Consider the following 262,524-nt stretch of genomic DNA (forward strand, 5'->3'; position numbering starts at 1 on the left):
TTTTTTTTTTTTTTTTTTTACAAATATACCCCCAAAAGTAAGAAATATACATGGCTCTTTGTATTTAGAGAATATTTTTTAGAGTTAAAGCCCAACTCCAGGTTCTAAAGCCCCACCCCAGACTTTAAAAAAAAAAATGTACTTCCAGGAGAAGGTTAGTCATGTGATGAGCCGCGTCCTTCCTGTTCTCCAACCTTGGAGGTGGGCGGTCCTCCTTGCTGCAGAGACGGTGCACACGTTGTGACATGTGAGCGCCATTCTGTGCAGCATTGTTCTGCGAACCCAGGGAGGGGTCCATATGGATCTAAGACAGAGAATATACTATCTGGGTATAAGTCTATTCCGATGGTCCTCAAACTCTGGCCCGGGGCCCGGATGTGGCCCTTTGCTTACTTTTATCTAGCCCTTGGGGCACTATTCTTCCCACCGACACCAACAAATGGGCACGTGTCCTCCTATTGACACCAATAATTGGGTATATGTCCTTCCAATGATACCAAAAAAGGGGCACAATTCTTCCCACTAACACCAATAGTGGGGCACAATTCTTCCCACTAACACCAATAGTGGGGCACTATTCCTTCCGCTGACACCAACAGTTGGTCATATGTCTTCCCACTGACACCAATAAAGGGGCACAATTCCTCCTAATTCCACCAATTATGGGGCTCTTTTCCTACCACTGACACCAATGAAGGGGCACTATTCCTCCCAATGACACCAACAATGGGGCAAAATTCTTCCCACTAACACCAACGATGGGGCACTATTCCTTCCACTGACACCAACAGTTGGTCATATGTCCTCCCACTGACACCAATGAAGGGGCACAATTCCTCCTAATAACACCAATTGACCAATGAAGGGGCTCTATTCTTACCACTGACACCAACGAATGAGGCATTGTTTACTCTCACTGACACCAGAACATTCTCTACTCCTACTGGCCTCAGTCCGGCCCCCTCCACAGAGTCCAAAGGACGGTATACTTGCCCTTTGTTTTAAAAGTTTTGGCGACCCCTGGTCTATTCCAATAAGAATTAGGATAAAGAAGGGAGCCAACATGTTTCGGGGGCCTCAAAATTGGCCTCATCAGGGCGCAAAAAATGGGGAATGATGTATACTGGATAGAATGATCCATATAGATCTAAGATCAAGAATTAGCCGTCCAGGTATGAATTTATTCCAATAAGAATTATGATAAAAGAGGGAGCCAATGTGTTTCAGGGGCCTAAAAATCACCCTCCTTCATCAGGAACCGAAAAATGGGGGAATGATGTATACTGGGTAGAATGATCCATGTGGATCTAAGACCAAGAATAACCCATGAGGCCATATCCAAATAGTACCACAAAGTGCATTGTGTATGTGGCCATATTTGGATAATTTTGGATATTCGGATAAGGCCTCGTGGCCATATTAAGGTCAATGATGTCACCAGCAATCCAAACCAAAGGGGAGGAGATGCTGGTGACTTTGTTGACTTTTGGTGACTGACACGGCCATAGTTGGTCAATGGCATTCCCTGGCCACAGCTGATTAGGCAAATAGCTTCCTATTACGTGACAGCCTCCTGCGGGGAACCTTAGCTCATCACTAGTCTTTAGGTAACGGTGGAGAAGAATAATACCATCATATGAAAAAAATGTTGAATTAACCTCTTAACTTCTGTGTTATTTGTATGCGCAGTGGCAAAGAGGGGTGAAGGGTTTAAAGTCTGCATGTTGCACTTATGTGTCCATGTGTCCACTGTCAGTGGAGCATAGCTGGGGGCCAGGGGTGGATCTTGGTCAAGCCTTCAGGTTAGTGGACAACCCAAAGACCCCCTCATCGTAACACTTTTGCTGACTGTCATCTTATTTATGTTGAAGGGATTATTTGGTTTATTTTTATGTTTCTCTTTAAATAAAGGGCTGATGTTGCCAATTTTACATCCATATGGCTCAGTCCAATACCACCAGGGTCCCGTCTGTTGGTATGGTTCTTCTATTTGGTCGGTTGTTGAGGGTTCAGGTAGGGGTTTGGCCTTTTGGATATAGTCGTAAAGTACTTACTTTGGAAAGGTCCTCAAGTCGGTGGAGCACAGCTGGGGGGCCAGGGGTGGACCTTCGTCAAGCTCAAGTTATTGGACAGCCCAAAGACCACCTCCTCGTAACATTTGCTGAGTGTAGTCATCTTATTTAGGTTTAAGGGGTAAGGGTTGGCATGGCCAATTTTGCTCCTAGCAAAGTGACCGAGCTGTGATTATTAACCCCTTTCTGCCTAGACCTGGGCTATTAAGCCCCAGGGGGCGGGAAGGTCTGTCTGATCACATGACCACTGTCATTGGTTCTCACAGTGGTCACATGATCAGGTGGCAGTCCCGTCACCTCCTGGTCTCTAGTAATGATCGGGAGCTGAGGGGACGGCACTCGATCAGGTGACCACTGTGATAGCCAATTACAGTGGTCATGTGATCAGACAGACCCCCCCCCCCTTCCTCCCCCCCGGGTGTAATATCCCAGGTAAAGGGACACCAGGGCTGGGCAGGAAGGGATTAATAACCACAATAGGGTGTATATCTATTCTGCATGCATTAATCATCTACAGTTATCAGAATACAATATTGATATAACAGTCATGATATACACCCCTGGTTATTAACCCCTCAATTTCTTTGCTCTGTGGGGTTCCAGTGTGAACACAGGATGCAATCCTAAGTATTTATTAAGCAGATCATTCAAGAAGCTGCCAGCTCTGGAGCGTACCCAGCAGCTCAAATTATGCCACCCACTCCTCAGCGACATTTGGCAACACAAGAGGTTGACATGTTTTATCTGCGATTCATTTACATATGATTTGTATAACGCTCTAGTTCGGATTAAATGCTGCATTAAAGTAAACCGGACAAGAACTTGAGGTATTCAAGGTAGCTGTATGACGAAACATGCAAAAAAAAGAGACGGGTTTCACTAAAAACAACCTCAAAAGGGTGTATTTATAACAAAAAAAAAAAAAAAGTTTCATAGCAATTAACCCAGCGAATGTTTCGTTACTCTTTAAATAAAGGGCTGGGGTGGCCAATTTTACATCCGTGTTGCTCAGTCCAATACCAAACTGTGACCGATCTGTTGGTATGGTGTTTCTGAATTCTTCCAAATGACCACACCCTTGGCTGAACCCTCAAGGATTGGCCAAATAGAAGCACAAATGGGTCACTGTTTGGTATTGGACTAAGCAACATGGATGTAAAATTGGCTACCCCAGCGAAACGTTTGCTGGTTAATTGCTATGAAACTTTTTTTTTTATATAAATACACCCTTTTCATGTGTTTTTTAGTAAAATTGGCCACACCAACCCTTTATTTAACAAGTAACCATTCATAAAACAAATAACCACTCCAACACAAATAAGATGACAACAGTCGGCAAGTGTTATGAGGAGGGGGTCTTTGGGTTGTCCACTAACCTAAAGGCTTGACCAAGATCCACCCCTGGACCCCAGCTGTCCTCCACTGACTTGAGGACCTTTCTAAATAAGGTACTTTATGACTTCCTCCAAAAGGCCAAGCCCTTGGCTGAACCCCCAGTGAACAGCCAAATAGTAGCACCATACCAACAGATGGAAAGCTGGTGGTATTGGACTGAGCAAAATGGATATGAAATTGGTTGCACCATCCCTTTTGGACTCAGCAATATGAATGTAAAATTGGCCATGCGAACCTTTACCCCTTAAACCTAAATAAGATGAAAACAGTTGGCAAGTGTTACGAGGAGGGGTCTTTGGGTTGTCCACTAACCCAAAGGTTTGACTAAGATCCACCCCTGGCTCCCAGCTGTGCTCCACTGACTTGGTATGGTGCTTCTATTTTGTTAGAAATACTTCATTTGGAAAGGTCCTCAAATCAGTGGAGCACAGATGGGGGCAGGGGTGGACCTTAGTCAAGCTTTTAGGTTAGTGGACAACCCAAAGACCCCTCCTCATAACACTTACAGATTGATGTCATCTTATTTGTGCTGGAGTGGTTATTTGTTTTATGGATAATTACTTTTTAAATAAAGGGTTGGTGTGGCCAATTTTACAGCCATATGGCTCAGTCCAATACCACCAGGGTCCCATCTGTTGGTATGGTGCTTTTATTTGATCAGTTCTTGAGGGTTCAGCCAGGGGCTTGGCCTTTTGGAGGCAGTCAAAAAGTACTTAATTTGGAAAGGTCCTCAAGTCAGTGAAACAGATATGGGGGCCAGGGGTTGATCTTAATCAAACCTTTTGATTAGTGGACAGCGCAAAGACCTCTCCTCGTAACACTTGCTGACTGTTGTCATCTTATTTATGTTGAAGAGATTATTTGTTTTTTGGAATGGTTACTCTTTAAATTTAAGGGTTGGTGTGGCCAATTTTACATCCATATGGCTCAGTCCAATACCACCAGGGTCCCACCTGTTGGTATGGTGCTTCTATTTGATCAGTTCTTGAGGGTTCAGCCAAGGGCCTGGCCTTTTAGAGGAAGTCATAAAGTACTTAATTTAAAAAGGTCCTCAAGTCAGTGGAACACAGCTGGGTTCCAGGGTTGGATCTTAATCAAACCTTTGGGTTAGTGGATAACCCAAAGACCTCTCCTCGTAACACTTGCCGACTGTTATCATCTTATTAATGTTGAAGAGGTAAGGGTTGGCGTGGCCAATTTTACATCCATGTTGCTCAGTCCAATAGGGATGGTGTGGCCAATTTTATATCCATGTGCCTCAATCTAATACCACCAGGGACCCATCTGTTGGTATGGTTCTTTTATTTGGTTAGTTGTTGAAGGTTCAGCCAGGGGCTTGGACTTTTGGAGGAAGTCATAAAGTACTTTATTTGGAAAGGTCCTCAAGTCAGTGGAGCACAGCTGGGGGCCAGGGGTTGATCTTGATCAAGCCTTTAGGTTAGTGAACAACCCAAAGACCCCCTCCTTGTAACACTTGCCGACTGTTGTCATCGTATTTATGTTGAAGGGATTATTTGTTTTTTTAAAGGTTACTTGTTAAATAAAGAGTTGGTGTGGTCAGTTTTACATCCATAGTGCTTAAGGTTGGAAAGACATAAAGGATTATATTGATGAATCTCTCAGTCATTCAATGGGCAACCTCACTGATCAGTAGCCAGAGGGGGAGCTGGAGGAGTCTTTTGGTGTCTCTGGCAGCACTGGATGTACATCAGAGTCTTAGATTTCCACCCTTGGGGGTTCTCTGACTGGAATTTGTTGGGGACCATACAGTATGTAGGACCTGGGCTGCTCAACTCATAAAGTCTGCTAACTTCTGAGTGTGTGCAATGAGGAATGCCTTCAGTGAATAGTTATACATCTAAAACAGGGGTCTCCAAACTTTCTAAACAAAGGACCAGTTTACTGTCCTTCAGACTTTAGGGGGGCCGGAGTGTGGCCATTGGGAGTAGAAAATGTACCAGCATCAGCTGGAGTCAGCAATGCCCAATTTTTGGTGACAGTGAGAGGAATTGTGCCTCATTGTCTGTGTCATTGAGAGGAATTGTGCATCGTCATTGGTGTCATTGGGTCCCATTGTTGGTGTTAGTGGGAGGAACTGTGCCCCATCATTGGTGTTATTAGTAGGTATTGTGCTTCATCGTTGGTCTCATTGGGAGGAATTGTGCCTAATCACTGGAGTCACTGGGAGGAATTGTGTCCCATCATTAGTGTCATTGGGCCCAATTGCTGGTGTCATTGGGAGGAACTGTGCACTATCTTTGGTGTCATTGGTAGGAATTGTGGCCCTTCATTGGTGTTAGTGAATGAAAAAGTGCCTCAAGGGCCATATAAAAGCAAGCAGAGGATCGCATCTGGCACCTGGGCCACAGTTTGGAGACCACTGATCTAAAGGTATGGTTCCAGTGGTAATTGGTAAAATGATACAGCCAGGTTTCTTATTTGTGAGATATACCAGCACCTCAGACTGACCCAAAGTCTTGCACATGGTCTCTCAGTAGGTCCACGGCACTTATTCTAATTTACCAACACAAGGCCTATGGGGGGAGTCCAACCCTTTGCAATGCATTGGCTTTACTAGTAAAGCCTCAGCCATGCCTTCACATGTACAACTTTAAACTGGAGGTGCTCTTCCAACTATAGAATTTTATCATCATCTGATTGGTCAGAATTGCCTAAACAATCAGTACATCCAGTTTCAGAACAAGCAGGTTGGAAGTGAGATATGGGAGATACACTATATTACCAAAAGTATTGGGACGCCTGCCTTTACACGCACATGAACTTTAATGGCGTCCCAGTCTTATTCCGTAGGGTACAATATTGAGTTGGGCCCACCCTTTGCAGCTATAACAGCTTCAACTCTTCTGGGAAGGCCGTCCACAAGGTTTAGGAGTGTGTCTATGGGAATGTTTGACCATTCTTCCAGAAGCACATTTGTGAGGTCAGACACTGATGTTGGACGAGAAGGCTTGGCTCGCAGTCTCCGCTTTAATCCATCCCAAAGGTGTTCTATCTGGTTGAAGTCAGGACTCTGTGCAGGCCAGCCAAGTTCCTCCACCCCAAACTCGTTCATCTATGTCTTTATGGACCTTGCTTTGTGCACTGGTCCAATTTAGTTGGTGGTGGGGGGGGGAGCATTATGGTGTGGGGTTGTTTTTCAGGGGTTGAGATTGGCCCATTCCAGTGAAGGGAACACTTAAGGCATCAGCATACCAAGACATTTTGGACAATTTCATGCTCCCAACTTTGTGGGAACAGTTTGGGGATGGCCCCTTCCTGTTCCAACATGACTGTACAGCAGTGCACAAAGCAAGGTCCATAAAGATATGGATGAGCGAGTTTGGGGTAAAGGAACTTGACTTTCCTGCAGAGAGTCCTGACCTCAACCCGATAAAACACCTTTGGGGTTAATTAGAGTGGAGAACGCGAGCCAGGCCTTCTCATCCAACAGTACCTGACCTCACAAATGCCCTTCTGGAAGAAGGGTAAAACGTTCCCATAGACACACTCCTAAACCTTGTGGACGGCCTTCCCAGAAGAGTTGAAGCTGTTATAGCTGCAAAGGGCGGGCCAACTCAATATTGAACCCTACGGACTAAAATTGGGACGCCATTAAAGTTCATTTGCATGTAAAAGCAGGTGTCCCAATGCTTTTGCTAATATAGTGTATGTTCAGGGCAGTCTTTCTCAACCTTTTTACCCCAGAGGAACCCTTGAAATAATTTTCATGGTCTCAGGGTACCCCTGCTAACATTAGTCCATCACAGGTCATTAGGAAAATGCTCCTTAAATTGGGGGTCAGTGGAAAGAATGTTCCCATTTACTGTGGTGGTTAGAATCTAAAAAAGATCATTGGTGACATTCTACTGGCTATTTCAAGTGGGGAGGGACCTGGAAATATGGAGTCACTCTCAGATCAGAAGGCCAATCAGCCACAGCTGAAGGAACCCCTACCAACCTCTGGAGGAACCCTAGTTGAGAATGGCTGGTGTAGGTCTAGGGAGTCATGAGGAAAGAGCTTGTTAAAGACTTTATTCCATCTAAAAGTTACAGCATTATCGTTAGAATTGTATTACTCTAATCACTTTAACCGTTTGAGTGCCTGTCGCTTTAATAAAAGTGCAGTTATCCTTTAAATAGGTAGCAGCTGTCGTTTGTTTAGCACATTGGCTCCCTGGCTCATGGGATTTGCCCAGCCTTGTTCTAGATTTCACTAATGACATTATTATCGTTCTTATCTTGGAGCCTGTCGTAGGTCTGCAACAATCTGTTACAGACACCCCTAATTTCACCTGCAAAATAATTAAGCCCCGCCCCACTCCTCCCAATAATCATTTCTTAACTGCCTGACCACACCCCTATTCCATGGTAAACTGGGAAGTGTTGTCAATAAGTAAAAAACAATCGTTACAATTGTTTGCGCCATTTCTTATTCTAACATTTACTTTACACATTTTTGTTTTCGTGGCTTTCACATTTTGCTCATGTTAGTGACTGTACACGTAAAAAGATATATATGTTCTATTTATATATCTTTGGGTGTTCTAGGTAATATAAGTAGCTTTTGGTGTGGGGCTTCTGGCTGCAAACATAACTGAAAAGTATGCAACTGCCCTAAAATCGAATCTAAAATGCCTATACCTCAACAGTTGACCTAACCTCCTAGGGGGCCCATTTACACCAGTGTGTTTAAAGATCAGCATAAATCTCAAGGAACCCCCAGCAACCTCTGGAGGAACCCTGATTCAGAATGGCTGGTCAATTCCATGACCTCCTGTGAAGCCCAATTCCTGGAGAGCTGGAGACTTCCTTGTCCAGCTTGAAGGGCCATATGTGAAGTGAAGGGAAGAATCATTACACATTTATTTGCATACAGTTACATCTACTGAGACACCACCAGGAGCTTCCAGGATGTAGTGACTCTACGTCTGAGACTTGGTCCCCATCCTCTACAGATATACGTAGGTCAACTTTCACCCATTGGTGTCACTCATTGGTACTTAGTATGGAAAGCCCTAGTCCTCCTCCATTGTTACTTCTCGCACAGGACTAGCATACTGTCCTCTCCCAGTTTAGCCACATCAATTTAATTGCTTTATACTGTACTCCTTGCACAACTTTTATCCCCCAGCTTAGCTAGAACGTACTTCCGTTTTCCCAACACAGATTATTTCATGGCACTGTTGGAGGCATGGGTCACACATCTTCTTCATGCTGCAGAACCTTAACCAAAACCTTCTTAATGTAAAACTCAATTTTTTGATCTGTAGATCAGGCACTCAACCAAACCTTAATAAAAGCGTAACTCAACTTGGTTGATGCATCTGTCACTATGTAGCAAATCTTCTCTACAAGAGTCTCTTGGGCATCTCTAAAGGATAAGACCTCTCTGAGGGAACATGGTCCCCACCTTGTGTTCCTTCCAGCACAGGAGAATCTCTTTGAGGGATCAAATTGTAGTCTTGATGGCCTAACCTAGAGAACATTGTTGACCATCTCCCCCAGAATTTGGTGCCCTTTTTCCATTTTCTCCAATCTTAAACATAGGACATCTGTTACTCTACTAAGTAGAGGAATGAGGCTAAGCCCCATTCTTGATCTTTAGATCAGGCACTCAATTGAACCTCAATAAAAATTTAACTTAACTTGGTTGATGCATCTGTTAATATGTAGCTGTTCTTCTCTACAAGAGGCTCTTGGGCATCCCTATAGGATAGGACCTTCTTGAGGGAACATGGTCCCCACCTTGTGTTCCTCCCAGCACAGGGGCATTTCTTTGAGGGATCAAATGGTAGGCCTGGTGGCCTAACCTAGAGAACATTGTTAACCATCTCCCACAGAATCTGGTACCCTTTTTCCATATTGGAGGAACAGTTCCTCCAATCATTAAATGTAGGACATCTGTTACTTTGCCAATTGGAGGAACTGGGCCAAGTCATTTAAGCATTCCTTGCAACCTCTACTGGTTCCCTGTGATTCATTTCACCTGCTGTGTTCCCTTTAGAACAGTAGTCTCAAAACTGCGGCCCAGGTGGGACCCTTTGCTTGCCTTTAACCGGTCCTTGGGGCACTATTCCTCCCACTGACACCCATGATGGGGCACTATTCCTCCCACTGACACCAATGATGGGACACTATTCCCCCCACTGACACCAATATTAGGGCACTATTCCTCCAACTAACACCTATAATGGGGCACTGTTACTCCCACTAATACCAATGATGGGGAACTATTCCTTCCCACTGACACCAATGATGGGACACTATTCCTCCCACCAACACCAATGATGGGACACTATTCCCCTCCCACTGACATCAATGATGGGACACTATTCCCCCCACTGACACCAATATTAGAGCACTATTCCTCCAACTAACACCTATAATGGGGCACTATTCCTCCCACTGATACCAATGATGGGGCATTTTTCCTCTCACTGACATCAATAATAGGGTACTATTCCTCCAACTAACACCTATAATGGGGCACTATTACTCCCACTGAGACCAATGATGGGGCACTATTCTTCTATTTGACATCAATGATGGGGCAATATTCTTCCCACTGACACCAATGATGGGGCATTGTTCACTTCCACCCCAGTCCGGCCCCCCCTAAAGTCTTAAGGACAGTAAACTTGCCCTTTGTTTAGAAAGTGTGGAGACCCCAGGCCTAGTCCATAGCCCCCACAGTGTAGTCACAAAGCCTCCATTACTCTTTGAGTTAAATAACTGCTCAGCACGGAGTTTCTGCCTCTCCATTTTCATTGACCAACAAAATGTATCTAACCATGTTTTATGGTGAATTACCCACCTCTTGATCCTTTCAAATCCTCACTTTTCTTCACCCTCCAATCTTTAGATATGACTTTGGCTGCACGTGTCTTGTAGATTTAATTGTTCAGTATCTTTGTGTCTCACCCTGTCTTATTTTTCTGCCACCTTCTTTGTCTCTTTTACAGCTCTTCTCTATCTTTGCCTTTGCGACATGTGGAAGTTACTCTGGACAATTCACGCTCAGCGTCGACTGTAGCAACAAAACCGAGAGCAAGCTGAATATTAAAGTGGACTTTGAATATCCATTTAAGTGAGTTCGTAGTCATCCGCCATTTTCTTTTTTGTATGACTTAACATGAGCTTCCTATGCATTTGATACGGCAAGTCCAGCATGGAGGTAATTAAATGCAACCTGTGGTACCAGGAATACGTTAGGCTACCTTTGCTAACTTCTTCTTCTGAAAAGTTCTTGGTGCCTGGCCACCATAATAATTTGTTAACTCAAGAGTATTACAGTTGGTGGCATCCAGACAAATAGCACAGGTTTTCTCTAAAGGGGATCTGTCAAGGTAGAGATATGGGAGCCACCATTGCTGGCTTGTTCTTGAGTTGCCAGCCATTTTGTGTTGCTATATAATTCGTATCACTGGTCTCCAAACTGTGGCTCAGGGGCTAGATGTGGCCCTTTCTTTTATTTTATCCAGTCCTTGGGGCACTATTTCATCCAACAATGGGGCACAATTCCTGCTAATGACACCAACGATGGGGCCCAATTCCTCCCAATGACACCAACAATAGGGTACAATGGGGCATTGTTTTTTTCTCACTGACATCGGGACCTTTTCTGCTCCCAATGGCCACAGTCCGGCCCCCAAAAGTCTGAAGGACAGTAAACCTTTGTTTAGAAAGTTTGCAGACCCCTGCTCTAAAGGATAAAAAGGGGCCCTCTGGAGGCACTAAGGGAGCACTCTGGATGATGTAAGGGGTCACCCTGGAGGCACCAAAGGGGGCCCACCAAAGGGGGCGCTCTTGAGGCATCAAGAGGGCACTCTGACTGCATTAAGTGGCCCTCTGGAGGATGTAAGGGGGCACTCTGGAGGTTCTATTTTAGTGCCTCAAGAGTGCTCCCTTACATCCTCCAAAATTCCCCCTAGTAATAGTAAGGTCAGTGGCGGAACTACCAGGGTCACGGCAAGACGGCAGGAAGGGGGCCTGCTGAAGAACTTGAGATAGGGACCCAAGACAGCATCGGTTGGCTTCATGGTTTCTTGCTCCAGGGCCCTGAAGTTCCTAGTAACGCCTCTGGCCAGAACTTTGAATTTGGACCTCAGATTCAGTATTTAAATAAGGAGACCCCAGTGTTGCAGACTCCCAAGGTACTCAGGAAGAGGACTCTATGTATGTGCAGGACCTGCTGGATCTTATCTTTTGTTGAGTAATAATAATAACGGTACATTTTTTTGTAGACAAGGCAGTTTTACACAGAAACATGGAAAAGTGACAGCAGAAAAAAACCAAGTAGTCCATTCAATCTGCCCATTTTTTTCCGTTAACTTTATTGTCTGACTATAGATCTACAGTGGGGACAGAAAGTATTTAGACCCCCTTCAATTTTTCACTCTTTGTTATATTGCAGCCATTTGCAAAAATCATTTAAGTTCATTTTTTCCCTCATTAATGTACACACAGCACCCCATATTGTACACACAGCCCCCCATATTATACACACAGCCCCCCATATTGTACACACAGCCCCCCATATTGTACACACAGCACCCCATATTGTACACACAGCACCTCATATTGTACACACAGCACCCCATATTGTACACACAGCACTCCATATTGTACACACAGCCCCCCATATTGTACACACAGCACCCCATATTGTACACACAGCCCCCCATATTGTACACACAGCACCCCATATTGTACACACAGCCCCCCATATTGTACACACACCATCCCATATTGTACACACAGCACCTCATATTATACACACAGCTCCCCATATTATACACACACCATCCCATATTGTACACACAGCCCCCCATATTGTACACACAGCTCCCCATATTGTACACACAGCCCCCCATATTGTACACACATCACCCCATATTGTACACACAGCCCCCCATATTGTACACACAGCACCCCATATTGTACACACAGCACCCCATATTGTACACACAGCCCCCCATATTGACAGAAAAACACAGAATTGTTGACATTTTTGCAGATTTATTAAAAAAGAAAAACTGAAATATCACATGGTCCTAAGTATTCAGACCCTTTGCTGTGACACTCATATATATAACTCAGGTGCTGTCCATTTCTTCTGATCATCCTTGAGATGGTTCTACACCTTCATTTGAGTCCAGCTGTGTTTGATTATACTGATTGGACTTGATTAGGAAAGCCACACACCTGTCTATATAAGACCTTACAGCTCACAGTGCATGTCAGAGCAAATGAGAATCATGAGGTCAAAGGAACTGCCTGAAGAGCTCAGAGACAGAATTGTGGCAAGGCACAGATCTGGCCAAGGTTACAAAAAAATTTCTGCTGCACTTAAGGTTCCTAAGAGCACAGTGGCCTCCATAATCCTTAAATGGAAGACATTTGGGATGACCAGAACCCTTCCTAGAGCTGGCCTTCCGGCCAAACTGAGCTATCGGGGGAGAAGAGCCTTGGTGAGAGAGGTAAAGAAGAACCCAAAGATCACTGTGGCTGAGCTCCAGAGATGCAGCCGGGAGATGTGAGAAAGTTGTAGAAAGTCAACCATCACTGCAGCCCTCCACCAGTCGGGGCTTTATGGCAGAGTGGCCCGACGGAAGCCTCTCCTCAGTGCAAGACACATGAAAGCCGCATGGAGTTTACTAAAAAACACCTGAAGGACTCCAAGATGGTGAGAAATAAGATTCTTTGGTCTGATGAGACCAAGATAGAACTTTTTGGCCTTAATTCTAAGCGGTATGTGTGGAGAAAACCAGGCACTGCTCATCACCTGTCCAATACAGTCCCAACAGTGAAGCATGGTGGTGGCAGCATCATGCTGTGGGGGTGTTTTTCAGCTGCAGGGACAGGATGACTGGTTGCAATCGAGGGAAAGATGAATGCGGCCAAGTACATGGATATCCTGGACGAAAACCTTCTCCAGAGTGCTCAGGACCTCAGACTGGGCCGAAGGTTTACCTTCCAACAAGACAATGACCCTAAGCACACAGCTAAAATAATGAAGGAGTGGCTTCACGACAACTCCGTGACTGTTCTTGAATGGCCCAGCCAGAGCCCCGACTTAAACCCAATTAAGCATCTCTGGAGAAACCTAAAAATGGCCGTCCACCAACGTTTACCATCCCCCCTGACAGAACTGGAGAAGATCTGCAAGGAGGAATGGCAGAGGATCCCCAAATCCAGGTGTGAAAAACTTGTTGTATCTTTCCCAAAAAGACTCATCAAAAGGGGCTTCTACTAAATACTGAGCAAAGGGTCTGAATACTTAGGACCATGTGATATTTCAGGTTTTCTTTTTTAATAAATCTGCAAAAATGTCAACAATTCTGTGTTTTTCTGTCAATATGGGTTGCTGTGTGTACAATATGGGGTGCTGTGTGTACAATATGGGGTGCTGTGTGTATAATATGGGGTGCTGTGTGTACAATATGAGGTGTTGTGTGTACAATATGGGGGGCTGTGTGTACAATATGGGGTGCTGTGTGTACAATATGGGGTGCTGTGTGTACAATATGGGGGGCTGTGTGTACATTAATAAGGAAAAAAATGAACTTAAATGATTTTAGCAAATGGCTACAATATAACAAAGAGTGAAAAATTTAAGGGGGTCTGAATACTTTCCGTCCCCACTGTATGTTTATCCTCAGCATGTTTGAAACCATTTACTGTTGACTGTCTCACTACCTCTGCTGGTAGTTTATTCCAAGCATCAATTACCCTTTCAGTAAAATAATACTTTCTAAGATTATTTTTTAACTTCCTTCCAGTTAGTTTGAGGTCATATCCCGGTGTTCTTGATTCTGGTTTCATATTGCAAAAACTACCTTCCTGAACCTTATTCACCCCCTTGACGTATTTAAAGGTTTCAGTCATGTCTCCCCTTTCCCTTCTTTCCCCCAGACTGTACATATTAGGTTCCTGAAGGCTCTCTCGATTTTTTTTATCCCCCAAACCTTTTACCATTTTTGTTACCCGTCTCTGGACTCGTTCTATCTTATCAATATCTTTTTGTAAGTGAGGTCTCAAGAACTGGGCACAGTATTCTAAATTAGGTCTCACTAAAAATCTTTATAGGGGAATCAGGACCTCTGTCCTCCTGCTGGTGACCCCTCTAGTGATATAAAGATCTATATAGAGGAATCAGGACCTCCTTCCTCCTTCTGGTGACCCCTCTAGTGATATAAAGATCTATATAGAGGAATCAGGACCTCAGTCCTCCTTCTGGTGACGCCTCTAGTGATATAAAGATCTATATAGAGGAATCAGGACCTCCTTCCTTCTACTGGTGACCCCTCTAGTGATATAAAGATCTATATAGAGCAATCAGGACCTCCTTCCTTCTACTGGTGACCCCTCTAGTGATATAAAGATCTATATAGAGGAATCAGGACCTCCGTCCTCCTTCTGGTGACGCCTCTAGTGATATAAAGATCTATATAGAGGAATCAGGACCTCCTTCCTTCTACTGGTGACTCCTCTAGTGATATAAAGATCTATATAGAGGAATCAGGACCTCCTTCCTCCTGCTGGTGACCCCTCTAGTGATATAAAGATCTATATAGAGGAATCAGGACCTCCTTCCTCCTTCTGGTGATCCCTCTAGTAATATAAAGATCTATATAGAGGAATCAGGACCTCCTTCTGGTAATCCCTCTAGTGATATAAAGATCTATATAGAGGAATCAGGACCTCCTTCCTCCTGCTGGTGACCCCTCTAGTGATATAAAGATCTATATAGAGGGATTAGGACCTCCTTCCTCTTGCTGGTGACCCCTCTAGTGATGTATCCTAGAATTCTATTCGATTGTCCCACTGCTTGGTCACATTGTTTGCTCATTTTGCAATCATCGAAAATAAGTACCCCCAAATCTTTTTCCTCCGTAGTGCTGACCAACACTGTACCCCCAGTGTTGTATTCTCCCAGAGGATTCTTTTTCCCTAGGTGCATTATTTTACATTTAGAAACATTGAACTGCAGTCTCCACTGCTTTGACCAATCTTCCAGCAATGCCAAATCTTGTTCCATGTTACAGACACCTCCAGGGATACCAACCCTATTACACACCTTTGTGTCATCAGCAAAAAGACATACCTTTCCCAACAAACCTTTAGTTATATCACTTACATATAGGGATAGGTTTGCTCAGGCCTGCAGCACACCACTCAGCGCCAAATGGATAAGTTAATGTTTTAAACAGAGATAGAACTACAAACTGGAAAATATAAAGAATAAAAAGACTTACAGTATCTAAACTGAGTACTTAAAAAGACAGCAGCCGTTTTAAAATTATAAAATGAAAATATCCATAATAGTATACATAAACTATGGGAGTAAACATACACTATAAAACAGCGCTAATGTTGAGCAAAGCTATATAAGAAATCATGCGGCCAACTACGCATAAAGAAAATCAAACAGAGAAGTAGAGAGTCCGTGAAGTGGTCAGAGGAATGTCCATAAGTGACAATACAGCCGTATCCCAGTGTGCGCCTTCCACCGGTCAGTGAAATTTCACCCTGTGTTAACACTCTCCCCCTAGGGGGTCAGACTCACCAGATCTGCAAATCATAAAAGCCTCCAAGAGCAAAAAGATCTCCTCAACACCTCTCTCTCAATACCACTCCGGGGGGTTTTCAGGGGGGGTCACAACTCCACACAGATGAGTAGAAAGAAAAAAAGTGTGCACATAGCGTAATTCTGTTTATTGAAGTCAAAACCCACAATCTTCATAAAAACCCTTCAATCTATATACGTACATATAAAACAGTCAATCAAGCAAAATAAAAGAGGCTGCGTGTCACCATTCAAAAGATCAGCCGGCTCGGTGCCCAGGGGAACAGATCACTTCCTGGTTGTAGATCGGGCTGTGGTGGAACGCAAACCTCACTTCCGGCGTCGTGTAGGCCACGCCCTGACGCGTTTCGTCATATCCTGACTTCGACAGAGGGCGTCACATATTGAGAGAGAGGTGTTGAGGAGATCTTTTTGCTCTTGGAGGCTTTTATGATTTGCAGATCTGGTGAGTCTGACCCCCTAGGGGGAGAGTGTTAACACATGGTGAAATTTCACTGACCGGTGGAAGGCGCACACTGGGATACGGCTGTATTGTCACTTATGGACATTCCTCTGACCACTTCACGGACTCTCTACTTCTCTGTTTGATGTTTTTTATGCGTAGTTGGCCGCATGATTTCTTATATAGCTTTGCTCAACATTAGCGCTGTTTTATAGTGTATGTTTACTCCCATAGTTTATGTATACTATTATGGATATATCACTTACATACCGATTAAATAGAACAGGACCCAGTACAGAGCCTTGGGGTACCACATCAGTGGTCTCTGTTCTGAGTGAACCCCATTTACAACCACACTTTGGGATATATCCTTTAGCCAACTGCATATCCACACTGAACCACCCAAGGTTTAAGTCCTAGCTGGACCAACGTTTGTATTAGATGATTATGTGGAACCGTATCAAATGCCTTGCTGAAATCGAGATGTGCTATGTCCACAGCACCACCCTGATCCAAAACACCGTCTGACATGATCTGCCCTCAGTACTTTGGGTCCAGCAAGTTGTGTGTTTTTTAGGCGATCAATGATCCTTCTTTTCAGGAGTGATTCCATTAACTTGACAACAATTATTGTTAATCTCACTGGCCCGTAATTAGTAGCTTCTACCTTGCTGCCCTACTTGTGGATAGAAACAATATTAGCTATGCGCCCAGTCATGGGGAACTTCTCCAGTTAGAAGAGACTGATTAAAAAGATTGGTTAATGGTCCAACAACTATATCTCAAAGTTCTTTCAGAACTAGGGTTGCCACCTGCCTGGGATTCACCCGGACAGTCCGGGCTTTGAATCATGTTGTCCCAGGTTTCATTGAAACCCGGAACACATTGTTCAGACCAGACTGTGGCTGGGGGATGGGCAGTGTTGGGGTGCTCAGTGCTGGTTGGGAGGTAATGACTAAGCGCACGTGAAGTGTTACGAAACGCGTCTACCCAGCATTCTGATTCCTGTAGTTTTTGGAATGTCCAAATAAAAAGGATTTTGATCTACAGTGGTGTGTGGCCATTTCTTCTTCAAATTTCGCTGGTTGGGAGGTGATGGGACAGACGGTCCATTGTTCCCCTCCTCTCCTTGTCCCCTGGATTTTAAAGCTATCGGTTAGCTCTTCATCCTCACTTATCCCTGGTGGACAATGCCTGTTGCAATGGAGGCCATGACTCCTCTTCTCCGTCCGGCTGTACATGGGCCATGTACCTGAGATGAGACTAAAGTAGTGGGGAGGCCTCCCTTGCACCTCGGGTCCGTGCAGCCTCTGGTGATGGAGACAGAGATTTGGTGGACACCGAGTGGCACGGGTGCCAGGGGTGCGGAGCACCGTGCAAGCCTTAGTCCGAGATCCGAGCCGAGGTCAAGTCCAGTTTGGCAACGAAGCATAAAAGGGTTAATCAGAAGAAGAGTGGTGGAGATCCAAGCCGGGGTCGGTTCTAATCTGGCAGCTGAGTACAAAAGGGGCAAAGAAGTAGAATGGTCAAGGTACAAATCCGAGATCAAAGGCAAGCAGCAATCAAGAGTAGTCAAATAGGTTTCCAGGTCACAACAAGTTCAGACAGATCACACACTAGCACAGGAACAAGGGGGGACTGAAGATAATCCAGCCATTTGTCAGTGTCTGGGCTGGGCTTATATAGGGAAGTTTGAGGTCACTTCCTGTGTGCCTCCTGGGCATTTTTCCTGCCTTTTTTGCAGGTTGAGGTCACTTCCTGTGCACCTCCTGGGCATTTTCCTGCCTTTTTCCATCAGGTCTTGTGCGTAGGTGCGGGTTGGCGCACTGAGGCGTCTTTGGCGCATGCTCAGTTGGCACGGATTTCCTCTTGCGGCAACACGCCATTGGTACATGCGTAGTAAGCCCTGGACTCTTACACCAGCTGTGGTCTGTCACTGCCCACCCCCGCCCCATCACAGTGGTCTCAGTGGTCTCAGAGACGGGGGGGGGGGTAGAGTGGGAATCGGTGGTGATGATAGCGATGATGATGAGGATGGGCTGATGGGTGATGAGGATGGGCTGGCTTCTTGTTGCAGTGTGGTGAGTGTATGACGGCCAGTGGTGGCTGCACATGCCTATGATTTCAGCAAGAGCAATTTGGCCACGCGCTATGCGCGCCGCATTGCTACTCTCCTTGGGGCACCCGAAGGTGTCCCAGGTCTTTTATAATACTATAGTGTAGTAAAGTGTCGATCTTACTGCGCTAAACCCAAAGTAATTGAAGTGACAAGCAGCTGCATTAAAAAATGTGACAAACGTAAATGGAATCTGATAAATACTGCAGCGCTAACCGATAAACACAAATAAAAGAAAGATGAATAAAAATGATGAAACAAATCAGATATACAGAGTGTCCAATAAATGTACAAAACTCTGTGGGTGAATAACCGGACACCGATGAGCACTGGAAGATGTGAGAATCAAAACAGTGCAAAAAAGTGTATAGGTTAAAGTCCACCAAAAACTGATCTTCCAATGAGGGGTGATGAAGAATCAAACACTGTCCGATATGGAGGACATCAAAGATATTGCATCATCAACAATGGAAGAGTGCGTGTGCCCTTACCGGAACTGGTGGACTCCAATGTCAGCGACATGGAGTCATACAGACATGGTGCCACAAATGGCCAAAGTATGGAACTCCACAGGGTCCAGGACCTCCGGGATGGAATCCAGAGAAGAAACAGAAAACCTCCAAATGGACCTCCAATCCTTGGTGCATCAAATTGGATCTGGATGGTAGGATCAATGGGACTCCGGAGCCACTCTCGGCAAAGTAGTATGTGGAGAAAGAAAATACTTCCACATGGTTGTAGATCAAAAAAGATGGTATTTTATTGCTAAAAACCAGCATACAGGTATAAAAGTGATCACAAGAATAAAAAGCTGGGCAGTGTGGAGAGCGATAAGCCAAAAAAAAAACCCTACGCGTTTCGACCAATGGGTCTTCCACAGGGGCATATATTACGGGAAAAAAATTGCCCTGCACCGCTAAAGTGTTCGGGTTTGGCTTGAAGAAAAGGTGGCAACTCTAATTAGAACACTGGGATGAATACCATCAGGACCCATTGCTTTATTAGGCTTTAACCGACCCAGTTCCTCTGCTACCTCTGTCGCCAGAAATCCTAGAAAATGAACCGTCATCACTAGAACCAATAGGATTCCCCAACTTGTTATCGTTAGTGCAATTTATTTCTGTGAAGACTGAACAGAAGTAATTGTTTAAATGGTTTGCTACATCCTGGTTTCCCTCAACATACTGTAAGTGTTGTGCCCGGTTTTCATTTTAGCGACCCCATTGTATTTTTTTCCTTCTGTCACTAATGTACCTAAAAAAGGTTTTCTCTCCTTTCTTAATGTAGTAAAATGACGGCGGGCAGAATGCACCCTCGTTCTGGGACGATGTCATGTGACGGCGCCCCCAGAACCGGCCCTCTCGCGCTCCCGCGGGGGGTACCCAGTGCGGCGATCGTGATCACGCTGTGTTCTTAGGACACGGCCTCCGACCTCAGGAGAGAGCCAATGACGTGGCTATTTACCCATCCAACCACAGCCGGTCACATGTAAGTGAGGAAGTGCCATTTATCGTCTCTCCCCGCCTGACACTGATAGAGTGTGTGGCGAGGAGAGCCGATCAGTGGCAGTGCCCTGATTACAGTACAGCCCCAGCAGTGCCCATCAGTGACACCAATCAGTGCCCCTTAGTGATGCCAGTCAGTGCCGCCCATCAGTGCCCATCATGCCGCCTATCCATGCTGCCTAGAAGGGTGCCCCTTACATTGGTGGCCAGTGGGAGAAGGGTGCCCCTTACATTGGTGGCCAGTGGGAGTAAGGTGCCCCTTACATTGGTGCTCAATGGGAAAAGGGTGCCCCTTACATTGGTGCTTAATGGGAGAAGGGTGCCCCTTACATTGGTGCTTAATGGGAGAAGGGTGCCCCTTACATTGGTGGCCTGTGGGAGAAGGGTGCCCTTTACATTGGTGCTCAATGGGAGAAGGGTGCTCCTTACATTGGTGGCCTGTGGGAGAAGGGTGCCCTTTACATTGGTGCTCAATGGGAGAAGGGTGCCCCTTACATTGGTGGCCGGTGGGAGAAGGGTGCCCTTTACATTGGTGCTCATTGGGAGAAGGGTGCCCCTTACATTGGTGGCCGGTGGGAGAAAGCTTCCCTTACATTGGTGGTCAATGGGAGAGCCTCCCCTTTTTTGTTGGTCAGTAGGAGAAAGATTCCCTTTACACTAGTGGTCAGTGATGGAGGTGTCCACTTACAAAGGTGCTCAGTAAAGGAGCTGCCCCCTTACATTGATGATCAGTAGAGGGGGTGCTCCCTTACATTGGTGGTCAGTGGGAGAGGTGCTCCTTTACAACAGTGTTCAGTCTGGCGAATGGTGTTGCCCCCAGGACTAAGCAAGCTTCAATAGGTAAGAGGTTAATCTACCACCATTCCCTGCTAAGGAACCCCTAGCAAATTTTGGAGGAATCCTGGTTGAGAAAAGCTGTCCTGTGGGAGGGGATGGTCATCCGACTCAGGTGAGGTCTCAGACAGCGCCCTCCAGTGGCGATCCACAGCGACACATTTAGTGGTTGGTTGCAAACTCATGGTTGGACCATGCTAATGGAAATAAGTACCCCCCCCCCGCCCCGCATTGCTGATCAGTAGGAGAGGTCTCCCAATACAATAGTGCTCAATGGGCGATGTGCCCCCCTTACATTGGTGATCAGTAAGGGAGGTGTCCTCTTACATTGGTGCTTAATAGGAGAAGGGCCCCCCTTACATTCGTGGTCAGTGGGAGCACCCCCCCCTTTTTTTTTTTTTTTTGCTGGTCACTGGGAGAAAGATTCTCTAATGCCGCGTACACACGGTCGGACTTTTCGTCTACAAAAGTCCGACAGATGCCGACGGACAAAATACGGCTGACAATCCGATCGTGTGTGGGCTTCCCCGGACTTTCAGCGGACTTTCAGCGGACTTTTCCAGCCGCAAATCTGATGGACTTTAGATTTGGAACATGCTTCAAATCTTTACGTCGTAACTACGCCGGACCCAGAAATCCGCTCGTCTGTGTGCTAGTCCGACGGGCAAAAACCCACGCTAGGGCAGCTATTGGCTACTGGCTATCAACTTCCTTATTTTAGTCCGGTGTACGTCATCACGTACGAATCCGTCTGACTTTTGTGTGATCGTATGTAGGCAAGTCCGTTCATTAGAAAGTCTGCCGCAAGTCCGCCGAAAGTCCGTCGAAAGTCTGTCGGACGAAAAGTCCGACCGAGTGTACGCGGCATTACACTGGTGGTCAGTGATGGAGGTGTCCACTTGATGTCCTCTTACATTGATGATCAGTAGGAAGAGTTCTCCCATACAGTGGTGCTCAGTGGGAGACGGGTTCCCCCTTACGTTGGTGGTCAGTGGGATAGGTGCAACCTTACAACAGTGCTCAGTGGGACGAATGACGTTGGATCTGGAACTAAGCAAGCACCAATGGGTAGGAGGTTAATCTGCCACCGTTCCCTGCTTAAGGAACCCCGAGCAAGTTTTGGAGGAACCCTGGTTGACAAGAGCTGACCTGTAGGAAGGGATGGTCATTCAGCTCAGGACTCAAACAGCGCCCTCCAGTGGTGATCCACAACGGCACATCTAGTGGTCGGTTGCAAACTCATGGTTGGACCATGCTAATGGAAATCCCGTGTATGCTCGAGTATAAGCCGACCCGAATATAAGCCGAGGCAACTAATTTTACCACAAAAAAACTGGAAAAACTTATTGACTCGAGTATAAGCCTAGGGTGAGAAATGCGCAGCTACTGTAAGTGGAAAAGATGGTCAACAATGCCCATTTGCAGCCTCACTGTGCCCATTTGTAGACATAGGTTCCCCCGAACTTCAAACTTGGTAGTTAAGGGTTCCCAGATGCCCCCTAGCTGAAGCCTAAATGTGGGGTCTCTGAACCCAAAGGGTCCCGAAATGAAATTGCTGCAGGTGGACACAGTTGACCGACTTCGGGGCCCCGTATCTCTGGGCCACTTGGTGCTAGGAACCCCAAATTTGGTGCGCAAACCCAGTGGAACTAGCACTACAAAATATCTGAGATACAGGGACCCAAAGTCGGTTCGGAAAATGTCAAGCTCTTTTCTGCAGCAGAGAATGACATTTTCCGAACTGACTTTGGGGCCCCCGTATCTCGTAGGGCCACTCAGTGCTAGTTCCATTGGGTTCGCACACTAAATTTGGGGGTACTAGCACCAAGTGGCCCCGAGATACGGGGCCCCAAAATTGCTCAACCGTGTCTGTCTGCAACAATGTCATTTCGGGACCCTTTGGGTCCAGAGACCCCAAATTTTGGCTGCAGCTAGGGGGGCATCTATGAACCCTTAACTACCGAGTTTGAAGTTCGGGGGACCTTTGGCTGCAAATGGGCACAGTGAGGCTGCAAATGGGCATTGCTGACCCTCTTTTCCACTTACAGTAGCTGCGCATTTATCACCCTAGGCTTATACTCGAGTCAGTTTTCCCAGTTCCTAGCACCAAGTGGCCCCGAGATACGGGGGCCCAAAGTCGGTTGGGAAAATGTCATTCTCTGCTGCAGAACAGTGCTTGACTCGAGTATAAGCCGAGGGGGGGGGCATTTTCAGCACTAAAAAAAAGTGCTGAAAAACTCAGCTTATACTCGAGTATATACGGTAAGTGTTATCTTCATTAAGGCAAATTATATTGCAGAGATAATTACAAATGTTTAATTATTATATATAGTTATAAATAAATATGTTTATACAGTATATATATATATATATATATATATATATATATCTATATATATATATTACATTTAAAAAAAACTTTTGCTGACCACATACTTTACTTTTCCCAGGGCGAGTGGAATTTTATTTATTTTCTTTATGATGGTCTTGTAGTTGCTCCTTAGCATTTGAACATTTCTTAAATGGGTTAAAAAAAAGTAGCGCAACAGCACCGCTGGAAGGATTAAAATAAAGCTTTATTATGTCACCGATCTCTTATTCTCCCCGTACCTGCCAATTCTTTATTGCAGTTGATTAAATTTGCATCATAGCATTGCATTAAACATGGCTCTCTCTCTCTCTCTCTCCCATTCACCCAGCCAGGTTGTTTCAGAAAATAGAGGCAAGTCGTCCCTTGACAACTGTTTCCGTAATGTAACATAGTGCATTTGCTTCCTCGCTTTGTTGTAAAATTGGGTGTTATGGAGGAGAAGCCGGTCAAGAAACAACATAAAGGAGGGGAGTGCTCTGAGCAGTCCTATTAACCACTTACCGACCGGCAGGGCTGGACTGGGTCGAAAAAATTTGGCCGTGGACTTCATCCAGACCGGCCCACTTTAATTTTGCAAACAAGCACAAAAACAGTATATAAACTATACACAATTGTGCAAAAAAAAACATAAGTAGCACAACGTAAGGAGTCCTCACTAACCTCTTTTATTATTTCACGTATTCTCCTCTGTATTTTTCTCAGCCATCACTTTGACAGGCTGTCACTGAAACCAGCCCACTGAGCCATCGGCCCACCGGGAAACTCCCTGTAGTCCCGATGGCCAGTACATGCCTGCCGACCGGCTCATGTACATATACGTCGGCAGTTTGAAGATGGATATATTTTCGGTAACGGCAGCAGCGGCTGCCACAACCGAGGTATCCATCTTTAGAGCCGGCGGTTCTGTTTACGACAACGGTGGCCTCTGCGGCGGATTTGCCGCGAGATCACCGTTATTGGCGGCGGGAGAGGTGCCACCACCCCTCCCGCCGCTATCCCGCGCCGTTGGTAGCGGCGAAGGCGATCAGGAACTTTCTGTGTCTGTGTATGGAGATGAGTGAGGGGAAGATGCCCCCCCCCACCCCTCTCCATACCATAGGAGGGCGGAAGCGACGTCATAACGTCAGCTCCGCCCATACGTCTTAAAGGCACATTTTTTCTGTTGTCATTTTTTCAAATGACATTTTTTTTTTTTTTTTTTTTTTTTTTGCATTTTAGTGTAAATATGAGATGTGAGGACTTTTTGACCCCCAGATCTCATATTTAAGAGGACCTGTCATGCTTTTTTTTCTATTATAAAGGATGTTTACATTCCTTGTACCCTGTTTCCCCGAAAATAAGACCTAGCGTGATTGTCAGTGATGGCTGCAATATAAGCCCTACCCCCCAAATAAACCCTACCCTGTTTCCCCGAAAATAAGCCCTACCCTGAAAATAAGACCTACAAGGATTATTTGGGGGGTAGGACTTATATTGCAACCATCACCGACAATCACGCTAGGTCTTATTTTCGGGGAAACAGGGTAATAGGAATAAAAGTGACCCAATTTAAAAAAAAAAAAAAAAAACAGTGAAAAAATAAATAAAATTAAGTAAAATAAATAAGACAAAAAAGAAAAAATTTTTACGCGCCCCGTCCCGACGAGCTTGTGCGCAGAAGCGATCGCATACGTGAGTAGCGCCCGCATATGAAAACAGGTGGTCAAACCACACATGTGAGGTATCGCCGCGATCGGTAGAGCAAGAGCAATAATCCTATAGCCCTAGACCTCCTCTGTAACACAAAACACGCAACCTGTAGAATTTTTTTTAAACATCGCCTATGGAGATTTTTGAGGGTAAAAGTTTGACGCCATTCCACGAGCGGGGCGCAATTTTGAAGCGTGACATGTTGGGTATCAGTTTACTCGGCGTAACATTATCTTTCACAATATAAAAAAAAAATTGGACTAACTTTACTCTTGTCTTATTTATTTTTTTTCCAAAAAAGTGAATTTTTTTCCAAAAAAAAAGACCGCTTCGCAAATACGGTGTGAAAAAAAGTATTGCAATGACCGCCATTTTATTCTCTAGGGTGTTAGAAAAAAAAAACAATATATAATGTTTGGGGGTTCTAAGTAATTTTCTAGCAAAAAAAAAAAAAAACTGTTTTAAACAAGTAAACACCTAAATTCCAAAACGAGGCTGGTCCTTAAGTGACGGCCTGGGGGCCATTGCCAAGGCAAGACTGTTTTAAGAGACAACTTAACTGAAAGCGAGAGCGCTTTGCAGATGGGTGGAGTGTTCCTCGAATCGGAATAAATCCCAAGTGCCATTTTTAATATGCTGTTTCAGCTCGATGGAAATACTGTATGTGTTTATTCAATCGTATGATTATATAAGGGGCTACATAGTGATAGAAGCTAAAAATTTCCGGTCTAATCTTTATTAATCATCTCCGCTAATACTAGTATATACTTGTTTGAATGACCTACAATGACCTACCTTTTAGGCCTCCAACCAAAATTCTACAAAGTTTCTTTTTTTTTTTTTGGTAAAAACATTTCAATATATTCTTCTATAGCAACAAAGTTTTTTTTAAAAATCCACCCTGTGTTGCGTTTAAATGCTTTTGCACTCCCAGATATTACCTTGTAAAAGTAGCGGTGACATCATCACTGGGCTGTACATAGCCTGTGCTGAGAGCTGTGGGAGGGGTCCGGCATGCTCCACCCACTACAGGCGGCCTGCAGAAACCTACAGGAGGGGGGGCGGAGACAAGACCAGTCACCCCGCACAAAGAGAGAGAGAGAGAGAGCAGAGCTGTAGGAGCGGGCCCATCAGGCTCCACCCACTACAGGAAAACTACAGGAGGGGGCGGAGACAAGACCATTCACCCTGCACAAGGAGAGAGAGCGCAAAGATGTGGGAGGAGCCCAGCAGGCTCCACCCACTAGAAGAAAACTATAGGAGGGGGCGGAGACAAGACCAGTCACCCTGCAGAAAGAGAGAGAGCGCAAAGCTGTAGGAGGAGCCCAGCAGGCTCCACCCACTACAGGAAAACTACAGTATGGGGTGGAGACAAGACCAGTCACCCTGCACAAAGAGAGAGAGAGAGCGCAAAGCTGTGGGAGGGACCCATAAGGCTCCACCCACTACAGGAAAACTACAGGAAGGGGCGGAGACAAGACCAGTCACCCTGCACAAAGAGAAAGAGAGCAGAGCTGTGGGAGGGGCCCATAAGGCTCCACCCATTACAGAAAACTACAGGATGGGCCGGTGACAAGACCAGTCCCTTTGCACAAAGAGAGAGAGAGAGAGCAGAGCTGTGGGAGGAGCCCAGCAGGCCCCACCCACTACAGGAAAAATACAGGAGGGGCGGAGATAGGACCAGTCACCCTGCACAAGGAGAGAGAGCAGAGCTGTGGGAGGAGCCCAGAAGGCTCCACCCACTACGGAAAACTACAGGATGGGGCGTAGAGAAGACTAGTCACCCTGCAGAAGGAGAGGGAGAGCAGAGCTGTGTGGAAGAGCTCATCAGGATCAGGAGGGAAGCCCGCAAAACACTGCAGGGGTAGGGGGGCACACAGGGGGACCTGGGCAGCAGGGGGGAAACGTATGGTGCAGAGTGAGAGTAATCAGTGTGGCAGGGGGGTAATTACTGGACCCTTCCCCCACTGTCCATCCTGAAGGATCCTATTGTGTGTTTGCAGCTACAGGAAGGAGAGGAGGGAAGCCTGCAACACTGCAGGGGTAGGGGGGCTCACAGGGGGACCTGGGCAGCAGGGGGAAATGTATGGTGCAGAGTGAGGGTGATCAGTGCTGCAGGGGGGCAATTACTGGACTCTTCCCCCCACTGTCCATCCTGAAGGATCCTATTGTGAGCTTGCAGCTTCCAGCAGGAAGGAGAGGAGGGAAGCCGGGAACACTGCAGGGGTAAGGGGGCACACAGGGGGACCTGGACAGCAGGGGGAAATGTATGGTGCAGAGCGAGGGTGATCAGTGCTGCAGGGGGGCAATTACTGGACCCTTCCCTCACTCTCCATCCTGAAGGATCCTATTGTGAGCTTGCAGCTTCCAGCAGGAAGGAGAGGACGGAAGCTGGGAACACAGCAGGGGTAGGGGGGCACACAGGGGGACCTGGGCAGCAGGGGGAAACATATGGTGCAGAGCGAGGGTGATTGGTGCTGCGGGGGGGGCAATTACTGGACCCTTCCCTCACTCTCCATCTTGAAGGATCCTATTGTATGCTTGCAGCTACAGGCAGAGAGCAGAGGAGGGAAGCCGGAAAAAAATGCAGGGATAGGGGGCTCACAGGGGTACTTGGGCAGCAGGGGGAAACGTATGGTGCAGAGCGAGGGTAATCAGTGCTGCAGGGGGGCAATTACTAGACCCTTCCCGCACTGTCCATCTTGAAGGATCCTATTGTGTGCTTGCAGCTGCCGGCAGGAAGGAGAGGAGGGAAGCCGGAAACACTGCAGGGGGCACACAGGGGGACCTGGGCAGGGAGAAACGTATGGTGCAGAGTAAGGGTGATCAGTGTGGCAGGGGGGAGAAATTACTGGAGCTGATCCTCTGTATGGCTCTCTTTGGAGCAGGGGGGCCCAGGCAGCAGGGTGAATCATATGTGGGTAGGGAGGCTGATCGGCTTTGTCTCCTCTCCCTCCTGACAGTTTTCAGCTGCCGATCACCCTCCCTGCCCACATACTGTATGATTCACCCAGCTGCCTGGGCACCCTTGCTGGCCTGGGCCCCGTACAGGAGGGCCAGTGGGTAACCCCTTATCCACGGCCCTGCTTGTATCGTCTACATGCACAGATCTCTGTGATTGGTTGACATGGCCATGTAGGTGGAGCCATGCCAAATTTTAAGGGAAGCCTGCTGGATTCAGGGAAGTGTGTTGCAAGGCACTTCAAAGCATTTGGCCAAAATGGCAGCATTTTGGTGAAATCTCCCGAAAATTCTTGGAAATGAAACTCTCTAATTTCGCTCATCACTATTCAAAAGTAACAGATCATCAAGTGTCCCCCATGAGCATGGTGTAAGTTAATAATTAAGTCCGCAAAATGGTTGCGTCCTTTGTGACAGGTTCTCTTAAAAATTTTCTTTTTCCCCCTTCTGTCCCACAGGCTCCATCAGGAATATTTCGATGCTCCAACATGCCGAGGAGGTGCAACAAACAAGATTTTCTTAATCGGGGATTACTCGTCTTCAGCAGAGTTTTTCGTCACAATCGCGGTGTTCGCTTTCCTCTACTCGATGGGGGCGCTCCTCACCTACATATTCCTGCAGACCAAGTACCGCGAGAACAACAAAGGGCCAATGATTGTAAGTCGGCCTTTGGGGACTCCATGCAAAGCCATCAAACAGGGACTGGAGGAGAACAAAAATGGGATGGGGGGGGGGGATTTCTTGAGCTACGTTCTGATGCTGGAAAGTCCTAGTTCGGGCAACTCAGGGCCAACATAGTCATCAGACATGGAAGTAATTCAATTTGGGTTCTTCAAGAAGAAAATGAGAAGGTCCTGGAAAGAGGTAGACCAGTGACACTCAGTAAGGTTCAATATTGGCAAAGAGTCTTTGTCGAGGAACCTCCTCCATTGACGCGTTTCGCCCCACAGGATCTTGCTTAGTTACAGCCTCTATAATTATGCCCGGTCCTGTGGGTGAAATGTGTTGGGTAGGAGATTCCCATGCGGGGACGCTCTGATTGCTTGTCTGGAGCAATAAAGCTTGCCAGTGTTGAATCTCTCCACTCTCCTTCTTTCCAAGATCTGTGTGGTTAGTGAGGCATAGGATGAGCCCCTACCTGGTGTTTAGCACCCGGCATGTTTGCACCCCATGGTCCTTGTGAAGGAGCAAGACTGGGACATGGAAGTGTATATATCACATATATTAATAAAGCAAATCACCATTTATAATGGACCTTCTCTCCATTATAGACCTGCCCAAGAGTAGACATGATGCCTATTACCTTTATTATTCAGCAAAGCCAGTTCAATGTTCCTCTCTGATTTCGTTTCACTTTGTTAATCTGCCGGAGTTCATGGCTAGGCTCCAACTGTCATCCTCCTAGTCAATAGGAGTGGTCTCATTGGGTTAGGGGAGCCCTCCTTCCTTGGTTAAGGAGGCAACTGGGCAAGAAACGTTAGAAACGCTGGGAGCAGCCTGATAGCCATACTTATGTCACAGGGGTACAATATCAGTGAGATTGTTTCAGATCCAGCACCAGTCCCAACCCAATTTGGCCCTTACTGAAGCTACTGAGGCTCATTATAAATCATGGGAAGTTGAGGGGCATGGTGGACTGCTATGGGGAAGTTGAGGGGCACGGTGGACCGCTATGGGAAGTTGAGGGGCTCTGTGAACTGCTATTGGAAGTTGAGGGGCATGGTGGACTGCTATGGGAAGTCAAGGGGCACGGTGGACCACTATGGAAAGTTGAGGGGCACGATGGACTGCTATGGGAAGTTGAGGGGCACGGTGGATCACTATAGGAAGTTGAGGGGCACTGTGGACCGCTATGGAAAGTTGAGGGGCACGGTGGACCGCTATGGGAAGTTCCGGGGCACTGTGGACCGCTATGGGAAGTTGAGGGGCACAGTGAACTGCTGTTGGAAGTGGAGGGGCACGATGGACCGCTATGGGAAGTTGAGGGGCACGATGGACCGCTATGGGAAGTTGAGGGGCACGGTGGACCGCTATGGGAAGTTGAGGGGCACGGTGGATCACTATAGGAAGTTGAGGAGCACTGTGGACCGCTATGGAAAGTTGAGGGGCACGGTGGACCACTATGGGAAGTTCAGGGGCACTGTGGACCGCTATGGGAAGTTGAGGGGCACAGTGAACTGCTATTGGAAGTTGAAGGGCACGATGGACCGCTATGGGAAGTTGAGGAGCACGATGGACCGCTATGGGAAGTAGAGGGGCACGGTGGACCGCTATGGGAAGTTGAGGGGCACGGTGGACCGCTATGGGAAGTTGAGGGGCACGGTGGACCGCTATAGGAAGTTGAGGGGCACGGTGGATCACTATAGGAAGTTGAGGGGCACTGTGGACCGCTATGGAAAGTTGAGGGGCACGGTGGACCGCTATGGGAAGTTCAGGGGCACTGTGGACCGCTATGGGAAGTTGAGGGGCACAGTGAACTGCTATTGGAAGTTGAGGGGCACGATGGACCGCTATGGGAAGTTGAGGGGCACGATGGACCGCTATGGGAAGTTGAGGGGCACGGACCGCTATGGGAAGTTGAGGGGCACGGTGGACCGCTATGGGAAGTTGAGGGGCATGGTGGACCGCTATGTGAAGTTGAGGGGCACGGTGAACTGCTATTGGAAGTTGAGGGGCACAATGGACCGCTATGGGAAGTTGAGGGGCACGGTGGACCGCTATGGGAAGTTGAGGGGCACGGTGGACCTCTATAGGAAGTTGAGGGGCACAGTGGACTACTACGAGAAGTTGAGGGGCACAGTGGACCGCTATGGGAATTTGAGGGGCACGATGGACCGCTATGGGAAGTTAAGGGGCATGGTGGACCGATATGGGAAGTTGGGTTGCATTTTGGGAGCTGGGAGGCACTGTGGGAGGTTAGAGGTTCTTCAGGTGGTTGGAGATTCTAGAGGAGGGAGGCCCCAGCCCTTCAGCGGACCCACGGCCCAGTGTACTTCATGATTCCAATGTACCCCAGAGCATCCTGTGTCATGTAGTAACTCCGGTGCGCGCCTGTGAGTCCAATGTACCCAGAGCACCCTGTGTTATGTAGTGATCCCAGTGCACCCCCATCAGTCCAATGTACCCCAGAGCACCCTGTGTTATGTAGTGATCCCAGTGTAACCCTATAAGTCCAGTGTACTCAAGAGGATCTAATGCCCCCCTAGAGCAACCTGCGTCTTCTAGTGACCCCAGTGTTCCCCGTGATTCCAGCATCTCCCAGAAGATCTTGTGCCATCTTGTGATCCCCCCCGTGTGCCCGGTGAACCCCAGAGCCTTCTTCTCATTGTCCTGCCCTCTCTTCCCCTGCAGGACTGCATTGTGACGGCTGTCTTCACCTTCATGTGGCTGGTCTGCTCCAGTGCATGGGCCAAGGGTTTGTCTGACATTAAGATGGCCACAGACCCCGAGCTGATCATCGAGCAGATCCCGGCCTGTGAGAACCCCGAAAACAAGTGCCAGGAAGAGCGGGATCCTATCATGTCCGGGCTGAACACCTCTGTGGTGAGTTGACGATTCATTTATACCCTTGTGTATGTGTTCTATAGATATATGTTACATATGACATGTTTGATATCTATTTACTCCTCTTATTTTATCGCTAGCATCGAGTAATCAGATAGCAAACATGTCAAGCCTTATATGTAACATATAAATATTGTTATAAAAATTAGGAATTGTATCATGTTTGTGCGCACTAAAATTGATTTAAATTTATTTTTTACTGAAAAAAAAAAAAAAAAGATTTAATATAATATTATGAAACATAAAAATTGCAGCTTCCATTATTTTATTCTATAGACCGTGTACATTCGGAATTTTTTTTGTAGGGGAGGGATTTCAAGTTCATTTTATTTTAAGTTATCCTTTTTTTTAACTTTGAAAATTACAACAATATGTGATAGTGAGATATAACGTTGGCTCTCGGTGCTGAAAAACATATACAAAAAATGTCCGGTGATGTTTTTCAATGTCTGAAAATGACGACGCCCTCTCTGCTTTTTTTTTTTTTTAATGCTTTGCTGTATGAGTTTGTAGAGCCATCTTGTGGCCATTGTGTGTATTGCAGCAGTATAGCTGAAGTTGTACAATGCCAGGTGAAAAGACATAACGAGGGGTGGAGGGCCAGGGCCGGGACAAGGGGTGGGCAGGAGGGATGGCTGCCCTGGGCACTGTGGTATTATTGGTTTGGGGGGGGGGGGGGGGGAACCTAACAAGCAGATTGGGGGGATGGGATTTGTGTTGGGTGGGGGAATTTGGGGGGTGGCAGGGGGTTAAGAATTGTTCTAGCAGGGCAGATTTGGGGAGGTGCGCTGGGAATGCTAATTTGGGGGGATTTGTGTTGGGAGGGGGGATGGGGGAAGAGGGTTTGTGCTAAGAGGGGGGATACGGGGGGGTTGTACTATAAAAGTAATATGCTAGAGGGGATTTTTTCTTGGGGGGGCTTGTGCTAGTAGGAGTGATTGGGGGGTATTTGTGGCTAGGAGGGGAAGATTTGTGCTAGGATATTGGTTTGGGGCAGGGGAATTTGTGCTGGAAAGGGGGGGGGGGGGGTTAGAGTGTGGAGAGAGGATTGTGCTTGGAGGGGGAAGTTGAGGGGTAGAGGATCTGTGCTAGAAGGGGGATATTTTTTTTATTTTTTTTTTTTGAGCTGTGATGTAAGGGGGAACAATGTGGACTCTGGTGTAAAGAAGAACTCTGATGTAAGGGGGAACGCTGTGGACTCTGATGTAAAGAAGAACTCTGACATAAGGGGGCACGCTGTGGACTTTGGTGTAAAGAAGAACTCTGATGTAAGGGGGAACGCTGTGGACTCTGGTGTAAAGAAGAACTCTGATGTAAGGGGGAACGCTGTGGACTCTGGTGTAAAGAAGAACTCTGATGTAAGGCGGAATGCTGTGGACTCTGGTGTAAAGAAGAACTCTGATGTAAGGGGGAACGCTGTGGACTCTGGCGTAAAGAAGAACTCTGATGTAAGGGGGAACAATGTGGACTCTGATGTAAAGAAGAACTCTGATGTAAGGGGGGAATGCTTTGGACTCTGATGTAAAGAAGAACTCTGATGTAAGGGGGGAATGCTTTGGACTCTGATGTAAAGAAGAACTCTGATGTAAGGGGGGGAATGCTTTGGACTCTGATGTAAAGAAGAACTCTGATGTAAGGGGGGGAATGCTTTGGACTCTGATGTAAAGAAGAACTCTGATGTAAGGGGGGAATGCTTTGGACTCTGATGTAAAGAAGAACTCTGATGTAAGGGGGGGAATGCTTTGGACTCTGATGTAAAGAAGAACTCTGATGTAAGGGGGGGAATGCTTTGGACTCTGGTGTAAAGAAGAACTTTGATGTAAGGGGGGGAATGCTTTGGACTCTGATGTAAAGAAGAACTCTGATGTAAGGGGGGAATGCTTTGGACTCTGATGTAAAGAAGAACTCTGATGTAAGGGGGGGAATGCTTTGGACTCTGATGTAAAGAAGAACTCTGATGTAAGGGGGGGAATGCTTTGGACTCTGATGTAAAGAAGAACTTTGATGTAAGGGGGAACGCTGTGGACTCTGGTGTAAAGAAGAACTCTGATGTAAGGGGGAACGCTGTGGCCTCTGATGTAAAGAAGAACTCTGATGTAAGGGGGAACAATGTGGACTCTGATGTAAAGAAGAACTCTGATGTAAGGGGGAATGCTTTGGACTCTGATGTAAAGAAGAACTCTAATGTAAGGGGGGAACGCTGTGGACTCTGATTTAAAGAAGAACTCTGATGTAAGGGGGAACGCTGTGGACTCTGATGTAAAGAAGAACTCTGATGTAAGGGGGAACAATGTGGACTCTGGTGTAAAGAAGAACTCTGATTTAAGGGGGAACGCTGTGGACGGCCTCTTGATTCTCTAGGGCAAGGGGTAGGCAACCTCAGGCCCTCCAGCTATTTTGAAACAACAAGTCCCATGAGGCATTGCAGGACCCTGGCAATCACAGGCATGACTCCTAGAGGCAGAGGCATGATGGGATTTGTAGTTTCACTACAGTTGGAGGGCTGAGGTGGCCTACCCCTGCTCTATGGTCTCTGCTAAAAAATATATATATAATGTTTGGGGGTTCAGAGTAATTTTTTTTGCAAAAAAAACATGTTTTTTTTACATGTAGGAGAGGAATGTGAGAATTGGCCTGGATGGGATGTGGTTAATCCGAAGTTGTCCCGTGCAGTACTTCTTTTCTGCCACAAGGTGCCCCTAGTCTTCTGGGTTGAATGAATCCCGATATACAGTTTGGCACTGACTGGAATGGACAGCCGTTGCCTTCAGTTCTCATTTGTTGAGGGACATAGGCATTCGGGGACTGTTGGGTTATACTGCCGCCTACAGGAGGTTTGGACACCGGCAAACAAGAAAAACAGCTACCAGCCGGATATTAACCTTTATTACTCTCATCCTGTTGCCAGCATGCCTCAGTTTTCTGCTGGTGGCCTAGGACAGTGATGGAAAACCTTGGCACCCCAGATGTTTTGGAACTACGTTTCCTATGATGCTCAACTACATCGCAGAGTGCATGAGCATCATGGGAAACGTAGTTCCAAAACATCTGGGGTGCCGAGGTTCGCCATCACTGGCCTAGGAGGATGGACACAATTGAGGGACACGGGTCCCACCACTGTGTGTTGATGAACATTCTCTCGGTACTGCATTTCCACCAAACTGAGGCATGCTGGGTAGTATCGGGATAAGGTCATCCAGTGCCCAGGGTGAAGGATCTTGAACTTCGGATCTTGAAGGATCCGAACTTTGCGCCCTCCTTCCCCTTGATGTGATAGTCTTCTGCATCCATGATACTAGCACTACAGTGCCCCCTGTCTGACGAGTGCAAGGTGCAACTAATAAAAAAAAAAAATGTTGGGGCGGCTGGCCGGCACCCCCAAAGTGCTGATACCTGGTGCGGCCCACATCCCCCTGCTGCAGACAATGGACCCCACCACTGGAGACATCGTTGTTCCTCAGTTCAGGCTCTTCCTGGTCAGGTGGGGCAGCAGCTCGGGTCATTAAAGAATGGAATTGGTTAAGGTGAGGTCGCAGCTTGGTTAAATGTACTTTACAGGTGCTGCCCCCCCCCCCCCCCCCCCAACACATAATGAAACTGTCCCCGGGGCAGCTGCCCCCGGTCCCAGCCCTGATCCTCCTGTAGGTGGCAGTATAACCCAACAGGCTCGGAATTCCTCCCTCTATGAACTCCATGAAATGGATTTTTTGCTAAGTCCAATATTTATATAGGTCCTGTATTTCTGGATATGTTTGGTATGTAGCTGTAGATTGTTAGTGCTGGTTGGTCAAGTTATTCGTCACCAGATTTTTCGTATAGATTTTGGGTGTTGAGTCCAAGTTAGCTCAGCCATACAATTATGTGATAACGCAAATTTTTAAAAATTCCTCCCTCCAGGCCTTCGGCTTCCTGAACTGCATAATCTGGCTGGGAAACATCTGGTTTGTGTTTAAAGAGACGGGATGGACAGCCCCATTCATGAAGTACCCACCACCAGCCCAGGAGAAGCATCCAGCTCCCGATTCCTATGGGCAGGGACAGGTCCAGGGCCAGGGCCAGGTCCAGGGTTATGGTCAGCAGGACTCATACGCACAACAACCAGGAGGTTACCAGCCTGACTACTATGGCCAGCAGCCTGAATACAACCAACAGGGGTACAGCCAAGGCGGGTATACCCAGCAAGGTGTCCCAACCTCTTTCTCCAACCAGATGTGAGCTGGTGAGTGCCTGCAGGGTAAGCTACGTAAGACATACGCCGGCCTACGCTGTGCCGTGAAAGACAACATTGTCATACATGGTCCATGGGGAAGGGACATGTCCTGGGCACACACACAACTAAAGCCAGTTAGAAATTGTTGTCATAAGACAAGGACTGATGTTGGCCTAGGTCAGTGGTCTCAAAACTGTGGCCCTTTGCTTGCCTTTATCAGGCCCACGGGGCATTATTCCACCACTGACACCAACAATGGGGCATAATTCCTGTTGCTGACACCAACAATGGGGCACTATTCCTCCCACTGACACCAACGATAGGGCACTATTCCTCCCATTGACACTGATGGTGGGGAATAATTCCTTCCATTGATACCAACAATGCAGAATAATTCCTCCCATTGACACCCCCGATGGGGCACAAATACTTCCACTGAAACCAAAGATGGGGCACTATTCCTTTCATTGAAACCAACGATTGGGGCACTATTCCTCCAACTGACACCAATGATGGGGCACTATTCCTTCCATTGAAACCAACGATTGGGGCACTATTCCTCCAACTGACACCAACGATGGGGCACTATTCCTTCAATTGAAACCAACGATTGGGGCACTATTCCTCCAACTGACACCAACAATGGGGCACAATTCCGTCCATTGAAACCATCAATGGGGCACAATTCCTCTCAATGACACCAACAATAGGGCACAATTCCTTCCATTGGCACCAACAATGGGGCACTATTTCTCCCATTGACACCAACAATGGGGCAAAATTCCTGTCACTGGCACCAACAATGGGCCACTATTCCACCCACTGACACCATCAAAAGGGCACAATTCCTCCCACTGACACCGATGATGGGGCACAATTTCTTCCAATGACACCAACAATGGGGCACTACTCCTCCCATTGACACCAATGGTGGGGAATAATTCCTTCCATCAATACCAACGATGGGCCACTATTCCTCCCACTGACAAAAAAAATGGGCCACTATTCCTCCCACTGACACCAACAATGGGGCACTATTCCACCCACTGACACCAACAATGGGGCACTATTCCACCCACTGACACCATCAAAAGGGCACAATTCCTCACACTGACACCAACGATGGGGCAGAATTCTTTCCAATGACACCAGCAATGGGGCACTAGTCCTCCCACTGGCACCAACGAAAGGTCACAATTCCACCCACTGACACCAACGATGGGGCAGAATTCTTTCCAATGACACCAACAATGGGGCACTAGTCCTCCCACTGACACCAAAGATAGGGCATTGTTTTACTCCCACTGAACATCAGGACAATTTCTACCCCCACTGGCCACAGTTTGCCCCCCCCTAAAATATGAAGGACAGCAAACTGTCCCCTTGTTTAGAAAGTTTGGAGACCCCTGACTTAGATCTCTGGTGTCCAACCTGCAGCCCAAGAGCTACATGTGCTCTGGCGCGATCTGTCACCCGCCGTGTCCACCTGATAACAGATCACTGTACCGGCCCGCCGCCGGTACCATGTGATCGCTGTGGCCAATCACTGCAGATCTCGTGACAATTGTACGTAATGAAAGACTTTGGTTGATGCCATCCATTGTCTACTATTGTGATGGGCTCTGTGATGGGTCACAGGGATCACATGGTACAGACAGGGCCAATCACAGCCAATCACATAAGTAAACACTGAATGAGTAAAAATGGTTGCTTACAATTGTAAAATTTTAGGCAATCATAGTATGTAAAAAAAAAAAAAAAATCCTGATCACCTCCCCAGAGTAGTACAGTGTTACTATGGTTACACTGTATTGTTCTGGTCACTCTATGAAAAAAAATGTAAAAAAAAAAAAAAAAAAGTAATAATAAAAAAAAAAAAAATTTTTTTTTAAAATGTTTTATTATTATTTTTTTACATACTTTTACCAGTCAGTGTGCCTGATCACCGCCACACCAGTTATATGAAAACGCTGTGCTGCGTTATAATTATTATTATATAAAAATATACCAGGCTTTAGGGAACAGTATTGATTTCAAAAAATGATTTTATTGTCTACATATTCTAAAGGCAATGGTAGTCCAGTTTTACCCCTGACTTCGGGCTCTGTTTATAACACAATTCTCTGTGCAAATGTCTTCGCATTCACACAGCTGCCGTGAATAATCTCTGCAATGTGACTAATATGTGTATTTCCTGTGATCCTCAGCGCCATCTAGTGCCCGTGATGCGGTATTTCTCTAAAATAGCTCAATCAGGGAAAATACCGCATTATGGCCACTAGATGGAGCCGATGCATTCGCAAAGCCGCCATGAATAATTTCCATAATGTTTCTAATATGTGTATTTCCTGCGATCGGTAGCTCCATCTAGTGCCCATAATGCCGTAATTATCTGAAATATCACCATCAGGGGAAATACCGCATTATGGCCACTAGATGGAGCTGATAGAAAATACACATATTGTGGGTATTGTTTGCAACGAATGTGTGATGTTGGGGCATTCTATACATTTTCTACAAACGTTCTGCAATTTTCTATACATTTTTCCACAAGATTTCTATAAGGCAAGGCTAAAAAAAAAATAAATGAAATGAACAAAACATTTAAAAAAAAGTTTGTAGACAAAAGATTTAAAAAAGGGCCAAAAAGTACAAGCTAAGGGGAGGAGCTAATGAGGGCGAATCAGGGTTAGCCAAGGGGTTAAATGGTAACTGATAACCAAATACAATGTAACAATATGGTTAAAATGTATTTATTAATTGAAAAGTGTTACACTCTGTATTAACATAAAAGCGAATACCGGGACCTTGGTTGTCAGACTGACAGCCGGCACTCCTGCTGGAGCGGGCATGTTGGGTTTGGGGGGCCAATGGGTTTACCTCATCTTTGGGCGCATTGATGGTAATATTAGCTCAAGTTAAAAAAAAATAAAAAATTTGTGATTCTTTTGCAGACTGTGTACCTTACCTTTTTTTCTTTCTCTCCCACTTCCCTTCCCTACCACATCTCTCCCTTTCCATTATATCCATCACTACCTGATACCCGTGCTTTTAATTTGTTCCATCTGCCTTTCCTACTCATTTGCCCTCCTTCTCTACGTACCGTTTTTAAACCCTCCGTGTCCATTTTGCCTCCTCTGCTTTCCAACCTCCCCTTTGTCCTTCCACCCTAATTTCTTCATACATGATGTCCACCATCTTCACCCAAACCGTCCACTGATATGCTCTCCTGCACCTGTATACTCTTCTCCCTTCAAACTCCCTGCCTTCCTTTCTGCCTCCTCCCCACCCAACTACTTATGACCTCACCTTCATCAACTTTCCACCCTTCTCTGCCCTTCTTCACCCAACATGTCCACCCTTCTATTCCACTCTTTACCCAACATGTCCACTCTTCTCTTCCACACTCCACCCAACATGTCCACCCTTCTCTTCCACTCTTTACCCAACATGTCCACCCTTCTCTTCCACACTCCACCCAACATGTCCACCCTTCTCTTCCACTCTTTACCCAACATGTCCACCCTTCTCTTCCACTCTTTACCCAACATTTCCACTCTTCTCTTCCACACTCCACCCAACATGTCCACCCTTCTCTTCCACTCTTTACCCAACATTTCCACTCTTCTCTTCCACACTCCACCCAACATGTGCACCCTTTTCTGCCACTCTTCACCCAACATATCTACCATTCTCTGTCCCTCATCACCCAACATGTCTATTCCATTCAAACCACCTTTCTTCCTACCTGCCTCCTCCCCACCCAACGACATATGATCTCACCTTCACCCCCTCCAACATGTCCACCCTTTTCTTCCACTCTTCACCCAAAATGTCCACCCTTCTCCTCCAATCTTCACCCAACATGTTTACTCTTCTCTTCCACTCTTCACCCAACATGTCCACCCTTCTCTTCCACTCTTTACCCAACATGTCCACTCTTCTTTTCTACTCTTCACCCAACATATCCACCATTCTCTTCCACTTTTCACCCAACATATTTACTCTTCTCTTCCACTCTTCACCCAACATGTCCACCCTTCTCTTCCACTCTTCTTCCAAAATGTCCACCCTTCTCTTCCACTCTTCACCCAACATGTCCACTCTTCTCTTCCACTCTTTACCCAACATTTCCACTCTTCTCTTCCACACTCCACCCAACATGTCCACCCTTCTCTTCCACTCGTTATCCAACATTTCCACTCTTCTCTTCCACACTTTACCCAACATGTCCACCCTTCTCTGACACTCTTCACCCAACATATCCACCCTTCTCTGTCCCTCATCACCCAACATGTCTATTACATTCAAACCACGTTTCTTTATACCTGCCTCCTCCCCACCCAACCACATATGATCTCACTTTCACCCCCCGCCCCCACCCTTCTCTTCCACTCTTCACCCAACATGTTCACCCTTCTCTTCCACTCTTCACCCAACATATCCACCCTTCTCTGTCCCTCATCACTCAACATGTCTATTCCATTCAAACTACTTTTCTTCATACCTGCCTCCTCCCCACTCAACTACATATAATCTCACCTTTACCCCCCTCCACCCTTCTCTTCCACTCTTCACCCAACATGTCTACCCTTCTCTTTCACTCTTCACCCAACATGACCACCCTTCTCTTCCACTCTTCACCCAACATATATACTCTTCTGCACTTTTTCTTTCCTCTGTTTCTCTTCACCTTAACTGTCTATTTATCCGCCCACCTGCCATCTTTCTACCATCTTCTGTTGCTCTTCAAACCACCCACTTCCCTAAAATGTCTACTTTCTGTCCATCATCATGTGCCCACCTTCCTCCCTCTTGGCTTCCCATCTTTACTCCTCTACCCCTTTCTGTTTCCCTCTTAAAATTCCATTCCTGACTCTTTGAAACCTTATCACCAAACCTTCTCCTTCCTGATCCCATTTCAACTCTCTTACGCCTTTATGCTCAATATAAAAAAAACTTGCTGGTCTACCGCCCTTACAAAACTCCTCCATGCCTGCATACTGTGCTCCACCAAAACCTTGTCATGGAAACCCCTTTTCTGATGTCCTCTACAAATCTTCTCTTTGTTGGTCCTTCTGAACTTTCCTCATTCCTCGCCATGGCACCACCATCCTTCATATCCATCACTAAATACTTCCATGCTGTGGCTTCTTCCCTGCACCTCATGCCCACCTTTACTCCATCATTGCCCTTTATTTCCTCTTTTTTTTTTTTTGCCTCCTTCCTGGCCCCCCCTCTCTTGCTTGCAGGCTTCTCCACGACTGATCATTGAGGTCAAGCTTCAGGTTGTGATGTTCTGATGTGCAGTGCTGCAGCCCGGCTGCCAGAGTGAATATAAATGGGAGAATGTTGTGTCTGTGATGTTTATATAATATATAATATAATATATATATAAATATATTTAATGATATCTATCTGTACCAAAACACAGGAAAATTTCCATCTCATTCTACCAGAGACTGTCTTCCTGCAGAGCATCGCTGTGTACCCCTTTCCTTCTCTTTTCCGGAGCCCTGCAGAGCATCGCTGTGTACCCCCTTCCCTTCTCCCCCCGTCCAGAGCTCGCAGAGCATTGCTGTGCACCTCCTCCCTCACCCCCACCCCACCACCACCGTCCAGAGCCCCGCAGAGCATTGCCGTGTGAGCCGTTTCCCCCGCCAGTTCCGTAGATCGCCGCCGTCAATCTCTTTCCCTGGCAGATGCGTTAGGGCTGCAGTGCTTCACGATGCCACCCCCCTCACCCCCCTCTGCCAGCACAACTCAGTATTGGGCTATTTACTGAACGTAACGTCGAATCCTCGGACTCTTCTGGCAGGGAAATTGATTCTGGCAGAGCATTTATTACAAGGCACAGTTTTTTAAGCTTCTGGTTAGTTTTAGATTTCCTTTAGCAATCTGTGACGTTTGCACATTGCAATGCATTTGTAACCCCCCCCCCCAATCCTCTGCACAATAAAAGGGATTGATGATTCTGAATGTAATTATTAGAAGGATGCTGCCCTGTGCAGTGTGGGTAAGATGGGACGGGACGGTAGCGCAGCCGACGTTAAAGAGTTAGGCCGTCTCTGGTGACGATTGGACGAGGGACCGGATTTTACGATAAAATATCGAGGGTGATCCCTTCCCTGTGCACTTTGGGTACTAAAGACCCCCCCCCCCCCCTCTATGCCCACAGCCGACGTCATTACTGCCCGCTTCTGATGTACATCCCCTTTCCGAGTTGCCCATGCCTGGTTACCCCCCCTTTTGTGCTGTATATTGTATTTGTGACACTGAAGTTGCGTGTTGTAATCCTGAATGGAAATAAAGACAGACTGGAACAAACCGTGTCTCTCGTTTTATTCATAAATCCTGGGGCTTTCCGGGGCTTTGTGTAAAGCCCGATTGACCTTCAGTTTTAAATCGCCTAAATACAGGTGCATCTCCAAAAAAAAATCTGAATATCATCCAAAAGTCAATTCAATTCAAAAAGTGAAACTCGTATATTTTATATAGAAGCGTTACACACAGAGTGATAGATTTCAAGCATTTCTTTCTGTTAATTTCGAGGATTATGGCTTACAGCGAGTGACAACCCAAAATTCTGTATCTCAGAAAATTAGAATATTACATAAGACCAATAAAAAAAAAGGATTTTTAATACAGAAATGTTGGCTTAGTGAAAAGTCTGTCCATGTACAGTATAGAAGGCACTCAATACTTGGTTGGGGCTCCTTTTTTGCATGAATTACGGCATCAATGCGGCGTGGTATGGAGGAGATCAGCCTGGGGCACTGCTGAGGTGTTATGGAAGGTCAGGTTGCTTCGATAGTGGCCTTCACCTCCTCTGAATTGTTGGGTCTGGTACCTCTCATCTTCCTCTTGGCAACACCCCAAAGATTCTCTATGGGGTTTAGGTCAGCCGAGTTTGCTGGCCAATCAAGCACAGCGATACCACGATCATTAAACCGGGTATTGTTAGTTTTGGCAGTGTGGGCAGGTGCCAAGTCTTGCTGGAAAATTAAATCAGCATCTCCATAAAGCTGGTCAGCAGAGGGAAGCATGAAGTGCTCTAGAATTTCCTGCTAGAGGGCGGCTGTCACGAGGGCCACGTACCTGATGTGAGACCGAAGAAGTGGGGAGGCCAACCTTGCACCTCGGGTCCCTAAAGCCTCTGGAGATGGAGGCAGAGACTTGGTGGACACTGAGTGGCAGGGGTGCCAGGGGTGCGGAGCACCATGCAAGACTTAGTCCGAGATCCGAGCCGAGGTCAAGTCCAGTTGGGCAACGAAGCATATAAGTGTTAATCCGAAGAAGAATGGTCGAGATCCAATCCGGGGTCAGTTCCTATCTGGCAGCTGAGTACAAAAGGGGCAAAGAAGTAGAATAGTCAAGGTACAAATCCGAGGTCAATGGCAAGCACCAAATCAAGAGTAGTCAAATAGGTTTCCAGGTCACAACAGGTTCAGACAGATCACACACTAGCACAGGACCAAGGGGGGACTGAAGATAATCCAGCAACTTGGCAGTGTCTGGGCTTATATAGGGACGTTTGAGGTCACTTCCTGTGCGCCTCCTGAGGATTTTCCCACCTTTTTCCATCGGGTTGAGGTCACTTCCTGTGCGCCTCCTGGGGATTTTCCCGCCTTTTTCCATCAGGTTGATGTCACTTCCTGTGCGCCTCCTGGGTATTTTCCCGCCTTTTTCCATCAGGTTGAGGTCACTTCCTGTGCACGTCCTAGGCATTTTCCTGCCCTTTTCCATCAAGTCTTCTGCGCAAGTGCGGGTTGGCGCCCTGAGGGGTCTTTGGCACATGCTCAGTTGGCACGGATTTCCCACTGCGGCAACGCGCCATCAGTGCATGCGTAGTAAGCCCTGGACCCTTACAGCGGCACTGACTTTGGACTTGATGGACCAACACCAGCAGATGACACGGCTCCCCAAATCATCGCTGACTGTGGAAACTTCACACTGGACCTCGTGCAACTTGGATTCTGTGCCTTTCCACTCTTCCTCCTCCAGACTCTGGGACCTTAATTTCCAAATGAAATGCAAAATGTACTTGCATCCGAAAAGAGGACTTTGGACCACTGAGCAACAGTCCAGTCCTTTATCTCCTTAGCCCTGGTAAGACGCTTCTGACTTTGTCTCTGGTTCATGAGTGACTTGGCACAAGGAATGTGACAGTTGTAGCCCATGTTCTGGATACGTCTGTGTTGTGGCTCTTAAAGCACTGACACCAGCCGTAGTCCACTCCTTGTGAATCCCCCTCCTAAATTCTTGAACGGCCTTTGCTTCACAATCCTCTCAAGGCTGCGGTTATCCCTGTTGCTTGTGCTCCTTTTTCTACCACACTTTTTTTTTTCTACCACTCAACTTTCCATTAATATATGCTTGGATACAGCACTCTGTGAACAGCCAGCTTTTTTTAGCAATGACCTTTTGTGACTTACCCTCCTTCTGGAGGGTGTCAATGACCGTCTTCTGGACAACTGTCAAGTCAACCGTCTTCTCCATGATTGTGTAACCTACTGGACCAGACTGAGAGACCGTTTAAAGACTCAGGAAACCTTTACAGGTGTTTTGAGCTAATTAGTTGATTAGAGTGTGACCCCAGGAGTCTACAATATTCAACTTTTTCACAATATGCAAATTTTCTGAGATACGGAATTTTGGGTTCTCACTAGCTGTAAGCCAAAATCTTCCAAATTAACCACTTCACCCGAAAACTCGTACCTTTGTGCGTCATTTTGTTGAAGTGGTTGTGACGCCTGCAGACAGAGGCATCACCCCAGTAACGTTTTTTAGAGCTGGCGGTCGGCTTTCTCATGATTAGGGATGGGCCCCCCCCCCCCCTGTTTGGTTCGCACCAGAACATGCGAACAGGCAAAACATTTGTGCGAACCCTATTCAAGTCTATGGGACACGAACATAAAAAAAAATCAAATGTGCTAAATTTAAAGGCTTATATGCAAGTTATTGCCATAAAAAGTGTTTGGGGACCCGGGTCCTGCCCCAGGGAACATGTATCAATGCAAAAAAAACTTTTTTTAAAACAACCGTTTTTTTCAGGAGCAGTGATTTTAATAATGCTTAAAGTGAAACAATAAAAATGAAACATTCCTTTAAATATCGTGCCTGGGGGGTCCCCTTAGTCTGCCTGTAAAGCGGCGCATCTGTGCAATGCAGCAAAATGACATTTCTAGAGGAAAAAATGTCATTTAAAATTGCTCGTGGCTGTAATGTATTGCCAGCAATATAGATAAAAATCAAGGAAAAAAAATCAGCATGGTTCCCCGCCCCCCCCTCCAGTCCATACCAGGCCCTTCGGGTCTGGCATAGATTTTAAGGGGAACTCCACTCCAAAAAATGTTTAAAAAGTGTGTGGGTTCCCGAGTGTCTCAGAGCGTCTCCGAGTAGTCTCCGAGCGTCTCCAAGTGTTTCCGAGCTCTCCGGTGCCCCCCCCCACCTGTGGCTACGTGCTGTACTGCATACACTAGCAGTGACACTGGAACAAACTATCTGAGTTTCCATTGATTCCTATGGGGAAACTCGCTTTGATATACGAGTGCTTTGGATTACAAACATGCTTCTTGAACAAATTATGCTCGTAATCCAAGGTACTACTGTATAATGTTTGGGGGGTTCAAAGTAATTTTCTAGCAAAAAAATACTGATTTTAACTTGTAAACAACAAATGTCCGAAATAGGCTTGGTCTTGAAGTAGTTAAAAGAAAAGAAATGCTTGGAATATATCACTCTGTGTGTAATGATTCTATAGAAAATATAGGAGTTTTACTTTTTGAATTGAATTACTAAAATACATTTTGGATGATATTCTAATTTTTTGAGATGCACCTGTACATTGCATCTGATGCAACTAATGTTCAATTTCTTTCACAGCCTGAGTAGAAAGGTCTGCCCCCTGCCAGCAGCTTCTCCTTACACCTCTGGCTCAGGAGCCCCTAGTAAAGTAACATGGGAGCGCCGGTGCGGGCATGAGTGCCTGACTGGTCTTCTTTTGACAGCCGGCCGTCTTTAACGCAGGGAAAAAGGGGCAGCTGCCCCGGGCCCAGTCATTGTTGTGGGGCCCAAAGCAGCTGCCCTTTGAGCCCACACCGCCCCCAAATAGTTGATTGATAGTCGATTCGGGAGGGCCCAAGAAAATGTTTGCCCCAGGGTCCAATCGATGTTAAAGACGGCCCTGGTTGACGGGTGCTGATGAGTAGGCTGGGCGTCCAGGAAACCGCAAGGAAGACAGACCAGATGCTCGCTGGCAGAAGAGGACTGGAGCAGGAGATTGGCTCAGCTCAGCAGACTCAGATGCAGGAAGCCCATGAGAAGGGTCAGGCGGTCCGAGGTCAGCAACAAAACGGGCAGATCAGGTACAGACAGCGGGCAGGAGAAATGAATAGTCGGGAGTCAGGCCAGGGTGTCGTGACTATGGTAAGATAGATGAAAACTCCCCTTGTTCTACCCCTAAGTAAATAGGACGACACCCTTTTGGAGTCAAATCGGCCACTTAGTAAACAAATAACCAAAACACATTTTATTCACAAAAACAATAATCTCACAGATAGAAATGAAACCAGGTTGCTGATCTTTGAAGGCCCCAAATCGATTTGGTATCAGCGTGACCACACAAGGTCCCCAGTCGCAACACACCGACTCGAGGACGGTACCAAAAACTCTTCCAACTTCCAACGCTGATGACCATATGCCCAATGCCCCGTTAAACCTCGGTTAACTGGCATTTTACCGAGGACCCCATACCCATAGATGGTTCCCCACCATGCCATATCGGTATTAATTTTGTAGGCCTCCAAAGATCCCAACCGCCATACCATTACAACAGACATGGCAGGAGGTCCATTCCACACAAAAAAAAAGGGGCCGGAGGGCGGGAAGCTGCTCCTTCGTCCGATGACCCCTGACTGCCAACCGGACACTTGACCTCTCCCTTCCTGGACCCGCAAACCCCCTCCTATGCCAACACCACCTAACTGGACATCTAAACAGTAAGTTAACCCCCTAAGTCCTGCTTGCCCTGCTACCCGGTCATGCCAGCCCTATGCTTATTTCTTTCTCTTTTTTGCTACGGGCTTCTCTGAGAGGAGCGGGCAAAGACGTCATCCAAAGACAAGCGGGGGGTCGGCGTTCAGGCAAGGGTCAGGAGCAGATCAAGTCGGTAGCAGAGAGTCAACACAGGAACGGGTGGCAGGTACTCGTGTACCTGCCACCCGTTCTAAGTGGCAATGACTCAAGGCAATAATGCAGCTCAAAATAGCCCACCTGTGCATGCTTGCGCACTCGTTCGCGCACGCGAAAGAGCATGCGCGTGCGCACCTGCATGTTTTCCACGGCGTGCCTTTCCCATAGCTCCCAACTGTCCTGGATTTCGAGGGACTGTCCCTGATGTAGAGCAACGTCCCTCTGTCCCTCTTTTCCTCCTCATTTGTCCCTCATTTTGGTCTGATCTCTAGAGTTGTATATAAAATGCACTTTTTATCTTTCAAAAAGTGTTTCCCAGCGCTAAACCTTTCATCCGATTTCCAAATTTGCAGCATTTGTAAATTTCAAAAGCCAATAAAAGGAATAGTAGAGGTAAAAAAAAAAAAAAGCCCTTGTGGGTTCAACTAATCTTTCATTTTTTGGTTTATTCTCAGGGGGCGTGTCCTATGCCTACATACTTTTGCTAGTAGGTGTCCCTCATTCCCATCTCAAAAAAGTTGGGAGGCGTGCCTTTCCTGACAACAGGGCCCTTGCTCTCTATGAGGAAGCAGTGGACTCTCTGCATGGGTCCAACATGCTCCCTTACTGAGTTAGACCTATAGCTCTACAATCAACAAAACTCATGCCCCCTGCTGATGGGAGAGCTCTGGTTCTGATTCAACCAGGGGACAGCCCATCCACTAAGGGCACACGGGCGCCGCCCCCCTGTCCATTGCCACGTCCCCTTTTCATGCGTCTTGCCCCTTCCAGGACACCGGTGCATGGATTTTTTTGAAGCACCGATTAGAGCCAGAGGCTCTAATAGGCTTTAATATAGGGTGGGCTCGGGTCACAGAGAGTGCGCTCCGATCCCACCCAGGTGTGTTACAACAGGAAATGAGTATTCACTATTGTAACACTGATCCTCCTCCCGGCCAATCAGGAAGCAGGTTTTGACACCGGTCACCTGATTAGCTGAAAGGACAGGCGATCCTATTGGATACCTAGGGGGAGGAGGGGAGGAGCTGGAGACTCAGAGCTGAGCCGCTGCACCACGCTGCCTGCCACCCACCAGGGTGGGGTAAGTGCCGGACCGACCGGCAAACAGTGGAGGGGGGAGGTGTATGGGTGCCGCCCCCCCCCCCCCCCAAAAAAAAAGAACACCAGCCGCCACTGGATTGAACAGGTGGTGTCAGGCAGAGAGACCACTGCTTACAGAGAGAAATAGTCCTTCTTTGCAGCATGCTGGCAGGGGTCAGGCTTTTCTACTCCTGATGTGGCTGATTTCTAAACAGCTGTAAGTCTCATCCCACCAGGTGATGTGTGTGTCGATCGGTGCTGCGCTCCTAGAAATCTCAACATGTATGTGGTGATCTCACATGGGTATGTGTGAAGATTTATGAGAGCGCAGCACTGATCGATCGATGCACAAATGACTTTTATTGCACACGCTCGGTGCGCTTGCAGCTGATATCATTTTTGTGGCGCAAACTTATCTTCACTCAATATCATCACACTGATTGGTACAAATCCACCGACGACGATATAGTGCCAGGACCGGCCTGATTGGATACAAATCGATCAGGTAGGTCCTCCAGTTACATCGTTTCGGTAAATGTAAAGTTGATTTACGATAATTGTACGGTCAGATTGTAACTTGTTTGGTAACCCTTAGAGGTCTGTTTATAGCGACGATCGCTGGACGAACGTCACACAGGATAGATGAAATGTTCCTGTATTTTCTCTATTAGAGATTTCTATGGTCTCCAGCTCCATCTAGTGGCCAAAATGCAGTATGGTTTTCTGAACTCCCTCAATGAGAAAATATACATAGATGGATACATTATACTTGGAGGGATACATTGTATATAGAGATAGATATATCTGACAAAAGTAAGTACACCCCTCACATTTTAGTAGTGAGTGTACAGATTGTATAACAGTATAAATTTGCTGTCCCCTCAAAATAACACACAGCCATTAATGTCTAAACCGCTGGCAACAAAAGTCAGTACACCCCTAAGTGAAAATCTCCAAATTGGGCCCAATTAGCCATTTTCCCTCCCCCGGTGTCATGTGACTCGTTAGTGTTACAAGGTCTCAGGTGTGAATGGGGAGCAGGTGTGTTAAATTTGGTGTTATCGCTCTCACTCTCTCAATATATAGTGTATATTGAACATAGATTGATACATTATATAGATGGATACATTGTATATGAATGGACACATCTCATACTTGGTGGTACAATGGGTCCTATTCCTGACCCCTGCTCTCTACAATTACATATTCCTGACCCCTGCTCTCTGCAATTACATATTCCTGACCCCTGCTCTCTACAATTACATATTCCTGACCCCTGCTCTCTGCAATTACATATTCCTGACCCCTGCTCTCTACAATTACATATTCCTGACCCCTGCTCTCTGCAATTACATATTCCTGACCCCTGCTCTCTACAATTACATATTCCTGACCCCTGCTCTCTACAATTACATATTCTTGACCCCTCTACTCTACAATTACATATTCCTGACCCCTGCACTCTACAATTACATATTCCGGACCCCTGCTCTCTGCAATTACATATTCCTGACCCCTGCTCTCTACAATAGCATATTGCTGACCCCTCTACTCTGCAATTATATATTCCTGACCCCTGCTCTCTGCAATTACATATTCCTGACCCCTGCTCTCTGCAATTACATATCCCTGACCCCTGCTCTCTACAATTACATATTCCTGACCGTTGCTCTCTACAATTACATATTGCTGACCCCTGCACTCTACAATTGGATATTCCTGACCCCTGCACTCTACAATTACATATTCCTGACCCCTGCTCTCCTCAATTACATATTCCTGACCCCTGCTCTCTACAATTACATATTCCTGACCCCTGCTCTCTGCAATTACATATTCCTGACCCCTGCTCTCTGCAATTACATATTCCTGACCCCTGCTCTCTACAATTACATATTCTTAACCCTGCTCTCTGCAATTACATATTCCTGACCCCTGCTCTCTGCAATTACATATTCCTGACCCCTGCTCTCTACAATTACATATTCTTGACCCCTGCTCTCTGCAATTACATATTCCTGACCCCTGCACTCTGCAATTACATATTCCTGACCCCTGCTCTCTGCAATTATATATTCCTGACCCCTGCTCTCTACAATTACATATTCTTGACTCCTGCTCTCTGCAATTACATATTCCTGACCCCTGCACTCTGCAATTACATATTCCTGACCCCTGCTCTCTGCAATTATATATTCCTGACCCCTGCTCTCTACAATTACATATTCTTGACCCCTGCTCTCTGCAATTACATATTCTTGACCCCTGCTCTCTGCAATTACATATTCCTGACCCCTGCTCTCTACAATTACATATTCTTGACCCCTGCTCTCTGCAATTACATATTCCTGACCCCTCTACTCTACAATTACATATTCCTGACCCCTGCTCTCTACAATTACATATTCCTGACCCCTCTACTCTACAATTACATATTCCTGACCCCTGCACTCTACAATTACATATTCCTGACCCCTCTACTCTACAATTACATATTCCTGACCCCTGCTCTCTACAATTACATATTCCTGACCCCTCTACTCTACAATTACATATTCCTGACCCCTGCACTCTACAATTACATATTCCTGACCCCTGCTCTCTACAATTACATATTCCTGACCCCTGCTCTCTACAATTACATATTCCTGACCCCTGCTCTCTACAATTACATATTCCTGACCCCTGCTCGCTACAATTACATATTCCTATATAGCAGCGCTAAAAAATGAATATCAAAGACAAAAAGCGCAAATTTCCATGATTATAACACACAAAGTCCTTATAAATAACTTATATAGGAAAAGTCCGTAAAGCCAAAGTGTTAAACTCCTTTTGTGTTCCGTGCAGCAAATAAAAACAGGTGAAGGGAAGCAATTGGTGAAAGGAAGATCCAGTTCTGCAGAGATCTCAGAGAATAAAATGGTGTTTGTTGCAATTTTTTATGTCATGAGGTATTAGCGCAGCGTTTTTCTTCAAACTGTTTATTTGTTTTGGAAAAAATACACTTTGATGAAAAAAATATATATATATAACTCAATTTTTGTAAAAATATGAGAGATGTTATGTCAAGTAAATAGATACCCAACATGTCACGATTTAAAATTGCGCACGCTCGTGCAATGGCGCCAAACTACGGTACTTAAAAATCTCCATAGGCGACGCTTTATAGTTTTTTACAGGTTACCAGTTTAGAGGTAAAGAGATCTAGTGCTACTATACAGCTACTACACCACTACTATACAGCTACTACATTACTAATATACAGCTGATACATCACTACTATACAGCTACTACACCACTACTTCTTAGCTACTACACCACTTCTATACAGCTACTACACCACTACTATACAGCTACTACACCACTACTACACAGCTACTTCACCACTACTATACAGCTACTACACCACTACTATGCAGCTACTACACCACTACTATGCAGCTACTAAACCACTACTATACAGCTTTTCCACTACTACACAGCTACTACACCACTGCTATACAGCTACTACACCACTGCTATACAGCTACTACACCACTACTACACAGCTACTACCCCACTACTATACAGCTACCACACCACTACTACACCACTACTACACAGCTACTACTATACAGCTACTACACAACTGCTACACCGCTACTACACAGCTACTACACCACTACTTTACAGCTACTATACCACTACTGCATCTCTACTATACAGCTACTACTACACAGCTACTTCACCACTTCTATACTGCTCAGCTACTAAACCACTACTACAGTTCTCATGCTGAGTGGCTGCATTGTGAACACAGGAGGTCGGCCGCTCAGCACAGGCGCCATTCGGTGAACACTTTGTATTGTCTTGATGAATGAAAAGCATTCTCTGATTGGGCGAAGTGGGGCAGTGATGTCGCACTCTCCACCTTGTCCAATCAGAGAACGTTCTGCTTTTATTTAAAAATACAAAGTGTTTCCTGAATGGTGCCGGTGCTGAGCGGCCGACCTCCTGTGTTCACAATGAAGCCACTCAGCGCAGGACCCCAGTGGAGATCCCTGTAGTAGTGGTGTCTATGCAGTGATTTCTACTACTAGATGAGAGGGGGTCTCCAAACTTCCAAAACAAAGGACCAATTTACTGCTCTTCAAACTTTAGGGGGGTGGAGTGTGGGAGTGGAAAAGGCCCCGGCATCAGTGGGGGGTAAATCACACCATAGGCTTGGGGGTCAGTGGGAGAAAAACAAAAACATCATTGGTGTCAGTGGGAGCAATTTTTGTTTCTTTTATTTAGTTGTTTTTAGATTTTTTTTTCATTTATTTAGTTTGTTATTTTACTTGTTTTTTTTTTCTTTTACTTGTTTGATTTTCCTTTATTTTGTTTGATTTTTTATTTTATTTTTTTCAGTTTTTTTTCTTTTACTTGTTATATTTTCTTTTATTTAGTTCTTTGGTTTTATTTATTTTATTTAGTTTTATTTTTGTTTTTTTTCTTTTACTTGTTATTTTTTTACTTGTTTGATTTTGGTCTTTTATTTAGTTGTTTTTGTTTTTTCCTTTATCTAGTTTTTTTTTTTTTACTTTTTAGTTTTTTTTTTTTTACTTGTTTTATTTAGGTTTGATTTTTTTTTTTTTTTTATTTATTTATTTTATTTTACTTGTTAGTTTTTGTTTGTTTGTTTGTTTGTTTTTTACTTGTTTGATTTTCTTCTTTTATTTCGTTTTTTTTTTCTTTTTTCTCTTTTACTTGTTTGATTTTCTTCTTTTATTTCCTTTTTTTTTTTTTTTTTTCTTTTTTCTCTTTTACTTGTTTGATTTTCTTTTACTTACTTGTTTGATTTTTTTTTTGTTTTCATTTTTTTTTCCCTTTACATTGATTATCTTTTTTATTTAGTAGTAGTAGTTTTTCTTTCTTGTTTTTTTTTTTTTTCTTTAATGTGTGAATTTTGTCTACTCCTGAAATAAAAGAACCAGACCCTCAGTTCCTGAACATGGGTGGTAGCTCAGAGGGTAAGATCTCTGTCTGGTCTGCTGGAGACCTGAGTTCAAATCCCCCTGAGGGAAAAGCCATGTGTGGCCTGGATGCTGTGCAGCACTTGAACCCCCTATTAGTGGGAAATGTCCCACCAGCAGGGGGTTCAGGTGCTATGCAGTACCTGGGTTGGAGATATATATATATATATAGAGGGGGTGAGGCCAAGAAAAACCTAAGTCCCACTTTTTGGATGGGCTGCCCCAGTAAGACAGCCCATTCTATTTATAGATGTTGCAGTGATGTCACAGACTGTGGACCGAAGAGGTAGGGTGTCCACAACCTAATGTGATGCCCACACATGTTACAGGCCTGTGGTGGCCAGGGACTGGAGCAGACTGGTGGGTTGTCCATGGCCTCCAAGCTTTCACTCAGGGTCTACTGCACTTTCAGGAATTTGCCCTTGGAGGTCTGCAGTGCTTTCATTGAGGTATTCTCTGGGGTCTTCAGCACTCTCATGGAATTGCCCTTGGTGATCTGCAGCACTTGTAAGGATTTGAACTTGAGTCTATGGCACCCGGGGTCAACACTCTCATCCTCTGAGCTACTTGCCTCTGCTCAGGAACTTATGGGTTCGTTCTCCTATTTCAGGAGTTAAAGTCATCTCAAATTCAAAAAGATGAATCTAGATTTGAACCGGCAATTCTAACATCTCTGCAGGCTTGGAGGAAGGCTGGTTCTTTAACCTCCAAGCCAACCAACCCTGAGGATGGAAGTGTACAAATTCAAGGACAAGTACCTGGAATGTGATCACAAACTTCAATAAAGACACGTTTAGGTTTGAACCTGCAACCTCAAAAGACTCTTCAGCACCCATCCTGCCTCCGTCTAGCTGTCCATCCAGCTGGCTGGTTTCTCGGGTCTCCTAGTGGGACGGGAGAGCCCAAGCAGGCAACGGAAGGCTACAGGATTTTTTTTTTTTTCATTTATTTGTTTGTTTTTTTCTTTTACTTTGATTTTCTTATTTTATTTAGTTGTACCCAAATAAAATCTTTATCATTTATTTCACACAAATAGAGCTTTCTTTTGGTGGTATTTAGTCACCACCGGGTTTTTTTTTTTATTTTTTGCTGAATAAAAAAAAAAAAAACTGAAAATTGTGGGGATTGTGAGGGGGGGGGGGGGGGGGGGGTTGTTTTTCTTCATTTCTGTTGTAACATTTTAAAATAAATAAATAATCTTTCGTCATAAATTTAGACCAAAAATCTATTCTGCTCCATTGCTTTGGTGGAAATAACCCAGATCAATGTCTATTATTTATTCTGTAGGAAAGTTATAGAGTCCACACACTATAGGATTATATATATCTGAAAATCGATCGATCCTGATGTACTGACAGGCCAATCTCATTTCTTGAGGCCCGAAAATGCCAGGACAGTACAAATATCCTCCAAATAACCCCTTTTTTGGGGAAAGTAGACCAAAGTATTTAGTAAGAGGCAAAAAAAAAACAATGCAGATTTTTTTTTTTTTTTTTTTACAATGTAGATTGTATGTAAAATCTTTTTTGGGGAAAGTAGACAGTCCAAAGTATTTAGTAAGAGGCATGGCGAGTTTTTTGAAGTTGTAATTTTTTTGTCAGTTTTTTTTTTTTTTGAAAAATAAAGAAATAATAAAAAATAAAAAAAATAAAAAAAATCTACATTGTATGGAAAAAAAAACAATGCAGTTTTTTTTTTTTTTTTACAATGTAGATTTTTTTTTTTTTACAATGTAGATTGTTTGTATGTTAAAAAAAAAGAAAAACAATCTACATTGTAAAAATATATTACAATATAGATTGTATGAAAAAAAAAAAATCAATGCACATTTGAAAACTGATTTTTTTTTTTTTTGAAAAATGCAGATTTTTTTTTTTTTTTTTTTTTTTTTACAATGTAGATTGTATGTAAAAAAAAACAGACAGACAATCTACATTATAATCTACATTATAAAAAAAAAAATCTGCATTGTTGCATTGTTTGTATGCAAAAAAAAAACCAATGCAACAATGCAGATTTTTTTTTTTTTTTTTACAATGTAGATTGTATGAAAAAAAAAAAAACAATCTATATAGTAAAAAAAAAAATTGTTGTATGCAAAAAAAAAAAAAACAATGTAGATTTTTTTTACTATATAGATTGTATGAAAAAAAAAAACAAAACAATCTACATTGTAAAAAAAAAAATCTACATTGTAAAAAAAAAAAAATCTGCATTGTTTGTATGTAAAAAAAAAAACAAACAAAACAATGTAGATTGTATGTAAAAAAAAAATAGAGATTTTTTTTTTTTTTTACATACAGTCACCAGTGTAGTACAGCGTCATCATATAATTGATCAGGGACACTGACTGGTGACAGTACAAAAAAAAAAATGTTTTTCTTTTTACATTTTTTTAACACACTGTGACCAGAGCAGAATAATGTTACCATAGTAACACTGTACTAATCTGGGGAAGTGATCAATATTTATTTATTTTTTTTACACATTGTGATTTCTTATAGTAGTGAATTTCATTGCTATAAAACAAGCATTTTAGTGAAATGAAATCGATTCATTCAGTTTGTTTTGTTGCGATTGGCCACAGCGAACCACATGGTATAGACAGGCTGCGATTGGCCCTCTCTGTACCATGTGATCACTGCGACCAATCACACAATTTGCTGTGGTTGTCCTCGACAAAGTTTCTATTTTTATGGCGTCTATAGGGGTCACCTGCACTTCGAAATCACAAAACAGGAGCTGATTGCGCTTACTGCGTTTATACGAGGAACGGCTCCAATCATTTTACAGACTTGAGTTGATCAGTACTGATAGTAAAGTGTCACTAAACCCACATCATAAAAAAAACGATCAATAAATGATATATTCCATGCTGTTCATACTCATTCCATCACTATGAGATTTGTTTTCTGTATTCTGCTAAAAAAAAAAAAAAAAAAAAACCTGGTTGATTCTGCTGCTCTCTATCTCCCTCTTCTGTCCATGTCCCCACTGCAGCTGTGGGATTTTGCAGAGCGGTGTTGGCAGCTCTGCACATGCTCAGTATTCAGTGTGTTCCTATGCTGAGCATTTCCTCCCCATCACACCTGAGCAGCCCATGTGACTATAGAGCCGTTCATTTAGTCCCAGATTGAAATTTGGACAAATTTTTCTTTATCTCCCACGATGCTAATTTTGGTAATTTTTTTGTCCCATTGATGTTCATATGGTCAACTTTCTGTTATGTTTCATTTTAACAAATTCTATTGAAACAAATTCCCTTGATGAAGGGATTAACATTGAAATCCTGAAACGCGTTGGGAGAGACTACAGGAGATCAACAACTCTAATTGTATCAACTGTACTTATGTTTTTACCTGTGCTATATATATGGTGATGTATGCAACTATATCTTTAAGATTTCCTCAATAAATACTATTTGTATTTTTAGTATAATATATATATATATATATACATACACACACACACACACACACACGCACAACACACACATATTATATACATACATACACGCACACACTTTTCAATCATTATAGTTGCCCTTAATGTCCCTTGTGTTGCCTTTTGGGGGGGGGGGGGGGGCACTACGATTATCTTTAATATAGAAAATAAGGGAATAGAGTAAAAACAGAATAGAGTAGAGTAAACAGAATATTCTTTTATTTTATATTCGTTTTTTTTTTTCTATTCTTTTCCCTTATTTTCTATTCTATTCCCTATTCTATTTTGTTCTGTTTTACTCTAATCTTTTATTTTATAGCGTAAAACAGAACAAAATAGAATAGAAAAAAAAAATTGAAAATAAAATAAGGGAATAGAATAAAAAAATAAATAAATACAAAAAAAAGAGAATATAGAGTAAATAGTATAGAGTAGAATAGAAAATAAAAGAATAGAATAAATTAGAAAAGAAAAATATGGGAATAGATCAGAACAACAAATAAGGTAATAGAATAGAAAAGAAAAAAAAAAAGAAAAGAATTAGAGTAAAACAGAATTGAAAAGAATAGAAACGAAAGAAATAGAATAAAAACAAAAAAGCACTAATACAATAGAAATATATATTTTTTCCATCTACCATCTTCCAAAATTCCAATTTTGAATGGAATAGAAAAAAAAACAAAAAAAATGATAGAATAGAATATAACCACCTTCTGAATTTCAATTCAAATAGATTCAAATTCGAATGCCAATCTCGAATTTTCCGAATTTGGTTGAGTTTGAATCAAATGCGAAAACAAATAAAACAAAACAAATTCTGAAAACGAATTTAACTAAAACTAAAATTAAATTCCAAATTGAAACAAACATTTTTTTTTTCCGTTCTGCACATGCCTACACACTTGTGGGCGTATACCCAGTGGTAAATGACAGCCCACCCCCTCCCTCCTCCTCCTCCTCCTCCATGCCCACTAACCAGCTAAACACAATAGGGGGCGGGGATATTACATGTAGATGGATGGAGGCTTCACCTCCCTCTTCTTCTAAGACACCGGCTGGAGGGGGGGGGCGTGACACATTACGTGACTGGCAGAAATCCACCCACATCATGTTATTAGCACAAATGAATAAAGATAATAATCTCAAATTAGCTCCTCTTTCTTCTTCAAAGCTCCTCCTGCTTATGTTTCCCTGCAGACAGGCTGGGAGAGAGCCGGGTCATGTGACAGTTGGATATCCATTAGAAAAAAAAAAAAAAGTACTTTTTATTAAAATAATACCATACAAAATAAAATAATTAAAATAATAACATACAGAACGAGAAGGGAGAATACAAATTACACAATTATATTCAGTTTTCGGTTGGGTTTAGGGACCAGCAGAGGTTATGGTGGTGACTTTGAAGAACCGGATTCTAGGACTCGGGTGTCTTTATTGGTTTGGGAATTGGTTGGACTTCCAGAAGAGGAGGAGAAGCTCGTTGGATGTGGAGTGATGGCGGCTGTTGTGTAGAAGATGTGATCTCTGGTGGAGAAGTTTCTCCTGCTTGTTCCAAGATGGACTTTGGCGGGACGTGGGCTCTGTGAGAAGGACAGCGGATGTCCTTTCCATCATGGGAGGACCAGATGTGGGCGTCACCGAGTGGAGTCATTTCATGTACCTGGAATATTTAACAGACATTTTTTTTTTCATCAATCCGCTACAAAATCCAGTAGTACTTCCATTCCACCAGTAGATGGCGGTGATGTATACCTGGGCATTTGCTCAGTGTAGGGAAGGAGCACCGGGTAGCTTTCAGAACATTTCCTATTGGCTGCAAACATCTCCATCCATATAAACAAGATGTTCCTTCATAAACGAGGCCTTAAAGTGGTGGTAAAGCCAAAAGGCCAACTATTCTTAACCACTTCCAGATAAACTTTGAAGAGGAATATCGTTATGGCAGCAGCTAGCTACCATAACCCAGGTATATCCTCTTCTTCGGCCGGTGGTCCGGTTTCCGATAATGGTGGTCTCTGCGGCGGATTCGCCGCGAGATCACTTTTATCGGTGGGGGGAAAGGGCGGCCCCCCCCCCCCCTTCCGCCGCTTACCGGAGCCGTCAGCAGCGGCGGAGGCGATCGGATCCTTGTCCTTGCTGGGTATGGAGAGGAGTGAGGGAAAGATGGCCACCCCCACCCGTCTCCATACCATTGCAGGGCGGAAGTGACATCAAAACTTCACTTCCGCCCATAGCTCTTAAAGGGCCATTTTTTTTTTTTACATTTTTTTTTTAAATTACAATTTTTTTTTTTTTTCATTGCATTTTAGTGTAAATATGAGATCTGAGGTCTTTTTGACCCCCCCCCAGATCTCACATTAAAGAGGTCCTGTCATGATTTTTTTCTATTACAAGGGATGTTTACATTCCTTGTAACAGGAATAAAAGTTACACAATTTTTTTTCTTTTTTAAAAAAAATAAATAAATAAAGAAGAACAGTGTAAAAAAAATTGAAAAGAATACAAAAGAAAAAAAAAAAAAAAAAAGAAGAAGACGTAAAATAAATAAGAAAAAAAATTATTTTTTTTTAAAACGCGCCCCGTCCCGCCGAGCTCCGCGTGCAGAAGCGAACGCCTACGTGAGCAGCGCCCGCATACGAAAACGGTGTTCAAACCACATATGTGAGGTATCGCCGCGATCGGTAGAGCGAGAGCAATAATTCTAGCCCTTAGACCTCCTCTGTAACTCAAAACATGCAACCTGTAGAATTTATTTAAACGTCGCCTATGGGGATTTTTAAGGGTAAAAGTTTGTCGCCATTCCACGAGCGGGGGGCGCAGTTTTGAAACGTGACATGTTGGGTATCAATTTACTCGGCGTAACATTATCTTTCACAATATAAAAAAAAATTGGGCTAACTTTACTGTTGTCTTATTTTTTTAATTAAAAAAAACTGTATTTAATCCAAAAAAAAAAAAAAAAAAGTGCGCTTGTAAGACCGCTGAGCAAACACGGTGTGACAGAAAGTATTGCAACGACCGCCATTTTATTCTCTGGGGTGTTAGAAAAATGTTTAATGTTTGGGGGTTCTAAGTCATTTTCGAGCAAAAAATATTTTTTAACAGTAAAATCTTAAAATCCTTAAACAACAAATCTCAAAAAGAGGCTCGGTCCTTAAGTGGTTAAAAAACACCCCCCCCCCCTCCCCCCCCCCCCAAAAAAAAATATCTGTGTACTTACCTTTTTGTTTAATCCAATCAGGTCATGCAATTTAGCAACTCCAGCCCCCCCCCCCCCACACACACGTAACGGAGCGCTCAACAACGGCTGTGAATTGCGGGGGGGTCCATAATCTCACCCGTAGGCATCTCATGGCCCAGCCAGGGCCGTCTTTGACACAGGGGCAAAGGGGGCAGCTGCACCGGGCCCAGTCCTTGTTGTGGGGGGCCCAAGACGGCTGTCTTCTTGAGCCCTGCACTGCCCCCTAAATGGTTGATAAGTGGATTCGGGAGGGCCCAAGAATACGTTTGCTGCCTAGGGTCCGATAAATATTAAAGCCATTGTTGGCATTTCCTCCTCTCCCCTGCAGCAGCTGCTCACCGCCACGGGAGAGCTGAAGCTGCAGAATCATATCATTAAAAATAGGTAAAAGTACACATACAGGGTATACAGGGAAGGTAGGTGGGGAGGGGGAACTATTAAGACCAGTTAGGGTTAGCCACTTTAAATCCACTCAAGTCGGTCCTGGGCCCAGCCATTGTTGGCATTTCCTCCTCTCCCCTGCAGCAGCTGCTCACTGCCACGGGAGAGCTGAAGCTGCAGGATCATATAATTAAAAATAGGTAAAAGTACACATACAGGGAAGGTAGGTGGGGAGGGGGAACTATTAAGACCAGTTAGGGTTAGCCACTTTAAATCCACTCAATGCATTCCAGCTGTGCCAAAGCGAAAGCTGCGCAAAGTCTTCCAGAAAGCAGCCACAGCTCCGGTCAGAAAAGCCTGTCCCCGTCAGCATTCTGCAGAGGAAGACTTTCGCTCACTGCGTGTAAACAGCGGTCCCTCTGCAGAGATCCAGCGTACACACACCCCCTCCAATCAACAGACAGCATGAGATTCACTGATTGGAGAGCTATAGGGACCTCTGCAGAGAGACCACTGCTTCTAGACAAGGATCCATCTCTGCTGCATGCCTGCTGGCCTTGTAAAACAGATGGATTGGCAGAAGACTTGTATCTGTGACAGGTCCTCTTTAGGGTCTCGGCATTGTAGCTCCACCCCCCGGTATTGGAAAGTGTTGAAATATTTGTGATCTCCGGGACAAAAGCGTGTATTTACAGAGCGGGGTGACATCATGACGTGGGGGTGGGGGGGGGGGAAGGATTGCCGCATTGTGGTCTGGAATAAAACCAGGATCAGGTTTCTCAGCCAAGACTAAAATAAGGTTTTATAATTTTCCCTCAAATTACTTTCTTTTACCAACTGAAGACCACGCCTATTCTGACCATTATTTTTTTATCCCCCCCCCACTTGGAAACAAAAACACAGTATTTGTTTGCTAGAAAAAAATTCTTAAAAAACTGCCAAATATTTTTTTTTTATAATATTATTATCCTTGCTTTTTAATTATTTATTTTTCCCCACTTGGAAACAAAAACACAGTATTTTTTTGCTAGAAAAAATATCTTAATAATATAAATAAAATGTTTGGCAGTTAAGAATTTTTTCTATATAAAAAAAAATTAATAATAAATAATAATAATAAATTAAAAAGCAATGATAAAAACTGGCAAACATTTTATTTATATTATTCTCATTGCTTTTTAATTTTTTATACCCCCCACTTGGAAACAAAAACACAGTATTTTCTCCCCACTTGGAAACAAAAAAACACAGTATTTTTTTGCTAGAAAATTTTCTTAAAAAACTGCCAAATATTTTATTTATATTAGTATTATCATTGCCTTTTCTTTCTTTTTTTCCCCACTTGCAAACAAAAACACACTTTTTTTTCTTGCTAGAAAAAATTCCTAATAATATAAATAAAATGTTTGGCAGTTAAGTATTTTTTCTATAAAAAAAAAAACAAAAATAATAATTAAAAAGTAATGATAAAAACTGCCAGACATTTTATTTATATTATTATCACTCCTTTTTAATTTTTTTTATCCCCCCCCCCCCCCACTTGGAAAAAAAAAAAAACACGGTATTTTTCCCCCACTTGGAAACAAAAAACACAGTATTTTTTTGCAAGAAAATTTTCTTAAAAGTGCCAAACATTTTATTTATATTATTATTATCAATTTTTAATTATTTTTTTCCCCCTCTTGGAAACAAAAACACAGAATTTTTTTGCTAGAAAAAATTCTTAATAATATAAATAAAATGTTTGGCAGTTAAGAAATTTTTCTAGCAAAAAAAATACTGTGTTTTTCTTTCCAGGTGTGGGGGAATAAAAAAATAAAAAGCAATGATAATAATATAAAAAAAAAATGTTTGGCAGTTTTTATCCTTGCTTTCTAATTATTATTATTTTTTCTCCTACTTGGAAACAATTATTTTTTTATCATTGCCTTTTCTTTCTTCCCCCCCCCCCCCCCCACTTGCAAACAAAAACACACTTTTTTTTCTTGCTAGAAAAAAATTCTTAATAATATAAATAAAACGTTTGGCAGTTTTTATCATTGCTTTTTAATTATTATTATTTTTTTCCCCACATGGAAACAAACACAGGATTTGTTTGCTAGAAAAAATTCTTAAAACTGCCAAACATTTTATTTACATTATTATTGCTTTTAAATCATTATTTTTTCCTCCACTTGGAAACAAAAACACTGTATTTTTTTTGCTAGCAAAAATTTCTTAAAACTGCCAAACATTTTATTTTTATTATCATTGCTTTTTAATTCTTTTTTTTTTTTTTTTTTTAGCAGCAGCCCTTGAGAATTACAATGGGGGTCATTGCAATTTTTTTATGTCACACGGTATCTCAAATGCAGGTTTTTGTATTTTTTTTTTTTCAGAAAAATACACATTAATGAATCTTAAATGTGAAAAAAAATATATAAATGTGCAAAATATAAAATTCGATGTTACGCCGAGTAATTAGATACCCAACATGTCACGCTTTAAAAATTGCGCACGCTCGTGGCAAACTGCAGCACTCAAAAATCTCCAAAGGCGACATTTTAAAAATATTTACAAGTTACCAGTTTAGAGTTACAGAGGAGGTCTAGTGCTAGAATTATTGCTCTCGCTCTAACGATCGCGGCGATACCTCACATGTGTGTAACAAGGAAGGCTGATCGTATTGTCTGTTACTTCAGGACTCCTTCCCTCTCCTGGTCTCCATAATATATAGTGGGAGGTGTTCTGTAGTCCTCACAGAGATAACAGGGAAGGCCGATTATATGGTTGGTGATTTCTAAACCCAAGAACAGACGCAGTGTTGTCACCCTAAGGCAGGACTACAGGACACCTCCTCTTCTCCTGGTCTCACCAATATAGCGGGAGGTGTTCTGCAGTCCTCCCAGAGACAACAAGGAAGGCAGGTAAAAATTGTGACTTGAGGACTACGGGACACCACCTCCACTCCCAGTCACCATAATAGAGTGGGAGGAATCCTGTAGCCCTCCCAGAAACAACAAGGAAGTCTGATCATATTATTTCAGGACTACAGGACACCTCCTACTCTCCCGGTCTCCATAATACAGAAGGAGGTGTTCTGTAGTCCTCCCAGAGATAACAAGGAAGGCTAATCATATTGTTTCAGGACTACAGGACACCACCTCCTCCTCTCTCGGCCTCCATAATCTAGAGGGAGGTGTTCTGTAGTCCTCCCAGAGATAACAGAAGGCGCGCGATAATATGGTTTGCAATTTCAAAACCCCAAAACAGGAGCAGAGTTGCCACTCTAGAGCAGGGCTACAGAACATCCCCCCTTCCCCATTATATAGGGGGAGGTGTTCTATAGTCCTCCCAGACATAATGGGGAAGGCTGATCATATAGTCTGAGAATTTTGAAGCCGAGAACAAGAGATAACCGGGAAGACCGATCATATGGGATTTCTAATCCCAAGAACAGGAGCAGCGTTGCCATCGTAAAGCAGGACTACAGAATACCTCTTCCTCTCCGCACATCAATAATATCGGGGAGGTGTTCTGTAGTCCAGAGATAACATAGAAGGCTGATAATGTGGTTTGCGATTTCTAAACCCAAGAACAGACATGTCATATACCGCATCTTACTGATGACGGCTGCATTTGTTTCCTATTTTATTTTTATTTTATGTTTTTATTTATTTTTATTTATTTGGTTTTTATTTATTTTATGTTTTTATTTAATGTATTTTATTTATTTTAATTAAGTAATTTATTTTTAAATAAATTTTATTTATTTTTTTTTATTTTTATTTATTTTTTTATTTAATTTTTTAAAAAATTTTATTTATTTATTTATTTTTTAAAATCAAAAGATCTAAATCACAAACATTTTTTTCCCCCACCTTTTGCTTTTAAAGGTTGAGGAGAGATTCTGGGTCTTATAGATTTCTCCATAAAGAGGACCTGTCATCCTTTTTTCAATTACAAAGGAATAAAAGTGATTAAAAAAAATAAAAAAAAAAAAGGGACAGTGCAAAAATAAAAAATAAAATAAATAAGAATAATTTTTTTTTTTTTTTTTTTTTAAAAGCACCCCATCCCTTCGCAGAAGCGAACGCCCGCATATGTAAACGGCGTTCGCACCACACATGTGAGGTATCACCGCGATCGTTAGAGCGAGAGCAATAATTCTATCACTAGAACTCCTCTGTAACTCTAAACTGGTAACCTGTAAAAAATTTTGAAGCGTCACCTATGGAGATTTATAAGTACCGTAATTTGTGGCCATTCTGCAAGCGTGAGCAATTTTAAAGCGTGACATGTTTGGGATCTATCGATTTGCCGTAACATCATCTTTTACATTTCACAAAAAAAAAAAAAAAATAGGTTACATATTGTGGGGTTTTTTTGCTTTAAAATTCATGAAAGTGTATTTAAAAACAAAAAGAAAATTGAAAATACGATGCGCAAATACCATGCGACATAAAAAATTGCAACAATTACCATTTTATTCTCTAGGGTCTCCGCTAAAAAAAAAATTTAAAATTAAAAAAAAGGTGCGGATATGATAGATAGATATATACACACACAGTATCTCACAAAAGTAAGTACACCCCTCACATTTCTGTAAATCTTTTCATGTGACAACACTGAAGAAATGACACTTGTCTACAATGTAAAGTAGTGAGTGTACAGCTTGTATAACAGTGTAAATTTACTGTCCCCTCAAAATAACTCAACACACAGCCATTAATGTCTAAACCGCTGGCAACAAAAGTCAGTACACCCCTAAGTGAAAATCTCCAAATTGGGCCCCAATTAGCCATTTTCCCTCCCCGGTGTCATGTGACTCGTTAGTGTTACAAGGTCTCAGGTGTGAATGGGGAGCAGGTGTGTTAAATTTGGTGTTATCGCTCTCACTCTCTCATACTGGTCACTGGAAGTTCAACATGGCACCTCATGGCAAAGAACTCTCTGAGGATCTGAAAAAAAGAATTGTTGCTCTACATAAAGATGGCCTAGGCCAGGCAACCTGGGGCCCTCCAGGTGTTGCTGAACTACTAGTCCCATCATGCTTCTGGGAGTATTTGTAACTGCCAGCCTTGCAATGCCTCATGGGGAATGTAGTTCCGCAACAGCTGGAGGGCCCCCAGGTTGCCTACCCCTGGCCTAGGCTAAGAAGATCATCTAGACCAGGGATACGCAATTAACGGACCCCCAGCTGTTGCAGAACTACAAGTCCCACGAGGCATACAAGGCTCTGACAGCCACAAGCATGACACCCAGAGGCAGAGGCATGATGGGACTTGTAGTTTTGCAACAGCTGGAGGTCCGCTAATTGCATATCCCTGATCTAGACCCTGAAACTGATCTGCAGCACGGTGGCCAAGACCATACAGCGGTATAACAGGACAGGTTCCCCTCAGAACAGGCCTCGCCATGGTCCACCAAAGAAGTTGAGGTCACGTGTTCAGCGTCATATCCAGAGGTTGTCTTTGGGAAATAGACGTATGAGTGCTGCCAGCATTGCTGCAGAGGTTGTAGGGGTGGGGGGGTCAGCCTGTCAGTGCTCAGACCATACGCCGCACACTGCATCAAATTGGTCTGCATGGCTGTCGTCCCAGAAGGAAGCCTCTTCTAAAGATTATGCACAAGAAAGACCACAAACAGTTTGCTGAAGACAAGCAGACTAAGGACATGGATTACTGGAACCATGTCCTGTGGTCTGATGAGACCAAGATAAACTTATTTGGTTCAGATGGTGACAAGCGTGTGTGGGGGCAACCAGGTGAGGAGGACAAAGACAAGTGTGTCTTGTCTACAGTCAAGCATGGTGGTGGGAGTGTCATGGTCTGGGGCTGCATGAGTGCTGCCGGCACTGGGGGGCTACAGATCATTGAGGGAACCATGAATGCCAACATGTACTGTGATATACTGAAGCAGAGCATGATCCCCTCCCTTCAGAGACTGGACCGCAGGGCAGTATTCCAACATGATAACGACCCCAAACACACCTCCAAGATGACCACTGCCTTGCTAAAGAAGCTGAGGGTAAAGGTGATGGACTGGCCAAGCATGTCTCCAGACCTAAACCCTATTGATCATCTGTGGGACATCCTCAAACAGAAGGTGGAGGAGCGCAAGGTCTCTAACATCCACCAGCTCTGTGATGTCATCATGGGGGAGGGGAAGAGGACTCCAGTGACAACCTGTGAAGCTCTGGTGACCTCCATGCCCAAGAGGGTTAAGGCAGTGCTGGAGGAAACGCAGGCATTGCTCAGTAGAGGGCGCTGTGTCCTCACAGGTTGGGGGTCTCCACCCTTCACTGCCATCTCCAGAGATCTCCCACCCAACCGGACAATCCAGGTTCCTGATATCAAAGGGAACAGGAGATCACAACTCACCCCGCTAATTACTCTTATTAAAGAGAACCTGTCGCCCCCTCTCCATTATGATGGCCATACATTGTATGAATTGTCGCTCAGTGGGGGGCCCCTGTCGGCCAATCAGATTTTTACATTGCTGGACTGTGCCGCAACTGAGTATTTATTTAATTGCCGGAACCAATCAGAACACACGATTTCTTTTCTCTGGTAGGTGAGAGAATACATTGTATCATTTTTAGATTTCCATCTCCTCCCGTGTATGATGGCTGAAGATACATGATCAGTGACTTCAACCCAAAAAAAAAAAAATTAGATTGCAACCCCTTCGCTCCAGTGTTTACTTTTCATTAGAGACTTCCACTGCCTGAAACTGGAAAGAGGTAGAAGTTAACGAGCCGTCACCCTTCACAGGGCTGGTGGTTGTGAAGAGTAAACGTTCGGATCGTCTGTACGCAAAACTCTCCTCCTGTGTACACCGAGAAAACAAACATTTGTTGCAACACCGAGGGGTCCATTTATAAAAGGTGCGGAGGGGTCAGTACCGGCCCAAAAGTCACAAATAATACCGGTAATATTTGTAATGTGTGACATGACAGATCACTACTTCTTATTAGGCTACTTTCTCCTGTTTGAATGTTTTAAATGAATAAGAATAGAGTCGGGAAAATACCACATTATGACCTCTAGATGGAGCCGATGATCATAGGAAATGGGCATTTAAAGCAGAACTGAACTGTATCTGAGCAACACAAACCAAACACAATTTCATTCATTTTTAATATTCAAAGCAAATTCCCCCATCCATCCATGTCTCCATTCATCCTTCCACTCCTCCATCCATCCATGTCTCCATCCATCCTTCCACTCCTCCATCCATCCATGTCTCCATCCATCCTTCCACTCCCCCATCCATCCATGTCTCCATCCATCCTTCCACTCCTCCATCCATCCATGTCTCCATCCATCCTTCCACTCCTCCATCCATCCATCCATTCCTCCATCCATCCTTCCATTCCTCCATCCATCCATCCATCCTTCCACTCCTCCATCCATCCATCCATCTATGTCTCCATCCATCCTTCCACTCCCCCATCCATCCATGTCTCCATCCATCCTTCCACTCCTCCGTCCATCCATCCTTCCACTCCTTCGTCCATCCATGTCTCCATCCATCCTTCCACTCCTTCGTCCATCCATGTCTCCATCCATCCTTCCACTCCTCCATCCATCCATCCATCTATGTCTCCATCCATCCTTCCACTCCCCCATCCATCCATGTCTCCATCCATCCTTCCACTCCTCCGTCCATCCATCCTTCCACTCCTCCGTCCATCCATCCTTCCACTCCTCCATCCATCCATGTCTCCATCCATCCTTCCACTCCTCCATCCATCCATCCATGTCTCCATCCATCCTTCCACTCCTCCATCCATCCATCCATGTCTCCATCCATCCTTCCACTCCTCCATCCATCCTTACATTCCTCCATCCATCCATGTCTCCATCCATCCTTCCACTCCCCAATCCATCCATGTCTCCATCCATCCTTCCATTCCTCCATCCATCCATGTCTCCATCCATCCTTCCACTCCTCCATCCATCCATCCATGTCTCCATCCATCCTTCCACTCCTCCATCCATCCATCCATGTCTCCATCCATCCTTCCACTCCTCCATCCATCCTTACATTCCTCCATCCATCCATGTCTCCATCCATCCTTCCACTCCCCAATCCATCCATGTCTCCATCCATCCTTCCACTCCTCCATCCATCCATGTCTCCATCCATCCTTCCATTCCTCCATCTATCCATGTCTCCATCCATCCTTCCACTCCTCCATCCATCCATGTCTCCTTCCATGTCTCCATCCATCCATGTCTCCATCCATCCTTCCATTCCTCCATCCATCCATGTCTCCATCCATCCTTCCATTCCTCCATCCATCCATGTCTCCATCCATCCTTCCACTCCTCCATCCATCCATGTCTCCTTCCATGTCTCCATCCATCCATGTCTCCATCCATCCTTCCACTCCTCCATCCATCCATGTCTCCATCCATCCTTCCACTCCCCTGTCCATCCAACCTTCCAGTCCCCCATCCATCCATTCTTCCACTCCCCATGCTCCCCTGCTTTATTTTGCCGAGAAGTAACATTTACATCCTGGAATCCATCTGCCCTTAGCTCAGGCATGCAGGCAGGAGGGTGTGTTCAGCTGAGAAAGCCCCTCCTCCCATGAAGACTCCTGAGATGCATGACCTTATTTTGGCCTAGGCCAGAAACCAGAAAGTAACTGAGGAAATGTAAAAAAAAAAAAAAAAAGTATAAAACAAGTAAATATAATATTCCTTCCTATCTTCCTATCCATTTCCTAATACTGGCAGAATACGGAACACAAATAGATGATAATAATAATAATGATAAACGAGAGTGAAATTCCACGAACAGATCGGCCCCTGCAGAGGGCGAGCGATAATACAGAATTCAGGTCTCCGTCCGCAACATTGTATCCGATCTGTGTAGCCAATCACCTTCCGCAGGAGCCGATCCATTACATCGTATATGTGATGTCATCCCTCTCTATATACTCCCTCTGATCCCGGTGTATCTATATACAGTCAGAGTGTGATGTCATCCCTCTCTATATACTCCCTCTGATCCCGGTGTATCTATATACAGTCAGAGTGTGATGTCATCCCTCTCTATATACTCCCTCTGATCCCGGTGTATCTATATACAGTCAGAGTGTGATGTCATCCCTCTCTATATACTCCCTCTGATCCCGGTGTATCTATATACAGTCAGAGTGTGATGTCATCCCTCTCTATATACTCCTTCTGATCCCGGTGTATCTATATACAGTCAGAGTGTGATGTCATCCCTCTCTATATACTCCCTCTGATCCCGGTGTATCTATATACAGTCAGAGTGTGATGTCATCCCTCTCTATATACTCCTTCTGATCCCGGTGTATCTATATACAGTCAGAGTGTGATGTCATCCCTCTCTATATACTCCCTCTGATCCCGGTGTATCTATATACAGTCAGAGTGTGATGTCATATCTGTATATATACTCCCTCTGATCTCAGTGTGTATATGAGGTCATCTCTGTCTATATCCTCCTGTTTTCCCGGTGTATACAGTGTGGTGGGGGGGGTGGGGCGTCCTCTCCCGGTCTAGGAGTGTCTCTCCAGGTAGGGCGGCCTGTGCCCCGGGGAGGGATGGGGGAGGGGTCAGGTTTCAGGTGAACGGATCTACATACCAGGAAAGACTTCCAGCAACAGTCAGCAAGAGACGCTCCGGAGGGTCGGGATGTTCCGCGGTTCCAGGAGGCGCCGCTCTCAGGTAAGGCGTTCAGCCCGCGCTCTTCTTTTCTCTCGTCTTCCCGGAAGCCGCGTCTCTGCTTCTCTGCTTTTTATTTATTTATTTTTTTTTTTCTTTGTCTGCAACAATCCGGAGAGCCGAGACGAGTGCAGCCGACCCGTCACACATCCCCCGGGAACACGCAGCCTCCGGATTATTATTATTATTATTATTATTCAGGATTTATATTATTAGTATTATTCAGGATTTATATTATTCAAGATTTATATTATTATTATTTATCAGGATTTATGTTATTATTCAGGATTTATATTATTATTCAGGATTTACATTTGCCCCAGTTCACACGGCCACGACTTCTCACGCGACTTGAGAGTCCAAAGTCGCATGACAAGTTGCGGTCCCTTTAACCGCAATGGAACCGTTTTAATCGGTGCGGCTCAAGTCGCTCCGACTTAGAAAAAGGTTCCTGCACCACTTTGGTGCGACTTCAAAAACGCAACTTGCATTGATTTCTATTAAAGAAGAAGTCACGTGCAAGCTGCGATGAAGTTGCGTAGAGATGTTGGATCTGAAGCCGCGGCAGTGTGAACAACAGCTTATTCAGGATTTATATTATTATTCAGGATTTTTATTCTTAATTATTATGGATTATTATTATTATTATTATTATTGTGTTTATATTATTCTTCAGGATATATTATTATTAATACTACAATTATTACACAGGGTTTATATTATTAATAAGGATTTTTATTATTATTAATAATAATATAAACCCTGTATAATAATACAAATAATAAAAATCCTTATTAATAATATAAACCCTGTATAATAAGGATTATTATAATAATAATAATAATAATACAGGGTTTATATTATTATTATACAGGGTTTATATATTATTCAGGAGGATAGATAGATAGATTTATTTTTATGATGATGATTATACATGGTTTATATTATTAGGATTTTTATTAATAATATTAAAATATTAATACAGAGTTTATATTATACAGGGTTTATTATTCAGGATTTAGATTATATTAAAATATATATATATATATATATATATATATATATATATATATATATATATATATATATCCTGTATTATAATAAATAATAATAATAATAATATTATAAACCCTGCAATAATAATAAATTATTATTATTTATTATTATTATAATTATACAGGGTTTATATGGCGCCAACAGTGTGCGTGGCGCTTTAGAATATAAAGGGAGACAGTACAATTCCATACAGGAGGGATCAGAGGGCCCTAAAGCTGGCCATACAACGGTAGAATTTCATTGGAACATTCGTACAAAAATTCAGAAAATTAATTCCCCTGAACGTTCGATCTCACCATCGAGTCCACTCATACTGCTGGAAAGCCCTTCATAAATGGAACGGAATTCCCAGGCGTATCCTTCGGGTTAATGTGGCACTTCGAACATGAGCGTTACGTAATGTGCAATTTTTCCGAGGCGGTCGGTAAGAACAGGAGGTTGGACCGCGGTTTTACCCCCCTCCCCTCCCCCCCAGAACATGCTGCGGCTCCAAAGCTTTGTGGCAAAACTCCCACCACCTCTTGCGTCAGTACCATCCTCTAATGACAACCCTTTCAAATGAATGGGAACGCGCATTAAACGCATTCAGTTGCAGCGCGGTGGGAGGGGCTTTTCAGGGTTAAAACAGGTGGGGGGGGGGTGACACGGGGGCCTCCTCAGCGCCTGTCAAATGAGACAACTGTCTGAAAAGCGATCCACAGCAGGCTGCACTTAAAGGGGGGGGGGGGGGGGAGCGAGTGCCAATGAGCCCCTGGAATCCGGCGTCTTTAAATTTCCTTGCGGGGAAAATTCAAAAGAGGATATTTAAAAGAGCGATTGTTGCACCAGATTTTGCCCCCCCCCCCCCCGAGCCGGGGAGTGATTTTGCACTTGCGTTTTGCCGCATGACAGTCGTGGCCAAAAATCGCAGGTCCTATTCACTTTAATGGCCCATGTTCAGCGGTGGTAGTGCCCGCCAGACGTGTGACGCGAGTATTTTGGCATCTCAGCCGCGGTATGTGGACCACCCTGTCCAGCCACCGTGGCAGCTTACCCAGGGACACGGCTCACCATCGATCGATGCACGCCATAGACGTGACCGGGAGGACATCATTTGAAGTCCATCTGGAAGGAGGAGAATCCCACCCAGCCATCAGTCTGCTATAGGCCAGGCGTCCTGCCGGTCACACAGCTCGTGCGTGTGTCTCCCCCCCACGCGCGGTGATCGATTGTGAGCCGTGTGTCTCAGAGACGGCGCATCATTGATCAGGGTAAAGAGACAATGACATTGGTTCTTTACCATGTGATCAGCTGTGTCCAATCACAGCTGATTCCATGTAAACTAATGCCAGTTATCGGCATTTCCTTTCCTCAGCGCGGTCACTATGCGAGGAATGGAAAACCAACAACCAGCGATCCTGTGACAGCGGACATTTACACTGATCATCAGTGCAGCCTCATCAGCTCCCTCATCAGCACCCATCAGTGTGGCTTCATCAGAACCCATCAGTGCAGCCTCATCAGCGCATGTCAGTGGGGCTTCATCAAAAGCCATCAGTGCAGCCCCATCAGCACCCTCATCGAAACCCATCAGTGCGGCCTCATCAGTGCCCATCAGTTTGGCTTCATCAGAACCCACAAGCACCGCCCCATTAGCTCCCTCATCAACGCCCATTGGTGTGGCCTGATCAGAGTAGAAGCAAAATTACTTAGTTGCAATATTTTAAAACTGAAAATTAAAAAAAAAAAAAAAAAAAAAAAGTATTTTTTTTCCCTCTTCAAAATTGGTTAAGTGGGAACTGGTTAAATGTAATTTATGTACAGCGTCGCACGACCGCGCAATTGTCAAAGTAACGCAGTGCCAGATCGCAAAAAAATTGCCTGGTCACGAAGGGGGGGGGGGGGGGGGGTAAATCTTCTGGAGGTCAAGAGGTTACCAAGAGGGATTAAACGTCAGAAAAGTGGTGCAGCAGCTTTATTAAATTCCCCCTCACTGTGCTTGCAACCTGCGTTTTGGGGGGGGGGGTGTTAACTTTGTACTGACCTCCCCCGGAATGTGGGGCCGCACCACGCTGCATTCTAGTGTGAACGGGCCCTTACCGTACGTGCCATTCACAAAAAATAAATAAAATTAAGTTACTCCGTCTGAATCATCACGTTTCCTCGCCAAGTTTTTGGAATGAAAAAAAAAAAAAGGGACAGGAAATGATTAGACAATAATAATTGGCTATGAATGGAGGAAGTTCTCGGGCACACAGAGCTGAGCCAAAATCATCACCAAAAATGTCAGAGAAAGCGCAGAATGGGCGACTTCCTGCCAATTCCCCCCCTTCCCCATCATCAAGACCCTATTAAAAGGATCAGGGCTGCTGTTAGAAACCACAGGGGCCCCCCTACAGATAACCCGACGCGGGGGCCCTATACAGCCAATGCTTCAGTTTTGAATGAACACAGTGACTGATCGGTACCGATCACTCCTTGTCTTCATTCAGGAAAGGAAGGAGCTGGTAAATGACGTATTTACCAGACCCTTCCCCCATTCTCAATCTTGAAGGACCCTATTGTGTGCTTGCAGCTGCTGGTGGGAAGAAGAGGAGGGAAGCCGGCAGCAGTGCGGGTGTAGGGGGGGCCTTGGCAGCAGGGGAAAAACTATGGTGCATGGAGAGGGTGATCGGTGCGGCACAGGGGGGAGGGGGGGGGCATTACTGGAAGAGATCCTTTGGGTGGGAGCCGATCACCCTTCCTGCCCACATCCATCTCACTCTGCTGCCCAGGCCCTGTACAGGAGGACTGGGGGTACCCCCTAATCTTATGAACCCGAAAGGGATGCCGGGGCTGGGCTGGAAAGGGTTAAACTATTGCTGAATATTTAATGATGTCCTCACATGACCCGTCTGATCACACGGTGATGGAGGAGAGACGGGACTGGGCATGCCATGTGATTGCCGATGGGCACGAGTCACCCATTCATGCCAATGACATCTTAAACTCCGCCCACAAATTTCATTTAAATCGATTCCTCGATAGTTACAAGGAATATGAATCCACGCTGTGTGCCCCAAACGCCTTTCAAACCCAGATATTACCTTGTAAAAGTAGCAGTGACAACATCTGTGCAGGGGGAACCTACCTCCACTCACCTGGAACCCAGAACTCTTCAACCGTGTTTAGACACGTGCCGGATGAGTGTCCACCTACCTGTATATGAGGGACCAGACATCCACCTACCTTTATACAACAAGGGACCAGACAAACGTTCACTTACCTGTATACAAGGGATCAGGTAAACGTCCACCTACCTGTATACAAGGGGCCAGGTAAACATCCGCCTACCTGTATACAAGGGGCCAGGTAAACATCCGCCTACCTGTATACAAGGGGCCAGGTAAACATCCGCCTACCTGTATACAAGGGGCCAGGTAAACATCCGCCTACCTGTATACAAGGGGCCAGGTAAACATCCGCCTACCTGTATACAAGGGGCCAGACGAACATCTGCCTACCTGTATACAAGGGGCCAGGTAAACATCCGCCTACCTGTATACAAGGGGCCAGGTGAACATCCGCCTACCTGTATACAAGGGGCCAGGTAAACATCCGCCTACCTGTATACAAGGGGCCAGGTGAACATCCGCCTACCTGTATACAAGGGGCCAGGTAAACATCCACCTACCTGTATACAAGGGGCCAGGTAAACATCCGCCTACCTGTATACAAGGGGCCAGGTAAACATCCACCTACCTGTATACAAGGGGCCAGGTAAACATCCGCCTACCTGTATACAAGGGGCCAGGTGAACATTCGCCTACCTGTATACAAGGGGCCAGGTGAACATCCGCCCATCTGTATACAAGGGGCCAGGTGAACATCCGCCCATCTGAATACAAAGGGCCAGGTGAACATCCGCCTACCTGTATACAAGGGGCCAGGTGAACATTCGCCTACCTGTATACAAGGGGCCAGGTGAACATTCACCTACCTGTATACAAGGGGCCAGGTGAACATTCACCTACCTGTATACAAGGGGCCAGGTGAACATTCATCTACCTGTATACAAGGGGCCAGGTGAACATCTATCTACCTGTACACAAGGGACCATACTGGGAATAAGGAACTTCAGGTCCCAGCATGCCGGGGAGTTCCTCGACAATCGGCACAAATCCCATCTTCTCCTGTTCTATAGCAGAGAACAATGACAGCTCACCTGGATGTCATTACCTGGCTCCGCCCCTCCAGGTAACACCTGGACGGCACCGCCTCACACCTCCACAAGTGATTAGCAAGTCTGATCCCACCATTTACATCATTACTTTTTGATCTACACAGTTTGTTTTCCTATTATCCTCGTGTTGCTATTTATTGAAGGGGGGAGGGGGGGCTGATGAACTTCAGGCAGATATAAAAGACACAAATTAATGCAGCGGAGGGTATATTTCTTTAAAAAAACAAGCAGTGGAAGTACCTGAATGGGACCAGCTTCTTTCAGTCTCCTCTACTGTATGGTCTGTACAGCAGAGCTCAGAGATGGAGAGGGAGAAGCAGCACAGAGAGCCAATCAGGTGTGTTGCCATGCAAAAAAACAAAGGAAACCATGCTGATAGGAGTAGAGATCAGAGTGACAGGGAGATGAGCATCTCAGTGCCTTGTCTCTACTTTTACTATCTGGTCACAGGGTGTGGGGGTAGGGAAAGGACCTGTAAGTGAAAGTGAAACTGTAGCAGAGAAAGATCTGGTCCCCTCTTATGCTGGACAGGGCTGTAAAAGGGCAAACACAAAACAGTTGTTGTCTCCGCCCACCTTCTGTAGTTTTCTGCAGAAAGGTTGGAGTGGGTGGAGCTCCTGGGTCCCTCCCACATCTCTGCTCTTTCCTTGTGCAGGGGGACTGGCCTTGTCTCCGCCCTCTCCTGTAGTTTTCTGTAGTAGGTGGAGCCTGCTGGGCACCTCCCACATCTCTGCCCTCTCTCCTTGGCAGGAGGACTGGTCTTGTCTCCGCCCCTCCTGTAGTTTTCTGTAGTAGGTGGAGCCTGCTGGGTCCCTCCCTCATTTCTGCTCTCTCTCCTCGTGCAGGGTGACTGGCCTTGTCTCCGCCCCTCTTGTAGTTTTCTGTAGTAGGTGGAGCCTGCTGGGTCCCTCCCACATTTCTGCTCTCTCTCCTCGTGCAGGGGGACTGGTCTTGTCTCCGCCCCTCCTGTAGTTTTCTGTAGTAGGTGGAGCCTGCTGGGCATCTCCCACCACTCTTTTCTCTCTCCTTGTGCAGGGGGACTGGTCTCGTCTCTGCCCCCTCCTGTAGTTTTCTGTAGTGGGTGGAGCCTGCCGGGACCCTCCCACACCTCTGCTCAGGCTATGTCCAGCACAGTGATGACGTCACTGCTACTTTTACAAGATAATATCGGAGTTTGCAAAGTCACAATGGAGATTTATATCCTTTGTGGCTTATAAGAACTATTTTTTAATGAAAGTTTGTGTCTTGCGTTCAGCTTTAAAAAGGTAGCCTCACTCTCACTCTATTTTTGCCGTCCTCATGGACCCCAAGCGCGTTTCGTCAACATGGTAAAAAATTTCTCTGAAATTTTGGGGAAATAAAAATCTCTCAGCGTCGTTCTTCTTTACTTATTTAGTGTTTGGTATCTCCAGCTTAGAACTGCGCATGGCTTAATAACTGTGGTCATAAATCAGGAGGAGGATATGAAGATTGAACTCTCCAGCTGACGCAGATAAGAGAAATCTGCAGAATCTTTTCCCAGAATCCCTGCCCCGAGAACCTTCCCAGACAACAATTATCTTTCTGCTCCGACAAATTAAAGGCTTAACCTGACACTCGGCACCCGGGGAGATGCATGCTTCTAACGCACAAAGAAGCCGCCACCGCCACTCTCAGCGCGTCGTAAAACATTAACACACCGAGAAGATAAACTACGTCTGCGATTATCCAATGAGGAGTGAATGTTAAATACCTGCATTGAATTCTTTCATTGTATCAAAACAAATACACATTATACATTGTAACTTTCTGGGAAATCCCTACATGTGAATGAAGACCGCTACATTGTATCATACTTCATTCACATAGATTGGGGTATTATGCTGCCCGTAGACGCTTCAATAAATGATCCATTTCTTTTCCAATTGATCCCTCCTGATCAAAGTAATTGATCTGTAGTCAATGACCCATTCCTTGAACATTTGAACATCCAGACTTACTAACCCAACTCACCCCCCTCCGCCGCTGTCGCTACCACCACCTATCTTTAAAAAAAAAAAATTTTCATCCTTCAGCGCTGTCACACTTTGAATGACAATTACGCGGTCATGTAACACTGTACATATAGGACATTTTTATCATTTTTTTTACACAAATAGAGCTTTATTTTGGTGGTATTTAATCACAGCTGGGGTTTTTTATTTTTTGCTAAATAAACGAAAGAAAAGATCTTCATTTCGCCTATATAATTTTGCAAAGTAATTTGCAAAAGGAAGGAAAAAGTAATTTTTCTTCTTCACTGAAGGGCGCCGATAGGCTACACTGATGGGGACTGATGAGGCTGCACTGATGGGGACTGGTGAGGCTTTACTGATGAGACTGCACTGATAGGCAGAACTGATGAGGCTGCACTGATGGGGACTGATGAGGCTGCACTGATGGGGACTGATGAGGCTGCACTGATGGGGACTGATAGGCTGCACTGATAGGCAGAACTGAATAAGGCTGCACTGATGGGGACTGATGAGGCTGCACTGATGGGGACTGATGAGGCTGCACTGATGGGGACTGATGAGGCTGCACTGATGGGGACTGATGAGGCTGCACTGATGGGGACTGATGAGGTTGCACTGATGGGGACTGATGAGGCTGCACTGATGGGGATTGATGAGGCTGCACTGATGGGGACTGATGAGGTTGCATTGATGGGGACTGATGAGGCTGCACTGATGGGGACTGATGAGGCTGCACTGATGGGGACTGATAGGCTGCACTGATAGGCAGAACTGAATAAGGCTGCACTGATGGGGACTGATGAGGCTGCACTGATGGGGACTGATGAGGCTGCACTGATGGGGACTGATGAGGCTGCATTGATGGGGACTGATGAGGCTGCACTGATGGGGACTGATGAGGCTGCACTGATGGGGACTGATGAGGCTGCACTGATGGGGACTGATATGTTGCACTGATGGGTTTTTAATTTTTTGCTAAATAAACAAAAAGCCGAAAATGTTAAAAAAAATGCATTTTTCTTGTTTCTGTTATAAAATTTTGCAAATAATCTTTCTTCATAAATTTGACCAAAATGTATTCTGGTGAAAACACCACAAATCAGTATATGTTATTTATTCTGTAGGAAGGTCATAGAGTCCACAAACTATGGGATATATATTATCTCCCATAGCGGATCATGCTCTGCTTCAGCCATGTATCGTGCGCGGCGATGCATGAAAAATGTAGTAAAAAAAATGCGCTGCAGTAGTGTGAATAGGAGCTAAATATTTTATACATTACTTTTTTTAATTTATTCTATTTGTTAATAAATTTATAAATAACTATAATTAAATAAATGTATTTATTTATTCCGTGCGTCGACGCGAGGGTCAAATTTACCCGCACAGGTGTTCCTGTACAGTACAATCCTGATCTGACATGTGTGGGGGGTGCACAGCCCCGAATCTAAAAAAATAAAAAATAAAAAGAAAGTAAAAAAAAAAAAAAAGTGTGGGAAGTTTTCAAATGACCGTTCCAAGTTCCTTTCTAATATCTCTGGAGGAAATGAGCAAATGAGCCGAGGAATCTGATTGGACGGCGACATTCTCTCCTTCAGTTCAGATCGGTTCCCACCATGCGTTGCTCTCACAGGTGACAATTAAAGCTGAACAGCCGGTGAATGATTACAAAGGTCGCAGTTAACTATTAATGCTCTCACTTTCCTATTCAAGGTTCGTTCCGGCCCAGCGCCTTTAACCCATTGTTAGCCGGCAGGTGCTGCACCTTCCCAGACCCCGGCTCCTGTATACTGGGCAAGGTATATATATATATATATATATATATATATCTGGTGCATGGCCCCAGGTGCAGGAGGGCTTTGATCTCTGGGAGAAATCTGATAACAGGGAAGCAGCCCCCGGGGGTGTACAAGACCAGTAATACTGGTGTCAGGACTGGTCTGGTGTGCACAGAGAAAACCACAACAAATATAGAGATATAGATATATAGATATATATATATATATATATATATATATATATATATATATATATATATTCATTCATGAAAAAAAAATTATACATATGATGTTACACACACACACATAATAATATATAGGATAAAACAAAAATGTATTACGGTTTCTTATATGCGCCTAAAAAGTCCACCAACAGGGGACCTTTCTCTTTGCATGATCATAGCAGAATACATTTTGGCTTAAATTTATGGTGAAATTTGACTTTTATAGGAGATGTTTTATAAACAGAAAGTAGAAAATATCGAGGGGGTTTCAACATTTTCAGTATTTTTTCGTTTATATCGCAAAAAAAAAAAAAAAAAACCCAGTGGTGATAAAACACCACCAAAAGAAAGTTCTATTTGTGTGAAAAAAATGATCTAAATTTCATTTGGGTATAGTGTTGCATGCCCGCGCAATTGCCAGTTAAAGTAGCGCAAAAAAATAGCATGGTCATGAAGGGGGGGGGGGAGATCTCTGAGAGGGCAAGTGGTTAGACAGAGAATCCATGGTGGCTCTTTAAAAAAAAAAAAAGAGATTTACTAAGCAATGTATTTCCCCAGCCCAGAGAATCTGAATTCCACGGGACCCTTTGAAGCTGACAGCTGGTCCAGGACGTTATCATGTTAGTGAGTCACCCAGAAGCCCTCCATTTTGCCGCTTTATAAATTATCTCGAAACAACTATGACCTTCAAACAGTTTAGCTTCTGCTCTGCAATTACCAAATATCACCCCCATGATCACAGGTTCCTTGGCTGTGTCAGCGTCTTCCCATCTGTTCTTCCCATTCCTGAGCTCGGTATTTGAAGCCCCCTAATTACACACAACACTCGTAGAATCTGGTGTTTATAGGCGTGCGCGGCGTCTTATCGATGATGTTTAGTCTCTGGAATTTTTTTGACGCCTTGGTGTTTTGTAAGCAGGATTAATTACATTGTGTTCTCCCAGTCCTGTTGTTAAGTGGACCTGTCACCTACACATGGAAGCCTCGGTATAGGAACAGAGTCCTAGGGGTCCTAACTGGGCCTGAAGAGGGCAGGAGGCCCTTGTTGTGACCCTCTATTCCAGACTCTCTCAACTATTTAGGAACCCCTAAAATAACTCATTAGGTCTTGGGTAACCCCTGCATAAACCAACTCATCTGGAGTCAGTGGGAAAATGTCCCTTACATTGGTGGTCAGTGAGAAGAATGTTCCTTACATTGGTGGTCAGTGAGAAGAATGTTCCTTACAGTGGTGATCAGTGAGAAGAATGTTCCTTACATTGGTGATCAGTGGGAAGAATGTCCCTTACATTGGTGATCAGTGAGAAGAATGTTCCTTACATTGGTGATCAGTGAGAAGAATGTTCCTTACATTGGTGATCAGTGAGAAGAATGTTCCTTACATTGGTGATCAGTGAGAAGAATGTTCCTTACATTGGTGATCAGTGAGAAGAATGTTCCTTACATTGGTGATGAGTGGGAAGAATGTGCCTTACATTGGTGATCAGTGAGAAGAATGTTCCTTACATTGGTGATCAGTGAGAAGAATGTTCCTTACATTGGTGATCAGTGGGAAGAATGTTCCTTACATTGGTGGACAGTGGGAAGAATGTTCCTTACATTGGTGATCAGTGAGAAGAATGTTCCTTACATTGGTGATCAGTGGGAAGAATGTTCCTTACATTGGTGATCAGTGAGAAGAATGTTCCTTACATTGATGATCAGTGAGAAGAATGCTCCTTACATTGGTGATCAGTGAGAAGAATGTTCCTTACATTGGTGATCAGTGAGAAGAATGTTCCTTACATTGGTGGTCAGTGGAAAGAATGTCCCTGATGTCCAGTCTAGGAACATACAGGTTGAAAGTGAGATAAGTCTAGGGCAGTCTCCCTCAACCCTTTTACCCCAGAGGAACACCTGAAATTTATTTCAAGTCTCAGGGAACCCCTGCTATGATTAGTCCATCAGGGATGAATAGGAAAATGCCCCTTGCATTGGTCGTCAGTGGGAAGAATGCCCCGTGCATTGGTCGTCAGTGGGAAGAATGCCCCTTGCATTGGTCGTCAGTGGGAAGAATGCCCCTTGCATTGGTCGTCAGTGGGAAGAATGCCCCTTGCATTGGTCGTCAGTGGGAAGAATGCCCCTTGCATTGGTCGTCAGTGGGAAGAATGTTCCTTGCATTGGTCGTCAGTGGGAAGAATGTTCCTTCCATTGGTCGTCAGTGGGAAGAATGTTCCTTCCATTGGTCGTCAGTGGGAAGAAAGTTCCTTCCATTGGTCGTCAGTGGGAAGAATGTTCCTTACATTGGTGGTCAGTGGGAAGAATGCCCCGTGCATTGGTCGTCAGTGGGAAGAATGCCCCTTGCATTGGTCGTCAGTGGGAAGAATGCCCCTTGCATTGGTCATCAGTGGGAAGAATGCCCCTTGCATTGGTCGTCAGTGGGAAGAATGCCCCTTGCATTGGTCGTCAGTGGGAAGAATGTTCCTTGCATTGGTCGTCAGTGGGAAGAATGTTCCTTCCATTGGTCGTCAGTGGGAAGAATGTTCCTTCCATTGGTCGTCAGTGGGAAGAAAGTTCCTTCCATTGGTCGTCAGTGGGAAGAATGTTCCTTACATTGGTGGTCAATGGGAAGAATGCTCCTTAAATGGGGGTCAGTATGAAGAATGCTTCTTACATTGGTGGTCAGTGGGAAGAAGGTCCCTTACATTGGTGGTCAGTGGGAAGAATGTAGGCCTCTTCTTCAGGTACCTCCTCTCCAGGCTGTAGGCCTCTTCTTCAGCTACCTTCTCTCCAGGCTGTAGGCCTCTTCTTCAGCTACCTCCTCTCCAGGCTGTAGGCCTCTTCTTCAGCTACCTCCTCTCCAGGCTGTAGGCCTCTTCTTCAGCTACCTCCTCTCCAGGCTGTAGGCCTCTTCTTCAGCTACCTTCTCTCCAGGCTGTAGGCCTCTCCAGCTACCCCCTCTCCAGGCTGTAGGCCTCTTCTTCAGCTACCTCCTCTCCAGCTACCTTCCCCCAGGCAGTAGGACTCTTTCAGCTACCTCCTCTTCTTCAGCCACATCCCCTCCAGGCAGCAGGCCTCTTCTTCAGCTACCTCCTCTCCAGGCAGTAGGCCTCTTCTTCAGCTACCTCCTCTCCAGGCAGTAGGCCTCTTCTTCAGCTACCTCCTCTCCAGGCAGTAGGCCTCTTCTTCAGCTACCTCCTCTCCAGGCAGTAGGCCTCTTCTTCAGCTACCTCCTCTCCAGGCAGTAGGCCTCTTCTTTAGCTCCCTTCTCTCCGGGCAGTAGGCCTCTTCTTTAGATACCTTCTCTCCAGGCAGTAGGCCTCTTCTTCAGCTACCTCCTCTCCAGGCAGTAGGCCTCTTCTTCAGCTACCTTCTCTCTAGGCAGTAGGCCTCTTATTCAGCTACCTCCTCTCCAGGCTGTAGGCCGGGGGGGCAAAGGACTCTCCAACACAATACATCCTCTCCATCCCCAGCTGAGATCACTGGAAATAACCCCCCAGTGATGGACCAGTGAGATAAATATGCATAACTCATTACATTTTATCTTCCTGCTCTATCTTCTGGAGAATACTCCCCAAGTGCAGACACCCAAGAAATGTAGAAAAAAAAAAAATATCAGAGCCCAGGCTGACTATAACCTAGCTGCCCACTACATTTGGTATAGGGACACACCAGCTTTTGGAAGGGTCCCTATACTGTCAGATGGGCGAGACTCTATTAATTCATTTGTGACGAACACATAACATACAGACCTTTTCTTGTGAGACTTTTTTTGTGTTGAATAAGACACAGATTGTGTACATATTTTATTGTACAATACATTGGTTATTTTCACCAGCCAACCCCTCCCACACAGACCTCAGGCAGACTACACCTACTGTCTATACTTGTGTGTGCATTCCATTAAAACCACCTCCTTCCCACAGAAATCCCATTGATGCCTAATGCCAGCCTGCTGCCATAACAATGTTTCTTCAGTGTTTGGTTAACACTAACCAGCCACCGCAGTGCCAATATTAATGGCCCTTCCCACTTCATACTCTACATTTTTGGGCCTCTTAATGAAGTAGTTCCAAACTGACTCAAGCTAACAGGTCTTGGTTGCCAATTGTCTCACTAGATTTGTTCATTCATTTATAAAGCAGCGATCTGCAGGATGGTAGCCTAGAAAAACAGAAAATAATTTTCAGGTCTTGGGGAACCTTTACTAAAACCAATAGAGCTGGGGTGAAATGGGGATAAAACCCCTTATAGTGGTGGTCAGTAAGAGGAATACAATCCTTCCAATGGTGGTCAAAATTCCACCCTTACATTGGTGGTCAGTAAGAAGAATGCCACCATTACAATGGTAGTCAGAATTCCACCCCTACATTAGTGGTCAGTAAGAAGAACGCAACCCTTCCAATGGTGGTCAGAATTCCACCCTAACATTGGTGGTCAGTAAAAAGAATTCAACCCTTTTAATGTTGTACAGCATTCCATACTTACAATGGTAGTCAGTAAGAAGAATGCAAGCATTACAATGGTGGTCAAAATTCCACCCGTGCATTGGTGGCTAGTAGGAAGAATGCAACCATTGCAATGGTAGTCAGAATTCCACCCTTACATTAGCGGTCAGTAAGAAGAACGCAACCCTTCCAATGGTGGTCAGAATTCCACCCTTACAATGGTAGTCAGTAAGAAGAATGCAGCCCTTCTAATGGTGGTCAGAATTCCACCCTTACATTGGTGGTCAGTAAGAAGAATACAACCCTTCCAATGGTGGTCAGAACTCCACCCTTACAACGGTAGTCAGTAAGAAGAATGCAGCCCTTCTAATAGTGGTCAGAATTCCACCCTTAAATTGGTGGTCAGTAAGAAGAATACAACCCTTCCAATGGTGGTGAGAATTCCACCCTTACTTTGGTAGTCAGTAATAAGAATGCAACCCTTCCAATGGTGGTCAGAATTTCACCCTTGCATTATATTCACTGGTCAGTAAGAAGAATGCAACCATTACAATGGTGGTCAGAATTCCACCCTTACATTAGTGGTCAGTAAGAAGAATGCAACCCTTCCAATGGTGGTCAGAATTCCACCCTTTCATTGGTGGTCAGTAAGAAGAATGTCACCATTACAATGATGGTCAAAATTCCACCCTTACATTGGTGGCTAGTAGGAAGAATGCAACCCTTTCAATGGTGGTCAGAATTCCACCCTTAGAGACAGATAAAAAACAACGGTGTTGGTTTTGCCAAGTAGCATTGGCCCTAGCTGGGCACCATTGGACCATGCCAGCACCATGAGATGAGGTCAATCAGCCACAGCTAATTTTGGATATTTCTTACTTTGGGGGAACCCTGGTTGAGAATGTCTACTCTACAATATGGATGGACTGACAACTTAGGCCTCATGCACATGGAACATTTTGTTTCCTCCACTGGACTCCTTTGCTCCAGGGGAGGAAAAAAAAAGACACGCCTAAAGCCGAGTTTAGGCGCATCAAGCGTTTGGGCATTTATTCATTCCATTGGCCAGAAAAAAAAACAATATGTAATGGCCCTTGAAATTAATGAGAGCTCAATCGCTAAACGCATCTCACCGTGTTTGCAAAACGCGACTTTAGGCACGTTTTTTTAGGCTACATTTTCCTCCAGAGGCAAAGGCGTCTAGTGGAGGAAATAAAACGTCCCATGTGCACAAAGACTTAGGGTAAGAGCTGTTATGTTGAAGAATTTTAATTATGGACTGGGAAGATTATGATTTCACATCTATTTTTTGCCTTTATTTTACAGGGAGTGGAGATCAATGTCACGGGTCAAGGTCAGCCATGTTACACCTGCAAGGAGCGCTGTCCAGGTTTTCTGGCCCACCGATGGAGGTGGGTAAAACAACTGGGACATGACATATGAAATAAAACTGTTGCATTATTGGATGCTTCCACTAGACACTAGAGGGAGCTTTCAGTGGCTCAGTGAAATCCCTCTGCTTTTGGTTAAGCAGAGGGAAACCTAGAAGAGAAGTATGTCGATGAAAAATAAGTTGTGGAAAAAAAAAAAACGTAGTAAAGATAAAATAACGAGATCGTGGTTTGATGTAGATCAGTATCAGGGTCAAGGTTAAGGGTCAATCAAAATTGTGGGTTCCCTTTAAAAGGCAGGAACGTGGTATGGGTAGGTTTCTGGTTACATGGAGGTGAGCCGTTATCTAGATGAGGGAATTTGTGTCCCGGTGACACCAATGGGCTAATCTCACATCTCTCTGTGTTATTTCTAGCTTGGCATTCCACAGCATTTCTAAAATTACTCCCGGCTCACCGACTTTCCCCGAGCTCAGCATATATCACCAGGAGGACACATTGCTTATCAATGCAAAAACTATGCCTTAAAAGGGACGTTACCCTATACATTGTTTTATTCAACTTTTTTTCCCCAGTTGGATTTAGTTGGAAAAATGTGTACGGTGCCTTGAAAAAAAAATATTCAAACCCCTTGAAATTCCCCACATTTTCTCATGTTACATCCAAAAACGTAAATGTATTTTAATTGGGATTTTATGTGAGACCAACACAAAGTGTCACATAATTGTGAAGTGGAAGGAAAATGATAAATGATACAAATAAATATGTGAAAAGTGTGGGGGAGGGGCATTTGTATGGCGCCCCCCGGAGTCAATACTTTGTAGAACCCCCTTTCTCTACAAGTCTTTTTGGGGATGTCTCTACCAGCTTTGCACATCTAGAGAGGACATTTCTGCCCATTCTTCTTTGTAAAATATCTCAAGCTCTGTCAGATTGGATGGAGAGCGTCTGTGAACAGCAATTTTCAAGTCTTGCCACAGATTCTCAATGTGATTTAGGTCTGGACTGTGACTGGGCCATTCTAACACATGAATATGCTTTGATCTAAATCACCATTCCATTGTAGCTCTGGCTGGATGTTTCGGGTCGTTGTCCTGCTGGAAGGTGCACCTCCGCCCCGGTCTCAAGTCTTTTGTAGACTCTAACAGGTTTTCTTCTAAGATTGTCCTGTATTTGTCTCCATCCATCTTCCCATCAACTCTGACCAGCTTCCCTGTCCCTGCTGAAGAAAAGCATCCCCACCACATGATGCTGCCACCACCATGTTTCACGGTGGGGATGGTGTGTTCAGGGTGATGTGCAGTGTTAGTTTTCCCCACACATAGAGTTTTGCTTTTAGGCCATAAAGTTGAATTTTGGTCTCATCTGACCAGAGCACCTTCTTCCACATGTTTGCTGTGTCCTCCACATGGCTTCTCACAAACTACAAACAGGACTTCTTATGACTTTCTTTCACCAATGTCTTTCTTCTTGTCACTCTTCCATAAAGGGCAGATTTGTGGAGAACACGACTAATAGTTGTCCTGTGGACAGATTCTCCCACCTGAGCTGTGGATCTCTGCAGCTCCTCCAGAGTTACCATGGACCTCTTGGCTCTTCTCTGATGAATGCTCTCCTTGCCCGGCCGGTCAGTTTAGGTGGATGGCCATGTCTTGGTAGGTTTGCAGTTGTGCCATACTCTTTCCATTTTCCGATGATGGATTGAACAGAGCTCCGTGAGATGTTCAAAGCTTGGGAGATCTTTTTATAACCTAACCCTGCTTTATACTTCTCCACAACTTTATCCCTGACCTGTCTGGTGTGTTCCTTGGCCTTCATGATGCTGTTTGTTCACTAAGGTTCTCTAACAAACCTCTGAGGGCTTCACAGAACAGCTGTATTTATACTGAGATTAAATGACACACAGGTGGACTCTATTTACTAATTAGGTGATTTCTGAAGGCAATTGGTTCCACTAGATTTTAGTTGGGGGTATCAGAGTAAAGGGGGCTGAATACAAATGCCCCCCCCCCAACACACACTTGTCACATATTTATTTGTATCATTTATCATTTTCCTTCCACTTCACAATTATGTGACACTTTGTGTTGGTCTATCACATAAAATCCCAATACAATACATTTACGTTTTTGCTTGTAACATGACAAAGTGTGGGAAATTTCAAGGGGTATGAATACTTTTTCAAGGCACTGTAAATCTTTGGTGAAAGTTTTGTGAATATTTTATGAAAGCATCTATAAAATAGACCCTCTAAGGCAGTGGTCTCCAAACTGCGGCCCTTTGCTTGCCTTTATTCGGCCCTTGGGGCACTATTCCTCCCACTGATACAAGATGCTATTCCAACTACTGACACCAACAATGGGGCATAATTCCTCCAACTGTTACCAATGATGGGGCACTATTTCCTCCCACTGACACCAATGATGGGGCACTATTTCCTCCCACTGATATCAATGATGGGGCACTATTCCTCCAACTGACACCGATGATGGGACACTATTCCTTTCACTGATAACAATGATGGGGCATTATTCCTCCCACTGATATCAATGATGGGGCACTATTCCTCCAACTGACACCAATGATGGGGCACTATTCCTCCCACTGATATCAATGATGGGGCACTATTCCTCCAACTGACACCAATGATGGGGCACTATTCCTCCCACTGATATCAATGATGGGGCACTATTCCTCCCACTGACACCAATGATGGGACACTATTCCTCCCACTGACACCAATGATGGGACACTATTCCTCCCACTGATATCAATGATGGGACACTATTCCTCCCACTGATATCAATGATGGGACACTATTCCTTTCACTGATATCAATGATGGGACACTATTCCTCCAACTGACAGCAATGATGGGGCACTATTCCTCCCACAGATACCAATAATGGGGCACTATTCCTCCCACTGACACCAACATCTGGCCCCCCTAAAGTCTGAAGGACAGTAAACTGGCCCTTCGTTTAGAAAGTTTGGAGACTCCTGCTCTAAGGCCTCCTTTACATGGGTGACCAGGGAGGTGATAAAATAGTTTTTTGACCTGCATTTTACCTCCCCCAACAGCTGCCGCAGTCATGGTACTGCGCTGCAATATTTTATACAACAGGTCGCGTTTGCCAGGCAATGAGCATTGCTAAACGCGGCCCATTCAAATGAATGCTTGCCCCCCACAGTTTTGGCATAGTATTTATTCTGTTTAAGATGTCACTTAATGCAATGGCCTTAGACCCAGTCTGTATGGACAGTATGGCCACCTGCTTGACTTGGCACCATCCACAGGAAGCTTAACTCTTCGATTTTCCAGTCTTTTGAATTAGACAAAAGGAGGGGGGGGGGGGATTTATTAAAACTGGAGCACATAGAATATGGTGCAGCTGAGCATCATGACCAATCAGCTTCCTGGTTTTATGGATAGAGCTTAACGGAACAAGTTGAAGTTAGACACTGATTGGCTGGTATGCTCAGCTGCACTAGATTCTGTGTGAACCAGCTTTGGTAAATCTCCCCCAAATCCTCTCCTGACTCCATCTCCGTGAACAACTAAACACTGACTGAGGAAACATGCTAAAAACAGGGGGGGGTCCAGCTAGGACTATCTAGCCCTAAACAGGAGGGGAGGACAGAGGAAATAACCAAAATCCCAACATTGTGCAGTTCAATACAACACAGAAGAATTACATGAAAGTGGGGCAGAGCAGTATTCACCTTAAAATGCCTTAAATGCCGCAACCCCCCCCCCCCAAAAAAAAAATTGCCATTCCAGAGGCTGCGGTATCACACCCTGGAAACCACTGTCCACTGAAAAGCATTGAAACATGATCGACCCCAGTTAACTTTTTTAAAGAGTGCAGCTTGTGTATAAAAACCACAAATGTGTCTGGAAGTTATGGTGAGATGTTGACCATGGCGGGTTGTTGAAGACCATTGGTGGTCACACGCAGTTTCTGTTTCAGGAAGATCTGCCAGCACTGTCATTGCCATTGGGAAGAACATGGCAGCGCGGCGCCTCCACAAGACCTGGAGCGTTCTCTGTGCCGGCTGGTTGGCGCAGACCGGTTCTCCTCAGGGGAAAGCAGCTCAGATATGGCTTCGGAGAAATACGCTTGGGTACCGCCTGGGCTATCGCCGGAACAGGTACCACCTTCACTAACTGCTTTGATGATTCCCACCGATGGTCGTTGTTCTCTGTAAGAAACGTAACTGTGTTTTCTGTGTTTTGTCCCAGGTCCACCAGTATTTCAGATGTCTACCAGAAGACAAGATCCCATACGTCCAGAGCCCAGGAGAGAGATACCGGCTGGGGCAACTCCTCCACCAACTACCCCCACATGACAGCGAGGTGAGGACAATGGCCAAGTCAAGGCTTGGGGCAACGCCCGGGGTTCCTACTATGCCAGGCCTGCTTTGTTCTTTAGGTCTATACTTTATCCTTCTCTTTTTTTTCCCCTTCTCTCCATCACTTAGGCCCCTTTCACACATTTGCATTGGAATGCACTAAAATGCATGCGTCATCCAAGGCAATGTTACAGATAGAGCCTGTTCACATCCGTGAATATCACGTCATTGACCAAATATGGTCATGTGGTCATATCAAGTTATTGATGTCATGTGGCCACATTAGGTCAATGATGTCACCATATTAGGTCTATGATGTCTTGTTGCCATGTTAGGTCAATGATGTCACCATATTAGGCCAATGTTATCACCATATTAGGTCAATGTCATGTTGCCACGTTAGGTCAATGATGTCACCATATTAGGTCAATGATGTCATGTTGCCACGTTAGGTCAATGATATCACCATATTAGGTCAATGTCATGTTGCCACTTTAGGTCAAGGATGTCACCATATTAGGTCAATGATGTCATGTTGCCATGTTAGGTCAATGATATCACCATATTAGGTCATTGATGTCATGTGGCCATATAAAGGTCAATGATGTCACCATATTTGGTCAATGATGTCATGTGGCCATATTAGGTCAATGATATCACCATATTAGGTCATTGATGTCATGTCACCATATTAGGTCAGTGATGTCACCATATTACGTCAATAAGGTCATGTGGCCATTTTAGGTGAATGATGTCACCATATAAGGTGAATGTTGTCATGTGGCCACATTAAGTCATTGATGTCACTATATAAAGTCAATGAGGTCACGTGGCCATGTTAGGTCAATGATGTCACCATATTAAGTCAATGATGTCATAAGGCCATATTAGGTCAATGATGTCACCAGCATCCCCGTCCCTTTGATACGCACTGCTGAGGGTTGGGGAATTCTTCATCTGAGGTTTACACAATCCTGCCACAGAGCCAGGCCAGTGACCTGACTTTTCTCTACTGCAGGTGAATACAGCTTGGACTCTTCCCCAGCCTGTGATTGGACAGTGAAGGAGTAGCAGCAGTCTAATGAGGTTATCCCTCTGCACCCTCCTTGTTTTAGTATATTGCTGGTCAGTAAAAGGTGTATGCAGCAGAGATTAAAAAAAAAAAATGGCAGCACTGTTCCTTAAAGCCACCAATCAGACGTAAACTTGGAAATCTGATGGCCCAGTTACGCTATTGCATTGCGCTAACACACATTACATGCGTTGCTGTGAGAGCAATGATGTCAGGTGAGCAGGAGTACAGCTGGCAGTGCCAAGTTCTGTTAAAAGTTGGAGTCAGGTCCTAAGCCTGGTCAAGTGACAGCCGAACAAGAAGACACCAAGTCATAGGCAGGACCAGAGTCAGGGACAGGCTACGGTCAGCAACAGGTGGGCAGAGAGGTACAAATTCACTAAGTAGAAGGTAAGTACTCCAGGCGGAGGCTGGTTGCAGAGATAGACGGCGAACATAAGTAGAGAAGGGTAATCCGAAAGCAGGTCAGGTGGAAGCCGGGTGGGTCATTAATGGGATCAGAATGAATATCAGGATCAGGAACGCAGGAGCAAGACTGAAGACCATTCAGCAAAGGTCTTGTGCAGAATTGAGGTTTAAATAGCCCGCTTGGCTGCAGTGGATGTGTGCAGTTAGATTACTATGTCCACAAATCAATGCAAACCTATGCCCATCCATAGCATCATTTATCTCTTTCCATTTCCACCCATCTAGCAGATTTCTGGTCCTCATCCTCCACCCTCTTCCTCCTGCTTGGGTTGAATGTCCTCTTCTTTAATTTCCATTCTCTATAGTGGTATTTGCACAGTTCTGTGGCAGACCCAGCGCTCCTGTTTGTTCTGTGCCAGGCCCAGACCCGCTGATAGTTGTAAGCCGGTCCTGTCCCCAGGCCCGGTACTGCTGCTCTTTGCAGGGAGAGGAAGAGCAGGAGCTGCTGACGCTGTTTAGCCAAAAACGGAAACTCGAGAACCTCGGGCGCGGAGCGGTGCGTCCCATCCCCAGAAGCACGAATGGGACCGTATGCAATAAGGTAAGAGCCTCGTAAGCTCTCCTCCTATCATGGAGGATATTTTTCTAAACCACGGACAAAGCCACTGAGATTAGCACCACATCCCTAAATTAGAAAAATATCAGAGTATGTTATGGGAATTTTAAGGTGCATGCACTAGGAAATAGATCCGAGAAAAATATTAAAAGAAAGACATTTTATTTTACAACATGTTTCGCCCTCATCCCCTGAAGAAGCCCAGATTGAGGGAGAAACATGTTGGGAACTACATCATATTTGCTGTAACCATAAGGACTGTACTATTTGTACTTGCTGTGATACTGTTTTTATATAATTTTTAACCTATGCTAAACTAAAATGTCTTTTTAATATTTTTTCATAATAGTATATGTGCCTTAAAAATCCCATAAAAACTCTAATATTTTTCTCCTCCTATCATGAAATCTCTAAAACATTGTCCGGGGAACATGCTGCACACAGCAGCCTGCATTTTATGAAGGATTTCACAACACAGCCTGCGTTTTATGAATGATTTCAAACCTTAGCCTGCATTTTATGAATGTTTTTACACCACACCCAGCATTGTATGAATGATATCACACCACAGCCTGCTGTCATGACCTTGCAGTAATACTTTCATGACCTGTCTGTCGCTTACCTGCTCTGTGTATCAGCCTTGAGGCTTGTACTCTCTCACACCTGCATGCTTAAGTAATCTTCCCTCAGTGTGGCTCCACCTAGCCTCAACAGGAACCACTATTTAACACCGTATTCTCCAAGCCTGCCTTGCTGTGCAATATTGTGTGTTTGGCTTCCTGTTTACTGTGTGCTCTACGTTTGTCTCTGTTACCGATCTTGGCGTGTTCCCGACCATCCCTGTCTGCTTGTGACCCTGACATTTGGCGTGTTCCCGACTATCCCTGTCTGCTTGTGACCCTGACCTTTGGCGTGTTCTCTGTTATCTTTGTCTGCTAGTCGCCCCGACATTTGGCTACCTCCTTACTATTCCTTGCTGTCCTAGGCTGCTGTTTCTTCTCCATCCTCCTGTAGCCTACCGTGAGCGTGAGCTGGGAGACCCTGGGGGCTGCGACCTGGAGCCAGTTGCAGCCCAGTCCATCCTCACCACTAGAGGCTCTGGTGAACACCTGCTGGCTCTTAGACTCCGCGCCCTGGGGAATCTATGCTCTAACTCCCTGTGGGATCTGTGTTGGTGCTCCAGGAGACCTGCCTTCCTGAACCACCCCGAGTTCCATCCGCAGCAGTCAGCCTTAGGGTCCACTATCTCAGCAGTGCACTCCTGACCCCAACGGGGTGCATCTGTCACCTGAACTCAGGTGACCTGACAGTTTGCACGGGCATGGACCCGGCTGATGTGCCGCTACCTGCCGATGATCAGCTACAAGGCATAGTCCACAGACTCGAGACCCAGGAATCTAATCAGACCCAGGTGATGCGATTCCTTCAGGATTTGGCTTCCCGCTTTGAACAACTTCAAGCATCCTTAGGATCCCCGGTTCCACAACTGCAATCGGCTGCTGTATCAGCTCCGCTTACAGTCGCAGCCGCTAACCCTTTGCACTTACCAGCTCCGTCCCGTTACTTTGGGGACTCCAAGGCCTGCAGAGGGTTCCTTAGCCAGTGTACCATTTATTTCGAACTCCAGCCCCAAAACTTCCAGTCTGATCGGGCAAAGGTGGCCTATATTATTTCTCTCCTGTCCGGCGAGGCTTTAGCTTGGGCTGCCCCCCTGTGGGAGAGGAAAGACACAGTGGTTTCCAGCCTTTCTGATTTTTTGAAGCTCTTCCGAAATATCTTTGAGGAACCAGGTCGTGTCTCTTCAGCGGCCAGCGCCCTCTTATGTCTCCGCCAAGAGTCTGCTTCTATGGGACAGTATGCTCTTCGTTTCCGCATACTGATGGCTGAGCTGAGCTAAAGCCTTAGTCGCAACCTTTCTGCATGGCCTTTCTGATAGAGTGAAGGACGAATTAGCAGGAAGAACTATCCCCACTGATCTGGACAAAGTTATCTCCCTGTGTAACCAGATTGATATTTGTTTTCAGGAATGAACTCTAGAAAGGCGACGCCAGAACTCCTTGGTCCTTAGTCAGCCTGAGCTCCCCTCTTTTCGTCTTGTGGAGCATCTCCTGCCAATTAAGGAACCCATGCAGCTGGGACAGACCAGGCCATCCCCCAAGGAACGTGCTAGGCGCAGAACTCTGGGCCTGTGTCTCTGCTGTTGGGGCAAAGGTCATTTTCGTGATACATGCTCATTTCACCCAGGAAGAGCTCGGGTAATACATCTGGAAGGTGGAGTAGTGGACCCAGAAGAGTCATCTTCTCGTCTCCTTCTTTCTGTGTTTCTTCATGTTGGTGTTTCCTCCCTCTCGGCCTTGGCTTATCTGGATTCGGGAGCCACTGGCAACTTTATGGACTGGAGAACTGCATCTTCCATGAACCTTACCCTTTTACCCCTCACTACTCCATTGGTGGTCTTGGCGATTGATGGCACTGTTCTTCCACGGGGCCCTATCCGCTTCCAGACCCCTCCTGTTAAGATGTCGGTAGCGATAGTCCACCAGGAGTGGATATCCTTTCTTATCCTTCCTAAGGTCTCAACCCCTATCGTATTGCGGCTTCCTTGGTTGCAGCTCCACTCTCCACACATCAACTGGACTTTTGGGCAGATCCTGGCTTGGGTTCCTCCTGTTTCTCTTCCTGCCTACTCAAGGTTGGGGAGACTTCCCGTGGCTACCACCTCAGTATCCTCTGCCCTTCCCGCTGCATATAGCGATTTCCGGGATGTGTTCTGTAAAAAGTCAGCTGAGGTGTTTCCTCCTGACAGGTCCTTTGACTGTGCCATTGACCTTGTTCCTGGAGCAGCTCTACCCAGAGGTTGTACCTACCCTCTATCCATCCCAGAGACCCAGGCCATGTCTGAGTATGTTGGGGAAAATCTAGAAAAAGGATTCATGCGGAAATCTTCATCGCCTGCAGGAGCAGGGTTCTTTTTTGTTGCCAAAAAGAATGGTACGCCAAGACCCTGCATTGACTACCGAGGCCTAAACGCAGTAACGATCAAAAAATCTATACCCCCTACCCCTAATATCGGAACTATTCGACAGGTTGAAAGGTGCCTCGATTTTACCAAGTTGGATCTCAGGGGTGCATACAATTTAATCCGAATACGGGAAGGGGATGAATGGAAAACTGTGTTTAACACTGGAGATGGGCATTACGAGTACTTGGTCATGCCCTTTGGTTTATGTAACACCCCAGTGGTGTTCCAAAACTTTGTTAACAAAATCTTCAGGGATCTGCTTTACCAATTTGTTGTCATCTGCCTGGAGGACATTCTCATCTTTTCGGATAGTCTTTTGGTTCCCAGAGACTATGTCCAGATTGCACTTCAGCGCCTTTGAGAAAATAATCTGTACGCCAAGCTGGAGGAATGTTCTTTTGAATGTTCTGAAGCCCTGTTTCTGGGATGCTTTGTCTCTAACTTCGGTCTTCGTATGGATCCTGGGAAGGTCTCGGCCATTACCAACTGGCCTCTTCCTGCCGGCCTCAAGGCCACGCAGCGCTTTCTTGGGTTCACTAATTATTACAGGCAGTTTATTAGGAATTACTCCTCTATTGCTGCGCCAATCACCAAACTTGACCAAGAAAGGTGCTAATGCCAAGGAGTGGTCCCCCGAAGCTGTCTCTGCCTTTCATGTTTTGAAACAGGCCTTCATTTATGGACCTTTGTTGAGGCGACCTGACACGGGGGATCCATTTTTTATTGAAGTGGAGGCTTCCTCAACTGGGGTGGGAGCTGTGCTTCTTCAATCCTTTGGGAAAAAACATCTACCATGTGCGTTTTTCTCCAGAAAATTTTCTCAGGCGGAGAAGAATTACACTATTGGTGATGGGGAACTTCTTGCGATTAAATTGGCATTGGAGGAGTGGCGTCATCTCTTGGAGGGTTCCCCACATTCCATAACAATTTTCACTGACCATAAAAATCTGCAGTACTTACAGAATGCCAAACGATTGAATCCCAGACAAGCCAGGTGGAGTCTCTTCTTTTCCCGTTTTAACTTCACCATTACATTCAAACCTGGTTCCTGCAACAGTCGGGCTGATGTACTCTCTAGATCTTTTGACATTCAGGATGAGGAGCCTACCATTGAACCTGAGCCGATTATCCCTACTTCATGCATCCTTTCCCATTCTACCACCCTGAAGTAAAAAATTCCTCCTGGCAAGACCTTCATCCCCACCGAGCTAAGAGCTAAGATCCTTTGCTGGGGACATGACTCCAAGGTGGCAGGTCATGCTGGGTTTCTTCGATCCTTCCTCCTCATCACTACTGGTGGCCTACTCTCCGTTCGTATGTCAAAGACTATGTTAAAGCTTGTCATGTCTGTGCCCAGTCTAAGTCCTCCACGCAGGCTCCTGCTGGTCTTCTCATGCCCTTGCCCATTCCCAAGGAGCCCTGGTCTCACATAGCCATGGACTTCATCACCGATCTTCCACCTTCTGAGAAGAATACGGTCATTTGGGTGGTGATTGATCGATTCTCCAAGATGGCCCATTTTGTTCCTCTTCCTGGTCTCCCTTCTGCTCCTGCCTTGGTTCCCATTTTCGTACGAGAGATTTTCCATCTTCATGGTGTCCCTTCCCATGTTGTTTCAGACAGGGGTGTTCAGTTTACTTCCCGCTTTTGGAGAGCCTTTTGCAAATCCCTCAACATTACCTTGGATTTTACCTCTTCTTACCATCCCCAATCCAATGGCCAGACTGAAAGGGTTAATCAGGGGTTGAAGGTCTTTCTCCGTACCTTGGTCTCGGCTCATCACGATGATTGGGCATCTCTACTCCCATGGGCAGAGTTCTCCCACAACAATCATGTCAACGTCAGTTCTCAGAAGACACCCTTTGTCACTGTTTATGGAAGACATCCTCAGCTCCCTCTTCCTATTACCTGTTCTTCTGACATCACAGCTTTGGCTACCGTTCAGGAATAATTCAATTCCATGTAGGTTGACGTTCACGAGTCCCTCCAGAAAGCTGCCAACAAATTCAAAAGTTTTGCTGACTGTCGCAGGCGTAAGCTGCCTTCTCTACAGCCAGGAGACAAAGTCTGGCTTTCTACCAGGAACATCAGACTCCGGGTTCCTTCTCTCAAGTTTGCCCTGAGATTCATTGGTCCTTACAATATAATTTCTAAGCTGAATCCTGTTTGTTTTAAACTCCAGATCCCTAAAAGCCTCAGGATCTCTAACTCCTTTCATGTATCCCTTCTGAATCTTTTAGTTTTCAACAAGTTCTCTCGTCCTCTCTCTACCTTGGCTCCAGTCTCTGAAGATGATCAGGAGTACGAGGTTAGTCAAATTTGGGATTCTCGCTTCTCTAAAGGTGTCCTTCAATATCTCGTGGATTGGAAAGGTTTCGGTCCTGAGGAGAGATCTTGGATTTCTGCATCTGAAGTCTTCGCAACTCATCTTCTGAGGAAGTTCCATTTGAAGTTCCCCTTCAAGCCTGGTCCAAAGCAGGGGAAGCCTTGTAAGGGGGGGGGGTACTTTCATGACCTTGCAGTAATACTTTCATGACCTGTCTGTCTCTTACCTGGTCTGCGTATCAGCCTTGAGGCTTGTACTCTCTCACACCTGCATGCTTAAGTAATCTTCCCTCAGTGTGGCTCCACCCTAGCCTGAACAGGAACCACTATTTAACACCGTATTCTCCAAGCCTACCTTGCCGTGCAATATTGTGCGTTTGGCTTCCTGTTTGCTGTGTGCTCCAAGTTTGTCTCTGTTACCGATCTTGGTGTGTTCAAGACTATCCCTGTCTGCTTGTGACCTTGACCTTTGGCGTGTTCTCCGTTATCCTTGTCTGCTAGTCGCCCCGACATTTGTCTACCTCCTTACTATCCCTTGCTGTCCTGGGCTGCTGTTTCCTCTCCATCCCCCTGTAGCCTACCGTGAGCGTGAGCTGGGAGACCCTGGGGGCCGCTACCTGGAGCCAGTTGCAGCCCAGTCCATCCTCACCACTAGAGGCTCTGGTGAACACCTGCTAGCTCTTAGACTCCGCGCCCTGGGGAATCTATGCTCTAACTCCCTGTGGGATCTGTGTTGGTGCTCCAGGGGACCTGCCTTCCTGAACCACCCTGAGTTCCATCCGCAGCAGTCAGCCTTAGGGTCCACTATCTCAGCGGTGCACTCCTGACCCCAACGGGGTGCATCTGTCACCTGGACTCAGGTGACCTGACACCTGCATTTTATTAATGATGTCAAACCACAGCCTGCTTTTTTATAACTGATTGCACACCATTGCCTGCATTTAATAATGCTTTCCCACCACAGCCTGCATTTTATGAATGATTTCACACCATGGCCTGCATTTTCTGAATAATTTCGCACCGCAGCTTGCACTTTTTGAATCATTTCAATCCACAGCCTGCATTTACTGATTGATTTCACAGCTCAGCCTGTTTTTTTTTTGTTTTTTTTTAATTTTTTTTTTATAAATGGTTTTACACTGCAGCCTGCATTTTATGAATGACTGCTGAAATGCAGGCTCCAATAAGTATAGATCAAAAAGGTGCTGGGAAAGCTTTTGCATTCTTGAATATGGAAAGACCATAATCATTTGATGAGCTAAATTTCTCTGGTAAGGCTTCTCACGTGGAAATGGTCTCCCCTTCATAGCATGGGGTACAAATTTCTGTTGAGCATCACTACAGTCATGCATTACTTATATTATCTCACTAGATGGCGCTGTGGTAATGTTGGATTTTTTTTTTGGCAGCTCATTGCCTTATACTGGATCCTGTTTAGACAAAGTACAGTATATAAACTATAAAGGGTATAAAATGTAATAAGCAATTTACAGGTTTTTTTTAGAAATGGCGGTGGTGAGAAACCCCCAAACCAGAATTCCCAGAATCACCCAGTAGCAGCCAAATGATGATCCCCCACACCATAACAAACTCTTCATATTCTACAACACATAAATCATTTTAGGATTCCAGCTGAGAGTGACCCTTTAATTATAGTGATGTCAGAGGATGATTATTCAACCCACAAATGCCCATGCAGAACTGAAATATCGGTTTTGGGTGGAGTTTGGCCTTTAAGTTTGCCGACAGAACTGATAAGATACATACTGTATACATAACAGATAAACAAAGATACATAAAACAGTATACAACCGCCTGTGCCGAGCCAGCAAACGTAAAAACGTCACCACCTGTGCTCTGCACTTACGTGTTACGTCCCTGGGTGGGGACCAGCACTAAATTCAAATGGTTCACATAGCAGCCTGGTAACTAGCATTTTTAGAAATGGAGACAGCACTGTATTTTTTCCATAACAGATTTACTTTAAAAAAAATGTAGCAAAATTTCCAACCTCTACCTATAGCAAAAGTGTCGAGGATCTCTACAGTCATGCATCACTTGTATTATGTCACAAGATGGAGCTGTAGTAAAGTAAGACATTTTTTAAATTATCATAGATAAATAATACATAAAGATACACAAGATAGTATACAACCGCCGCTTGCTCACCTGAGCCGAGCCAGCAAATGTAACAATGTCACCTGCCTGTGCTCCGCACTTACGTGTTACGTGTTACGTCCCTGCCAATATATTACAGTATAATTAGATCATTATTCCAGAAGCCCCTTACCTATTATCATTCCGCAGTGTGGCCATCAGATCAGCGGTGGTGATGTGGCGGTATTTGCATCCAGGGCGGGCCTGGGCGCCTGCTGGCACCCTCAGTGTTTCACGTGCGCCCGCTGCTCGGAGCTCCTGTGTGACCTCATCTACTTCTATCAGAACGGACAAGTGTACTGCGGTCGCCACCACGCCGAACTTCAGCGGCCGCGCTGCTCGGCATGCGATGAGGTGAGTGTGGACGCAGAAGACAGTAAGCACTTCCTTTAACGTATGTCTTTAGCCGTGCAGTGCAAATTGCCAGCCTGTGTTCAGTATTGTGGGTAGGTTGTGTTGTGGTAAAGAAAAATAATAAAAGTTATGTTTTACTAAGAAATGAATTAAAATTTCTAGTGCTTATTTGCTAATGTTAGTTTCTTTACATTATTATTATTATACAGGATTTATATGGCGCCAACCATTTGCACAGGGCTTTACAACATGAGGGCAGACAGTACAGTTACAATACAATTTTATATCAATATAGGTTTGTTTGCTAGACTGACTTAGATAGCCCTTATAAGAACAAGAGACATTAATTCCTGGTATTTTGAAACACCTTTTTAGTGTGACCATGGCCCAGGCTCTCGCTGTAGAACATGGAGACTTGAATGACTGTTTCTCTACATCAAGGGTCTCCAAACTTTCCAAACAATGGGCAAGTTCACTGTCCTTCAGACTCTCTGGGGGCTGGAATGTGGCTATTGGGAGTAGAAAATGCTATGGCATCAATGGGAGTATACAAAGTTTCATCATTGGTAATAGTGGGAGGAATAGTGCCAATTGTTGGTATCAAGGGAAGGAATAGTGCCCTGTCATTGGTGTCAGTGGGAGGTATGGTGCTCCATCGTTGGTGTCAGTCTGAGGAATAGTCCCATGTATGTATATATGTATGTATTAGGAGGTGTAAAAGTGCCAATCGTTGATATCAGGTGAACGAACAGTGTCCCATCATTGGTGTCAGTGTAAGGAATGGTGCCCCATTCTTGGTGTCCAAGGCCCAGATAAAGGCAAGAAAAGGGCTGCATCTGGCCCCAGGCTGCAGTTTGGAGACCACTGCTCTACATCGTAGAACAAGCCATTCCAAGCACCCATATGCAAAGAACCTGGAGCTCTGCTCACTACTGCGCACTACAAAGCCTGCCACTGCAGTCCACAGCACAAAACAGGTGTTGGCCTTTAAACAAGCTCATCCAAGCTAGGGGAAGCAAATTAAAAGACCAAAGGTCGAAACAACGCCCACCGGAGCCTAGCCACTGTATAGAAAGGTGAAGATATGGCTTAAGCCTAAGCTCCACCTGACTACATGTTTCACCCCAGAAATGGGGCTTAATCCTAGAGATCTCTATGATTAAGCCCCATAGGTGGGGCAAAACTTGTCAGAAAGCCACTCCAAGGAGACAGACATGTTTCCTATCTGTACAAACAAGACATTTCTAAATGATAGGAAACATTCTGTCTCCTTGGAGTGGCTTTCTGACATGTTTCACCCCACCCATGGGGCTTAATCATAGGGATCTCTACAATTAAGCCCCATAAGTGGGGCGAAACATGACAGGGCAGTGTAGTCAGGAGGAGCTTAGGCTGAATCTAGGCTCCAGTGTGTGGCGTTTCCACCTTCTGTCTTCCGGTTTGCTTCTGCTAGCCTGGATAAACTAGTTGGAGCCCGTTTTGTGCTTTGGACTGCAGGGGAAAGGCTTTGTAGCACTGTGAGCGGTGCCCCAAGTTCTTTGCATATGTGTCCCTGGAATGGCTTGTTGTAGAATGTAGAGAAACAGTTAAATCTCCATGTTCTACAACGACAGTCCTGGGTCACAGTCAACCTGATAAGGTTGAAAGTAGATGAGAAAATCCGGACAGCCGCACTCCAGGAAGATATGATTCAAAAACTGTTTATTGTAAATTTAAGAGCATATAGCATACAAAGTACTGTGGCAGAGGGTACAGGCAATCAGCTAACGCGTTTCGCACTTATGCCAAGTGCTTACTCAGGGCTGTGAGTAAGCACTTGGCATAAGTGCGAAACGCGTTAGCTGATTGCCTGTACCCTCTGCCACAGTACTTTGTATGCTATATGCTCTTAAATTTACAATAAACAGTTTTTGAATCATATCTTCCTGGAGTACGGCTGTCCGGATTTTCTCATCTACTTTCAACATGACTCAGCATTAGGCAGCACCTGGGGCTCTTCACTCTCGGAGATAACGAAGTTTACACCTGGTGTGGATCCACAACAGTGCGGTGAGAATCTTTTTGCTTCAACCTGATAAGGTGTTACAAAATACCAGGAATTAACGTCTCTTGTAATAGCTGATACTTTTTAAAGTTTTATGGATTACTTTGTAACTTTTTTGTAAATAAACTTTCCACACCTCCATCAGGAGTGCTTGTTGATTTCCTTATCAGTTATTTGTTTCTTTGTTCCTGGGGTTCAGCTTTAATCTCTAGTATACAGCCTATAAATCCCCTTCTTTTTTTTTTTTTTTTCCCTCTTTCAGGTGATCTTCTCAGGGGAGTGCACCCAGGCTGAGGGCTACCACTGGCACACTCGACACTTTTGCTGTTTTGAGTGTGAATGCGGCCTGGTAGGGCAGCGCTACATAATGAAAGAGCGGAGGCCTTACTGCTGCCCATGCTACGAGAGGCTGTTCTCGCAGTACTGCGACAGCTGCGGGGAAAGCATCGGTAAGGACAGGCGGCTACACATCCTGGTAATGATAGCAGTAGTTGTTTCTGATATTAGTGAACCAAAGAGACCAAAGAAATACAGAAAGGAGCACCAAAAAAGAGCTTAAAATCATTATAATTGCAAGTAAATAAGTCATATAAAAATGATAAACGTGTTTCAACTTTCAAGGGTAACACCACTCCCCCTTTATCAGGGCTCAATGCAGGATTAAACTTGGAAGGACTGGTATTAAAATCTCCTAAGTAACAAATTAACAGTTGCTGAGCAGCAATGGACTCCATTGCTGTGTTCCACCCTGATGAAGGGGGAGTGATGTTGCCAATAGTACTGACCACCATTAGAATGGACCGTTAATAGTGCGGGCCGCCAAGCCAATAGTGTGGGCCGCCAAGCCAATAGTGTGGGCCGCCAATAGTGTGGACCGCCAATAGTGTGGACCACCATTAGCGTGGATCGCCATTATTATAAACCGCCAATAGTGTGGACTGCCATTAGTGTAGACCACCAATAGTGTGGACCACCATTATTATAAACCACCAATGGTGTGGACTGCCATTAATGTGGACCGCCAATAGTGTGGGCTGCCAATAGTGTGGACTACCATTAGCGTGGATCGCCATTATTATGAACCACCAATAGTGTGGACTGCCATTAGTGTAGGCCGCCAATAGTGTGGACCACCATTATTATAAACCGCCAATGGTGTGGACTGCCATTAATGTGGATCACCATTAGTGTGGACCGCCAATAGTGTGGACCGCCAATAGTGTGGGCCGCCAATAGTGTGGGCCGCCAATAGTGTGGGCCGCCAATAGTGTGGGCCGCCAATAGTGTGGGCCGCCAATAGTGTGGGCCGCCAATAGTGTGGGCCACCAATAGCGTGGACCACCATTAGCGTGGATCGAAATTATTATGAACCGCCAATAGTGTGGACTGCCATTAGTGTAGACCGCCAATAGTGTAGACCACCAATAGTGTGGACCACCATTATTATAAACCGCCAATGGTGTGGACTGCCATTAATGTGGACCGCCAATAGTGTGGGCCGCCAATAGCGTGGACCACCATTAGCGTGGATCGCCATTATTATGAACCACCAATAGTGTGGACTGCCATTAGTGTAGGCCGCCAATAGTGTGGACCAACATTATTATAAACCGCCAATGGTGTGGACTGCCATTAATGTGGACCGCCATTAGTGTGGACCGCCATTAGCGTGGGCCGCCAGTAGCGTGGGCCGCCAGTAGCGTGGGCCGCCAATAGCGTGGGCCACCATTAGCATGGACCGCCATTATTATGAACCGCCAATAGTGTGGACTGCCATTAGTGGGGACTGCCATTAGTGGGGACTGCCATTAGTGGGGGCCGCCAATAGTGTAGACCGCCATTATTGTGGACCACCATTATTATGAACTGCCAATAGTGTGGACCGCCATTAGTGTGGGCCGCCAATAGCGTAGACCGCCATTATTATGAACCGCCAATAGCGTGGCCGCTAGTAGTATAAGGGGAAGTGTTGTTGACTTATTTACCAACACTTAATGTTATCTTAGACCAAAAAATAGGCTTAGCATTTTGAAACCATTTATGATGAAGGCTCCTTGACCTTAAGAAAAAGGTCAGGGGGACAACGCGTTTCAGGGGCAACACTACTCATCAGGATACAACTTGGATGGACAGTGACCCAACAGGTCTATATTAGAACCAGTATTAAACTCTCATCATGTAGTGACAACATAACAGTTTCTGAGTAGCAATGGAGCCTCCTGAGTCCATCCAAGTGTTATCCTGAGTTGAGCCCTAATGAAGGGGGAGCGGTGTTGCCCCCGAAACGCATTGGCTGTTTTTGGATGATTTGAGTCAGGGTATCAACATAAATAATGATCTTAGCATTTTGGAAACATTTGCAATTAAGGCCCCTTAAAGGAAATTGAGCCGTGATGGCTGGCGAAAGGTAGCAAATTAGCATTTACCCCTCCCTTGGGCAGACTATTCTCCTAATGATTGGCCAGAGCCAGAATAAGGGAGGAGAAAAAGAAGCAGGTCAAAGTGTATGAGGGGTCACGCTGCGCGTTCTTACTGGTCCTTGCTGTCTTCTGGGACCCGTGTCTCCCAGAAGACAGCGGGGAGGGAGGACGGAGGAGGAGCCGGACATGGCGTAGATCGCCGCGGATTCTGCAGCGATCTTTCGTCAGAAGTGGGAGCAAATACCTGGATTAGACAGGTATCTGCTCCCCCCTCCCCCCTGAAAGAGGTGCCAAATGTGACACCGGAAGGGGGGGGGACCGGATAAGCTCCATTTTTGAAGTTCCATTTTTGGGTGGAACTCAGCTTTAAGTGTTCAGTGTTATACAGACATGTGTGGTTTGTTTTGTTCCAAATAGAAATTTGTACACAATTTTTTTGTTATTCGCAAACTCATCCAAAAAATGAATTTCCAAATTACAATAGTAGCGACTTTGAACGAATTTGTAATAACAAAAATATGAAATTTGGCCGACAATTCAAATTTAATTCGAATTAAAAACAAGAATAGAAAAGAAAATAGAATAGAAAATAAAGGATTAGAATAGATAAGAGAAGAGTAAAACAGAACAGAATAGAAAATAAAATAATATAAAAAAATAGAATAGACTAGAAAAGAAAAAAAGACTAGAAGGGAGGACAAGAACTGCCACCTGTCCTGACCCCGAAAAACAAGAATAGAAAAGAAAATAGAATAGAAAATAAAGGATTAGAATAGAAAAGAGAAGAGTAAAACAGAACAGAATAGAAAATAAAATATAACAAAATAGAATAGACTAGAAAAGAAAAAAAGACTAGAAAATAATATAAAATAGAATAGAATTGAGTAAAACAGAACAGAATGGAATTGAATATAAAATAGAATACAACAAAATAGAAAAAAAAACAATAGAATAGAATAAAATAGAATATAACTGTCTTGCAAAATTTGAATTTGAAATAGAATACATTTGAATTCAAATAGAATAGACAAAAACAATAAAATATAATCCAATATAATAGAATAGAATAAAATAAAATAGAAAGAATATAACCATCTTCCGAAAATCAAATTTCGAATAGAATGAATCTGAATTCGAATAGAAAAAAATAATAAAATATAATTGAATATAATTTTAGAATTTCGAATAGAATAGATTAGAATAGAAAAGAATAGAATGGAAAACAAGAGAATAGCATATAAAAGGAAAGAATAGAATAAAATAGAAAAGAATATAATCATCTTCCGAAATTCAAATAGAATAAATTTGAATTTGTATGCCAATTCGAATGTCGATTCAAATTTTCAGAATTCAGTCAAATTGAATTCAGTTCGACCGAATTCGAAAATTTGAATCGAATTTGAAAAAGAATAAACAAAACTAATTCCAAAAACAAATGAAACTAATTTAAACTAAATTAAATTACAAAACAAATAACAAATCGAAAACAAATCAAAAATTTTCGTTTTGCACATGCCTAGTGTTATATGGTCGATCCCAACTCCTGTAACTGTCACTTTTTGCTGGACAGCTTAGCCTGGTACAGGAAGAGGAATGATAAGGGATCAACTGGCAGGATCAACAGGTTGATGGCTCTTACTGGAAAGAAACCTTTTCCAAACCACAGATTACTTATTTGTTATGCATTTTAGTTATAAGTTGACTTCTCAGTGATAATTCTAGGACTGCTCTTGCCCTTAGGTGTGGATGAAGGTCAGTTATCGCACGGAGCACAACACTGGCACGCGTCGGATCGCTGCTTTTGTTGCGGAAAGTGTGGAAATTCCCTTCTCGGTAAACCCTTCCTACCACGCCACGGCCAGATTTATTGCTCCCGGGCCTGCAGCCTGCCGCATGCAAGCAGCGAACGTTCCATCAGCCCCACGCAGTCAGAGGTTTCTCCACGTAAAGAGACCAGGGATATTGGCACTTCTACAAACATCGACCCAGAAGGGGACAGCTTCGGGGAGAGAAGAATGGGAGGAGGAAGGAGGTCCATGTCCATGATTGATCAGTCTCGGATGCCACAGACATGTCAATCACGTATGCCACCTGTGAGGTCCATTCACTCCAGTCTCAGGGGGCCTCCACCTCACTTCACCCGCGAATCGTCCCAGAGACGTTCTCTACCTGACCTTCGAAGTCAAAACCGGACAGGTCCCCGGGTCACTTTCAGTATACCTCTCAGTACTGAACTTAAAGAACCCATAAGGTTGACCTACCCATCATTCACTTCCTCCTCCTCCTCCTCCTCTTCAGAGGATGAAGAGGAAGGGTACTTCTTAGGAGAGCCCATCCCTTTACCTGCTTTCATGAGGCCTCAAGGATACCCAGTACCTCCAGTTCCAGCCCCATCACCAAAGAAGAAGAAGAAGGACAAGAACTGCAACCTGTCCTGACCCCGAAAAACAAGGAGCCCATCAACTATCATCTCAATACATATTTCATAGGTCCCATCATCAAAGAAGGGAGGACAAGAACTGCCACCTATCCTGACCCCGAAAAACAAGGAGCCCATCAACTGTCATCTTAATACATAATTCATAGGTTCTATCACCAAAGAAGGGCAAGAACTGCCACCTGTGCTGACACCAAAAAACAAGGAGCTCATCAACTGTTATCTCAATACATAATTCAAAGGTCCCATAACCAAAAAAGGACAAGAAGTGCAACCTGTCCTGATACCAAAAACAAGGAGCCCATCAACTGTCATCTTAATACATAATTCATGGGTTCTATCACCAAAGAAGGACAAGAACTGCCACCTGTGCTGACACCAAAAAACAAGGAGCTCATCAACTGTCATCTCAATACATAATTCAAAGGTCCCATCACCAAAGAAGGACAAGAACTGCAACCTGTCCTGACCACGAAAAACAAGGAGCCCAACTGTCATCTGAATACATAATTCATAGGGTCTGTCCAGCCAAAACATTGGTGAAGGATTAGGACTTCTGAAGGGTTTTTACCAAAATCTGGGGCTCCGAGGTTTCTCCTCATCTCCTGTTCTGATGAGCATGGTTTCACTAGGCAGGAAATGGAGGTCAATCTCCAACAGCAACACAGAAGTAGATAAAACCCCCCCCTCATGAAAATAGTTGTTATCAGTGCATCCCTATTTAAAAGAATGACTTCCCCCCGCAGGTGATCTTCTCCAGTTCCATCAGAACATATCATGGGAAAATGATACCTGGCTCATAAGCTCACTCAGCTTCAACTGCAGTACCACGCTGTACCTCTTACCAGTCTCTCAGGCTGTGTTGTCCAACTCTCTTGAATGCTTGGCTCTCTAGCCGCTAGTCACAGCGCCCTGCTGCACGGCCCGCCTTTGGATTGTGGTTCTCCCGATACCCCAATAGGAGCAGACCTGACTCCTGGAACTGAGCGCCTTTGTCTCTTGGCTTCCAGGTTTGCCCTCTGGCCCCTCAAAGAGACCTTCTGACTCCCAAACTGGGAGCCCTGAGCTGCCCTCAGACCTGAGTATAGAATGACCTCGCACACCTGTGTACTCAGCCAGGTTGCAGGTGTCTAGCAAAACCCGGACACAGGGCTAAACGTTCCAATCCAGAACTACAAATTCCATAGCATTCTCTGCCCAGAAACACCAGTCCGGAATGTTGCGTTTACCCTAAATGTGAATTCTGTGTCACATTTTCTTATCTTCTCACAGGGACAGAGCCTCGTCCTGTCACAATATATACACTATATTGTCAAAAGTATTGGGACACCTGCCTTTACACGCACATGAACTTTAATGGCATCCCAGTCTTAGTCTGTAGGGTTCAATATTGAGTTGGCCCATCTTTTGCAGCTATAACAGCTTCTACTCTTCTGGGAAGGCTGTCCATAAAGACATGGATGAGCGAGTTTGGGGTGGAGGAACTTGACTGGCCTGCACAGAGTCCTGACCTCAACCCGATAGAACACCTTTGGGATGAATTCAAGCGGAGACTGCGAGCCAGGCCTTCTCGTCCAACATCAGTGCCTGACCTCACAAATGGTCTTCTGGAAGAATGGTCAAACATTCCCATAGACACACTCCTAAACCTTGTGGACAGCCTTCCCAGAAGAGTTGAAGCTGTTATAGCTGCGAACTAAGGGCCAACTCAATATTGAACCCTACGGACCAAGACTGGGATGCCATTAAAGTTCATGTGCATGTAAAAGCAGGCGTCCCAATACTTTTCAAAATATAGTGTATCTTAACACGGGTATCCTAACAGCTCTCTGTTGACAGGGGATACCCTGACGGAGTCCCTGATATTTGTGAACCCACGAAGCACTTTGGAATTTGACTTTTACATCATAAAAATACCTGATGTGGACTGAACTAATCAATGTGGTGCTCTTTCCTCCAATATCCTATTAATAGTTTAAGAGACCCCTTTGGAGTATCCAATATTAACAGAGAGATGTTAGGATACCCCTATTGACAGACCCTTATCGACAAAGAGTATGGGTATTTTTATTAGATACAATGTAATAGTTAAAAGCCAACTTGTTTTGGGAGTGCACAAATGGGAGGAAGAAGGAGGTCCATATCCATGATTGATCAGTCTCGGACGCCACAGACATGCCACTCACGTATGCCACCTGTGAGGTCCATTTTCTCTAGTCTCAGGGGGCCTCCACCTCACTTCACCCATGAATCGTCCCAAAGACGTTCTCTACTGGACCTTCAAAGTCAAAACAGGTTCCCGGGTCAGTTTCAGTAAATCTCTCAGTACTGAACTCAAATGACCCATAAGGTTCACCTACCCATCATTCACTTACTCATCCTCCTCCTCCTCTTCAGACGATGAAGAGGAAGGGTACTTCTTCGGAGAGCCCATCCCTTTACCTGCTTTCATGAGGCCTCCAGGATACCCGGTACCTCTAGTTACTCTAGGTACCCCATCGCCAAAGAAGAAGGACAAGAACTGCAACCTGTCCTGATCCCGAAAAACAAGGCGCCCATCAGCTGCCATTTTAATACATAATTCATAGGTCCCATTACCAAAGAAGGTCAAGAGCTGAAACCTGTCCTGAGCCCAAAAAACAAGGGGCCCATCAAGTGTCATCTCAATACATCATTCATAGGTCCCAACACCAAAGAGCCAGGCCTTCTCTTGTTGCGGGAGTGCACAAATCCCTCTTTATCACGGCTAGAAAACTTAATAGAACAATGAAGTATATGTAAGAGTCAACCAAGTTGCCCCCCAGAATGTTGACCTCTATCATGAAATATAGCTCTCTTACAACGCACATCTATTCTTCTGAGCTTTTTATAGCGGTCTATGTTGTTGTTGCAGATTTTCCCTCACCCTTATGGGAAAAATCGTTGTCACCGGGACAGAAGGAGAGCAAAAGATCTCTCTAACGGAGCCCTGGAGATCAGTAAAAAGCTAACAGGGGTTCTAGCCCTTCCCCCTTCTATCCAAAACTTAAAAATTAAGAGATATAAGCTGGACATGCACTCACAGGGAAACAATACACTTGCAGTTGTGTTGTCTGGTCTCCTTGAAGTAACGGGCCTCAGGAACCTTCTAGAAACAATGTTTACATCCTAAAGCCATTTTTTTTTTTAATCAAACTCGTTCAAGATTGTTGAGGTTCTGAGAAGGACTTTGGAAGACCAAACTGGTGCAGAGACCAAAGACCGAAAAACGAATATTCTTATCACACATATGCAAAGATCAAATAATATAAGAGAGTATTGTCGAAGTCACTGGGTTGCCCAAAGTATTATTAAAGCATAAGTCCACCCAAAACAAGCATGGCCTTACTCAATGGAGGATGACCTGGTGCAAATTCTTATGACCCTCTGAGGGTTCCAGTGGTAGAAGATATCAGGTAGAGGTATAGCACCACCACCACCACCTTCCAAGCAATGGTTGATTCATTCTCACCCTGTTGGAGTATTTAGGGGAAGCAGTCGACAGACTGAGGAGGAGCATTATCAGCTTTTATTAAAATTTTGGTAAAAATCAGGACATCTTGGCAAAATTTCTGGCCAAAATGTGTTGGAGTCAACAGAGAAGGCAAAATGAAAGTGGTTTAGGTTGGGGTTTAAGTTTGCAATGGGCTTCACATGGATCCAGAGGGTTAGAGAAGCTGCTAAGTATCATGGACCTGTTCATGGGCAAAAGGTACAACAAAGCCCGACCCCCTTTTTTGTTCTTACAAAGTCATATGATTGCTGACCCTAACCCTTTGTTTATAAACAAAGCCATGTGATCACCTCCAGGACACCCTGTATCCCCAGTTCTGACCCCATGTTGAAAGAAAGAGAGAAATAGAAAAGAAAGGTGGAAAGGAAGAAAGAGAAAAGTGCAGCAACCTAACCTGACCCTAACCCTTTGTTTATAAACAAAGCCATGTGATCACCTCCAGGACACTCTGTATCCCCAGCTCTGAATATGATCACCTCCAGGACACTCTGTATCCCCAGCTCTGACCCCATGATGAAAGAAAGAGAAAAATAGAAAACAACGTACTATGGGGACCTTGCACCAACAGAGATTGTACAATCAAACCCTAACATAGGTGGTCCCGTTTTAGGAAGACAAGGCAATAGTACTTAGAGGAGGACACGTTGGAGGACACGTTGCTTGAGCCTTAGGGTATAGAGGTGATCGGCTTTAACATGGACCTATTTACCTAATACTGAAAGGTCAGCCTTGGGCGCACCGTATTGGAAAATTCTCACAGGGTCCGTATTTTTAGGTCAAATGGCCTTTGAAGCTCGAGGGTCTATGTTTACCATTTCATCCGCATGAAGCTGAGCCGATTCGATTTTGCACTATGACAACGTGTGATACTGATACATTTTTTATTGTTTATTAAAAAAAAAATTTACTTTTTAAGAAAAAATACATTGTCATTTCTTGGTTATAAAAAAACACACCACTCTTCATATACAGTGAAGCCGAATACACTGACATTTCGGGGGCGCGATGGATCTCCAGGTCAAGAAAGGGGTCCATCGTGGCCCCCCCGAATTATGCTTACTTCCATTCATGTCACTTTTGCATTACGACCCCCATCAAAATGTTTTGAACACTTTCACGTCATGCTTTCATGCATTGAGGCTCCATTCACACTATGCGGCTTGTCATGCGACTTTGGACACATAAAGGTGCCTGCACTACTTTGATGCGTCTTAGTGCCAGGGTGGTTTAAAGTCGGATCAAAGTTTCACTGGAAATTGTGCGACTTTGGAGTAGCGTAGGTGTGAATGGAGCCTTAAGGACTTGACAGGGTTTCCTTTCAGCAGTTAGGCAAAGTCACTGCAGTAGCTAATCTACCCGGCTTCTAGTGCACGGATTCTCAACCTTATTGAGACCCAGGACCAGGAAATTCTTCTGAAGCTTTCCATGCCCCATCAATAAAAAATAAAAATAAAGTTTCTAATCTGAAAATAAAACTATGTGAATGAAAAATATGTATTAAAAAAGCTGGTAGACTGTGGATGGGGAGGGTGCCACTGCCACTATGGGGGGAATGAGGGGGGGGTTAGGGGACGGGGCAGAAGACTGGGGGGTGCTACGGAAGGTTGGGGAGGCAGTGTAGGATACTGTTGGAGGTTGGGGCAGTATGGGGTGCTGGAGGCTCTGCAGAAGACTGGGGGGCACTGTGAGATGTTGAAGTGTAGAATGGAAAGTTGGGGGCACTGTGGGAGGTTGTAGAGTAGTATCGAAGGTTAAGGGGGGCACTGTGAGATGTTGAAGAGTAGAATAGAAGGTTGGGGGAACTGTGGGAGGTTGTAGAGTAGTATCGAAGGTTAAGGGGGGCACTGTGGGAAGTTGGAGAGTAAAATGGAAGGTTGGGGTCACTCTGGGAGGTTCAAGAGTAGTATCGAAGGTTAAGGAGGGGCACAGTGGGAAGTTGGAGAGTAGTATTGAAGGGTAAGGGGGGCACTGTTGGAGGTTGGAGAGTAGTATTGAAGGTTAAGGAGGGCACTGTTGGAGGTTGGAGAGTAGAATGAGAGGTTGGAGCACTCGAGGTTGGAGAGTAGTATAGAAGGTTTAAAGGGGGGGGGGGCACTGTGGAAGGTTTCAGAATAGTATCAAGGGTTAAGGGGGGGGCGCAGTGGAGGTTGGAGAGTACTATAGAAGGTTAAGGGGGGGGGTACTGTGGGAGGTTGGAGAGTAGTATCAAAGGTTAAAGGGGGGGCACTGTGGGAGGTTTGAGAGTAGAATGCAAGGTCAGGGGCACTGTGGGAGGTTGGAGAGTAGTATTGAAGGTTAAGGAGGGCACTGTTGGAGGTTGGAGAGTAGAATGGGAGGTTGGAGCACTCGAGGTTGGAGAGTAGTATAGAAGGTTTAAAGGGGGGGGGGGCACTGTGGAAGGTTTCAGAGTAGTATCAAAGGTTAAAGGGGGGGGGGGCGCAGTGGGAGGTTGAAGAGTAGAATGGAAGTTTGGAGAGTAGTATTGAAGGTTAAAGGGGGCACTGTTGGAGGTTCGAGAGTAGAATGGAAGGTTAGGGCACTTGAGGAGGTTGGAGAGTAGTATCAAAGTTTAAGAGAGGGGGGCACTGTGGGAGGTTGCAGAGTAGTACCAAAGGTTAAGGGGGGGGGCATTGTGTGAGGCTGGAGAGTAGAATGGAAGGTTGGAGAGTAGTATCCAAGATTAAGGGGGGGGGGGGGGCATTGTGGGAGGTTGGAGAGTAGAATGGAAGATTGGGGCACTCGAGGAGGTTGGAGAGTAGTACCGAAGGTAAGGGGGAGCACTGTGGGAGGCTGTGGAGTAGAATGAAAGGTTGGGGCACTCGGGGAGGTTGTAGAGTAGTATCCAAGTCTAGGGGGGGCACTGTGGGAGGTTGGAGAGTAGAAGGGAAGGTTGGGGTACTCAGGGAGGTTGTAGAGTAGTATCGAAGGTTAAGGGGGAGGGGCACTATAAGTGGTTGAAGAGTAGTATCAAAGGTTAAGGGGGGCACTGTGTGAGGTTGGAGAGTAGAATCCAAGATTAAGGGGGGGCATTGTGGGAGGTTGGAGAGTAGAGTGGAAGATTGGGGCACTCTGGGAGGTTGTAGAGTAGTATCCAAGTTTAGGGGGGCACTGTGGGAGGTTGGAGAGTAGAATGGAAGGTTGGGGTACTCAGGGAGGTTGTAGAGTAGTTTTGAAGGTTAAGGGGGGGGCACTGTGGGTGGTTGGAATGTAGTATCAAAGGTTAAGAGGGGGGCACTGTGTGAGGTTGGAGAGTAGAATCCAAGATTAAGGGGGGGGCATTGTGGGAGGTTGGAGAGTAGAGTGGAAGATTGGGGCACTCTGGGAGGTTGTAGAGTAGTATCCAAGTTTAGGGGGGCACTGTGGGAGGTTGGAGAGTAGAATGGAAGGTTGGGGTACTCAGGGAGGTTGTAGAGTAGTTTTGAAGGTTAAGGGGGGGGGGGGGGCACTGTGGGTGGTTGGAATGTAGTATCAAAGGTTAAGAGGGGGCACTGTGTGAGGTTGGAGAGTAGAATCCAAGATTAAGGGGGGGGCATTGTGGGAGGTTGGAGAGTAGAGTGGAAGATTGGGGCACTCTGGGAGGTTGTAGAGTAGTATCCAAGTTTAGGGGGGCACTGTGGGAGGTTGGAGAGTAGAATGGAAGGTTGGGGTACTCAGGGAGGTTGTAGAGTAGTTTTGAAGGTTAAGGGGGGGGGGCACTGTGGGTGGTTGGAATGTAGTATCAAAGGTTAAGAGGGGGGCACTGTGGGTGGTTGGAAAGTTGAATGGAAGGTTGGGGCACTCTGGGAGGTTGAAGAGTAGTATCGAAGGTTAAGGGGGCACACTGTGGGTGGTTGGAGAGTAGAATAGAAAGTTGGGGCACTTTGGGAGGTTAGAGAGTACTATTGAAGTTTAAGGGGGGGGGGGGGGGGCACTGTGGATGGTTGAAAGGTAGAATGGAAGGTTGGGGCACTCAAGGAGGTTGGAGAGTAGTATCAAAGGTTAAGTGAGGGGGGGCACCGTGGGAGGTTGGGGGGCAGTGTGGGGACACTATTGGAGATTGACTGGCACTATGGGGTGCTGGAGGTTCTGCAGTAGGCTGTGGAGCACTGGGGAAGGTTGGAGACCACTATGGAAAGTTGGCGGGGGTACTGTGGGGGTTGGCGGGCACTGTCGGACACTATGGGAGGTTGGGGGGGCACTATGGGAGCTGGGAGGTACTGTGAGAGGTTAGGAGATCTGCAGCTGGTTGGAGGCCCAATAGGAGCTAGGCCATGGCCCAGCAGCAGGCCATGATCATGTTGTTGAGGACCACTGTGCTAGTGGATAATATACAGATTGCTACAATGTAAAAGTTACATAAAAAATGGCTTGAAACAAAATAAATATAGTCAATGCAAATACATTCTTCTTTCCCTTCAAGCACAATTCCCTGCATCCACAGTCATGATAGAGAATGCACGTCTTAAAGTGACTTATGAGGTATATACCTGTATCCCCATGATGTGTATATTAGGTGTGAAATGTAATTTTCTATTTATTTCCTATGATCATCAGCTCCACCTAGTGGTCATATCTTCCTGAAATATGGCAATCAGAACAATACTGCATTATGGCCACTAAATTGAGCTGACGATCATTGGAAATAAATAGAAAATCACATTTCACAACCCCACACCATAATCCCCCCTCCACCAAATGGTTTGGTCCAGGGCACAAAGCAAGGTCCATAAAGACACGGATGAGCGAGTTTGGGGTGGAGGAACGTGACTGGCCTGCACAGAGTTTTGCTTTGTAAAGAAGTGATCAGGGGTCTTTTTGACCCCCAGATCTCTCCATGAAAATAATGACCTGTCATCTGTATTTCTATTTTCTATTACAGGGGACGTTTACATTGCTTGTAATAGGAATAAAAGTGATTAAAAAAAAATGAAAGGGACAGTGTAAAAAAACAAAAAAACAAAAACAAAAAAAAAAGTAAACTAAATAAGATTTTTTTTTTTAAGTGCCCCCCATCCCTCCGTGTTCGTGCGCAGAAGTGAACGAATACGTAAATCGCGCGCACATACGTAAACGGTGCTCACACCACATATGTGAGGTATCGCCGCGAAGGTCAGAGTGAGAGCAAAAATTCTGGCGCTAGACCTCCTCTGTAACTCTAAACTGGTAACCTGTAAAGGTGCTTAAAACATCGCCTATGGAGAATTTTAAGTAGCGTCGTTTGTCGCCATTCCACGAGCGTGCGCAATTTAAAAGCGGGACATGTTGGGTATCTATGTACTCGGCGTAACATCATCTTTCACATTTTACAAAAAAAAATTGGGGCATATATTGTGTTTTTTTTTTTTTTTTTTTATTCTCGAAAATGTATTTTTTTACAAAAAAAATTAAAAACCGCCGCACAAATACCGTGTGACATTAAAAAAATTGCCATTTTATTCTCTAGGGTCTCTGCTAAAAAAAAAAAAAAAAAAAAAAGATAATGTTTGGGCGTTAGAAGTAATTTTCTAGCAAAAAAAAAAAAATACTGATTTATAAACTTGCAAACAAAAAGTGCCCGGTCTTCAATTGGTTGGCACGGCTGATTTTCTTTTTTTTGTAACTACGCCCCCTAGTGTAGACCCTGACTGATGCATCTGTCACTTGGATATCTATTGATATTTCAGTCCTTTGTGCGTTGCATGTCTATATAGTTGTGTAGTAGATTTGTTTCCTCTCTGTCAGTTCCCCCCATTCTGTTTCCGAGCTTCCTCATCTCAGATCCATCGGCGCCGGTTTTTCACAGTGCGAGGAGGTGGAGCCGGGAACGGACATTACACGATCAGTGCCATGGGTCGGGGAAGCCAGGGTTGAATGCCATTGAACAGAGTTTCTGGTAGGTGATGAGGCTGCACTGTGGGTTCCACTGGTCCATCTGTGTACACATATTACAATTTTATTTTGGATAAAACAGACATATGTCCCAATTCAACACATTTTTTATTATTTTTCCTTGCAGCGTGCGTTTTTTTTTTCACCATAGACACATCTGCAGCCGCTAATACGCTTTGAGAACTTGCCAATCACACTATGTATAAAAAATGTTATGTGACAAACATCTGCACAGATCCAATGTTCTGTGTAATATTATTTTTACCTATGAACATCAGCGCCATCTAGTGGCCACAATCTTTTTTTTTTTTTTTAGTTGTTAAAAAAAATATGCATTATAGCCACTAGATGGCGCTTACGATCAAAGAAGATATTTTTTCTTTTTTTTTTTTTCAACAATCCCTTCCCCCCCCTCCGTTGGTGGCAAGTGCCTGTAAAGTTTAACACCTCAACATTGGTGGTAATTGGTTTTTTGCATAATCCCACAATCCCATGCCACCTTTCCTCTCCTCCATTCACCTAGGGACGGGGTCTCCAAACTTTCTGAACAAAGGGCCAGTTTATGGTCCTTCGGATTTTGAGGGGGCTGGACTGTTTCCAGTGGTAGTAGAAAATGTCCAGGCGCCAGTGCGATTAAAGAATGCTCCATCATTGGTAGTAGTGGGGGGGAATAGTGCCCCATCATTGGTGTCATTGGGATGAATAGTGCCCCATCATTGGTATTAGTGGGGGGAATAGTGCCCCATCATTGGTGTCATTGGGAGGAATAGTGCCCCATCATTGGTATTAGTGGGGGGAATAGTGCCCCACCATTGGTGTCATTGGGAGGAATGGTGCCCCATTGTTGGTATTAGGGGAAGGAATAGTGCTCCGTCATTGGTGACAGTAGAAGAATAGGGCCCTACAGTTGGTGTCAGGGGGAGGTCTAGTGCCCCATCATTGGTGTCATTGGGTAGAATATTTCCCGATTGTTGGGGGTCACAGGTAGAAAGAGTGCCTCATCATTGGTGTCATTGGGAGGAATAATGCCCCGTTGTTGGTATCAGGGAAAGCAATAGTGCCCCACCATTGGTGTCATTGTGAGGAGTAGTGTCCCATTGTTGGTATCAGGGGAAGGAATCGTGCTCCATCACTGGTGACAGTGGAAAGATAAGAAACCCTACAGTTGGTGTCAGGGGAAGGTCTAGTGCCCCATCATTGGTGTCATTGGGTACTAGTAGTATAGTGCCCCATTGTTGGGGGGCACTGGTAGGAATAGTGCCTCATCATTGGTGTCATTGGGAGGAATAATGCCCCGTTGTTGGTATCAGGGGAAGGAATAGTGCCCCATCATTGGAGTCATTGGGAAGAGTATTGTCCCATTGTTGGTATTAGGGAAGGAATAGTGCCCCATCATTGGTGTCAGTGGGAAGAATAGTGCCCCGTTGTTGGGGTCACTGGTAGGAATAGTGCCCTATTGTTGGTATCAGTGACAGGAATTATGCCTCATTGTTGGTGTAGAAGAAATAGTGCCTGGTTTCAGAGAAATAGTGTTCCGAGGGCCTGATAAAGCAAGCGAAGGGCCACATCCGGCCGGCCCCCGGGCCGCAGTTTGGAGACCACTCACCTAGGGCTATGCTTGAACTGTTGGGCAGAGATCTCGGCGCCAGACAGTATCCCCTTTGTTTTGGTGCCAGGTCCTGGGGCAGGGTTCCGCCCACATATAAATGACCACACCCCTTTTTTTAAAATCAGCAAGCCTGTCCAAATGATCCAGATCCCATTGGTATACATAAGAAGAAGAAGAAGTTTACTTACCGCCAGCGGCTGGTGGTTTTGGTTTTCTCACTTTGGGGAAGGTGAGGAAGGAATCGTATCCAAACAGGACAGAGGCGAATAGGCTGAATACCTGCAATGATGGGAGTGATTGTTAAATATACCATGGTCATGTGACCTCACCGCTTGTATGTTATACTGATGATTATAAGAATAGTCCGCAAGTCTGACTTTTAATCAATGTCTGTGACACCCACTGACACGCCAGCATGGAGTTCAGCGTATAGGAACTTTCTTCACAAGGGATTCTTTAAGTTCTAGTTTAGAGCGTTTAGAGATAAAGCTTAACGATGTTCATATATTGCTTAATGAAAAGACAAGAGCAGTGCAAGAAAAATTCCAACAGCTTTTGGTGGACCCTCTGGAGGGTGTCACTGAACCCACCCCCCCCCCCAATCAAAAGGCTTGAGGGGTGTGGGGTAGGAGGGCTAATGTGTATATGACCCTCCCACCTGGCAGGATTTCTAAATGCCTCCATATTTTCAGACAGCCAGGTTTTCCAGTCCAACAACCAACATGATATTAAATGAATGAAATTATAATTTGAAAGAGACTAAACATGGCATCCAGAGGCGTAACTAGAACTTTCAGGGGCCCTGGGGCAAGAAACCATGAAGGGCCCCACTGACCTCTGGCTGGGGCCCTTCCCTCCGAGCTCAGTGGCGGAATGCCAGGGCCCAGTAGCAAGTGCACTTGTGACCCCCGGTAGTTCCACCATTGGTATAGTTAATTAGTTAGTTAGTTAGTTAGCTTTTATCTTTGTTATTTTACTTTTTTATTATTTTTTTACCATCTTATTTTATTTATTTATTTTGAGTGCACTTGTGACCCTTGTAGTTCCACCACTGGCATCAGTAGTTTTTTTTTAATTTTTGTTATTTTATTTTTTATTATTTTTTTACCATCCTATTTCATTTATTTATTTTGAGTGCACTTGTGACCCTGGTAGTTTCGGCCCTGGTGTCAGTAGTTTTTTAAAAAAATGTTTTACTTTTTTTTTTTTTTTTTACCATTTTATTTTATTTAACTATTTTATTTTTTATTACTTTTAAAAAATTTTTAGGAGCCCCGATTGCGTCTTCGGTGAAACATCAGTGGTCTAAATGGACCTCTGATGTTTCACCTTTGAGACAGAGAAGGTAGATTGAGGACACAGTCCTCAATCTCCATCTCTGGAACGCCAGGACCCTGATTTGTGATCCTGGTAGTTCCACCACTGGTGTCTGTATTTTTTTATTTTTGTTTTTTACCATTTGATTACATTCATTTATTTTACTATTTTATTTTTTTATTATTTTTTTACAATATTTTTAGGAGCCCTGTATGGGGCTTTGATGAGATATCGGCTGTCTAAACAGACCTCTGATGTTTCAATTGGAGACAGAGAAAGGAGAATGAGGACACAGCCCTCAATCTCCATCTCTGCAGTCTCAGCCGTGCAGAATGAATGGACAGGAATAGGCTTCAACACAGTTTACTATGCTTCAGTTATGAATAGACAGAGTCAGTGATCGGTACCAATCACTGACTCTGTCCATTCAGAAAAAGAGGGGGCCGGTAAATAACATATTTACAGGCCCCTTTCCCGCTCTCCATCCTGACATATCCTCATACCAGCCAGCGCGAGAGGGGAGGGGGGAGGCCAGCAGGACTGCCTGGAGTTAACATGCAAACATATAGGGTAGAACCCTGAAGTTTTCATCCTTATGGTCAATTACTTAAGGAAAGGCAATTGTCAAGATCTTGGTGGATGGAACGGGAGTGTGTGGTCAATCAGCTGCAAAGTCAAAGACTTTGACTTGACTTTGCAGCTGATTGACCACACACTCCCGTTCCACCCACCAAGATGGTGACAATTGCCTTTCCTTAAGTTTGTCTGTTTGCAATGACAGATCCCCGTTCTGGCTCTCTTTCCCGCGAACGCGGGTGGCCTGCGGACATCGAGGCCGCCGGCCACCACGCGCATCGTGTCTCCCCGCCGCGCTATGGTTCTTAAAAGGACCCGACGTACACCTACGGCGATTTGCGGGAACGAGCCGACCCGCCGCAGTATATTGACGGCGGCTGGTCGGCAGGTGGCAAAGAAAACCCCTCCCTTTTCATGCTGTCAGCAATGGCACCACATGGAAGAGAAATGTCACAAGGCCTGAGAAAGAAAATCATTTCCTTACACAAGAAAGGTAAAGGCTACAAGAAGATCACCAAAGCTCTACTTATCAGTCAGAATACTGGAGCAAAAGTGATACAAAAATGTAACCATCTCACAGAGGCGTCCAGGCCGGGCCGTCCAGGCCGATCACGGATGGTAACACCCCGACAGGAACGTCTTCTGATGAGAAGGGTTGAAGATAATCGCCATGCAAGTTCACTGCAGTTCACTAAAGAAGTAGAAAGCCAAACTGGGGTGATTGTTTCCCGTGACACAATACGGCATACAGAGGAATGGCATGCATTGGGTGTCCTCCACCAAGGAAGCCTCTCCTAAAGCCCATGCACAAAAAAGCCCACCTAGAATTTGCCAGAGTCCATGCTGAAAAAGAAGAAGACTACTAGACCAAGATAAACATTTTCGGAACTGATGGCTTTAAACTTGTATGGTGGGATGTTCAAAGAAAAATGCATGGTTCCTACGGTAAGACATGGTGGTGGACATGTCCTTCTATGGGGCTGCATGAGTGCTGCTGGTGTCGGGGAGCTGCATTTCATGGATGGTGTCATGGATTCACAGATGTCCTGCTCTATATTGGAAGAGAAGATGCTACCATCGCTCCGTGCCCTGGGTCGTCGTGCACTTTTCCAACATGATCAATGATCCAAAACACACATCTAAGGCCAACTGTTGTATTTCTGAAGAAGAAGAACCGGGTGAAAGTGATTCAGTGGCCGTCTCCCGATCTGAACCCAATCGGGGGAACACTTATTGGGAATTCTGAAGAGACAAGTTGACCATCACTCTCCGTCCAGCATCCAGGCTCTAAAAGAGGTCGTTCTTGAAGCATGGAAAAAGATCGACGTTGCAATATGTCGCCCCTCTCGGAAAATGCCATCCATGGGCACAAACCCAACATAGCCTACCGGCAAATTCAGACTCATGAACAATCTAAGGAAGCCCCTCTGTTCCCTCTGTTTATTTTTTTTTTTGGGGGGGGGGGGTGATATTTACATTCATATTTTGTTCTACTCAGGTACTTACCGCTGCTGCAGTACCAGCTTTATCATGAAATTCACGGGCAAAATAAATCAAAGCGAAGATGAAGAACAGACCACAGCCGATGGCGGTCCGAAAGAAATCCTAAAATAAGAATGAATACAAAAAAAAAACACAGAAAATATTATTTATACAGACCGTACAGCCAATTTCTGTATTCACATAGAGAAGAACACTCAGAGTCCCCATCAGAACACCCCCCTTTACATCAGAGTCTCCCCTTGCATCAGGGTCCCATCAGAGTTCTCCCTTACATCAGTGTCCACATTAGACTCCCCCCTAACATCAGGGTCCCCCTTAGATCAGAGTCTGCATCGAAGTCTGCCCTCATATCAGAGTCACCATCAGAGACCCCCCCTGCATTAGAGAACCCTTTTACACCAGAGTCCTCATCATAGTCTCTCCTTAAATCAGGGTCCTCATCAGGGTCCCCACCAGAGTCCTCCATACATCAGAGTACCCCCTTACATCAGGGTCCCTATCAAAGTCTGCTCTCACATCAGTGACCCCCTTTACACCAGAGTCCCCATCATAGTCTCCCCTTAAATTAGTGTCTTCATCAGGCAGGGTCCCCACCCCACTTACATCAGTTTCTCCATCAAAATCTGCCTTTACATCAGACTCCCCATTACATCAGGGGATCCATCAGAGCCCCCCCCCCACCCTTACATCAGGGTACCCATCAGACTCCCCCTTACATCAGTGTCCTCATCGGAGTCCCCACCTCCTTACATCAGGGTCTCCATTCAAATCCCCCCTCTCAAATCTACATCAAAATCTGCCTTTATATCAGACTCCCCCCTTACATCAGGGTACCCATAAGACTCCCTCCTTACATCAGTGCCCCCATCAGAGTTCCCCCTTACATCAGTGTCCCCATCAGAGTTCCCCCTTATATCAGTGTCCCCATCAGAGTTCCCCCTTACATCAGTGCCCCCATCAGAGTTCCCCCTTACATCAGTGTCCCCATCAGAGTTCCCCCTTACATCAGTGTCCCCATCAGAGTTCCCCCTTATATCAGTGTCCCCATCAGAGTTCCCCCTTACATCAGTGCCCCCATCAGAGTTCCCCCTTACATCAGTGTCCCCATCAGAGTTCCCCCTTATATCAGTGTCCCCATCAGAGTTCCCCCTTACATAAGTGTCCCTATCAGAGATCCCCCTTACATCAGTGTCCCCATCAGAGTTCCCCCTTACATCAGTGTCCCCATCAGAGTTCCCCCTTATATCAGTGTCCCCATCAGAGTTCCCCCTTACATCAGTGTCCCCATCAGAGTTCCCCCCTTACATCAGTGTCCCCATTAGAGTCCCCCCTTACATCAGTGTCCTCATCAGAGTTCCCCCTTACATCAGTGTCCCCATCAGAGTTCCCCCTTACATCAGTGTCCCCATCAGAGTTCCCCCTTACATAAGTGTCCCTATCAGAGTTCCCCCTTACATCAGTGTCCCCATCAGAGTTCCCCCTTACATCAGTGTCCTCATCAGAGTTCCCCCTTACATCAGTGTCCCCATCAGAGTTCCCCCTTACATTAGTGTACCCATCAGAGTTCCCCCTTACATCAGTGTCCCCATCAGAGTTCCCCCTTACATCAGTGTCCCCATCAGAGTTCCCCCTTACATCAGGGTACCCATCAGAGTTCCCCCTTACATCAGTGTCCTCATCAGAGTTCCCCCTTACATCAGTGTCCCCATCAGAGTTCCCCCTTACATTAGTGTACCCATCAGAGTTCCCCCTTACATCAGTGTGCCCATCAGAGTTCCCCCTTACATCAGTGTCCTCATCACACTTCCCCCTTACATCGGTGTCCCCATCAGAGTTCCCCCTTACATCGGTGTCCCGATCAGAGTTCCCCCTTACATCAGTGTCCTAATCAGAGTTCCCCTTTACATCAGGGTACCCATCAGAGTTCCCCCTTACATCCGTGTCACCTTTAGAGTTCTCCCTTACATCAGTGTCCTCATCACAATTCCCCCTCACATCGGTGTCCCCATCAGAGTTCCCCCTTACATCAGGGTACCCATCAGAGTTCCCCCTTACATCAGTGTCCTCATCGGAGTCCTCACCCCCTTACATCAGGGTCTCCATCCAAATTCCCCTTACATCAGAGTCTACATCAAAATCTGCCTTTACATCAGACTCCCTCCTTACATCGGTGTCCCCATCAGAGTTCCCCCTTACATCAGTGTCCCATCAGAGTTCCCCCTTACATCAGTGTCCCCATCAGAGTTCCCCCCTTACATCAGTGTCCCATCAGAGTTCTCCCTTACATCAGTGTACCTATCAGAGTTCCCCCCTACATCAGTGTCCACATTAGACTCCCCCCTAACATCAGGGTCCCCCTTAGATCAGAGTCTGCATCGAAGTCTGCCCTCATATCAGAGTCACCATCAGAGACCCCCCCTGCATTAGAGAACCCTTTTACACCAGAGTCCTCATCATAGTCTTTCCTTAAATCAGTGTCCTCATCAGGGTCCCCACCAGAGTCCTCCATACATCAGATTCCCCATTACATTCCTTCCTTACACCAGAGTCCCCATCATAGTTTCCCCATAAGTCCTTATCAGGGTCCCCCCTTACATCAGGGTCTCCATTAGAGCCCCCCTTACATCAGAGTCCCCTTTGCATCAGAGTCCCCCCTTTATATCTGAGTCCCTATCTGAGTCCCCCCCCCCCTTACATTACGGTTCTCATAAAATCTAGGAATAGACAGCGTTTGGCCCTCAGGTCGTAGTTTGGAGCTCAATGTAATTTCATCATATCAGGATTTATGGAATAGGACTGGTTCTGGAGACCTGAGCTGTATGAACGGGGCACTCCCAGGACACTCCACTGAACCATTGTGGGTCTTTCTCATTTTAAATAAAGGGAAGGGTTAGACCCTCTGTCAGGCATTTTAGACAGAACTGAACCTCCCTTCTATAGATTTGAGAGGTGGGAGACAGCCAATAAAATGTCCAGAGCTCCATATCACAAATGGGGAAAGCGGCAAATAGGCGCCACTCACCGTCCAGCCCCAGTGCACACCGGGGAACTGCAGGTCAGAATTTGTAGCGAAGATCAGGAAAAGAACGAGGCAATATATGAATTCTGAGAGGGAGAAGCCCATGTACCCCGGAGTCCACGAGGCGGCGTGACACACCGTGATCACCAGGCACAGCACCTGCCGAGACACAAATTTAGGTTATTGACCCGGAGGCCAGCGAATCCTGATTATCAATACAGCAGCCATCCTACTGGGAGTGATCACCACCAGAGAATCAGAAGTTTAAAGGGCAACTCCACTTCCGTGGGAAAAAAAAAATGAGCAAATAAATAAAAAAATAACATTGCGTATACAATTGTGACACAAATCATGTAACTGAAGGTTATTAAAAATGACCTTTCGTTTTCAATCTGCAGCCGCTGTCATTTTCTGTAAAACGCAATGCAATATGGCTGCCGTACACAGATATAGACAGAACGTTCCCCTCCCCCAGGTATACTATATTACCAAAAGTATTGGGACTCCTGCCTTTACACGCACATGAACTTTAATGGCATCCCAGTCTTAGTCCGTAGGGTTCAATATTGAGTTGGCTCCGCCCTTTGCAGCTATAACAGCTTCAACTCTTCTGGGAAGGCCGTCCACAAGGTTTAGGAGGGTGTCTATGGGAATGTTTGACCATTCTTCCAGAAGAGCATTTGTGAGGTCAGGCACTGATGTTGGACGAGAAGGCCTGGCTCGCAGTCTCTAATTCATCCCAAAGGTGTTCTATCTGGTTGAGGTCAGGACTCTGTGCAGGCCAGTCAAGTTCCTCCACCCCAAACTCGCTCATCCATGTCTTTATGGACCTTGCTTTGTGCACTGGTCCAAATCATTTAGTGGAGGGGGGATTATGGTGTGGGGGGGTTTTTTTCAGGGGTTGGGCTTGGCCCCTTAGTTTCAGTGAAGGGAACTCTTAAGGTGTCATCATACCAAGACATTTTGCACAATTTCATGTTCCCAACTTTTGTGGGAACAGTTTGGGGATGGCCCCTTCCTGTTCCAATAGGAAAGAGGGGAGGAGAGGAAAGGAGAAGCGGAGGAAAGTAAAGGAGAGAGGGATAATAGGAAAGGGAAGAAGAGGAGAAGGGAAGAGAGGAGAGAGGGGGGTGTAAGGTAGGAAGAAGAGAGGAGAGCAGAGGAGGGAGGAGAGGGTGATGTAAAGAGATGTAACAAGGTCTCCGGCCTTGTCCAGTCTAATGAGGACCTCCAAGGCCAAAGATAGTTGACATCCTTCAATATGTGGTGGGTTGTGGGGCAAAGTGGGTGCAAAGATGGTGAAAGTCATTGGGCGCCAGACACTTCTTGGATGTAAAAGAGGTTTTATTTCTTTTGATAGTCCTTTTTGTATTTTTGAGGAAAAGAGGGTTAGGGCCAGGACAGCCTTAAGTAGTTATAGATTCATTTGGCAGACTCCGAGACTTCAATAGGAGGACAGCCATGCAGGGAAAGGCCCCCAGCAAGGCGCCACTTCTGCACATGCAGGAATGTTGTCTCCTATGGCAACAGTCCTTTAACAATTCCTAACTGAAACGTAACAGTTCTTTCAGCTTCACTACAACCGCCTCTTGTAGTTCTTCAACACTGAGCTCCCGGTCTCCCTCTAGACCCTCTGATTCACCGACTCTGAATCCCTTGAGCTCCTCCAAGGTTTGCGGTGGTATCTCCCTCAAGCGTCACCCCCGCTTCCCTGCTGGGTCCCTAGCTTGGCACTCCCCGATACTTCTCAAGCTTTACCCCTTCTAACCGGCGAGGTCCCTGGCTTGACTCACAAGACTGCTCTGCAAGAGTCTCCTCCACTGGTTGGGTCCCTGACTTGACCACCACCTGAAGTTTCCCGATTTTCCACCGTGCCCGTTCGGTCAGAATATGGTTCCGGTACTTTCTTCAGTTACTCACTGTGGTCCCTGGTAAAGTTGGTTGGCCCCTTTGTGGCGACAACTTCCCTTCTACCTCCGACCACTGACAGGTTCTCCGGCCGGCAGAACCGTCACTTCTGGTTGAACTGCAAGCCGCAGTCCCAACCCTGTGCTGCCCTCTTTCTTCTGGATAGGCCCTCACACAAAAAAAAAAAAAAAAGTAAATTTGTGAGGAGCTCCCTGACTAAAACCCTCACTAGACCTTCTGATTCACCGACTCTGAATCCCTTGAGCTCCTCCAAGGTTTGCGGTGGTATCTCCCTCAAGCGTCACCCCCGCTTCCCTGCTGGGTCCCTAGCTTGGCACTCCCCGATACTTCTCAAGCTTCACCCCTTCTAACCGGCGAGGTCCCTGGCTTGACTCACAAGACTGCTCTGCAAGAGTCTCCTCCACTGGTTGGGTCCCTGACTTGACCACCACCTGAAGTTTCCCGATTTTCCACCGTGCCCGTTCGGTGAGAATATGGTTCCGGTACTTTCTTCAGTTACTCACTGTGATCGCTGGTAAAGTTGGTTGGCCCCTTTGTGGCGACAGCTTCCCTTCTATCTCCGACCACTGACAGGTTCTCCGGCAGGCAGAACCGTCACTTCTGGTTGAACTGCAAGCCGCAGTCCCAACCCTGTGCTGCCCTCTTTCTTCTGGATAGGCCCTCACACATAAAAAAAAAAAAAAAAAGGGGGAAAGAAGAAAGTTCTCCCAAGAGGGCCAATTAGGAAACCTGGTAAGTACCTCACAGATATATTTTAAAAAGACAACGTTGTCATATTAATTATATATGGGAGAACTTTCTTCTTTCCCCTTTCTTTGTATATGCGATTTAAGGGTCGCTAGGACTGCATCTCTAGGGGTATTCCCAGAGCTGAATGGTTGATAACTTCAGTGAATCAATGTATTTACTATATATGGTTGATCCAGGCATCCAATCTATTTTTTTAGGCCCTCACACAGCCTGGCAGTCAGATGCCCCCCCAGGATAGGCCCAATCTCTGGCCTAGCAGCCCGGGGCGTACGACACACGTCCACCCAGACAGCCGTCCAGGTGGCGCAGAACCCGATCACCTGACTCCGCCCAAATATATAGGTGCTCTAAGCAGGCCAAGGGATCCAAGAAAACCCCTGCCTATTGGCTGAGATACCCCATATACCCATAACCTGGTCTTGGGTTGCTCTTCTCATATCTAGTACCACCAAGTACCCGGCCACCTAGTGGTAGAAGAGAAAAGTGCAACAATGCCAAACTTTAGGAGAAATCAATAGATCTCTATTAATCGACCAAGATAATCACTCCTGGCAAGTAAATTTGTAAGGAGCTCCCTGACTAAAGCCTAGGGTGATACAGAGAGAAGGGAGGAGGAGAAAAGTAGGAAAGGAGAGACGGATGAGTAAAAAGGAGAGGAGAGGAGAAAAGTTTTAGAGGAGAGGAGAAGAGAGGAGAAAAGTTTTAGAGGAGAGGAGAAGAGAGGAGAGGAGAGGAGAGGAGAGGAGAGGAGAAAAGTTTTAGAGGAGAGGAGAGGAGAGGAGAAAAGTAGGAAAGGAAAGGGAAGTAGAGGAGAGAGGGAGGAGAGTAGAGGAGAAAAGTATGAAAGGAAAGAAGGATGAGAGGAAAGGAAAGTAGAGGAGAGAGGGAGGAGAGGAGAGGAGAAAAGTAGGAAAGGAGAGAAGGATGAGAGGAAAGGAAAGTAGAGGAGAGAGAGAAGAGGAGAAAAGTAGGAAAGGAGAGATGGATTAGAGGAAAGGGAAGTAGTGGAGAGAGGAATGATATCAAAGGCAGGTGAAGGAGAGGAGAGGAGAGGAAAGGAGAGGAGAAGAGAGGAGAGGGGGATGTAAAGTGAGAAGAAGAGAGAAGAGCAGAGAAGGGAGGAGAGGGTGATGTAAAGAGAGAAGAGAGGAGAGGTGGTGAAAAGTAGCAAAGGAGAGACAAATGAGACGAAAGGAAAGTAGAGAAGAGAGGGATGATAGGAAAGTAAAGGGAATGAGAGGAGAAAAGTAGGAAAGGAGAGATGGATGAGAGGAAAGGAAAGTAGAGGAGAGAGGGAGGAGAGGAGAGGGGAAAGGAGAGGAGAGGAGAGGAGAGAGAGGAGAAAAGTAGGAAAGGGGAGATGGATTAGAGGAAAGGAAAGTAGAGGAGAGAGGGAGGAGAAGAGAGAGGAGAGGAGAGAGGAGAAAGAGGAGAAAAGTAGGAAAGGAGAGATGGATGAGAGGAAAGGAAAGTAGAGGAGAGAGGGAGGAGAGGAGAGACGAGAGAAGAAAAGTAAGAAAGGAGAGACAGATGAGACGAAAGGAAAGTAGAGAAGAGAGGGATGATAGGAAAGTAAAGGGAATGAGAGGAGAAAAGTAGGAAAGGAGAGATGGATGAGAGGAAAGGAAAGTAGAGGAGAGAGGGAGGAAAGGAGAGAGGAGAGGAGAGGAGAGGACAGAGAGGAGAAAAGTAGGAAAGGAGAGATGGATGAGAGGAAAGGAAAGTAGAGGAGAGATGGAGGAGAGGAGAGAAGAAAAGTAGGAAAGGAGAGACAGATGAGACGAAAGGAAAGTAGAGAAGAGAGGGATGATAGGAAAGTAAAGGGAGGGGCGTGGCTTAGCAATGCCCGAGTGAGGAGCTCCCGACCTGACCTGATCTATGGTGGCATACAGACAGCTATTTTCTCGTATGGGCACGGCATTAGCACCCCTACCCGATATAGGACACGATCGGCAGCCAGAGGGACCCGACATTACACGCCGCAGGCGAACATCCGCCGCTATCTGAGAGTCCCACAGAGACAATCCCCGGGCGCCATTGTTGCCGCACCACGTGTGCCCTGTATGGAGCCGAGCCCTACATCACCTACAATGGCACACTTATCGGAGCCAGCTCGCCTCACAGGGACGCCGGCTGTTTTCCGAACTGATATGGAGGAAGGAACACAGAGCCAGTACCGACTAGGTGAGGACCTCCGCACCTTACTCCGGGCTCTGCTGACGAGAGCAGACATAGAAGCCCTACCCACGAGAACAGACATAGAGTCTCTGATCCTGCGTACCGAGGAAGCCCACAGTCGGGACATACAGGAGGTGAGAACGGAGCTGAACTCGGTAGCTGAAAGGGTGTCTTCTGGAGAGACTCTAATGGCGACACTGGAGACACGTGTACAGACGTTGGAAAGAGCAAATGTCTCACACATGGCGGAATCCCAAGAGATGCAGTTGCACTTGGAGGAAATGGAGGATCGCAGTCGCCGCAATAACTTGCGACTGCGGGGCCTGCCAGAGGCCACAGGACCGGAAGACCTAGCGGCGACAGTCGCAGCCATATTTAACAGCCTCCTGGATCCTACACCATCCTCGCTGGAGATAGACCGGGTGCATCGTACCCTTGGCCCTAAATCCACAGACCCATCTAGACCCCGGGATGTATTATGTCGCCTACACCGATTCTCACAGAAAGAAGACATACTACGCAAAGCGTGGGACCACGGAGACATTGAATTCAATGGGGCTAATATCCAGATTCTCCCGGACCTCTCCAGAGCGACGCTGCAACGGCGTGCGATGCTGAAGCCAGCTCTGGAAATTGCAAGAAGACATGGATGTACATACCGCTGGGGATACCCCCTGGCAGTTATCCTACGCTCACAGCATTCCTCTTTCACCCTGCGGACACCGGCCGACCTTCCGGAGTTCTTCACCTTCATAGGCGCAGCCCCGGTGCCGGTACCCAACTGGCTTATGAGGATCCCGAGACCTACAGGCCGACTGGGCCCATCTAACAACAGGTCTGGTAGACCCGCCCGCTCTCAGAGGCCCAGAGGTCGCGCCAGACTCTCATCGAACACTGGAACACGTGAGTCCTAATTCATTTTTAATGAACCTGGATCTGACTTCCATATAAGCTGATCGTGAAGCCTCATTTTTGTTTTTGTTCTCGTTTTGGTTTCTGTTAAATATGCATGCTGATCTCTCACCCCCCCCCCCCCCTCTACCCATGCTGACTGCACACTGTGAGGGTGACCGGCGTCTCCCTTCTGTAATCTGAGTGGAGATTCCACGGGACACTAACAGAACAAGCAGATCCTCCTAGCTTGCCAATCAAACTAATGTATACCACATACAAGGGAAACCCATTCAGGTCCTCCCCTCACAATTCCCGGAACTTACACTGCTACCTGCAGGAAGGGCTCGGACTACATGGAATCAATATTGAGAACTGGCTTGATATTACTGGATATTCTAGGCCGCCCCCCGGTTGGAAGACCAGTGGGGATAGTGTGCTTTAACAACACTATCCTATTCACCATTCCACCCTGTTGAAACGTGAAGTGTCCCTCATTCTCAACACAGAGGATGACCACGCCAACTTCCAAAATGACAACTCGTCTCACTGCACTATTCATAAGACGACCAGTTGGAAAGGGACAGTCTTCTAAAACACACCCGAAGTTGGTCACCTCCGACACCAACTAAAGACCGACCTGCCGAGTGACACCATGGTCATACAGGAGATGCATCTCAGAAAAAGGTCATTCTACCGATGGCTCTGAAAGGACAAAAAGACATATAATGACACCTGCAAAGGTCTAGTAAGTTACCGGGGGGGGGGGGGAATGTGGAACAAGCTGGGGAAGTGGACACTTTGCTCCAAAGGAATAATTTACAGAACTTCCGCAAACTGCTGAGATAAGATCAGAGGTGTGCTAAAGGAGGGTGATGTGATCTGTTACTCCATATCCACACAGCTGATATATACGTGAAGGGAGGGTTGACAAGTTTATTAGAAATGCGGGATGAATCGGGGAGGGTTAGGGTGAACATATTGAGAATATTCTACTACCTAGAGATCACCCCCCCGTGTTGCCTTACTGGCATCGCCGGAGGGGAAGACATTACCTACATAGATATTATAAATTACGAGTCCGCGCTCAGGACTTAAAGGGTTGCAGGGGTTCTTCACCCTTGAATATGTCCCCTACACTAGACATTAGGCCTACCTACAGCCCTGGTGCGGCTGTAAATATAGGCTCTGGGTCTTCAAGCATATAAGGTGCATTATGCAGCTATATTGTATTTTTCCTGTTAGTTTATTACGAGGTTCCCATTAGCTGGTATATAAGATATTTATATCTTGGTAGATAGATAATACTATCATTACTCAACACCTCCTTGAATGTTAGTAGTCTCTAATCCCCATAAATTTTCTTGAGGGAATTTTTTTAGAATATTTTTTTAGAATATTTTTTGGAAAAAAATTTTATATATCTAGTTCGAGGGTTTATATAAAAATAGGTTTTAAAATAAAAAAATGATTACTTTTCGTTAATATGCTATTATTATTTTTTTTTATTTTATTTTATTTATTTTTTTTTTTTTTTATTTTTTTTTTTTTTTTTTTTTTCTTGAGGGAATTTTTTTAGAATATTTTTTTAGAATATTTTTTGGAAAAAAATTTTATATATCTAGTTCGAGGGCTTATATAAAAATAGCTTTTAAAATAAAAAAAATTATTACTTTTCGTTAATATGCTCTCTATTATTATTTTTATTTTATTTTATTTTTTTTATTTATTTTTTTTTTATTACATATATTTTATATGAGGCACCCAAATGTATTGCATACTTATGGCAACTCTATTGTATCTGCTTCCATTAATGGTAGTTGTGGTGCATTTTTAATGCACAGTGACACTGCAGCATCATTGCTATCATCTACCAGATGGGAACATATACTGGATGGGATAATATAAAGTGGATATCATATGCGAACATTGTTTTTAATGTAATGGATCTAATGTATTAGCACCCATTTGTTTGGTGGGTTTACATATGGACATAGCGGCTCCGTTATTTTTAAAATCCCCCTACCGGCATACCTGGACGTGCCCATTATGTAACGAGGGGAGGCACTATGGAGTCCGCAGGCCTATATGTGGAAAACCAGGATCATATAAAATGAAGAACATGTTACGTTTACGAATACTGCTTTTATTGTATTAGCATTTAGTTCTTGTTCTGTTTACTATGGACATTAGCGGCTTCGTCTTTTTAAGAAATCCCCCTATCTGCATACCTGGCTGCGCCCATTATGTAATTAGGGGAGGTATTATGGAGTCCGCAGGCCTATATTAAGTGTAGAGCGTGAAGCGTCGACACCGTCTTTGAGAACGTCCTCTGACGAAACGCGTAAGGCGGAGTCACGCTCACACGTCACACCCGGAAGCTCTGGTTGGAACGCAAGCTGGGACGCACGCCGCCCCTGGCTTCCTGGTCTCGTTCTTTGTGTTAGCCGGGCTGTACTGGGTCAGCTGCTTATGGTTCTACGTATACTTTTTGAATAAACCTGAACTTACTTCACTACGGAAGTCCCCTGTTTCTTTTCAATGGAGGTAAACATATATTGATGGTGATGAGGCACGGAAGAGTCCATCTCTGAAACGCCAGCTGGGAACCTCGAACCGGATTGCCGGGGCACATCCACGGAGGATCGGAGGTTAAGCCTGATATCCTAGGGAGCATCTACTCTAAGATACCCACTCTATGCCCATTACCCCTGCAGGGGTGACTGCTTCTGGTGAGTGGGGACACACTGGGGGAGCACTTGGAGTCACTATTGTTGAAGAGCACAGAAGTCACCGCTGATTTTTATTCATTTTTTTATTTTTTATTTCTATTATTTTTTATTTGTATTGGATTGCACAGAGACTTTGGTTTTTCACAGAGGCTTTTGGCTTTTCTAGAGACTTTGTTTTTATATAAGAGTCTATTTTAGCTTTATGCACACTCGGTCCTGATATACCTCTATAGATCGTGGTATATATATGTCACATGAATTTACAGTTCAATTTATATTATTTCCCATTTGCTCATTTTTTATCTAATATATATATATATATATATATATATACGTTTGGTTGTCGGTTAGTTGAGCAGATGTCACTTTGATCATTTCACTAAAACACCAGCTAATGGACTGCATGCACATACTGAATCCATTTTTGAATACGCATTACTGTTGGTGCACACAGCCCTTTGGAATGAATGTACACATTGAACATACACTCTAGTATTGCACATCGTTGCTGCTTGCCCTAAGGGGTACACTGTCACAGTTCAGATATTTGTATCTTATGTCACTGTATGGGAATTAGTGCATGTATATGTTTACTGTCACGCACATTTATAAGTGTTAACCACACTGGGATCAGCACTATTTATGTTTATTTATTTTTGTATTGGAAATAGGTATTTAACCATAGATCTTTTTTTTTCCAAATAACAATTTTATTATAGGTTTTAGTGATACAAAATAAAGGAACATGGAAGATCACAAACATTGTTCAGTGTATCCATATGTGGTATTAAACATGTTCTCTGTATGGCTTAGCTGGCATTAGTTCCTATGGTAAACAGGAAAGCAAATATGAACGTTCATTCAGATGCTAAATTGTGTTCCAGTCTTCTTGACTGGAAAGGAACAAAGAACACAACAAAAAAAAAAAAAAAAAACACAAATATTTGAAAAAGAAAACAAAGTTGTATGAACCAGTGGTATATGGGAATTGGGAATAGGATAGGAGAGAGAAAAAGAAAAGAGGGAAAAGAGAAGAAGAGCCTTCTGGTTGATTTTATTACCTGGTCATGATGGGTCCTCCCGGAGGTGCCACAGCTCCCAGACCCTGTTATGTGCCTCCAGCCTATCTTGGATTCTAGCTGTCATTTTCTCCATCAGTTCTACATCGTTAATTCTAGAGTAAAGATCTTCAGCAGAGGGCGGAGTAGTGCGTTTCCAATTTAGGGCTATAAGGCAGCGTGCTGCCGTGAGTATGTGTCGTACTAATTTCTTGTATGGTCTACAAATTTTTAGTGGTGATAAGCCCAATGGGAAAAATTTTGGAGTCGCTTGGACTTCGATTTCTAATGCCCCGTACACACGGTCGGATTTTCCGACGGAAAATGTGTGATAGGACCTTGTTGTCGGAAATTCCGACCGTGTGTGTAGGCTCCATCACACATTTTCCATTGGATTTTCCGACACACAAAGTTGGAGAGCAGGAGATAAAATTTTCCGACAACAAAATCCGTTGTTGGAAATTCCGATCGTGTGTACACAAATCCGACGGACAAAGTGCCACGCATGCTCAGAATAAATAAAGAGATGAAAGCTATTGGCCACTGCCATGTTTATAGTCCCGACGTACGTGTTTTACTTCACCGCGTTCAGAACGATCGGATTTTCCGACAACTTTGTGTGACCGTGTGTATGCAAGACAAGTTTGAGCCAACATCCGTCGGAAAAAATCCTAGGATTTTGCTGTCGAAATGTCCGAACAAAGTCCGACCGTGTGTATGGGGCATAAGAGGCGGGAAAGGAGGTATCGAGCCATCTCCCAGTACTGAGCCAGTAGCGGGCAAGTCCAATACACGTGTATAAGAGTGCCTTTGGCTTCCTGGCAGCGCCAGCATTTATCTGAGCTATTAGGGAAAATTGTGTGAAGCACATCTGGAGTCAAACTCCACACCCTGGAAACAAAACACAAGCAGACCCCGACCGGAGCACTAGGAACAGAGTTGGACACAATACGCACGCAAATCACTGACCTACTTACTTATAAAGCCAAAGCGGCATTACAAATCTCTCGCAAGAAAGTCTACAAGTCGGCTAACAAATGCGGTAGACTCTTAGCACAATCCCTAAGATCTCAGAACATGGCGTCTTACATACCATTCATATGTTCCACGACGGGTCAAAACATAGCCCTACCCCACAAGAATTCAAATCTTTTTACGAGAAGCTTTATAACTTGACTAAGACACCCCCATCTCCAGATAGTATGACAGACTACATAACCTCGTCCCGTATGCCCACCTTACTAAAAAGGGAGACACGCAAATTATTAGAAGACCCCATTACGCTCTCAGAACTACAATTAGCAATCAAAAATACCAAACTAGGAAAAGCCCCCGGACCAGACGGACTCACGCTCCAATATTATAAGACACTGCTCCCATCATTAGGTGACCACCTAGTTAGATTATTAAACGACCTCACCAAAGGCAAGTCACTACACCCCACCACACTACAAGCCCACATAGCTGTCATACCTAAAGAAGGCAAGGACCCATCCCTGCTTAACACCGACCTACAACTATTTACCAAAATTATAGCTACCAGACTCCAAACACATCTACCCCACCTGGTCCATTTAGATCAAGTGGGCTTCATCCCAACGAGAGAAGCAAGGGACAACTCCATCAAAGTCCTGAATTTGCTTCACACGGCCAATCGCACTAAAACGCCTAGTGTCTTCATAGGCACTGACGCAGAAAAGGCTTTCGACAGGGTCAGTTGGGGCTTTTATGTTCGTTACACTACGACATATTGGCCTGGGAGAGAACATGATGAAGTGGATATCAGCGACATACGAGACACCGTCGGCCAGGGTGAGGGCAAATGGCGTGATCTCGGATTCCTTCCCGATCACTAATGGGAAACGACAGGGGTGTCCCCCCTACTCTTTGCCCTTTCCCTGGAACCATTTCTATGTCATGTTCGATTGAACCCTGACATAATGGGAGTGAAGATAGGCCAAGCCCAACACAAAAAGTGTCAGCCTATGCGGACGATCTCATGTTTTCACTCACTAACCCCTCGATTTCCCTTCCAAACCTGCTAAGAGAATTCGCTACATACGGGGCACTCTCCAATTATGAAAATAAATTTTGCTAAATCTGAAAGCGATGGGTGTAGGGATACCACAAAATCGACTTGGACACCTTCAGTCTAGTTTCAAATTTAAATGGACGACAAATGCCTTAAAGTACTTAGGTACACTTATCCCCCAGACGTTCACACGTATTTACGATCTCAACTTCCCGCCTTTACTGAAATCAATTAAAGCCCTACTAACTAAATGGCACACGGGCCTACATTCCTGCATAGGTCGCTGTAATATCTTAAAAATGATGATACTTCCGAAATTTCTATACCTCATGCAAGCATTACCTACCCATATCCCTACATCCTACTTCAAACAGATACAGTCCACATTTACGAAATTCATATGGGCCAAGAAAAGACCCCGAATCTCACACAAACTGCTAGTACTGCCTAAGCAACACGGGGGTCTAGCAGTACCGGACGTACGTGCGTACTAGAAGGCAATACACCTGGGGAGGCTAATAGATTGGTGCCGCCACCAGGAATCCAAGCTGTGGACACAAATCGAACAAACTCAAAGTGAGATATATCTCAATAGGGCCCCTTGGTGTTATACATCCCTACCAACAGACATCAAACAACACCCATTGATAGGTAACACATCTAAGATTTGTGCCCAACTCATCTCTAAGTCACGTCTATCATCCTCCAACTCGCCTTTATACCCCATATTGGGAAACCCTCGATTTTTACCGGGTGTGGAGGACGTGGTCTTTCGGAGGCTAGGCGAGACGGGCAGATTCCAGGCCTCCCGCTTCAGTGGTGCGGGGAGGTGGTATACCATGGCGGAATTGTCTGATCCTGGGGGCCCGTTTCGCCTGGACTTCCCGAGAGCACGACAGTTAGGTCATTTTCTTCACTCCCTGAAACCACCCGTCAATAATGAGCAGTCTCTCACAACTTTAGAGGAACTATGTAACACATCGGGAACCATAACTCATACACTTTCACTAACCTACAGCCTCCTAAACACACCACAAGCGGACTTTATCCCACCAGGAATTCTCAAATGGGAACGGGAGCTGAACTGTCACTTTAACTCAACAAAACGCCAACATATCCTTAGATTTACACACAAATCCTCTATTTGCGCCAAGATTCAGGAGACCAATTATAAAATCATGACGAGAGGGTATAGGACCCCAGCGCTACTCCATAAACTCTTCCCAGCGACGTCAGACCTTTGCTGGCGTTGCGGGGCAGACAGTGGACCGTTGATCCACATTTTTTGGTCCTGCCCTGCCTTGAATCATTTCTGGCAAACGATACAAAGAGTCGCTCAAAAATTTACAGAACGCACCATACCAGATGACCCAGCATTTTTTTCTCTTACAGGCGTCGAACATTCCTGAGAAAACATACAAAACATCTGTGATTAGACATTTACTAGATGCAGCTAGAGCCTGCATTTAGAGGCGGCTCTCTAATTAGGCAAATTAGGCGAATTGCCTTAGGCCTCGCACTCACAGGGGCCCCGCGATCACCTAATTTGCCTGACCCGTGTGTGTGTGAGTGGCAGGGAATATTTCCCGGTCAGTGTCCCCAAGCTAGCGGGATGAGCGAACACTACAGCGCTGCTATATGACCAGCACCGCACCGACCTGAAGTCTCCTCTCTCTGCCTCCCTCGGCACTCTCCAGCGCCCCCTCTCTCTGTGTCTCTTCGAGGCTCCAGCGCTGCCTGAGGACAGATGATAGAGGCGGAGCTGTCGGCTGCTGCTGAACCCAGGTGGGATGGATGCAAGCACGGACATGCAAGAGTTCGCTTTGTCAGGTGTGGAGGGAGGCGAGCTGGCAGCTTTATGGGAACACTTGTGACTTGTATGCAGGGACTTGAGATGGGGGAGGGGACGGTGAGAGCCGTGTCTGCAGTAAAATAGGAGGCCAGTCCTGGTGCTGTGCTGCTAACTTCAGTTGCTCTATGCATTCCACTGCAAAGTGGTCTCTGCAGTGCTGGAGCAATAAATTAGGGGTCATTCACACCATACACCACTTTTATACCATCTGCAACCCTCTCATGTCATACTACCCCAATACTTTCCACCGCCATACATTCCACACTCCTCTCATATACATACTACCCACCCATATACACTCCGCACTCCTCTCATGTATATACTACCCCCCACATACACTTCGCACTCCTCTCATATACATACTACCCCCCACATACACTCCACACTCCTCTCATATACATACTACCCCCCACATACACTCCACACTCCTCTCATATACATACTACCCCCCACATACACTCCACACTCCTCTCATATACATACTACCCCCCACATACACTCCACACTCCTCTCATATACATACTACCCCCCACATACACTCCGCACTCCTCTCATGTACATACTACCCCCCACATACACTCCGCACTCCTCTCATATACATACTACCCCCCACATACACTCCGCACTCCTCTCATATACATACTACCCCCCACATACACTTCGCACTCCTCTCATATACATACTACCCCCCACATACACTTCACACTCCTCTCATATACATACTACCCCCCACATACACTCCACACTCCTCTCATATACATACTACCCCCCACATACACTTCGCACTCCTCTCATATACATACTACCCCCCACATACACTCCGCACTCCTCTCATATACATACTACCCCCCACATACACTTCGCACTCCTCTCATATACATACTACCCCCCACATACACTTCACACTCCTCTCATATACATACTACCCCCCACATACACGCCACACTCCTCTCATATACATACTACCCCCCATATACACTCCACACTCCTCTCATATACATACTACCCCCCACATACACTCCACACTCCTCTCATATACATACTACCCCCCATATACACTCCGCACTCTTCTTATATACATACTACCCCCCATATACACTCCTCTCATATACATACTACCCCCCACATACACTCCACACTCCACACTCCTCTCATATACATACTACCCCCCATATACACTCCGCACTCCTCTTATATACATACTACCCCCCATATACACTCCACACTCCTCTCATATACATACTACACCCCACATACACTCCACACTCCTCTCATATACATACTACCCCCCATATACACTCCACACTCCTCTCATGTACATACTACCCCCCACATACACTCCACACTCCTCTCATATACATACTACCCCCCACATACACTCCGCACTCCTCTCATATACATACTACCCTCCATATACACTCCGCACTCCTCTCATATACATACTACCCCCCACATACACTCCACACTCCTCTCATATACATACTACCCCCCACATACACTCCACACTCCTCTCATATGCATACTACCCCCCATATACACTCCACACTCCTCTCATATACATACTACCCCCCACATACACTCCACACTCCTCTCATATACATACTACCCCCCACATACACTCCGCACTCCTCTCATGTACATACTACCCCCCCACATACACTCCGCACTCCTCTCATATACATACTACTCCCCACATACACTCCACACTCCTCTCATATACATACTACCCCCCACATACACTCCGCACTCCTCTCATATACATACTACCCCTACATACACTCCACACTCCTCTCATATACATACTACCCCCCATATACACTCCACACTCCTCTCATATACATACTACCCCCACATACACTCCACACTCCTCTCATATACATACTACCCCCCACATACACTCCGCACTCCTCTCATATACATACTACCCCTACATACACTCCACACTCCTCTCATATACATACTACCCCCCATATACACTCCACACTCCTCTCATATACATACTACCCCCCATATACACTCCGCACTCCTCTCATATACATACTACCCCCCATATACACTCCACACTCCTCTCATATACATACTACCCCCCACATACACTCCACACTCCTCTCATATGCATACTACCCCCCACATACACTCCACACTCCTCTCATATACATACTACCCCCCATATACACTCCGCACTCCTCTCATATACATACTACCCCCCATATACACTCCACACTCCTCTCATATACATACTACCCCCCACATACACTCCACACTCCTCTCATATACATACTACCCCCCACATACACTCCACACTCCTCTCATATACATACTACCCCCCACATACACTCCGCACTCCTCTCATGTATATACTACCCCCACATACACTCCACACTCCTCTCATGTACATACTACCCCCCACATACACTCCACACTCCTCTCATATACATACTACCCACCATATACACTCCGCACTCCTCTCATGTACATACTACCCCCCACATACACTCCACACTCCTCTCATATACATACTACCCCCCACATACACTCCGCACTCCTCTCATATACATACTACCCCCCACATACACTCCACACTCCTCTCATATACATACTACCCCCCACATACACTCCACACTCCTCTCATATACATACTACCCCCCATATACACTCCACACTCCTCTCATATTCATACTACCCCCCATATACACTCCACACTCCTCTCATATACATACTACCCCCCATATACACTCCACACTCCTCTCATATTCATACTACCCCCCATATACACTCCACACTCCTCTCATATACATACTACCCCCCATATACACTCCACACTCCTCTCATATACATACTACCCCCCATATACACTCCACACTCCTCTCATATTCATACTACCCCCCACATACACTCCACACTCCTCTCATATACATACTACCCCCCATATACACTCCACACTCCTCTCATATTCATACTACCCCCCATATACACTCCACACTCCTCTCATATACATACTACCCCCCATATACACTCCACACTCCTCTCATATACATACTACCCCCCACATACACTCCACACTCCTCTCATATACATACTACCCCCCACATACACTCCACACTCCTCTCATATACATACTACCCCCCACATACACTCCACACTCCTCTCATATACATACTACCCCTACATACACTCCACACTCCTCTCATATACATACTACCCCCCCACATACACTCCACACTCCTCTCATATACATACTACCCCCACATACACTCCACACTCCTCTCATATACATACTACCCCCCACATACACTCCACACTCCTCTCATATACATACTACCCCCCACATACACTCCACACTCCACTCATATACATACTACCCCCCACATACACTCCGCACTCCTCTCATATACATACTACCCCCCACATACACTCCACACTCCTCTCATATACATACTACCCTCCATATACACTCCGCACTCCTCTCATATACATACTACCCCCCACATACACTCCACACTCCTCTCATATACATACTACCCCCATATACACTCCACACTCCTCTCATATACATACTACTCCCCATATACACTCCACACTCCTCTCATATACCTACTACCCCCCACATACACTCCACACTCCTCTCATATACATACTACCCCCCATATACACTCCACACTCCTCTCATATACATACTACCCCCCACATACACTCCGCACTCCTCTCATGTACATACTACCCCCCACATGCACTCCGCACTCCTCTCATATACATACTACCCCTACATACACTCCACACTCCTCTCATATACATACTACCCACCCATATACACTCCGCACTCCTCTCATATACATACTACTCCCCATATACACTCCACACTCCTCTCATATACCTACTACCCCCCACATACACTCCACACCCCTCTCATATACATACTACCCCCCATATACACTCCACACTCCTCTCATATACATACTACCCCCCACATACACTCCGCACTCCTCTCATATACATACTACCCCCCATATACACTCCACACTCCTCTCATATACATACTACCCACCCATATACACTCCGCACTCCTCTCATATACATACTACCCCCCACATACACTCCGCACTCCTCTCATGTACATACTACCCCCCACATACACTCCGCACTCCTCTCATATACATACTACCCCCCACATACACTCCGCACTCCTCTCATATACATACTACCCCTACATACACTCCACACTCCTCTCATATACATACTACCCCCCATATACACTCCACACTCCTCTCATATACATACTACTCCCCATATACACTCCACACTCCTCTCATATACCTACTACCCCCCACATACACTCCACACCCCTCTCATATACATACTACCCCCCATATACACTCCACACTCCTCTCATGTACATACTACCCCCCACATACACTCCACACCCCTCTCACATACATACTACCCACCCATATACACTCCACACTCCTCTCATATACATACTACCCCCCATATACACTCCGCACTCCTCTCATATGCATACTACCCACCCATATACACTCCGCACTCCTCTCATGTATATACTACCCCCCATATACACTCCGCACTCCTCTCATATACATACTACCCACCCATATACACTCCACACTCCTCTCATGTACATACTACCCCCCATATACACTCCGCACTCCTCTCATATACATACTACCCACCCATATACACTCCGCACTCCTCTCATGTATATACTACCCCCCACATACACTCCGCACTCCTCTCATATACATACTACCCCCCACATACACTCCGCACTCCTCTCATATACATACTACCCCCCACATACACTCCGCACTCCTCTCATATACATACTACCCACCCATATACACTCCGCACTCCTCTCATGTATATACTACCCCCCACATACACTCCGCACTCCTCTCATATACATACTACCCCCCACATACACTCTGCACTCCTCTCATGTATATACTACCCCCACATACACTCCACACTCCTCTCATATACATACTACCCCCCATATACACTCCGCACTCCTCTCATATACATACTACCCCCCACATACACTCCGCACTCCTCTCATATACATACTACCCCCCACATACACTCCACACTCCTCTCATATACATACTACCCCCCACATACACTTCGCACTCCTCTCATATACATACTACCCCCCACATACACTCCGCACTCCTCTCATATACATACTACCCCCCACATACACTTCGCACTCCTCTCATATACATACTACCCCCCACATACACTCCACACTCCTCTCATATACATACTACCCCCCATATACACTCCGCACTCCTCTCATATACATACTACCCCCCACATACACTCCACACCCCTCTCACATACATACTACCCACCCATATACACTCCACACTCCTCTCATATACATACTACCCCCCACATACACTCCGCACTCCTCTCATATACATACTACCCCCCACATACACTCCGCACTCCTCTCATATACATACTACCCCCCATATACACTCCACACTCCTCTCATATACATACTACCCCCCATATACACTCCACACTCCTCTCATATACATACTACCCCCCATATACACTCCACACTCCTCTCATATACATACTACCCCCCACATACACTCCGCACTCCTCTCATATACATACTACCCCCCATATACACTCCACACTCCTCTCATATACATACTACCCACCACATACACTCCACACTCCTCTCATATACATACTACCCCCCATATACACTCCACACTCCTCTCATATACATACTACCCCCCACATACACTCCGCACTCCTCTCATATACATACTACCCCCCATATACACTCCGCACTCCTCTCATATACATACTACCCCCCACATACACTCCACACTCCTCTCATATACATACTACCCCCCATATACACTCCACACTCCTCTCATATACATACTACTCCCCATATACACTCCACACTCCTCTCATATACATACTACCCCCCACATACACTCCGCACTCCTCTCATATACATACTACTCCCCATATACACTCCACACTCCTCTCATATACATACTACTCCCCATATACACTCCACACTCCTCTCATATACATACTACTCCCCATATACACTCCACACTCCTCTCATATACATACTACTCCCCATATACACTCCACACTCCTCTCATATACATACTACTCCCCATATACACTCCACACTCCTCTCATATACATACTACCCCCCACATACACTCCGCACTCCTCTCATATACATACTACTCCCCATATACACTCCACACTCCTCTCATATACATACTACCCCCCACATACACTCCACACTCCTCTCATATACATACTACCCCCCACATACACTCTGCAGTCCTCTCATGTATATACTACCCCCACATACACTCCACACTCCTCTCATGTACATACTACCCCCCACATACACTCCACACTCCTCTCATATACATACTACCCCCCATATACACTCCACACTCCTCTCATATACATACTACCCCCCACATACACTCCGCACTCCTCTCATATACATACTACCCCCCATATACACTCCGCACTCCTCTCATATACATACTACCCCCCACATACACTCCACACTCCTCTCATGTATATACTACCCCCCATATACACTCCACACTCCTCTCATATACATACTACCCCCCACATACACTCCGCACTCCTCTCATATACATACTACCCACCCATATACACTCCGCACTCCTCTCATATACATACTACCCCCCACATACACTCCGCACTCCTCTCATATACATACTACCCCCCACATACACTCCGCACTCCTCTCATATACATACTACCCACCCATATACACTCCACACTCCTCTCATATACATACTACCCCCCACATACACTCCGCACTCCTCTCATATACATACTACCCCCCACATACACGCCACACTCCTCTCATGTACATACTACCCCCCACATACACTCCGCACTCCTCTCATATACATACTACCCCCCACATACACTCCACACTCCTCTCATATACATACTACCCCCCATATACACTCCACACTCCTCTCATATACATACTACCCCCCACATACACTCCACACTCCTCTCATATACATACTACCCCCCATATACACTCCACACTCCTCTCATATACATACTACCCCCCACATACACTCCGCACTCCTCTCATATACATACTACCCCCCACATACACTCCGCACTCCTCTCATATACATACTACCCCCCACATACACTCCGCACTCCTCTCATATACATACTACCCCCCACATACACTCCGCACTCCTCTCATATACATACTACCCACCCATATACACTCCGCACTCCTCTCATATACATACTACCCCCCACATACACTCCACACTCCTCTCATATACATACTACCCCCCACATACACTCCACACTCCTCTCATATACATACTACCCCCCACATACACTCCACACTCCTCTCATATACATACTACCCCCCATATACACTCCACACTCCTCTCATATACATACTACTCCCCATATACACTCCACACTCCTCTCATATTCATACTACCCCCCATATACACTCCGCACTCCTCTCATATACATACTACCCCCCATATACACTCCACACTCCTCTCATATTCATACTACCCCCCATATACACTCCGCACTCCTCTCATATACATACTACCCCCCACATACACTCCGCACTCCTCTCATATACATACTACCCCCCATATACACTCCACACTCCTCTCATGTACATACTACCCCCCACATACACTCCGCACTCCTCTCATATACATACTACCCCCCCCACATACACTCCACACTCCTCTCATATACATACTACCCCCCACATACACTTCGCACTCCTCTCATATACATACTACCCCCCATATACACTCCACACTCCTCTCATGTACATACTACCCCCCATATACACTCCACACTCCTCTCATATACATACTACCCCCCATATACACTCCACACTCCTCTCATGTACATACTACCCCCCATATACACTCCACACACCTCTCATATACATACTACCCACCCATATACACTCCGCACTCCTCTCATATACATACTACCCACCCATATACACTCCACACTCCTCTCATATACATACTACCCCCCATATACACTCCACACTCCTCTCATGTACATACTACCCCCCATATACACTCCACACTCCTCTCATGTACATACTACCCCCCACATACACTCCACACTCCTCTCATATACATACTACCCCCCACATACACTCCGCACTCCTCTCATATACATACTACCCCCCACATACACTCCACACTCCTCTCATATACATACTACCCACCCATATACACTCCGCACTCCTCTCATATACATACTACCCCCCACATACACTCCGCACTCCTCTCATATACATACTACCCCCCACATACACTCCGCACTCCTCTCATATACATACTACCCCCCACATACACGCCACACTCCTCTCATGTACATACTACCCCCCACATACACTCCACACTCCTCTCATATACATACTACCCCCCACATACACTCCGCACTCCTCTCATATACATACTACCCCCCACATACACTCCACACTCCTCTCATATACATACTACCCACCCATATACACTCCACACTCCTCTCATATACATACTACCCCCCACATACACTCCGCACTCCTCTCATATACATACTACCCCCATATACACTCCACACTCCTCTCATATACATACTACCCCCCACATACACTCCACACTCCTGTCATATACATACTACCCCCCACATACACTCCACACTCCTCTCATATACATACTACCCCCCACATACACTTCACACTCCTCTCATGTACATACTACCCCCCATATACACTCCACACTCCTCTCATATTCATACTACCCCCCACATACACTCCACACTCCTCTCATATACATACTACCCCCCATATACACTCCACACTCCTCTCATATTCATACTACCCTCCATATACACTCCGCACTCCTCTCATATACATACTACCCCCCACATACACTCCGCACTCCTCTCATATACATACTACCCCCCACATACACTCCACACTCCTCTCATATACATACTACCCCCCACATACACTCCGCACTCCTCTCATATACATACTACCCCCCACATACACTCCGCACTCCTCTCATATACATACTACCCCCCATATACACTCCACACTCCTCTCATATACATACTACCCCCCATATACACTCCACACTCCTCTCATATACATACTACCCCCCACATACACTCCACACTCCTCTCATATACATACTACCCCCCATATACACTCCGCACTCCTCTCATGTACATACTACCCCCCACATACACTCCACACTCCTCTCATATACATACTACCCACCCACATACACTCCGCACTCCTCTCATATACATACTACCCACCCACATACACTCCACACTCCTCTCATATACATACTACCCCCCATATACACTCCACACTCCTCTCATGTACATACTACCCCCCATATACACTCCACACTCCTCTCATGTACATACTACCCCCCATATACACCCCCTTCTACACAAAAATTACGTTTTTTGGTGAGTTTTTTTTGTTTCTTTGGTGAGATATCAGGGGTCTAAACAGACCCCTGAAGTCTCACTTTTGACACAGAGAAAGGGACTGAGGACACACATTCCCCATTCCCTTTCTCTGTAGCCTCAGCTGCACTGCAAATGAATGAGCAGGAGACAGAGGCTATTGTTAATTCATAAACCGAAGAAGAGAAAACAGTTTACTATGCTTTAGTTATGAATGAACACAGTGAGTGATCAGTACCGATCACTCACTGTGTTCATTTAGAAAAGGAAGGGGCTGGTAAATGACATATCAGCCCCTTTTCCTGAAGATCCCCCAGTCTGCGGGAGAGAAGAGGAGGGAAGCCGACAGCACTGGGGGAGGGGGGGGGGCACACAGTTATTATTTTTTCGCTTTAATTATTTTTCCCATTATGGGCATGAGTGGGGCCTCATGTCTAAGTTTTGCCTAAGGCCTCCCAAAGCCTAGAGCCACCTCTGCCTCCCCCCCCCCCCTCTTCCACAACACTCCCCTTCCTTTTTTCTAACTTTTGCTCACCTTTTTCTGCTTTCTAAATCCTTTCACAAGTTTCTAACGCTCCTTATAAAGGAGCTTTCTTTACTAAAATATAAGAGAAAATGAAGGGATCGGACACACTCGGGCCATCGACACCGCACCGTTCTCCTTTTATTTATCTTTCTCTTGTCTTATATTATTTTTTATGAAACCGAATGACAAGCGACCCCCCTCAGGAATGTGTTCTTTCTAGTTCCAACACGTTCTGGACTAGTAGTGCTGCTAACAGGGAACCTATTGGGGACACACGAGACAATCTGCAAACATATTATAGTGCTTGTGCGTACCATGTTGTAGCCTGCGGATGCAAATACTATACAAATTGTAAAGACATTATCTGTGTTAATTAAACGGTTGGTATAACGTACTGTGTATTAACCTGTAACATGCTGACCCCTGGGGGTCTCTCCCTTGTTGAAAATAAATAATTTTGTCAAAAAAAAAAAAAAAGGGAAAATGAAGGGAATGAGAGGAGAAAAGTAGGAAAGGAGAGATGGATGAGAGGAAAGGAAAGTAGAGAAGAGAGGGATGATAGGAAAGTAAAGGGAATGAGAGGAGAAAAGTAGGAAAGGGGAGATGGATGAGAGGAAAGGAAAGGAGAGGAGAGAGGGGTGATAGTAAAGGAAAGGGAATGAGAAGAGAGGAGAGGAGAGGAGAGGAGAAAAGTAGGAAAAGAGAGATGGATGAGACGAAAGGAAAGTAGAGAAGAGAGGGAGGAGAGGAGAGAGGAGAGGAGAGAGAGGAGAAAAGTAGGAAAGGAGAGACGGATGAGACGAAAGGAAAGTAGAGAAGAGAGGGATGATAGTAAAGGAAAGGGAATGAGAGGAGAGGAGAGAAAGAGGAGAAAAGTAGGAAAGGAGAGATGGATGAGAGGAAAGGAAAGGAGAGGAGAGAGGAGAAAGAGGAGAAAAGTAGGAAAGGAGAGATGGATGAGAGGAAAGGAAAGGAGAGGAGAGAGGAGAAAGAGGAGAAAAGTAGGAAAGGAGAGATGGATGAGAGGAAAGGAAAGGAAAGGAGAGGAGAGAGGAGAAAGAGGAGAAAAGTAGGAAAGGAGAGATGGATGAGAGGAAAGGAAAGTAGAGGAGAGAGGGAGGAGAGGAGAGAGGAGAGGAGAGAGAGGAGAAAAGTAGGAAAGGAGAGACAGATGAGACGAAAAGAAAGTAGAGAAGAGAGGGATAAAAGGAAAGTAAAGGGAATAAGAGGAGAAAAGTAGGAAAGGGGAGATGGGTGAGAGGAAAGGAAAGTAGAGGAGAGAGGGAGGAGAAGAGAGAGGAGAGGAGAGGAGAGGAGAGGAGAGAGAGGAGAAAAGTAGGAAAGGAGAGATGGATTAGAGGAAAGGAAAGTAGAGGAGAGAGAGGTGATAGTAAAGGAAAGGGAATGAGAGGAGAGGAGAGGAGAAAAGTAGGAAAGGAGAGATGGATGAGAGGAAAGGAAAGTAGAGGAGAGAGGGAGGAGAGAGGAGAGGAGAGGAGAGATAAAGGAGAGGAGAGAGGGAGGAGAGGAGAAGTTGGATCCTGGAAAGCCTGTGCCCCGATGGTCACTACATGTGCCTGGCGCGGTGTCATTTATACACATATCGTCATTACAAACTCATGGCCACTTATAAGAAACCCCGACCAACACCAATGCAGTGCTGGATATTGACGTATTAGTTGCCCCCATGTATGTATGGAAATGCTTCACACGAAGAGGTTGGAGAGACACCAATCCTGTATATCAGAACAAATCGTGTGTATATTATATATTATATTATTGTATATACAATCTTAGCAAGTCTTATATACCACTGAGTTTTTGGAAGTATGATATATATTTGAGAACACAACATGAGAATCCGGAAGACACAAAGGTGGCCAGAAGAAGTGTCAGGGGGGATCTCTCTGCTGAAATATCGATCACATTTTAGACATTCCGCTTATAACTCAAATCTCACTCTTGGGAGTGAAATCCGCCATCCTGGTGTTAGGAGGACATTTTTAATCGAGGGAATGAAAACGATGGGAATAATATTCAGAAATACCCGGGAGGGACCGATGTGGTCATAAAACATGGAGACACTAAATAATAAACGGGTAATAATGGAGGAAGTCAAATAAAAGAATGAAATAGAGAACGGGTTTGTTTTTGGAGGAGAAAGTAAGAGGTGGTCCTGAGGTGGAAGGTGTGGAGATCTTACCGTCTCTGCTGCCATGATCTTCCCTTTCTTGGTTTGGAGGTAGGCGGTGATTAGATTCATGCAATCATTATCTGGCTCGTGTCCCTCCGGTGCTCCCTCTGCGCCTGACATTATGGCGGGGGGTAGGCAGTGGGGTGGCAGGGCAGTAGGTGAGGGCAGCTCACTGGGCAGGATAGTCTATGTCCTCTTCTCCGTCCTCATGCAGAAGTGAGGCAGAGAAGAGATCGTAAGAGGAAGTTCACAACATCCTTTGTATACACCCCCTGATGGCCCCAAGGCTGTTCCATACTTCAGAAATTTTACTCAGAATGACTGATTTTTTTTTACATAGTTAGTTTGAAAAAATAAATTACTTTCTAGATTCCTCAGGAGGAGATCAGATTTCACCAACAATCTCGGCTGTTATCACCTACAAGTGTTGACATGCAGTTATAATGTGAACATTTAGGAATGTGTCCGGCTCTTAAACAAAAAAAATTCTAGAACCAGTTGTTGGGGGGGAGTCTGTTCCCATTTTTCTTATCTCTTATGCCGCGGTCACACAACCGGACTTTCCGGCAGACTAGGTCCGACGGTTTTCTCCAACGGACTTTCGGCGGATTTCCTGAACGAATGGACTTGCCCACACATGGACTAAAGTCCGTTCACTTTGAACGTGATGAGGTACGACGGGACTAGAAAAGGAAGTCAATCTCGCCGCTTTTATCGGCGGGATTGACACCTTGCGAGCCTCTTCTCCGTCCTCATGCAAAAGTGATGCAGATAAGAGATCGTAAGAGGAAGTTCACAACATCCTTTGTATCCACCTCTCGTCTTCTTCTTTAGAAATATTACTCAGAATTACAGATTTTCTTACATAGGTCGAAAAAAAAAAAAATTATTTCCCGACCCCCCCCCAGGAGGCCACCAGATATCACCAACAAACTCTGGTGTTCTTACCTTGTAGTGTTTAGTGGTGGCCCGTAATACAGGGCGCAGGGGCGCTCCCCCTCCCTCCCCCATCCATGCGTCCGCCCCCCCCCCCCCAATCTACATGCGAGGCGCCAAAGGCATAGATTCCAATGGGGTTTTTTTTTTGTGGGGGGCACATGATTAGAACAAAAGGGTGGGCTCGGGGCGCAGAGCAAACTTAGTTGTGTGAATGAAGATTCGCTATTGTTATCCTGATTCTCCTCCCGGCCAATCGGGAAGCGGGTCACCCACTTGGCCGAAAGAAGAAGCACTCCCATTGGCCGCCTAGGAGGAGGGAGGGGGGAGATGCGCGGCGGAAGCCGCCGTGATGCGGGGGAGGAGGAGATGCAGGGGAAGCCGGAGGAAGCTCTGCCCGATAGATGGGGTAGGTGCGGAGCTGGTGACCGACGGGGGGGGGGGGGGTTCTGTTCTTTTATTTTCTATTCTATTTTGTTCTGTTTTACTCTATTCTTTTCTATTCTATTCCTTTATTTTCTATTCGAGTCCTTTTTTTTTCTTTTCTATTTTTTTTTTATACTTTTATTTTGCATTCTCTTCTGTTTTACTCTATTATAGTCTATTCTTTTATTTTCTGTTCTATTCTTTCGTTATTATTTTCTATTCTAGTCCTTTTTTTTTCTTTTCTATTTTTTTCTATACTTTTATTTTGCATTCTCTTCTGTTTTACTCTATTATAGTCTATTCTTTTATTTTCTGTTCTATTCTTTCGTTATTATTTTCTATTCTAGTCCTTTTTTTTTCTTTTCTATTTTTTTCTATACTTTTATTTTGCATTCTCTTTTGTTTTACTCTATTATAGTCTATTCTTTTATTTTCTGTTCTATTCTTTTGTTATTATTTTCTATTCTAGTCTTTTTTTTTACCTTTTCTATTTTATTCTCTTGGGAAATTCAAATTCGATTTAAAAACTATTCGAATTTCATCCAAAATTTTGCCTCTTTTTTTTTTGGATTCGTTTAAATTCGTTACTATTGTCATAACGAAAAATTTGTCCGAATGTCCATTAGGGAACGAAAGGGGCCGCACATGTCTAAGGCACACTCACCTACCAGGAAGTACCCTTATGAGGCAAACGAACAGCGCACTTATTATTCAGGAGGAATTTCAAACAAAAGTTACATTTCCTGGAAAAATTAACAATTCTAAATATCTCTGATAACATGGAAATCTTTACTTGTTGAGTTCAGGTCCACTTTAAGAAAAAAAAAAGAAGAAGTAAAGATTTTAGTGAAGGATTCTGGGTAATAACATAAACACGTTTTTTTTTTTTTTTTTTTTGTAACACCTATGAACTCTGATCAGAATCTTTAACTTTTGGTTTTCACGGTTATGAAAATCTTTTTCCTGTAAAAGCTGTGATATTGCTTCCTGTCTATCAGAGTTCATTTTTTCGTTCAAATTTTTTTTATGACATTCCACTGGCAGCAGAAAGGGTCTATCATTTTTATCATAGGTGTATTTTATAGGATAGAGACAGAATATCAACCAAAAATCCAGAAAAAACACGATACAAATGTTATAAATGGAGTAAAATAAGTATTTGATCCCCTACCAACCAACAATAATTCTGCCCCCCACAGACTGGCTACAGTAGGGGCTCATGTGGTACACAGATTAGTCCTGTCAATGTAAGAAAGTTCTCCTAACGACAACTCGTTATGTGTATAAAAGACACCTGTCCACAGAATGTCTTTCTTCCATTCAATCCTCACCATCATGGGGAAGACCAAAGATCTGTCAGAGGACGTCAGGGAGAAGATTGTAGACCTGCACAAGGCTGGAATGGGCAACAAGACCATCAGCAAGAAGCTTGGTGAGAAGGAGACAACTGTTGAAGCGATTATTCGCAAATGGAGGAAATACAAAATAACCATCAATCGCCCTCGGTCTGGAGCTCATGAAAGGTTTCTCCTCATGGGGTGAGGATGGTCAGGAGAAAAGTGAGGGATCAGCCCAGAACTACACGGGAGGAGCTTGTGAAGGATCTCAAGGCAGTGGGAACCACAGTCACCCAACAAACCATTGGTAACACAATACGCCGCCATGGATTGAAATCCTGCAACACCCCGTAAGGTCCCCCTCCTCAAGAAGACACATGTACAGATCCATCTGAAGTTTGCCAATGAACATCTAAATGATTCAGAGAAGGATTGGGAGAAAGTTCTGTGGTCAGCTGAGGCCAAAATTGAGCTCTTTGGCATTAACTCGACTCACCGTGTTTGGAGGAAGATAAATGGTGACTATGACCCTAAGAACATCATCCCTACAGTCACACATGGAGGTGGAAACATGATGCTTTGGGGCGGTTTCTCTGCTAAAGGTACAGGCCAACTTTGCTACATTGAGGGGCCAATGGACGGGGCCATGTTTTGTAAGATCTTGGATGAGAATCTTCTTCCCTCAGCCAGAACACTGAAGATGGGTCATGGATGGGTCTTCCAGCATGATAATGACCCAAAACATACCGCCAAGGCAACAAAGGAGTGGCTCAAGAAGAAGCACATTAAGGTCATGGAGTGGTCTAGCCAGTCTCCAGACCTTAATCCCATAGAAAATTTATGGAGGGAGCTGAAACTTCGATTTGCCAAGCGACTTAAAGAGGAAGTAAACTTCCATGTATTGTCTGTACCTACAGATGATCCTATAATAAGGCTTACCTATAGGTACTGTAAATATCTCCTAAACGTGCACCGTTTAGGAGGTATTTACTGTATATGCAGCCGATTACGTCATCGACACATGCGCTCTGAAGGAACGGCCACCCGCGCTGTTTCTTCAGAACCCTGTGCCGTGATTGGCAGCTCCTGCGCGCATTCATGTGAGTGACGTCACGCGGCTCTGGCCAGTCAAACAGCCGGAGTCCACAGAACCCGGAAGGTAGACAGGCGAAGATGAATGCCGCCTCCAGCGGTGATGACAAGGGCTTTGTTTGCAGGTAAGTTTAACATAATGTGCTAGTATGTGATGCATACTAGCAGATTATTCATTTTTTTCCCCCTGACCTGCAAAAGTAAACAGCGCTTTACTTCCTCTTTAAGGATTTAGAGAAGATCTGTAAAGAAGAGTGGAAAAGAGAAAGAAAGAGAGAAATAAAGTCAGAAAGAGAAAAGAAAGAAGAGAAGGAGAGGAGAGGAGAGAGGAGAGAGGAGAGAGGAGAGGAGAGAGGAGAGAGGAGAGAGGAGAGAGGGGAGAGAGAGAGAGAGAGAGAGAGAGAGAGAGAGAGAGAGAGAGAGAGAGAGAGAGAGAGAGAGAGAGAGAGAGAGAGAGAGGGAGAGAGAGAGAGAGGGAGAGAGGGAGAGAGAGAGAGAGAGAGAGAGAGAGGGAGAGAGAGAGGGAGAGAGAGGGGGGAGAGAGAGGGGGGGAGAGAGAGAGAGAGAGAGAGAGAGAGGGTGGGGGGGGGAGAGGAGAGAGAGAATAGAGAAAGAGAAAGAGAGAAGAGGGAGAGAGAAGAGGGAGAGAGGAAAGGAGAAAGAAATATAAAAAAAAATAAAGACAGAAAGAAAGGAGAGAAAGAAAAGAGAAGAGAAAGAAAGTGAAAGAGAAAAAAAAAATAAAGAGTGAAAGGAGAGAAAGAAAAGAGAAAGAGAGAGATAGAGAAAGAAAGAGAGAAAGAAAGAGAGAGAGAGAGAGAGAGAGAAGAAAGAAAGAAAGAAAGAAAGAAAGAAAGAAAGAAAGAAAGAAAGAAAGAAAGAAAGAAAGAAAGAAAGAAAGAAAGAAAGAAAGAAAGAAAGAAAGAAAGAAAGAAAGAAAGAAAGAAAGAAAGAAGAGAGAGAACAGGATAGGAAAGGAAAGAGAGAAGGAGATGAAGAGAGAGAAAAAGAAATAGGATAGAAAAAGATAAAGAAAAGAGAGAGAGAAAGAAAGAGAGAGAGAAAGAAAGAGAGAAAGAAAGAAAGAGAGAGAAAGAAAGAAAGAAAGAAAGAAAGAAAGAAAGAAAGAAAGAAAGAAAGAAAGAAAGAAAGAAAGAAAGAAAGAAAGAAAGAAAGAAAGAAAGAAAGAAAGAGAAAGAAAAGCACTGCAACCTGTTCTGACCCTAAACAAAGCCATGTGATCACCTCCAGGACCCTGTATATCAAGCTCTGACACGAGAAAGAAAGAAAAGAAAGAAAGAAAAGAAAAAAAGAAAAGAAAGATAGAGAAAGAAAGAAAGAACCTGACCTTGCTTTTCAAATCTGGCAGTTTGAGCTGCAATCTGACCGTATACTAAAAAACGACATATCATGGGGACCAGTGGCGGCCCGTCCATAGGGGGCGCTCGTGCGCCACCCCCCCAAGCTGAAAAAAAAAAAGTCACTTTAAGAGTGACCGGGCGCCGGACATGCTGCGGTCTATGGGAAGCTTCCCAGCCTGCAATCAGCTGATTGCAAGCTGGGAAGCTGATTTGCCCCTGTTTAGGGCGTGTGCAGGGCGCAAGCTGTGCGCCCGCACACACTCCCATTCTACTTTGATTGGTCAGTATGTCTACAGTAGTGGCTAGGATTGGCACGGCGGGGACCAGAGGAGAGGCACCGGGCGGTACTATTTGCATCACTGTGGGGGACAAGACACCAGAGGAGAGGAGAGTGGGCGGTGCTATATACATCACTTCCTGTTTCTAGGCTCGGATTCTCAGAAAGTGGCGCCATTGAAGAAAAGTCCTGCCGCCCGTCTGCTCCCCTGAGACCTGGGCTGCGGCATATGCTCTAGCCAGTTACCTCCAGCCCCCCCCGCCAGCACCAGCACCACCCCACCCTGGAGCCGAGTCCGCTCTCTCCGCTCTCCAGAGTCCCGCCAGCAGTGCACACTCTCCGATCGGCAACAGCTGTGACCTTCCCGCGCCCCCGATGGCTCCCGTGGCTTCAGTGGTGGTGACTGCTTCTGGACACACAAAGGACAGTCAGTCACCCAGAGACAGGTGAGAGCCTAGGGGCATGAGGGGTGTAGGTGTCCAGGGGGCACGAGGGGTGGTAGGTGCCCAGGGGTCCGGTGGTAGGTGCCCAGGGGGCATGAAAGGTAGTATGTTCCCAGGGCTGGAAGCTAGCAGAGTATAGGGAGTCAGGGCCAGCAAGTGCAATGTTCTGTAGACTTGCCAGCAATGTTCTGCAGATATCCATTATATCGAGCAATGTGCTGCAGAGTTATCATTTTAGCTGCCTGGCTGGTGAGATACTCTGCAGAATACAGTATATCACAATGAGTTTGTTCACATTGCAATGAATGTTCTGTAGATATGCCACTATACAGAGCAATGTTCTGCAGATATGCCACTATACAGAGCAATGTTCTGCAGATATGCCACTATATAGAGCGATGACCTGCAAAAATGCCATTATACAGAGTAATGTTCTGCAGATATGCTATTATAGGGAGCAATGTTCTGTAGACATGTCATTATACGGAGCAATGTTCTGCAGACATGCCATTATACGGAGCAATGTTCTGCAGATCCTTCACGGTATCTGCCTGGCTGATGAGATACTCTGCACCATACAACATATCACAATGAGTCTTCTCATTGCAGTGTTCTTTATATATACCATCATACAGTGCAATGTTGAAGATGAAGATGGCGGATGTAATATATGGGGATAGGGATGACGGGTGTACATAGGTGTGCACAGCCTATTGCATTAGGGTGTGCACCCCAACTCTCAAACACACATGAACGCCACCTGCTGTCACAGAAAGCTCTGGTGGTGGGAGACAGTTGATAGGGAGCATATTACGTTATACCCTAAATACAGGTGTAACGTGTTCCTACTGTTGAACCTAGCCTTTAATATAATGAGGGCATTTACACTGGTCAGTGGCACCCTCAACCACCCACCTGGTGCTGTCCCTGGATAATGCTAATGCACATGGGGTGATTAGGGTGTGCCCTGGCACACCTGGCAAACCCTGTGCGCACGCCTATGCGGGTGTATAATATGGGGACGGGGATAGGGATGATGATTATTGGTGTATAATGTGGGGATGATGACGATGGGTGTATTATACCAATGAGAAATGCTATATACCAGGCTTTGTGAGACATGCTATATACCAGGCTTTGTGAGACATGCTATATACCAGGCTTTGTGAGACATGCTATATACCAGAATTTGTGAGAAATGCTATATACTATACTCTGTGATTCTGGGCTGTATACTCTGCTGCGATTCTGGGCTGTATACTCTGCCGCGATTCTGGGCTGTATACTCTGCTGCGATTCTGGGCTGTATACTCTGCTATGAGTCTGGGCTGTATACTCTGCTGCGAGTCTGGGCTGTACTTTGCTGCGAGTCTGGGCTGTATACTCTACTGCGATTCTGGGCTGTATACTCTGCTGCGAGTCTGGGCTGTATACTCTGCTGCGATTCTGGGCTGTATACTCTGCTGCGAGTCTGGGCTGTATACTCTGCTGCGAGTCTGGGCTGTATACTCTGCTGCGAGTCTGGGCTGTATACTCTGCTGCGAGTCTGGGCTGTATACTCTGCTGCGAGTCTGGGCTGTATACTCTGCTGCGAGTCTGGGCTGTATACTCTGCTGCGAGTCTGGGCTGTATACTCTGCTGCGAGTCTGGGCTGTATACTCTGCTGGAAGTCTGGGCTGTATACTCTGCTGTGATTCTGGGCTGTATACTCTGCTGTGATTCTGGGCTGTATACTCCTGACACTATGGGTGGAAGCAAGTGGAATACAGGAGACGGGGTAGGTGGATGCTATAAGGGGTGGGGCTTATAAGTGGGAGGGATCAAAAAGGAGGGGCGGGTCTGGCACCAACCCCATCCTAAAACTTCACCAGCCGCCACTGATGGGGACCTTGCACCACACAGAGATTGTACAATCAAATCCTAACATAGGTGGTCTGTTTTAGGAAGACAAGGCAATAGTACTTGGAGAAGGGGGGACACGCTGCTTGAGTCTTAGGGAATAGAGGTGATCGGCTTTAACATGGACTTATTTACCTGATACTGAAAAGTCAGCCTTGGGTGGACCCCAATGGGAAGTCCTCCAGGGGTCCATATTTTTAGGTCAAAATGCCTTTGAAGCTCGAGGGTCTATGTTTACCATTTTATCTGTGTGAGGCTGAGTTGGTACGATTTTGCACTATGACAACGTGTGATACCGATACATTTTTTAGTTCAATCTTATTTTATTGAAAGGAACATACAAGGAAATGTATTCCACATAAACACCATTAATAATAGTAGTAGGTGATGACAATAAATCAGTGTATTCGAAGGAAACAGAACGTAGTATCGTACCCAGTTTGTTATGTGTGTAGATAACAAGGAAAAAAAACATTATTTTAAACAACATGTTGAGACATAACAAGGATAATCAAAGAGCCCTCTCCTTGTACGGGAGGGGATTACATGCAAACTTCATGTGTTACTACAATCAAACTTATTCCAGAAACCGGTTATGTTTTAGAGGGTTTGCTTGTGGGGGTCGTATTTTTCATCTGGATTCTGAGGAGCACATTTGTACGAAGAGGAGAAGGATTAGGGGGAAAGTAAGGAAAGCAGAAAGGTTAGGAACAGGAGTCGCTCCAACATGGTCATGAGGTGGCACTGTCTAGGTTGCCCTCTGCCCAGGAGATGGAGTCCGATGAGTAGCGGGAACATGGACCACGAAGTCCAAGTAAGAGAGAACTGATTTTCTTTATTAGATTCCTCAGCCAACAGACGTTCAAGGTCTCTAATGCGGTCCACCTCAATAGCCCACTCCCCCAAGGGAAGGTATACAGTTCTTGACTTCCAATATTTTGGAATCACCATTCTAGCAGCGGCCAAGAAGTGACGTAATACATCTTTTTTAATGGACTTGAGCGTGCCCGGGAGCATGGATAAGAGAGCTATCTCGGGTGTAGGAGAGAGAGCGGTCGCCATCAGTTTGCAGTATAGTAGGAAGATCTGTTGCCAGAATTTCTGTATGGGGGGGCATTCCCACCAAATGTGGAGCATGGTGCCCCTGGAGCTTAGACATCGCCAACAGGTATCCGGCGTTGTCAAGTTGAAGTGATGTATAGTCGAAGGGTATCTATACCACCTCGTCACCAGTTTAAACCCCTTTTCTTGAGTTTTAGTGGCTAGGGAGAGTTTGTGCGTTAGGATAAAGCATTTTTGCCAGTCAATGGGGGGGGGATGGAGTGTTGGAGATCTTTTTCCCAAGCCTTCGTGTAGGGTGGGAGATCAGGGTGAAGAGCATTCAGCAAGAGGGAATAAAGCTGTGATACCACATGCGTTGGAGGATCGGTTTGGAGGAGCATATCCTCGAATCCTGTCAGTTCAGCTAGAATATCTGGTATTGATGGGAAGGTTTGGATATAGGAAGTCAGTTGTTGTTTCTGAAGTCATTGCATAGGGTATCGAGAAAACGATTCGGGGGGGGGGGTATCTGGCATTAGAGTGGGGTCTGCTCGGAGAAACTGGGAAAGCCTCCTATGGTCTTCTTTTCGCCAAGGTCCAAACCTTGTCACGTGCATAGCCGGTGGGAAGGCTGGGGTCCCAAATAGGGGGGTCATAGTCCCCGAAGGATTTGATATGTTACCGTTAGAGATTAAGCGATCCCAAATTTGGATCGTTTGACGGGTGAGGTCACAGAGGGGGTGTGAACCCCTACGAATTGCGGGTGTGGTCCATGGAAGAGCCGAGAGATCAATGGAGTTCATATGGCTTTCCAAGTGAACCCAGAGCTTGGTCGTATGATTATGGAACCAGTCCAGTATGCGAGTAAGTATCGCTGCCTTATTGTACAATGAGGCGTCCGGGGCTCCAGCTCCCCCTCTCACTTTCGGAAGAGATAACGTTCTGTATCTAATTCTAGGACGGGCTGAATTCCAAATGAATTTAGAGAACAGCTGGCGCAATTTCCGAAAATAGGAGTTAGGTATGTATATAGGGATTGTCTGAAATAGGTACAAAAACCGGGGAAGGACATCCATTTTCAAGGGGTTCACCCTACCAAGCCAGGAGAGCCGTTTGAATGTGTAAGTAGACAGATCGGCTTGAGTTCTAAGAAGTAAAGGGGTAAAATTCTTGGAAAAGAGTTGGAATCCACACTCCGGTATTTGAATACCAAGGTATCGGATAGAGGTGGATCCCATTTTAAAGGAAAAGGCAGTAGAGAGTCTGTGTAGGTCCGACTTTGGCAGAGAAATATTGAGAATTTCCGATTTATTGTAGTTTACTTTAAAGTTACTGACTTCCCCAAATCTCTGGAACTCCTGCATCACTGAGGGCAGGGACGAGTGTGGACGTGTCACAAATAGGAGCAGGTCATCTGCAAATAGAGCAAGTTTAGTTTGAGTGGGCCCGACTGTTATTCCGTGCACAGAGGGATTGTTTCGCAGAGCAATAGCTAAATGTTCCATGGTGAGAACATACAGGAGGGGAGACAGAGGGCATCCTTGTCGTGTCCTGTTAGAGATAGATAATGCCTCTGATACATTTTTTATTGTTTATTTACAAAATTTACTTTTTAAGAAAAAATACATTGTAATTTCTTGGGTATAAAAAAGAGACACCACTCTTCAAGGTGACAAGCAAGCTTTGAGAAAGCGGTCCATTGCGGTCTATCGTGACACCCTAATTATGCTTCCATTCATGTAACTTTTGCATTATGACCCCTATCAAAATGTTTTGATTGCTTTAACATCATGCTTTCATGTATTTAAGGACTTAACAGGGTTCCCTTTCAGCAGTTAGGCAAAGTCACTGCATTAGCTAATCTACCCGGCCTGTAGTGCAGGGATTCTCAACCTTATCGAGACCCAGGCCCAGGAAATTCGTCCAAAGCCTTCCATGTCCCATTAATTGAAAAAAAAAAAAAGTTTACACCCTGACAATAAAAGAATGGGAATACAAAATATGTATTGAAATTCTGGAAGACTGTGGAGGGGGGTGGGTGGCATTATGGGGGATAGGGGGCTTAGAAGACTCAGCAGAAGACTTGGTGGCCTTGTACGGATGAGGTTTCTGGAGGATCTGTGGGAAACTGTGAGGGTAGGGGGTCTCTGGAGGGGGCTGGGGGCTTTGCAGAGATGCTGTGGGAGACTGGAGGGTGCTGCAGATGCTGGGGGAGGTTGAAGAGGCAGTGTGGTATACCGCTAGAGGGTAGAATGAGGCGTTGCAGGCTTGGCAGTAGGCTGCAGCGTATTGCAGAAAGCGTGTGAGAATGGAGAGTAGAATGGAAGTGGCACTGTGGGAGGTTGGAGAGTAGTAACAAAGGTTAAGTGGGCGGGAGGGGGCACTTTGAGAGATTGGAGAGTAGAATTGAAAGTTGGGGTACTCTGGGAGGTTGGCGAGTAGTATTGAAGGTTAAGGGGAGGCACAGTGGGAGGTTGGAGAGTAGAATGTAAGGTTGGGGAACTCTGGGAGGTTGGAGAGTAGTAGTGAAGGTTAAGGGGGGGGGCTGTGGGAGGTTGAAGAGTAGAATAGAAGGTTTGGGCACTCGGGGAGGTTGGAGAGTAGCATCAAAGGTTAAGGGGGGACACTTTGGGAGGTTGGAAAGTAGAATTGAAAGTTGGGGCACTGTGGGAGGTTGAAGAGTAGTATTGAAGGTTAAAGGAGTGGGGTCACTGTGAGAGGTTGGAAAGTAGGAAGGAATGTTGGACCACTCTGGGAGGTTGGAGAGTAGTATCGAAGGTAAAGGGAGGACACTGTGGAAGGTTGGAGAGTAGAATGGAAGGTTGGGGCACGCTGGGAGGTTGGAGAGTAGTAGTAGTGAAGGTTAAGGGGGGGGGGGGGGACTGTGGGAGGTTGAAGAGTAGAATAGAAGGTTTGGGCACTCGGGGAGGTTGGAGGGTAGTAACAAAGGTTAAGGGGGGACACTTTGGGAGGTTGGAATGTAGAATTGAAAGTTGGGGCACTGTGGGAGGTTGAAGAGTAGTATCGAAGGTTAAATGAGTGGGGTCACTATGAGAGGTTTTTGGAAAGTAGGAAGAAATGTTGGAGCAATCTGGGAGGTTGGAGAGTAGTATCGAAGGTAAAGGGAGGACACTGTGGAAGGTTGGAGAGTAGAATGGAAGGTTGGGGCACTCTGGGATGTTGGAGAGCAGTTTTGAAGGTTAATGAGGGACATTGTGGGAGGTTGAAGAGTAGAATGGAAGGTTGGGGCACTCTGGGAGGTTGTAAAGTAGTATCAAAGGTTAAGGGGGGACACTGTGGAAGGTTGGAGAGTAGAATGGAAGGTTGGAGCACTCTTGGATATTGGAGAGTAGTATCGAGGATTAAGGGAGGGGGGGCACTGTGGGAGGTTGGAGAGTAAAATGGAAGGTTGGGGCACTCAGGGAAATTGTAGAGTAGTATCGAAGGTTAAGGGAGGACACGGTGGGAGGTTGGAGAGTAGGATGGAAGGTTGGGGCACTGTGGGAGGTTAAAGAGCAGTTTTGAAGGTTAAAGGCGCACACTTTGGGAGGTTGGAGAGTAGAATGGGAGGTTGGGGCACTATGGGAGGTTGGAGAGTAGTTGTGTAGTAGATCCTTTTGTTTTTTTTTCTTTTCTGTCACACACCCAGTCCCCCATTCTGTTTCCGAGCTTCCTCATCCTAGATCCATCGGTGCCGGTTTTCACAGTGCGAGGAGGTGGAGCCAGGAATGGACATTGCACAAACAGTATCATGGGTCGGTGAGCAGAGGGTCGAGAGCCATGGAACAGAGTTCATTTGGTTGGATAAGGCGGCACTGCGGGTTCCACTGGTCCAGCTGTGTACACATATTACAAAGTTATTTTGGATAAAACATACATATGTCCCAATTCTACCTATTGTTTGTGATTTATTTTTTTTGCAATGCTCAGGGTGCTGCTTTTATTTGCAGCGTGCATTTATTTCACCATAGACACATCTAATCACACTCTATGGATAAAAATTTTTCCAGAGATATGTGACAAACATCTTCACAGCTCCAATGTTCTGTGTAATATAATTATTACTTATGGTAATCAGAGCCATCTAGTGGCCACAATCAGTTTTTTTTTTGGTTAAAAAAAATATGTATTATGCATAAAGTTTAACCCCCCCCCACACACACACACACACACACCATTGGTGGTCATTGGTTATTTATATAATCCGACAATCACATGTCGCTTTCTCTCTCTCCTCCATTCACCTACGGCAGGGGTCTCTAAACTTTCTGAAAAAGGGCCAGTTTACTGTCCTTTAGACTTTGAGGGGGCCGGACTGTGTCCAGTGGGAGTAGAAAATGTCTTGGTATCAGTGGAAGGAATAGTGTCCTATCATTGGTATCAGTGGGAGGAATAGCGCCTCGTCATTGGTTTCAGTGGGAGGAATAGTGTCCTATCATTGGTGTCAGTGGGAGGAATAGTGTCCCATCATTGGTATCAGTGGGAATAATAGTGTCCCATCATTGGTATCAGTGGGAGGAATAGTGCCCCATCATTGGTGTCAGTAGGAGGAATAGTGTCCATCATTATCAGTGGGAGGAATAGTGCCCCATCATTGGTATCAGTGGGAGGAATAGTGTCCCATCATTGGTGTCAGTGGGAGGAATAGTGCCCCATCATTGGTATCAGTGGAAGGAATAGTGCCCCATCATTGGTGTCAGTGGGAGGAATAGTGTCTCATCATTATCAGTGGGAGGAATAGTGTCGCATCATTGGTATCAGTGGGAGGAATAGTGCCCCATCATTGGTATCAGTGGGAGGAATAGTGCCCCATCATTGGTATCAGTGGGAATAATAGTGTCCCATCATTGGTATCAGTGGAAGGAATAGAGCCCCATCATTGGTGTCAGTGGGAGGAATAGTGTCCCATCATTGGTGTCAGTGGGAGGAATAGTGTCCCATCATTGGTATCAGTGGGAGGAATAGTGCCCCATCATTGGTATCAGTGGGAGGAATAGTGCCTCGTCATTGGTTTCAGTGGGAGGAATAGTGCCTCGTCATTGGTTTCAGTGGGAGGAATAGTGTCCCGTCATTGGTGTCAGTGGGAGGAATAGTGTCCCGTCATTGGTGTCAGTGGGAGGAATAGTGTCCCATCATTATCAGTGGGAGGAATAGTGCCCCATCATTGGTATCAGTGGGAGAAATAGTGCTCCATTGTTGGGGTCAGTGGGAGGAATAGTGCCTGGTATCCAATCTGGCCCCTGGGCCGCAGTTTGGAGATCACTCACCTAGGGCTATCCTTGAACTCTCGGGAGGAGATCTCTCCACCAGACAGTATCACCTTTGTTTTAGTGTCAGGTCCTGTGGCAGGGTCCCACCCACATATAAATGACCACACCCCTCTTTTAACACACCAGACATTTTTTTAAACCAGCAATCCTGTGCAAATGATCCAGATCTTATTGGTATACCTAAGAAGAAGAAGTTTACTTACTGCCAGCGGCTCGTGTTTTTGGTTTTCTCACTTTGGGGAAGGTGAGGTAGGAATCGTATCCAAACAGGATGGAGGCGAATAGGCCCAATATCTGCAATGATGGGAGTGATTGTTAAATATACCATGGTCATGTGACCACACCGCTTGTATGTTATACTGATTGATAATGAGAGCTCAAGCTGCCAATTCCAACAGCTTTTTGTGGACCCTCTGGAGGGCGTGACTGAATCCATCCCACCCAATCAGAGGGCCTGAGGGGTGTATATGACCCTCCCACCCGGCCAGATTCCTAAATCCCCTCACATAGACATACTACAGGAGATGATCAGAGACTGCAGACATAGTACAGGAGATGATCAGAGACTGCAGACATAGTACAGGAGATGATCAGAGACTGCAGACATAGTACAGGAGATGATCAGAGACTGCAGACATAGAACAGGAGATGATCAGAGACTGCAGACATAATACAGGAGATGATCAGAGACTGCAGACATAGTACAGGAGATGATCAGAGACTGCAGAAATAATAGAGGAGATGATCAGAGACTGCAGACATAATACAGGAGATGATCAGAGACTGCAGACATAGTGCAGGAGATGATCAGAGACTGCAGACATAGAACAGGAGATGATCAGAGACTGCAGACATATTACAGGAGATGGTCAGAGACTGCAGACATAGTACAGGAGATGATCAGAGACTGCAGACATAGTTAAGGAGATGATCAGAGACTGCAGATATATTACAGGAGATGGTCAGAGACTGCAGACATAGTACAGGAGATGATCAGAGACTGCAGACATAATACAGTAGATGATCAGAGACTGCAGACATAGTACAGGAGATCAATGAAGCCTCACCATTGCCCTTGAGATGCAGCCTCCCAAAACACCCCTGCCCATTGCAATGAATGGGCAGCGCTTCCAAAGCCCTGCAACACAGGCGGATTTTACCCCCCTTCTTTGGAGTTAAAAGCGCCCCGCTATCGGCCGAAAAGCCTCGTTTAAACTTGTTACTAATGTAATGTTATCGTATCAGGATTTATAAAATATGCCTTGTTTTGGAGTTGTAATAACAGGACATTTTCAGATCAGATGAAGCCGGACTCTAAATGCGGATCGCTGCAAAACAGCTTTATGGTGACCAATCTCAGCAAGCAAAAGCCATCCGTGGGCACAAACCCAACCTAACACGCCGGAGAATTCAGCCTCATGAACCATCTAAGGAAGCCGGTCTGTTTTCTCTGGTTTATTTATTTATTTATTTATTTATTTGGGGGGGCGGGGGGGTGAATTCCGAATGCACATGTGAAAATTTTAAAGGTAACCAACATCGTAAATTCATATTTTGGACAACCCAAGTACTTACCGCTGCTGCAATACCGGAATTATCATTATACCTTCTGGTCAAAGTCATCAAAGAAAAGACAAAGAACAGACCACAGCCGATGGCGGTCCGAAAGAAATCCTAAAATAGGAAGAATAAATAAAAAAAAAAAGCATTACTATCTGACTTTGGGGTGTGCATTATTAATGCTCTATTGGCACTGTCATTTCTGCTTTTAGCCACTAGGTGGGGCTGTATGCTCTCTTTAGTGAGTTTTATGCAGTTGGAATCTGTAATTGCCTATTTGTTTTCTACTGTTTTGTACATTACAACTTTGCATTCTTTTGTGAGTGTTTATGGAACATGTATGCTTGAATATGTTCAAATAAAACTTTCTTCCGATTTAAAAAAAAAAAAAAAAAAAAAAAAAAAAAACAGAAAATGTTTCTTTGGTAAATAGATCATTAATAGACTGTACAGCCAATTTCTGTATTCACATAGAGCAGAGCATTCAGAGTCCCCATCAGAACACCCCCTCCATTACATCAGGGTCCCCATCAGAGTCTCCTCTACCATCAGGGTCCCCATCAGAGTCTCCCCTTACATCAGGGTCCCCATCAGAGTCTCCCCTCACATCAGGGTCCCCATCAAAGTCTCCCCTACCATCAGGGTCCCCATCAGAGTCTCCCCTTACATCAGGGTCCCCATCAGTCTCCCCTACCACCAGGGTCCCCATCAGAGCCTCCCCTTACATCAGGGTCCCCATCAGAGTCTCCCCTACCATCAGGGTCCCCATCAGAGTCTCCCCTACCACCAGAGTCCCCATCAGAGTCTCCCCTACCATCAGGGTCCCCATCAGAGTCTCCCCTACCACTAGGGTCCCCATCAGAGTCTCCCCTTACATCAGGGTCCCCATCAGAGTCTCCCCTTACATCAGGGTCCCCATCAGAGTCTCCCCTTACATCAGGGTCCCCATCAGAGTCTCCCCTTACATCAGGGTCCCCATCAGAGTCTCCCCTTACATCAGGGTCCCCATCAGAGTCTCCTCCTTACATCAGGGTCCCCATTAGAGTCTCTCCTTACATCAGAGAACCCTTTACACCCCACAGTCTTCATCATAGTCTCCATATCACAAATAAGGAAACCGGCAAGTAGGCGCCACTCACCGTCCAGCCCCAGTGCACATAGGGGAATTCCAGGTCATACTTTGTAGCGAAGATCAGGAAAAGAATGAGGCAATATATGAATTCTGAGATGGAGAAGCCCATGTACCCCGGAGTCCACGAGGCGGCGAAACACACCGTGATCACCAGGCACAGCACCTGCCGAGACAAAACCACGTACAATTCTAGGTTATTGACCCGGAGGCCTAGTGAATCCTGATTATATATACACACAATAGCAAAGCTCCCAACTGTCCCGGATTTCGAGGGACTGTCCCAGATTTCGAGGGACTATCCCTGATTTAGAACAAATCTGTCCCTCTTTCTTCCTCATTCGTCTCTCATTTTGGTCTGATCTATAGAGTTATGTATGAAGTACACTTTTTTATCTTTCAAAAAGTGTTTCTCAGCGCTAAACCTTTCATCTAAATTTCTAAATTGCTGCATTTGCAAATGTCAAAAGCCAATATAAAAGAACAGTAGTGGTAAAAAAAAAATGAACTTAGGGGTTTAACTAATTTTTTTTTTTGGTACAATTCTCCTTTAAGGGGGCGTGGCAGGGGGCGTGGCAGGGGGTGTGTCCTACGCTTACATACTTTTGCTAATAGGTATCCTTCGATCCCATCTCAAAAAGTTGAGAGGTGTGTACAGTCATCCTACTGGGAGGGATCACTGTGACGAACGCGAACGTGTCTAGATCCCTGCCCTCCTCGCTAACTCGTGACAAAGGCTCACACCACGCTGTCACTTACGCAAAAACGCCACTCTCAGCTGCGCCCAGCACTAAGATTTTCCAGCCCCCCCCCCCCCCCGTGCTTCTACTGACTCACCTCTGCGATCGATGAGTCGGAGAACGGATCCGCCGGCGCCGGATGTCCACCATAGAGATTTCCGGTGGACCAGATGGTCAGGCCGGGTGCAATGTTATGACGTCACGCCCGGCCTCTGCATTTAAAAAAACGGCGCCGCTTCGGTTGGGAAGCGGTGATCGTTTTATTTTTTATTTTTTTTATTTTAGCCTTCCCAGCTTAGAGGTGAGATGTGGGGGTCTTATTGACCCCCCAAATCTCACTGTAAATAGGTCCGATCGTGCCATATTCCTATTACAAGGGATGTTTACATTCCTTGTAATAGGAATAAAAGTGATCAAATTTTTTTTTTTTTAAGTGTCAAATAAAATTTTTAAAATTAACAATTAAAAAAAAAAAAAAAAAAATTTTTAAAGCGCCCCTGTCCCCGTGTGCTCGCACGCAGCAGAAGCGAACGCATATGCAAGTCCCGCCCACATATGAAAACGGTGTTGAAACCACACATGTGAGGTGTCTCCGCGAACGTTAGAGCGAGAGCAATAATTCCAGCCCTAGACCTCCTCTGTAACTCAAAACTTCTAAGCAGTAAACATTTTTTAAAGCATCACCTATGGGGATTTTTAAATACTGAGCTCATCGATCGAACTCCGATCAACCCTCGGACATTAATTGCAAGTATTCTTCCTCCCCAATTCTACCCTTTTTCTTTGTGGCTGTGTATTGTCTTTATCTCTTGGAAACCTCTTTTTTTTTTCTGTGAAGGAATGTGATGTAGATAAAAATAATAATCTGAAAATGTCTATTTTCTTATGTGTATACATATTTTTCTCCTTACTCATTATATAAGTATTACAGGTTTGCTCTGTTCCTATATTTTCTCAAGATGGCGGGTACCCCCTACAGTCCCACACATCAGAAGAACGCGGAACTGAAGATAAAACCAAGGACAGCCAAACCTCGTTATGAAGATTCTCCATCTTCTTTTCTATCTTAACCAATGAGATGTACCTATTAGACTAACATAGCAATGATGTATTTTTGTGTATAAAACATTAGCACCGCCTTGAATAAATCAGAAGTGTAAGAAGTAACGGTGCTCAGAGTGTTTACTTTTAATATGCATGCATATCCACACTTTCCAATTAGAGACAGCAGCAGGTAACCTTTGAGCTCGATTGAAGCTCTTAATCTTATCCATAACAGCTGGTGCCGAAACCCGGGAGCTTCAGGCTACAGTCGAAGCCAGACCGCGATAACAATTCAAGCGGCTAAACTGATAAGATAACAGAGGGGGTCTTTGCGCAGCCCTAACAGTACGGTAAGTTTTTGTTATATTCTTACCACTGTACGACTTTCTTATCTTTTGGTTGACCGCTGGATTCTGTCGGTATGCTGAGACTGTCTTGGAGACAGGAATCATTACCTCGCCTGAGGCTGTTTTAACGAACCTGCCGATGGGTTCCTGCTGTCTGTATTTGTTCACTGTCTGCCATTCTTTGGGCTACGAAACTCAGCAGACTGAAAGTGCTACATGTGTGTATGTGTGTTCTCACCTCCAGATGTCGGCCTCTGGGATGAGATGTTTCCTTGTAGCAGACGGTTATAGACGGTTACTCAAGGTTTGTAAGACCTCCAAGGGTTCTCAGCTGCTGGCTTTGCAGTATGAAAGTGTTACAGAAGTCTCACCCCCAGACGAGCTGTCGGCCTCTGGGGGTAGAGGTGTAACAATGTCTATAAACGGGGTTAAAGGGGAGTTGTCTGCCCCTGTGGTTTATCTTAGCCTGCTGAAATTTCGCAGTTCGAAGAGTGGCAGGTGTAATGTCCTGTCCTGAGTGCATTTGTGGTTTACTGTTTGCTATACACAAGAGGGGTTGGGGACTGGTGAAAGTCAGAGAAAGTGGTTAGCCGAAGACCCGTTGCTCCCCAATACCCCTGAATTGTTTGTACTGAGATTAACTGTACATTACAGGGTTATAGCAGACAGTAGCAACTAGGAGCGCAGCCTTATGTGCCCCCACCCAAGGAATTTGTTGATAAGGAGCAGTGAGAAAGAATATTAACCCATTAGTTGTACGTATTCTCCTCTCAAGCCGTTAGCTGAGAAACAGAGAGAGAAAGAATTGTGATATTGTGAAGAATGTGATATTGTGAAGAATGTGATATTGTGAAGAGCAGAGAAGATGTTGAAATAGTTAACAAAGTTGAACGAAGTGGCAAAAGTTATGTTGCTAAAGAAACAGGGAGAAAACTCCTGTGTGATAAAGAAAATTGGATAAAGGAAGTTAAGAAAGATGGCGATTGTACTATATTATGTATCACAGAGTTGATGATATGTGAACCACCGCGCTATGTTGGAACTTGAAACAAAAGGAGGGGAGGGACAGCACTGCCCTCCGCCTAACAACCACTCCCTTCTCACCACCCCAGCCCAAGCACAACCCACTGTGACAACTCAGCCCGGTGGCCATCTTAGTGCACCCATGCCTTCACTTCTTGCCCAGCCCTGTGCACTTCCTGCCGGCGGCCATCTTGGTACACCCAGTAGGCTCAAAGACAGCCTATACCTAGTCCTTCCCGTTTTAAACCAGGATGGTTCATACCACACACCTGTCTTCCCCAATATGGAAGCATCACATTCACAGGCCAGATATGTTAATGATGAAGAAGCGTCTGAGTGGGAAGACCAACAACAGGCAGCAAGGCCACCCGCTGATTTAACCCCCAATCCGGCTCCGGACTCACAGTTCCGAGAGGATCTCAAACACATGCTGGCAACCGTAAGGAACAGTGCCCCTTGCCAGCCCCCGCCCCCAACAACAGTCTCGGTTACCAGAAGGGGCACCAGTGATGTATGTCGCTTTTACTTCATCACAAACAGCGGCCTTCGTGACAAGTCTGCCTGACCCAGAGAAGCAGCCAATTCCCTTCTACCACAGGATAGTGCAGATACAAGAAACTTACTCAGCTGCCTGGAGAGACTTGATCAGCCTATGCCAAATCAAAGCAGGACATGTCTTTTGGCCAGTCATGCAGACGGCCTTCAATGATGCCTGCCTGACAAGTGCCACTTCTTACACCTCAGGCGTGGAGTTCTGTGCACAACTCCACGACTGGGCAAAGGAGAGATTGACGGATCAGACCACCACAATCCAAGATATTACCCAAGATAAAGGGGAGTCTGAAGAAGTATCATGCTAGACTAATACAGGCCTTTGATGATCAGAACTTCTCCCACTATGAAAAGACACACATGTTTCCTGCGTGGGAGTGGATGGGGTGCCCCGCTCCAGTCCACTTGCTGAGCCACTCCAAGTGGGGACATTTCCTGATTTGCTTACCAGATTCGTGGTGTCCTCTACATGTCCCTTGAATCTACTAGGAGCTGATGTGTTGTCCAGACTACAGGCCTCAATCATGTACACGCCTGAAGCGGGAATGAAGTTACCTACTCCCCTATCTTTAGAAGACTTATCTGCTTTGTGTTCTCTGCCTCTCCTGATGACACTTCATGAAGCAATAACTTCAAGTTCAATACTGCAGGAAGTACTTGACAGAATCCCTACGTGCCCATGGTCCATAGGACCGCAAGACAACGGTCACTTAAAGGTGCCACCAGTTTCAGTCAAGCTAAACGAGGGCGTATCATTGCCCCGGAAACCACAATACCCCCTAAAGTGAGCCCAACCTGCAGCTATTTCGAAGTATGTCAAGGCCCTCGTGTCAAATGGAGCCCTGATAGCCCGTACATCTCCATGCAATACACCTCTGTTCTCTAGGAAGAAGAGAACCCCTAAAAGAGAACCAGGTACCTGTGCTGTGGATGCCTTTGACTGCAAAGTACCTCACAGTGGTGGACCTTACAAACGCTTTCTTCAGTGTCCACCCTCACCCCTCCTGCTGGTACCTTTTTGCATTCATCCACGGAAAGAAACGGCAACATACCTAAACAGTTGTGCCGCAAGGGGCACAGAACTTTCCAAGCCAGTTTGTAAAAGCTATGGCTATCATCCTTGACACGTGACAAGAGGAACACCCGGAAGTGATTCTCTTCCAATATGTTGATGATCTTCTCCTTTGTGCGGCTGACTTACCCCCTGTTGAAGTCACCTCAGAAAGCCTGTTGTGCTATCTTGCCAACCAGGGTTGCAAAGCCTCAAAGCCCAAATTGCAGTGGTGCTCAACACCTGTCATTTTCTTTGGACACTGTTTGTCCTATGGGACAAGACACCTCACTGAAGGCAGGGTGAGAGTAATCTCTGACATCCCACTGCGACAAGGCCAGTGATCCCTTCATGCCTTCCTTGGACTAATTTCCTAGTGCGGAGCATGGATTCTAGAAGCAAACCACGTATCTCCCCCGTGAGTGAAATACCCCTATAGAATTCAGAATTCAGACCTAACAATTTATGTTTGCTGAAGAACGTGGCAAATACCGCACAGGACACGCGGTCACCACTGAAAACACACTTCTACAAGCTGAAGCCTTACCACCGGTGGTGTCTGCACAGGAGGCAGGGCTGCAAGTGTTTACTACAGCATGTAAATGGGCAGAGGGAAAAAGAGCCAATGTTTATACGGACTCAAGATATGCTTTCAGCATTGCCCATGATTATGATGTAATCTGGAAGGACAGAGGATTCCTGACGGCTGCAGGAACACCTGTGAAAACTTGATGGATGCCTTGCTTCTCCCAACCCAAGTGACTATTCTGAGTAAAAGCACACGACAAAATGAACTCAAAGGAAGCTCGAGGCAATCATCTAGCCAATTCAGCTGCCAAACAGACAGCCAGTGGTCCACGGGAAGTGGACAGCAGGGTGGTAGAAGACCACCCTGTTCTTACCTTACAGACTCTCCCAGTGGACAGAGTTTATCTAAAAGATCTACAGGAAACAGCAAGTCCGGATGAGAAGGAAAGCTGGAAACGGAGAGGAGCAACTCTCAGGAATGGACTATTCGAGTGCAACAAGAAGCCTTGTCTACCCAGGAGTATGTACCCAGCCGTGGTGCAATGGGCACATGGAGCTGCCCACTTGACAAAGACTTTTATGAACTCTCTTATCAACAAGTGTTCCACCAAGAGTTACTCCACTGACCGACAACTTCTGCAGATCATTCATGATCTGCACCAAATGTAACCCAGGACGCACAGAAAAAAACACAGAAGAAGCACATGGCAAAAGCCCTATACCTCATTCCAGAGGATGCAAATTGATCATTCTCAAGTGCCAAGAAGTGGAAGATTCGAATACGCCCTAGTGGAAGTGGTCACGACTGCCAGGACCACAACTAAGAAACTACTGAGTGAGATAGTATGTAGATTTGGGGTCCCAGAGGTGATATTGATAGATCAGGGCCCAGCCTTAACAGCAACCCTTACAAAGATTTGGGCAGCACTGGGGGTTCAGTTGGCACTACACACCCCATACCACCCTCAAAGTAGCGGGAAGGTAGAAAGGATGAATGGGACACTAAAAAAAAAACAAAAAAAGAAAAAACAGGATGTTAAAGATGGCCCAAGAGACTAACATGAGTTGGCCAGACAGTTTGCCCATTGCCCTGTTCAGTGTCAGACACCCCCCCCCGGGGGAAACATGCCCTATCCCCTTATGAAATTTTGCTTGGTTCAGCCCCCAGACTTGGTTGTTATTCTCCACAACAGTAATGCCCCGTACACACGGTCGGATTTTCCGATGGAAAATGTGCGATAGGACCTTGTTGTCGGAAATTCCGACCGTGTGTGGGCTCCATCACACATTTTCCATCGGATTTTCCGACACACAAAGTTTGAGAGCAGGGTATAAAATTTTCCGACAACAAAATCCGTTGTCGGAAATTCCGATCGTGTGTACACAAATCCGACGGACAAAGTGCCACGCATATGCTCAGAATAAATAAAGAGATGAAAGCTATTGCCAACTGCCCCGTCTATAGTCCCGACGTACGTGTTTTACGTCACCGCGTTTAGAACGATCGGATTTTCCGACAACTTTTTGTGGCCGTGTGTATGCAAGACAAGTTTGAGCCAACATCCGTCGGAAAAAATCCTAGGATTTTGTTGTCGGAACGTCCGATCAATGTCCGACCGTGTGTACGGGGCATTACAGTTGCAGTCTGATGGGTTGACTAATTATGTAACCACATTATCACGAGAATTAACCCGAACGCATGTCCAGGTGTTTTCTTCCATTCCAGATCCTGAATTAGATACGGGAACACACCAACTACTGTCTGGAGCTCCTTGAGCCAAGATATGATGGTCCATTCCAAGTTTTGCTGACCACAGCCACCTCAGTCAAGTTGGCCGGGAAGAACACCTGAATGCACGCTTATCACTGCAGGAGAGCGTGTTTTCGGGGTGCTGCATATCCTTTTTCTGTTTGATCTGGGGGGGGGAGGGGCCCAGGAGGTGGCCATCACAAAAATGATAACATAATTACGTTTTGGTATAACTCTTCAGGTACACATGTGACCACCTTTACCTTAGATTACTGTGACATAGTACCTTGTCCGTTTGACCCTTTATGGCAATGTCATCGGTACAGTGACATCCCGGGCGGTAAGGATATATATGTATACCAAATTGTACATATAAAAATACTGTCAAAAACAACCGTGTGCAAGCAGCTAGCACATACAAGTGATCTAATCCTGTGAATAAAACATATAAAGAAAAGTGCGGCGCTAACAACTGTAAAAATAATCAATATCCATATTCATATCCTGCAATGAATAGTATAACCCCCTTAAGGAGTCCCTTAAGGAGATACAGCAGGCTCTGGCTGACTTGCTGCAGCTTGTAGCATACAATGTGAAAAGCTCACATTCTGCAGTGGAATCAGAGTAAGCAATACTAGTAGAGGACAGAAGCCTGTACACCTGCGCAAGAGTAAGTGCCGGTTCACACAGGGGCGACTTGTCAGGTGACCTAGTCGCCTGACAAGTCGCCTCCCGTTCTGTACAATGGAACCGTTCTAATAGGAGCGACGCAAGTCGCTCCGACTTAGAAAAAGGTTCCTGTACTTCTTTTGGGGCGACTTGAGGCGACTTGCATAGACTTCTATACAGAAGTCGTTTTGCAAGTCGCCGTGGATGTCGTGTGCAGGTTGCCTCGGTGAGGCGACCTGCAAGTCGTGCCGCCCCTAGTGTGAACCGGGGCTAAAGTATCACGCTATGTACTCTCACGTTTTTTTCCTTATATATACTCTGGATGCCTGAGTGGATTTGTTTCCTTTGCCATACATAATTACTCGCAAGTACCCGGGTCACCTGGATTAACGTTCACGTTACACAGATACCACCGTGGATCCCCACAGTTACAAGCTAGATTGGCTCAGTGGGTATACACCCATCTGAGTCCAATCTTTCCGGTAAGCCCCCAATTTAAGTGGTGGTGTTCTATCAACACATGTACAAGTCTTTTCACTTTTTTGGTGTTACCGTATATACTCGAGTATAAGTCGATCTGAGTATAAGTCGAGGCCCTAATTTACCACAAAAAAATGGGAAAAACTTATTGACCCGAGTATAAGACGAGGGTGAGAAATGCGCAACTACTGTAAGTGGAAAAGAGGGTCAGCAATGCCCATTTGCAGCCTCACTGTGCCCATTTGCAGCCATAGGTCCCCGAACTTCAAACTCGGTAGTTAAGGGTTCCTAGATGCCCCCCTAGCTGCAGCCAAAATTTGGGTTCTCTGAACCCAAAGGGTCCCAAAATGACATTGCTGCAGATGGGCACAGTTGACCGAATTTAGGGCCCCGTATCTTGGGGCCACTTAGTGCTAAGAACCCCAAATTTGGTGTGAAAACCCAGTGGAACTATCACCATAAAATATCCAAAGCTGGGGTTTCTATCCCCAAGTGGCCCCGAGATACAGGGCCCCAAAAATCGGTTCAGAAAATGTCAAGCACTTTTCTGCAGCAGAGAATGACATTTTCCGAACCCAATTTGGGGCCCCGTATCTCGGGGCCACTTGGTGCTAGGAACTCCATCTTTGGATATGTTGTAGTGCTAGTTCCACTGGGATTGCACACTAAATTTGGGGTTCCTAGCACCAAGTGGCCCTGAGATACGGGGCCCCACATTTGGTTCAGAAAATGTCAAGCACTTTTCTGCAGCAGAGAATGACATTTTCCGAACCGGATTTGGGGCCCCGTATCTCTGGGCCACTTAGTGCTAAGAACTCCATCTTTCGATATATTGTGGTACCAGTTCCACTGGGTTTGCACACCAAATATGGGGTTCCTAGCACCAAGTGGCCCAGAGATACTCGAGTATAAGTCGAGGGGGGCACTTTCAGCACAAAAAAATGTGCTGAAAAACTCGACTTATACTCGAGTATATATGGTATATACCTCCTAAGACTTTCACCCTTCAAGGATTATTTTATTTAAATATAAGTGTACCACAAAACACTTCTTGTATTATGGACTTAATGTGTTCTATTTAAAAGGTTCATCATACAATTTATACATTGGGTTATACTATTCATTGCAGGATATGAATATGGATATTGATTATTTTTATAGTTGTTAGCGCTACACTTTTCTTTATATATTCTTTATATATATATATATATATATATATATATATATATATATGCCACACAGACAGTTACTGGGGACAGAGTTGTGGTTTCGGGGGGGGGGGGGGGGGGCAGTGGTTGGAACACAGGGCCAGACTGGGTGACCCCAGAGTGCATTAGACAAGAAAGATGAAAATAGAAAGCCCCTGATAAGCAGAATGACTTTGCAGAAGACAGGTATTGAACCAGGTCCAGTCCCTTGGTGTTGTGTATTGCATCTGTGGGAATTTGAAAATCAGGACCAGATTAGAGGGAATCTGGACCGGTGAATGTGCCCTTGCAAAGATCATTATGCCCCTGCCCCTATATCCTAACCGAAGATACCCCTGATACATACACTGACCCAGCACACAGTCAGAGGAGGAAGCGAGTAGCTCTCTCCAGAAGCTTTGACCCTCATGTATACATAGATGTCATAGGTGTTCCAAGGGGGGTCCCTGATCAGTTTAAAGCCAGGGACCAGGTAAAAGCTGGTTTTGAGTCTTTGATCCCCATAACAACTGTCAACAAGAATGTAGATTGGATTAACTACATATACTATAACCAACAGAGATTTGTAAATGACACTAAAGATGCCCTCCAGGTGAACAGTTAGCCCCCCACTTCCTATATGACATTCCAGAACCAGATGGCCTTAGACATGGTGCTAGCTGGGAAAAGGAGGCGTTTTGTAAAATCATAGGAAAAAACGGGAACCTGCTGCACCTACATTCCTGATAATACTGGCCCAAATGGTAAGGTTACTCTAGCTATAAAGAAATTAGAAGATCTGTCCTTGGAGTTGAAGAAGAACTCAGGTATTACAGACCCATGGGGTCAATACTTTAGCTGGATGAGTGGGTGGCAGAGGGTGCTCGCCCAGATACGGGTAACGGTATTAATAATCCTGGTTCTTTTAGCCCTGATTGCATGCTGTAGTCTACGTTTCGTAAAAAAAGGTTAATGAGCAAGGCTGTAGACAATAGCACACCTACTTTTCTCCACCAAGAAGAAGAGGACCTCCTTATGATGGAAGATGACAAACCCTTCACTCCTCTACAGTCACTCCCTGTCCATAACCTCACAATCCTATAGGGCTATAGGGATAGATAGCTCCTGACTGCACCTCTCCAGCTGTATCGAGGAGGGAAGTGAACAAGTTGCTGCCCAATTCTATATACAGCCTAAAAGAGTTGCAGAGGAGAAGGGCCAGGCCAAAGTAGGACCTTTAGTATTGGGGACAGAAAAGAGAAAATAGTCATTTTAGGGGGGGACTGTGAAGGAATGTGATGTAGATAATAATAATAATCTGAAAATGTCTATTTCCTTATGTGTATACATATTTTTCTCCTTACTCATTATATAAGTATCACAGGTTTGCTCTGTTCCTATATTTTCTCAAAATGGCGGGTACCCCCTACATCCCACACGTCAGAAGAACGCGGAACTGAAGATAAAACCAAGGACAGCCAAACCTCGTTGTGAAGATTCTCCATCTTCTTTTCTATCTTAACCAATGAGATGTACCTATTAGACTAACATAACAATGACGTATTTTTGTGTATAAAACATTAGCACCGCCTTGAATAAATCAGAAGTGTAAGAAGTAACGGTGCTGAGCAAGTAAATGTTTTATTTGCACCAACTTTGACCTTTTCATATTGACCACTTACCAACCCGGCCAATTCTGACACTTCGCTCCTACATGTAAAAATCATCTTTTTTTTGGCTAAAAAATTACACAGAACCCCCAAATATTATAGATGTTTTTTTTTTTTTTTTTTTTTAGCAGAGAACCCTAGAGAATACAATGGCGGTCATTGCAACTTTTTATCTCGCGCGGTATTTGCAGCAATTTTTCAAACGCGTTTTTTTTTAAAAAAAAAGAAAAACAGTTTCATGCTTTAAAAAAAACAAAACAGTAAAGTTAGCCCAATGTTTTTGCATATTGTGAAAGATGAAGTTGCGCCGAGTAAATAGATACCTAACATGTCATGCTTCAAAATTGCACACGCTCGTGGAATGGCGCCAAACTTAAAAATCCCCATAGGCGATGCTTTAAAACATTTTTACTGCTTACATGTTTTGAGTTACAGAGGAGGTCTGGGGGCAAAATTATTTCTCTCGCTCTAACATTCGCGGCGACACCTCACATGTGTGGTTTCAACACCGTTTTCATATGTGGGCGGGACTTACGTATGCGTTCGATTCACGCGGGGACAGGGGCACTTTAAATTTTTTTTTTTTTTATTGTTAATTTTACTTAAAAAAATTTAATTTGACACTTTAAAAAAAAAAAAAAATTGATCACTTTTATTCCTATTACAAGAAATGTAATATGAATGCAGAGGCCGGGCGTGACGTTATAACATCGCGCCTGGCCTCCGATGATCATAGAGACTTTGGCGACCATCTGGTCCGCCAGAAATCTCTATGGTGGACATACGGGGCCGACGGATCCGTTCTCCGACCCACCGATCGCAGCGGTGAGCCGGTAGAAGCACCGGAGGGCGGCGGGAGGGGGGAGGGCGTCCCCTCTCGCTGCCCGTAAGAACGATCAAGCGGCTGACCCGCCTCTACGATCGTTCTTATGGTGTAGGGAATCGCCGGCTGAAAATATATATCTGAATGATGCCTCTAGCTGCTGCCATCATTCAGATATCACCCCACAAACCCAGGACGTCCCACGGTCGGCAAGTGGTTAAATTCACAAGGACTTTTTTTTTACCTCTACTATTCCTTTATATTGGCTTTTAAAATGTACAAAGGCAGCAATTTAGAAATTGGATGAAAGGTTTAGCACTGGGAAACACTTTTTGAAAGATAAAAAGTGCATTTTATATACACCTATATAGATCAGACCAAAATGAGGGACAAATGAGGGGGGGGGAGAAGGACAGAGGGACATTGCTCCAAATCTGGGACAGTCCCTCGAAATCCGGGACGGTTGGGAGTTATGCGCGTGTCCAGTATGTGATATTGTTACAAACACCACCAGAGAATCGGAAGTATAAATCTTCCCTCCGTCCTTCCCTTCAGTCTGTACAGACTCCTCTCCTGGACTGAAATTAGAATAACAACCATTGAATCAGAGTCTGGAGGAGAGGAGAGTGGAGAAAGGGGGAGAAAGGAGAGAAGTGAGGAGAAGAAAGGAAAGGAGAGGGAGAAAGGAAAGGAGAGGGAGAAAGGAGAGAAGTGAGGAAAAGAAAGGAAATGAGAGGGAGAAAGGAGAGAAGTGAGGAGAAGAAAGGAAAGGAGAGGGAGAAAGGACAGTGATAAGAAATATGCAAAGAATTACAAGTGATATCCATATTTGCCTTGTTCCTTATATGCTTTTTTCCTAGCTAAAATGGCGCTGACTTATTGTTTATGCAATTTGTTTAGTTCCGACCAACATCTACAACAATATTTAAAGAACTAGCAAAAGTTTACCATATTAGGCCATATTGTGAAAGGACACTGTTTTTGACAATAAAGCTGACGATGCACCATGAGTCACCAGTGTGCCTTAGCCAATGGTAGCTTGCCAAATACTGTTATAAAATGACATGTGTAAAAGGGTTCTGTGTGACTCTGCTGAAACTCCTTGCTGTGTACAGAGCTCACCCCTATGTATCGGTACATTTGTAATAAATCTGTCTTCTAATCAACATGACCGGTGTTGACTGATCAGTGAGAGAATGGAATTTTACCGACATCATGGTCCTTTCGAGCCGGAAGTAAGGATTAGGTGGTGGATCGAACGGTTCCGTCCAAAATATCGGCGAGTATCAGAATCCCTCTCACCGAGACCTAGGTCCTCCCACTCAAGTTAAGTGGTAAAAAGAGGCTGGTCGGTTCCGGGATCCACACCTGACTTCTACTCCTGGACTTCTGATCCAAGTCCTCCGAGTCTGTGAAAGGTAAGACAGATTTTTTTTTTTCTTTTCTCTTCTTTTCTTTTCTCTTCTACTTGAGGTGATTTGGGTTTTTTATTAAGTATTCCGGCACTGTAAGTTGATTATAAAAGACCTAAGTGACACAGGGGCCGAAGACAGAGGCACTTGGGGACGCTGCCTATGGTAAATAGACGTAGTCCGCTGTCTGAGGCAGATTACAAAAAATTTAAGGTAACGAAAGATGATAGATGATTGATAATGGTTGTGAATAGTGACTACACGTAATATGGATAGATTACAGAGAGTCACAGGGGCCATTTCAGAGTTTTTTTCTAACTGAGTGGTGGTTGGGACAAAAAGGAAGTGAATGTACGAGCAGGAATCAATCTAACTTGATCAGAAACACTTTCCCCATAGATAAATTGTTTTTCTCTTTTTCTCTCAAGAGCAACATTTCCCGCACTGTTCCTTTTGCTGCATTTGTTAAATCATGAGACTAACTCTCGCTCTTTCCTCCTCGTGTTTAACATTACTGCTAACTTTGTGTGGGGAGTCTTATATTTTTGCTTTTCTGTGATCCAAGGGTTGCTAGTCTGGTGGTTTACAGGTTGATAAAAGGCCTGCCATATGATCTGTCTGGCTCCAAACTTGAACACCTAAGTGCACTTCCTCTTTTGTGTGAGTGTGTGTAACAAAAAAAAATTCTGATCAGAACGTTAAGAATACTGTTTGTTTTGACCAACTGTACTTTGTAGTAAATAAGGTAAAGGTATAAGTTGTTTTAGATGTGTGTGTGTATGTGTGTGTATATATATATATATATATATATATATATATATATATATATATATATATATATATATATATATATATATATATATGTGTTTATTTCCTGTTTGGAGAGTTTGGACTTTATTTGCTGTTTTATATAGATTTTGGCAAAGTTCGAGAGTAGAATTACCAGTCTTGTATTCTAAACTCAAGGGAAAAAAAATAGAGACATGGGGAATAGTTTCCCCATTAGAAGGAGATAAGAAATCTATGCATAGCAAATAACCAAAATCTGTTAAATATTGTGCTAAGTGGGAAAGGAAGTTGGGATTCAATGGTAAACTAACTGTGAAAGGGTGTCAGGAGTTGGTGGATAAGCTTAAATTGTTAGGACCCAATGAAAAAAAAAAAAAAAAAAAAAAAAAAAAGAAGTAAAAGATTAGAGATGGCGGAATAAGGAGAACAAAAAAGAGAAATGCCAACCCCAACTGCCCCTAGTGGACAAAGAGGCAGACAAAACGGTCAGCCCCTAACTATGACTGTTTTTAAACCATGGACTGAGAGTGACGTGCAGAAGGCTACCGAGCATATTAAACATCCTAAGTTTGGGGTCCCAGAAATCATTGAAAATATGGAAGGTCTCAGGAACAGTTATAGGCTAAATGGGGTCGAAGTGGAAAGGGCCTTAAAGAGGGTTCTAGGATCAGATTGGGCATCAGTAAAGGGAAATTGGGACCCCTGTGTAGCCACAGTGCCCCCTCAACAAAGAGGGGAACCACTGGCCCTTGATAGCAAAGATTTGACAGACAGATTGACTGCCTTCTATCAGAGATGCAATCTCCGATGGGTATAGCGAACTGACTGGCAAAAGATTAATATGACTGTAAAGGAAGACAAGGAAAGTGTCAGTGATTATCTAAATAAACTACGAGAAGTTTTTAAAGTGTTCTCTGGGCTCCCCCAAAGCTGAGGATGTGAATAGTGCATATCAACAACAGCTAAAGATAGCTTTTGTTAACGGATTAAAACAGGATCATAAGGATTACATTGTTAAAAACTTGGTTACTTACCGAACTGCACCAGTTTTAGATGTTTTGCAATATGTTAATCATTCTGAGAAGTATTTGAAAGTGATGGAAAAAAATGTGAAAGTAAAAGTTTTTTGTGCAAGGTGATGAAGGAGATACCCCCTTAAGAAGGAAGCATTGGAGGGTATAGCCCCATGCAATAGAATGGTACAGGATTTACAAGCTGTTAACCAGGCAGTTATACCAAGGGCATAAGGTAAATAAAACTAAACTCCAGTTGTGCCAACAGCAGGTCAAATACTTAGGGTATAATATTTCAAAAGAAGGTCGACACCTGGATGAGGAGAGAATTTGAGCCCTCCACCAGGTGCCGAAGCCAGAAACAAAGTAACAAATGACGTCTTTTTTTGGGCATGACAAATTTTTGTCGAACGTGGATTTCTGGGTATTCAATACTGACCACGCCCCGTTGGTCCATACATTTGAGCCCAGCACGACACCTTTCCTGTATGACAATACTTTTGAGACAACCTCACTTAACAATATCGGAAAGTACTGTTATCTAACCCTGACATGACACTTTTTGTTGGTGGCTCCAGTACAAAAAATCCAGATGGCACAAGTGTAACTGGATATGCAGAAGTGACACATGACAGAACAGGAAATCATAGAGATAGATCATACAGTCCTTACTGATATACAGCAGAATATATCCCCTGGGGAGAAACAATATCGGAAAACAAAAGGTTGCACAATAATAGATAACATCTACGCATCACCTGAAGGAAAGCTGGTATTGCCAAAATCCTTATTTAGGTATGCAGCAGTATTGACACATGGAGTAAAACATGATTCAAACAGGGGGGTGACTGAGATGTTAAATAAGGTATGTACAGCCTATGGCTTCACAAACTACTAAAAAAAACTTTTTGTTCTCAATGCATATGTGCAAGACACAATGCTCAGGGAGGCATAAGACCACGGAAAAAAAGGAAGTTCCCCACACCGCAATATCCATTCCAACACATTTGCATGGATTTTATTGAATTAGACAAATGTGAAAAGGAAGAAATATTGTTTGGAAATCATTGATGCATTGACCACATGGGTAGAGATATAGTGCTGACGCCTTAACAGTATCCAAAGCCTTACTAAAAGATATAATTCCACGATTTGGGATACCAGAGAAGATTTATAGCGATAATGGTCCACGTTTTGGAAATCAGATCATAAAACATCTAACAGAAGTGGTGGGTATATAAGTAAAGAATCACTGTGCATATCACCCTCAGTCAGCAGGGCTTGTAGAAAGACATAATGGGATATTAAAGAGCAAGCTAAAAAAGGCTATGGAAGAGACAGGGAAAAAATTGGATGTACTGTCTCCCACTAGCTATTTTAAGCATGCACATCACCCTCACTAAAGAGGGGCTGTGTCAGGTCCCACACTTACCAGACAGGTGAGTCCGCTTGGGCAGAGGGTAGGCTCCCTTACGTATCCGATTCGGGGCCCCTGATAGAGTTGACAGGAGGCCCACGAATGCGGAGTGGTATGAGGGCCTGAAGTTAGGATCCTGGAGCAAGATGGTCTGGCAGGCAACCGGTAGAGCTTCAGGGCTGGATGAAGCGGATGCTGAGCAGGAGCTATCAGGCTGGTCACACACAGGCAGAGGTCGGCAACGGGCTGGCAGCAGCGGTACAAAGGAGAAGGCAGAAGCAAGGTCAGACAAGCCGGGGTCGGGTTCAGGCAGCAATCGAGGGAGGTCCAAAGGCAAGCCGGGTCACAACGGGTAAACACTACTGAGATACAGGAAGACAAGATGATCACAGGGTAAGACACGGAGCTGTTTGATCAGGCAGCACCGGATCAGAGTAGAGGCAGGCTTAAATAGGCTGATTGGCGCCAAAACGCCGCGCACGCGCCGATTCGCCAAAGCGCGCCGCGCCCCCGCACGCGCCCGAGCGCGCCCCCGACACCGGCGTGCACGCCCACACCACCGGACATGCCAATGGTAACGCTCACAAGTGAACGTGCGCTAGCGCGAACGCGTGTTAGCGCGTACGCGCGCACGCCCGAACGCCCGGGCGCCACCCTGCATGCCACGGCTGGTCAGCCCAGACACGCCAGCATCCCCAAGGACACGCGCCCCAGCACGCACAGAGGCACGAGCGTCAACGCGCCCCGGCGCGCACCGGCGCCCAACCAGGTAACCTCTCTGACAGTGCCCCCTCCTCAAGGGCAGACTCCGGATGCCCAGCTTGGCCATCTTTGAGGAATGAGAGGTTTTAAAAGACTGCAGAAGTTCTCTGGCATGTAAATTATTTTCCGGCTCCCACGAATTATCTTCGGGTCCATAGCCCTTCCATTTTACCAGATATTGAACCTGATTGCGTCTTCTTCTGCAATCTAGGATTGCCTCTACTTCAAACTCCTCTTTGCCATCAACCACAATAGGTTTGGGTGGACCAACACTGCGACCAGGAAAGAAATTTGGGGTGACCGGTTTCAGTAGAGACACATGGAAAACTGGATGTATCCTTAGGGAATTAGGAAGGTCAAGTTCATATGCCACATTGTTGATTTTCCTTTTAATCAAGAACGGACCCAGGTATTTGGGGCCCAGTTTTCTGGACGGACAGGCCAGCTTGAGATTAGCGGTAGACAACCAGACAGAATTGCCGGGTTCCAGGACAAGTTCTCCCCGTCTTTTCCTATCAAAGATTTTCTTGTAATCTTCCTGAGCCTTGGTCATGGTTTCCTGCAGCAATTTGTTGTTGTTTGAAAAAAAGTCCAAAGTTTTGGAAACCGCGGGAACAGGGCACTCTGGAAATGGTCCAGGCAAGAAGGATGGGTGGAAACCATAATTGGCATAAAACGGAGATTGATTAGTAGCTGAGTGTAGTGAGTTATTGTAGGCGAACTCTGCAATGGGAAGCAGGGACGCCCAATCATCCTGAGAGAATGCAGAAAAGCAGCGGATGTATTGCTCCAAGGTTTGATTCGTCCTCTCGGTTTGTCCATTTGACTGAGGGTGGTAGGCCGAGGAAAAGGACAACTCAATTTCAAGGGCGCCACAAAGGGCCTTCCAGAATCTGGAGGTAAACTGGACGCCTCTGTCCGAAACTATGTTGGTCGGAACCCCATGTAGTCTGACAATCTCCTTAATAAAGATGGAAGCAGTCTCCATGGCTGAAGGGGTGCCCTTCATAGGGAGAAAATGGGCCATTTTCGACAGTCTATCCACCACAACAAAAATGGACGAAAAGCCTTCTGATGGGGGGAGCTCCACGATAAAGTCCATTGAGATCATGTCCCATGGTCTCTCTGGGACTGGTAATGGTCTCAACAGACCCCATGCTCTTGTCTGGCTCGTTTTGTTTCTGGCACACGTGTTACAAGACTCCACATATTCTCTACAGTCCTTAGTAAGGTGAGGCCACCAAAAGGTGCGTTGGACAAGGTCAGTTGTCTTCCGTGTGCCGAAGTGACCGGCAAGTTTGCGATCATGACACAAGTTTAACACCCGTACTCTTAGCTCCTCAGGGACCACAATTTTATTCTTGAGCCAGAACAGCCCATCTTTGGCACAAGCTTCGGCAGGTGGAGACATTCCCATAGAGGCTCGTCGGATTTGGGAGATTAGATCTTCCTGTAGGATTAGGAAATTTCCGGAGGGCAAGATGGTGTCTGGAGACAGGGTCTTCTCAGAATCAGGAAACATCCGGGAAAGGGCGTCGGATTTGACATTCTTGGATCCGGGTCTATAGGTAATATGGAAAATAAATCGGGAAAAAAAAAGTGCCCATCTGGCCTGTCGTGGTTTTAATCTCTTGGCCGTTCTTAGGTACTCTAAGTTCTTGTGGTCTGTATAGACCAAAATGGGGTGTGCTGCACCTTCCAGGAGATAACGCCATTCCTCCAGGGCTGCTTTAATGGCTAGAAGTTCCCGATCTCCCACGTCATAATTTTGCTCAGAAGGGGAGAGTTTCCGTGAGAAGAATCCCACAGGGTACAGGAGTGCTTTGGCGCCTTGCCTCTGTGAGAGCACCGCTCCAACTGCAACTTCGGAAGCATCGACTTCTAGAACGAAGGGCAAGGCAGGGTTGGGATGCTTGAGAATGGTGGCTGACGTGAACAGCGCTTTGAGTTTTTCAAAGGCCTCTTGTGCCTTAGGGGTCCAGCAGAACCGGCTTCCTTGTTTAATAAGTTCTGTAATGGGAGTTATGATCGAAGAAAATCCTTTAATAAATTTCCTATAGAAATTGGCAAAGCCAATAAAACGCTGTACTCCCTTTTTGTCTATAGGTAAGGAGAAGGCAGAAGCAAGGTCAGACAAGCCGGGGTCGGGTTCAGGCAGCAATCGAGGGAGGTCCAAAGGCAAGCCGGGTCACAACGGGTAAACACTACTGAGATACAGGAAGACAAGATGATCACAAGGTAAGACACGGAGCTGTTTGATCAGGCAGCACCGGATCAGAGTAGAGGCAGGCTTAAATAGGCTGATTGGCGCCAAAATGCCGCGCACGTGCACGCGCCGATTCGCCAAAGCGCGCCGCGCCCCCGCACGCGCCCGAGCGCGCCCCCGACACCGGCGTGCACGCCCACACCACCGGACATGCCAACGGTAACGCTCACAAGCGAACGCGCGCTAGCGCGTACGCGCGCACGCCCGAACGCCCGGGCGCCACCCCGCATGCCACGGCTGGTCAGCCCAGACACGCCAGCATCCCCAAGGACACGCGCCCCAGCACGCACAGAGGCACGAGCGCCAACGCGCCCCGGCGCGCACCGGCGCCCAACCAGGTAACCTCTCTGACAGGCTGAGTCCATTTGAAATGATGTATGGTAGACCTTATAAAATACCTATATTACCAAATGAAACCCACACAGAGGAAGGGGAGAGAACCTTAGCAGAATACATGTCAAGGTTATTAAAACAGAGACAAATTAACCAAGAGTGTTCCATTCCAGAAGCAGAGCCCATAGGAGAAGACAAAGTACAAATCGGGTCCTCATCAAGGTGATCAGAAAGAAGCATTGGCGCTCCCCTAAGAGGGACGGGCCATATCAAGTACTCCTTACTACTTCCACTGCAGTAAGAATTGCTGAAAGGACTATCTGGATTCACCAATCCCACTGTAAAAAAGGTAAATATAGGCAGAGTAAGGACAGAAAGACCGAAGGAGGGGGAAAGTCCAAATACAAAGGGAGGCAGATAAAAGGTCTGCTTGTCTCAACCTTGGTGAAGAAAAGGCCCTATCTAGGCCCCCCTCACTTCAGATAGGATGGTAGGGATTTTGTTCCTCGTGGGAGCATTGGTGACTCTAGGAGAGGCCTCTATACGGGGAGGTAGGAGACACGGGAGGATAGTGGAACCAATCAATTGGGAAGAGACAGGAAGAGCAAGAGCATTGAACCTCACCTTTGTTGAAGGAACCACCAGTACTATACAGGTGGATTTCTGCCAGATGACAGATTGTGGAGATAAGGTAGAAGCAAGTAAACTGACCTGGGCAGATAAATACGTTGGCTACCTGGCTGGAACTACCAGGTGTACTACTTGGGATTCAGTCGTGGACAACTTCAGCCCAGGATTGGGGATATGAGATCCCAGCAGCAGGAGATTTAAAGAATAGATTAACCATAACTAAAAGCGGCCCACTCTCCCTGTACAGAACCAAAGAATTGCAATATATTATTGATTTCCCTGAAGGACCCAAAACTAGAAGATCAGAGGTTATACCGTGTAGGAGCTTGGATATCAGGAACTGACCCTTTGGGAAAATTCTTTCTTGAAGTCAAACCAAAGAATGAGACAAACAAGAAGAAAGAATTAGATAATGAGTACCGACTTAAAGTAGAGGTATTAGGACCCACAGTGAGATTCACCAATCTCACAGTGGAAGAAGCTATAACATTAGAAACAGGATACCAGGATAAGAATGAATGGCTTGAATAATTAATCTTTACTGCAAACAGTGCCTTTTCCCTTAAATAACAATACAGATCCAGATGGTTTAGGGTGTATGCTAAAGCTATATCAAAAAACATAGAAACCTGACACCAACACTCCCTGTCACACATTAAGTTTATTGTTTCCCCAGGTTCAGAGACCTCAGATACCCCCTGCTGTCACGGCATACCCTGGCAACTTTACTTGTTTTGCACTTCCGGGGAATGAGAGTGGCACAGATTTGGGGTCTTTACCGGATGACTACTGCATGGAGAGGATTAACAAAATTGCAAAGGGAGAGGGTGACAACTGGGTTGAGCACGACACCCAGAGGGCGGACATCTGGTGGTTATGCGAAGACAAGAGGCTCAGAGCGAGCATCCCAGCCAATTCCCGAGGGGATTGTGCCCTGGTACAGCTGGCAATGCCTCTGCGCTTACTGTCAGAGTCCCCTAGGAAGACGGGTCACCGGAGGAGCAGAAGGGACACCTCTTCTGCGGGGGTCTTTTGACCCCCAGATCTATATAGATGAGATTGGGGTTCCGCGTGGAGTGCCGAGCGAGTTCAAAGCTAGGAATCAAGTGGCAGCTGGATTTGAGTCTCTTCTCTGGTGGGTGACAGTAAAAAAAATAAAAGTTGACTGGATTAACTATATATATATTATAACCAACGAAGGTTTGTAAACTACACCAGGGATGCAGTTAAGAGATTGACAGAGCAATTAGCCCCTACCTCTCTGACGGCATGGCAGAATAGGATGGCGTTAGATATGATCCTAGCAGAAAGAGGAGGGGTCTGTAAAATGTTTGGTCGTATGTGGTGCACCTTTTATTTCTAAGATTACAGCTCCTGGAGGAACCGTGACTAGAGCCCTCGAAGGATTGACAGCTTTATCAAATGAATTAGCGGAAAACTCAGGTACTGATGATCCATTCACAAATTGGCTTGAAGGTTGGTTTGGGAAATGGACTGGACTTGCCAAGGTCAAGGACTTGCTAAGGTCTGAAAACCCAGTTGTGGAACGGACCTGCACTGAAGTAATAAATTGAGGAATCAAATATAGATATCAGAGGAGGGAATGATAAGAAATATGCAAAGAATTACAAGTGATATCGATATTTTCCTTGTTCCTTATATGCTTTTTTCCTAGCTAAAATGGCGCTGACTTATTGTTTATGCAACCTGCTTAGTTCCAACCAACACCTACAACAATATTTAAAGAACTAGCAAAAGTTTACCATATTAGGCCATATTGTGAAAGGGCACTGTTTTTGACAATAAAGCTGACGATGCACCATGAGTCACCAGTGTGCCTTAGTCAATGGTAGCTTGCCAAATACTGTTATAAAATGACATGTGTAAAAGGGTTCCTGTGTGACTCTGCTGAAACTCCTTGCTGTGTACAGAGCTCACCTCTATGTATCGGTACATTTGTAATAAATCTGTCTTCTAATCAACATGACCGGAGTTGACTGATCAGTGAGAGAATGGAATTTTACCGACAGACAGATGTGAGGAGAAGAAAGGAAAGGAGAGGGAGAAAGGAGAGAAGTGAGGAGAAGAACGGAAAGGGGAGGGAGAAAGGAGAGAAGTGAGGAGAAGAAAGGGAAGGAGAGGGAGAAAGGAGAGAAGTGGGGAGAAGAAAGGGAAGGAGAGGGAGAAAGGAGAGTAGTGAGGAGAAGAAAGGAAAGGAGAGGGAGAAAGGAGAGTAGTGAGGAGAAGAAAGGAAAGGAGAGGGAGAAAGGAGAGAAGTGAGGAGAAGAAAGGGAAGGAGAGGGAGAAAGGAGAGAAGTGAGGAGAAGAAAGGAAAGGAGAGGGAGAAAGGAGAGAAGTGAGGAGAAGAAAGGAAAGGAGAGGGAGAAAGGAGAGAAGTGAGGAGAAGAAAGGAAAGGAGAGGGAGAAAGGAGAGAAGTGAGGAGAAGAAAGGAAAGGAGAGGGAGAAAGGAGAGAAGTGAGGAGAAGAAAGGAAAGGAGAGGGAGAAAGGAGAGAAGTGAGGAGAAGAAAGGAAAGGAGAGGGAGAAAGGAGAGAAGTGAGGAGAAGAAAGGAAAGAAGTGAGGAGAAGAAAGGAAAGGAGAGGGAGAAAGGAGAGAAGTGAGGAGAAGAAGAGAAGAAAGGAAAGGAGAGGGAGAAAGGAGAGAAGTGAGGAGAAGAAAGGAAAGAAGTGAGGAGAAGAAAGGAAAGGAGAGGGAGAAAGGAGAGAAGTGGGGAGAAGAAAGGAAAGGAGAGGGAGAAAGGAGAGAAGTGAGGAGAAGAAAGGAAAGGAGAGGGAGAAAGGAGAGTAGTGAGGAGAAGAAAGGAAAGGAGAGGGAGAAAGGAGAGAAGTGAGAAGAAAAGAAAGGTGAGGGAGAAAGGAGAGAAGTGAGGAGAAGAAAGGAAAGGTGAGGGAGAAAGGAGAGAAGTGAGGAGAAGAGGAGAAGAAAGGAAAGGAGAGGGAGAAAGGAGAGAAGTGAGGAGAAGAAATGAAAGAAGTGAGGAGAAGAAAGGAAAGGAGAGGGAGAAAGGAGAGAAGTGAGGAGAAGAAAGGAAAGGAGATCTAGAAAGGAGAGAAGTGAGGAGAAGAAAGGAAAGGAGAGGGAGAAAGGAGAGAAGTGAGGAGAAGAAAGGAAAGGAGAGGGAGAAAGGAGAGAAGTGAGGAGAAGAAAGGAAAGGAGAGGGAGAAAGGAGAGAAGTGAGGAGAAGAAAGGAGAGGGAGAAAGGGATGAAAAGTGAGGGAAGGAGAGAGGGATGAAAAGTGAGGGAAGGAGAGAGGGATGAGAGGAGAGGAAGGGGGGAGAGGGGAGGAGAGAAAAGAGGAGGAGAAAGGAGAGGATAGAGGGGTAAATAGAGGAGAAAAGAGAAAGATGAGAGGAGAGGAAAGAAGACAGAAAAGAGGAGAGGAGAGAAAATGAAAGGAGAAGACAGGAAAGAGGAGAGGGGAAGTGAGGCGGAGGAGTAGGGAGGGGAAGGAGGGGATGAAAGGAGAACAGTGGGGAAAGGAGAAAAATGAAAGGAGAGGAGAGGAGAAAAAGGAGAGAGAAGAGGAGAGGAGGGAGAGGGGGAGGAGGGGAGGGAAGGGAGGGAGGAGAGGAGAGAGAAGAAAGAAGGGAGAAAAGAGAAAAGTGTGGAAAAGAAACGAAATGAGGGAGGGGAGAAAGGGATGAAAGGAGAGGAAAGGAAGGATGAAAAGTGAGGGAAGGAGAGGAGGAGACAGGAGAGGAAGGGGGGAGAGGAGAGCAGACAGGAAAGAAGAGATTTCGGTAGGTTGCGCACACTTATCCTAGGGTCACAGACGCCCGGGTGCAGAAATATTTCTGGCACCCCCACATGGGTGTGGTCATCTTACTAACTCCTCCCCTTTACAAATGTTTTCATGGCAACGAGTCCCGCTATAAGAAACTGATCCCCACCACTACTATTAAAAAATATATATAACAAAAATATCCCATAGTTTGTAGACTTTTGGGCAACCCAATCAATATACGCTTATCGGGGCTTGTTGTCCTCCACTAGTTGGGGGTGGGGGGGTGTCATATTCCCCAAAAGTGACAGGCTACAAATCCCAGCAAGAACCCCTCAGAGCTGAGGATGTGACCCCCCCCCCCCAACCAAATAGTAGTGGAGGACAAGTCCCAACACAAGCCCCTGGGATTTAAGAATGTGATTCCCTCCAAAAAAGAGTTGAACGCCGGAATCTTCATAATAAAGGCAAGCCCGCCTAGAATTAACAACAGTAGACACATGTTGGGCATAAAGCCCGCTTGATCGGGATCGATAATTATTGCGTTCCAATAATCTACCAGCTGCCTCCCCTCCTGCCCATTTCAGTCATTTCTGAAAAAAAAAAAAAAAAAATTTCTGGCCCCGTCTGCAAGCAATGAACTTAACCCAGGAAAAGTATTCATACCCCTTGAAATTTCTCACATCTTGTCAGGTTACAACCAAAAATGTAAATGTATTTTATTGGGATTTTATGTGATAGACCAACACAAAGTGTCACATAATTGTGAAGTGGAAGGAAAATGATAAAAGATACAAATAAATATGTGAAAAGTGTGGGGGGGGGGGCATTTGTATTCAGCTCCCTTTACTCTGATACCCCTAACTAAATACTAGTGGGATCAATTGCCTTCAGAAGTCACCTAATTAGTAAATAGAGTCCACCTGTGTGTCATTTCATCTCAGTATAAATACAGCTGTTCTGTGAAGCCCTCAGAGGTTTGTTAGAGAACCTTAGTGAACAAACAGCATCATGAAGGCCAAGGAACACACCAGACAGGTCAGGGATAAAGTTGTGGAGAAGTATAAAGCAGGGTTAGGTTATAAAATAATCTCCCAAGCTTTGAACATCTCACGGAGCTCTGTTCAATCCATCATCGGAAAATGGAAAGAGTATGGCACAACTACAAACCTACCAAGACATGGCCGTCCACCTAAACTGACCGGCCGGGCAAGGAGAGCATTCATCAGAGAAGAGCCAAGAGGTCCATGGTAACTCTGGAGGAGCTGCAGAGATCCACAGCTCAGGTGGGAGAATCTGTCCACAGGACAACTATTAGTCGTGTTCTCCACAAATCTGCCCTTTATGGAAGAGTGACAAGAAGAAAGACATTGGTGGAAGAAAGTCATAAGAAGTCCTGTTTGTAGTTTGTGAGAAGCCATGTGGAGGACACAGCAAACATGTGGAAGAAGGTGATCTGGTCAGAGGAGACCAAAATTCAACATTTTGACCTGAAAACAAAACCCTATGTGTGGGGGGGAAACTAACACTGCATATCACCCTGAACACACCATCCCCACCCAGTGGCGTTGCTATGGGGGTGCGGGGGGTGCAGCCCGCACCGGGTGACACCCACCAGAGGGGTGACACTGGGGCCGCCACTAAACACTACTACAGCTAGGCTCGGAGCAGCAGTGCGGGGGAAGCTGCCTATAGCACTCCCCCTTCAGGTTAAGCTGTCACTCGGAGATCTCCAATATCTCCGAGGCAGCCGAAGTGGGCGGAGCTGGGGGTGTGGCCGCGCCGCCTCCTCCACTCCTCCCACAGACCCCTTCACACTGGCTGATCCCGCAGCTGAAGGAGATAGAGGCCAGGACACAGCAGACCTGCCCAAGTTCATCTGCAGGAATGAGGCATGCTGTAAGTTACTGCACAGCACACTCTCACTGCATATATTCCTAACCTGCCCTGTGCCACCCCAACCTGACCTGTGTTACCCACACCTGCCCTATACCACCCCAACATGCCCTGTGCCACCCCAACCTGCTCTGTGCTACTCCAACCTGCCCTGTGCTACTCCAACCTGCCCTGTACCACCCCAACTTGTCCTGTGCCATTTCAACCTGCCCTATACCACTTCAACCTGCCCTGTGCCACCCCAACCTGCCCTGTGTCACCCCAACCTGCCCTATACCACTTCAACCTGCCCTGTGCCACCCCAACCTGCCCTGTGTCACCCCAACCTGCCCTATACCACTTCAACCTGCCCTGTGCCACCCCAACCTGCCCTATACCACTTCAACCTGCCCTGTGCCACCCCAACCTGCCCTATACCATTTCAACCTGCCCTGTGCCACCCCAACCTGCCCTATACCACTTCAACCTGCCCTGTGCCACCCCAACCTGCCCTATACCACTCCAACCTGCCCTGTACCACCCCAACTTGTCCTGTGCCACTCCAACCTGCCCTATACCACCCCAACCTGCCCTATACCACTCCAACCTGCCCTGTGCCACCCTAACCTGCCCTGTACCACCCCAACTTGTCCTGTGCCACTCCAGCCTGCCCTGAGCCACCCCAACCTGCCCTATGCCACTCCAACCTGGCCTGTGCCGCTCCAACCTGCCCTGTGCCATCCCAACCTGCCCTGTACCACCCCAACTTGCCTTTTACCACTCCAACCTGCCCTGTACCACCCCAACTTGCCTTTTACCACTCCAACCTGCCCTGTACCACCGCAACCTGCCCTGTACCACCCCAATCTGCCAATATACCACCCTAACCTTCCAATATACCACCACAACCTGCCCTATACCACCCCAACCTGCCACTATACCACCCCATACTACCCTAACTTGCCACTATATCACCCTACACTATAATTTACAGGGGCCGGTTTGGGGTGCGTCCCATGACCATGCGCTACATGCAGGGGTGTCACCATGTTTTACCGCACCAGGTGACACCAACCCTAGTGACGCCACTGTCCCCACCGTGAAACATAGTGGTGGTGGCAGCATCATGTGGTGGGGATGGTTTTCTTCAGCAGGGACAGGGAAGCTGGTCAGAGATGATGGGAAGATGGATGGAGACAAATACAGGACAATTTCAGAAGAAAACCTGTTAGAGTCTACAAAAGACTTGAGACCGGGGCGGAGGTTCACCTTCCAGCAGGACAACGACCCGAAACATCCAGCCAGAGCTACAATGGAATGGTTTAGATCAAAGCATATTCATGTGTTAGAATGGCCCAGTCACAGTCCAGACCTAAATCACATTGAGAATCTGTGGCAAGACTTGAAAATTGCTGTTCACAGACGCTCTCCATCCAATCTGACAGAGCTTGAGATATTTTACAAAGAAGAAGAATTGGCAAAAATGTCCCTCTCTAGATGTGCAAAGCTGGTAAAGACATCCCCAAAAAGACTTGTAGAGAAAGGGGGTTCTACAAAGTATTGACTCCGGGGGGCAGTGGCGTCACTAGGGTTGGTGTCACCTGGTGCGGTAAAACATGGTGACACCCCTCTCCTGTCTAGGCTGCCCAGCACCCTGCATGTAGCGCATGGTCATGGGACGCACCCCAAACCGGCCCCTGTAAATTATAGTGTAGGGTGATAAAGTGGCAGGTTAGGGTAGTATGGGGTGGTATAGTGGCAGGTTGGGGTGGTATAGGGCAGGTTGTGGTGGTATATTGGAAGGTTAGGGTGGTATATTGGCAGATTGGGGTGGTACAGGGCAGGTTGCGGTGGTACAGGGCAGGTTGGAGTGGTAAAAGGCAAGTTGGGGTGGTACAGGGCAGGTTGGAGTGGTAAAAGGCAAGTTGGGGTGGTACAGGGCAGGTTGGGATGGCACAGGGCAGGTTGGAGTGGCATAGGGCAGGTTGGGGTGGCTCAGGGCAGGCTGGAGTGGCACAGGACAAGTTGGGGTGGTACAGGGCAGGTTAGGGTGGCACAGGGCAGGTTGGAGTGGTATAGGGCAGGTTGGGGTGGTATAAGGCAGGTTGGGGTGGTATAGGGCAGGTTGGAGTGGCACAGGACAAGCTGGGGTGGTACAGGGCAGGTTGGAGTGGTATAGGGCAGGTTGGGGTGGCACATGGCAGGTTGAAGTGGTATAGGGCAGGTTGGGGTGGCACAGGGCAGGTTGAAATGGTATAGGGCAGGTTGGGGTGGCACAGGGCAGGTTGAAGTGGTATAGGGCAGGTTGGGGTGACACAGGGCAGGTTGGGGTGGCACAGGGCAGGTTGAAGTGGTATAGGGCAGGTTGGGGTGGCACAGGGCAGGTTGAAGTGGTATAGGGCAGGTTGGGGTGGCACAGGGCAGGTTGAAGTGGTATAGGGCAGGTTGGGGTGGCACAGGGCAGGTTGAAGTGGTATAGGGCAGGTTGGGGTGACACAGGGCAGGTTGGGGTGGCACAGGGCAGGTTGAAGTGGTATAGGGCAGGTTGGGGTGACACAGGGCAGGTTGAAATGGCACAGGACAAGTTGGGGTGGCACAGGGCAGGTTGAAGTGGTATAGGGCAGGTTGAAATGGCACAGGACAAGTTGGGGTGGTACAGGGCAGGTTGGAGTAGCACAGGGCAGGTTGGAGTAGCACAGGGCAGGTTGGGGTGGTACAGGGCAGGTTGGAGTAGCACAGGGCAGGTTGGAGTAGCACAGAGCAGGTTGGGGTGGCACAGGGCATGTTGGGGTGGTATAGGGCAGGTGTGGGTAACACAGGTCAGGTTGGGGTGGCACAGGGCAGGTTAGGAATATATGCAGTGAGAGTGTGCTGTGCAGTAACTTACAGCATGCCTCATTCCTGCAGATGAACTTGGGCGGGTCTGCTGTGTCCTGGCCTCTATTTCCTTCAGCTGCGGGATCAGCCAGTGTGAAGGGGTCTGTGGGAGGAGTGGAGGAGGCGGCGCGGCCACACCCCCAGCTCCGCCCACCAACTTCGGCTGCCTCGGAGATATTGGAGATCTCCGAGTGACAGCTTAACCTGAAGGGGGAGTGCTATAGGCAGCTTCCCCCGCACTGCTGGATGCCCTGCTCGCACCGCTCCGAGCCTAGCTGTAGTAGGGTTTAGCGGCGGCCCCGGTGTCACCCCTCTGATGGGTGTTACCCGGTGCGGGCCGCACCCCCCGCACCCCCATAGCAACGCCACTGCCGGGGGGCGCCATACAAATGTCCCCCCCACACTTTTCACATATTTATTTGTATCATTTATCATTTTCCTTCCACTTCACAATTATGTGACACTTTGTGTTGGTCTATCACATAAAATCCTAATAAAATACATTTATGTTTTTTGGTTGTCACATGACAAAATGTGGGAAATGTCAAGGGGGTGTGAATACTTGTTCAGGGCACTGTATACATATAATATAGCAGGGACACTAGAGGCCGGGCCACCAAGTTGTGACCCACATAAGCCACTCCAGCATATTGATTGACGCTCGGTCACCAGTAGCACGTTCTAAGGAAGCGCAGAAGACACGTATGGGCAATAGTCGCCGGAATATTGGAAATTGCGCCAACAATACCATGTTTTACGGTGCTGCTCTTCACGCCATCTTCTAGCCACCTTTAAATCTTTCATTTCGGCTATTTTATTCACCACATCGATCCACTGGCCCCCCGTTGGAGGGGGGGGTGTTCAATCGAGCTTTGACAATAAAACCTGGAAGCTGATTTTGCACACTGCAGTTTTTGTAAATCAACCCCTAAATAATAAACGGGTAATAATGGAGGAAGACAATTAAAAGAATGAATTAGAAAGAACGGGTTTGTTTTTGGAGGAGAAAGTAAGAGGTGGTCCTGAGGTGGAAGGTGTGGAGATCTTACCGTCTCTGCTGCCATGATCTTCCCTTTGTCGGTTTGGAGGTAGGCGGTGATTAGATTCATGCAATCATTATCTGGCTCGTGTCCCTCCGGTGCTCTGTCTACATCAGACATCATGGCTGGGGTAGGTAGTGGGTTGGCAGGACAGTAGGTGAGGGCAGCTCACTGGGCAGGATAGTCTATGTCCTCTTCTCCGTCCTCATGCAGAAGTGAGGCAGATAAGAGACCGTAAGAGGAAGTTCACAACATCCTTTGTATACACCCCCCTGTTTCAGTTTCTTCAGAATTACTGATTTTTTTTTTTTTTTACATAGTTAATTTGAAAAAATAAATTCCTTCCGGATTCCTCAGGAGGAGATCAGATATCACCAACAATCTCGGCTGTTATCACCTACAAGTGTTGACATGCAGTTATAATGTGAACATTTAGGAATGTGTCCGGCTCTTAAACAAAAAAAATTCTAGAACCAGTTGTTGGGGGGGAGTCTGTTCCCATTTTTCTTATTTCTAATGCCGCGGTCACACAGGACCGGACTTTCCGGCAGACTAGGTCCGACGGTCTTCCCGATGGACTTTCGGCAGACTTCCGACGGACTTTCCGAACGAACGGACTTGCCCACACACGACCTGGATTTTCCGCCTGACTAGGTCCGACGGTTTTCTCTGACGGACTTTCGGCGGACTTCCTGGATGAACGGACTTGCCCACACACGGACTAAAGTCCGTTCATCTTGAACGTGATGAGGTACGACGGGACTAGAAGAGGGAGTCAATCTCGCCGCTTTTATTGGCCAGCTTGATACCTTGCGAGCCCCGTCGCGGGAGCCAGCGCGGAGCATATCAGGCCCATAGGTCTGGCATGGATTTTAAGGGGAACCCCCTGCGCCAAAAAAAATGGCGTGGGGGTCCCCCCAAAATCCATACCAGACCTTACCCGGCCGGTCAGGAAAGGGGGTGGGGACGAGCGAGCGCCCCCCCCCCCTGAACCGTACCAGGCCGCATGCCCTCAACATGGCGGCCCCCCCACCCCAAAGCACCTTACCCCCATGTTGATGAGGACAAGGGCCCCTTCCCGACAACCCTGGTCGTTGGTTGTCGGGGTCTGCGGGCGGGGGGCTTATCGGAATCCGGGAGCCCCCTTTAATAAGGGGGGCCCCCAGATCCCGGCCACCCCACCCTATGTGAATGAGTATGGGGTACATCGTACGCCTACCCATTCACCTGGGGGGAAAAAGTGTCAATAAAAAAAACACACTACACAGGTTTTTAAAGTAATTTATTAGGCAGCTCCGGGGGTCTTCTTCTGACTTCGGGGGTCTCTTCCGACTTCTGCGCTCTCTCCGGCCTCTTCTCTGCTCTCTCTGGCCTCTTCTCTGCGTGTCCGGTTCTTCTCCCGCTCTCCGGTTCTTCTGCCAGGCAGGGGCTCTATCCTAAGGTAAACAGGTAACTCTAATCCCGGGCTGGTGTCCTAGAGACAGGGGAGGTGTCTCAGGGGAGATCAACGTTCCACTGGATAATGTGGGTAATCAGCAAGCTCTCCTAAGCCAAGGATCTCCAACAAGCGGTCATATAGGACCCAAATAGCAAGCAAATGAAGCTTGTGACCTCAAACCCGGTCAGGGACTCTATCCCAAGGTAAAACAGGTAACTCTAATCCTGGGCTGGTGTCCTAGAGACAGGGGAGGTGTCTCAGGGGGATAGACGTTCCACTGGGTAATGTGGGTAATCAGCAGGCTCTCCTAAGCCAAGGATCTCCAACAAGCGGTCTCCTCTGCTGCCACTTCCAGCAATATCTTCTCTCTACTTGATAACAAGCTACTCCAAGAGACAATGGCGAAGACTCAGGAACATAACAAGGAGACAGGAAGAGATGAGGGGAGCTGGATCTGAAACCTGGAGATCAAGTCACGTGATGTGACGATACGCGTCGGGATTGGAGCACTGGGTACACTCACAGCCTGACGGCAGGAGACGAGCTCGGCGCTCGTGGATGTTTTATCCCATATACCATCACACATGTGAGTTTATTTTTTCAAGTTTCTTATTAATAAATCGGCTTAAACGGGATTATGCTATGTGTATTCTCTCTTCATGTTTACACCAATATCTACTGAGTCTATATCTGACAAACACCGGGGAGCAGGAGCGGACCGAGGATTCCACACTAAGGGCACACGAACTCGGCTGTAAGAAAGCTGCCATTGCGCTCCGGGCGCACTCGCGCGTGCATACAGAATTCTGCCGATCGCAGATGCACCAATGCGCGTGCGCAGAGCAGTGTGCGCGCCCGCAGAAGCGCGTCCACGCTGCCCTTTGGCGCCAGACGGCCTATTTAAGGGGCGCACTGACACCTGATGGTTGCTGACAGATCTTCGGTCGTTCCTGTACCCGTATCCTGTTATTGTTACCTACCTGATACTAGTTGCTGAACCTTGGCTATCCTTGACCTTGCTGCTATTCTTCTGGTTATCGGTTCCTGATCCCGGCCTCCTATTTGACCCTGCTCCTGCCTGATGACTTGGTACCTCACTGCCCGCCTGCTACTGAACCCGGCTATCCTTGTGACTACGCTCCTGTCTGATGTTTGGCTCTTCTCTGCAACCCGAGTATCTGCAACTTCATTCCAGCGACTTGCTGCGACTTCCTGTCTTCCAAGAGTCGCATCTCCTGCTTCAGGCCTCCAGGGCTACATCTGCAGGCACTCGTGTTCCTCCAGTCCCTTGGTTCCTTCTGTCTCCACTCTCAGCGGGTCCAGGGCCGGAGATACAAGAGAGGCTGACCTCGTCATTTCAGACTTCAACCAGGTACGTGACATCTGCGATCGGCAGAATTTTGTATGCACGCACGCATGCGTGAGTGCGCCCGGAGCGCAATGGCAGCTTTCTTACATCGGCGTTCGTGGATTGACGCCCATGCTCCTTTCAAAAAAGTGAGTGCATCACTTTTTGATCCGCCCCTGTCCCACTATGTTTATCGCGAAATCACGCAATATATATTTTCTGTGTTTCTCCATATGATCCCAACATCTACCACTGGGACTGTTCAAGCAACCTTTGCATCAACCATCCTTACCTGTGATCTGTGACCAGTATATGCTGTACACCTCACAGCAGTAAGGTGAGATGCTTGCAGACACAGAGGTGTCTCCACTGAAGATTGCATTTGGTACACGTGTGCTTCCTGGTGGTGGGATTGATCGTTTTTTGTGTCACACTGACTTTTTTTTCCCCATTTTTTTTTATATTAGATGGACTTTTTGCCACTTTTTTATATTCTATTTCTTATGGATTTATTATTGTGTGTTTTCATATGAGCCATCACTCAGTTTTATGTGGCACATGATTGGCATCAAGTCTGGCTGTCCACCTTGAATCTGAAGCTAGCGTGTCCAGCCAAGAAATTGGGTCCCCTTCCCAGTGACAAGGAAAATCAATAACGTGGCTTACGGATTAAAACTACCGGAATCATTTTGAATACACCCAGTTTTTCATGTGGCTCTACTTAAACCTTCAGTCCCGAAACCCCTTCTCCAACCGGAATACCGGTCCTCCTGAGCCTGTGCTCATCAACGGTGAAGAGGAATCTGAGGTTGAATCAATCTTGGACTGCAGAAGGAGACGTAACCAAGTTCAGTATCTGTGAAATGGAAGGGATATGGCCCAGAGGAAAACTCTTGGGGACCAGAGACTAATATCCATGCAAGAGACTGATACTGGCCTTTAAAAGATCTCACCCAAGTAAGTTGGCCCAGTTGGGCATCCATATCCCCCTAATGTATTTATACATGGAGATCATATCTGCCCTTATGTATTTATACATGGAGATCATATCCCCCTTAACTCAGTTCCTCTAATCTCTCCTCGTAGCTGAGCTCCTCCATGCCTCTTATCGGTTGGTTGGCCTTCTCTGCACTTTCTCCAGTTCTCCGATATTGAATGATGATGATGATATCTCTCTCTCTGGAGTCTATACCTCGTTATACAAGAAAGGATTTTGCTCACTTTGAAAACTGCAGTTTGGCATTGCATGTTATTATTAAGTCTATGATCTACCAGAACCCCCCCCCCCCCCCCCCCCCCCCCCCCCCCCCAGATCCTTTTCCACCATTGATTTCCCCAACTGTTCTCCCCCTAGTATGTACGGTGCATATTTTTAGACCTCCAAGTGCAGAACTTTACATTTCTCAACATTAAACTTTTAATCCCAAACTCTGTGTCATTTATAATACGTTAAAGGGTGGGTAAGGGTCCCAACACCGAACATTGGGGTACACCACTAAACACTGATCCTTGGGGTACACCACTAACAACACTGAGCCTTGGGTACACCTACGAACACTGAGCCTTGGGTTTTCCCACTAACAACACTGAGCCTTGGGGTACACCATTGAACATTGGGGTACATCAATAATTACACTGAACCTTGGGGTACACAACTAATAACACTGAACCTTGGGGTACACCACTAACACTGAACCTTGGGTACACTACTAAGAACACATCCGACCTTGGGGTACAACACACTGAGCTGGGGTACATCTTGGACATTGAGGTACGATCAATAATAACACTGAGCCTTGGGGTACATCATTGAACATTGGGGTACATAATAACACTGAACCTTGGGGTACACCACTAACACTGAACCTTGGGGTACACTACTAAGAACACTGGGGTACACTCTGAGGGTACACCACTAACAACACTGAGCTTGGGGTACACATTGAACATTGGGGTACATCAATAATAACACTGAACCTTGGGGTACACCACTAACAACACTGGACCTTGGGGTACACCACTAACAATGAACCTTGAGGTACACCACTAACACTGAACCTTGGGGTACATCACAAACTTGGGGTACATCACTAACACTGGACCTTGGTGTACACCACTAACAACACAACCTTGGGGTACACCACTAATAACACTGAACCTTGAGGTACACCACTAACACTGAGCCTTGGGTTATCCCACTAACAACACCATTGAACATTGGGGTACATCAATAACACTGAACCTTGAGGTAATAACATGAACAGGTTTCCTATCTTTGTACCATTGGGAAAGTCGCTCGGTATCTGATGGTGATAACGGGTATAAGAATCTTTTTTCTGCAAAAAAAAAAAAGTTGCTCTTCCGTGACGGCGTTTCCTGTTTTCTAACCACGATTTCTTTTTCCATTCACATTTTCTATGACACCTCCGGAGATTCCACCTACAAATAAATGGGTCACAGACAAACCTTCACTTTCCTTCTGCTTTCTTCTATTAAATTCAAAATTTTACTATAAAGAGAGTCCGATCGATCCTCGGACATTGCAGAGAGAGTTCAACAAACTTTGTAGCAGATTTCTACTTTTTGTAGCTATAAAGAAAAAGCGTTTTTTTTTTTAATTTTTGTTTTGTTTTTTATATTCAGCATATGTTGTTGTTAAACACAAAAAAAGTTTAATAAAAATTACCTGACTAAAAAAAAAATTTAAATAAAAATATATTTTTAATTTTTTTGATTAGGTAAATATGAACGATCACAAATTTAAACTGACTAAAGCCCCCCATACACACTATTAGAATTTCTGCAGATTTTTGTCTTCAGATTCACTTTTCAACATCTCTGCCCCCCCCCCCCCAATAAAAATGGTCATGTTTGCAGAACTCAATAACTCAAGCGGAGGTTTACACACAATGAGCTCAGCCCAAGGTTTCAATCAGATAAAGTGAGCCTCAGAGCAGGCTGTGCTCTCACTATAGCTAACAAGTAGCGCTCTGGGAATCCTTTATCATGTAATAACCGTTTTGCAAACCCAAGATTGTGTACATTATATTGCCAAAAGTATTGGGACGCCTGCCTTTACACGCACATGAACTTTAATGGCATCCCAGTCTTAGTCCGTAGGGTTCAATATTGAGTTGGCTCCGCCCTTTGCAGCTATAACAGCTTCAACTCTTCTGGGAAGGCCGGTCACAAGGTTTAGGAGGGTGTCTATGGGAATGTTTGACTATTCTTCCAGAAGAACATTTGTGAGGTCAGGCACTGATGTTGGACGCGAAGGCCTGGCTCGCAGTCTCCGCTCTAATTCATCCTAAAGGTGTTCTATCAGGTTGAGGTCAGTCAGGTTCCTCCACCCCAAACTCGCCCATCCATGTCTTTATGGACCTTGCTTTGTGCACTGGTGCGCACTCATGTGGGAACAGGAAGGGGCCGTCCCCAAACTGTTCCCACAAAGTTGGGAGCATGATATTGTCCAAAATGTCTTGGTATGCTGACGCCTTAAGAGTTCCCTTCACTGGAACTAAGGGGCCAAGCCCAACCCCTGAAAAACAACCCCCCACACCATAATCCCCCCTCCTCCACCAAATGATTTGGACCAGTGCACAAAGCAAGGTCCATAAAGACATGAATGAGCGAGTTTGGGGTGGAGGACCGTGACTGGCCTGCACAGAGTCCTGACCTCAACCCGATAGAATGCCTTTGGGATGAGACTGCGAGCCAGACCTTCTCATCCAACATCAGTGCCTGACCTCACAAATGCTCTTCTGGAAGAACGGTCAAGCATTCCCATAGACACCCTCCTAAACCTTGTGGACAGCCTTCCCAGAAGAGTTGAAGCTGTTACAGCTGCAAAGGGCGGAGCCAACTCAATATTGAACCCTACGGACTAAGACGCCATTAAAGTTCATGTGCGTGTAAAGGCAGTCGTCCTGATACTTTTGGCAATATGGTGTACACAACCTTGGGTTTGCAAAACAGTTATTACATGATAAAGGATTCCCAGAGCACTACTTGTGGTAATATAGTGTATCCCTTTCTCATAATGCATGGGCAGCACTTGAAAGCATTTTCTGCATTATCTTGCATTTGACTTGCGCTGCAATAGTCAGGGTAACGCCGTCCAGCATAAAAGATCCCTGTAAACTCTTCTGTATTTGAAGTGGTTCCATGTGCGCCATGAGTTGGGTAACTGCCGCCTCGTTGGCGCGCGGCTGAGTAATGCCAATAAGGGAAAAGGATCTCTTGAGAAGCTTATCCTGAGAACACTCATGTTCCTTCCAACAACCGTATGCAATAATTCCGATGCCCAATGATCAGTACCCGACTCCGCGGGGGCGGGCCTGAAGTGTCACCACCCCTTCTTTATTGCGATAATAAGACCCACATCCTATGACCGCGCTCCACTTCTCCCCTTCAGCCACTAGGTGGCTCTGTGCCCTTAGCAAATATACCATCACCAGCACAACTAGAGGAGGACCTTGTGATAGAGATGCCGGGGAAACCAGACTTTACATAAATGACCCTCCTTGCTTTCTTGGAGGGACTGGACTGAGTGATACACCAGCATTAAATAACGAGGTTTGCCAGAAAAAATATATTTAAAAGCATGGTCATGTGATGGAGGGGGGCGGAGACAAGACCAGTCACCCTGCACAAGGAGAGAGAGAGAGAGAGCAGAACTGTGGGAGGGATCCAGCAGGCTCCGCCCACCCCAGAAAACGACAGGAGAGGGGCGGAGACAAGACCAGTCATCCTGCACAAGGAGAGGGAGTAGCAGTGCCTGGTCTGGTCTCCGCCCCCACTCCTGTAGTGGGTGGAGCCTGCTGGGTCCATCCTTCTACTCCGCACGGGTAATGTACGGCACAGTGATGATGTCATTGCTACTTTCACAAGGAAACATAAAAAAATAAATAAATAAATAAATAAAATAAAAATTTAAATTTAAAAATTTATTTAAAATTAAATAAAAATTGAAATTACATTTAAAACATTTTTTTTTTCTAAATATAACCATTCTCACCTCCAATCAGTTTGAGGTCCTCCACCCCCCCCCCCCCCCCCCAGCCCAACTTTCACAGACATCAACAGTATTATTTCTTATTATATTGTTATAACTGTATTTAAAAAAAAAAAAATCTAATTTTAAAAGTAAAACGTCATCCCATGGTGGACACATGGTAGTTAGAAACAAACTGGCGCACACAAAACTCGTCATTCATCCAATAGACATGAAAACCTTCACCCGTTCTACTTTTACGGGTGTATTTATATTAGAAAAAAAAAAAACTCAAAAAAAAAAAAAAAAAACAGAGCTATTTGCCCTGTGAGACAATGTACAAAACGAATGTTATTGGGCAATTTTCTCTCCAGATCGAACGTTCTTCATTCACACACACAATAAAGTGAATCAGGAAAATAGCTGACGATCATAGTACATAAGTAGCGGCATGGTCACTAGATGGCGCTGATGTTCATTGTAATTCTTAGCATTATGGCCACTAGATGGCGCCAATACTCATTGTAAATATTAGCAATATGGCCACTAGATGGCGCTGATGTTCATTATAATTATTAGTGTTATGGCAACTATATAGCGTTTATGTTCATTGTATTTATCAGCATTATGGCCACTAGATGGCGCTGATGTTCATTGTAACTATTAGCATTATGGCCACTAGATGGCGCCGATGTTCATTGTAAGTATCATTATGGCCACTAGATGAAACTGATGATCATAGGAAATAGGTAGTATTATGGCCACTAGACGGCGATGATGTTTCTTGTAAATAAATTGCATTATTGCCACTAGATAAAGCTAATGATCATAGTACAAAGAGTAGCATAATGGCCACTAGATGGAACTGATGAGCATAGGAAATAGGTAGCGTTTGTGTGCCACTTGGTGGCGCCGATGTTCATTGTAAATAAAAGCGTTATGGGCATTAGCTCATAGAAAATAAATAAATACTTATTTACTGCGATCATCAACTCCATCTAGTGGCCATAATATTATTTACAATGAAGATCAGCTCCATCTAGTGGCCATAATATTATTTACAATGAACATCAGCTCCATCTAGTGGCCATAATATTATTTACAATGAACATCAGCTCCATCTAGTGGCCATAATATTATTTACAATAAAGATCAGCTCCATCTAGTGGCCATAATGATATTATTTACAATGAACATCAGCTCCATCTAGTGGCCATAATGATATTATTTACAATGAACATCAGCTCCATCTAGTGGCCATAATGCTACCTAATTTCAACGATCATTAACTTGAGTCAAAAGAAAGAACAATCGTCCTGGACAGAAAATAGTCTAATGTTTTTTTATTTCCCACCCCGTTTGCGCAGAACAAATTTATTTGCAGTTTCACAAGGTAATTTTTTTATTTTTAATATAAATGACACCCCCCATAAGGCTTTATTCACACCAGGAGCGCTACCCAAACCAAGAACAAGGCAGCCTGTCCTGTGGTTTCTGTTCACGCGCTTGGTGTGCGTTTACATTTTTTTTTTTTTTTTTAAAGTGTAGGCCGTGTTGCATTTTTTTTTTTTTTTGTGCAGCGCTGTACTGCATCGGAACATGAGGGATACATACAAGGTTGTAAAAAAAAAAAAAAAAAAAAAAAAAAAAGGGGAAGAAAAGAGCAGCACTCCAATAGGTTTACCATTGTAAGGCGGTCACACCAGCGCCCGCTCATTCTGCGCACATCACCGCCCGCCGTGTGGTGTGAACGAGCCCCCAGGAAAACACGTTACTACTGTATTACGTGTGACACACAGACACCGTCCACTGTGGGGCGCAACGCTCCCTATGCCGCCCGCTTCCTCTTCCTCCGGGGAGGGCGGCTGCACAGGGTGGGGGGCAGAGGCATGTAGCTTGTGTGAGACGTTGGGGGGCGCCTCCTGCTGGTCGGGCACGGAGTTAATTATTATTGGGGGGGCTCTGCAAAAAACAAATAATAGGTAGAGGTTAGATGGTCAGTCCAGGTAGAACCCTTCTTTTTTTTTTTTTTTGCTCCAAACATTCCATTTACCCCATCCAGGTACCTCCACTATGTCTTCATTAATCTGCATATATTCGGTCTTCCCTGGTCTCTCCCCTCCCATATATATATATATATATTTTTTTTTTAATCTTTAATTATTTTTTTTTAATCTATTATATATAAAAAAAATGTTATTTTATTTACAATTGTTTTATTTTTATACGGTCTTATTTTTTTTTTATTACTCTGTCCCTTTCATTTTTTTTTCTGCTTAACTTTATTTCAAATTATTTTTTTATTTTTTTTTCAGTTTTATTTTTATACTGTCTTTTTTTTTTATTGCTCTGTCCCTTTCATTTTTTTTTTCTGCTTAACTTTATTTCAAATTATTTGTATTTTTTATTTATTTTTTTTTACAATTTTTTATTTTTATACTGTCTTTTTTTTATTACTCTGTCCCTTTCATTTTTTTTTCTGCTTAACTTTATTTCAAATTATTTTTATTTTTTATTTATTTTTTTTACAATTTTTTTATTTTTATACTGTCTTTTTTTTTATTACTCTGTCCCTTTCATTTTTTTCTGCTTAACTTCATTTCAAATTATTTTTATCTGTTTTACAATTTTTTATTTTTATACTGTCTTTTTTTTATTACTCTGTCCCTTTCATTTTTTTTTCTGCTTAACTTTATTTCAAATTGTTTTTATTTTTTATTTATTTTTTTTACAATTTTTTTATTTTTATACTGTCTTTTTTTTTATTACTCTGTCCCTTTCATTTTTTTCTGCTTAACTTCATTTCAAATTATTTTTATCTGTTTTACAATTTTTTATGTTTATACTGTCTTTTTTTTTATTACTCTGTCCCTTTCATTTTTTTTGCTTAACTTTATTTCAAATTATTTTTTTATTTTTTTTTCAGTTTTATTTTTATACTGTCTTTTTTTTTTATTGCTCTGTCCCTTTCATTTTTTTTTTCTGCTTAACTTTATTTCAAATTATTTGTATTTTTTATTTATTTTTTTTTTACAATTTTTTATTTTTATACTGTCTTTTTTTTATTACTCTGTCCCTTTCATTTTTTTTTTGCTTAACTTTATTTCAAAATAATTTTTATTTTTTATTTTTTTTTACAGTTTTATTTTTATACTGTCTTTTTTTATTACTCTGTCCCTTTCATTTTTTTTGCTTAACTTTATTTCAAATTATTTTTATTTTTTATTTTTTTTTTTACAGTTTTTTATTTTTATACTGTCTTTTTTTATTATTACTCTATCCCTTTCATTTTTTTTGCTTAACTTTATTTCAAATTATTTTTTTATTTTTTTTTCAGTTTTATTTTTATACTGTCTTTTTTTATTATTACTCTATCCCTTTCATTTTTTTTGCTTAACTTTATTTCAAATTATTTTTATTTTTTATTTATTTTTTTTACAGTTTTTTATTTTTATACTGTCTTTTTTTTTATTATTACTCTGTCCCTTTCATTTTTTTTTGCTTAACTTTACTTCAAATTATTTTTTTTTACAATTTTTTTATTTTTATACTGTCTCAAAACAGAGATCAGACGCTTTTCACAGGCCGGTAACGGTTACTTCGGTCCAAAAACAGGAAGTGATGAAATTCTCGTGGCGTCCGGTCTCCTACCATAGAGAAATCGGTGGAAGTTCCGGTCCTCCTCGACTATCTCTATGGTAATCTGGCAGAACCGGCGGGTTCATTCCTGGGCTCCCTGGTTGGATGGGAGAGCCCAAAAAGGCAGTGTGAGGGGGAGGGGCATTACCGCTGCCAAAACGCAACCCATCAAAGCGAACCCAAAAACATTATACATTTTTTTTTTTTAAGCAGAGGCCCTAGAGAATAAAATGGCGGTTGTAGAAATTTTTTTTTGTTAGGCGGTATTTGCGCAGCGGGTTTTCAAACGTAATTAAAAAAAAAAAAAAAACACTTTCAAATTAATTTTATTACACAAAAACACAATATAATACCCTATAATACTGGCCCTTGCCGACCCTTACCATTGGCAGCCGGTGCGTTTGCCTTCCTCAGTTTAGGGAACGTGATGAAAGCGTCATAAGCGAACACGATACCAGTCAGCAGCCCGATCACCTGAGAGCGACAAGAGGAGCGGTTAGTGTTCATATCCAGCATATTAGTGCACAGCACTGAGATCCTGGCTCTATTCCCTCTAGTGGTTGTCCTTTAATAAATGCCCCTCCCCCCCATCTTTTATGCATACGGTCAATGCGTGCCACTCCACAAACACCTTTTTCTCAATGGAGGTGCCCCCTGGTTTCCTCAGGGGGTGCCGCCATTTCACAGCACCCCGAGGAACCCAGGGGGCACCTCCCTACCTCTGTTGAGAAAAGGTGCTTGTGGAGTAGTGGTTCTGGAAAATACCTTATTCTAGCCACTAGACGGAGCTGTGTCACACTTATGAACCCAGGCGGTGCACCCCTCCATTGGGAAAGGGTGCTTTAGAAGACACATTGGGGGGGGGGGGGGGGTGGATGAGTAAGGAGCAAGCGTCGGCCGAACTTGCAAAAGACTACAGAGCAAAATCTCACTTGCCAGAATGAATCTAGATCCAGAAATCCAGAATCCATGAAATTTTAAAGCTTCTGAGAGATTTTACTGGTTTGGTTTACATCTACATCCATTTCGTCTACAGGTTAAATGTTAGAAAAAGAAAAAAAAAAAAAAAAAAAAAAGGAAGAGTGGCTCTGCAAAAATACCTAATTTTGGCCCCTAGATGGAGCTGAGGGTCATATTTATATACTATGATCATCAGCTCCATCTAGTGGCCATAATTCTACTTATGTACTATGATCATCAGCTCCATCTAGTGGCCATTATGCTACTTATGTACTATGATCTTCAGCCCCATCTAGTGGCCATAATTCTACTTATGCACTATGATCATCAGCTCCATCTAGTGGCCATAATTCTACTTATATACTATGATCTTCAGCTCCATCTAGTGGCCATAATTCTACTTATATACTATGATCTTCAGCTCCATCTAGTGGCCATATTTCTACTTATATACTATGATCATCAGCTCCATCTAGTGGCCATAATTCTACTTATGCACTATGATCATCAGCTCCATCTAGTGGCCATAATTCTACTTATATACTATGATCTTCAGCTCCATCTAGTGGCCATAATTCTACTTATGCACTATGATCTTAAGCCCCATCTAGTGGCCATAATTCTACTTATGCACTATGATCATCAGCTCCATCTAGTGGCCATAATTCTACTTATATACTATGATCTTCAGCTCCATCTAGTTGCCATAATTCTACTTATTTACTATGATCTTCAGCTCCATCTAGTGGCCATAATTCTACTTATATACTATGATCTTCAGCTCCATCTAGTGGCCATAATTCTACTTATATACTATGATCATCAGCTCCATCTAGTGGCCATTATGCTACTTATATACTATGATCTTCAGCTCCATCTAGTGGCCATAATTCTACTTATTTACTATGATCATCAGCTCCATCTAGTGGCCATTATGCTACTTATGCACTATGATCTTCAGCTCCATCTAGTGGCCATAATGCTACCTTCCTGAAGCGTTGAATAACATTCAACTTGTAGAGGCCATAGAAGAACATTCAATTTTGGCCCATAACGAACGTACGGCACATTTTTTCCACAGAACGAACTTACTGGACAAACATATGCAAAATTTTGATGAATAGACAACAAGTTCCTGAATGGGGGGGGGGGGGGGGGGTGTATGCCTGCAGATGGGTATTAGGCTAAAATAATAATGTTGGCATCACCAAAACACATCCCAATAAGATGACCACTGCAATTCCCTTTCACCCCCTGGTAGTCTGCTACTCACCGATCCGGCTATCCCAGCCCCGTCACCGCCGCGGATTAGACATATTATGCAGAGGATGATGAAGAGACCACCGGCAACAGCTGCACGTATGAAATCCTAAACCCAAAAGAGAAAGAAAAAAATTTGTGATTCCAAAATAGAACAATACAGATTATTACTTACAGTCAACTTGGCTGGCTAATTTCCTGCCCTGGGTTAATGGCTCCCCCCCGGTAGTGAAGCCAGGAGATTGGGATGACGGAGTTTGAACCTGCAACTTTAATGAACCTTAGACCTGAACTAAAAAAAAGTGAAGTTTTGCTTTGTTGTGCTGATCAATGTTCTCCTTGATGGAGAGAAAGCTGTACCTGAGGATTTGCAGTGCAAGGATCTCCCTGCTTCATTCATTCTGTGGGTCTTTGCTTCCCACCCCTATCACCACCCTATCAAATCACCAGGGGGGAGCAGTTCTGACATAAGGAAGCAAAACCCTGCTCTTCTACCAAGGTGGCCACCTCCACGCAGAGACCCAGTGCAGAACAAGGCTCTGTAGGTCAGTAACAGGGAAAGGATCAGTTGCAGGGAGATCACAAGCAGTACTGGTGGCAACATCCTACTACTGTGCCTCTCACTGTTCTCCTTGCTGGAGGGGAATGCTGTACCTGGGGAACTTCAGTGCAAGGATCTCCCTGCTTCTGCACATTTATTCTATGGATCTGTAATTCCTCCACCTCTATCATTACCCCACCAGTCATCAGATCACCAGTTATGAGGGGGCAGCTCTAATACAAGGAAGCAAAACCCTGCCTTTACCAAGATGGCCCCCTCCACACAGAGAGAGTGCAGAACAAGATATTGTAGGTCAGTAACAAGGAAAAGATCAGTTGCAGGGAGGCCACAACCAATGCTGGTGGCTACATCCTACTACTGTGCTGCTCACTGTTCTCTTTGCTGGAGAGGAAGCTGTACCCGAGGATCTGCAGTAGTTCTCCTTGCTGGAGAGGAGGCTGTACCCGAGGATCTGCAGTGGTTCTCCTTACTAAAGAAGCTGTACCTGAGGACCTGCAATGGTTTTTCTAGGTGGAGGGGAAGCTGTACCTAAGGACCTGCAATGGTTCTCCTTACTTGAGAGGAAGCTGTACCTGAGGATCTGCAGTGGTTCTCCTTACTAAAGAAGCTGTACCTAAGGACCTGCAATGGTTCTCCTTACTTGAGAGGAGGCTGTACCCGAGGATCTGCAGTGGTTCTCCTTACTAAAGAAGCTGTACCTGAGGACCTGCAATGGTTTTTCTAGGTGGAGGGGAAGCTGTACCTAAGGACCTGCAATGGTTCTCCTTGCTGGAGGGGAAGCTGTACCTGAAGATCTTCAGTGCAAGGATCCCCCTACTTCTCATGTTGTAAAGCGCTGCGCAAACTGTTGGCGCTATATAAATCCTGTATAATAATAATAATAATAATAATACTTCTGCACATTCATTCTATGGATCTGTAATTCTGCCACCTCTCTCATTACCCCACCAGTCGTCAGATCACCAGTTAAGAGGGGGGCAGCAGCCCTGATACAGGGAAGCAAAACCCTGCCTCTACCAAGATGACCACCTCCACAAAGAGACACAGTGCAGAACAAGGCATGGCAGGTCTATAATGGAGATCAGCTGCAGAAAGACCAGTAGTTAAAGGGCCACAAATTGCTGAAAAAAACCCACCACTGACCTACTTGAGACAAGTTGCTATAGTTGACCCCCTCCTGAACTTGCCAGCTGCTTGGCTGTCTGTGGGCCTAACCTGGAACAAGCAAGCAGCAAGTGAAGTCAGAAAAAAGTCAGAACTCCCGATCCATCTACCTGTTCCGGCTCTGTAACTGATAACATTGCCGAAGCTTTTCAGACAGATAGCATTTTCCCAAAGAGGTTTTCCCAAAGAGGAGCCCAGCCATGGCGGCTTTTTTTTCCCCCCAGCACAGGTCATATATATATATTATATATTATATATATATATATATATATATATATATATATACACACATATACACATATACATATATACACTCTAATACTACTACCACTAATAAGAACAACAACAGATACTACTGCCACCACCCACAAAACAAGAACTACTAATATTAATAACAACAACCAATACTACTACTGTTGCTACTACTATTAATAAGAATGATAAAAACTACTACTACTACCACCACCAACAATAAAAACAAATACTACTACCGTTAGTACTACTACTACCACCACACACTACTATTGTTGCTACTACTACTATTAATAACAATAATAAAAACAAACTACTACTACTACTACCAGGATGGATTTGATTTAAATCATAGTTTTTAAAGTGTAACTGTCATCTCTGTACCACAGAGGATTCTCCTCTGACCCGCTGTTGGCTCCTCCACTGACCCCGCTGTTGGCCCCTCCTCTGACCCCGCTGTTGGCCCCTCCTCTGACCCCGCTCTTGGCCCCTCCTCTGACCCTGCTGTTGGCCCCTCCTCTGACCCCGCTCTTGGCCCCTCCTCTGACCCCGCTCTTGGCCCCTCCTCTGACCCCGCTCTTGCCTCACTGTGCCCATTTGCAGCCTCACTGTGCCCATTTGCAGCCATAGGTCCCCCGAAGTTCAAACTCGGTAGTTAAGGGTTCCTAGATGCCCCCCTAGCTGCAGCCAACATTTGGGGTCTCTGGACCCAAAGAGTCCCGAAATGACATTGCTGCAGATGGACACAGTTGACCGACTTTGGGGCCCCGTATCTCGGGGCCACTTGGTACCCCAAATTTGTTGTGCAAACCCAATGGAACTAGAACTACAACATATCCAAAGCTGGGGTTCCTAGCACCAAGTGGCCCCCGAGATACGGGGCCCCAAATTCGGTTCGGAAAACATCAAGCACTTTTCTGCAGCAGAGAATGACATTTTCCGAACCGAATTTGGGGCCCCGTATCTCGGGGGCCACTTGGTGCTAGGAACCCCAGCTTTGGATATGTTGTAGTGCTAGTTCCACTGGGTTTGCACACCAAACTTTGGGGCCCCGTATCTCGGAGCCACTTAGTGCTTTGGATATGTTGTAGTTCTAGTTCCACTGGGTTTGCACACCAAGTGGCCCCGAGACACGGGGCCCCAAAATCGGTCAACTGTGTCCATCTGCAGCAATGTCATTTCGGGACCCTTTGGGTCCAGAGACCCCAAATTTGCTGCAGCTAGGGGGGGGCCCATCTAGGAACCCTTAACTACTGAGCTTGAAGTTCGGGGGACCTATGGCTGCAAATGGGCACAGTGAGGCTGCAAATGGGCACAGTGAGGCTGCAAATGGGCATTGTTGACCCTCTTTTCCACTTACAGTAGCTGCGCATTTCTCACCCTAGGCTTATACTCGAGTCAATAAGTTTTCCCAGTTTTTTGTGGTAAAATTAGGTGCCTCGGCTTATATTCGGGTCGGCTTATACTCGAGTATATACGATACCAATGAAGGAAACCAGAGTCTCCATCGCTGAACCCCCAAAATGGACGGCAGCAGCCAGAGTATGGCACGGGAGCTGAGGGGGAAGAAGATGGACACGGGTACCCTCGGGGGGGCGGGGGGGATGCCAGGCGGCAGACATGGCATAGGGGAAGGTGGATGGTCCTAATTGTCTCGGTATGTAGCTTGATAGATATGAATAGATAGAAAAAATGTGTTTGTCTGGGAAAGAGAAGAGGAAAAGGTGTGAAAAGCCGTGTTATAAATGAAACAAAAAAGTGCAGGGAATGCGGATGAAGCACCAGGTGAGTGCTGGGGGGTGGGGAGAGTATTTTCCTTGATATACAAACAGCTGAACAGCAATGGAAATCTCTGTGGTTTGCATAGTATTGGTGAGCGAAGGAAGTGATCTCAGCCATGTCTCACCCCTGACTTGGCCTACTGTCACCACTTGGCCTACAGTCACCACTTGGCCTACAGTCATCACTTGGCCTACAGTCACCACTTGGCCTACAGTCACCACTTGGCCTACAGTCACCACTTGGCCTACAGTCACCACTTGGCCTACAGTCACCACTTGGCCTACAGTCACCACTTGGCCTACAGTCACCACCAGCCACTGGTTTTCACATATACATTTCATATACGTGTTTTAGCCTTTGACCTTGCCTCCACCAGTGGTGGTGTTTCTGTGGCCCTTGTGTCCTTTGCTGTCTCCTCTGGCGGTTTTTTTTGTTTGGCATGGGAATTGCGATATGCCAAAGGAAATTCCTGTCTCCTGCTGCCCCCCCCCCCCTTCGTCCTACGGCATATCGGCGCCATGTTCCTACACCCATTGGGTGGCATTCGCGATGCGCTGTCACCCAGTGGTAGTGCAGTTCGTCATCTCGGATGGACGGGAGTCCACTGCGCATGCGTACTCCCATTAGGCAGCTGAGGCCCCCGGGCGTTGGCGCACCAATCCATCCTCGCTATGGCGTTGGGGGGGCGGAGCGCACCGGACTACTTTGGGGATATAAGTCATGGCTGAGATCACTTCCTTCAGCCTGGTTAACTCCGGTCAGCCCTGGGTGCCGCCTGGAGCCGGACTGACGCCGGGGACATTGCTGGCCACCCCTGGCAGGTCTGTGAACGGTCCTGTGAGCTACCTGGAGCCCGGTTAACTCCGTTCAGCTTGGGCTGGTCTATGATGGGTCCTGGGTGCCTCCTGGAGCTGGATTGACGCCGGGGACCATGCCGGCCAACCCTGGCCGGTCTGTGAACAGACCTGTGAGCTACCTGGAGCCCGGTTAACTCCGGTCAGCTTGGGCCGGTCTATGATGGGTCCTGGGTTCCTCCTGGAGCCGGATTGACGCCGGGGACTGTGCCGGCCACCCCTGGCTGTTCTGTGAACTGTCCTGGGAGCTACCTGGAGCCTGGTTAACTCCGGTCAGCTTGGGCCGGTCTATGATGGGTCCTGGGTGTCTCCTGGAGCCGAATTGATGCCGGAGACCATGCCGGACAGCCCTGGCCAGTCTGTGAACGGCCCTGGGAGCTGCCTGGAGCCTGGTTAGCCCCGGTTAACTGCACACCACAGAGATTTCCATTGCTGTTCAGCTGTTTGTATATCAAGTTAAATACGCTCTCCCCACCCCCCAGCACTCACCTGGTGCTTCATCCGCATTCCCTGCACTTTTTTGTTTCATTTATAACACGGCTCTTCACACAATCTTTTCCTCTTCTCTTTCCCAGACAAACACATTTTTCCAGGACTTCCTTTCTCACCCATGGTCTCTATGTCTGCTCCATTATTGGATCAGGTTAGTCCACATAGGTTTCTATACAAATAATTGTACAACTTTTGTCTACTCTGCTTTTTTTAGTAAGACTTGACACTTATACTTATAGTAGAGTACACACACTCTCATACAAAAATACTATTACATTATATAACTTGATGTTCATTTTACTAAATTTGGCAAATCATTGAGACGTCTACATCTATGTTTACAGCTGATATCTATCAAGCTACATACCGAGACAATTAGGACCATCCACCTTCACCTATGCCATGTCTGCTCTGCCGCCTGGCATCCCCCCCCCCCCGCGTCCGTCTTCTCCCTCTCAGCTCTCCATACTCTGGCTGCTGCCCTCCCATTTGGGGGGTTCAGCGATGGAGACTCTGGTTTCCTTCATTGGTAAGTATTGGGCCGTCTTGCTCCGGCCCATTCTGCCATTGTTCGTACATTTACTACGGTGACACATTCTTTTTTTTGTCCATTTTGATACATCTCATCCGCATCCACCCCTGATGAGCGAGCGATGATCTCACGAAACGCGCCTCAGGTTTTCTGATGCCTGCATTTTGTATATACTGCATTGTATAACGTTTGTATCAACTTTATTTATTCTCTATTATTATGTGCAAATCCATTGGCTGAGCTAATATGCCATATTATCCATGTATGTACATTCACTTTAATAAACATTTATACTGCTATTTACTCTTGTTACTCAGTGGCGAATTGTGACCACCTCATTTAAAGTCCCAGGGCAACGCTCTCCTTTTTTGTATATATATATAAATATATATAAATATATATGGATATATATATATATATATATATATATATATATATATATATATATATATAGGGATGGAGGTGTATCACTGGTGACTGCGGACCTTTTATTTTTTTTTTTTGCTTCAGTTCACAGAGCTTGGATTCTTTGAATGAGTTTACCAAAAAATGTAAATATTGCAGATTATATACAGCCTCATGCTACACAACTGAGCTCCACTTCATGCCGAATAAACTAAATTATTAATGCATCTTTAATAGGAAAACTATCTTTAGATACATGTTTTACTTCAAAAGCATTTTATTCAAATAAATTTTATAAAAAAAAAAAAAAAAAAAAAAGAAGATTTAAATAAATAAAAATAAATAAAAAGTTTTTAGATTTATTTTTATCCACCCTGACTACTACTAACAATGATAAAAAAATAAAATAAAAATACTACTAATACTACTAACACACAGTTCTACTACTACCAACAATAAAAACTAATACTACTACTAATAATGATAACAACAACAACAACCAAAATAAATACTACTACTACTATTATTATAATTAACAATAAATACGACTACTACTACTATTATTATAATTAACAATAAATACGACTACTACTATTATTATAATTAACAATAAATACTACTACTACTACTACTACTATTATTATTATTATTAAAAATAATAATAATAATAATAATATCAATAAATACTACTACCAACAATAAAAACTAATACTACTACTACTAATAACAACAACAACAACAATAAATACTACTGCTGTTGCTACTACTACTATTATTATAATTAACAATAAATACTACTACTACCACTACTACTATTATTATTATTATTATTATTATAATAATTAACAATAAATACTACTGCCAACAATAAAAACTAATACTACTACTAATAATGATAACAACAACAACAAAAATAAATACTACTACTGTTGCTACTACTACTATTATTATAATTACCAATAAATACTACTACTACTACTACTATTATAATTAACAATAAATACTACTACCAACAATAAAAACTAATACTACTACTAATAATGATAACAACAACAACAACACAAATACATACTACTACTGTTGCTACTACTAATACTACTATTATTAACAATAAATACTACTACTACTACTAAAATTAATAATAATAGTAAAACCCAAATCTATATTTTAGCTCTGCTTGGCATATACAAATATGTAAATTATATTTTTCTTAAGCAAATATTTTTTGGGAAAACCACAGCATCATTTCTTATTTGGAGCGGCTGTCAGTATTAGCACTTCCTCTTTCAGAAGGCAAATGTGTCTCATCAAGGAGAACCTGTCACCCCCCCCCCCCCCCGGGTAATCACACAATGCTCATCCTCCCCCGTATGATAGCAATAGTGTTTAATGAACAAAGAAAAAAAAAAAAAAAAAAACGGAAGAAGGTTTTAAATTACTAATCTCTAATAAAATAAAGAACAATAAATAAAGGCCCCTGTGCAGGCACGGGCACACCCGGAATGCAGGTTTGCGTATCACCAGGTGACCGGGTAATGCATACTCGGGATCGCTGCACACATCAGATTTGAAAAGAATAAAATTGAAGGCCGTTATTTCGGGAAAACTCCAAACTGGGGAACTGTAAAGGTTTGTAAAGTGACACCTATGGGCAATTTTCAGGCTTGACATGTTTGGTGTCTGTTTGCTCGACAAAGTTCCATCTTTTAAACCTTACTCCAAAAAAAGGAAATTATACTGATTGTGCATTAAAATTCAATGGAAGGCATTTTTTTTTTTTTTATACTGAAAATACGAAACAGGCTGGAAATGACATATTTTATGTATATTTACCGTATATATATTATATATATATATATATATACACACACACACAGTATCTCACAAAAGTAAGTACACCCCTCACATTTTTGTAACTCTTTTCTTCTCTCTTTTCATGTGACAACACTGAAGAAATGACACTTGTCTACAATGTAAAGTAGTGAGTGTACAGCTTGTATAACAGTGTAAATTTGCTGTCCCCTCAAAATAACTCAACACACAGCCATTAATGTCTAAACCGCTGGCAACAAAAGTCAGTACACCCCTAAGTGAAAATCTCCAAATTGGGCCCAAAGTGTCAATATTTTGTGTGGCCACCATTATTTTCCAGCACTGCCTTAACCCTCTTGGGCATGGAGGTCACCAGAGCTTCACAGGTTGTCACTGGAGTCCTCTTCCCCTCCTCCATGATGACATCACAGAGCTGGTGGATGTTAGAGACCTTGTGCTCCTCCACCTTCTGTTTGAGGATGTCCCACAGATGATCAATAGGGTTTAGGTCTGGAGACATGCTTGGCCAGTCTATCACCTTTACCCTCAGCTTCTTTAGTAAGGCAGTGGTCATCTTGGAGGTGTGTTTGGGGTGGTTATCATGTTGGAATACTGCCCTGCGGCCCAGTCTCTGAAGGGAGGGGATCATGCTCTGCTTCAGTATGTCACAGTACATGTTGGCATTCATGGTCCCCTCAATGATCTGTAGCCCCCCAGTGCCGGCAGCACTCATGTAGCCCCAGACCATGACACACCCACCACCATGCTTGACTGTAGACAAGACACACTTGTCTTTGTCCTCCTCACTTGGTTGCCCCCACACACGCTTGTCACCATCTGAACCAAATACGTTTATCTTGATCTCATCAGACCACAGGACATGGTTCCAGTAACTCATGTCCTTAGTCTGCTTGTCTTCAGCAAACTGTTTGTGGACTTTCTTGTACATCATCTTTAGAAGAGGCTTCCTTCTGGGATGACAGCCATGCAGACCAATTTGATGCAGTGTGCGGCGTATGGTCTGAGCACTGACAGGCTGACCTACCACCCCTACAACCTCTGCAGCAATGCTGGCAGCACTCATACGTCTATTTCCCAAAGACAACCTCTAGATATGACGCTGAGCACGTGACCTCAACTTCTTTGGTGGACCATGGCGAGGCCTGTTCTGAGTGGAACCTGTCCTGTTATACCGCTGTATGGTCTTGGCCACCGTGCTGCAGCTCAGTTTCAGGGTCTTGGCGATCTTCTTATAGCCTAGGCCATCTTTATGTAGAGCAACTATTCTTTTTCTCTGATCCTCAGAGAGTTCTTTGCCATGAGGTGCCATGTTGAACTTCCAGTGACCAGTATGAGAGAGTGAGAGCGATAACACCAAATTTAACACACCTGCTCCCCATTCACACCTGAGACCTTGTAACACTAACGAGTCACATGACACCGGGGGGAGGGAAAATGGCTAATTTGCCCCAATTTGGAGATTTTCACTTAGGGGTGTACTGACTTTTGTTGCCAGCGGTTTAGACATTAATGGCTGTGTGTTGAGTTATTTTGAGGGGACAGCAAATTTACACTGTTATACAAGCTGTACACTCACTACTTTACATTGTAGACAAGTGTCATTTCTTCAGTGTTGTCACATGAAAAGATAGAAGAAAAGATTTACAAAAATGTGACTGAGGGGTGTACTATATACATACATATACTTTGTTTTGTGCCCTCAGTTTTCTGCACAGTCCAGGGAACACATACAGTCGGTTGGATGTGATGAGCGAGGTGTGTGGTCGGCACTCACCGTCCAGCCCCAGTGGATGAAGGGGATATTTTGCTCGTAGTGAAAAGCGAAGACGAAGAAGAAGATGGTGCTGATGATGAGTTCAGAGATGGCGATGCCGAGGTACCCCGGGGTATTGGAGGCCGCATAGCAAATCAAGACTATGAAGCAGCAAATCTGCAAAAGTATAAGAAGAAGATGAGATTATATTCCAGATCAACAATGACAGCCGGACTCCTCGATCATCGCACATTCCTTCCTTCAGTTCACAAATCTTATCATCTCATTCATAGAGAAGTTCTGGAAGGTTCTCTTTAGGATTCTGCAATACTATTAAAACCACTTTAGCGCCATTCTTTTTTTCTGCCACTTTTTTTTTTTTTTTTAAAGCGGAGGCCCTAGAGAATAAATTGGTGGATTGTGCAATTTTTTTGTGTCACGTGGTATTCAAGCAGCGGTTTTTCAAACAATATTTTTTTGAAAAAACACTTCCTTTCCTGGCACTTTTTGTGCACAGTTTTAATTTTGCTGGAAAATTTCTTAGAACCCCCAAACATTATAGATTTTTTTTTTTAAAGCAGAGACCCTAGAAAATAAAATTGGTGGGTGTTGCATTTTTTTATTCATGCAACAGTTTTTATTAAAACTAAAAAAAAAAAAATCTTTTAATGTTAATGCAAAAAACAAAAAAAAAATGTATATGTATATGTATATATATATATATATATATATATATATATATATATATATATATATATACATACACACACACACATTTTTTTTTGTTTTTTATATATATATATATATATATATTTTTTTGTTTTGTTTTTTGCATTAACATTAAAAGATTTTTATTTTTTTTAGTTTAATAAAAACTGTTGCATGAATAACAGTTTTTTTATATATATATATATATATATATATATATATATATATATATATATATATATATATATATATATATATATATATAGGGGCTGGACAGGGGCACTTTCATTTTTTGGGGGGTTTTAAAGATTTTTTAAAATTATTTATTTGTTTTTAAATATTTTACATTTTTACATTATTATGTTTTTGATTATTTTTTTTTAAATAATGTTTTACACTGTTACTTTTTAATTGGTGTCACAAGCAATGTAGACATCCTTGTGACTCCCAAATCCCTCCCTCTGCGCGTAAAAGCATTCACAACACTACCGCTCGCAGTGACCCCGGTGACTTTTTATTCCTGATAAAAAAATGTATATTTTTAATATAATATTGTTTCATCATTAAAGCAGATCCTTCTGGATCCCACAACAGCTGGTGATGTGACCAACACCGAACCCCCCCCCCCCCCAAATCTGCTCATGTGACCTCCAAACAGCCAATGTGTAGTGTGCTCCTCCTCTTCTGGGCTCCTGAAGAAGCGAGGAGGGGCACTCTGAAACGCGTTCCTTTTATTTGTATTAAAGTTGGAGTCTCATTTCTACTATTCCTATCAAATCCGTCTCCTGCGTTTTTCACAGACCTTATATTAAGCAGTGGCCCTCAAACATGAGGCCACGTCCCTCTGCTGAGCCACGACCTCCCTTCTCCTGGGCCTCCAGCCAGCTGCAGACCCCTTAACCTCCCACAGTCCCTCCCAGCTCCTATAGTGACCCCCCATATTCCCATAGTACGCCACAATCACCCCAAGCCCCCCCAACAGCCCTCAGCCTCCGCAGTGCCCTCCAGCCTACTGCAGAACCTCCAACCCTCCACAGTGCCTTCAACTGTGTCCCACAGTACCCCCCAACCTCCTATAGTGACCCACAGTTCCCCCTCAGCTTACATAGTGCCCCCTAACTTCCCACTGCCTGCTGTAGAACCTCCAGCCCTCCACAGTGCCCCCAACCTCCAGTGTCCCATAGTGCCTCTCAACCTCTTATCCTTACCCACAGTCCCCCTCAGCCACCGCAGTGCCCCCTAACCCCCCACAGTGCCCCCCCACCCCCAGCCTTCTGCAGAACCTCCAGCCCTCCATAGTGCCCCCCAACCTCCAACATTGTCCCATAGTGCCCCTCAACCTCCTATAGTGACCCACAGACCCCCTCAGCCTCTGCAGTGCCCTCTAACCTCCCACAGTGCCCCCCCCTTGCCTGCTGCAGAACCTCCAGCCCTCCATAGTGCCCCCAACAGTGTCCCATAGTGCCCCTCAACCCCCTATAGTGACCCACAGACCCCCTCTGCCTCCGCAGTGCCCTCTAACCTCCCACAGTGCCCCCCCCTTGCCTGCTGCAGAACCTCCAGCCCTCCATAGTGCCCCCAACAGTCTCCCATAGTGCCCCTCAACCTCCTATAGTGACCCATAGGACCACTCAGCCTACGTAGTGCCCCCTAACCTCCTATAGTGACCCACAGACCCCCTCAGCCACCGCAGTGCCCTCTAACCTCCCACAGTGCCCCCCCCCCCACCCTTCTGCAGAACCTTCAGCCCTCCATAGTGCCCCCAACCTCCAACAGTGTCCCATAGTGCCCCTCAACCTCCCATAGTGACCCACAGACCCCCCTCAGCCTCCGCAGTGCCCTCTAACCTCCCACAGTGCCCCCCCAGCCTGCTGTAGAACCTCCAGCCCTCCATAGTGCCCCTCAACATCCTATAGTGACCCATAGGACCACTCAGCCTCCGTAGTGCCCCCTAACCTCCAACAGAGCCTCCCCTCCAGCCCCCCCTAGTGCTCCCCAACACCCCCCCCCCTTTTCTTTAGGATCCACATCTGAGCCCCCATCTCTTTCATTAGGGTCCCCATCAGAGTCCTTCCTACTACAGGGTGGCCATCAGACTGCTCCCTTACTCCCTAAAGTCCCCCTTATTTCAGGTTGCCATCAAAGCCCACCCCCCCTTTAGTTTTTGGGTCCCCATCAAAGTCGCCCTACCCATTTCAGTGTCCCTATCAAAGCGCTCCCTTACTTAGGGTCCTCAGAGTCCCCCTTACTTCAGGATATCTTAACCCCCCCCCCCTTTACTTTTAGGGTCCCCAGAGTCGCCCTACCCATATCTATGTCTGAGCCCCCATGGAACTAATCAGATCCATAGTGGTTGAGAAACACTGATTGATCGATTGATTGATTTATACATTCATAGCTGAGCAGAGAGTTCTCTGGGGAAATCGATCGGTGTATGGATATATGAATAGAGAGTGAGTACTTTGTAACATCCAATGTTGCAGTTGTCAGGTATTGATACATTGTATCATCATCTCTGCAGTCCCGGTTATAATTTGTTACATTGTTTCTTCTGTAACAGAAGCTCCTTATGTAGAATAACAGAAGGCGGAAAGGTCCCCGGGGGAGGGCGGCGAGCGCCAGGTGTCCAATCCGGGGAAAATTCTATCTGTCTATATTTTATTTTTAATTGGTGCCCATGAGGCCAGGGCGTGTCCGGAAGGCATTGCCATGTAGATGTATTAGTCATTCCTTCCTGAGCCGTGTCTACAGAGCCCAGCGCGGCATAAAGAGCGCTCTGATTTCTTCTATTTACATTACATGGGGGACCTCCGATCCGCACCGAACGTAAATCTGCCGCCAGGATACCAGGACTCCGAGCTACAGGGACTTAACCCCTTCAGCACCGGGCACTTTCACCCCCTTCCTGCCCAGGACAGCTTTCAGCTTTCACACGTTGAATGACAATTGCGCGGTCATGCTACACTGTACACAGATGACATTTTTATCTTTTTTTTTATGCAAATAGAGATTTCTTTTGGTGATATTTAATCACCGCTGGGGTTTTATTTTTTGTAACAAAAAAAAAATACCCTGTAAATTTTCAAACAAAACCACAAAAAGGTTATATAGTTTGTTCTAAAATGTTGCAAACAGGTCATTTTTCTCCTTCACTGATGGGCACTGATGAGGCGGCTCTGATGGGAACTGATGGGGTGGCACTGATGGGCACAGATGGGGTGGCACTGATGAGGTGGCACTTATGGGCACGGATGAGGCAGCACTGAAGGGCACTGATGGGGTGGCACTGATGGGCACTGAGGCACCGGCACTGATGGGCATGAATGAGTCGGCACTGATGAGGTGGCACGGATGAGACAGCACTGAAGGGCACTGATGGGGTGGCACTGATGGGCATGAATGAGTCGGCACTGATGAGGTGGCACGGATGAGGCAGCACTGAAGGGCACTGATGGGGCGGCACTGATGGGCGGGGAGCTACTGACATCCCATCCTCCTTGCTGTGTCTGGAAACTGATGTTGAAGCCCGCCAGTCTGTCCCAGAAGTATACCACAGTTTTCTGGATGTGTTCCGCAAAAAGGGGGCAGAGACGCTTCCTCCACATAGGCCCTATGACTGCCCAATCGAACTTCTTCACGGAGCAGAGATTCCTTTTGGAAGAATCTTTCCCTTAACTGAACTGGAGCTTAGGAACCCCTAAAACCTACTCGGACGATAATCTGGAGAAGGGGTTTATTACGCCCTTCTACCTCCCCAGCAGGAGCAGGCATTTCCTTTGTGGAAAAGAAAGATCACTCTCTACGCCCCTGCATAGATTATCGGGACCTCAATAATATTAAAATTAAAAACCGGTACCCTCTGCCCTTGGTACCTGAACTCTTTCAGAGACTCGAAACTGCAGTTATATTCACCAAACTGGATCTTTGCGGAGCTTACAACTTAGTTAAGCGGGGACGAATGGAAAACTGCCTTCCGCACCCGCTTCGGGCGCTTTGAATATCTTGTAATGCCCTTCGGGCTATGCAATGTTCCTGCCACTTTCCAGCATTTTGTTAATGACATTTTTAGAGACTACCTTGATCTGTTCCTCATAGTTTATTTGGATGACATCTTGATCTTTTCCTCCTCTCTGTCTATCCACCGGGAACACGTCAGAAAAGTTCTAACTCGGCTTCTACGCAAAACCTGAGAAATGCGAGTTTGAACACCAAAGCATTCAGTTTCTGGGCCTGATTATTTCCATAGATGGTGTCAAGATGGATCCTCAGGTGGTCTCCACCATCTTGGACTAGCCAGCCCCTACAGACAAAAAAAGGAATTCATCACTTTGTGGGTTTTGCGAATTTCTAATCGCAAATTTATCAGGGGATTTTCTACCATCATCTCCTCCATCACAAGACTGACTCGGCAAGGCACCTGGTTCCAATGGTCCCCTGAGGCTCAGGCTGCCTTCACTTCCCTAAAGGATCAGTTCGTGTCAGCCTCTGTCCTGAAGCACCCTGACCCAGCGTTACCTTACATTCTGGAGGTGGACGCCTCTGAGATAGCAGTGGGAGCAGTACTTTCCCAGAGACAAGGACCCAAGGTCCTATTGCATCCGGTGGCGTTCTTCTCCCGCAAGTTATCTGAAGCTGAGAAGAATTATGATGTTGGGGACAGGAAGTTTCTTGCAATTAAGGCCGCACTTGAGGAGTGGCGCTACCTCCTGGAGGGAGCGGCTCACCCTATTCTGGTCTACACAGACCACAAGAATTTAGAGTACCTGAAAGTTGCCAAGGGGTTGAAACCACGTCAGGTCAGATGGGCACTCTTCTTTATTAGGTTCTATTTCCACAATACCTACAGGCCTGGGTCAAAAAATACCAAACCGGATGCGCTGTCTCAGATGTTCAGCGAATCTGAAGTCTCTTCTTCTCCAGGTACCATCCTAGCTCCTGGAAACTTTCTCATGCTGCAGGGAGACCTACTGTCCCAAATCAAACAGGTCTCTTCAATGGCTCCTCATCCAACAGACATCATTCTACAGTCCAGAGATGACCTATCATGGTATAAGGACAGAATTTCTGTGCCTCAGCAGTCACAGGTTGTCGTCCTTAAATCTTGTCATGACTATGAGCTAGCCAGCCACTTTGGCATACACAAGACCTCCGAACTCCTCCAACGCACTTTCTGGTGGCCTCAGCCACTGAAAGATTGCAGACGCTATGTGGAATCGTGCATTACCCGCATTCAGAACAAGGGCAGCAAGACCAAAGCTTGGGGGTTGCTGAAGCCTCTTCCCGTTCCGGAAAGACCATGGAGGATGATCTCCATGGATTTCATTGTTGAATTGCCACCATCAGAAGATTGGACCACCATCTTTGTAGTGGTCGACAGATTTTCCAAGATGGCTCACTTCCTGCCTATGAAAGGTACAACCTCTGCCTCTGAAACCGCAAATATCTTTATTAAAGAGTTAATAAGGCTCCATGGTTTACCTGCAAATATCGTATCTGATCGGGGGGGTACAATTTACATCCAAATTCTGGAGAGCTTTATGTGAATCCCTGAAAATTGATCTTTCCTGCCTACCATCCCCAGACTAACGGTCAGACTGAAAGAACAAATCAAACTCTTGAGCAGTATTTGCGATGTTATTCTTGTTTTTCTCAGGATGATTGGGTACCCCCAGGGGCGTTGCTAGGTCTACAAAAGATCTGGGGCTAGAGCCCATAGCGGTCCACAGAGAGCCTCTCCCTTGAAATCAGGGTGCCCAGAGAGCCTCCCCCTTAAAATAAGGGTCCCCAGAGAGCCCCCCCCCTTGCATCAGGGTCCCTAGAGATCCCCCCCACTTACATCAGGGTCCCCAGAGAGCCCCCCCCCCCCTTGGGGACCCCTGCAGAGACTCGGGGCTATGGGCCCCAGATTTGGGGCTATAGCCCAAAAAGCCACCCCGTAGCGACACCACTGGGTACCCCTATTAACTCTTGCCGAGTTCGCCTATAATAACTCAGTTCATTCTGCAACTAATCAGTCTCCATTTTTTGCGAACTATGGTTTCCATCTCCTTTCCTTGTCTAACAACATTCCAGAGTGTGCAGTATCGGCTGACCAGGAAACCTTGAGTTTTTAATAGCGTAAATAACATAAATAGCATAGATAACAAACTACTCCAAGAGCCCATGGCGAAGACTCAGTAAAATAACAAGGAAACATTTGACAGGAAGAGGAGAGGGGAGGGGAGCTGGATCTGAAACCTAGAGATCAAGTCTGGCTGTCCACCTTGAATCTGAAGCTAGCGTGTCCAGCCAAGAAATTGGGTCCCAAGTTTGTGGCTCCCCTTCCCAGTGACAAGGAAAATCAATGACGTGGCTTACGAATGAAAACTGCCGGAATCGAATACACCCAGTTTTTCATGTGGCTCTACTTAAACCTTCAGTCCTGAAACCCCTTCTCCAACCAGAATACCGGTCCTCCTGAGCCTGTGCTCATCAACGGTGAAGAGGAATTTGAGGTTGAATCAATCTTGGATTGCAGGAAGAGACGTAACCAAGTTCAGTATCTGGTGAAATGGAAGGGATATGGCACAGAGGAAAACTCTTGGTAACCAGAGACTAATATCCATGCAAAGAGACTGATACTGGCCTTTAAAAAGATCTCACCCAAGTAAGTTGGCCCAGTTGGGCATCCAGAGGGGGGCAATGTAAGGAAAGGCTTTCCAGCAACCATCCCAGCAATCTGGGTGTTAGAAGAATGCCTGTGCGCAGAAAGGCCGTTTGGCGCACGCGCATGCGCAATAGCGCGAATAGCGGCGCGCGGGAGCGCGGCTCCTTGTGACAGCACTTAGCGCCAAGATGCGCTATTTAAAGGGAACTGATGCCTTGCTGTCCGGTCTACAGCGTTTCCGGAGACCCCTGCTACCCGTTATTCTGTTAATCTGATCTTTATCTGACTTGGCTTGTTCCTGACATCTCTGCTTGCTGCCCGCCCCGATCCTGGCTTGGACTTTGACTACTCTTTGGATTACGTTCCTGTACCTGATCTGCCTGCCTGTGTTTGATTCTGGACTACAGTGCACCTCCCTGCTGTCTGCTGCATCCAGTCTTCTGCCTGCATCCTGCTGCTGGACTACAGTGCACCTCCCTGCTGCATCCAGTCTTCTGCCTGCATCCTGCTGCTGGACTACAGTGCACCTCCCTGCTGGTTGCTGCATCCAGTCTTCTGCATCAGCTTTCCAGTCAGGCACTTGTGCCCCTTTGTACTCCCAAGCCCCTGCCAACTCTACCAGGGGTTCCTGAGTCAGAGGTATAAGAGAGGCTGCTCCCTGCATTCTGGGCTCTACCATCAGGTACGTGACAGTGGCCAAGTGTGGCATGCTGGTTAGTTAAGTGTGACACGGCAATGGGTCAAGTGTAGAATGAAGGTGGGTCAAGTGTGACATAGTGATGGTGGATCAGGGTTAGAATGTCAGTTGTCCAAGTGTGGCATGGCAGTGGGTTAACTATGGCACAGCAGTTCATCAAGTATAGAATGGTGGTGGGTCAAGTGTGGCATGGCAGTGCATCAAGAGAAAAATGGCAGTTGGTCTAGTTTGGCATGGTAGTCCATCAAGTATAGAAGTTGGTATGTGGCATGGCAGTGTGGCAAGTGTAGAATAGAGGAGGGTCATGGTGATGGGTCAAGCGTGGCATGGCAATGGGTCAAGTGTAGAATAGAGGAGGGTCAAGCGTGGCATGGTAATGGATCAGGATTAGAATGGAAGTTGGCCAAGTGTGGCATGGCAAGTGGGTTAGCTATGGCACAGAAGTCAGTCAATTATAGAATGGTGGTGGGTCAAGTGCTCATGGCAGTGTGTCAAGAGTAAAATGGCAGGAGGTCAAGTATGGCATGGCACTCCATTGAGTATAGAAGTTGGTATGTGGCATGGTGATGGGTCAAGTGTAGAATGGTGGTTGGTGTGTCATATGGCAGTATGTCAAGTGTAGAATGGAGGTGGGTGAAGTGTAGAATGGAGGTGGGTGAAGTGTAGAATGGAGGTGGGTGAAGTGTAGAATGGAGGAGGGTCAAGTGTAGAATGGAGGAGGGTCAAGTGTAGAATGGAGGAGGGTCAAGTGTAGAATGGAGGAGGGTCAAGTGTAGAATGGAGGAGGGTCAAGTGTAGAATGGAGGAGGGTCAAGTGTAGAATGGAGGAGGGTCAAGTGTAGAATGGAGGAGGGTCAAGTGTAGAATGGAGGAGGGTCAAGTGTAGAATGGAGGAGGGTCAAGTGTAGAATGGAGGAGGGTCAAGTGTAGAATGGAGGAGGGTCAAGTGTAGAATGGAGGAGGGTCAAGTGTAGAATGGAGGAGGGTCAAGTGTAGAATGGAGGAGGGTGAAGTGTAGAATGGAGGAGGGTGAAGTGTAGAATGGAGGAGGGTCAAGTGTAGAATGGAGGAGGGTCAAGTGTAGAATGGAGGAGGGTCAAGTGTAGAATGGAGGAGGGTCAAGTGTAGAATGGAGGAGGGTCAAGTGTAGAATGGAGGAGGGTCCAGTGTAGAATGGAGGAGGGTCCAGTGTAGAATGGAGGAGGGTCCAGTGTAGAATGGAGGAGGGTCCAGTGTAGAATGGAGGAGGGTCCAGTGTAGAATGGAGGAGGGTCCAGTGTAGAATGGAGGAGGGTCCAGTGTAGAATGGAGGAGGGTCAAGTGTAGAATGGAGGTGGGTCAAGTGTAGAATGGAGGTGGGTCAAGTGTAGAATGGAGGAGGGTCAAGTGTAGAATGGAGGAGGGTCCAGTGTAGAATGGAGGAGGGTCCAGTGTAGAATGGAGGAGGGTCCAGTGTAGAATGGAGGAGGGTCCAGTGTAGAATGGAGGAGGGTCCAGTGTAGAATGGAGGAGGGTCCAGTGTAGAATGGAGGAGGGTCAAGTGTAGAATGGAGGAGGGTCCAGTGTAGAATGGAGGAGGGTCAAGTGTAGAATGGAGGAGGGTCAAGTGTAGAATGGAGGAGGGTCAAGTGTAGAATGGAGGAGGGTCCAGTGTAGAATGGAGGAGGGTCCAGTGTAGAATGGAGGTGGGTCAAGTGTAGAATGGAGGAGGGTCAAGTGTAGAATGGAGGAGGGTCAAGTGTAGAATGGAGGAGGGTCAAGTGTAGAATGGAGGAGGGTCAAGTGTAGAATGGAGGAAGGTCCAGTGTAGAATGGAGGAGGGTCAAGTGTAGAATGGAGGAGGGTGAAGTGTAGAATGGAGGAGGGTGAAGTGTAGAATGGAGGAGGGTGAAGTGTAGAATGGAGGAGGGTGAAGTGTAGAATGGAGGAGGGTGAAGTGTAGAATGGAGGTGGGTCAAGTGTAGAATGGAGGAGGGTGAAGTGTAGAATGGAGGAGGGTGAAGTGTAGAATGGAGGAGGGTGAAGTGTAGAATGGAGGAGGGTGAAGTGTAGAATGGAGGAGGGTGAAGTGTAGAATGGAGGTTGGTCAAGTGTAGAATGGAGGAGGGTGAAGTGTAGAATGGAGGAGGGTGAAGTGTAGAATGGAGGAGGGTGAAGTGTAGAATGGAGGTGGGTCAAGTGTAGAATGGAGGTGGGTCAAGTGTAGAATGGAGGTTGGTCAAGTGTAGAATGGAGGTGGGTCAAGTGTAGAATGGAGGTGGGTCAAGTGTAGAATGGAGGTTGGTCAAGTGTGGCATGGTGATGGGTCGGGGGGGGGGGGTTAGAATGGCAGTTGGCCAAGTGTGGGATGGTGGTGGGCATAGGCGTCACCAGGGTGTGGCTATCGAGGCTGGAGCCCCGAATCTGGAGCCCATAGCCCCGAGTCTCTGTCCTACCCTGCAGGTGCATTGTCCGCATAAGTCTGTTGATTATGTTATAGGTTTTGGCTCAGTAGGACCTGCAGCAGTGTGATCATCCAGCACAGCCAGGGATTGATGGACAAGCTGGCTGGATGTACACTGTGCAGTCAGGAAGGAAGACTTCACTTGTCAAATTGAGAGTGTGATGTCGGGTATGGGCGGGACTGCTACCCAGACCCGCCCCTCTGTCATCTAACCAGTGGAGACCCGACATTCATACATTGCTGGCTGGGACAAAGGGCGTAGCGTGAGGAGCTGCAACTGTGACCCCGCCCATGCTTCAGGGGGGCCGTGTGGCTCTCTGTTGCATTTGGTTTTATGTCGCTGCTGTGTGTTAGGGTAGTGTGCTCGCATGAGGGTCAGTATGTTATAGGACAAACCACTCCCCTCTCCTGCACACAAGTGCCATTGGAACGCTGCTGAGTGGAGGAGGCGGGTCATCTGCTAAGGTGCTGTTCTCTTGATTAGAATGACACTGCCTCCCAACCACCTGTCCTCCCTATCCATGCACCTCTGTGAGTTGGCCCCGCCCCCTCCGCAAATTTACTCCACCCCCTCCGCAAATTGGTCCGCCCCCTCCACGAGTTGGCCCAGCCCCCTCCGTGAGCTGGCCCTGCCTTCTCGCTGGTCTCCTCACCTTTCGCTCCAATTCATTCCCTGCTGATCTCTCCTGGCTTTGTTTTTTCCCTCTCACCCCCACCTGTCCTCAGTAATGGCAAGGGTCCAACAGGGGGAAATGCTCTCTAAGGGGGTGCAGTAGATCCTACAAGCAAGCATGTGTATGGTGAGAGCAGAGGATTGGGGTGACTGAGTACATTCTACTGTCTAGGAAACTGACAGGGCTGGGGGCTTCTATTAAAAGGGAGGAGGACTGAGACTTCCCTGGATTCCCCCTGGAGTGACAGGAGCCAGCATGTGGAAGGGATAAGTTCTGAACATGCTGGGACTTGTAGTGTGCAGGCAGCAGTCGGACTTCTGTGGACATAATGGCATAGTGCTGGGCCCATGCTCCAGGAGCCCGTTCCACCTCCCTGTCACATTATGTTAGGGGCGCTCAGCCGCTGGCCCGTGGGCCACATGTGGGTATAGCTGGCTGGCTTGCTGTCCCCCAGGGCTGGTATAACTGCCTGGGGGACAGCAGAAGCCACCAGCCATACCCGCCCTGGGGGACAGTAGCCGCCAGCCATACCTGCCCTGGGGGACAGCAGCAGCAGCCGCCAGCCATACCCGCCCTGGGGGACAGCAGCAGCAGCAACCGCCAGCCATACCCGCCCTGGGGGACAGCAGCAGCAACCACCAGCCATACCCGCCCTGGGGGACAGTAGCAGCAGCAACCGCCAGCCATACCCGCCCTGGGGGACAGCAGCAGCAGCCGCCAGCCATACCCGCCCTGGGGGACAGCAGCAGCCGCCAGCCATACCTGCCCTGGGGGACAGCAGCAGCCGCCAGCCATACCTGCCCTGGGGGACAGCAGCAGCCGCCAGCCATACCCGCCCTGGGGGACAGCAGCAGCCGCCAGCCATACCTGCCCTGGGGGACAGCAGCAGCCGCCAGCCATACCCGCCCTGGGGGACAGCAGCAGCAGCCACCAGCCATATCCGCCCTGGGGGACAGCAGCAGCAGCCGCCAGCCATACCCACCCTGGGGGACAGCAGCAGCCGCCAGCCATACCCACCCTGGGGGACAGCAGCAATAGCCACCAGCCATACCCACCCTGGGGGACAGCAGCAGTAGCCACCAGCCATACCCACCCTGGGGGACAGCAGCATGCGCCAGCCATACCCGCCCTGGGGGACAGCAGCATGCGCCAGCCATACCCGCCCTGGGGGACAGCAGCAGCCGCCAGCCATACCCACCCTGGGGAAAGCAGCATGCGCAGCCATACCCGCCCTGGGGGACAGCAGCATGCGCCAGCCATACCCGCCCTGGGGGACAGCAGCATGCGCCAGCCATACCCGCCCTGGGGGACAGCAGCATGCGCCAGCCATACCCACCCTGGGGGACAGCAGCATGCGCCAGCCATACCCACCCTGGGGGACAGCAGCATGCGCCAGCCATACCCGCCCTGGGGACAGCAGCAGCTCCTGCCAGCCATACCCGCCCTGGGGACAGCAGCAGCTCCTGCCAGCCATACCCACCCTGGGGACAGCAGCAGCTCCTGCCAGCCATACCCACCCTGGGGACAGCAGCAGCTCCTGCCAGCCATACCCGCCCTGGGGACAGCAGCAGCTCCTGCCAGCCATCCCCGCCCTGGGGGAGAGCAGCAACCACCAGCCATACCCGCCCTGGGGGAGAGCAGCAGCCACCAGCCATACCCGCCCTGGGGGACAGCAGCAGCCACCAGCCATACCCGCCCTGGGGGACAGCAGCAGCCATGAAGATTGAGGTCAGTTTTTTATAAAATCAAACAGCAATGGACATGTCTGTTTTCTACACTGGGCTGCTTTCAAACTCATCCACAGGTGCAGCTGCGGGTTGCCTGCACTGAGCCATAGACTTCTGTTATTACCTGCAGGTTTGGTGCGTTTCACAAAGTGCATCCATCACATCTGCAGTATATAATAGAATTCTATGGCAACTAACCTGCAGGAAAGTCACAGGTACACTGCGCTGCACCCACGGTGTGTGTCAACCACAGTGCATCAATGTGAAAGCAGCCTTAGGCCCTTTTCATATGATCAGTCCAATCGGGTCCGCCTGTCTGTTTTTCAGGTGGACCCAATTGGACCCTCCATTCACTTCTATGGAGCGGCAGATGTAAACGGATTTGTGTCTATGTACACTTGCCTATCTCCAACCTCTGCCCTACCGACACCGTCCTCTGCCCTACCGACACCGTCCTCTGCCCTACCGACACCGTCCTCTGCCCTACCGACACCGTCCTCTGCCCTACCGACACCGTCCCCTACCGACACCGTCCTCTGCCCTACTGACACCGTCCTCTGCCCTACCGACACCGTCCTCTGCCCTACCGACACCGTCCTCTGCCCTACCGACACCGTCCTCTGCCCTACCGACACCGTCCTCTGCCCTACCGACACCGTCCTCTGCCCTACTGACACCGTCCTCTGCCCTACTGACACCGTCCTCTGCCCTACTGACACCGTCCTCTGCTCTACTGACACCGTCCTCTGCTCTACCGACACCGTCCTCTGCCCTACCGACACCGTCCTCTGCCCTACCGACACCGTCCTCTGCCCTACCGACACCGTCCTCTGCTCTACTGACACCGTCCTCTGCCCTACTGACACCGTCCACTGCTCTACTGACACCGTCCTCTGCCCTACTGACACCGTCCACTGCTCTACTGACACCGTCCTCTGCTCTACTGACACCGTCCACTGCTCTACTGACACCGTCCTCTGCCCTACTGACACCGTCCACTGCTCTACTGACACCGTCCTCTGCCCTACTGACACCGTCCACTGCTCTACTGACACCGTCCTCTGCTCTACTGACACCGTCCTCTGCCCTACCGACACCGTCCCCTACCGACACCGTCCTCTGCCCTACTGACACCGTCCTCTGCCCTACCGACACCGTCCTCTGCCCTACCGACACCGTCCTCTGCCCTACCGACACCGTCCTCTGCCCTACCGACACCGTCCTCTGCTCTACTGACACCGTCCTCTGCTCTACTGACACCGTCCTCTGCTCTACTGACACCGTCCTCTGCCCTACTGACACCGTCCACTGCTCTACTGACACCGTCCTCTGCCCTACCGACACCGTCCTCTGCTCTACCGACACCGTCCTCTGCCCTACCGACACCGTCCTCTGCCCTACCGACACCGTCCTCTGCCCTACCGACACCGTCCTCTGCCCTACCGACACCGTCCTCTGCCCTACCGACACCGTCCACTGCTCTACCGACACCGTCCACTGCCCTACCGACACCGTCCACTGCCCTACCGACACCGTCCTCTGCCCTACCGACACCGTCCTCTGCTCTACCGACACCGTCCTCTGCTCTACCGACACCGTCCTCTGCTCTACCGACACCGTCCTCTGCTCTACCGACACCGTCCTCTGCCCTACCGACACCGTCCTCTGCTCTACCGACACCGTCCTCTGCCCTACCGACACCGTCCTCTGCTCTACCGACACCGTCCTCTGCTCTACCGACACCGTCCTCTGCTCTACTGACACCGTCCTCTGCTCTACTGACACCGTCCTCTGCCCTACTGACACCGTCCTCTGCCCTACTGACACCGTCCTCTGCTCTACTGACACCGTCCTCTGCTCTACTGACACCGTCCTCTGCCCTACTGACACCGTCCTCTGCTCTACTGACACCGTCCTCTGCCCTACTGACACCGTCCTCTGCTCTACTGACACCGTCCACTGCCCTACTGACACCGTCCACTGCTCTACTGACACCGTCCACTGCCCTACTGACACCGTCCTCTACCCTACTGACACCGTCCACTGCTCTACTGACACCGTCCACTGCTCTACTGACACCGTCCTCTACCCTACTGACACTGTCCACTGCTCTACTGACACCGTCCTCTGCTCTACTGACACCGTCCTCTGCTCTACTGACACCGTCCTCTGCCCTACTGACACCGTCCTCTACCCTACTGACACTGTCCACTGCTCTACTGACACCGTCCTCTGCTCTACTGACACCGTCCTCTGCTCTACTGACACCGTCCTCTCCCCTTCAATGCACTGTCCTTTATGGTAGGCTAATTTTATATTTTAGCGATGATATTTTGTTTTATTAAATTTATTATATTTTTTCCCTATTTTAGGCCTTGCTGGGTAATTTCTTAAAAAAAAAAAAAAAAAAAAAAAAAAAAAAAAAAGGGCGCCAAACCCCGGTGATCTTTTTCATTTTGTTCAGATTGATCTGTTACCTACCCCTGCTCCAGAGTAGTTTAAAGATTTTGGAGAAACTGTCCACATTTTGACATACTGTTCCTCCAAATTCTTTTGAATGATCCTCTCAATATCTAAATAAAGATCTGAAATTATTCTTCAGCCACTTGGAGTATCTTGGCATGCGGTGGAAGTGGCAGGTGGTAGTAGGGGGGGGGGGTCAACTTTTGCATTAACCTTTTGTTTAACCATGTCCTTTAAGCCCCTCCCACTGTTAAGTTTGACCACACCCACTTATGCTGTAGTGCGCGTAGCGCATTCACGTAGCATGCCACCTCATGCTTCCTCCCTCAAGTGTCCCTCATTCTGAAGTTCTAAAGTTGGGAGGGTCTCGGCTGCGGCGGGCTGCATTAGAGGTGGAGGAGAGAGATGAGCAGGCGGATGGGCAGAGATGACATCATCTCTCTCCGCCCGCTCCACTGCTCTTCCGCCCTTACAGCCGGGCCACTTCAATGTGGGAGCGATGTGCGGCGGGGAGCAGAGAGATGACATCATCTCTCACTGCCCACCACACATCAGCGCTCTTCCGCCCTCACAGCACGGGGCCTCTTCAATGTCAGAGGTGCGGCGGGGAGCAGAGAGATTACATTATCTCTCACTGCCCGCCCCGCATCGCCGCTCTCCTGCCCTCATGGGCCAGTGCTGCCAGCCTGCCGCCAATGCAGCGACAATGCACATTTGGTGGCACTGGCTGGCATGGCAAGTGTCAATCCACATCAGTTGGCAAGTGACAACCCACATCTAGTGGCCGGTGATGTGGCAAGTGACAGTCTGCAAATGGTGGCAGGTGACGTGGCAAGCGACAATCCGCATCAGGTGGCAGGTGACGTGGCAAGTGACAATCTGCAAATGGTGGCTGGTGACGTGGCAAGTGACAATCTGCAAATGGTGGCAGGTGACGTGGCAAGTGACAATCTGCAAATGGTGGCAGGTGACGTGGCAAGTGACAATCTGCAAATGGTGGCTGGTGACGTGGCAAGTGACAATCTGCAAATGGTGGCAGGTGACGTGGCAAGTGTCAATCTGCAAATGGTGGCTGGTGACGTGGCAAGTGACAATCTGCAAATGGTGGCAGGTGACGTGGCAAGTGACAATCCACAAATGGTGGCAGGTGACATGGCAAGTGACAATCCACATCTGGTGGCAGGTGATGGTAGCAAGTTAAAAAGCTGCATCTGCCGACAGGCAATAGTGGCAAGTGACATGATGCATCTGGTGGCAGGAGATGTGGCAAGTGACAAACCCAGGGCTCCCACTGATTCTGCATTATGGTGAGTTGAACCACTTCATTATATATTCGAATGTAACAATAGAAACAATGCGCCTCGATCACCCTGACACCATATCAACCATGGTGCCATGATGATTGAAATGCCAACACCATCCTTTGCCCGCATAAAATTGCTTACCACCAGCCCCCCCTCCCCCGGGCCTGCAAAAAGGTTGGTGACTGCTGCTAGGGGCTCTAGCCCCAGATCTTTTGCAGACCTAGCAACGCCCCTGGCGGTGGGAGTCCATCAATTACAGAATGCCGGTCGGTCTAGTGTGGTATGGTAGTCCCCTGAGTATAGAAGTTGGCATGAGGTATGACGATGGATCAAGCGTGGCATGGCAATGTGGCAAGCGTGGGCTGGATTAAGTTTGCAGTGGCAGCAGGTTCTCTACGGCATGGTGGTGGGATGAGTGCGGCACGGCGATGGGTAAAGCCTGGAATGGTGGTCAGTCCCCCCCCTCATGCCCGGGAATTTTAAACATGAGGCTGTGGGCAAAAGATGGGGAGGTAGGTACTTATCAGAAATAGGTCCCCCGCTACCCCTCCACAAAAAAAGTTAGAAGAGGAGGGGGGGGGGGACTTCTAATTTTGGGTGACGGAGCAAATAGTACAGAATACTCCGCATGTATAGAGGACCGGTCACTGCGATCACCGACCGATCGATCGGAGGAATGAGGAGGAATGAGGAGGAATGAGGAGGACCTGTCCTATGTCTGGTCACTGAACCATCAGAGGGATTCCACCAATCAGGAGAGAGATACACATTATATATATATACACATCACAGGGACAGTTGTATACAGAGGGATATATATATATATCTCTATCTATACAGGGATTGGGAAGTCTTACGATCTCGGTGGCCAGCACGATCCCTTTCTTGGTCCGGATGTAGGATCGCACAGTGACGGTACAGCTCGCACTCTCCTCGGCGCTCTGCTCGGGATTCGGGTCGGACATTCTGCAAGGACTGGAGGAAGAAGCGCCGATGGAGTGAGAGCTGTCGGGGGGGCGTGGCGGGAGCTGTCCAGGGGGGCGTGGCGGGAGGTGGGTGTGGGCGGGGCGTGCAGATAGAAGGCGGGAACCCCCAAAGCCACTCTAATGCCATATAAGGAGTGAGGAGGGTCGCTGGGTGTGCCGGAGCTCCTCCCCCTGAATGTGCGGGAAGAGTTCTCTCTCTGCTGATATAAAAAGGCAAAAAATACATTCCCTGTGTGTGCACCTTTCTCATCACACTCCACATCAGAGCCCCGCCCCCCATTACATCAGAGCCCCTCCATTACATCAGAGCCCCTCCCCCATTACATCAGAGCCCCTCCATTAAATCAGAGACCCCCATTACATCAGAGCCCCTCCCCATTACATCAGAGCCCCGCCCCCATTACATCAGAGCCCCTCCCCATTACATCAGAGCCCCTCCATTAAATCAGAGCCCCTCCCCCTTACATCAGAGCCCCGCCCCCTTACATCAGAGCCCCTCCCCATTACATCAGCGCCCTCCCCATTACATCAGAGCCCCCCATTACATCAGAGCCCCGCCCCCATTACATAAGAGCCTTCCCCATTACATCAGAGCCCCTCCATTAAATCAGAGCCCCTCCATTAAATCAGAGCCCCTCCCCCTTACATCAGAGCCCCGCCCCCTTACATCAGAGCCCCTCCCCATTACATCAGAGCCCCTCCCCATTACATCAGAGCCCTCCCCATTACATCAGAGCCCTCCCCATTACATCAGAGCCCCGCCCCCATTACATCAGAGCCCCGCCCCCATTACATCAGAGCCCCCCATTACATCAGAGCCCCTCCCCATTACATCAGAGCCCCCCATTACATCAGAGCCCCGCCCCCATTACATCAGAGCCCCGCCCCCATTACATCAGAGCCCCGCCCCCATTACATCAAAGCCCCTCCCTCATCAGAGCCCCGCCCCCATTACATCAGAGTCCCCCCTTACATCACAGCATCCCTCTACATCAGAGCCCCTCCCCCATTACATCAGAGCCCTCCCCATTACATCAGAGCCCTCCCCATTACATCAAAGCCCCCCTTACATCAGAGACCTCACCCACCATTACAACAGAGCCCCCCCATTACATCAGAGTACCCCCTCTTACATCAGAGTCCTCCCAATTACATCAGAGCCCCTCCCCCTTACATCAGAGCCCCTCCCCCTTACATCAGAGGCTCCCTCTACATCAGAGTCCTCCTCCTTACATCAGAGCTCCTCCCCCTTACATCAGAGCTCCTCCCCCTTACATCAGAGCTCCTCCCCCCTTACATCAGAGCTCCTCCCCCTTACATCAGAGGCTCCCTCTACATCAGAGTCCTCCCCCTTACATCAGAGTCCTCCCCCTTACATCAGAGCTCCTCCCCCCTTACATCAGAGCTCCTCCCCCTTACATCAGAGCTCCTCCCCCCTTACATCAGAGCCCCTCCCCCCTTACATCAGAGCCCCTCCCCCTTACATCAGAGCTCCTCCCCCTTACATCAGAGCTCCTCCCCCTTACACCAGAGCTCCTCCCCCCTTACATCAGAGCTCCTCCCCCCTTACATCAGAGCTCCTCCCCCCTTACATCAGAGCTCCTCCTCCTTACATCAGTAAGCACAGTATTGCTAGAATTAGCAGGTAGTTGGGGAAAGGTCAGGGGTCACTTGTCATTTTTTGGAAGGAATGTTGGGGGGGGGGAGGGGAGGGGGGGTACAGCATAGCTCAGACTATGCAGGGAATCCCTGGGTGTCACCCATGGCTAGGAGGACTCCGGAGTCTGACAAGAGGCAGCTTGTTGGAGAACTCCATGGGAAAACATGAGCGGCGAGGAGCCCCAATATTGACCACTTTCACCCCCTTCTTAACCCCCCCCCCCCAGTGTCCCTTTACCACTTCTATACCGGGCACTTTCACCCCCTTCCTGCCCCTCCCCCCAGTGTCCCTCTTTAACCCCTTCAATGCCGGCACTTTTAACCCCTTGCTGTCCAGGCGCCAATTTCCAGCTTTCAGCGCCGTCACTCTTTGAATGACAATCACGCGGTCATGTGACACTGTACTCAGGAGGACATTGTTATTTTTTTCACACAGATAGAGCTTTCTTTTGTTGGTATTTAATCACCGCTGGGGGTGGGGGGGGGTGGGGGTATTTTTTGCAAAATTAACAAACAAAAGACTGAAAAATGTTTTTAAAAAACAAAAAACAAAACATGCTTTTCTTTTGTTTCTGTTATCAAATTTTGTAAATAAATATTCTTTCTTCATAAATTGAGGCCAAAAATGTATTCTGCTCCATTTATTGGTGAAAATAACCCAAATCGGTGTATATTATTTATTTAGTCTGTAGGAAAGTTATAGAGACCACACACTATAGGATTATATATCTGACAATCGATCGATCCCGATGTACTGACGGCCAATCTCATTTCTTGGGGCCCAAAAACGCCCGGGACAGTACAAAATACCCCCACAAATTACCCCTTTTTTTGGGAAGTAGACCGTCCAAGGTATTTAGTAAGAGGCGAGTTTTTTGAAGTTGTCAATTTTTGTTGCAGTTTTTTGTAAAATGAAGAAATTAAAAAAAAAAAACTAAATGGTTAGCTAAAAAATAAAGAAAATGTTTAAAAAATGTAATACAATTTTTTTTTTTTTTTTTTTTACATATTGTCACTAGTCAGTATCCCTGATCGCCGCCACACCAGTTATATGATGACGTTGTACTGAACTAGTGACAGTATGTTCAAAAAAAAAAAAAAAAAAAAAAGTCTTCATTTTCCAAAAAATTGTGACAAAAAGTTACAACTTCAGGGTTCAAGAAATGAGATCAATACATCAGGACTGATCGATGTTCAGATATACAGTATATATATATATCCCGTAGTTTGTAGACGCGATAACTTTCACACAAACCAATCAATATACACCTATTGGGAATTTTTTTATTTATTTTTTACTAAAGACAGTCATGGAGCAGAATACATTTTGGTCTAAATTTATATAGAAATTGAATTTTATTGGATATATTTTATACTAGAAAATAGAGAAAATATTGTTTTTTTTTTTTTTTCAAAATTTTTAGTCTTTTATATAACAAAAAATCATAAAAACGCAGAGGTGATCAAATATCACTAAAAAAAAAGCTCTATTTGTGTGAAAAAAATTATATAAAATGTAATTGGTGTACAGTGGTGCATGACTGCACAATTCAATTACCAGTTAAAGTAGCGCAGTGCTGAATAGCAAACAATGGCCTGGTCATGAAGGGGGGTAAAACCTTCCAGAAGTTTAGTGGTTAAACATGTGCAAAAAACAAACAATAGTAGTGCCCCATCATTGGTGTCAGTGGGGGGGGGGGGGATAGTGCCCCATCATTGTTGTCAGTGGGGGGAATAGTGCCCCATCATTGTTGTCAGTGGGAGGAATAGTGTCCCATCATTGGTATCAGTTAGAGGAATAGTGCCCCGTCATTGGTATCAGTGGGAGGAATAGTGTCCCATCATTGGTATCAGTGGGAGGAATAGTGTCCCATCATTGGTATCAGTGGGAGGAATAGTGTCCCATCATTGGTATCAGTGGGAGGAATAGTGTTCCATCATTGGTGTCAGTGGGAGGAATAGCGTCCCATCATTGGTGTCAGTGGGAGGAATAGTGCCCCATCATTGGTATCAGTGGGAGGAATAGTGCCCATCATTGGTGTCAGTGGGAGGAATAGTGTCCCATCATTGGTGTCAGTGGGAGGAATAGTGTCCCATCATTGGTGTCAGTGGGAGGAATAGTGTCCCATCATTGGTGTCAGTGGGAGGAATAGTGCCCCATCATTGGTATCAGTGGGAGGAATAGTGTCCCATCATTGGTATCAGTGGGAGGAATAGTGTCCCATCATTGGTGTCAGTGGGAGGAATAGAGTCCCATCATTGGTATCAGTGGGAGGAATAGTGCCCCATCATTGGTATCAGTTAGAGGAATAGTGCCCCATCATTGGTGTCAGTGGGAGGAATAGTGTCCCATCATTGGTGTCAGTGGGAGGAATAGTGCCCCATCATTGGTGTCAGTGGGAGGAATTACATACTTACATAGTAGGTGAGGTTGAAAAAAGACACAAGTCCAACCTATGTGTGTGATTATGTGTCAGTATTACATTACATATCCCTGTATATTGCGGTCATTCAGGTGATTATCTAATAGTTTCTTGAAGCTATCAATGCTCCCCACTGAGACCACCGCCTGTGGAAGAGAATTCCACATCCTTGCCACTCTTACAGTAAAGAACCCTCTACATAGTTTAAGGTTAAACCTCTTTTCTTCTAATTTTAATGAGTGGCCATGAGTCTTGTTAAACTCCCTTCCGCTGAAGTTTTATCCCTATTGTGGGGTCACCAGTCCGGTATTTATATATTGTGGGGTCACCAGTCCGGTATTTATATATTGTGGGGTCACCAGTACAGTATTTGTATATTGAAACCATATCCCCTCTCAAGCGTCTCTTCTCCAGAGAGAATAAGTTCAGAGCTCACAACCTTTCCTCATAACTAAGATCCTCCAGACCCTTTATTAGCTTTGTTGCCCTTCTTTGTACTCGCTCCATTTCCAGTACATCCTTCCTGAGGACTGGTGCCCTGAACTGGACAGCATACTCCAGGTGCGGCCGGACCAGAGTCTTGCAGAGCGGGAGAATTATCGTTTTATCTCTGGAGTTGATCCCCTTTTTAATGCCAATATTCTGTTTGCTTTGTTATCAGCAGCTTGGCATTGCATATCATTGCTGAGCCTATCATCTACTAGGACCCCCAGGTCCTTTTCCATCCTAGATCCCCCCAGAGGTTCTCCCCCCAGTCTATAGATTGCATTCAGATTTTTGCCACCCAAATGCATTATTTTACATTTTTCTACATTGAACCTCATTTGCCATGTAGTCGCCCACCCCATTAATTTGTTCAGGTCTTTTTGCAAGGTTTCCACATCCTGCGGAGAAGTTATTGCCCTGCTTAGCTTAGTATCGTCTGCAAATACAGAGATTGAACTGTTTATCCCATCCTCCAGGTCGTTTATGAACAAATTAAATAGGATTGGTCCCAGCACAGAACCTTGGGGAACCCCACTACCCACCCCTGACCATTCCGAGTATTCCCCATTTATCACCACCCTCTGAACTCGCCCTTGTAGCCAGTTTTCAATCCATGTACTCACCCTATGGTCCATGCCAACGGACCTTATTTTGTACAGTAAACGTTTATGGGGAACTGTGTCCAGATACAAAATCCAGATACACCACGTCTACGAGCCTTCCTTTATTTAGATGGCAACTCACCTCCTCATAGAAGGTTAATAGATTGGTTTGGCAAGAACAATTCTTCATGAATCCATGCTGATTACTGCTAATGATATCGTTCTTATTACTAAAATCTTGTATATAGTCCCTTATCATCCCCTCCAAGAGTTTACATACTATTGATGTTAGGCTAACTGGTCTGTAATTCCCAGGGATGTATTTTGGGCCCTTTTTAAATATTGGTGCTACATTGGCTTTTCTCCAATCAGCTGGTACCATTCCAGTCAGTAGACTATCTGTAAAAATTAGGAACAACGGTCTGGCAATCACTTGACTGAGTTCCCTAAGTACCCTCGGATGCAAGCCATCTGGTCCCGGTGATTTATTAATGTAAAGTTTCTCAAGTCTAATTTTAATTCTGTCCTCTGTTAACCATGGAGGTGCTTCCTGTGATGTGTCATGAGGATAAACACTGCAGTTTTGGTTACTGAAGCCCCCCGATTCACTCGTGAAGACTGAAGAGAAGAATAAATTCAATACCTTTGCCATCTCCCCATCCTTTGTAACCAGATGTCCTTCCTCATTCTTTATGGGGCCAATATGGTCTGTCCTCCCTTTTTTACTGTTTACATACTTAAAGAATTTCTTGGGATTTTTTTTGCTCTCCTCCGCTATGTGTCTTTCATGTTCTATCTTAGCCGCCCTAATTACACCCTTACATTTCTTGTTGCATTCTTTATAAAGTCTGAATGCTGATGATGATCCCTCAACCTTGTATTTTTTGAAGGCCTTCTCCTTTGCTTTTATATGCATTTTTACATTGGAGTTAAGCCATCCAGGACTTTTGTTCGCTCTTTTAAATTTATTACCCAATGGGATACATTGGCTAATGCCCTTATTTAATATGCTCTTAAAGCAAACCCATCTCTCCTCCGTATTCTTTGTTCCTAATATTTTATCCCAATTTATGCCTTTTAGCAAGGTTTGTAGTTTAGGGAAGTTGGCTCTTTTGAAATTCAGTGTCTTTGTATTCCCTTTATGTTTCCTATTTGTGTGATTTATACTGAAACTAATTGACCTGTGATCGCTGTTACCTAAATTGCCCCGTATTTCCACATCCGTGATCAGGTCTGTATTGTTGGTAATCAGTAGATCCAGTAATGTTTTATTTCTAGTTGGTGCATCTACCTTCTGAACCATGAAATTGTCCTGCAAGACATTAAGGTACTGGCGAGCCTTAAAAGAATGCACGGTTCCCTCCGCCCAGTCTATGTCTGGATAATTAAAATCCCCCATTATAACACTTCCCATCCTTGCTGCTAATACAAATTGTGATAGGAGATCCGTCTCCTCCCTCAGGTTAGGGGGGTATAGCATACTCCCAGTATTATTATTTTCCCCTTAGCTTCATCCCTTTGGAGCTCTACCCATAAGGATTCCACCTCCTCTCTATCTCCCTCAGTGATGTCATCTCTTACATTCACTTTTACATTATTCTTGATATATAGGCATACCCCTCCCCCTTTTTTACCCTCTCTATCCTTGCGGTATAGGGTATACCCTTGAATGTTTGCCAGCCAATCATGAGAGCTGTTGAACCAGGTCTCTGAAATTCCCACAAAATCCAAATCCTCCTTGTACAACAGTATCTCTAGTTCACCCATCTTGTTCGCCAGGCTCCTGGCATTGGTGAACATGCCACGTAGTTTAGACCGGTCGCATATTGTCCTCGTATTGGGCGTTTCGAGATTGCAACTAGGACTTGCTACTATACTCACCTTGTGTTTTTGTGCTTTGGTTAACCTACCACTAATGCCCCCAATACTACCCTCTGGAATATCTTCCACGCTGACTATCACTGTCTCTGGACCCTCCCCCCCATCGCCTAGTTTAAAAACCCCTCTAACTTTTTGGCCATCTTCATTCCCAGAAGATCTGCACCCTCCTCATTTAGGTGCAGTCCGTCCCTTCAATAGTACTGGTTATCAACTGAGAAGTCGGCCCAGACCTCCAGGAACCCAAACCCCTCCTTACTACACCAGCTCTTCAGCCACTTGTTTACTTCCCTAATCTCCCTCTGCCTTTCTGGTGTGGATCGATGTACCGGTAGTATTCCTGAGAACACTACCTTGGAGGTCCTTTTCCTCAATTTAGCTCCTAAGTCCCCAAAATTGTTCTTAAGGACACTCCATCTGCCTCTGACTTTGGTGCCAATGTGCACCATGACAGCCGGGTCATCCCCAGCCCCTCCCAGTAATCTTTCCACAAGATCCATGATGTGCCGAACCCGAGCGCCCGGTAGACAACAAACTGTTCGGTCTTGGTTACAGATTGCCCTCTCTGTCCTTCTAAGAATTGAGTCCCCTACCACCAGAATCTGTCTTTCCTTTCCCTTCGCTGCCCCCCCACTCTCACTGGAGGAGTTCTTCATCCGGCAGCTAGAAGAGTCCCTCAGCTCCAGACGTACTGGTCCCTGCCGGCCCCTGCCGTGTACGTTCCTGGCTCTCCTTTAGTATGGAGGGACTTCTCAGTGCTGACAGTTGCTTCCCCAGATTCAGAACCTGGGCTTCCAGGGAAACAATGTGCTTACATTTTGCACAGCAGTATTCGCCCTCGATCGGATGATCAAGGAACGCATACATGCAGCAAGATGTACAAAGAGTCGCCTCTCCACACCCGCCGGGCATCGTACCTATTAAATTTAGTGAGGATTTGGGGATTTTACCCTGTCCAAGTTACCTAACAGCTAGCTTCCTGGCACTAATACTCAAGACAATACACAGGTACTCACAGACCTACGTGCACTCGTAATACTCAAGTATACAGTACACAATACACAAGTACTAACAATCCACACACACTACTCAGACAACACTCAGGTACTCACACTACACAGGTACTATGACCCCTGTTATAACCTCCTGTTTTAAACTCTGGTTATAACTCACCACTTAGACCAGTTCCACTTGGACTAAGTTCCAACAGCCTCACAATGAGCAGGCTCAGGATGAGTCCTACACAAAGTTATATAGGCCTCAAGCACCTGTGAGCAATTAACCACTCCCCTTAATTGATAGCCTGAAGGAACCAAAGAAAAAAAAAAAAAAAAAAAAGAAAAAAAAAGCTATTTAAAAAGTGACAGAAAAAGGTCATTGAAAAACTAAAAGGAAAAGCCACAAAAATGCAACCTAGCAAACAAAACTTGTTCACTCTCCCTCTGGTTATAACTCACCACTTAGACCAGTTCCACTTGGACTAAGTTCCAACAGCCTCACAATGAGCAGGCTCAGGATGAGTCCTACACAAAGTTATATAGGCCTCAAGCACCTGTGAGCAATTAACCACTCCCCTTAATTGATAGCCTGAAGGAACCAAAGAAAAAAAAAAAAAAAAAAAAGAAAAAAAAAGCTATTTAAAAAGTGACAGAAAAAGGTCATTGAAAAACTAAAAGGAAAAGCCACAAAAATGCAACCTAGCAAACAAAACTTGTTCACTCTCCCTCTGGTTAGAACTCACCACTTAGACCAGTTCCACTTGGACTAAGTTCCAACAGCCTCACAATGAGCAGGCTCAGGATGAGTCCTACACAAAGTTATATAGGCCTCAAGCACCTGTGAGCAATTAACCACTCCCCTTAATTGATAGCCTGAAGGAACCAAAGAAAAAAAAAAAAAAAAAAAAGAAAAAAAAAGCTATTTAAAAAGTGACAGAAAAAGGTCATTGAAAAACTAAAAGGAAAAGCCACAAAAATGCAACCTAGCAAACAAAACTTGTTCACTCTCCCTCTGGTTAGAACTCACCACTTAGACCAGTTCCACTTGGACTAAGTTCCAACAGCCTCACAATGAGCAGGCTCAGGATGAGTCCTACACAAAGTTATATAGGCCTCAAGCACCTGTGAGCAATTAACCACTCCCCTTAATTGATAGCCTGAAGGAACCAAAGAAAAAAAAAAAAAAAAAAAAAGAAAAAAAAAGCTATTTAAAAAGTGACAGAAAAAGGTCATTGAAAAACTAAAAGGAAAAGCCACAAAAATGCAACCTAGCAAACAAAACTTGTTCACTCTCCCTCTGGTTAGAACTCACCACTTAGACCAGTTCCACTTGGACTAAGTTCCAACAGCCTCACAATGAGCAGAATAGTGCCCTATCATTGGTGTCAGTGGGAGGAATAATGCCCCATCATTGGTGTCAGTGGCAGGAATAGTGCCCCATCATTGGTGTCAGTGGCAGGAATAGTGCCCCATCATTGGTTTCAGTGGCAGGAATAGTGCCCCATCATTGGTTTCAGTGGCAGGAATAGTGCCCCATCATTGGTTTCAGTGGCAGGAATAGTGCCCCATCATTGGTTTCAGTGGCAGGAATAGTGCCCCATCATTGGTTTCAGTGGCAGGAATAGTGCCCCATCATTGGTTTCAGTGGCAGGAATAGTGCCCCATCATTGGTTTCAGTGGCAGGAATAGTGCCCCATCATTGGTTTCAGTGGCAGGAATAGTGCCCCATCATTGGTTTCAGTGGCAGGAATAGTGCCCCATCATTGTTGTCAGTGGGAGGAATAGTGTCCCATCATTGGTATCAGTGGGAGGAATAGTGCCCCATCATTGGTGTCAGTGGGAGGAATAGTGTCCCATCATTGGTATCAGTGGGAGGAATAGTGCCCCATCATTGGTGTCAGTGGCAGGAATAGTGCCCCATCATTGGTGTCAGTGGCAGGAATAGTGCCCCATCATTGGTGTCAGTGGCAGTAATAGTGCCCCATCATTGGTTTCAGTGGCAGTAATAGTGCCCCATCATTGGTTTCAGTGGCAGGAATAGTGCCCCATCATTGGTTTCAGTGGCAGGAATAGTGCCCCATCATTGGTTTCAGTGGCAGGAATAGTGCCCCATCATTGGTTTAAGTGGCAGGAATAGTGCCCCATCATTGGTTTCAGTGGCAGGAATAGTGCCCCATCATTGGTTTCAGTGGCAGGAATAGTGCCCCATCATTGGTTTCAGTGGCAGGAATAGTGCCCCATCATTGTTGTCAGTGGCAGGAATAGTGCCCCATCATTGGTTTCAGTGGCAGGAATAGTGCCCCATCATTGTTGTCAGTGGGAGGAATAGTGTCCCATCATTGGTATCAGTGGGAGGAATAGTGCCCCATCATTGGTATCAGTGGGAGGAATAGTGTGCCATCATTTGTATCACTGGTAGGAATAGTGCCCCATCATTGGTATCAGTGGGAGGAATAGTGTCCCATCATTATCAGTGGGAGGAATAGTGTCCCATCATTTGTATCACTGGTAGGAATAGTGCCTGGTATCCAATCTGGCCCCTGGGCCGCAGTTTGGAGATCACTCACCTCGGGCTATCCTTGAACTCTCGGAAGGAGATCTCTCCACCAGGCAGTATCACCTTTGGTCCTGGGGCAGGGTCCCGCCCACATATAAATGACCACACCCCTCTTCTAACACACCAGACATTTTTTAAACCAGCAATCCTGTGCAAATGATCCAGATCCCATTGGTACACCTAAGAAGAAGAAGTTTACTTACCGCCAGCAGCTGGTGGTTTTGGTTTTCTCACTTTGGGGAAGGTGAGGTAGGAATCGTATCCAAACAGGATGGAGGCGAATAGGCCGAATACCTGCAATGATGGGAGTGATTGTTAAATATACCATGGTCATGTGACCACACCGCTTGTATGTTATACTGATTGATAGTGAGAGCTCAAGCTGCCAATTTCAACAGCTTTTTGTGGACCCTCTGGAGGGCGTGACTGAATCCATCCCACCCAATCAGAGGGCCTGAGGGGTGTATATGACCCTCCCACCCGGCCAGATTCCTAAATCCCTCCATATTTTTAGCCGGCCAGGTTTTTCAGTCCAACAACCAACATAATATTAAAAGAATGAAATTATAATTTGAAAGAGACTAAACGTGGCATGCAGGAGTGTAACTAGAACCTTCCGGGCCCCCCCCATGTAAGAAACCATGAAAGGCCCCCCGCTGACCCCTGACTGTGGCCCTTCCGTCCGAGCCCAGTGGCGGAATGTCAGGGCCCAGTCGCAAGTGTACTTGTGACCCTGGTAGTTCCGCCACTGGAGTCAATAAGTTTTTTTTATTTTTTATTCTTTTTTTTTTAATCAATTTATTTTATTGATTTTGATATGCTTAAGAAGTAGAGGTGAGAGAAGTGCAGGGTCCGTGTATCAGATCCAGGGAGGACGATGGGGAGGAGCCTCAACACGTAGCTCATGCCGGACAGCTGGGATCCCTCCTGACCTTCCCTCTCACTGCTGCCTAATGCCTGACACCTGAGGTGGGGAAGGAGCCGCGACACTGAGAGGAGAGGAGGAAAGTGCATGGCTTTGTGGGATACTAGCCTTTAGCCTCCCCCCCCCTCCCCCATGAGATGTTCTCAGACTCCTGACTCCCGGACTTACCGCCCCCCCCTAGGGTTGCCACCTGTCCAGGATTCATCCGGACAGTCAAGGTTTGGAATTATGTGTCTGGGTTTCAGTCTGCCTGAAACCCGGACACATTATTCAGACTGGGCTGTGGCTCCCCAAGTAACTGAGAAAAAAAAAAACACAAAAATCTGTTGCCATCCGGGAGCTGCGGGATGCTTTCTGGGGGCAGGTTTGGCATCAATGGGGCACTGGGGGGGTGGGGGGGGCGATGATTTCAGCAAGAGCAGTTTGGCCACATCCACTGTTTGCCGCAGCGAGCTGCATTACCACTCTCTTTGGAGCATCCCAAAGATGTCCCAGGTTTTTTATAATCCTATAGTGCAGGGGTCTCCAAACTTTTTAACTCGAGGGTCACATTGTAGATTTTACAAATATTCGCGGGCCCAAAAAATTATTTATTTATAAATGAATGAATAAAATGTAAATAATCTCATCATAGCCGCATCATGTCTGTGTCCCCGTCAGAGTCTCCTTGCACATTGTGTCCCCATCAGAGCATTTCCACACATCTGTGTCCCCCATCAGAGCCTTTCAACATATCTGTGTCCCCACCAGACCCTTCCACACATCTGTGTCTTCATTAGAGCCTTTCCACACCTCTGTGTCCCCCATCACAGTCTCCCCAATATCAGTGTCCCCATCAGAGACTCCCCATCAACATTGTCCCCATCATCGGTGTCCCCAGTATCAGTCTCCCCAGTATCAGTGTCCCCAGTATCAGTGTCCCCATCATTGGTCTCCCCAGTATCAGTGTCCCCAGCAGAGTTCCCAAATCCTCAGTGTCACCGTCAGCAGTTTCCCCATCAACGGTGTCTCCAGCAGTCTCCCCATCAACAGTGTCCCCAGCAGTCTCCCCATCAACAGTGTCCTCAGCAGTCTCCCCATCAGTTCATCATCAGTGTCCCCAGCAGTCTCCCCATCATCAGTGTCCCCAGCAGTCTCCCCATCATCAGTGTCCCCAGCAGTCTCCCCATCATCAGTGTCCCCAGCAGTCTCCCCATCATCAGTGTCCCCAGCAGTCTCCCCATCATCAGTGTCCCCAGCAGCAGTCTCCCCATCAGTCCATCATCAGTTTCTCCAGCAGTCTCCCCATCAACAGTGTCCCCAGCAGTCTCCCCATCATCAGTGTCCCCAGCAGTCTCCCCATCATCAGTGTCCCCAGCAGTCTCCCCATCATCAGTGTCCCCAGCAGTCTCCCCATCATCAGTGTCCCCAGCAGTCTCCCCATCATCAGTGTCCCCAGCAGTCTCCCCATCATCAGTGTCCCCAGCAGTCTCCCCATCATCAGTGGCTGCGTTTGATGGCACAGTGGCAGCATTTGATGGGCACATTGGCTCATTTGATGGCACAGTGACTGCAATTGATTTTTATTTTTCAGAATTTTTCAGTTTGTTTGTGCCCCCCCCCCCCCAGAAATTTTGAGCACCAGCTGCCACTGCTAATTTTTTTTTTATAGCAAAGATGGTAGGCAAAGGGAATAAAGCTGGGGCAGCCAAAGGAGCCCAGACCGCCCCGAGCCCAAGAGGCATCCAGCGGTATATGTCAGCAGAAACTAGTGTACCCGAGGGGGGACTTGGTACCCCCAGACAGGGGATAACGGTTCAGTCGGGGGGCTGGCAAGCAAAAAACAGCAGAGGAAGAAGCCAAGATGGGGAGATCTAATGATTCTACTGTGACGCGACCAAGAAGTACTGGGGGTAACACCTCAGGGGCTCTTAAAACACAAAGCGGGGAGCAAAAAAGGAGAGGAGGAGGCGCAGACTTGCTAGCGGAGGAGGAAGCAAGGCCGGGGGAAGCCCAGATATGCATACCTCAAATTAAAGAGATCTTGGCGAAGACGTTGGCGAAGGTAGAGGGATCATTGAAAGCAGATATTGCGGCAGTCCGGTCAGATATTGGACAGGTCTTAGGCCTAGTGGAAGAGCTGGAAGAGAGGCTGGATATGTACGATCAAAAACTAGAAGAGATGAATGAGCAGATGAGGTCTCTGCGGAGAGCCAATAGATCTCCCTCATATAAAACGGAAGACCTAGAAAATCGAAGCCGCGGTAAAAATCTATGCATAAGAGGGCTCCCAGAGAAGTACAAAAATGAGGAGTTAACAGGGGTTATGGGAGGGCTATTCAACCCTATGCTAGGAAAAGAAACTACAGAAATACTAAAAATAGAGTGCATAGGATCACAAGATATCAAACTCAGGCTACAGACACCCCTAGAGATGTGATGGTTGTGAAGATGAGAAGTGAGGTTTCATTATATGGAGGAAAAATCGATAATCATGGAAAAAACAAGGGGGTCGACGAGAATCTCTTATGAAGGAACAGACCTGCAGATATTTACGGACTTATCAGGGGACACTCTGACCAGAAGAAGGCTTTTAAAGCCATTGACTGAGCAAATGCGGATATCCAATGTCCCATATCGCTGAGGTTTCCCAGCTTGCCTTAAAGTAAAAAAAAAAGATGGACTCACCGCAGTACTGAGATTCCCTGAAGATCTAGGGGATTTCTGTACTATACTGAATCTCCACCCTCCACCATTACCGGGATGGGAAGAAAGCACAGGAACATCATGGGCCCCAAGCAATCCATGATGGACTCGTAGGGAGGACAAGGAGGAATTATTGATTAATGTACCAACAATGAGAGATATTTAAAGAATATAGAGAGTAGTCTAAGAATAGAAGATGAAAAGAAAGAAAGGGGTACAATGGGGGGGAGAAAAAGGGCAACGGGTAGGATGGCAGTAGTGGGGGAAGGGGGTGTGGAGGGGTTGGGGTCTAGCGGGGGGAGAGTTCGCATGTGTCGGAGTGGTGTCCCATTGGAGGTATGGTCAGTAGGCAACACCTTGATAGGGATCGCCTGCTCCATAGAGTGAACAAGGGTTGGAGACTTGTTCAGTCTTCTACACGGGTATTCTCCCCGAGAGGATGGGTGGGGGTGGTAGGGTGGGGTGAGGTGTTGGGGGGGGGGTCTTTTTCCCCCTTTTTTTTCTCTCTGTCGCTTTCTCTTTTCTGGGGCATCAAGGGGAAGGAGCGTCCGACAGGTGCTTCTCTTGATGAATCATGGCTACAATAAACTTCGTGACCTATAATGTTAGAAGTCTAAATACCCCTAAGTAAAAAGGTATAAGGTATATAAAGAATTGCATTTTTATGGGGCGAACATGGGTTTGCCTCCAGGAAACACACATCACACATGCCTCTGGGTGCAGATTGTCTTCGCACTTGTTCCCCATGTGGTTCTATGGTGATTCAACATCTAGCCACTCCTGGGGCGTAGCCAGGTTTTGATAAAGCTATGGTATTCGTGGTAAAGGAGAGGCTGGCAGACCCCCGAAGGAAGGTTTCTTTTCATAAAAGGGAAGTTGTTTAACATGGATTGTACTTTTGCAAGCATTTACTCCCCAAATAGGGATCCAGATAAGATCCTAAGGAAAACCCTGAAAAAACTGTTGGTATTCAAAGAAGGTAAACTTATGATAGCAGGAGATCTTAACCTGAGTATAGATCCAGGGGCAGATACTATAGGGGGCCCACCTGGTTTTCCAGCTCAGAGGGAAATAAAGAGAATATTATTAGAGTGTCAGCTCGTGGACGCATGGAGGATTAGACACCCAGAGATTCGGGGTTATACATTTTATTCCTCAGGGCATGGGTCATTCTCAAGGATTGATTACCATATATATTCGAGTATAAGCCGAATTTTTCAGCACATTTTATTTTTTGTGCGGAAAATGCCCCCCTCGGCTTATACTCGAGTCAAGCACTTTTCTGCAGCAGAGAATGACATTTTCCGAACCGACTTTGGGGCCCTGTATCTTGGTGCTAGGAACCCCAAAAATGGTGTGCAAACCCAGTGGAACCAGCACTACAATATATCCATATAAAGTTGGGTTTCCTAGCACCAAGTGGCCCCGAGATACGGGGCCCCAAAAATCGGTTCAGAAAATGTCATTCTCTGCTGCAGAAAAGTGCTTAATATTTTCCGAACTGACTTTGGGGCCCCGTATCTCGGAGCCACTTGGAGCTAGGAACCCCAGCTTTGGATATGTTATAGTTTGGGGTTCCTAGCACCAAGTGGCCCTGAGATACGGGACCCCAAAGTCAGTCAACTGTGTCCATCTGCAGCAATGTCATTTCGGGACCCTTTGGGTCCAGAGACCCCAAATTTTGGCTGCAGCTAGGGGGCATCTAGGAACCCTTAACTACCGAGTTTGAAGTTCGGGGGACCTATGGCTGCAAATGGGTACAGTGAGGCTGCAAATGGGCATTGTTGACCCTCTTTTCCACTTACAGTCGCTGCACATTTCTCACCCTAGGCTTATACTCGAGTCAATACATTTTCACAGTTTTTTGTGGTAAAATTAAGTGCCTCGGCTTATATTCAGGTCGCCTTATACTCGAGTATATACGGTAACACAAGCCTGGTACCCAGGATCGAGGGAGCCCCGTCTGAGTCTGTAAAGGTGGTGTAAGTAACGAATTTGCATATTGTACAGGTTATTTATACATAAGAACACAAGGAAGTAAAGGAGCTATGCGGAGATATGCTGAGTTAGTGACTGTGTTGTGTGAAATGCTGGCATACTAGCATACATGTATACGGAGAGCTGCAGTACAGTGCAATATATTTGATATATTGGATAAATCGGATGCATTGGATACGGCTGACCCTCCCAAATACAAGCTCACAATAAGCTCCCAGTGATTTCTCTCATCCACGATTTATCCACAACTCTTAAGTCCTTTTTTATTTATTACCTGCTACCTGTTTGATTGCTTGTAACCTGGGTCAGGGGTTGGAAGAAGTCCCCTTTGATAATTAAGCCTCCCTAAAAGTACATCTAATGCCGTGTACACACGGGCTGACTTTTCGGCAACAAAAGTCCGACAGACTTTCAACGGACTTTTGGCGGACTTCCGACGGACTTTATAACGAACCGACTTGGCTACACACGACCATACCAAAGTCCGACCGATTCATACGTGATGACGTACACCGGACTAAAATAAGGAAGTTGATAGGCTACAATACTCATGCCTTTCAAGCTCATATATTCCACTCGATATTCCACTATCTTAGAGAGAGTGGAATATGAGCTTGAAAGGCATGAGTATTGATCAGAATCTATTTTTATTATTATTATTATTAATATTTTTATGCATAAGTAGAGGGTCATAGGCATTATACTGCTCTGACCTATTATTTTACACAATTTATATTAGCGCCGCTATCTCTATCTGTACACGTGTGAGAGGTATAGTTTTGGGATTCTGATCAGTTTATGTATTCATTTAAGTGGCAGCTTTTTTTTCACTGTACAATGTGTATGTACACATATTTTGTATTCATTTACACATCTTTTATATAGCTTTGCACTTTTCTTTGGCGCAGTGGAGTAAGAGAGATTAAGGGGCGGTTTATTTGTATATCTCTTGCTATAAACCAAGGCATGAGTATTGTAGCGTATTTGGGTTCTGCATTCTCCACATATCAGATAATCCCACTTCCTGTAAAAACTGGTACAACCTGCTCTCAGAGCTATTCTGCTCATGTTTTACTAGTGGGAACCTATCCATTTTTTTGTTTATAACCTCATTAAAGCACCCCCCCCCCCCAATGCTATAACTGGTATCTCAGTTTTTCCCATCATAAACTCCATTCGTCTATACAGGACTTCTAGTTTAAAAGGTGGTGGGATATACAGATATTTGCAAGAACATACTCCCAATTCTCAATAGCACAATGGAGAAAAATATACCGTCCCATCTCATCTACACTGATAGTTACAAAGTTAGTAAGGTTGAGTAAAGACACCAGTCCATCCAGTTCAACCTGAGTGAGTGTGGGTGCGTTGTCTACAATGGTCCCTTATCCCTGTACATTGTGTCTCATTAAGATGCTCTATTATTTTTATGTAAGGTACCTATATAGCGCCGTTAATATTTACACAGCGCTCCACACATACATTGATACATCGCACACTCACATTGGTCTTTACCCTCAAGGAGCCCACAATCCAAGGTCCCCAACTCACATTCATATACTAGGGCCAATTTTTGGACAGAAGCCAATTAACCTACCAGCATGTCTTTGGAGTGAGGGAGGAAACCGGAGTACCCGGAGGAAACCCACGCAGGCACATCGAGAACATGCAAACTCCAAGCAGGTCGTGTCGTGGTTGGAATTTGAACCAGCAACCCTTCTTACTGCTAGGCGAGGGTGCCACCCACTACACCACTGTGCCGCCCAGGTGAGCACAACCCCTCTCCTTACCAACACTGTCACTCCACTTGAATAAGACGTGTGCACTGAGTGATATTGTTGTTCAAACCTTTTTACTTCCGAATTGTAACTTAGTTTCTTTGGTTAGGTGTGTCTCCTACAGACCAGTCCTATCTCATATGCCTCCAACGCATCAAACACTGCAGCCCTCTTAGCTGGGGTGCCCATCCCACGAACATTCCACGAACCAATTTTCAATACTCTAGATCAGTGTTTCTCAACTCCAGTCCTCAAGGCGCCCCAACAGGTCATGTTTTCAGGATTTCCATTATTTTGCACAGGTGATTTGATCAGCTTCACTGCCTTAGTCATTACCACAGCCGTTTCATCTAAGGGAAATCCTGAAAACCTGACCTGTTGGGGCACCTTGAGGACTGGAGTTGAGAAACACTGCTCTAGATTGCATTGAGGATCGGGAAATGAAGAAAACAGGCGGACAAAATTAACCCTCCAAAGGGGCCATAAAAAGACCATGTACACAAAAAAATTCCCGTCCCCCCTATGCATTAACATGCCCATATGTTCTTACTTTCCACTTTGTGTAACCAATGTGAATTTTTCCCTTAAGTGTGTTTTGTGTGCACATTTTATCATACATTTTTTTCTCTTGCATGTGTTTTATGTGCATGTTTTATCTTTAATTTTATACATATATTTTTCCCATGGTTTCCTCCTACTATCTTAAAAATTACTCCTGAAAATACTCTACGTGCATATTTTATCATTTATTTTATATTTTCCCTATAGTTTCCTCCTATTATCTTGAAAGTGAAAGTTATGTCTTCCTTCTGACCCTTCTGTAACCCCTGTGAAAGCCCATTTTGATATCTTACCCCCCCCCCCCCCATCCCCATTCTCCCTGCCCCTCCCCCCTCCCTCTTTACACCTTTCTAGGTAATCCCTTGGGGCTTTTTTTGTGATCGGTACATACGTCCCCCCATTCTCCTCTTCACCCACCCTAGTGACTCTCTTCCCTCCCCTCCCCACCTCCCTCCCTTTCATCTTCTAACAAATTGTATTTTTATACATTTCCCATACAATCATTAAAGAGGAAGTAAACCCTGATGAGTTTACTTCCTCTTTGTTTCACTGCAAAGGTAAAGCATAATGGGCTACTATGTCCCTTCTCCTATGAAGCGTCCATCTTCTTTCTGGGTATCGGCGCTGTGATTGGCCGGAGCCGCTATGACGTCACTCCCGCGAATGATCGCCGTTAGAGACGGCACGTCAGTGCATGCGCTGTAGACATCGGTGCCTGTCTTTTGGAAATATCTCCCGAACCATGTAGGTTTAGGAGATATTTCTTGCACCTACAGGTAAGCCTTAATCTAGGCTTACCTGTAGGTAAAAATGGTCTGTAAGGGTTTACAACCACTTTAAACTTCTCTTATACTGTGTGTCTCCCACCACCCTCCAAACAATATGCATTTTACTCTTTCCACCAAACCTCAATATATCCCATCTTCAAACTGATATTCCCTCATTTTATTAACTGATCCTTATTGTCCTCCAGCCATGTTGTCGCTCCCTCTGGGGAGTCAAAGAACTGAGTCCCTCCCAGCACTACCACTCGTAGCGGAGATGGGCACAGCAATGCGTAAGTGACATTACGTTTTTGAAGTCCGCGTTTAATTTCCGTAAAACCCCCCACCCTGCGCTTCTGCAGGTCGGGTGAGAAGTCGGGATACATTGAGATCTTGATTCCGCCATAGAAAATATTCCCCACCTCCCCTACCCTTACGCAATAAAGTTACTTTATCCTTATAATTTAAAAATTTCAATAACATTGATCTAGGGGAATCCTCCTGAAGGTGGGGGGCTTAAAAAGGGATTCTATGCGCTCTTTCGATCGAAAACTGTTGCGAAAATGTTTCTCTTCCAAATAACACAATAAACCAGTTTTCCAAAAATTCTACTGGATTAGAGCCCCTCGTTCTTTTCTGGAAGTCCCACCAGCCTCACGTTATTCCTACGAAGCCTGTTTTCCATCTCATCCATTTTTCCAACAAACTTGCCCATTTGATCTTTCAGTGTTTTACTGGATATAAGTCATCCTCTATTTGACTTATCCTCCCTTCTACAGCAGTTATTCTCTTGGCAGTTTTTTGAAGCTCATGCCGTACTAAAGACAGTTCCTCTTTGACGCCCTTCATTTGGTCGCATAATTCCCCCAGGGACTGTTTGCATACATTGACCGCCAGTAATACATCATTTAGTGTGGGGGTTCCCTCTACTGGGGGGGGGCTGTTGAAGGGATTGTTGCTAAATTTATCTCAGTCCCTTTTTCTGCCGGAGCCGGAATTTTATTGCCTATGTTTTTGGCTACTGCGGCTACCATTTGGCCTTGGCTTTTCCTGTCCGTTGACACTTTAGTCTGGGGATGCTGCCCCCCTTTAGTTGGGGTATGATCTGGAGTATGGGCATATCTTTCCAATTTAGCTGCAGCCGCAGCTACTGCGGCTTATCTTTATTTTCTTTTGCCGACCGCAGCGACTGTGGCCCCACATTCTCCTGGCTAGTGTGCTCACCCCCTCTTCTCCTTGCTGACATGTCCACTCTTCACTAGCCAACCCAGATGTTTAAAGAAGTTCTTTTTTATTTATAGTAAATATTTAAAATACATTTCGCGCAATATTGCTAATAGTAATGTGAAAATTGTGGGATAGGACAAAACTATTATATAGTGGTTGCTGTAGTAGTAGTTGCTAGGATCAACGATCTCTGTGTTGCAACATATATCAGTTACCACTATTTGACCGTAAAGTGATGGTGCTGTAATAAAGTGAAAACGTGCAAGTGTCTAAATGGCCAAAAAAATGGTCATAAGTGCAAGCAAGCTGAGATACCATAAATAAATTATCGTGAATAAATACTGGTGAATAAAAAAATCCTTATAAAGCTGAATAATTAATACTGAGTGCAACCCATCAAAAAAAATGAATACATTATACACAGAAAGGTGCCAACAGTGAACTATAAAATAGTGCAATCACCATTCATTTAAATGTGCCTTTAAAAATAAGGTGACAACATTGCAGAATTAAAAATGAAAAGTTCATAAATTCTTGTCTTCGTGACGTGTCGTAACGCGTAGGGATTGGCTGGAGCGGCACACAGCTGACAACACAAGTGAGAGGGCGCTGAGAACGCCAGACTTCTCATTCGTTTTTACTCTGCCTGTTTTTATGCTATTAAATGTAAGAGCATGATCTTAATAAACACTCCCCTTGATTTAAAAACAATATCACACTAGTGGAGCCTGTCTTCTCTCTCCCTCCCCTATTTTTATCCCCCCTGTTTTGAGTTACACCAGAGCGGAGTGAGCGAGGAGAAAATATGGAGAGTTAAGCACTTAGAAGGAGAGGCTCTCAGACAGTGCTTCCACGTCTCAAGGATTTAATTACCATAGCTTGACTTTTGCTACTTTAAAGGTGAGAGTTCTGTGAGACTGTACTAGGAGGCACCACTATAAGAATAATTTATTCAGCACACAAGATATACACAGATCTGAATAGAAGGACTATTTTTACCTCCCCAACAGCGCCACCTATCTAAGAATTTATGAACTTTTCATTTTTAATTCTGCAATGTTGTCACCTTATTTTTAAAGGCACATTTAAATGAATGGTGATTGCACTATTTTATAGTTCACTGTTGGCACCTTTCTGTGTATAATGTATTCATTTTTTTTGATGGGTTGCACTCAGTATTAATTATTCAGCTTTATAAGGATTTTTTATTCACCATAATTTATTTATGGTATCTCAGCTTGCTTGCACTTATGACCATTTTTTTGGCAATTTAGACACTTGCACGTTTTCAATTTATTACAGCACCATCACTTTACTGTCAAATAGTGGTAACTGATATATGTTGCAACACAGAGATCGTTGATCCTAGCAACTACCACTACAGCAACCACTATATAATAGTTTTGTCCTATCCCACAATTTTCACATTACTATTAGCAATATTGCGCAAAATTTATTTTAAATATTTACTATAACAAGTGTTTGTGTGAGCACTCTCATTTTGCTGCAATATTTACATTTATTATTTTACACCATTTAGTTACTATTATTATTTTTTTCCCACATCTACCAGCGCGAAGGAAAATTTTTAATATTTTACTTTTTTTATTTATAGTCTTAGATGTACTTTTAGGGAGGCTTAGTTATCAAAGGGGACTTCTCCCAACCCCTGACCCAGGTTACAAGCAATCAAACAGGTAGCAGGTAATAAATAAAAAGGACTTAAGAGTTGTGGATGAGAGAAATCACTGGGAGCTTATTGTGAGCTTGTATTTGGGAGGGTCAGCCGTATCCAATGCATCCCATTTTTCCAATATATCAAATATATTGCACTGTACTGCAGCTCTCCGTATACATGTTTGCTAGTATGCCAGCATTTCACACAACACAGTCTCTAACTCAGCATATCTCCTTTATTTCCTTGTGTTCTTATGTAGAAATAACATAGAGTAAAAGCAGTATATGATATGCAGTCTGTAGTGTGTAGTGTACAATATGCAAATTCGTTACTCACACCACCTTTACAGACTCAGACGGGGCTCCCTCGATCTTGGATACCAGGCTTGTGTTATATAAGAGACACACATAGGTTCAGTCATAGAATCACTGCATCCACAGTCATGTGCCTCAGGAGAAAAAAAAATAGGTTTTCTGGCGTTTCCGGGTATCTCGTGTGCCTCTGACCATCTCTTGTATCAGGTCCACAGTCTCTGACCATCTCTTGTATCATGTCCCGCAGTCTCTGACCATCTCTTGTATCATGTCCGCAGTCTCTGACCATCTCTTGTATCATGTCCGCAGTCTCTGACCATCTCTTGTATCATGTCCGCAGTCTCTGACCATCTCTTGTATCATGTCCGCAGTCTCTGACCATCTCTTGTATCATGTCCGCAGTCTCTGACCATCTCTTGTATCATGTCCGCAGTCTCTGACCATCTCTTGTATCATGTCCGCAGTCTCTGACCATCTCTTGTATCACGTCCGCAGTCTCTTACCATCTCTTGTATCACGTCCGCAGTCTCTGACCATCTCTTGTATCACGTCCGCAGTCTCTTACCATCTCTTGTATCACGTCCGCAGTCTCTGACCATCTCTTGTATCACGTCCGCAGTCTCTAACCATCTCTTGTATCATGTCCGCAGTCTCTGACCATCTCTTGTATCATGTCCGCAGTCTCTGACCATCTCTTGTATCATGTCCTCGGTCTCTGACCATCTCTTGTATCATGTCCTCGGTCTCTGACCATCTCTTGTATCATGTCCTCGGTCTCTGACCATCTCTTGTATCATGTCCTCGGTCTCTGACCATCTCTTGTATCATGTCCTCGGTCTCTGACCATCTCTTGTATCATGTCCGCAGTCTCTGACCATCTCTTGTATCATGTCCTCGGTCTTGACCATCTCTTGTATCATGTCCTCGGTCTCTGACCATCTCTTGTATCATGTCCTCGGTCTCTGACCATCTTTTGTATCATGTCCTCGGTCTCTGACCATCTCTAGTATCATGTCCGCAGTCTCTGACCATCTCTTGTATCATGTCCGCAGTCTCTGACCATCTCTTGTATCATGTCCGCAGTCTCTGACCATCTCTTGTATCATGTCCGCAGTCATCTGACCATCTCTTGTATCATGTCCGCAGTCTCTGAACATCTCTTGTATCATATCCGCAGTCTCTGACCATCTCTTGTATCACGTCCGCAGTCTCTGACCATCTCTTGTATCACGTCCGCAGTCTCTAACCATCTCTTGTATCACGTCCTCAGTCTCTGACCATCTCTTGTATCATGTCCACAGTCTCTGAACATCTCTTGTATCATATCCGCAGTCTCTGACCATCTCTTGTATCATGTCCACAGTCTCTGACCATCTCTTGTATCATATCCTCAGTCTCTAACCATCTCTTGTATCATGTTCGCAGTCTCCAACCATCTCTTGTATCAGGTCTGCAATCTCCTACTTAAACATACTGCTAATAGTATTAGCAAAATTTCCATTTGGTGCACCTCTAGCAGACATGATACAGGAGATGGTCAAAGACCGCAGACATGATACAAGAGATCAATGCAGCCTCACCAGTGCCCCTCAGATGCAGCCTATTAGTGCCCGTCAGATGCAGCCTCACCAGTGCCCGTCATACTCTAAATGTGGATCGCTGCAAAACAGCTTTATGGTGGCCAATCTCAGCAAGCAAATGCCATCCATGGGCACAAACCCACCCTAACACGCCGGCAAATTCAGCCTCATGAACCATTTAAGGAAGCCTGTCTGTTTTCCTCTGTTTCTTTTTTTTTGGGGGGGGGGTGAATTCAGAATGCACATGTGAAAATTTTGAGGTCATCAACATTTCATATAAGTTCATATTTTGTACAACCCAAGTACTTACCGCTGCTGCAATACCAGAATTATCAATAAACCTTCTGGTCAAAGAGATCAAAGAAAAGATGAAGAACAGACCACAGTCGATGGCGGCCCGAAAGAAATCCTAAAATAGGAAGAATAGATAAAAAAAAAAGGATTACTATCTGACTTTGGGGTGTGCATTAATGATGCTCTATTGGCACTGTCATTTCTGTTTTTAGCCACTAGGTGGGGCTGTATGCTCTCTTTAGTGAGTTTTATGCAGTTTTATCTGTAATTGCCTATTTGTTTTCTACTGTTTTGTACATTACAACTTTGCATTCTTTTGTGAGTGTTTATGGAACATGTATGCTTGAATATGTTCAAATAAAACTTTCCTCCGATTTAAAAAACAAAAAACAAAAACAAAAAAACAAAAACAAAAAATGTTTCTTTGGTAAATAGATCATTAATAGACTGTACAGCCAATTTCTGTATTCACATAGAGCAGAGCATTCAGAGTCCCCATCAGAACAACCTTCCCCCTTACATCAGACTTCCCATCAGAGTCACCCTTACATCAGAGTCTGCATCAAAATCTGCCCTTACATCAGGGTCCCCATCAGAGTCACCCCTTACATCAGACCCCCCCCCCCCCCCCCTGCATCAGAGAACCCTTTACACCAGAGTCCTCATCATCCTCCTAAGTCAGTATCTTCATCAGAGTGCTCCCTTACATCAGATTCCTAAACATAGCCTCCCTTTAATTGCTGTCGTCACCAAACTCCCCCCCCCCCCCCCCCCTTACATCAGAGTTCCTATCAGAATCTCCCTTACATCAAAATCTTCCCTTAAATCAGACTCCCCCCTCACATCAGAGTCCCCCCCCCCCCCCTTACACCAGGGTCCCCATCAGACTTTCCCTGTGCACCAGAGAACCCTTTACACCCCACAGTCTTCATCATAGTCTCTCCCTAAATCGTTGTCCTCATCAGAGTCCCTATCAGAGTCCTCCTTACATTAGAATCCCCTTTACATCTGAGTACCCCCCCCCCCCCTTACATCAGGGTCCCCATCAAAATCTGCCCTCACATCAGAGTCCCCCTTACACCAAGGTCCCCATCATATTCTCCATTTAAATCAGTGTCCCCATCAGGGTCCAACCCCTACTTTACATCAGAGTCCGCCTTACATAATAGCCCCCCATCAGAGTCCTCCTTACACCAGAGTCCCCTTTACATCAGAGTTCCCACTTTAAATCAGAGTCCCCCCCCCCCTACATTATGGTTCTCCTAAATCTATGAAT

The 262,524-nt window shown here is 45.7% G+C and overlaps 5 protein-coding genes and 1 long non-coding RNA gene across 7 annotated transcripts; 2 read left to right on the forward strand and 4 right to left on the reverse strand.

Annotated features, from left to right (window-relative positions):
• The first annotated feature begins 1,132 nt into the window (after window positions 1-1,132).
• Window positions 1,133-42,075, forward strand: SYP (synaptophysin). Its single transcript, XM_073600990.1, has 6 exons — window positions 1,133-1,172; window positions 10,359-10,554; window positions 28,433-28,631; window positions 31,326-31,517; window positions 35,436-35,757; window positions 41,001-42,075. The coding sequence occupies exons 1-5, from the start codon at window positions 1,133-1,135 to the stop codon at window positions 35,751-35,753; spliced, it is 945 nt and encodes a 314-aa protein (XP_073457091.1). The 3' UTR covers window positions 35,754-35,757; window positions 41,001-42,075.
• A 15,627-nt stretch (window positions 42,076-57,702) lies between these two features.
• LOC141108803 (uncharacterized) lies at window positions 57,703-70,139 on the reverse strand. The gene is made up of 2 exons (XR_012236127.1): window positions 69,694-70,139; window positions 57,703-58,122 (listed from the first exon to the last, which is right to left on the reverse strand). It is a non-coding gene; the product is annotated as an uncharacterized lncRNA (long non-coding RNA).
• PRICKLE3 (prickle planar cell polarity protein 3) lies at window positions 69,658-107,392 on the forward strand. Of its 2 annotated transcripts, none has more exons than XM_073600747.1 (8): window positions 69,658-69,776; window positions 84,780-84,865; window positions 88,815-88,995; window positions 89,087-89,200; window positions 91,137-91,277; window positions 98,947-99,150; window positions 101,457-101,643; window positions 105,355-107,392. In XM_073600747.1, the coding sequence occupies exons 1-8, from the start codon at window positions 69,744-69,746 to the stop codon at window positions 106,050-106,052; spliced, it is 1,644 nt and encodes a 547-aa protein (XP_073456848.1). In that variant the 5' UTR covers window positions 69,658-69,743; the 3' UTR covers window positions 106,053-107,392. The 2 variants fall into 2 exon arrangements, with proteins under 2 accessions (XP_073456848.1, XP_073456849.1); XM_073600748.1 differs by having other exon boundaries at window positions 91,161-91,277.
• Window positions 107,393-110,447: 3,055 nt separating this feature from the next.
• On the reverse strand, window positions 110,448-149,411 carry LOC141108802 (proteolipid protein 2-like). Its single transcript, XM_073600749.1, has 5 exons — window positions 149,143-149,411; window positions 123,458-123,613; window positions 120,439-120,537; window positions 117,228-117,318; window positions 110,448-115,473 (listed from the first exon to the last, which is right to left on the reverse strand). The coding sequence occupies exons 1-5, from the start codon at window positions 149,251-149,253 to the stop codon at window positions 115,373-115,375; spliced, it is 558 nt and encodes a 185-aa protein (XP_073456850.1). The 5' UTR covers window positions 149,254-149,411; the 3' UTR covers window positions 110,448-115,372.
• A 7,796-nt stretch (window positions 149,412-157,207) lies between these two features.
• LOC141108805 (proteolipid protein 2-like) lies at window positions 157,208-196,246 on the reverse strand. Its single transcript, XM_073600752.1, has 5 exons — window positions 195,936-196,246; window positions 165,915-166,070; window positions 164,791-164,889; window positions 163,419-163,509; window positions 157,208-161,781 (listed from the first exon to the last, which is right to left on the reverse strand). Exons 1-5 carry the CDS (start codon window positions 196,047-196,049, stop codon window positions 161,738-161,740), a joined length of 504 nt encoding a protein of 167 aa, XP_073456853.1. The 5' UTR covers window positions 196,050-196,246; the 3' UTR covers window positions 157,208-161,737.
• Window positions 196,247-203,998: 7,752 nt separating this feature from the next.
• On the reverse strand, window positions 203,999-236,873 carry LOC141108806 (proteolipid protein 2-like). The gene is made up of 5 exons (XM_073600753.1): window positions 236,713-236,873; window positions 219,215-219,370; window positions 209,578-209,673; window positions 207,728-207,818; window positions 203,999-205,667 (listed from the first exon to the last, which is right to left on the reverse strand). The coding sequence occupies exons 1-5, from the start codon at window positions 236,818-236,820 to the stop codon at window positions 205,654-205,656; spliced, it is 465 nt and encodes a 154-aa protein (XP_073456854.1). The 5' UTR covers window positions 236,821-236,873; the 3' UTR covers window positions 203,999-205,653.
• Between the last annotated feature and the right edge of the window lie 25,651 nt (window positions 236,874-262,524).

This window comes from Aquarana catesbeiana, linkage group LG09 (assembly GCF_042186555.1).
Source record: "Aquarana catesbeiana isolate 2022-GZ linkage group LG09, ASM4218655v1, whole genome shotgun sequence".
NCBI classification, from domain to species: Eukaryota; Metazoa; Chordata; class Amphibia; order Anura; family Ranidae; genus Aquarana; species Aquarana catesbeiana.

Bases quoted from the DNA above. Each gene is read 5' to 3' on its own strand.
- SYP (XM_073600990.1), top strand. From the start codon at position 1,133: ATGATCCATATAGATCTAAGATCAAGAATTAGCCGTCCAG. The intron at 10,555-28,432 runs GTGAGTTCGTAG...TCTGTCCCACAG, and splicing joins GACTTTGAATATCCATTTAA to GCTCCATCAGGAATATTTCG. The intron at 28,632-31,325 runs GTAAGTCGGCCT...CTTCCCCTGCAG, and splicing joins ACAACAAAGGGCCAATGATT to GACTGCATTGTGACGGCTGT.
- PRICKLE3 (XM_073600747.1), top strand. From the start codon at position 69,744: ATGTTCCGCGGTTCCAGGAGGCGCCGCTCTCAG. The intron at 69,777-84,779 runs GTAAGGCGTTCA...TTTATTTTACAG, and splicing joins CCAGGAGGCGCCGCTCTCAG to GGAGTGGAGATCAATGTCAC. The intron at 91,278-98,946 runs GTAAGAGCCTCG...ATCATTCCGCAG, and splicing joins ATGGGACCGTATGCAATAAG to TGTGGCCATCAGATCAGCGG.
- LOC141108802 (XM_073600749.1), bottom strand. From the start codon at position 149,253: ATGTCAGGCGCAGAGGGAGCACCGGAGGGACACGAGCCAGATAATGAT. The intron at 123,614-149,142 runs GTAAGATCTCCA...GTGTCTCGGCAG, and splicing joins AGATCATGGCAGCAGAGACG to GTGCTGTGCCTGGTGATCAC. The intron at 115,474-117,227 runs GTAAGTAAACTT...ATGTGTACACAG, and splicing joins AAAACCACCAGCCGCTGGCG to ATGGACCAGTGGAACCCACA.
- LOC141108805 (XM_073600752.1), bottom strand. From the start codon at position 196,049: ATGATGTCTGATGTAGACAGAGCACCGGAGGGACACGAGCCAGATAAT. The intron at 166,071-195,935 runs GTAAGATCTCCA...TTGTCTCGGCAG, and splicing joins AGATCATGGCAGCAGAGACG to GTGCTGTGCCTGGTGATCAC. The intron at 161,782-163,418 runs GTAAGTAAACTT...ATGTGTACACAG, and splicing joins AAAAACACGAGCCGCTGGCA to CTGGACCAGTGGAACCCGCA.
- LOC141108806 (XM_073600753.1), bottom strand. From the start codon at position 236,820: ATGTCCGACCCGAATCCCGAGCAGAGCGCCGAGGAGAGTGCGAGCTGT. The intron at 209,674-219,214 runs GTGAGTGCCGAC...TTTTGGGTTTAG, and splicing joins TCATCCACTGGGGCTGGACG to GATTTCATACGTGCAGCTGT. The intron at 207,819-209,577 runs GTGAGTAGCAGA...TGTCGCTCTCAG, and splicing joins GGGCTGGGATAGCCGGATCG to GTGATCGGGCTGCTGACTGG.